The sequence below is a fragment of the Rissa tridactyla genome, chromosome 2, assembly GCF_028500815.1.
Source record: "Rissa tridactyla isolate bRisTri1 chromosome 2, bRisTri1.patW.cur.20221130, whole genome shotgun sequence".
Taxonomy (NCBI): domain Eukaryota; kingdom Metazoa; phylum Chordata; class Aves; order Charadriiformes; family Laridae; genus Rissa; species Rissa tridactyla.
In genome coordinates, this window is record NC_071467.1 from 134,339,077 (window position 1) to 134,582,869 (window position 243,793).

General features: G+C 39.7%; 3 protein-coding genes across 4 annotated transcripts; 2 read left to right on the forward strand and 1 right to left on the reverse strand.

Annotated features, from left to right (window-relative positions):
- The first annotated feature begins 25,436 nt into the window (after positions 1–25,436).
- Positions 25,437–26,006, forward strand: FERD3L (Fer3 like bHLH transcription factor). Its single transcript, XM_054192809.1, has one exon. It carries the CDS (start codon positions 25,437–25,439, stop codon positions 26,004–26,006), a length of 570 nt encoding a protein of 189 aa, XP_054048784.1.
- A 17,064-nt stretch (positions 26,007–43,070) lies between these two features.
- TWIST1 (twist family bHLH transcription factor 1) lies at positions 43,071–44,952 on the forward strand. Of its 2 annotated transcripts, none has more exons than XM_054192273.1 (2): positions 43,071–43,686; positions 44,380–44,952. In XM_054192273.1, the coding sequence occupies exon 1, from the start codon at positions 43,071–43,073 to the stop codon at positions 43,641–43,643; it is 573 nt and encodes a 190-aa protein (XP_054048248.1). In that variant the 3' UTR covers positions 43,644–43,686; positions 44,380–44,952. The 2 variants fall into 2 exon arrangements, with proteins under 2 accessions (XP_054048248.1, XP_054048249.1); XM_054192274.1 differs by having other exon boundaries at positions 44,723–44,738.
- A 47,170-nt stretch (positions 44,953–92,122) lies between these two features.
- LOC128905110 (histone deacetylase 9-like) lies at positions 92,123–242,406 on the reverse strand. Its single transcript, XM_054190594.1, has 16 exons — positions 242,296–242,406; positions 238,784–238,915; positions 236,681–236,858; positions 230,128–230,261; positions 221,927–222,047; positions 216,370–216,419; positions 201,679–201,786; positions 189,425–189,480; positions 189,095–189,182; positions 184,634–184,756; positions 183,755–183,852; positions 148,213–148,331; positions 116,717–116,850; positions 107,027–107,111; positions 101,710–101,863; positions 92,123–92,255 (listed from the first exon to the last, which is right to left on the reverse strand). Exons 1-16 carry the CDS (start codon positions 242,404–242,406, stop codon positions 92,216–92,218), a joined length of 1,731 nt encoding a protein of 576 aa, XP_054046569.1. The 3' UTR covers positions 92,123–92,215.
- Between the last annotated feature and the right edge of the window lie 1,387 nt (positions 242,407–243,793).

The window sequence follows — 243,793 nt, forward strand, 5'->3', positions numbered from 1 at the left end:
AATAATGTATCTTATTTTCACACAGTCCTGGACTGCAACATTCTTATTTTGGACATAAAGCATATGATCTTATTTCCGCTGGAGCTGAAAGCAAAAACAAAATAAAACCATTCCGATTTCAATTCAAGCAGAACCTAATTCATACTTGGTGGACATGTCTATAAATAGATAACAGCTGACTGGAGCTTTGCCACATATTATTATTCACTAGCTAATCTTGATCTTCAAAATTCCATACAATCATTCATCCTCATCACACCGCTCTGTGGTGCTTTTGTCTAATTACTTTAGATAAAATACAAAGCAGATAATTGAAAAATGTATCCAAATAATTCAGAGGAAATGGAAGAGCCAAACTCTGGAATAATATGGAGCTGGGTAAAGCCCCCATGTTGCTTAAGACATGCACTGGACTGTGGATTCTTCTCATCACTAGACTCAAAATAAAAGCGTCACCTGTTTCTTAATTCCCATCTTGGTTGTAAAACTCAGCGCTATCTTCTCTTAGTCAAGCTCCTCAATTACATCCTCAGTGCCCAAATGGGTTCTTACATGTTTTTGGTTTTGCTGACTAATTGATGGATATACAATTCCTTCCTTGTGCAAACCCTTCTTTTTACTAACGTGCTTAGCTCATGAAAACACATTGCTGGAATAGGTCTGTGACACAAAAAGGCTAACCCTGTTTCTCTCTATGGTCCACTTTACATTGGACCCTTATCTTTGCCCCTTGTGTCTCAGAATTATGATAGAGGCTTTGATTACATGACCATTTAGCACTGGGCAATGGCCAATATTTATCTTACAGATATGAGCTAATTAGGCCAGGAACACAGACACGTTTCCTACACTGATTTCAGTAAGTTATCAGATTGCACAGGTAAATTGACATCCAGGAATTTCCCTATCAGAAAGTCCTATCTTAATTCATTTTCATAAGGGACCCAAGATAAGGGTGGTATGGGAAGAAAGATGCAAGAATACTGTTGAACGGAGATAAAGGAAGGGGCCTAAGAATGCAGAAATCTTGTCTCTGAATTTCTTGACCTTTTCCGGCTTAGATTCCATTCTGAATATTTCATATTTATAGCATTTGCGGCTCAACTTCCTCCTTTGTGCTTTCTTTTCAATAAAATAGAATAAAAAGATTAGAGGAGAAAGGAAAAGAGAGAAGTTAAGCAAGGAAGAGGATGCAGAAAGGTGGTAACTTTCTCCAGGTCCATCTCTAGCAGAACTATAAGTTTCCTGTTTAACTTGCAGTCCCTTTTTTTCTTTTCCCCTCTTCAAGAATTATTCAGTACATGTGTAAATAGATGCACAATCAGGATAAAGGAATAAATGCAAGCTATGCTAGATGAGAAGCCCAAGCTGTGATTGATTTTGATGAATGCAGTGTTGAATTTATCTAAGATGATACTAAACAAGCCAGCCTGTAAAAGTGCAAGTTTCATGCCTTTATCTAGCTACCAGTTTTTAAAAAAAATACATCAAATACATAACAAGGTGAGAAACTACATGATTATAAAACCACTGAGGTGAGTTATAATAGTCTGTAGAAAACACAGGATCATGCTAGTTGGTCCTTTCCCTGGGACTGGCTGGCAGGTCTCCTGCAGCTGAAGCTTAGACCATCTAGCTTCACCTCTGCCCACACTCCTTTGGTACAATTTCTTACAAGTTGTTCCAAAAGCTGACACAATAAGTAAACATCAAATCTAGGCTTATTCTTAATAGTCATACCACTATTATTATGTCTGCATCCAGCAAACAGGAGATTCTTCTCTCTCCTTGTGTGGCGCGTTGTCTCTTGACACCAAGGAACAGAACCAATTAACAGCCAGTAAGAAGGATCGTGGCACACCTATGTCAATTCCTCTCATGGATTTTATTCTGGAGGTTTTCACAAATCTACCACATTTCTACTGTTAGCAGTGTGGGTAATATGTCCATAACGTAATGTACTCACCAGCTTTGGGAAGACAAAGGTTATAATCTGAAATGCTTTGATTCAGGACAAGGAAAACTCCTTTAACGTGAGTACAATCAACAGCTGGCTGACAACAGTCAAGCATAAGATTTTATAAAGGCTTCATAAATTCTCAGGGTTTTATAGGGAAGCAGAAAGCATGTGTCTCCTTTGGCCTCACTAAGGTTTGTAGGAGCATCTCAAACCCATGAGACAAGTGAATGAAAAATCGTTATGTACATCCTATGTATTTTTGTTAGTTACTGAGTTATTTTGTGATCCAGTGCCCTCTCTATTACCTCTGCCTATTGAGCTGAAGGATAAGCTTGTAGTTATTTCACAATCATGACCTGCAGGCCAAAGGTTTTAGCCTCATGCTTCAAAAATAGAAGCTAAAAAAGTGCTGAACGCAGCTTAAGGTACCACAGAAAGCAATTTCTCTTTTAACAGAGTAAAGCATCTTTCCTCAAAAGAAGTGAAAAAGGGTTAAAATCTTTCTTGATACAAAGGAATTCAAGTGTAACCTATTACTTATATCAGTGTAGAATATGTTACAGTCAAGCAGATAGAACCTGATATGGAGAAAAACTTATATATATATACTTACATACAGCAGAACATCCAAGAAAAAGCATTTACAGAGAAGGCAGTAAAATTTCAGCTGATGCAATGATCAGGAAACATTGGGTAGCAGAAAGCTGACTAGGTACATGTCAATTGGAAGACCTTTCTTCAAGCGTTTAAGCACTCAGAGAGTCCTGGGCAAAGTCCAGAACAAGAGCTCTTCATGGGAATTGCCAGGAAGGGGGAAAATGTGCCCCTTCCTGGAAGGCATGTTGTCAAAGAGTGCCAAAACTACTAGAAAAAGTAATAAAAGGGAGAAAGGTAAAGAAGGAGAAGGAAAAAACAAACAAACAAACAAACAAAAAAAACCCCAAACCCCCAAACAAAGATATTGTAGAACATATTGGACGAGTAGGTACATAGGAGAGCTGAAGAATGATACAGGTGTGGCAGGCCTTTGTAAACCTTTTAAAAAGAGAGAACAAAATAGGGCCACTCAGGAAAGTTCATTGGAGTGAGAACTGACATAAGCTATACGATGTCTACACTGGTGTTTAATTCAAATTAAACAATCCACTTGAAAATGTATTTAAGCTAGCTTTCCTAAGAGACGTTATGGACGTAAGCCCTAACATAAACACACAGAAGGAGAAGAGCCAAGAGGAGAAGGGCAGCATTAGCACAGTGAAAGACACTATTGAGTCAGTTGGTTGCAGGCCAAAAATTCATATTATAAAAGGCTAGTCCTAAAATGGTGAAAAAGTAGTAGTTTGTAGACATCAGTTCTGGAAGTTATGGGAATCCCATTGCTTAATGAGCGCAAACATTGTATGTATCCTTCCCCTATCAGAGCAAATGCGATCTCCATGTATGCTTTTTGCTGTCTGTGAAGTGCAAGTACATGACAGCTTACGGGCAGACACAGCAATCAGACAGCACGCAGCTGCCACAGAGATGTTGAAAGAATAGCTACTTTCCATAGAGCAGAGAGTATCTGATTTCCATATTGTGCACTTCAGCGCTGTGCGTATCAGTCAAAAGGAGATGATCTAGTACACATGTGAGCGGACATCTATTTATTTTGCGTCTTCTACTGTGCTAATCACCAAGGGGCACATTCACTGCTAATACTCTCTGCCCGTGTATTCGGCATACAAATTCTTTAAGACTGTCCTCGCTAAGAAAGCATAACCTGGATTTCCTGGTTAAATCGGCTAACCACTGAGATCGTCTCTTGAGTCTCAAAACACATACTTGTTTTCTTAAAGACCCTGTGCCTGACAATACATGAGAAAGTGTGAATTTTACTCTGCTCATTTGGGGTTCTAGGAAAAAAACTTGAATATCAGACACAAATAAGTCGTAAAGAGTCTGGTATACAAAGGCAAATAAAAGAAAACCCAGAAGGCATTATGGTGTTTCATGTCTCAAAATTGTGAGGGGCTGATTTGGAAACCAGTAACAAGCTTGTCATCTCCAGAAAAGTAAACAAAATTGTACTGAAGCAAAACAGAATGAAAAGCTTGTGGATTTTACTGACAACCTATAATTTATCTTGGGAAAAATAAGTTTCAAACTACTTTTGCTTATGTTTTGGAGAAAAGATTTTGTAACTTTATTAACATGAAGCTGTGCTTATCCAGGCCAGTACTTGGTGGTTTTCTGCGCCCCTTTCCATCTAATTTATTGGCATTATTATCTATCCCTTGGAAGAGCCCAGTTTTGGGGACTTTACCTCTCATATTTATGAGGAAGAAGAAAACACTCTAAAGCTGTGAAACAGACAAAGCAAAGATTTTATCCTTAATACTTTCCTGTCCTTTCCCTCTGACTTCTAGCCTGTAAGTTCACATTTAGAACCTTCTAAAGAATTCAGTGAAAGCTTTCAGTGTCAATAGAAATTAATAATGATAATCTATTTAATAATAATAATAATTAAAAGTGAATGAATTGACATTTTTCCATTATGTGTTATAGTCAAGCAGTGGCTGAATATTTGCGATATTTTTCCTACACCTCAAATTTTTACAAAAGTGTTTGCATGAATGAGAAAAAAGTGTCCCTACATAGATAACTTATTCTTTCCATTCTGAAAGTGTACTGCTCAAAATATTTCAATCACCTATTCAGAGAGTAGCAACTGCTATTAACCCATCCAGCTTGTAGTACACTGTATGTAAAGTTGTCCCATTATCAACCAGTCCATTATTACCGCAAATACCTGTTTTGGTATGTAGTCTGCCTGAAATTATATTAGTCATTGATGCATTATTTTTTTCATTCTGGTAAAGAATGGAGTGAAAAAAGAAGGGAAACAAAGAAATAGTGTCTGTGCTTCGGTGTTGCAAAGAAAAGCTTCCATGTATGAACTGATCATACATGGTAAATTGGCATCTACTTGAGCCTGGAGACAGACCTAACAGAAATGGCAAAATGAGAAGCTGAATCATCAGTTCTTGAGTTCCACTCCCAATTTGGTAATGTTTTTTATTAATTATTTCAGTGTTTTTCATTTTACTGAAAAGAATAAAATTTTGAGTAAGTACTAACCTGAGAGAAAGAAAAGATTGTGAGGCAGGAAGAATATGCATAGGGAAGAACAGATAATAAAATAGATGTCTTCGTTTTCAGATTAAAGCAAAATTTAAGGCATCAGAAATTTGTGGGGGATGGTAGGATTCCTGTCTTCAATTAGCACTGCTGTCTAGAAGAACTCAGCGCCTCCAGCATTCCCATGGATTTCTAGTCAAATCACACTATTCGCAAATGTAAGCTCCACGCTAACTTTTCAATCAACTCTAATTAGAATCATTTTAATTTACAAGGGCACTTTGAAGATTCAGGACCAAATTAACTTGAGATAAAGTGGCATTCCTTGAAGACACTGGAATAGTGCCTGGTTCTAATACTGTTGAATATGATTCACCATGTTTAAACCTTTATAAATGACGGTCTAGCGATTCTGGTTTTTAGCCGTCGCTGAGCAGACACTGGCCTTCAAACATGCTAAAAGCCAAAGACAGCTTCATCAATAATGCCAATGGATGAGTTAAAAGTTCCACTGCTTGTTCATGCTGAAGAAAAGCCTCAAAGAATTCAGTACAAATTATAGCTAAAGATTCCCATGTCTCACTCTCTCCTAGTGCTTAGCAACGAAAATATGGTGCTTCACATAGTTGCGGGGCCACTGTGCCAACATACATAAAGGTTAAGGGGTGGGAGGGTTAAAGGAAGGATGTCAGTCATATTTTGGGGAAAAAATGACAGCAGTGGCTCACCAGAAAGTGTTATGGCTGACAGTCTCCATCATTATCTTATTTCTTATTATCATAGTCTGTAATTAGAGTGCAGCTGATGTGCTGAGAAATATCTTTTCCACTATTTACAGAAAAGAGGGAAGCACTTATTCAAAACCTAGTCAGGTTTCAAATGTTTCAAGTCCCATGCTAATTTCCCCAGATACTTTATGTTAAGAATGATGGATAGGCTTCTAAACCAGTACTGTTTCTGTGTCAAGCATGCATTTCTATTTCCATGTTTATATTTATCAGCCTAAAAAAAAGCATATAGCTGTCAATTGACAAGAAATATCATGCTTGTCCTCTGAAATCCTGATACTGCTGAAGTAAATTTGTAAATTTCTTTTATGTGGTACTCTATTAAAAATTACTTACTTGACTTAGAATTATAAACATATATTTTATGTTACAGCTAGATAGAAGGTTACATCTTAGTTGTGGTCTTTCTTCATCCATTTGCAGGCATCACTTTTGCCAGTAAACCGTTTTTATTTATACGGCTATAATGTCATAACTGAAGCAGCAGAAGAAAGCTGGCCCAAAACACCTCAGAACCCACTCCATTACAAGAAATGAGATTTATAGTTCCAGGGTGAGCTCACATAAACACAATTACCATATGAACTGTCTGAGAAGTAGATAGCACTGCCTAGGGCAATTATCAAGGGCCTCCTTACCTTTTTTTTTATCATGTCCCATACTGTATCATGTCTCACAAATAATGAGACCACAGCAATCCCTGCAGAGCCATTGAGACAAGAAAATAATGGAAGCAGAAAGGATTGGTTAATCCTTTCTGTAAGTTAAAAGTTTTGCAATTTGGCACAGACTTTACAAGCAATGATATAATGAATTTTGTACTTACATGATACATGATCTAAAAGGAAGTCCAAGAGTTAAGAGCATACATCTTTTGGGGGTCAGGTTTAAATTCCCAGGACTTTCAAGACATGAAGAGTGAACAGCCTGACTACTGAAATGTGAAACTTAACATTATCATCATGCATATCCATCACTTTTGTTTGTTAACCTATCTGGAATGAGAAAAATTAGAGGGAGAGCCATGGTGAGCATCTGGCATGTGCTAGAGTAGACGAGACATCTTCAAAAGGACCATATTTTAAAGAGCTCATACCAACAAAGATGAACCAGAATGGACTCCTTTAAAATATAATTCAATCATTGACTAATTTAACAGAACATGTGGAGCCTGTTTATGCCCTTAAGAAGCACTGATTTTATTATTCCAAGCTTTACACATAGTTCTGAACCATGAGGACTGAATATATCAGACCAATGATTCGACAGATGGAAGTTGCACATGCAAATTTTTACCAGCTGAGGAGTTTTTCCAGTACATGTAGATCGAGGACCACGAGTTGCTATTCATCTCTCAAGTGACGGTTAACGCTCACTGAAGTCACTAGGAACAGGGAACGAATGTACCATGCAGGACCTCACTACCCCTCAGTCACTCACCAGCCCATTGATACTGTTCGTATACGTAACACCGCTGTTTGAACATCTGCATAAGCCATTTATTCAATAAGGTCAGTTAATCAGCAGAAGGGAAATCACTTTATATTGAAAAGAATCATCTTACAGATGAGTTAAGCCCCAATTAAACAAATCACACACAGATCAACTGTACACAGTTTTAAATTGGGCTAAATAACTGCATAGGAAAAAGGAACATGCGTGGGAAAACTTTAGCATAGAACAGGCTCATCCCTTCAGCCCTAAGGGTTGCAGACCTGCCACTCTATTAGGGGGATGTCATGTTGCACATCTCTGCTCAGTCTGTGTCTCTTCTCTTGGGGTCAGCCTTTGAGTAGGAGCATAAGAGATCATGTCTTGCCACAGGAGCCACTTCTACAGCTTATTCTATCTCTTCCTCCGCAAAGATATCATGAAAGGTCCAAACAACCATACTAGCAACTTAGATGTCAAAACTCTTCTCATAGTCTTTTGGAATAAATCTCCTGAGAGCACCATCCGTGGATTATGTATGCTGCTGTTATTAGTGAACTATTATAAACTGCTTTTCTGAGATGACACAATTTTGTGTGTCCTCTTTTAAGAATAACAGCTTTTCTGCTTTCATTTGCTGACAAAGGACAGCACAAAACATTAGTACGGGGGATTTAACTCCAAACCAATATTCTGCAACATTTTCTGACTAATCAGACAAATAAAAATATTTAATTTGGGGTTGAAAAAAAAGAACACAGAACTAAATCGTATGGCCAAGTTCTGCTCAACCCCAAATTCTCATTGAATACAAATCTCTTTAAATAAAAATGTCTGATTGGATTCCTCTTTATCACGAAGGAAGTCGTTGCTGCTCTGCTTACTCAGTGAAACAATAATACTGTGATACCACACTCTTGGAAGGCTCACCACCTGTGTAATTAATAGGAAGGGATACAACACAGATGAGAACATCTGCTGTTTATGAACCCTTACAGTTGGTGAAAAACAACTGGAGCTGCTAATATGAAAAACTATAAATACTATATAATATTAACATATATAACTACCCATTATAAGGCAATTAATGTCAAATTTAAGTTTTAAAATTCTACATTATCCAAATACAATATTTAGTTAGTTACATCAATATTACCAGGGAAAGCCAGCTGCTTGCCACTGCCTGCTGATTAGACTGATAAGGAATGTCACTGCATCTCATTTTGACAATAAATTAGAATCTAAAATAAAAAGAAATCTTGCAGAATACGTTGGCAAGTGTTCAGAAATGGTCACTTGGCCAAAAGCATACAGATATCAGAGTCCATGTCCCCATGAGGAGTGGATGAAATCATTTATATTATTAGGAAAAGCACCCCCAGGGCAAGGACTAGTGTGCAAATACACTGATATACAGAACCAGAAGTAAGGGAAAGGATAGAGAGGCCAAGTGTGCCTCAACAAGGTAGACTGCTGCTACCTAGGGCATCTAGGGAATATATGGGAGCAGGTGTCAGCTGTGGGGAACCTAAAGAAGGGAGGGATGCCTGCAAGGTAAGAGTAAAGAAAGTGAGTGTATGCATGTGAGTGAGAGAGAGAGAGAAAGAGACAGAGAGAGACAGAGACAGAGACAGAGACAGCAAGATGCAAGTGCCTAAATGCTATGGCTTTTCTGGGGATGCTACTGGGTGGTGGAAATATTTGGCTATTAATCCTAAAATAATACTTCTCTTATTCACTGGAGTGGGGCAAATTTGACATGATTTTTAATGTAATATTTTTATTTTAACAATGCCTGAAGGCAGAACTTGAGCCTGACTGCACAGAGGCTCTGAACAAAACACATAAAAAATGACCCTTGTCTCAGGAAACATAAAGCCTGTTAAAGCTTCTTGTTCTCCTTGGATAATATTCTGAGGAACGACAAATAGCAATGTGATCAAAACGTTGTTTATTTAAAAGCCTGTATGTCCTTTCTGAATCCAGCCAAACTTTTTACAAAATTCCAGACCACCAAAATTATAACCCCTTTTACAAAGAATCCTCACAAAACCACAACCCTTTCAGCAAATACACAACTCATCCAAATACATGCAAACAGAGATGCGTCCTGGAACAGAATAAATCCCTCGGTAAAGCTCCCTGTATTAGCACTGGGACAAGAATTTATTCAAATGCTAGGAGATTGTAACCCTACCTCTACAATTTTCTTAACTAAATTAGATATCAAAGTCTCTAGCTTCTTTCTAACAGTTATATGGTAGCAATGAAAGGAAAATCCCAGCCCCTACTTAAGTTAAAATTCATCTTCAAAAGCCTGCTAAAATTAAGCTTTTGTTCCTAGGCTTCCTCTTTGGCTGCTCCTTGTACTCAGCCCTGAGAGTTTCTAGAGCCCTGGTTGTCTTTCCTGGGTTTAATCCAATCCTGATGGAGGCTGAGAGGAGCCTTTGTCCCCTTCCTCTTTTCTCAGGAACCTCTGCTAACACAAACACAAGCTAAACTACACCAAATGCAAGCCTTTGACAGAATTGCTTTTATACCTGACTATAAGTTACCTACTCCATGTAGTGCATCGTGATAGGCACCTTGCAAATACATAAAGGGACCAGAGCCAGCGCAATTCATGGTCTAAAAATGTTAACTATTATTTGTCTCAGCTGGATTAACTGTACAGAGGAGAATGTAACCGTCTCTCTCTTTCACAGCAGTTTGTCTTCTCCGAGTGGTTGGGCATAAAGCTTCATCAATGGTGTATGTGATTATAAAATGTTGGATAGAAATGAGAACTGACGTGCAGGGTGGCCTTCATTCTGGTAGCAGGGCTATACCAGCATGGTACATGTTTCCCTTTGTCTTCTTCTCACATCCTTGCACAAGACAAGCAGAATTTTTTTGCAAAGTTATATATAAAACAAAGTTCTGTGGGTATGAGCAAAAAGAATGATATAATTGAGCTCCAGTGGTCATACAAAGCCATGCAATTGAGAATTTTGCACTGAAATATCTGAAAGATAAAAATCTTGGTAAAAAGTCAAGTGTTTGTTCCTGTTTATAGACTTATTTTTGCCTGGAGGTTTATCTTGAACGATAATTCTGTATTCGAGGTCTGATGTGACTGTTCTACATGTAATCTCATTATCTTCCTAAAAGAGAGAGTAGGAATGTAAATATAAAAGAACTATGGTTTTTGACTTAGAAACCATGAATTTTGTTGCTTGTGTTTCTGAACTGTCTTGGAACTAACCCAGCCTGTTGTGAACATTAGGATAGAAATACATCTGGGCAAAACCTTGTTGTATTGTAGTATGAGATCCAATTCCCAGAAACTTAGTTCCTCAGTAGGCTAGTAGCAGCATTTAGAAGTTATTTAGTCTATGGGAGCAGGCTCTTTGTAAAGCTTGTACTTCATGTAGCTTCTCTCCCTGGCAGAATCCTCCTTGATATTTGTTAAGCCAGGCACACATTTCTGCCTACCTTGCTTATTGCAGTCAATCCCTAATATCCTGCCTTTCTTAGGTGGATGGTGGATGAAACTATATTTGCTTATATTTTTACTTGTGCACAGAAAAACCTCATGAGTCTCTACTGATTCATTTCTTGACTAGATCAATTTACATTGTTTGTGCTTTCTAAATTCTCTGGCTAGGACTTGGCATGTGTGCCAGTGACAGGCGATGCCCAGCATCCATATGATCATCTTCCGTGGTGTCACCCTGCTCAAAATCATGGAAATAATGGAAAGCATTTCTGAATTACATCCTTAGCCAATGTTAGAAACCTGGCCTACTGTTTTCTATAAACTAGAGCAACTGAAATTATTCCTCCTATGAAGAAGTCATTTCATTCTTGACTTGTCTTACTTTTCTCCAGAATATTCTTATTAAATTCATATAAGTATCCATGTGTAACAGGCTGATTACAAGGAAAGAACTGCATTTCATCCTGAGCTCATGTGCAAATATTTCCTCAGTTAACACATCTCTCCATTCCCAGTAGGATTAGCTCATTGTACCTCTAATATTTCACAAGAATTTGCTGCTGGTTTGATAAATTGAAAAGATGGCATCTTCTCTACCGCAAAGTCCTTTGCCCCACAAAAAAGCCATACTGTAATAAATAATAAATATACAGTACAGCTTGCTTAGACAGATTCCAAGAATTTTATATGCTGTAATTTAATCCTTAGAAAACCAGAGGATATTAAATGAACTAAACTGTCTTAGCCAGAAATCTCTGATTTGGGCTGCTCTTTGATGTTTATATCTGAAAGTCTTTGATGTCTTAAAATTGTTTCAGAAATTAGAAAAAAATCTTGACTTTGTAAATCATTTTGTGATTACATAAATGACAATATGATGATGAATGGCACAGAGTTTACAAAAATGAATCATTTCTCTGAATATTAAGTTAATCAAAAAGCCAAGACTCTCTAGTATGAGTTCCTAGTGCCTTAAGGATCCTTTGGCATTCCAGATGCACAATGAAACAAAAATAGTGTAGCCTTATTATGAGCACCTTTCCACATCTGCAATCCTGTTATACAATAAACTCTTGTTCTTTTGTAGCGAGATTGCACTGGTTCTTTTTTTCTTTCTTTTTTATTATTAATTTGAAACATGTGGGGAGAGGGTAATCCAGTAAGCCATAGGCATTTCATATCAGAGCTTTCATACAATCACATGTAACGTCAACCATCTGGATGGAAGGATAGATAGAACTTGTTTTATATCAATAGACTGTGAATGATAGCAAAGTGCAGAAACGGTAGAGTTCAAATGAATATTATATATATATATTCACGTCTATGAACATAATACTACTAGGTAGGCCTGTTAATGGAATAAACTGGTTTTGCTATTAAATAAAATAGCAAGCACTATACAATAAGAATGTTTGTTGTATTTACAACGCTTTGAACGTATCGCATTGTCTGTAAGTGGATGGAAATGATAGATATGAAACATAAAATGGAACAAGTGGTATGCGTATACATGTGCAAAAGGAGAGATTTCTGTCAGCAACATATTTTTCTGATTGGCAAATAAATGCCATTTTGAAATTCCACAAAACTAGTGATTAGGTAGACAATTAAAAGATAATAATTTAGAAACCAGATGTCTGCTTTTATTTTGAGCAAAGAGAAGGCATTATCTCTGAAAACACATTCATTTATTGTTTATTTTCAAAGTGAACTTTAAAATTAAATTACAGTGTTTGGAAAAAAAAAGTTAAATAGACATCTGAAAGAAATAGAATCTATTTATAATTTTACCTTTTTGATGTCAAAAGATATCCTAGAGGAAAGCCTTAGGCATATAAATTCTTTTCAGACTTACAGTAAAAGCATGCAATTTTTTAAGATGCATAATCCTGTATCAAAGTTTTGTGAAAACCTGATAAAAATTCAAGAGTCCATGCATATAAAAGATTAAAACCAACAACCAATGCAAACACTTAAAATTATTTACAGTCCTGTGAAATCCAAACTGCATGCATGAGGAGTGCTCTGTATGTTGTAAAAACTGCAGTTCAGTCTGGAATTCTGTGCAATAGAAGCAGAGAGGAAAATATATGACACGCAATATCTTCACGTGTACAGTACAAATTAGTGAGTTTCCACTCTAAGTTTAGGTCACATATCATCTAATCATTAAAACAATCCTATGCTGATGTTTTCTTTTAATGTAGTATTCCAGATGTTTGTTCTCTATTCTCTACAAGTGACTGACAAGGAACAAATCCCAAGGTGAGAATATGAACACTGAAATTATGTTCTGTTTGGTTAAATAGTTTTGTAAATAAGCAATTAAAAAACGTACTGTCTTCCAGGTTAGTTTTTTAGATAGTTAATCATTTAACTGATAGATTGCTTTTTTTTTTTAGTTGCTTGCTTGTAAGTACTGAGCATTCTTCAGAGCCCCCTGCTTTTTACATTCATTTCATTCATTCTTCATTTTAAAGAACTGAAGCCACAAGCCAGCAAATCACTTAAGCACTTGATAACTTCAAGTTCTCATCACACTTGAAGTGAATGACACTACTTCTTTATGAGTATCTACAAACACAAATAAGTGTTTTGCTTTTTGGGGACCTAATCATTGGTTTAAAACTCAGATCTATTGTATCACATTATTCTGCTGTATTTCATGTATATTTTCTCAGATGCCATGATCACAAATACAATCAAGAGCTTTTACTGGACATCTATCCTAAATAAACTCTCCGTGGAAACTTTTTCTGAACCTGAAGACAAGGGGACATGCCATCTCCTTGTGTTGGGGGGAAGTATGCTCTTTCAAGGAGGAAAGACATTGGGGGTCAGAACTTTGGGTTCCAAGAATTGCAGGGTCGTAGAAATGCTGTTTGTAGGGGACATTTGGAGGTCTCTCCCACACAAAGTTTACTTTTACTAGCACTAGGTCAGGTCAGACATATCTTAGTGCTGTCCTGTCTAGAAAACTTTCAAGGATGAAGATTCCCCATCCTCTCTGGGCAGCCTGTTCCAGTATTGTACAATCTGTCTGCCACAATTAAGATATTATTTTCATCTTTGCATCTCCCCTTGTAGTAGTTGCAGGTCGCTAGGTTGCTAATAGATCATTCCTTAGCCTACTCTTTTGTCAGACTAAACAAGTCCAGCTTCTTCAATCTGTCTTCGTGATCGCCTTCAAAGTGCATCACTGCAACCTCTTGTTTCTCAGAATTCCTTAGGTACTAGGAGGCTCCAAACAAGGCTTTGTTTTCCTTAAACATCTTCATCGGTGCTAAGTTGAGGACAATAGTAACTTCATTTGGTCTGCTCCCATGCTAACATAGTCCAATACATGGTTTACCTTTTTTGCAATTTGCACTACTGGTTTATATTCTACCTGTAGTCCGTTACAATCCTGTCCTTTTCAGGGGACTTTACTCATTTCCCAGCTTGTACAGGTAGCTGAGGTTGTTCTGGCCCCAGGCTTGGGATCCTCATGATGTTTATGTGGGTCCAATTTTCAAGAACCCTTTGAAGTTTTCCCATTCTTCATGTCAGTCATTCCTCCTGATTTTTACTATCTGCAGATTTACCTGAAGACATGTTCTGTGTGACGATCTAAACTGTTGATGGAAATACTGAACAATATAAGTCCCAGTACCAATCCATAGGGTACTTTTCTCACTACCAACTGAAACCAAACTCTTTGACTTTACTAGCATTTTACCGTGGTGATAAAGTCAATTTTCAATGCATCTAAGAAACTTTTCTTCCAGTCCATACTTTCTCATCTTCCACAGAGAATCCTTTTGAGGACAGTGCCAAAAGTCATCCTGAAGACCAGGTACCCATTGTTTTCCTTCTGCACACTCAACATGCCATCTCATGGTGGCAGGCAATCAAGTTGGTCAAGCATGATTTGTCTTTGCGAAGTCTGAGCTAGTTATTCCCGATTGCTTTCATGTGTTTGGAGACAGATTCCAAGGAGACATGCTTTATAGTCTTTACAGGGACATCTTTACAATCTTTACATATGACCTATAATTCTCTAAGTTCTCCTATCAATTTTCTTCAAGATGGGCGTAGTGTTAGCCATCAAGAGACCTTCCCTGATGATCACAGTCTTTTTCAGAGACAGCAACCTTGCAATCACTGCAGCTACCTCTTTCAGTGGTGTTGGGTGAATCCCATCCAGCTCCATTATTTTTAAACTTCTCTCAGTAATACTTACCCTGTTTCTACTGCATTATTGGGTTTCCCTCTCTTTGCCAAACTGCATTGGTCCACACAGAGGTACGAGATCAGGCTTTGTCTGTGAAAACTGAGACAAAAAAATTAAGTCTACTTCAACCTTTTCTGTATCGTCTCTCACTATGTTGTCTACCTCATCAAACTCACGTTTTTTCCTGAACTTTATTTTGCAACTTAGATATCTACAGAGTCTTCTTTCACCACCTGTTATGTCCCTTATTACTTTTAGCTCTGACTAAATATTGGTCTTCACGTTCTTGTCCTTAAACAAAGAAAAGTACTATAAATGTACTTTTTCAGCTGTTTTCTTTTCATTTCTTGCATATTGCCTTTGTAATTTCCTTTTAATTCATTAGGAAGGTTCCTGTTTAGCCAAAAGGAGAGCTACTGAGAGGTCTTAGACTGGTCAAGTGGATGCATAAGGCTACACTGATCCTCAATGTTCCAATCATCACTTTCTGACTTGTGAAGCTGAAATGAGGAAGGATTTCCATTGGCTAATGGACAAAAAGGGTTCCTGTGGCTTCATGGTGTTTTTCTGTAAGCCGTCTCCTTAGGAAATATGAAAAGTAAAATGGGAAACAGTGGCAGATAAAATCTGAAAAGTCCAAGTTCTGGAAGGGACCCACTGGATCCTTTTGTCTTCTTTTCCAAGTCAGTGCTAGAGAATTTCTCTCTGCTGGGAAAAAAAGAACGTTTATTTTTAAATCTTTGACTTCTTGTGCTCTTCAGGTCCTTTATTTTTCCTAGATTTTGCTGTCAAGCTTAAGCCCAACCATATAATAGTAAGTTCTATCATTGACTGAAAACATAGCACCTGTCGTTTTAGCTGCAGAATTATATTGTAAGTTTTTGCTTCTTTTTCATCTGTCTGAGCAGAACTATTTTGTAAGAGGCCTAATATCCATTACATATTGCCATTTTTCATGAATCCATTGTCACCGAAAAGAACACTGGGGTAAATACGTCTCCTAGTAACTTTTATGAAACAACCTAGATCTACAGTTGTTTTTATCCAATGATTAATTTAATTATTGATAAGATAATGGGATTGAATATTAAAGGACTATTAACTAGAACTTGCTGTTCTTCCAACTTCTTTAAAACATCCTTACTATGTTTGCCTTTAAATAATAAAACAAATAATATTAATACTTTCAAAAATACATGATGCAATTAAAACAGATGTGGTTTAAAATAGTCTGAAGAAATTAACTCTAGTACTAAACAGTAAGTGAAAAAAAAATTAAAAATGATGTGATTGCTTTAGAATGCATTAAGAAACTCCCTTTCAACACAGGCTTAGCAGAATGAGTCAAGAAATCCTGGAAAAAATCTCTCATTGCAATAAAGCCTAAAGCAAAACCACCATGGCTAATCTTTAACATCCTAGGACACTCCTTCTGAACAAATACTGTATACTACTGTATATCAAGGTTTTAATTCACAATGCTGATTTTCTACCTGAGCTAAGTAAAATGAGATTTATAGGTGTCCTTTTTTATTTCTGAGAAGTAGGAAAGAAAATAGATTTGCCCAATTATTCAATCTTTCTGGAGCTAAAGTTAAAAGGGATTGTTCCATTCCTAACTTATTTTCTCTGGATCTGGTCTCACAAATGAGATAATCCCAGAGAGGTTTAGCTTTGAAAGCAAAAGTGAGTGATTTGACTTTCCCTGACTTTGTGAGCCAGGATTACCTAGCAATTAAAGAATTAAGCCGGTAGACCAAAGATAGTGGTTTTGTTCTTAGTTTTGCAACTAATGTATTTTGCTAATCCAGTACAAATAATTGAACTTACTTCTCTTCAGTTTACCACTTCACAAGATGATATACATACACATTTTGCAGGTGTATTATGTACACACCTACACTTGCAGTTTAGCACATTCTACATGATATTTGAATGGAAGCCAAAATGAAAAGACAGAGTAACAGAATAATATTACTCTCTACAACTCACTTACTCTAGTGTTAACAAAACATGTCATAGCCAGGACCCTGTATCTACATGGGTAGCAGTAAATAATTGCAGGTCCTTTTTTAAGTACTTACATAATTGCACTTGTGGTCTGGGGCAGGGATGAAGCTGTCCGTGACTCACCATGTCCTTTCGTGCAAATGAATTGACACTGTTGTTCCTCATCGCTAGCCTGGGGAAAATCCCTAGAGGGGAACAAGACTGCGTTATTCAGGAATTCTCTGACATTGGGCAAATCTGGAGCAAAGATGACCTGGGGAAGAGGACATGGTTTGAGATCAGTGAGTCTACAGAATAGGGTAGTATGAGTCCTCATTCCTCACTCTCTAGCCTTGAACATTCTCTTGGGAGCCTTTTTTAGTTACTATCTTTTTTTAAAATTTACAACTTATGTATGATTTTATTTACTATTGTGCCCTCAAGCCACTGTGTCCATGAGTAGCACTACAATAGTTGCTACAATTTTTAGGTTCAGCCTGCCTATGTCATATATTCCCATCACTGGACAGAATCTGGAATTTGAAAAATTAAAACTCTAGGCTTCATCGATGTGTGGTAACCTTACCAGACCTAGCTCTAGCTCTCTCCCCAGCCCTACTGTTGCAGTAGGGAAGGGTTCACCTTCCATTCATACCACCACCATCAACGCAGTGTGTACTCATGCCTCCTGCTTCCCTTTCTCCAGCTAGGCTTTGCCTTCCCTTCACACCACCTGGATTCTATTCTAGATTGCCTATACATTTGGATTAGAATCTCCAGATTCCTTAAGGATTCTACCCATGCTTGAGCTCACTGCCAGGTAAAGCTAGTGCAGCTCTGAGCTGTTGTGCCAGGGCAAGGCCTGGGGGTGGAGAGCACTAACTGCAAATAAAAATGGGCTATGTGGTTAAAGAAAGAGAGAGAGAGAAAAAATAAACAGATTTGAGAAGCAGGAGTCTGGGGAAAACACAGCTAAACCTAAGAAGGTGAGTAGAAGACTGAAGCCCAGGGAGGAAAGACTAAACCATGTTCCACATGGAAAGAGGTATCAAGCCCAAGAAACAGGGAGAAAGGACAGTTAAAGAGAGAAGAGATGGGACATGGCAGTGAATCATAACACAAAAAGAGACAGGACATTGATAAGGATAGATCAGGTTGGATCTAATTTCTCAGAAAAGGGAAGTGCCAATAAATCCCATTCCTTTTGTACACAGGAACAAATTGTCCTCTCCTCGATACTCTTGCTGCCATCAAAGATCTGTGAAATCTTCTGGCAAAGTATGCCACCTTCCCTCAGGTCCTGATGGCAGACAGGGAGGATAATATTTGGCTTCAGAAGTTTAAAGGTGGCAAGTAGCATGATGGATCTGAAGATTTCAGCCCTGCACAAACACATGTTATGGAACATGGGATGGAAGCTTTCATTTTGTGGTTTACTTTAAAAAATCTAGAAAATAACAATAAAACTGGTATGTATTTTTAAAAAAAAATTGCATTTCCAAAATTAAACTCATTAAGTTATAAGCAATCAAAGCTGTCTTTTATGCTGTTAATAAAAACACTTTCCAGATATATGTTAATAAATCACTCGATTAACTTATATTACATATAGTTCATCTAAAAATCGTATGCCACTTGTGGAAGAGCCTAGTGCTCACAGCAGAGTAGCTCAACGGATTCTTCTTAAGGTAAAAAGACTGTATAACTCAAATGCTCCCTAAAATTAAATTCTAGATAACTAAAATAGAAACCCTCAGTTCCAATTTGCCATATTATTGTATTTGCCATAGTTGTTCTGTTTCTATTTGCCATGTTGTTCTATTTATGCTTCCCACCTGCAAACAAAAACAATACTTATTCAGTCCGTATCTATCAAGCACAAGGATATGGCAGCTGTTACAACATAAGAAATGTTATTAATCCTATATTTACATCATGGCTTATATATCACAGAAAAAGAAATGAAGGTGAAACATTGAGCAACAAGAAGGAAAGAAAACACTATTCATTATATCAGTAGCTTCTAATGTGTTGAATGGGAATGAAATGGAAATTCAGTGGGGATGATACTAGGCGATACTGTAGTTGGAGACTATTGTCATAAATATGCACAACCTGTTACGAGGGTATTCAGGACTAGCAAGGAAAGAAATTCCATATCCTTAGGAGAATAACAAATCCAGAAGCTAGCAAGGTAGTGGATGATTGAGAAGCATGGCAAAGGGGATCCATTCTTTAGAGACGAGTTTCAGTGTAGGCCTCCTTGCTAGTTGCAGGAGATGCATCTGTGAGCTACAAAAAATCAGCTAGCAATTCCAGATTCTATAAAATGAAGCAGGTAAAGTCCAGATTCCAAAAAATGAGAACAAAACAAAAGGTAGAAGAACCTACCTGGCATGTGTACTGTCCAAAGCTGAGCAGGTCAGAAGACAAAACGGCTCATTTGACCCAAGGTGATACCACTAAGTAAAAATGGAGCCTACGAACAGGATTCTGGTAATGAATCTTGATCCGCCATCATACATATATTTATTCTTTTGAAATATAAGGAAAATCTTTAAGTAACTACAGCTTTCAGCCTGACATTTCCCTGCATTTTACAAACTGTGAGAAACGTAAGAGAAAAAAGCATTAATCAATGTCTCTAGTACATAATTACATAATAATAAAATTAAGGAATTGGAATAAAGATGTAGGAAAAAATCTAGACTCCTACGTAAACAATACACATTTTTATAGCATTCCATTTTCCAAAAACAGCATTTATATAGCAAAATCAAGATGAAAGAAGCTATGTTTAAATAACTTTACATTTTTTTCACTCACACTGATAAAAATACAGGAAATGCAAAGTTAAGATTGACATTCCAACCTTAATACATGTCCTGTTCTCAATCCCTCCCACCCCTAAGGTTATGATTAAGGAAAAAAGTATCGTTCATAAAACTTCACAAGCATGATGAATCACATCACACCCTAACCACAGCTATTCATTTCATTTGTCTATGATTTACCCAAAATTGCACTTTCAAACTTTTTGTTCGTCATTTGGTCCCGGATGGAGAAATATCAACAGTTACTTCTTTTAAACTCTTCAAATCATGTGTAATACAACTGTAAATAGAAATGAATTGCACTTTACTGGCAGCATGTACCTAGTTTTACTAGGTTTTGCCCAAAATATTGAGTTTTACTAATGATTTCCTGTGTCAGGGAACAATGATGTTACAGAATGGCACATTTTTTTCAAGGAAAGCCAAGTTGTGAAACCTGATTTTTCTAACTAGGTGTTTGTATTCAAATTGGAGTCCTATTAAAGACAGGCTGTGACACAGAGGTACATTCATACAGCCAGATGCACGTAGGATCAGTGCCTAAAATTACTGCTAGGACCAGACTGTGATGGTCTGGCTTCACTGGCATATTCTTATTTTAAGAACAGAACTAGTCCCTACACTGGACTAGTAATAATTCACCTGCTTTGTGAGCAGAGGGTACTCATATATATCACCAACACAAGCAATAAAGTTAATTCTTATACTGCCTATACAGATAAGGTTGCAGAAAATTCTTACAGACTCAGATTCTGGTCACTGCACTCAAATATATCCAGTTGTCTTTGCCCACATACTCTAGATATATATCTTACTGGATTTTCTTCTAGTGTTTATTCATAAACCACTAAATCTAGGGCCAAGGTTCATCCCACAGGACCGAAGTTAGCTGAGTTAGAAGCCAGTATCCCCAAGCTGACAGTCCGTCAGGGGAGACAGACTTCAAGTGGTCTGTGGAGTCCAGTACCGGTGCTCACATCTCTGCAGGACTCAGGGTGTCTCCATGATAACTTGGTACTTGGATAAGAGCCAGCAGTTAGATAATGTAAGTCAATTCCTTGTATCTATTTACTTTTCTTAACTGATGGACTCAATCAAATCTTTCAGCGTGTGACATCTGCAGAAAAAGTGAGGTAACATTGTCCTCATCTCCGTACACTTCATCTATCTCCAATGTATCAAAGGCTTTCCCAGCTGGTTCAGCCACCAAGGCACTGCTTCCTCTCATCTACATTAGCTTTGACTTTGACTTCAGCAGTCTCCTCCTTTCTGGTTTCATTGCAAGACACTTGAAACAGTACTGACCATCTAATACTTGTCGTTTGGCCTCCTTCCGCTTCACAAAAAACTCGGACATAAACTCTTTGAACATAAACTCTGTCACAGCCCAATGTTCCCTGCCTATATAATCTCTTAATACATTGAGACAACAGAAGTCTCCTTTACCCTTCCAGTGATACCACATTCAACCACATTTTGCTCTGCTTTCATCTGAATACTACTACATTCTTCTAAAATCAAAATAACCAGTCATCACCTAGCCTTGCTTAAAAACTTCCTTTTTGTATTAATTCATCAGTGGTTCCCATAGTCACTTCCTCTCCACCACTAACTGAGCAAGTGTCAAGCTATTTTCCAAACTCTCTCCATTCTTTTGCAAGTTTGCCCTATCTCCACACATATATACTGCCCTGATGTGGTTTGGTCTGTCAGGAATTCAGACTGAGCTCAACAGGACAGGAATTGCCCTGTGTTTTGAGGTAATGAGGTCCTGATCCATGGACATTACTGTAATTTTAAGGTTTAACAACAAGACCAGACAGCTGCAACGTCAGTAAGCTGAGAGAGACAGCATTAGCCTGCTACACAGTACATCTGTTTCTGTTATTCAGGCCAGGGTTTGAGAATGATAGCAACTCTGCTACTAAGGGATCAATTAAAGGAGAGAAGATTTTTCCCATTTTACAAGAAAACTGCGTAGGCATTTTTTTTTCAGTTTCATATCTAACTTTTTGTGGTTTCTAGAGCAGACAGCAACTTTCAGCTCCTTGCTTACCAAGCCATGTCTGATGGACGGTGCCCCCTTATTTCAGCATCCCAGGATCACCACTCACTTCCAGTGAATTTTCCAATAAAGTATAAGTCACTAGTAAAATCTTTAACATCTCAATCACTAAAGCTAAGTCATCAGAGTGGCTGTCTTTTCCTGTATGATAATGTGGAAAATTATCAGCACAGGGACTCAGCATGCAGGATTATAAAAGGACTAAAACTGTTTCCACAGAGGTACAGTGGATTAAAATGCACATTCTCCTTGTACCTGCTAGTACAAAAGAGATTGGATTTGTTATATAGGGAGATTTGTTAAGAGACAGTGATTTTCAAAATTATCAAGAATCATATCATAGATACTTCTGAAGAAAAATAATTACGCAAATAGTTGCAGAGTGGCTTGAAGATGTAGCCATCAGTGCTCAGCATCTGTAAGCATCTTGTGAGCAAAATTCTTTGTGATAAACAAGTGAAATGAAAAGGTAGGATATAAAGTAGGCGAAGGAAGGTAAACATTCATAAAGCAAACTGTATTCTTAGTTAAAACAAATCTAGAACACATGTTTGAACACCTAATCTGGTTTGAGAAGATTTCAGAGTATAAAGCAGCCTCTCATGAGAGTTTGTGCTGCTTCCCCTACGTGATTGCCTTGTCTATGCACTGAAAACCTGTCCTCTGCAGCATGGATATTCATTATGCGTTTCCTCAGCTCCATACTTTCCCCAATGTGATAAAAATCACCGAATATGAAAAAACATTCAAAAACATACCTCAAATCACAGTTCATTGAGCTTATTATACATAATTTAAAGTAGTTAATATAAGCGAAAAATCAGTATTTTAGCATGAAAAAAACGAAAAAAAAAAACCAAACAACAAAAAAAACCCAGGAAACAAAGCAGCAATAAAAAAATCAGCTTGACAGGAGGATTCACCTTGGCTACAAGTCTTCATTTTCTGCTAGGATCTCCCAATCCTGGCTTAGTCCTGGCTTTAGTGCTTCCTTTAAGGATTCAGTGACAGGCACACCCTGCATTAATCTTTTATGGTTTATGTTATATTGCTTTGTGGTCCAATACTGACTCAACAACCTTCTCCCTTTACTTTCTTGCAATATAAAATGCTTTTGGTTCCGCTTGTCTTTGTAGTTTGTGTCCTGCAAAAATCTGAAACTAGAGATGTGAGCAAGAGTTTATTTCCAAAGAGACCGTGGTGAAGAGCTGCTCGATCCTCTTCTAACAGCCGGTTTCCCGCATGACGGGAAATTCTTGTTAAGATTGACACTGAGCTGACGATTTCACATTTCTTCACTCATTTATTTTATTATCTGAAGCATTTGTATTTCCCCGATAATTTTGCACCCCGTGGTGACACATCTTTGCTGACATTTGTCCTTATTTTATACCTCCATGTCTTTAAATGAAATACTTGCCACCTCACCTAAAAGGGGCTCAAACAAGTTACATTCCTTTGCGGATCGATCATAAATCTTTTATCCACCGACAGTTTTGATATAATACTTAACATTTAGAGCCCCTCTGCTTACTTTTGGATGCTCTCTAGTCAGTACTTCTCTTAACAGATGTTTTACAGCTCCTCTTTTAATTCTAATTAGTTCGTTCACCAGGTGTTTTAATGAACCGTATTTGTCATAAATAAGCACGTCTCTGACTACCTCTCTCCCTGCTCGCTAAGAAACCTCTTAGGGCTAGTAAGAATAAAAGCATCCTCCCCGCTATTCGCTCTTTATTTAGCCTTAGGCACGCCATTAAATCATCAAAGCAGACACAACACCGCCGATCACTGCCGCGGCAGTGCCGATAACGGTGGTGCGATAGGCTGGGGAGAGGTTGGTTGTAGGCCGGGAGGAAGGACGGGGAGGGAAGACACACACATATATGCCCCCCCCACCCACCCCCAGCTTCCCCCGCATCCTTCTGCGGGGCCGCCGGGTACCTGCAGCGCCTCCGCGGCCGCTCCGGAGCTGTCCAACGTACCTCCGCCCCCGCTCACCTTCCGCACCACCCCGCGCAGCCAGCGCCCTGCCCGCCCCCCGCCTCTGGCAGCCCGCCGAGACAGGGAGGTTGGGGGAGGGGGGGGTGAGGGTTCTGAAACTGGGAGGGGAAGGGTCTTCCCTGCGGCATCTTTCCCAGGAAAAAGGGGGTGCGTGGTTCGCTCGCTGTGTCGTAAACGCCGGCAGATCCCGGTGCGCGGTGGGAAATGTTTGCGACCTGTAGGCAAACAGGAAGGATTTTCGCGGAGGGGGATGCTTCGGCCGCCCCCACCCCCGCCTCCTTTGATCTGATGGGCTTTGAATCCCCTTAGAAATTAGAGACTAATTAGCCCCAAAGCGAGAGCGGCGACAATGCATGACAAAGGCGAAGATTAGGTTCTAAGAAGGCATCGCAAGAGTAATGGGCAGCCGCTCCTAAAGGAGCTGTATGCGCAAATCGCGTGCCAAAGAAAATCGACCCGATACAACCTGGGTGTGTCTGACACCACCAGGGATTGCCAGGGCCAGGCTGTTTACTTAGGGACAGTCTATGGTGTGGGAGGGTGAAGGCACAGCCCCCAACCTCTTCCAGCCTCCCAAGGAAAAAGCAAAACAATCCCCGACGTCCGTCCCCAAGGAAACCTTGATCAAAGAAAGGTATTCAGCGGTGTCGGGTGTACCGGCTGTGTTTATATGCATTTCACGGGTTTTTGCGCTATGTATCCAGGGTTATCAGTGCGTGCAGGCAGGTTGATTCCTCTTTGCACCGCCGGTGACCGGGACGGCTCTACCAAAGGTGTGAGAGCGACCGCTGCCCTGACCAGGACCAGTTTATCCTCGTCTCCATGGGCAGGAGGAAGGAGTTTCAAAGCAAGTGCTTTGAGATTGCCTGAACCGAAATGAGCTTTACGAAGCAGGCTTTTACTGCCACGCTGGAAAGATGTTTGAACTCTAGTTGAAGGGGATTTAGGGGGAATGGAGAGGCGATTCCAACAGTTACTCCTGGGAATGCAATATCGGGTCCCCTACAATGCTTACTTAGGCTAATGGAGGTCCTGTCATTCAGCTCCCATTGCGCTGGGATACAGGGTAAACATTCCCCGGTGACCCTCTGCGTGCAGGTCCCCTCTTCAGGACATCATTAAAGGCATACATGCACTTGCCTGACATCAATTGTCAGGCTGGCTCTCAGGGTTCAGAGATCCCGACAGAAAGCAGGAAAACAAGCCCAGTGGAGACCCGGCTCTGCGGCTGCGGGCTTTAAAGAGGCTGAAAATCGTTTGGTTGCGGGTGTGTAAGAGGAGACAAAAGTGCTCAGCAGGTAAGAGCGGAGGGTTTTGCCAAGAAGGAACTGTCCTTGATCGCTGTGACAGGATTGACTCGCTGGGGACTCCTCTCTCGGGAGCATCCACGCGTCCCCGAGGGGGCTGCCTGTCTCCTCTCATCAGCATCACGGCGAGAAATTTTACAGCCGCTCTTTCTAGTCCTGCTAATCCTGTTATCCGGGGGGTTATAAATATTAACGCCGCTGGGGCTGGGGATGGGGGACCAGATTAAGCCCTCTCTGGAGTAAGATGTCAGCCAGCCTCTTCCCAGCCCACCAGCGCCCGGGGCTGCTGGATGAGCTGCACGGCAGAGCCCCGCAAGTGCCCTGCCCAGAGGGGCTGCTGGGCGCCTCGGTGCTGGATTTCGTGGCCGACCTCTCCCTGGGCTCCCCCCAGGTCCCTCCCCGGGCCGGCCCGAACCTGGGGCTCTGCGAGGTCACCTCCGGGCCTCCCTTTGGGGACAGAGCCCTGTCGCTCCGGGAGGGGATGGCCCGCGGGCTGCCCCTGGCTGCCTTCGGAGACGGAGATCCCGAAGACGACGAGGAGGAGGAGGAAGAGGAGAGGATGCGCAGCGCTTCCCTCCTGGACAGACCCAGGAGAAAGCGGGTTATCACCTATGCCCAGCGCCAGGCTGCCAACATACGGGAGAGGAAGAGGATGTTCAACCTCAACGAGGCGTTTGATCAGCTGAGGAAGAAGGTGCCCACCTTCGCCTACGAGAAGAGGCTCTCCCGGATAGAGACATTGCGCCTGGCCATCGTGTACATCTCCTTCATGACTGAGCTCCTGGACGGCTGCAGCAGGCAGGAGGCGAGCTAGGGAGCTCCGGGGCCCGGCGGGACGGGGCTGGGGGCCGGGCATCACCCGCGGCACCGAGCAGGTGGCCCCGGGCGCCTCCTTCCTCGGGACGCAGAACCCTGCTCCTGCCTGGGCTTCTCACACCGCAGCCAGGACCATGTAGGTGTGGGATGCAAAACCAGGAGTGTTTGGGGAAGTGTGCTTTGAGGGCGGGGGGAGGGATGGAGAGGTTCAGTATGGGTAGATTTGCTAATATATATAATTTTTGTAAAGAGAAGAAAAAAGAAAAGGAAGGTCTGGGGCCCTTTGGCTGTTGTTGCGTCGCCTACTTGCTTTAAAACTTTGCAATTCGTTGCTTTCGAGAAAAGTTCGGCCGGGGCAGCAGAGCCGGTCCAGTTTGCAGGGTGGGTTTCCAGAGGAACCAGTTGCCTGCCCAGCTGCCTGCCAGGGAATAGGAAAATCTCGGCGCGTGCATTTTAACCTAGCGCTTCCTGCTTTAAAAAAAAAAATAAAAATAAACAACAACTCCCCTTTCTTTGAAATCCAGCCTGCCAAGTCCATGCCGTGTGTCACGGGGCCAGTAAAGCGGAACATCTGGACACAACCGTTTGTTGTCACGATTTTCTTCCCGGGACCAGCTCTGTCCTTGCGTGTGGGCGGCCAGCGCCGTCGCTCGCACCGAGCAGGAGCTGGCGGAGGAGGGTCCGGCGCTGCCCGGCCCGGCGCGATGCGGGGCGGTGCGGGCCGGTGCGGGGCGGCGGAGGCGAAGCGCGGGGGCCAACCGGGCCGCCTCGCAGCCCACCCCCCCCCCCCGACACCCGCAGGAGCGGCCTGGGAAGCCGCCGGTGCCCGCCGGAGAGAGAAAACTCGCGGGTTTTGATTCTAGGGAGGTCACCGAGAGCCCTTTCCTCCCTCGCTGGATTTAACTCCGCCTCTATGTGTTTCATTACTGCAAGGAGAGAAAATAAATAAATAAATAAATAAATACACGCTGAAAAGCCGGAGGGGACGGGGTCCATTGGGGAACTGGTTTTTTTTAGCATTTTCTAGTAGCGCCTCGCAGCCGCTTGTTAGCAGGGGAGAGGGCCAGGGAGAGCGGCAGCGGGGTTTCGGGGTGGGGGGGTGGCCGTGGCCGGGCCAAGGGGCCCCGGGGTCTCCCCTAGAAACCTCTCCGGCCCTTCTGATGTGTGTGTGCCTCTGCCCTCTCGCTCCTCCCCCGGCTCTCCCTGCTGCTGCCACCTTCCCTCGCCGCTGCCGGGGGAAAGACCTGGATTTCTCCCCGAATTTGCAGCAGACGGGCAGCAACCGGCCAGTTCAGGGCGCAGCCCAGCCTGCCTCCAACTTGGGAGCAAACGTCCCATGCGGGGCAGTGGTTCTGCACGACTTCGCAGGACAGCTTTTACCTCCGCTATATACAATTGTCGTGATAATAGTGCAATCAATCAACATTTAACGTGGAGTCAGGCTAGTATGGCTAAGGCCTAAATCGCACCCTAATACCTCTTTGATTTCTTCTCTCATGTTTTTTGTCAGCTCCTGTAGCGAGTCTTCATTTTCTCATTCCATTCCCTTTGATATTATCATGAGTGATCTAATATCCTGCATTAATACTCTAATATTCATTCTTTCTCTTTTCACTTGTTTCCTTGGTTTCTTTTTCCACTTGTTTTTGTTGACCTCCCTGACTCCGCACATTGCATCTGCTCTTCAGTTGTCAGAATGCTTTTTTTCCAAGAGGCAGTTGGATAGTTAACGCAGCTGGATCCTCTCTAGAAACTGGGGTGTTTCACCTCTTCAGATGGTTTTGGGTTTTTTTTTGTTTTGAGGTTTTTTTTTTGCTAAAAATAAAATACAGAAAGGAACTAAGAATAAGCAATGTTCCAAAATCCACAACTGTTCACATGACCCAGATGCATTTTACTGTTACCACTGTCTCAAGCAAAATGATTAAGACAAATTCTTTTAGGATAATGAAAAGTGCAAGTCAATATTCCCTTCTTAGCACTATTTCTCTATGATCTCTATACAACTGTGCTTTCTACAGCATGATTATATATCTTTTCATATTTTTTTTCTTGCTTATGTCACTGGATAAAATTAGAAGTCTATAGCACACAGAGTCTTACGTTAAGAGATTCATAATGTAAACATATCCGTAACAGATAATTCAAAAATTATTGGTTTTCTCTTCTTGGTTCAATAACAAAACATGGAATTCTTTCAAGATTTAAGCTGTTTTCATACTTGTGTTAAAGACTAGAGAAAAGCAGAAAGAAAATGTTACATTTTATTTTTAAATACAAATCAAAATCATCCTGCATTATGAATCCTGATTTTTAATGGATCACTGGAAATTTTGCAGCAGCAATACAGAACAGCAGTACGTAACATCCTTATATGAGCCACTGATTCTAAAAATAACATTAGAACTGAAAAATGCAGTTGTGGTGTAAGCCAATGAATACAATATGCAAACAGCACAGATAAAGTAGCAAGATGCATTTCATGTTACATTAAAGACTTCAGAGGAGCCTCTTAGCCGCACATTGATTTATAGCAGCTGAGAACCTGATGAAGGGAGCTTTAATTTTTTATGCTTCATGCTTTTCCAAAACTGGCAAAGATTTACCAGAACAGTAGGCTGAATCCATTTTTTTTCTTACACACCTGTGTTAAAACTGAAGCATGCCCTTATGCCCATGAAGAGCTCAATGAAACAGCGAGACGCCATGCTGACCCATCACTTGGCCCATGTGGACGTGTTGAAGTCCCAGAAGCTCAGCCTGCTAAGAATATAAACAAATTATGGAATCATCGCAAAGCTTCTTGCTGGAGTGCTGTCCCACCTCCCTGAAATAACAAGACTGTGGGGTCCCTTCTCCCCTCACCCTCCTCTCAATCCAAGATAGCTGCATCCTCATCTGTGGAGTCAGTGCAAAAAAACAGCACATCAGGCTTGGGAAGCCAGTGAAACCCTGGCCCTAATGAAGTGTCTGCAAAACTGCAGCTAACTCGAGCGAGGCTAGGATTTCACCCGTTGCTCCCTTGCTCAAGAAACCCTGCTGCCACCAAGGCTGAGGCCAATCGCAGCCCTTGGTCTCCCCAAAGCACCATGCCATTATCACCGCATTAAGAACAAAAACTGAAAGTGTCAATTACTTCTGGGAAAAGATAATAAGGGGTTTTTTAAAGCCTTAGAGCTGTTTGATCATAGCCCATTTTTAGATCCTGGTCTGAGGCGTGTTTGTTTATATTCTTTTTGCCCACTGAAGGCTGCCTTTTGGTAGAAAGTTGAGTTCCCTTGAAGCTATCACGTTACGATTAGCATTCAGACATGTAAACCAAAAGAAAAATCTAAATGAAATCATATTTGAGAGACATTTCCAAGCTTTCTAAGAGAAGTATAAATAATCAAATGATTTTGCAACCTATAGTCAGGCTGATCTTGTTTTACAGCTGCTCAACCTGAAAGCAGGTTTAAGCAAATTAGTGCTGGAAACAGGACCAAATATTATGATAGCACTGCAAACTCCTGCATCCACATTCTGACCAGCTACTATGGTCCCATGATTGGTGTTTATTATCGCATTTGTCAGCGTTTCCATTATAAACACTCTAGTGCGGAGGGTTTATAACTCAGCTATAAAAATTCCCTCCAGGATGAAACTTGATAAGTGAAGTCTAAGTCCAACAACACTTTTTTTTTTTCTTTTACAAACTTTAAAATAAATTAGTTTTTGAAGTCATGGGGGTACTAAGCAAAAGTGATGGAAAAGAGTTTTTGATTTATTTTTGTTCTCTTTCATATCAGTGGTGCTTCTCAAAAAGATTTTCTATGTAGCTCTTTTGGTCCTTTCAATGAACTTGGACCTTTGGGTTGGTTTCTTTTTTAATAAAAAATAGCTGAAATTCTGAGGCTTAAAATGTGACTGCTGTGCTTGCTGAGTCCCCGTTTTCATATTAATTTGTTGTTTTTACTAGGCTTGAATACTACCAATCTGCAACAATGACAGCCATGCTTTTCCTATTACTTATACACCAGAACAGTTACAACGACAGATATGTGTGCCGATTATAATTTTTTTGTAGCACAGTAAAAATTGTCTTTTCCAAGATGTTGCTAAATATGATCAGTTCAGAGTATTTTCTACTTAAACAAATATTCATCACAGCAATATATCCAGAATAAAAGAATTGAATTAATAAAAATATTCAACTGCAATTGCCTCAAAAATGTAGCTATTTAAGAATTGCAGTTCAGATATTGTTTAAAAATTTGCCTGGATTTCATCTGGATTTGACTTTTTCTTTTCTCTGTCCCAGTTTCAGGGGTGACCTTTGGTGTGTTTGGCACTAAATTTTAAGCCCTTAAAATTTTTCACAGCCACCACTCCACTCATCACCAGCCACAGTCCAGTTCAGTGGTCCTTAAGCACCTGAAATTCCTGTTCCTTCAAAGCAATCAAAGTAGGGGAGTAATCCCATGATCTTTACTTTTGAGTTCTGTCATTTCAATTTTCTCATGAACGTATTTAACTTTGTGTGCGTTACATTATCTTAGTGTGGTTTGTAGTGCTCTCAAAGGCTTCAGTGCTGTAACTGTGACTCAGACCACCTCCTCCTACACTGAGGGGTTTTGAATAGTTCCCACAAGGTTATTGTGGTGCAGAAGGACAGGCTTCACTATTGTCACACGGAGCTTTATTTCAATCCAAAGTAATCAGGCACCCTGAGATGCTAGAGTTGTTTGTGCTTTTGTCTTATCTCTGCCATAATGCCAAAAAGAGAGAGAGAGAGCCTTCTGTTGGTTGAACTGTCTCTCTTTAGCTCTGAAAGCAGAAGAAAGAAAATTAGTTGTCCATGTTACTTCCAATTCTATCTTGTCTTGCTCCAAGCCTTATAGGGGTTCAAGGGAAGGTAGTGCATTTTATGATTTTCTACACAGCAAAGAGGATATCTGTGCATGGAGAGTCTTCACCATAAATAAATGAACTGAGAGAAGGAGGAGAAATTAATTCAGACGTGGATACTTCTTTTTTTTTCTTCTATCGTTGTGTACTTACTGTACAGTCTTTTACTTTGTTAACGAATTCCGACCTTTGAAACTTACAGTTATCAGAGGAAAGAGTGGTGACTATAGCACAAAGGATACAGGAATAAATATACCATAGCAAATAGCATCACTGCTTGAACATTTCAGGTTCGATGATGATGTCTCTGATCCGGATAAAAGGTAGCTTAACAAAGACTTTCAAAACAACCAGTGATTAAGGATCATTCACTTTTTGTGTGACCAAGATGAGATACCATATAAAGATCCTGATTAAAAAATCAGGATTATAAAGATTATAAAGATCAGAGGTCACTGCTGAAAGTAAGTATGTTAAAAAGTTGTGACCTGAAGCCATAGCCATTATTTTGGTCTTTAATGGTGAAATAAAAGTGTGCAGCTCCACTAGTCCTTTTCTCTTCAGCTGTGAGTAGCGATTACAGAGAACTTACTGCTCGCAACCAGTATTGCTGGAAGAACTACATTGCTTTTTACAGTGTCCTGGGATTCCTACTGAAGCTCTTAGGTGCTTGGCAGGTCTGCTTCTCCATGGAAATCCAGGTGCAAAGGAGGTGCTAAGCATTGCTCCCAGAGCCCTGCAGCAGGAAAGGGCCGTGATGTCTCCACGGGGTGTTTCTGGGTAAAATGTCAGGTGCAAAAAGCACCCACCCTAATAAATACAATGAGAGATTAGAAATATAAACAAAAGTTTCAAAACACAGACAATACACAGAAACTTTTGCAAATGTAAGGGAAGACCTGGCAAAGCCTTCATGCCCTATTCCGACCCTGGAGGTGGTGGCCCTTTGAATTCACCTTTTACCCCTCCACTGCACTCCTCCTCTCTCTCCTGACAAACAGAGGGTCCTTGCAATACAAAGAACGTCTCCTTTAAAACACATTTGTTTGAAAAATGAACGCAAAGCCCGGTAGAGCTAGATCCAGCCACAGCACATCAGATTTCATGTTGCAACAGTGTGCTACATTTTCTATTAAAGCTGGCGCCAGTGATCACATTCTGCCATTCAGTCCACTCTGTGTGGTTGTATATTTTCTTAATGAGGATCTGAAATCAGCCCCCTTCACTTAACTGACAGTCTGCCAGAATTATGCCATCTTTCCAAATGCAGAGATCATACGATCCATCTGTTGTCTGCAGCTATGCAGGGGAAACATTTTCCAAAGAGAAATGTGGGTTGGCCCCAAAAGTATGTAATTATCCAAATGCTGAAGTGTTTCAGATGTTTCAAGGTGCTCTTGGACCTGATCTTGGCCATCTAAGCTCCTATGAAGTCTTTTAGAATAATGTACATAACTAAACCATTGAGTTGGCAGGAAATTTTCAGAGTACAGGAATAATTTAAAAATTATTCTTAAATAACTTTGAGCTGAATCAGAGATTTAAGACTCAGCAATATCATCTGGGACATTTGGGAGTGCTTACACTTTTAAGTAGTTCACATTTTTGTTGTTAATATTACCACATAAGAATCAAAAAGTAAAGAGCATTAAGTGAATATGCAGAAAGATGTTTTAATTTATTTTTAATCATATTTTAATGATATGACAGAACACTGCAGTAACTCTGCAGCGTCCTTAACTTATAACTCTGTAAACTTCCAGATGCAAGAGAAGTTGTAGAATGATTAATAATAGTCATGGAGAAAAGAGAAAGAAAGAGAAAGAAAGAGAAAGAGAATGGGAAAAAGAAAAAGAAAAAGAAAAAGAAAAAGAAAAAGGAAAAGAAAAAGGAAAAGGAAAAGAAAAAGAAAAAGAAAAAGAAAAAGAAAAAGAAAAAGAAAAAGAAAAAGAAAAAGAAAAAGAAAAAGAAAAAGAAAAAGAAAAAGAAAAAGAAAAAGAAAAAGAAAAAGAAAAAGATGATTGAAACACTGTGAAATGAAGGGCTACCTCAGATCTTTCCCAGCCTTACTTGAAGACGCGTGGAATTCATTTCATATTACATCTGAGGCAGTTTAAATTTTCTTTGCAAATATCTTAAATGTTGCCAAATATGATTAAACTGATAGTCTAGGTCCTCATCAGGTGGCACCTCCTTGACATATAAAACCCAAATCTTAATCATGAGCAAATGGAGCTTTCACTGAAGTAGTGATAACTGTGCTTGAACTACTAAACCATGCCTTGGTAAGATGGAGTTCAAGTCCTATTGCTGAAAACATCTTTAGCAGCCCCAAGGTATTAAATTTGGAGACATGCACATGTCCATTACTTTATTCTGTCAACCATACGTGGGCTGACTACAGTATAAGTCATTTCTCACAGTTATACGTTCCACACATCTAGGAACGGAATGATTACAGTATCCTCTCTCAGATCACAACTGCCATACCTACAGACTGAACCACATTATACTGAGGAAGTTCTGTGATGTTAATAGCATGGGGTTTGCCCTTGAAGAGAAATGAGTTCTACCAAAGCTATGATGAGAACATATGGTACTTGTCATATTTAAAATATACAAGCGTATTTCCTGAAAAAAACAGAGATTTGTCATGTTGTCTCCGAGACCAGTAAAAGCACGAATCTTCAGTGCCCCGTTGGCCAAATCCTTTGAAGGATCCAATGCATAAGCCAAGTCTTTGACTGGGGAGGATTTTGGAGTATAAGTTCAGTGGTTTTTGCCTCCAAGCCGAAAAGACATACTAGGTAGCTGAGAATGGCACAGAAAGTGAAAAGTTCTAATGACACCTCCTTCAACCCTGCTTCCCCTCCCAAAACAGTTCTCGTGAAGCTACGGATCATTAACATTATTTATTGGGAGGGTTTCTGAATCACTTCCATACCACAGAAACACCCAATATCACCCCAAAGATGCCGTGTGACCTCAGAGATGAAAAGAGAAGGCTTTACGCCCAAAGTCTTTTCTTTTGCTGAAAATATCCAATGGCACATTTTCAAATGACAGGAGGTCTACATGGAGATTGGTAATGTCTGTCTTGCAGTGGCACCGTGGAGGTTTCCTAGTCAGTGAAAATGGAGGGAAAACACAAGCTACATTTGCTGCCTTTTCTTCCCACTCTATGTATAATGCTTCTACTATCTGTATGGTGCTGCTCTCCTGCACCTGCATTGCAAATGGGGTGATGTTATCTGCATCACTTTTGATGCCACCGCTGTTAATGGGGAGCTGCTAATCCATTCCCTTCAGTTCTGGTGCCCTTGCAGTAGCGCCTATCCCAGTCTGGATTTCAGATACCATTTTCAAATGCTCTTGAACAAAGTTTAACAGCAACTTTTTGTCATGTAATATTTTGCTAACTTTTACGACCTAAGGAACCGTGGAAATCCTTTTTTTTTTTGCCTCAATGAACAGTTTGGGAGGGTATGTTTGAAGAAATACAGTGGCCCCCATGACCACAAGGAATGAAAAAGTGTCTTCTATCTCTTCATGGCAGTATAGCTTGCTTCTGATGTACGCTTTTCTGTGAGAATATGACGCTCTTGTTTCTTGTAGCGATGGCTGAATGACTGTATTGCCTTTTCCCCTCCTGTCTATACAACTTTGGCACCTTACCCTTGATGTGAGCAATTATGAAGTACCTCCTATTATACATCTGATTTATCATTAAGAACTTAATTTCCCAACAGTGTGTCTAATCTTTAAACATGTCTATTTTTCTTCTTTTTTGGATGAAATCTACTACCCACAGTGAATTCTGTGCGGAAATGGTAAGACTTAGACAGTTAACCTGCCAGCTACACTAACAAATCAGATAGTTTGACATCTAGAGCAGACTATTAGTTCCCGCAATGAACTGACAACATGAAACCACAGATGGAAGGATTTGGTGTTGCAAAATTTTACCTGCCAAATTGGAGGCTACGTTGTCCTCTCAGAAGAGACAGCCCATTCGGGGATGCGTCTTCGAGAAGGAGAATGTGGCAGCTGTTTCACTTTGTACAGCAACATGACACAGTGTTATAGGAAAGAAAATACAGAAAATTATCTTCCTTGATTGAAATTAAGCCAAATGACAGTGTGCCATACCACAGCCACTCAATTACATACATTGAATGTAGATAAAGTTGTAGTTACCCATAATGGAATCTGGCCAGAAGACAACAGCATGAGTCTTTCCAAGACACTAAAGGATTTCCACTGACCAAAAGTTTAACTTGTTGGCTGATAATGGCTAGGTTGAAGGCCGTTTGGGGATAACCAAAATAGATCATAAGTGTCACTGTAGATAGCATATGGCTGTAAGCCATTGCAATACAATTGATCAAACTTCTATCTCTTTGAAAGGAATGATGGTCATTTCACTGTTAAATAATCCTCATTCAGCAAAAATTCCTGCAGACATACGTCATTCAAATTACCCAAACCTCCGATACAATGAGTTGAATATGAGTTGAGACATAAACTTCAACATATTCTAGTCAGAACAGTATTTTGGAATAAAGCTTCTCCTCTGACTTTGCAAATCTGAGCTGTATCTCACTGCTTAGGGTCCAGCGCATATACATACCACTAAGCTAAAATAATCTTTGCACTTACTAGCTCAACATACTTCAACATTTTTAACATAGAACATTTCTACCGTACAGCAAAATATGGATGTTTTGAAGACTGAAAAAAAAATAAATTGCAACCTTCATTCAAAGGATTATTTTTTAATCACAGAAAATTCCACAAATTCAGCTAAATATTAAGGAACAATGAATGACCCTTTACTCCAAAGGCAGTGTCTCTTAAATATTTCTTTTTATTCAACAATACTCTCAGGCTGGACCTGTTTCCATTTTTATTTTATTTAAAGTTTAATTGACCCATTTTAGGGCTTGATCCAAAGCCCACTGAAACACTCCCTTTGACATCAAAGGATTTTGGACTGAGTCCTTAATGAATGCAAGCACAAATGTTCTAAAAGGAGAAACGAATGTTTTTCTGCTTCTGACATGAACTATTTTTAGTGCTGCAAGGTCAGATAGTAGATTTTGGCATGAGAATATGTTTGATATAGATACTTTTCAAGGCAGAAGCAGTGCAGTATTTTACAATACAGCATGGATACAAATACAGATCCTTGTCTGAAGGTCATGGTAAGTAGATAGACAGAAACATACATACATGCATACATACATGAACAGTGAATGTGTGTTAATTTACATTAACATATTAATAAACTATCGCCTCTTTTGGAAAACTGCCCTAGAAGTTCAGTAACCAAGATTTGTGCTCTAGATCCGCTTCATTGTGTGACCTACTATATGACCTTTAGTCAGAAATTAAAACCAGAGTATGGACCTATGGACAGATCAATGTCTAGTGAGCAAGGTGCCCTGGCTGATCATCGTCCTGTTCTCTAGAGCCAGACAAGTGAACTTGGAGCTATCAAATGCAGGCTAATGATGTACAGTACGTCTTTAGGCATTATAGCTGATAGCCCATAGCACAAAATAAACTCCCCATTTAGAAATAAATGCGCAAACTTTTATTCCACCCTGACTGCCTTTTCTGAAAGGAAATACAACCTGGCAGAGATGGAAATAAACACCTTCTCTCTCAAAAGGTCTTCCAGCTCTAAGTAAGTGTCCTTAGAAGTAAGGTAACTGTGCGAAGAATGAGATGGATATTCATTTCTGTGAACCTTTCCCCTCCAGACTCCCCTCCTCTGCATGGCTACAGTCAGCCCCTGTGTGGTCTTGGGGCAGGAGGAGGAGGAGGTGGATGCATTCCAACTTGCAGACCTGGCATTCAATGGGGCTACCAATCAAAAAACCATTTCCATCTTCCTAGGAGAGCATATATGTATGTTAAGACGTCCTTCCAGGACCTTTCCCTCACACCAGGCTTTGCTGCCTGCCTCAGAGGTAAAGGAGAGCCTATTACCCTGAACTCCTATGGAGTTCTTCTGAGTCATAGTTGTTTCCTGCATGACCCCTTTTTCATCTTCTCTGAGATCCCAAGAGCAGCTGTAAGTCTCAAGGAGCCCACACTGAGTAGGAAGCACAGGGAGCTCTTCCCCAGGATGCAGACATGGCTAATGGGGAAAAAGTCCATTTCCATGATAAAATTCAGACTCTAGGTCTCTGACTCAAATTGCATGAGCCACTCAGAGAGTTTGAGTCCACCCCTAGGAAGAAGGATTTGTGGAATGCTTTATCCATCATCTATGCCCGAGGTCTGCCCTCCCCCACCTTGGAAGAAAAAGCAGAGTTTGTGGCTAAAAAGGCCCGAAGTTTTATGGAGTTTCCATGGGCCAAGTGTACTGAAAGATTGAATATATAGATTTAAGTGATGTGTGGGAGCAGGAAGAATACAAAAAAGATATATTTACATAGTTCAGGAAAGATGGAAGAGATGGAAAAGTAAAAAAAAAAAATAATAAAAGGAGTTGAAAAAGCAAATAAGCCCCATTATTAATATAAATAACTATTATCCCCTGGAGTGTAGATAAGCTTGTTTGACTAAGCAGTCTTTTCAGATTTAAACATGAAACCACACAAACAAGACCCAGAGCCATAATTAGGGGCAGAGTTCCACCACAGCAGTAGATATGTTGATCTCTTGTGATGGGAAAGACTGGGCTTCTCTGAGGTGAAGAAGAGGATGCCACTTAGGCTTCCACCAAGGTACTCATGCTCTGCTTAAAAAGCTTCATCCACTGCCACGAATTATTTCTGGAGCGGAATAAAACAGATATAAATAAAAGATTTCATATTGAAAAAAAAAAGTGTTGCAAATCATTTCAGATCTTAATTTGTTAGGACACCTGTATCCTATGTGGGATCGCGCGTTTGATAATGGGACAATAGGTATTCCTTGCCCTCGCATTGAGGCGAAAATCGGGAAGAACGGACGATGTCGAATGATGCGGCGCAGCGCTCCCTGCCGCCGGCGCAGGGACGGGGGGCGGGCGGGGGTTCGGGGCTGGCCCCGCACCGGAGGGGCTGGGAGGGCTGGAAGCTACGAGGCTTCGCCTCAGGGAAGTTAAAAAAAAAAAAAAAAAGCTACTGTCACATCCTCCTGTGCCAGCAAGCCGCTAGGACTTTTAGATTAACCACCACATGATATCACGACGACCTTGAAAATTAAAATAAAAATCACTGTAGTCATTCTGAGGGCAGCGGCGCCCTCGGCTCTTGAGTCCGCTTAAGCCGGAGAAAAAGGACCAGGGGCTCGCTGAAATACGGCGGTTTTGGAGGAATCTGTGCAAACGGACCCGGGAGCGGGCGGGCAGCACCTCATCACGCCCGTGAAGCTCGGGTGACCCATCCTGAAGGGACTCGGGCTGCCGCAGGAGCACGGCGGCCGGCCCGCCTTGCGCTGCCCGCGGCGGGAGCGGCTCACCTGGCAGCCGTGCCCGCCGCCGCCGGCCGCAGCGGGGACCGGCGGGGAATCGTGCCCTCCGGTGGCCGCCGGCCGCAAAGCCCGCCCGGCCGCGCTCCCCCGCCGAACCGAGCCCCGCCGGCGGAACGGAGCCCACCCCCGCCGGGCCCAGGTAGCTTCACTAACCGAGATGCTTTGGCAGCTCTTCCTTGGTTGCATGAGCGTTCTTGGTCGTACGAGCTGCCGCGGTGAACAGGAAGAAAGAAAAAGGAGAAAGAAGCCAAAAAATGGGTCCTGCTCCTTTATATATTCCTTCTGCCTGTTTGCTGTTGCTCTGCACAAGTTTGTACGGGGCACAGTGAGAGTCCTCAGCTCGTTTCCCGGGGTGCTATGAACACGGAGCAAAATTACAGCCTAAATTGCAGTGTTGAAAGCTGCTGGGTGCTCTCTTGTCCCTTTTGAAGGGATTGTGTCTCAGGCTTTCACCTAGTACCTGTAGGAATTAAAATATCTGGCCATGGAAATTAGTGGGGGAGCTTCAGTTGATTTCAGTGGCCCTTGAAGCAAGTCTTGAAGGTACAGCTTCTGAGGAAACACAAGACTGAAGGCTTCCACATCGAGAATATTCAGGTAGCCTGCCTCTAAGTGTGCACATATGTAATTGTTACATTGCTGGATATCCCAAGAAATCCCCACCAGTAAGAGAGTCTGGTATTTTGCCACAGTGAACAGCCTTTGAGAGCTAAATTACAATGTGTGTATGTGCATGCTGTATGGGGAATACCAAACAGCCTATTGCAACCCAGTTGTAATTTGTGTGTACGAGCGTGTACATAATGTGTACATAACACATTGGTGAGCAACACTGTAGTTGTAACCACCAGATCCTCTGCACATTAGCTCTTAAACTTCTGCACTGATTCATTAACAAGCAGACAGAATCAGACCTTTCATTCATTCTTAAACAAAAATCAAAGAAAGAATCAAACTATCAGCTTACTCCCCTCAAAAGCTGTGCTGTTTCTGCCTGGCTAAGGTAGACCGTGCTTGTCCCAGCCTGAGTGTCTCAGCAGCTAATCGGTGCTTACACAAGGAACAGCATATAGTTGGGGGATCCCTTCCAGCTGTTTCCCTGTGATCAGCCATGATCACAATGATCATCACAGCTCAACTTGTTCTGTCGCTTATTCCTTGTTTCATCTTCCTAGAAGCTTCTTGTTTATTTAGCTCCATGTTGACACCCACACCTGTAATCTAGGTGGTTAGTTTACTAGTGTTATATATTATTGCACAGATGACAAAATGCTGGAGTTCTCTATGTCCTGACAGTGCCCCATGTGAGGGCTAATCCCACAGCACACATTTTCCTGAGCTGAGGCCCAGGGAAGCCTGCAGGAACAGACCTGGAAATATCCTTAGAAAGGCCCTGGAGCTACTTGCAGCTTTGCTTGCAGCTTTGCTTGCCACTTCCAAAGAGCTAAGGAGGTTTGAGAGCCTGCCCAAGAAGCCAGGAATCCTCACCCAAGCCATGCCTATGCATAGCAGAGAACAGGACATGGCATCCTTCATCCCATGCTCCAGAGTGATCTACAGGTCTACCTTAGTGGCTTTTGGAGATTCAAAATAGATGGTTTAACAGTGTGTGAACTACACAATGATTACTGTGCTAGTGTGGAATACAAAGCCTCTACCTCCATCCCCACCAGAACTATGTATTTCAAAATAAATCAGAGGTTTGATTGATTTTCTTCAAACTCTGTACAGTACCTGCTCCCCTTCTCTCCCAACACACATATGTATGCACTGGGTCTTGGCAGGATGGGCTTAGTTTCCTTCACTCCTGAGCACAAAGATAAAGCAAAAACCAAAATGAAAAGGATGGGGGTTTCTGTGTAGTCATGGGTCATATATCAGTGTGCAGGTCACAGGTAGTACCACACGTGTTCTGCTAACTACCGCTGGTTGCTTTTTCTGCAGTTTCCATGAAGACCCTAAACCCAACCATCTACCATGGTCAGCCCCTCTTGTCTCTCCTTAAGGTCACACCCTCCCTAAATTTCTCTGTGTTTTCTGGTTTTCCAAGACATGTAACACTCCGTCTCCACCTGTACTTGCCTCTCCCCAACACCCTCCTCTGCACACCCTCCTGCCCCATGGCAAGCAAGTGATGTCCTGCGTCTCACTCAAAGTTCAGCTGACCCAGATAAGCCATGTCTCCTGCTGTAACACCAAACCCTCAGCAGACACTGCCCCTCTCTCCTTTCAGGCAGTGCATTGCTTCCATCGATTTTGCTGATGTGGGTCTCCATCATACAGGCATGGCCACAGCATCTTGTTCCCAGCAAGGTAACAGCTACCCAAAAACAGATGTGGTTTTGGACTTTGATTTTTTTTCTGTAAGAAACAAGGAGGAGAGAGGGGAAGGAAGGAAGGAAGGAAGGAAGGAAGGAAGGAAGGAAGGAAGGAAGGAAGGAAGGAAGGAAGGAAGGAAGGAAGGAAGGAAGGAGAGCCTCCAGAGCTGCCTATGGATGCTCACCACTGTTGCCAACCTTTGCTCTGTAATGACACTACTCAGCACTCCAGAGAAGCACCAGGGTTCTAGGCACAGCCAAAATTACTGGTAAGAGGGAGGTGGAAGGGGAGCGAGCTCTTCTTACCTTGGGGGCAGCAGCTGCTGCCAACACAAGGGAACCCCCGAAGCTTCGTGGTGTCAAGGTGAGAGGAGAGCACTGTGGGTCGCAGCACACACAGCAGGGACAAGCCGAAAGCCAGGGAAGCTGTGCTGGCTCTCTGCGGGTCTGTGTGGCGGCGTGCCTTCCCTCGCCTGGTAAGTCAGTCCCCGTTTCCTCCCCTGGTCTTGTTTCCGGCTGTTTCCCAAAAGAGAAGGTTTAGGGCAGACTGCTATTTGCTCGCATGGCGGGATGGAAGACCCGAGGAGGAAAGCTCACCCCCGGGGGGCAGCGGAGGAGCGGCGGGGCAGGTCCTCCCGCTGCGGGTGCCCGACGGGCGCCGCGGTGGGGAGCGGGGCCATCGGCCGGGCCGGGCCCGCTGACAATCGGCGGCGGGCGCGCCGGCGTCCTGGCCCCTCGCAGCGCCCGGGATGGGAGGCCTCTATCTGGAGGACAGGGAGCCCCCAGACAGAGGGGAGAGTTGGCTCTTTTCCCCGGTGTAGATGACACCGGTCTTCCAGAAGCCTCGTCTTTTTCTTCCCTGGGATTTATCGCTCCTCTGCTATTTCGTTCGCCCTCTCCGCCCTCCCATCTCAAACGCAGCCGGGGAGCTGCGGCTCCTCTGCCCCACGCCCGGAGGTGCCCCGTCTGAGCGGTGGCTGCCAGGCCGGCAGCGGAGGCGTGCGGTCCCCTCGCAGGGAGCAGCGAAAGTGCATCGCCCCATTTATTAATGGATGGCAATTTCTAGTTTTCCCTCTCAGGCGTTCCCCGTTTGAATCCGAGATGTTGTTAAAAAGACACACCACCTGCTCTGTGTTGCCAGCGAGCGGGGAAGGAGGCACAAAGGCGGGGGATGGGGAGGAACAGCTTTGGCTGCAAACATAAAAGAGAATTTAAAATAAATAAGCTCCGTTCCCAGGAAGTGGCGGACTCGGGCGCCTTCAGGGAGGGCGAGCAGAAGCGAGCCGTCGGTAGGCACAGAGTGTGGGCAGAGAGGTCTGCACGTCCTCCCCCCTCCCGGTATGCCAGGTTGGGGACCCGGATCCTCCTGGGTTTCTCTTAAGGAGAAGGACTCAAGAACTGGTGCGTATGTACGAAGCTAGTGCTTGGCTTCCCCGCTGCCTCCACCTCTGAAGATGGCTTTCTCCGAGCGCAGTCCTCCAGCCTGACAGGATGAGGCTGTGCCTTCCCCTCTCCCCAGCCCAGAAACGTGCGGGTCCTTCGGAAAGCCAGACCCCGGGGGCGCTCGGGGATGGGAGCGCGGTGCGTGCGAGAGCGGGACAGAGTTAGGATGTGCCTGGATGCTGCCCGGCGGGTAATTTCCCCTTCCTCCCCTTCCCTGCAAGCCCTGCCCGCGGCAGCGAGGAAAGCCCGAGAGATGCTGGTTGTCCCGGCCGCTCCGGGGCAGCCACCCCCCCGGCGCAGGCACTAAGCGGCCCGCTGGCCCCTCCGCAGCAGCGCAAGGGGGTGCACGGGCACCCCCATAACCTCCCACCGCGGTCCCCCAGCACCGCCCCAAAGCCGAGTGCGAACCGAAGGAGCCTGAGGCAGAAACCACAGAGAGGGAAGCCGAGAAAGGGCTTGGGGTAAGGATGTATGCGTGTGGGGGGGGAGGCCGGATCACTTGTGAATGGCTTGAAAAAAAAATAATTGGGGGAGGGCGTGGAGGGGGGGAAGCGGAAACTTTCCTATAAAACTCAGCGAAAGTCCCTCCTCTCCACGTCAGGCCAATGACACTGCTGCCCCCAAACTTTCCGCCAGCAGGAGCTATAAGAACCTCCAAGTCTTCAACTTTCTCCCAATCCCAGACACCTCGAACGGGCTCCAAGGAGGGATCGGGAGGGATTTTTTATTTTTTTTGGTTGGCGTTTTTTTTTTTTCCTCTTGGATCCTGATGCCATCCCCCCTCCCCCCAAAGTGAGGTCCTCCCTCCCTCCCTCCCTCCTCCTCCTCCTTCTCCTCGCAGGCCAGCGAAGCAGCCGATCAAGGGGGAGCTGGCGGGTTAGGTGCCCCCCTCTTCTCCCTGCCCTCCCCCCCCCTCCCGGCCCGCTTCTCGCGTCTCCCCCCCAGAGATGATGCAGCAGGACGAGTCAAACTCGCCAGTCTCCCCCGCCGACGACAGCTTGAGCAACAGCGAAGAGGAGCCGGACCGGCAGCAGCTGCCCAACAACAAGAGAGGGGGGCGCAAGCGGCGCTCCAGCCGCCGCAGCGCCGGCGGCGCCGTCGGGGCCGCGGACGAGCCCTGCAGCCCGGCCCAAGGCAAGCGGGGCAAGAAGTGCGGGGCGGGCGGGGGCGGCGGGGGCGGCGGCGGCAGCAGCAGCGGCGGGGGCAGCCCCCAGTCCTACGAGGAGCTGCAGACCCAGCGGGTCATGGCCAACGTGCGGGAGCGGCAGCGCACGCAGTCGCTGAACGAAGCCTTCGCCGCCCTGCGGAAGATCATCCCCACGCTGCCCTCGGACAAGCTGAGCAAGATCCAGACCCTCAAGCTGGCGGCCAGGTACATCGACTTCCTCTACCAGGTCTTACAGAGCGACGAGCTGGACTCCAAGATGGCAAGCTGCAGCTATGTGGCCCACGAGCGGCTCAGCTACGCCTTCTCCGTCTGGAGAATGGAGGGCGCCTGGTCCATGTCCGCATCCCACTAGCAGGCGGCGTCCCCCACCCGCATCCCCCAGGCAGGAGCCCTAGGTAAGGCAGGAACCCCGAAACCGGCGGGAAGAAGTGGGGGGGGGGGGGGCGAGGGGCCGCCGGCTGCGCCGTGGGCCGGTCACGCGTGGCCGTGGGGGGAGAGGGGGCCCTCCCCGTCCGGCGGGGCCTGGCTTCCAGGGCCGGCCGGAGAGCAGGGCGGCTGGAGGTGTCCATCCCCCCGCCCCGTCCCGCTCCAGCCCCGGCGCGTCCCTCCCCCTGCGCGGCCCGAGGTGCGCCCCCGGCCCCGCGGGGCCCACGCGTGGCGGGGCGCTGCCGGCGGGCGGCGGGGGTGGGCTGCGGGCGGGGAGGCGGCGGCGGTGCGGGTGTGCCCCAGCCAGATGGGGCCGGCCTGAGATCACTCTCTCACCAAACGCCGCGGAGCCAGCGGGGCTGCTGGGATGGTTCCTGCTGCTGCCGCCGCTAGTATTTTGAAGGGAATCCATGTCCGCCCGTGTGCTGCCCCGGGAGCGCTTCCCACCGCCCCAGCAGCCCCCTTCCCTCCGCTCCGACACCGCTGGTCACCGGGCCGGGGTGTCACCCGGTCCCCGCACCGCCTGCACGGCGGGGACACGCGTTTCTCCCTCCTCTGTTCGTGCCCGCTACGTGTATTTCCAGAGCCAGGGAGATGTAGGTAGATGTATGTGTATCTTTCATTTCAGTAACGAGATTTCCGCCCTCTTTGGGTTTTTGCAGATGACATTGTTCCCACAGAAGGAGAAAATGGACAATCTAGAGACTCTGAAGTTGGATACGATTTTTTTTTGGTCTTGTCTAAAAAAAAAAAATGTACCAAGGATTTCTTGGAAATTGGAAGAGCAATATCCAAATTCAAAGCAGGGCGTGGGGAGCACTTAAGGAAAGAGAGACAAGGGCTTTGGACAGTGACTACCCTTTGGGCGTCGGTACAATCCACACATCTCTGCATTCTGATAGAAGTCTGAATCGTTCGATTTTTTTTTTTATTTTGACGAAGAATGTTGGAATTTAACTTTTTTTTTTTTAATTTGCCTTTTTTTTTTTTGCATGCATTCCCAAGAGGTCGTGCCTATGAGCCACTGATGAAAGGAAATACATTATTGTGGACTTTCTTCATTCTTGAATGAAACCAACCAGCCAACCAAAAAATATCCCTGTAGAGATGAAAACTTTTTTTTTTTTTTAGGGGGGAATAAGCTGGGCTCAAGCTGTTATATACCCGGTTCCTAACTTTTTTATTATTATTATTTTTCCTCTGAGAAAAAAATAAACATTTTATTTATTTATTGATGACCCATGTTAAAATGCAAATAGATCCGGTGTCTAAATGCATTCCTATTTTTATGATTGTTTTGTAAATATCATTGTATATTATTTTTCTGCAATAAATAAATATGATTGAAATTTTAATAACCATAAAGTTTGGTCTCTCTGAGAACTCAGGGTTGGAACTGGAGATAAATACCTGCTTGTTGAGCTGTAAAGACACCCAAGAGAGAGGGGGCACTAGTATAAACAAACCAGGCGAAAAACGAAAATAAACTAGCTACTGACAGACACAGGCATGTTATTTATTGAGACAGCTTTATTATTCTGCGCTGAAGCTCGCTGCGTTTCGGGGGGAAGGTATTCTCTCTTCTCTCTTTCTCTCCCTTTCCCCCTTTATTCTTAACGCCGAGCATCGCGGAGTTCCGCGGGTAGCGGAGCTTTCGAAAGCCGCGGAGCTCTGGCGCTGCCGCTGTGCTTTGCCCCCCAGATGTAAGGCAGGAGCAAGGCCCATTCCCCAGCCCCCGGAGCGGGCTTTTTTGCTGATATCCCTGACGAAGAGGCACCGGTTTTAAACAGGGATTCGTCCATCCACGGGCAAAGCGAGAAAAAGTGAGATTGAAACAGGGAAGTGTCTAGCGAGTGGGGTTTTCCGGTGGAAGTGATGTTTGACTGCTCTGCTCTCTAGGGTTTTATATAATATATAGACTAGCAATCACATTTGCGTTGTACAAAGCACGGAGGGATACGCTAACCCGCCCTCTTCTCCTTTTCTACACGTAGGGCGCATGTTGCCTCTGTTCCTCCTCACCATACCCTCCGCGGGGTCCCAGTGTGCGGCGAGAGCCCAGTTGTAAGAGAGAGGAAACCTCCAGCTCTGAGGGCTCGGAAGGAAGGTGAAAAGGGAAGTTGTTCAAACCAAAAAAAAAAAAAAAAAGAAACCAACCAGAAAAACCAACCCAACCCCAAACAAATCCAAACCCCAACCCTGACAAACGGACAGCTGATTCCGCCTCTGCTGTCACTCGCTCATCTCCCAGCGCTTCGCAGCAGGTCCATGCCCGGGGAGCGGCGCCTCCTGCCCCTCCGCGGCTGCGCAGGGTGCGCGGGTGCTCAGGGCCGCCCGCCGCGGAGCGCCCGCCCCGGCCCTGGGAGCCGAGCAGTGACCCGCACGGAGACGGGGACCCTGCCGCCGGGATTCAGCCAGTGTCTAGGGTAAATAGGATGGGGTGTTTTTTCAAAACAGAGCCTGTTTGCATAGCCCAGGTTGAGTTGACTTTATTGCCTGAATGTTTTTGTTTCCATTTCCACATATTACCGTCTATTGCTGACATAACAGTATTATAAATTTAATATTGTGCATATTTTAGGCCAGTGCGCAATGTTTACAGTAGAGAGCCCGCAGCGCTTGTTTGCACTGCCGGATTAGCGAGGACTTGGAAATTGGATGGGGACTCTGGTGGTCGCGGCCCTCCGTGATGGAGAGGAGGGGGAGCCGCTGGGAGCTCCTGGGGGGCCGCTGCTTCCCGCCGGCTCGCCGGACCCGCAGCTCCCCCGCTCCGATGCGACCCGCATCTCTCGAAAAACCCCGCTCCGATGCGACCCGGCTACCAAGGGGGAGGTAATGTCTGTCCGCGTTCCTTCGGCTGCAGCAAAAGCGAGGGGCAAGGGGAACAGACGCGGGGTTTTGGCCGTGGGGATGGGGGAAATTGAAGGGTTGGGGGTGTTTTCAGTTATTCCTTTTGGGGGAGAAATCATACGGGGGAAAGAGGGAAAAAAGCCCTACGCTTAGGAAGAAAACAGATTCGGAAAATAAAAAAAAAAAAAAAAACAAAAAAAAACAACGAGATGAGCTGCTCGATGCTTCAGGGAAGGCTCGTTTCGTGGAGGGGGATTCCGGAGAAATATGGATGAGAGGAATCAAGTGCATTTTGAAAACCCTGCTCGCCCTTAGAAATGGGCCGAGAAATCCAGAGCAACTCCGTTTGATGGACTCAAACCTGATTGACCCCGTCGCAAGCAGGGAGCGGCCTCTGGCCCCAGCCTGTGCTAGCCCTTTCCAGCCAGCCGAAATACCCGGGTGAGAAAAAATCCCCAATTTCTGTCCGTGGGGCTCACACCACCGTCGGATCTCCCCGCCTCACCCCTGGGTCCCTCCAGCCGGGTCCCTGCGGGCACCGCAGCCCGCCCCGAGCACCCGGGGGTGAAAAGCCGGTGCACTTTCCCGGCTGCGAACAGCTACCTTTAATTCATTTAAAAAAAAATCATAAAAAGGAGATAATCGTGATTTAAAACTACAATACTGCCCTTTCCTGGGTTAGAGTTGGAGACTGCAGAGGCCTGGTGCTCCTAGGGCTAGAGCCAAAAGCGATTAAGTCAGAGTCAGGCTTACTGTAGGAAAAAAAAATATTAATTTGTCTTTGGGGAATTTTAAACACTCTTGCAATCAGAAAATGAACTCTGCCTTTGGAAGTCCTGATTGATTTTGCTTCTTTCTCCGAGGCATCAATATGCCCCCTTTATTCGCAGACAAGGAAACCCGAGCGAAGAGGTCCCGGGTCCAAGCAGCTTCCCCCCCGACTCATCTCCACCGCCCCGGCCGCGCCGCCGGGACCCGCGGGGCGCGGAGCTGGTGGAGCTGGCGGGGCTGGGAGGTGGCGGAGATGGCAGAGGTGGCCGAGGTGACGGGGCTGGGAGGTGACGGAGGTGGCGGGGCTGGGAGGTGGCGGAGGTGGCGGGGCTGGGAGGGTGCCGGCGCTGCACGGCGGCCGCGGGGGCTCGGCGCTGCGCCTCCTGCGGGGCGGCGGGCGGGGGGCGCCGGCCGCGGGCCCTCGCACATTCCTCGGTTTGGCAGGGGCCGCCCCGCTGCTTTCTCCAGGCCGGTATCAGATTCCTCCCAGGCGTATGATTTCACTTGAAGTCCTGCCCAGGAGCCCTTCAAAGTGCGCGCTTGTCCCGCTCCCATGATGTCAGGCAGTTTTCCCTGCATCTGTAATTTTAAGGAAAACAAACAAACGGGAGGTGGGAGGGGGAGAACGGGGCGGGTGGGTCGGGGGGGACGGACACCAAAGACACGGAAAAGCTCAGGGGAAGAAGGGCTCACCTGCGGCGCCGGCAGCGCGGGCACCTGCCGCCTGGGGAGAGCCGCGGCGGGGCTCGGCGACCCCGGGAGCGACTCCCGGGAAGGGGCACGGCTCCCGGCGACGGTTCCCCCCACCCCGCCCCGGTACTGCTCCCCCCCTCCGCCGCCCGTCCTCCCCGGGCGTCCACACGGCGCTCCCTTCACCTGCCCCGCTCCGGCAGGCAGCGGGCCCACCGGGGAGAGCGTGAGCGCTCCGCCACAAATTAGCATCTTTGGGAAGAGGGTGGTGGTGGTGGTGACGGCAAATCCAGTCCACCCCGTAGAGGGATCCGGCTGGCTAAGGCGAAAAAAAAAAAAAAGAGGCGCATACATCCACATCCCACCAGGACTCGTTTTATTTGCTGCACAGCATAACCTGCCCGCAGTAAACATGGCACAGGATGTATTTTACATTAACTTCTGCACCAGTTTCTTTCGACTTCAGTCCACTTACTGTTCTTGGCAAATCAAAGCACGTGTCCTTTGAAGAAGGTGTGTAATTGGAGTTTAAGGCATGTATGGAATTCCCAGATGTCTATAAAGTAAGAAGGAGCATTTGGCAGGTCACTTGAAGGTGGAGCAGGTTAAAATCACTTGTACAAAAGTCCCCCTTTTCTTTTTCTAAAAGCAAACAGCCGGCCATTTATAAGGACCAAGTGATCGAGATTGAGGGAGGCTTAGAGCGGTTTTACAGACCAGGAACAATAAAGCTCCGGAAACATAATGGTGATGATAACACCCGCCTAAAAAACCGAAACAAAACGCAAAACAAAACCAAATATTCAGTTCGGGAGAAAAGCTGTCCATTCTCCCCGTAATTCCCTGTCTCCTCCGCCCCCTCAGGAGCGCTTGCACCCCTCTTATTTAGGCAGTCGTCTTGTCTTGGGTAGCCGACACTTCCCCGCTCTTTTCATAAAGAGGTGGCATTAAATTTGCAGGAACTTTACGAAAAATCTCTTGTTCCCTGCATGGACACGGGCAAAAGAGGACGCGTTTCGCTCCCAACCAATCCTAACGAATCACACTGAAATCAACAGGGCTACAATGATAACAGCAGCAATTAATAATAGCAGAAATAATAACGGAATCGGTTTGGGACAAATCATCTCGCTTTGGGAGCTTTATCAGTGTTCGTTCAAAATATCAGCCCGAGCAGGACGGCGGGTTTGTTTAGGGGGGTGCAGCAAATCCTGTTCGCTGCGGTGCAGAAATCCCACCGCGCAATATTGCGGCGGGACGGGGACCCGCTCTTCCCCCCCTGATGCGGGGAAACCTGGAGGTGAGAGGGGGAGACGGGGTGGTGGTGGGGGGGGAGATGATGCTCTTGGGAAGGGCCGGGGTCGCCCCCTCATGTTTAGGATCGCTTTGTTCTGTTTGGGACGAGGCAGAGTCATTAAACAAGCAGTCAAGAAAGGAGCAATACACACGGCTGCAGCCGTGGGGGAAAGGGGAGCTTCAGAGGGGAAGGGATTTTGACATGTGAAAAGTTAAGCAGGTACCTGAAGGAGGTTTATTTTGACCAGATGTTAGAGCTTTTATGAAAATGTCACGTGAAACGAACAGATGTACAACTTGCAAATGGAGCCCCGCCTTGTAAATACTGGGAAGAGAAAGGCTCACAGAAAATCAGGCGTAAATCGTTCCTGCCATTTTCTATATGTATTTATGCATAGATATACAGTATGTAGGTTCTATTTAAATATTGATTTTTATTTGTTTGTTTGTTTGCGAAAAGAAAACACAGCTGCTCCGTCCAAACTTGCTATCCTCTTCCAGTGTGCCGAGCCAAAGTCACTTTATTCCTTCCTTCCTTCCTTCCTTCCTTCCTTCCTTCCTTCCTTCCTTCCTTCCTTCCTTCCTTCCTTCCTTCCTTCCTTCCTTCTCTTTTTCTTTCTCTGTCTCTCTTTCTCTTTCGCTCTTTCTCTTTTTTTCTCCCTTTCCTTGCCCTGTCTCTTGCTCTCGCTCTTGTTCTTGCTCTCTTTCTCTCTCGTTCTCTTTCTCTTGCTCTCCCACTTTCACTCTGCCTCTCTCTCTGTTCTTTCTTTTTTTTTTTTTTTTTCATCTTCTTCTTTCTTTCCTGTCCGTCGACCCCCTCCTTTAGTCTCGGGTCCGTTTGATCCCAAGGAAAGTATCGGATCTCTGCTGGGAGGAGAAACTGAGACTAATCAATTGCCTTCTGTTTGAAGGTGGGTAGACACTGCTAAGAACAGCAAAGGAGAGCCCGGGCCGGCAGCCCCGAGTTCTCCGGGCGCGGCGAAGGCAGGCGGCTCTGCCTAGCGCTCCCGACCCCGCGCCCGCCGCCGGGGAGCGGGTCCCGGCGGCGGAGAGACCCCCTGCCCAGCTTTGCCCGCCGCCGGAGGGGGAGCGGGTCCCGGCGGCAGAGGGACCCCCTGCCCGGTTCTGCCCCACGCCGGGGGTGGGGGAGGGAGCGGGTCCCGGCGGCGGAGGGACCCCCTGCCCGGCCCGGCGGCGGGGAGAGCGGCAGCGCCGCGACTCTCCAGGAAATTAAAAGCTGTCCTCGGTTTGACGTTTTCGGCAGGGCACAGCGCTAGCTGCGATCCCTTCGTTCCTGGGTGTTTTTTGGGGTTTGTTTTTTTTTGTTGTTTTTTTTTTTTTTTTTTTTGGTACCGTTATTGCTATTTTCCAGAAGGTCCCTTCGTATTTCAGTTTCAAAACGATGGCTCGTGTTACATCCACGCTGCCCGCGGTTATCACTGTCGCGACACGTTGGCAGGTAGGGGGGCGCGGAAGGTAGTTCCTCTGCAAGCCCACCAGCCTGGAGGCACAATGCAGGTCAGCGAGACGCAGCCGTGGCCAAGAAAAAAGACCCACGCTGGAGCCGGGGGCAGGCTGGTGGGGGTTCGGACTTCTGCAAACACCTGCCTATGTTCTGGTCGTTTCATTCCCAAACCATTTCGATGAGCTGTAAATATGCCTTGCGTCTTTCTGCAAATCTATTTATGCAAATGGGTATCCAGCTACCTTTTGATATATTAATTTTGAACTGTGGTGGAGGCTTTTGTAATATGTACCTGTATTAAACACTAGAAAAGTCCTCGCTGAACTTCGCCAGAATGAAGTTAATTCAGTCTTTATTTACCTTTTTATGCAAATATTTTCGAAGGTAAAAGGGCTGACATTAAGCACATTAGTATTGAGAATGACTACGCAGGCATATAATGCAGATAAATAGGCTGAGGTGCTACCCATAATCTATAGCATCAGTCTAAAAACCCCTAGGGATTCTTAATCTAGATTTATTGCTTTTAAGTCCCAGTCACATGATCTTGTAAAAACTTTTAAAGTGAATGCAAATGGAAGTGTTTTAAAAATAAAAGACTAACTGTGGAGTCCCTTTTTCCTTTCTTATCCATCGATGCTACAAATGACGGACTTGGGATATTCAGCTGGTATCACAGTTTTCAGCCAAAGCCGTGTTGTATTCTTTAATGCAATTTAGAAAACAACGGGAGAATGATTTTTACATTCATCTCAGGATTTGAAAAGGAGTAAGGGTTTTCTTCGCGTGTGAAAATGTACATGTTCTGGACACACAGGCACAGACACACACACGCACGTACACTCGTTTCTGAACCCTGGAGCTATCAAACGTATTTAGTAACTGAATGAGATGCTGTCTATGGAGGGGTTCTTGATGTAGGAGCCAAATTAGTGTTAATTTCAAACAGGCGGCTAATTCCTCCACGGAACCTCAGCACTTTCAAAGTGCTTTGCGGTGCTTCATATTTAATTACTTGCGATGGAAAATATATCCATTTCCCACGTAGAAAGATTAGCTAATTAATTAGGCTTGCTTTCTTTCTTTCTTTCTTTCTTTCTTTCTTTCTTTCTTTCTTTCTTTCTTTCTTTCTTTCTTTCTTTCTTTCTTTCTTTCTTTCTTTCTTTCTTTCTTTCTTTCTTTCTTTCTTTTCCCCCTTTCTTTCCTTTCTTTTCTTTCTTCCCTCTCACTTTCTCTCTCTCCTTCTCCCTCTCCAAGCATCCTGGAACACCTTTCAGCTTCAAGGTTTTTACACCAATATAAACCAGATCCAGAACAGGCTCCCTTCCCCCTTCCCCTCAGTCCTCAGATCTGAACTTAAAACATATATCATAGATCAGTTTTCATCCAGCGAATTTAGGCATAGTCCTCGACCTGTATTTTCAAAGAGATTCTGGGCTGGAGTCTGCAATATTTAATCCAGTCAGCTATTAAATGTCCTCCGGCTTGAATCAAGAATTTAAACAGGCATCTGTGCTGGGGATAATGACAGTTAAAGCAGTTTGGGGTATAGTGTGTGTGGCAGAGAGGGGGGAAACGGACAGAAGGACAACGATTATGTCTTTGATTTGGAAAATTCCTGAGTTTTAGGAGTTCTGTCAGAGTATTGGTGGGGGAGAACATGAAAGAAACCCCTTTGCTCAAAGGCATGGCTTTAATGGGGAGAAATAGTCCTATTAATACCTGACAGTGCCTGACACTTGCCTTTCTTCTGCCTGCCCAGGAGTAACGTGATACCCGCTTCGCCCAGCGATGGCCAGGCCCGGTGCGGGCAGCCCGCTCCCCGCGGGGGACCCGGCTCCGGCGGACGGGGCGCTCCGCCGGCGGGAGGGCTCCCCCGGGTCCGTCCCTGCCCGGAGCGCTCCCCCGGCTCTGTCCCTGCCGGGAGGGCTCCCCCGGAGTCTGTCCCCATCGGGAGGGCTCCCCCAGGTGCCCCACCGGGAGGGATCCCCCACCCTTCCCCTCCCCGGGGCTGCTTCTTGAGACCTAGGGGTGGATGGGCTGGGCAACCCGACGGTACTTCAGGCAGAGAAGAGTTTTGCTTTTTTTCCTTTCTTTTTTTTTTCCCTTCATCTGCCAACTATTGAGCTGATGGCCAGTTAGATTGAAAGATAGGGTTAGGGATTGGGTGGATTCCTAAAATCCTACAGGGCTTGAATCCAAGGAAGAGAAGAGCAGGGTGTGGGGAAGAGGCTCGGCTTTTGACTTGATGAAGCACGTGTCAGATTCTACAGTTCAGGCAATTAAAACTCGCTTCTGATCAAAGGGCTTCATAAATCACCAGAAGAAGCGAACTGGTCAGAGACAGCTGTCTGTGTGAGCAAGCAGGGGGCAGCTGCCTATCCCCACCTTTCGGACACTGTCATCCACTCCCGCTGCCTCCGAGGAGTCTCGCTGGGAGAGGATTTTTCCTACTGTTTTATGGAGGCTTGCTTTATTTATGGAGGCATTTCAGCAAGAAAAAAATATATGGAGGGAGTTCATGACCACTATTGACTATCCCAAGGGCAGAGGTGTCACAGCATTTTCTTTTCTGATCAGAGAAAATATGCTGGATAGTGAGGAAATACTGACAAAATATATTTCCCTTATTCTTAAGAATGAAGCATGAGATGTCTGATTCTTTGTGCTGGACTCAGCCCCAGGATGGCCCTGAGCACAGCATGGGAACTCATGCCCAGGAGCTCCTGTGTCTGCCCTCAGTTGGCTCCACTGCTGGGACCTGAGCAGTGAAAGGGGGAGGTGGAGGGGAAAGGGGAGAAGGGAAAAGGGTTTTGCAGATGAGTGAAGGCAAAGCCCCTTCATTCTTGGAGCAGGGCACTGGATCCAGGGAGTTCATGCAGCTCTGTGTGTGCCAGCCCTTGTCTGTAAGTCCTGGGGTGTCAGCAACAGTCCCGCCATTCAGCTCCCCACCGATGCATCTTCTCATGTCAAACTTGGTGCATTATAGGAGTTTACAGCTTGAGGGGCTGCTCTTTGATATTGGAATTTAGGGGTGAACCTGTAAGTAGTCTCAAGGCACTTGTCAAATTTGAGTGCTTTTTGGTGTGATTTATGGCAAAAGGCTCCTTTCTGACACTTCCAGATGCCAAACCTTTCACCTTACAGAAAACGTGCTTGCAATAGCCAGGGTGAGTTTATGCCTGCTCTTTAAAACAGCTGCTCTGGGGTAATAAGATGGGAAGCAAGCCCAGTAAGGAACCTTTTTATGAGATTTGCCAACCGTTCAGATGGTTTCTACAATGGTTTCTACCTCCTTCCAGCGTCCAGGCTATTCACTGACAAGCAACGCTGAACCTGTCCTATCCATCCGAAGGAATACAGGACACCCTTTCTCCCTCCAAATCCTTCCTTCAGATTAACTTCTTAAATTGCACTTCAGTCAGTTTGTCAACCTTTCTCTGCCCTGTTTGTCATTTGGCCAGCTGAGTCATCAGGAGTCTCTGGAGATCCTTTTAATACAAGGCTTTTCAGAGATTTCTGTGGACAGAGGGCAACTATGGAGTGAGAATTTGAGACAGGAAAGCAGGGGGCATTCATCTTCAGAGCACATCAATCACCATGAACTCTCCCAGGCTACTCCAACAGGCTTGGGATTCCCTTGCCAGAGATGAGTCACAGATAAATTACCAATGGCCCACAGAGAACAAAAGATTTGGCCAAAAACTGCAAGGGGATGGGTGTTCTCCAAGAAGTAGCGGAAGCCTTGCTAACACATGCCTCTCGATGGATGGTGGAGCCTGATCTGCATTCCTAGTTCTCATGAACAGCAGGAAATAAAAACAAAAATAGATCAAAATTCACTATGTGGTGACTTCTTCCTTGCATTTCTTGGCAGGTGGACTCAGATGTTTGATCTCACTAAGAGACAGAGACACTTATCCATCTGAAATAGAAACAGCCCTCCTCCAGACTGAATGCATCAACAATGCCAATTAACATTGAGCTTGGCTAGTTCTAGGTGGGGAAAGGACTATCACCACTTTAGAGTTAGCATAGCAACAGCAGCTAACTGTTATCTGTTCACTTCCTTTATGGTCCAGTAAGGCTGATTTTCTAAGATTCTTCATTTCTATGATCAAATTATGTGATATGGAATAAAACAATCAAAGAGGAAGAGAGAGAAAGAGGGAAAGAGAGAGAGAAAGAGAGATATAGAAAGAAAGAAAAAGAAAGAAAAGAAAGAAAAAGAAAAGAAAGAGAGGAAGAAAGAGGTGCATGGTTGTCAGCATTTATCTGAAAATTCAGATAATACTTGTTGCATTTGTGTAAGGTTAGTAGGAAGGGGAAAATAGATCCCTCTGCTTGCATCCACATTATTTCAATTTACAAGTGTATCTGCTTCCTGTGGGTGATAAATGGGTCAAGCCCATTTTTTATTGTTTTGTGCAGAACTGATTCTGTTGCTTTGAACCCCAACAGAAAAGTTAATATATGTAAGACTGGCAGTTTGACAATCTGCTTTTTTAACAAAAGGCAACCTTGCTCTTCCCTCCTATCTGTTGGCCAACCATATCGAAAGACTTAAGATTGTCTTTGTCCTGCTGCATGCGTATTTTCCATAGAATGAAAAAAAACTTCCCCAAACTTCAAACCTATCAAATGTTTAGCATCTGAAGGATATTCATCTTTAGGAGCCAGGCCAAAAAGTCAATAAAAATTTAATTATTTCTGTAGCATATGGGAGCACTTACAAGACCAAAAATGTGATACTGTGTATTGATATGGGGAAGAAACTCAACAATATACTTCCATATTTGCTGTTCAAGACAGTGTCCCCACCAAAAGGCAATGCAAGCCCCTGAAACTGCAATTAATCCTGACAGAGTTTCAAAAACTAGCATATAAACAGGCCAGTGATCAAGGGAGTGATCATCTGCACCCCACTTAATGATGCAGTGGAGCTGAATGTCTATATGCAGGGAATAACATGTGTTTATAATTTCCTTGTATGGTCAACAGGAAAAAAAATATTTGTATTGATAAGATTCTTGCTGTCTGAAATGAGTTATCTCCCCTTGTATATATGGAAGAGAGGAAAAAAATCCCAAACATTTTCCTGAAGAAAGAGAATGGAAATTCCCAATTCTAAAGTTAAAAATAACTTCAATATATCAATCATTAGCAACGTCAGGCAGAGGAATGCTCCTTGTAGGGCCTGATCTAACAGGATCAACTCTGTGGGAGTCCTTCAGTTCATTTCTTGGGGCAATGGAGCAGGCTACTACTGAGTTATTTTAGCATAGCCTAAACTAGGTGTTAGATAAAGGAAAATTCAATCTGATAGAGGTAGGAAACTGACATGGAACAGCCTGAGAAGACCTTTCTGTTATTATCACCTGTGACTCCTTTAGCAAGACTTGCCATCAATCCAAATCTAGGCAGTGACAGTTTTAAATGCGAGAACCACCGTTTCAAGTGACACATACCAGAATCTGCTGAAATAAAACCACGCATAAAACCACGCATCCATCCCGTCACTTCCATTATTTTAATTAAGAAGAATAACTAGATAAGGTGCCTATAATATATAAAGAACCTAAATGAATGTATATTTGAATTACACCCTATTTGTCTGTCTGAGCCAAACACATTCATACATTCAAGCATTCAGCCTTTGTTAATTTTCTTTATTGGTCTCACCAACATTTTGGTCACCAATCTGCTTTCTCTAAGATGACTTTTTCCTGCCTTCATATCATATGTGAAATAAATCTCTTCTTCTTCTGACTTCCCTTTTTCTTCTGTCCCAATAGAGAATGACACATGAAGCAAAGTTCTTAAAAAAAAAATATAATTCTGGACCAGAGCTAGATTTAGGTCAGATGAGGGTAAAAAATACAGTTTTCCATTTTTTGTCCAAATACACCATCTGCTTCTAGTATTCATAGGTCCTGGATAGCAGGTACTCAAACAGTGATGTCTAACTGGAAAGGACATAGACTACTGCCTGGTTACTAACTGGTTATCAATTCTTTATTCCATGGAGACTTGTGCAGTTGGAGGTAGAGCAACTAGAACATTTTGGTTTTATAGGGGCATTGTTAGTCTCTTATGTATAAGAACTAAACTATTTTTTTTCTCTTTTTGTTGTTGCACTGATAACCCCTTCCTTTCCCCACCCCAAACTTGCTTCGTGGTAGAGTGTAGTTTAAAGGATTTATTGTTATTTATTTGTAACCTTTTACCTCATTTATACACAGCTTCACCATTGCTGAGTAATGCAGGCATCCCAGATGAATACCAATACCATCATTATACTCTACCATAAGTTTATGTATGTTTTATGCTCTATAACAGAGAGAAAGAAGTTAACATCAGCCAGGAAAATTAAGCAGTCCAAGCTTTTTCAAAGTTGTGTCCTATACTTCCCACAAAATATAAGTTCTTATGGATTAATAATTCTTGCCCACTTTACAGTGTTGTGGGAGGCTTACTTCATTAATCTCTAAATATTGTGACTATACCAAATGGAAGATGTTACTTAAGTACAATGTTATTTAATTCTTTATTTCAATGTCTAGCATTATATATACCATTTAGTTTACTGCATGTAACTACATGTCTATAGAATATGCATACACCTACATGAGTGGTTATAGTCCCCCTGTCAGTCTTAATAGGTGTTCATAGCAGACCATGGAGAAGAGTGTGATTGCCATGCTGAATATTTGCTTTTCATTCCTCATCATTAAAGAACGTGGGTAAACTAGATACCTCTATATTAATATTACATTAGTAATAGCAAACATGTTATCCACTTGGTGGATGAGGAATTGGCTGGATGGTTGCACTCAAAGAGCCGTGGTCAACAGCCTGATGTCCAAGTTACAACCAGTGATGAGTGGCGTTCCTCTGGGAGCTGGGGCTGGCACTGTTCAACATCTTTGTCAGAGACACAGACAGTGGGATTAAGTGCACCCTCAGTAAATTTGCTGACGACACCAAGCTGTGTGGTGCGGTCGACACGCTAGAGAGGAGCGATGCCATCCAGAGGGACCTGGACAGGCTTGAGAGGTGGGCCCATGCAAACTTCATGAAGTTCAACAAGGCCAAGTGCAAGATCCTGCATCTGGGTTGGGGCAATCCCAAGCGCAAATACAGGCAGGGCAGAGAATGGATTGAGAGCAGCCCTGAGGAGAAGGACTTGGGGGTGTTGGTGGATGAGAAGCTCAACATGAGCCGGCAATATGCACTCGCAGCCCAGAAAGCCAACCACATCCTGGGCTGCATCAAAAGAATAGTGGCCAGCAGGTCAAGGGAGGTGATTCCGCCCCTCTATTCCGCTTCTGTTGGAGTGAGTCCAGGGGAAGGCCACAAAGATGATCAGAGGGCTGGAGCACCTCTGCTGTGAGGATAGGCTGAGAGAGTTGGGGTTGTTCAGCCTGGAGAAGAGAAGGCTCTGGGGATACCTTATAGCAGCCTCCCAGTACCTGAAGAGGGCCTACAGGAAAGATGGAGAGGGTCTCTTTATCAGGGAATGTAGCAATAGGATGAGGGGTAACATTTTTAAACTAAAAGAAAGTAGATTTAGATTAGATATGAGGAAGAAATTCTTTACTGTGAGGGTGGTGAGGCACTGGAACAGGTTGCCCAGGGAAGTTGTGGATGCCCCATCCATGTAAGTGTTCAAGGCCAGGTTGGAGGGGCTTTGGGCAACCTGGTCTAGTGGGAGGTGTCCCTGCCTATGGCAGGGGGTTGGAACTAGGTGATCTTTAAGGTCCCTTCCAACTCTAACCATTTTATGATTCTATGTTACCCCCTTAAAATCTGCAATATTTAATTCTTTCTTTTCTCTCAAAACAAATTGAAAGCTAGATCAGTCTGAGCCAAGCAGACTCTGTTAAAGTTACCTCTATCTGTATCGCTGTAAACTAAATATAACTTAATGCTCCCAAGAAATTACGGACTATTATGCCTAGATTTTTTATGGGAACAGTCAAGCTCCATGCTACACTGACTGGGTCAAACACTGACCCTTTTACTGATATCGAGTAACATTTTGGTCTATAAATAGTCCCAACAAAGCCAAAGGAGCCATTAATGAAGTAAGGAGCTACTCACAGTGAGCTGGGATTGCAGTAGTAGCTCTTGTTTTAAAAAAGCAGTATTAATATCTGCAAGCAATGGCAGGCTTTTGACAAAGCAGAATGGATTTCCAATGTCAGCGAGGAAAAAGGATTCACAAAGTAGAATATGATTTGTGGAACGAATTTTGTACCACTTGCTGCCAGTAATAATATGTCTTCCAGTCATAGCATAAAGTGAATAATTTTTGCAAACTCTGATGTAGCAAGGGAGACTGTGACTTTTTTAACTTCTTTCCAGAAAAAGAAGAATATGGCCATTCGGTTAGCAACATTGCAGCTAATTGTTCATGAAATGAATTTTAAATTAGCTGTTAATTTTTAATTAATTTAGCAATTTCTCTTGGGAAATCTTCAATAATTCAATGAACTAACATTTATGTAACTTTCTAGACTGGACATTTTGCAGCCTCATCAAATACAGCGAGTTTGCCTTTTCCAATGCAGACTATACATCTCACAATTATATTAACAGAAGAACACGCCTCTCAAAAGTTGTAGCCGAGAGTTATGAGCTGGTATTTATTTGAGAGTTCACCCACTATTTTTCTGTTTTAAGCCTCTTCTTCCCATCACCACTTTTAGGGCCAAGAATAGCCATATTGAGAAGAGAAGGATCACAATCTCAAGACAATGTGCAGTTTTCTTAACAAGTTATATGCAATATTTTTTGATTTCATTCGGCTCAACAGAAGCATGGGAGAACAGTGCAAACAATCTCTTCCTCCATTCTCACCTCTTCTTTAATTTATGGTAATGTTTCTGGAGTAAGAAGCCTACAGAGTCGCTCCTGAAGATGTCATTGAACTGGTAGCATTCTCTCCTGCACTGTCCCAGGAGCCACCTTGAAAACATTATGAGAAAATTAAGCAAATTCATTTGCAGTCCTGCAGTTTAATGCTAATTCATTTGGTTCCTCTGGGCATCAGACAAGGTAAATCATGCCAGCAGAAAACCTCTCTTTCCCAAGCTAGAAGCAAACATTTGCCTCTGGAAATCTGCTCTGTGAGTGATGCAACCAGAGTTTTTAAACAGTGCTGAGAACAAAGCTGGTATGAACAATCCTCAATATATCTGACTGTCAGTACTGCCAAAAAGATTTTGCCTCCTGAAAAAAGTCTTGTTTTCACAACATTTACTCTTCTTACCCAAATGTTCACAAGTAAGGAAACAGAGACTTTGCTATTCCCAGCAAAATAAGCTCTTCCCTGGAGCTATGAGGAACCAATGACAGTTTCTTTTCATTGCACAAGCCTGGCTTAGAGACATGGGCAGGAGGTTTGCCAAGACCACCTGCCTCAAGTCAGATGGCCAAGCCTTGGGGACCTGCAGAGAAATGACCCTCTGACTTTTGTGGGGCACACAGTAGGCATCACTGGGCATGCTGCTGCTGTAGGAGGGACTCCACAAGTCCAGTAGTCCTAATGCCTGCATGGTCATCTGTCCCACAAGGGCTGTAACCAGTGCTTTCAAGCCTTGCAGTCAAATCACTTACTGGAGGAGACTGGTCTGGGATAATGAAGCTAGCTATTGTCCAGCCACACAGATTGCGAATTCCTGAGCATCATGGATTTTATCTGACAATATCAGTCAGCTCTTCAAGACCTCTCTTCACCCAACTTTAGTAACATTTCTGCTGCAATTTCAAGCATCAGGTCACCTCTCTTTCCCCTCCATGGGAAAGAGTAAGTAAGAATAATCAATTACTAGTGGAAACAAACGATTTTTTGATGCAGCTTTTTTTTCATTGCTTGCCAGTTTGGGATCTCCTCATAAGCTGGGATACATTTATTACTCAGCAGTTCATTTTTATGAGATGTATATAAGGGAGTGGGGCCTTTGTTTCAAAGTGTTTGCTCACACAGCAGACAAAAAGCTTTTTGTACTGATATTCGGAGATGATGGACACAGGTTGTGTTTATTTGCTACTATGCTTCGTAAAGGTATTAATCATCAGCCTCATACTGAACTTTCTTTTTCTGCGTGTAACATCAAAAGGGAGGTTTAAAGCTCTATAACCTTTTCTCAAGAACCCTACTCTTGGGTATTTCTGTTTCTTGTTTTGCTTTGTGGTCACTAACCACAGGAGAAATTTGTCTTTTTTACATATGCTGGAAATAATTTACTGCCCTTAGAAATATTAAACCACAAGAAACCCCCTACATTAAAGTAACATTAAGGGTCTGCCTAAAACCCACAAAAAGCCAGGAAATTGAGAGTTAAAGCTGAAACTCTGATCTGATACTCCAGCCTTAATTTACCTCATAGTGTATAGGTACAGCTGGTGTCTCCAGTGAGGAAGTGAATGCTGCTGGGTGGAGTAGTAAGCATTTTCTGTAGCACCTAGATGCAACAGCCTGAGTAAAATACAAATTTACTGAAAGTCAATTTGCTAAGGATGACCCCTTTTTATACTCAGATTAATTTAGTAGGATGAATGGCCACATGGAGCCTTTCCACAGCCACTGCTAACTTTACCTCCATAGCACGTTGGCTAGCTTTCCTCCTTTAGCCTGCCCCAAACAGCTTTTGATCAGGGCATTCTCCTGACTTTAAACATGTTCTGCTGGGCAAATGATAAGCTACTCCTGAGGCTTGCTTTGTTGCTTGCAAGGAGATCTCAGCAATCGCTCAGATGGGTTTGCTCTTATCCTTCTCTCCTGTTCTGGTTCCCCTGTACTTTGTGTGCTCCACAAGGCTTTACTGGCCTGAAAAAATGTCCCATCAATAAATGCAACAGAATCTAGAGACCAACGACAAAAAGTTGAAAGAAAAGGATGTTGAAAACACCCGGAACACCTATACACACTGGTATATGCAGAATTAATAGCAATAATCTAAGCATAGAGATGTAAACCAGAGGATTAGGGTCTAGGGAACTGTTGGAGTACCACGTGATGAATCCATGGAAGTTAATGCAGGGGAGTGAGAGACAAATCTTGGTTGTCTGGGTCCTCATGGGTATTGCCCTTGTCTTTTCTCACTAGCTGAGCACCACTATCAGTAAACAGGAGGTACCTGACCAGATAGTACCTTTAGGCACATACTTAACTTTCTAACGGGACAGATGATTATTGTTAAAAAGGAGGGGAAAAGTACACGGTCATTTCTCACTTGAGAAACTTTCAGCTTCACAAGGCATTTTTTGTCATTGCAGCCTAACTTGCCTTCTGAAGTTTGCGGGCACATGAGGCTGTGGAAGCAAACAGTATCAGTAAGTTCAAAAGGATGAGACAGATTCACAGACAATATGTCGGTAAACAGAAACCACCTAGTGAGTGCTGTACCTCTAAGATCTCTAATAACAGCTGTGGATGGTGAAGATGTACAAGGCATATGTGTGCCAGATTCACAGTTCTGTTGTCTCTGACATCAAAAGTGGTCTGGATGGACCACTGCTCTCACCCAACAGGGCTTTGCTCGTGTTCTTATTATTTAACTGTCTAAAATGGCAACAAATGACAGTTTCATACTTAACTCTTATTTTTTATTCTTATTTCCCTTGTGAAAGACTTCTGTTTGATAGATCAAACCTCAGGCAAAACTGCTGAGTAAGACCTGTCGTAGCATTGATCTACCTCAGAAGCTGTGCCACAAGGGAAAGAGCAAATGGCTTGTGCTTCTCTTATTCTGCTGAATAAACACTATCTTGTTCAATCTATTTTGTATTTAGATCAATGTACAGCACAGTCCTGTCCTGCTACATCCACCAGCTTTGCTTCTTTACCAGCAAGCAAATAAGGAGAGGGAAGAGGAAGCGAGAAAGTGGAGCTTTGCTTCTTCTCTTTTTTTGCCAGTCAGCCAGAGAAAAACTATATCATTTTGGGAACCATAATGTGGACCCACCATGGAGTACTTGAGACAGTTGTTTCAGAAAAGCAGCTTGTTTGGGCTTGTTAATAAGATAGTGCTGCTAATATTCCTTTTTTTTCAAGATTAAATCCACCAGTTCACTGCATGGTTCAGCAAATTGGGTAGGTGTATTTTAAGACAATGGGTTGGTCCTGGGAGTCTTGAGCAGGTACTGAACTGTAGCTATCTTTCCCTTTCTGTGTTGCTAACTGAGAGTAAAGTCTCAGCTAGATGCAAAGCTGCCTCTAAGAAATACTGATATAGGAAAGGAAATGTCACTGTGAAACCATTTGAGACTCACTGACTTCTTCGTTAGTATCAACAAAAGCTGTTCAATGACATATGTGTCTATTTAGGCCTATAACCAGTCAAGTCAGGGGCAAAAGTTATGCTGTGAACACAGTCTAGACTGGTGGAATACTGTAACTCTAATACTCTAACCGTGGTCTAACGTGCAGTGAAGGATGATTTTATTAATGACGTGAGAATTGTGGGAGAATTAGTAGAGAGATGACAATTACTAACCAAAATTCCATTATTTTACAGCATTTATCTTCTGCGGTATATTTGTCATTATGCTTCAGCAGCTTATCTGTGACAACCAAGTTGCATGAAGCTTTTTCACCATAATAGTGTAAATCTGCCAGATGTTTGACATGGAAGTCACCAGGGCTGAGAGGATTTTGTTGCTGAGATCAGATGAGATTGGTGCATGGAATGTAGCCAGGCTGGAAGAATTTGTAATACTTTATGCTATCAATACCATTAACTCTGTGCTCTCTCTGAACAGGAGGCTGCTCACTATTAGGGTAAGGATACTCACGTTATTAATTTGAGGCTCTCACATTTTGCCACACACTGATAATGGAGAGTATGGAAACACCAGTGCTTTAACTCTTCCTCTTGGCATTATCTTCTGCTGGTTTTTTTTAAGGCTTTCAAGAGGCAATAATCCTAAATACCACGCATGGAAACGATAAACTGCTTGTTGTGACTTTACTTTGAACAAGTTCTCCTGCAGAGTATCATATTTAAGTAAATTGCCATCAAGAACAGCAAGCAACACAATCACTCACATTCAAACAGAGCCTTTTGATCATATTCTACAATGCAATCAAGAATCACATGAGAATTCAACTACGCACCGACCTCATTCAATGCTGACTAGGTGAGAGAGAAAGGAGGATTAATTGTTGATGTCAACTAATTGGCTGGTACATTAGCATATAGAAACTTGCACTAGTTATATGTAATAACTATGCATAATTGTAAAAGGCTCATGTTCACAGCGTTCCACAAATGTATGGTTACTCACAGCTGAAAAACGATTAACATTGTTTCGTGTGGGTTCTCTTCCCCTCCACCCCCCGCCCCCATTTTTCTCAGATCAGAAAAAGATTTGGAGCTTTTTATCCACACGGCACATTAAGGTCACCAATTGGGAATTGCTAACTGATGGGTTAATTGGGGAAACTTATAGACTCTGTTGAACCTCAGGTAATAATTTAGCTGATAGATTTAAGCAGGGCAACAGATGTGGAGGTGGAACATCTGAAGGAATGCATGGCGCTGGCAGAGCACCATCTCTGCCCCTGTTTAAGTGACAAGTGGAACAGCAATACAACAAGGAGGTGAGAACTGATGCTGTCTGAAAATAGCCCTCGGTTTGAAAAACTGTGCACATTAGAAATGTATCTTAGAGAGAATATTCATCCTGAATTCACAGAGACACAGGAAGAGCCTGCAGTTATAACCTTGACCACTGTTGGTGCCACTCATTTGCAAACAGTGTTGTACACTCCTCCATGAAGTCCCTTCTTCAAGTGCTTTCCCTTAACTCCCCTGTTAAACCCAATCTCCAAGTTGCCTTTTGCAAGTGTGGTTGCAGGAAACTAGCCACCTAATGCGGTTTTTGTTAAAGTGCACCTGGAAATAACAGTTGTGTCTAATGCTCATATTAAAACCTTTGTGACTATGTGGTTCTATTTTCCCTACTTTTTACTTTACATCTCCGGTTGTGCAGGCTATGGACGAAATCCTGAACTAATGGGAGTCACTAGTAGGACTTCCATCAACTTCCACAGCTGGCAGAGTTTGGACAGCATGAAGTGCTGATGAATATTCGAGTGCAAGGAAATATTATTGGTGGGCTTTTTTCTCCCATCTTTTCCTTACTCTTGGAGTTTGTATGAGTTTGGGAACACGTGCTTTGAGCTCCATCCTTCAGGGCATAGGAAGGCAGCTTCCACCATCCTGAATCCTACCTGAAAATGAACAGAAAAGAGGGATATCTTTCATGAAGCACTATTCCTTCTACTGGGCAATGAGATAAAGTTTGTAAAGGAAATTGCCCATCTAAGAAACCTGGGCTGAAGTGCATCATCCCCTGAAATCTGCTGGAACAGCCAATTGCTATGATTTAGTGAGTAGCCTGAAAGACGCATATCCTCCATTGCTTTCCACACTAGTTCTTTGCTTTTTAGTGTACGTGCACTGTTTAAAACTCCTTACACAGGAGTATGCCTAGGGGCACAAGTAATCATTGCCCGAAAACACCACAAACTTCATTTGCCACTTCCCCCTCTTGTTGAGAGAAGGAGAAATGGAGGTGGAATGAACCTCCCCTGCCAGCCTGGCTCTTGTTTTCCATCCCTAAATGAGATTGGCTACACTGAGTCTGGGCATAAAGGGGACAACTTCTTAAAAGTGGTTCCAGGACTCCCTCCTAGCAACGCATAATTTACTCTAGCTGTGGGCATAACAATGGCTCTGCTTTTGCAGAACCTGTATATAATAATTTTTTAGGATGCTTATACATGCCTTTACTACTTAGGAATGAGAAGCACGGTGTGGAAAGATTTTCCAGTTTTCCAGTAGTTTAAATCTCTAGCTTAGCTTGGGGTTCTTCTTGGCTTTACTTTATTATGTTTGATATGGGCATTTTTGGGCACGCAAGGAATGAAGGTGGCTGTGTTCAGGCTGCAGTCAGATAGGCAGTTCTGGCTGCGGCTGAGCTTGGTCACAGACTACCTCTTTCTGTTCATCTTTGTCCACTTCTCTCAGTCCTTATCCTATTCTCCTTTGCTTCTTTACTCTCTCATTATGCTTGGAGGAGGTAAAAAATGACTGGGGTTTTAAAAAATTAGTGGATCTAAGTGAATCAATGCTTTTTTTACAGCTACACCAGAGAGACTATATACACAGATGTGCAGGTAGATTTTAGGGAGCAATAACCTCCAGGGAAGGTGGGGAAGAGAAGCTGGGCGTAGGGTCAGGAACAGCTGTAGCATCATACTTGACTACAGCTTCATTTCCAGCCTCTGGTTCGAATGGGTTATAGAAGGCACATCACATCTACACACTGGCACTGGATATATTCCGGTTGACATCATGGGGAGGAGGAGCTGATCTGTGAACAATGCTGACTTCATGTTAAGCCCTGTTCTTGAAAGCTAGGGCAAAGCAACTGCTTTCTTGGAAGTAAATGCAAATGTGAATTTATCTGAGATTTAAAGAGTGATCAGTGGTGAGAACTTGTGAATCAACAGAATGGCATGTTTCACATCAGAACTGAAGTATATATATGTCCGTGTGTGTATATATAGATGACAGCTTAAGGAAAAATAGACATAACTGTGCTTCCTATCGAGTGGTGCAGAAGGAGAAAAAGATGTTGATTGTTCTGTTATCCTGTTCTTTGGCAATTTTAAATGTTGCCACCCCTGATGTGTGCTCGGCTCCCACACTTTACACTTACACTTGATTTTAAGATTGGATACATTTGAAATTTTATCCAACTTCCCTTGATTGTGCTTAGAAGTTTTAACCAATTTTTAGTTAAACATTTTGTTCCTTGTCTCCAAGAGCAACACCATTTTCTTTTAAACTGCTACTGTTTTTTTTAAACTTGAACTTTATCCCTATCTTCCTGTTGTGATGAAAAAGTTTATTTACTTCTTCTGAACTGAACGTTACCTAAAGCAAATCAGTTATTAGTAGCCTATCTATCCTGCTCCCGGTATTGATGAGTATCCCAAACCCTTTGTGTTTTTTCTACCTGCTTTTCCTCATGAGGAAATTAAAAAAGAAAAGCTATTAGGCACCAAAGAGATAGAAATACCTAGGCAGATCTATAAAACTCCTGAAATGAGTACTTGTCTAGCACATTCTTTCATTTGCAGGTAAAAGCAGTGCCCTGGCTTTAAAGATTTAACCACCAGAAACCTGTCTAAAGACAGTAGAAAATTCGTGGTAATGAAGTCAAACACAGCTGAATGAGACACTCAAGACACTCCCTCTCTGGAGACAAGGTGGCGCAACTTTGACCCCACTTTGCAAAAGGTTGTTTGGATGCAACCTCTTGCATGCAGATGCTCTTTAGGTATGCAACAGACAACCATTGCATTGGTGGCCAGTCTGTGACACCAGCACTGGCTTTTCCCTGCCTATAGAAGAGGAAAAAAATGCTGGGCATGCTATAGCCGGGGCAGGGGACTGGCTGCATTTTAAGGTGATAGAGGGTGTTGCTGAAAAGACTACAAAGATCTGGTACCTCTCTTTCCGCAGCCTGCCTGGAAAAGGATTCAACATCCCAAGATGCCAAGTATTAGACTACTGTGTTCCTTAGAACTTATTTTTTCAAGAATTCCAGGTTTAGTGGTGTTTCTCCAAAGGGTAGCACTAGCTAGGGTAAAGCCTTGGTTCTCTACAGAGCCAGTATTTATTTGCCTGGATCTATACAAAAGAAACTTCAAGAAATGAATGAGATTTCTTGACTTTCCTTGCTTTTGTTTGGTTTGGTTTCACTTGGTTTTGGGAATGTTTTCCTGAAGAGTTGTATTTGCATTACTGTGGCTTAAATCTTGCCACATTTGGATCCTTAACCCTATTCTGAACCTCTTTAAGCATCTTGGATATCAAACAAACCTGCCCAAATATACTTAATTTAGAACATATAGAAGAATCACCCTTTCAATAAAAAAGACAGTTTACACAGACATGAAAGAGTCTATTTATCCTAGTGGGTGTTTGAATTCCTTGGCACTAGCACCAATACTTTAGGGTGTCTAGCATGCACTGAGGATGCTTTTCCTCAGTACCTTGCATAGAAATAATATATTATAGCCTAGCTCTGGTGAGTGGTTAAGGACCATGAATACTTTCTCCCTGCAGTCCTTTTCTCTCTGCAGTCTCAATCCTAGCTTCAGAGGCAGATGGAGGCATAGAAAGAGTGACTAAAACCCTCTTCAGGGCTAAAAGGCTACATGAGATGGCAGAAACAAACAACATTTTGCTGAGCAAGGCCCTGGAACTTGTATGAGATGGAGTACATAGAGCATCCTAAATAGCCATTGGAACAAGGGGTCTTCCCTTCCCTTCCCTTCCCTTCCCTTCCCTTCCCTTCCCTTCCCTTCCCTTCCCTTCCCTTCCCTTCCCTTCCCTTCCCTTCCCTTCCCTTCCCTTCCCTTCCCTTCCCTTCCCTTCCCTTCCCTTCCCTTCCCTTCCCTTCCCTTCCCTTCCCTTCCCTTCCCTTCTAAAGAGGAGACGAGTATGGGTATGTGCCTCACTAAGAAGTGAGAAATGGACCTTTCACACTTTGCACAACCAGATGGAGCAGAGAGTGAGAGAGATTAAAACCTCACCTGAACAAGGTAGCACCCTTAGGAAGGGAAGAATGTAGGGCTGACAGTTATCAGCCCTCATAAATTCCATCTTCGTTAACTATTGAACACTGGCATCCTCTAAATTTTCTCTTCAGCCCTAATCCTCCCTGCCATGCCACAAGTCTTCTTCATGTTCCATATATCTAGCTCGCTCCATGCTGCAAGTTCTCCTCCCTTAAACTTTTAACTTGCTGAAGAGCAGTCACATGCATCATTTATTTTCCTTTCATCCTCTGAGTTTTTGCTGGGTTTAGATTATTTCACTGTTGTAACTAATGCCTACCTTTGTTCATATTTGTCCCAGTACTCAAACATTCAAACAGACCCTGAATAGGTAGCAACCGTAAGCACTGTACATTAACTATACCTCTGAGATGCACAGGACCCATGGATGCAAAAAGACAACAGCTTGCTGCCTACTCAGTTTATACCAGCACAAAGCAAGCCTCCCAACTTGCTTCATAGCAAGATCCAGTTTTTCTGGAATACCATTTTCTGTTTCTTTCCCCGAGGAAGATGCAGGATCAAGGCACTAAATGACATAAGCAGCGGGTGACCTCGTCTGTTTTCAGGGCAGTCAGTGTGAGTCTCTTTCACACACCTCAGCCTAAGAAGAAATCGAGAGGTAATTTGGTATAAGAGCTTTCTGTTACAAAGTCTGTTCTTTAAATGTCTGCAGACCCCATCTCACAACTCTTTGGGTTCACACTAGATTTCACAGTGATCAGAGATGGATGTTAAAACTCTAAGAAAAGCAGAAATAATTTCCTTACTCTGGAGCACTGCTGTAATATCCCTAGTCAGTGTTCTGCATTGGTTTTTTTGTGGTATGGAAAATTTCCTGGAGAGAGAGGAAAAAGCCAAGCACGCACTGAAGGGTTCACTTGAAACATTTATCTTCCAAATCTAGGGTATCACTGGTGGTCAGCTGTGATATTATACATAAATCTACTGCAGATGAAACTGAGAAAAGCCTTTTCAATATTATTTTCAGCTCAAGTGGTGACAGAAAACATTATGAATGCAATAAACAGAAAGAGAGGGAAAGGCAAGCTTATAAAGAAAGGCAGATTTACATTTTCCCCAGCTCTTCGCTCGCTAACAAAAGTACAGCTCTGACTCTGGGGTCCACTTTTATTGGAGGTTTCTGTAGCAACCTCGCTCATGCATCCGGCTAAATTTGGAGGTTGCAATAACCTTCCTTCCCCCCTTGACGTTAGAGATGCTAGAAACATTCTGGAGACTCACTTGAAGCAAAGGAATCCCTCAAATGAAACAGGTGTTGAGGATGAATCATTTTACTTGACAGCTTGTATCCCTATAGCCCTGACTGGAAAAGCTGTATCCAACTGAAGAATAATAACATTTTACATTCTTTTTATCATATTATTCTATTGATCACTGTCTTATAGGATTATTAGTTAGTAAATCTTAATGTTTCCCTATCAAATGAGGATGCTGTGAGGAAATGTTTTCTATTTATTTTCAGAAAGTGGAAATTCTGATTAAAACTCTGTTCCTTTCTTTAAAGTTCTCACCTCGTCATCTCTGACCCTTCTCAACTGCCCAACTCTCTGGTCTTTTCAGAGCTGCTGCCAGTGCTTTAATCTCTTCTCACTACTGTAAATACATACCCAGAGTAAAAGGTTGCAATTTCCTTGGACTTGAAAGTCAAAGCTATTTACCAAAAGAAGCTTAGTGGTTTTAAGGCAGAGCAGCTAAGGAAAGATCATGGTCTCACCCTGTGAGGGTATCCAGTAGGGTATCCAGTAATGAAGGACAAGCGTGCTTCTGAACAACTGAACATCTCTCACCTCAGCATGTGAGGAGTCAAGGCGTTGAACTGGGAATACAGGGGAAGCCAAGATGAGTCCTGACAGAGAAGCTGGGTAGGAGCATCCTTTACTACTGCAGATCCCCCTCCATTTCTGCATCATGTAACTGACATGAGGGAGTATAGCTTGAAGCACAAAACGATGGCACTACAGCTGAGCTCTAGGTGCGTTCAGTCATAAGGAATAGCATGACGAAGCAGCCATGAGGATCTAACACCTAAATGTGAGCTAGGCATGCGTGCGTTTAAGAGGGTTGCAAACTTCTCACAGGATTTCTTTTCGCAGTCCCGCCGAGGAAGCCAGTGCTTTTCTAACTAGCCAAGGGGTGTGACCTTCTATGAGATCCCACCCAAAATTGCTTTCATTTGGCCTGTGTCATGAGCCTGGAGACTCTGTGTTGTGCGGCAGAGCAGCAAAGGCTTTGATCCACTGCTTGCATGGGAAAGAATTTGAATGCATTGAACTCTTTGTAGAAATGAAGTTTTCTTGGACCAGCCTGAAGGTTTGCTGGGCATAGCTCCTTCCCAGGGGGTTTTCTCTGATGTGAACCAGAACCATCCCAGCTCTAGCTCTAATAACCTAGTATATTTTACTTCCTTCTGCACTTTAACTTTTAACACAACCACCTTTTTAGGTCACAAAGCTGCAGTTGTACCCCTGCTCACTAACCCATGGAGCAGCTTCAATAGATGAGGTATCCTTGAGGAAGAGCAGATCATACTATTGCCCCTGGGAAATTTCTAATCTGGAAAAAAACATTAAATACCAGTTCTGGAGCTCCTCCGCTGAGTTGGCTTTGTAGGTTGCTGAGACCATCTCACAGATACCTTAATGACTTCGGCAAGTATTCATGCCAATTCATTGACAGCTATAGTGTCCTAGCAAAAGAAAGTACTTTTAATACAAGAAAACGCAGAAGAAATACATAAAACAGATTTGTGCAAGTGGGATATAGTGTGGAAATTACAAACTTCCTCAACTGTTAATTGTGTTTCTAGGTGTCTTATGTAACGAATGTAACTCATGAAATGGACTCAAGACAATGTGGCTGACTGAAAATTTAATTTATTTTTTTAAATTTAACTTTAATCTTTTTAAAGACTAAAGGCTAGTTTCAGTTTGTTCTTTCTTTCTTTTGAAGGGATTGAGGGACCTCCAGGGATTCTTCTAAAAGTACAGAGTGCATCAGAATGACTATATTAAGGCAACTTCTGCTACAGTGAAGTGAAAGTATCAGGAGGAAAGATTGTTCCAGCTTCTGCAATAAGTAAGGGGCTTTCTGGTGAGATGTAGGATAGAGTTTCTCTAAACCTCTTTAACTTGCATTTGGAACCAACCTTTGATTGGAGAATAAATCAAAGAATTAATCAATATTTTTTTCCAGTACCAAAGGGAGTCCAAAAATTTGAGATGTCTGCATCAGTGTTTAACCTCACAATAAGAATACTTTAGTATTTTCAGAGGGGCTGGTAGAGTTTGGAGGTGGATGGGGAAAGAAGTGGGTTTGGCTCTTAGGTTTTCATGTGATTCAGTGAAAAAGAACCTGGACCATTTCTTTGTATAATGTAAAATCTATTTCTTCCTTTTACCTCATGGCACACATCCCAAGCTGCTTAGAAGGTGCTTGAAGGGAGTACAGATAGTGAAGAGAGGTCAGGAAAGGCGTCTAAAAGGATGGAAGCTGTCAAATGAACAAATTGCATGTATTTTCCTCTATGCAGTTTATGCATAGGCTAAGAAACCAAGAAAAGAAAAAAAATCTTCCAGCATGCTTTGTTTCTTATATCTGGCTTCAAAGCCAGATTCAAATGTTGGCCAAAGAAAGTACATAAATTCTGGGGCCTGTTCAATGGGAGGTAGTGATCCTTTTCAAATTCATAACTCCAACAGAAAACCATCACTCATGGAATGTACTCTATTTGGTGAAAAACATTCTTTCCAATTCCGTTGAAAAAAAGAAAACTCAAAGAGAGAGATCTAAACCACGTTGTACTAACATATGAAGACATACCAGAAGTGGAACTAACAGCAGCTTCATAGCTAAGGGGTAACATACTGACTAAGGTTATCTTGATTTGGGTTATTGCTTGGCTAGAATGTCCTGATAGATTTGCATAAGTAAATTTAAAATATTGTGTTATATTTATTTTGGAAACCCATGTTGAAGAGAATTAATTTCTCCAAAAGAAGTGCATTTTGGGAACTATTGTTTTCATCAGATAAGGTTTTTCTTGGCTAAACCAATGTAACACAATAAGCATGGTCACAATGACTACCACTACCTAACCTGGTTAACACCATTGCCTCTGTATTTATTTAATTATTATTGCTACTTTATGGAATTTTCATTAATGCTAGCAATGAGAAAAATCACCACTCCATTGCCAGGGTCAACAGTCATTTATGAGAACTTGGTCAGCTTCTGTGAGTTAGTGTTTGGCACACATTTAAGAGTGTTTTCCCTCTGTAGTTATCCTCATGTTTTGACATTTCGATTGCAATTTTATTCTAAAAAAACCCCATTCTCATTGGGTTATATCTCACTTATATCAGAAAGTAGCCTGAAACTGAAAGTTTAAAGAGTTGTGTGAAATGCAGGTCAGTCAGCCCTGCTGTGAAGATGGACCAAAAGTTAGCTATAGGAAAAGGTATGGAGATTTCACAAGTCTTTCCAGCCAGCTCACACATGTTCAAGGAACATAAATCCCTTTGTAATTTTGGAATGTTTCACTTCATAGAATAAATGGATTAGAGACTGGATTAAAAAATGAAATGCTGAAGTGTGAAGTCATGGCCCCTGTGCTGATGCCTATTTGCTGAAAATTCCACAGGGACCATAAGACTGCCATTCTTCACACCTGCCTCTGAATGGCCTCACGTATACTCGGTGACACGCTAAACCACGGGGAGCACTTGAGCAAAAAGATCTCTTCATGGTCTAGACACATCATGGTCGCCCCTCAGCTGAAGCTTGCTGTGTCTAGCTGCACAATCCAAGAGTGTGGCTGGACCCTCCTAGGACTGGTGCACGCAGTGAGTGAAGTCTAACTTCAGGGAGGCCAGGATTTTCCCTGGAGGAAAATCGTCAACAGACTTTACATTCAGTGGAGCTAAAATACTATATACAGCTAAGAATCAGCTCTCCTATTGTTTCGATTCCATGATGGTACATACATTCATAGCTGTGGTATGTACAGAGCTAGAGATAGACATATATGGAGCATTATAGAACTGCATGCTCATGTAATTTGGTATTTGGATGGGTAGCTACCCTAAATACAGCCATGGTAGTTTGGCAGATATCCACCTAATCTAATTTATCTTAAATACAATTCTGCTTTTTAAAATGACTTCATTAAAGTAGCATCTTCTGACTCAACAAGCTCATCCTCTCTGGGTTCTTGGTGGCTTATCTGCTTGCTTTAACAACTGAGGTTTGCTTTCTGTCGGTCATGTTCTTGACAGTCCTGCACTCTGAGGAAGAAATGATTTTGTAGAAGTAGCATTCTGGGAAGGTCTCTGCAGCTCGGTAATTTCCAGGTTAGTTCACAAGTGATTGGAAACCCCTCCACACACCTCATTACCCCTGCAGGTTCAACTTTTTTATGTGAAAACTAAAGCTGTTATTTCTTGCACGTGGATCATATGTAGGAGAAAAGCCAATTCAGAACACAAAAGGTAGTCATAAAATACTCACACAAGTAAATTTCTCACACTCTTGCTCTCTTCAATGACATTTTTCATTTGCGAAACTACTCCCAGGCGGCAATGAAGTGATCACAACCTAGCCTTTGGCTAAAACACCTATAGGGCTGCATTCTGCTCTGCTCTAAGCACTGTGAACAACATTTTAAACAATGTTCAAAGGAGCACAGAATGCTGCTCCATAACTTAAAGGTGTGTTTGCCACAAGTGACAGTGGTAAATATCTCCTGAGTAAATCTGTGCTTCAAAACCTATAAGCAATCACCGTGTCCCAGCAGAAAAAATATAAACCGATTCGATGATCAGAAAGGACAAAGACAATAATCTGTCTTCTTTTAGAGCACAGAACATTTTCCAGAACATCTCTGTGAGTTACCATTCTATTATCCCTAAACTCTCTTCTGACTTCACAGTATGCTTTGCATTCCCATCTTTATTTTACATTTTCAAAACAATTTCAAAGCATTTTCAGTTGAGAAAGAACATTTGACCAAATGTAAAATGGCTGAAGTTTGCTTTTCAGATTTACTGCAATAAATTTCTGCAAAATACATTTTGGGGCAAAATGATGCACAGAGATATAAACAAGCAAAAGCACAAGTCTATCTTATATGGAATACTCTGTCATGGAGAGGACACACTCTAATTAGATCAGATGAAGGAAACAGACAGAAAAGTGAGCCAATAATGATGCTAATAGTGCAACTGAATGCGTAATCCAAGTGACAGGATGACAGAAATGGAGCAAGAGACAGATACCTATATAGAAATGCAAGCAGAGCTGTTGTCCAGCCAGGTTTGTTACATTCCCATGGAGATTCATGTTTCACATGCGAAGAGCCACTACTCCTCTCCTACACACATTAAAACCACTTATTACAGACACAGATACTAACAGCAAAGCAAAGACCTTTGGAAATAAGTCAAACATATTAATATGTCAGGGATAACTGTCTTCAGTAGCGGGTTTTTCCTTCAATAATAAATCCCTGTGGGAGAGAGAGACATCCTCAGACTTTGGACATTTACAATCTGAGTCCCCTGAATTTCTTATTCACAGCTGGCTGTAATAACTAGAGAATTATTTCTATTTCAGTAGGTTTTGGTCAGGCTTCTGACATACTGCACACATGAACATTAATTCTGACTAAAATTCACAAACATTAATTCTAACTAAAACTTTCGTCCTTTAAAACCTATTTTCAGGCAAGCCACTCTATGGGATGTGATGGAGCTGTTTGTGTAGGAGCCTCCTAAACGTCATGCAAGAGTTAAGGGCTTTCTGTTGATCACAGCAAAAGCACTTAAGAGCTGTGTGTATGCAGAGAGGATGGGACACTGTGCTCTACCAGTACTGCAGAAGGCAGCAGTTTGAGTAAGCACCTTTTTCAGATGCTTTCATCCTGCTCTGCTTGATCGGCTTACCTTGTCTGTGTGTTGCCACGCACCTTTTTGAAGATCAGTTTGCGTACCTGCTTTCTTCCTGTTCCCTATTACGGCTCATACTATTTTTCACCAGCTTTGAGGCAACGCTCTTTCCTCCTTGGCATTAATTGAATAAACAGAGTTCTTCAAAGATCTCTCTCTCTATCCAAACTTGGAACAAACTATGAGTTGGGAGATAGAATAATTAGTACCTTCTGCAACTACAGAAATGGTAGCAGTGGACAAAGCTGCTATTTCATTGCCCAAGCAAACGTTTGGTTGTCTCTTCTTTTCTGGTCTATACTAAAGCAGAATAAAGGTAAGAAAAAATAACTTCTGTTTCAGGACTGTTTAAGTTGACAGAAGTTTTTTCTACCAGCAGGTTGGTTTTGTAGGTAAAATATGCACAGATGAGCTCTTCAACTTATATTCACAGGGTCTCCTTATTGCTTTAAGCTCCTCTTTATGTTAGTGACTACTGGTGCCAGGTGTCTAGAGAAAAAATGTGACTTTCCCCTCATGGTTCTTCTAGAGGCAGGATGACAGCCTAAAATCAAACCACTCCACCGCTGTTCCCACAGAGGTTCTGGGTTGTTGGAGGAATAACTTTGGAGCAGCTAACATAGTCATCCACAGTGGAAAAAGAAACATAGTCATAAACCCAAAAAAACAGGGCAGCTCTCCTAGTCTCAACGGGTGGTAGCAGGAGGTGGCTTTAAAAGGAAGTCAAATGCTTTAGCTTATTGCAAGAAGTCCTTTTAACTTCACGCTAAACGGAGATGGAGGCATATACCTAACTGAAGCTGCAGGAATCTACATTTAGAACAATCTTTGACAAAAGGAAACCAAATTCCAAGCTCATTGAAGTCAATGGCAGCATTCCTATTTACTTCAGTGAGAACAGGAGGTAGCCCATGATTACAGAATTGCTAAGAAGCTAAATTTATTTAAATCCAGATATGACAAACTTCTGTTTGTGATGGCTTCTCCTGGAAAAGATTCTGGTAATAATAAGAGCAGACTTTGGTATTTCCATTCTAGCAAAAGTATTAGACAGCTCATCTATTTAGCTCAAAATGTGCTTAAGTCATTAAAAAAAACAGGATACCACACCCAGTTTATAAAGCACAGATTCTTAATGAAGCCACTCTTGAAGGAACTCGGACCGATTTTCACAGAGAGTATTGGTTGCTAGAAAGCACAGATGTGAATCTAGAGAGGCTTTTGTTGAAAATGTATAATATTTAAAAGCCTGAATACAGTGGTTTGTTGTTGGTGTTTTCACACAACTCTGTTGCTGCTTTGTTGTTGTTGCTGGCTTTGAAAGATGCATGTAAACAATGGGAACAGATTCACAACTTCTAATTAAGAGACTTCCGTTAAGATTAAAAGCAGAAGTTCAGTACTCAGTGTCCCTGAAAGTGTCCCTGAAAGAGCCTAGTCCCTCCGTCTTTGCACAGGCAGTAGAAGGCACACTATGTGTTGTAGCTTGCCTAGAGCCCCTATTTCAAGTTTGACACATAAGCAGCCTAGAGGCAAACCACCTTAGGCGACGACATGATAAAGAGCCCATAAAAAATTCAACAGATAACAAAGCTCTTGAAAAAGTGGAACTTGTACTCCTGCTTCCTGAGAGGATGTCACAAGGACTTCTGCACAACCCATAGAAGCAGCTCCTTTCTGAGTTTCGGGAGTTGTTTTGTGAGCTTTTAAATTTCTCATGCATTTCCCCAGCCAAAGTATAGATTAAAGTAATTTCAGTACTGCAATTTGAGGGATGCCATAACATTAAATTACACCCACTTAAATAATTACATCTCTTTAGCTACAAATGATAAAATAAACGTATCATGTTTAGTGTGTGTACTTTGCATGCAGTCGTACGGCAGTTTACACGCAGAGCCTTTCCCAAAGTAGCAGAGGGGAAAAAGTCCTTCTGGAAATCTTTACCATTATGCTAACATATTTGATTGTGGGAAACAATAATTCAAATGAGGCAAAGGTTACGGTAGACAAATAAATGAAATCAAATGGGAATAAAAGCTGTAGCTAGAAGGACAAGTTTCAATCAGTGTATTTTATTCTTATTCTTAACCTCGATTAATTGTTAAGAGGAACATGACTGTTAAATTTTATCTTCGGTTGGCTTTATGAACTTCTCTTTGCATACTTGCCCTCTTAGGGCATATACAGTTAATGCGACTTTATTTTTAGTATCTTTATTCGAGTGGGCTATAGCATATACAGAAAATGTGTGAGATAAGGAGGAAGCAGATGCTGTAGCAGGGAGTAAGACAGAGAATAATTCTGCAGACAAAACAAACCAACTCAACAGCAGGCAGTGAGGACTTCTCCTCACATTTTATTATTTGGCCAAGGGAAAGGAAAGAACATCTTTAGTCTTTTATGAGCTGACCAAAACACCATCAGGAATCCCACCTGTTGCTATTTTAGTCCACAGCACATGATATACTTGTCCTTGGGCCTCCTGGGTGTCCAGTTCATGGAAGATACCAGCTCTAGTTGCCTTTGCCTGAGAAGCCTCTTCTGTCTGCTGTTGCTTACGCTTTGTGAGTTGCAGCCTGCCCAGAAGGTGGTTAGGCACAGCTTCACAAATAATTCTGCTCCTCCCTGGCTACTCCACACCTGGCTGCTTTATAAAATATATTTGAAGATATATTGGAAAAGAAAAGAGAACACATTGGTGGTGGTAATAATTTGGTCCTTGGGATGGGGGCAGTGCACCCTCCTTGCATATAGCAGTGTTAGAAATACATTACAGTCTAAATGGAGCTCTGAATTCCAATCAAGCCGAAATCTACTTTACATAAATATTCATGCTTGGCTCATTTTAGAGATAGACCTTGCTGCTGAAATTTAGGAGGAAAACTTGAGTCCATTTCCTCAAAAGTGCCTTTGGCTTTTGCCATTCCAGTCTGGGGCGACACCCTGTTTTAAGACCCACAACCCCAGGCAACTGACCCAAATCTATGCCATCCACTGGCCATCCCATTCTGCCGGATTTTCTCCCAGCACACCTCCAGGATTAGGCCATGCACAAAACCAGCTGGAGCGACGTGCTTCTGCCTTTTCTCCCATGTTCAGATCAGCAAAGCTTTGAGAAAGACACAGCTTTGGTCCTTGCCCGGAGGGGGATGAAGACTCAAAGCAGCCGGGAGGGAACTGAAACTGGGGACACTGAAAGCAATTTCAACTTATGTGTTAGTTAAAATACGTGCTAGTTAAATATCCATTGGGAGAGTGAGAGAGCGAGCAGGCATGACTGTGTAGCTGGCGGTTAGACACTGCCCCAGGAGGTTGGGGTGCAGTCCCACAGCAAGCAGGGTATGGCTATTAACAGCAGCTGTGAAGCTGACAGGACTATCGGATGCAGTCAGCAGCTGACAGGGTACTGGGGAATATATTTCATTCTGGGAATAACCACACGGCCATGTTTCCAAACCCAAGTGAAACAACAATAACAACAAAAAAAGGCCAAATATTTCCCTCTGTCCCCCTTCCCCAAGGTTTTCATCTCATGGGATTGAAAAAGAAAAGATAAAGTGATTTGTTCTGAAGAAGAATGAAGGCAGCATTTGAAAAGCTGACTTCTCCTGTCTCCTGAATTCTGCCTGACTCTGCTCAATGTCCCGGAGATTAGGGCTCTCTGCAGGAATGGGAGTGACTGGGCAGGAGAAGAATGGACACATCTACCAAATCAGTCATACTGGGGATGAAAATGTCTAAAATTGCCAGCGGCATATCTTGCCATGAAAATGGTAGAATGCTTAAACCGTAGATGCGGGGGGCAGGGATAGTGACTTATCGCAAAAGTGCCCCTTGGTGGGGGGCGAGCAAGGTGACATCCTCTGAAAATACCTACCCTGAGGATCCTAACACAGCTCGGGCAGGAGAGGAGCCCAGGAGCTGGCAGCCAGCAGGGCTCAGGCAATGCCGGCTCTCACAGCACTAGGAACCATCCCAGCAGCAGCTCTGGGAATGCCAGCGGACACTGCCCACTGAACTGAAGAAGCCAGACCTTTGAAAGTCTAGCAGGGATGTTTTTTGACCAACTAAAACATCATCTAAAAGCATGATCTTAAAGAAAATGTTGTAAATGCCTACAGTATAGTTAATTTAGGATTTTACAGAAGGCAGTGTTGTTAAACAGTTATAGTTTATAGTTATAAAATATATAAAATATAGTTATATATATAACTATATAAAATATAGTTATAAAAATCTGTATTTTTCAACAGAATTCAGTGTCTTTTGTCTGGTATCCTCAGTGCACTTCAGAGTCCTTCTCTGCTTCACTACATGTCTAGATACATGGTAATTATTACCATCTTTTGTGACTGGTGAACTAAGGAGCAGAGAAATGTTGATGACAAAATTTATGCATCTCAGCACCAGCAACAGGACATATGGATCCCTTATTGTTTTAACAACAGTCTGACTCTTTACAGGTAGTATTCCTCAATAATCATCATTAGTTACATTTTTAGGATTGTGACTTCAGTTTGCCTAATACCATCATATCTATTGCAAAAAAGTATTTTGGATTTGTCTGATTATATAGGCACATATCAGACCTCATACTGGTTTGTTCCTCCTATAAACCAGGGATATATATACTAGATACAGACACTATAGGCGTGGACAGACCTAAAACCAGAAGTCTGAGGAAATATATCATAACATCAGAAAACATACTGCATGTGTCTCAAATCCCACAGTAAGTTTCGTGGGCGGTCAGTCTAGCATCCCTCATGTGCACATTAAATTTGGTCTAAAAGCCTGCAAAGCAAACAGCTGTGCTGCTGGTAGCACTGCTGCCAGGGTCCCAGCCACTCCAGCTCTGTTACCGGTGGGATTGCCTGACTCCACGTACAGTAACTCTCACAGGCTGCCACCTAGAATCTTGGCATTAGCACAACTCTGTGGAGGATTTATATGGTTATTACTGTATGGAGAAAAAAGGGGACGTCCAGTGTGTTCAGTGTGTCTATTCCCCGCCGACACATTCGTGTGACCTAGCAGACCCCCTTTAGTAAAGGTTGTGCCACTTGTGAATTGAGTCATGGAATTACACAGCATACAGTGTAGTCTCTCCCTGGAGTATATTTTTCTTTCAATTTCTAGACATAGTTCACATTGTCCTTAAAATGTCTTTCATAAAGACATGTGCATAACATGAGGAGGTGATAGTTGTTACGTAGTTGGGATAATTCCTCCCAGACTATGCCTTGCTTTTTCATTCTTTTTGAACCAAAGATGGGTACATGAGATTGGAGCTCAGCAGACACTTTTTGCTGTGATCTCATTTTAAGCTTTCCTCTGACCTGCTCAGATACCAGCTGGTGTCCATATCACAGTTAATGATTCATTTTCAGGTGCAACTGTGGGTTTTTCTCATCCTTTCCCATTCACTTCTGAGACCCACAGCGTGGGACTGGGCTTAGACCTTCTGTGGGCTCTCACAGAGTTCTCTCCAGCAGCTTATTCTCATTCTGCAAAGTGCTGAAGGATGCCCCAGAACTTTTGAATCATGTGCTTGTGCTTTACACCATGGAGATCCCATCACCATGGGTCCTGTGGGTACGTGGTGCACAGTACTGATGCAGGTCTCACTCATTACGCTTCAAATATGCACATATTGTCTCCAGCTTCTTGGTTGCCTATAGTTAAGAGCATATATTTTGAGCATAACACCTCAGGCTTCCTAAGAAAGCCTTACAGGAAGATGCACTCCAAAGTTACTGCTTAACCAGGGTTATCCCATGACATGTCCCACCCTGCTTCCTTCATGCATTCAAGAAGATGCTTAGACAACTGTATATAGGAGGATCAAATAAAATGTGCCCTGAAAAGTCATTAACGCTGCTCAGTGGAAGTCTAAGTAGTCAGAAAATGTAAGCAGAGTTGAGAAATCACCTGTTCAGCAAGAACAAGGTTTTTTCCAAAAGTCCTGATTCAACTTGCAATGTGAGTTAGGGCTTTGCTTTGCGTTCGTTTGTGAGGACTTGGTGCATGCAGCCTGTGCCTGTTCTGACCTGTTCATTCATTACCCCTAAGGTTAATAAGGACTGGGCTGATGTTTGTTTGGTAATAAGAACCACAACCTTACACTTATAAGCAGTGAGAGTCTTGAGACAACTTTCTTCCAAATCCCCTAAAACCTCATCTGAAATGGTTCAGTTGTTATCCCTTGCAGAAGTGCAGTATTTATTGATATTTTTGTGTTCCTTGCAATCTATATTCAAATCACAACAGCCAACGCATCTAGCAGAGTAAGGAAAGGTCTAGTTCCTGTGCATGGATTTTTACGCAACCGAAACAGTTCTCTGTTTTGTGCGGATCATTGAAAAACAGGGAGCGAGTAAGAAAAAAAAACACAAGGAAACTACAGGATATGATTCATAAAAATCCCACGTCTCCTCTATACGCTCATACAGTCTTTGAAAAAATAAATAAAAGTTTTTGTTCTTTAGCAATGTTCCAGTAATACACATGCCAGAGAACAAGCAAGCTCAAAACAATGAGCTAAAATTAGAAGAGGCAGATTCAGCATCTAAAGTCACAAATACACACACACTTACTTTATAGTGTGAAGGCATCTGGAAGAAATATAGTCACATGGATTGTCTGGGTGCTGGCATTAAGACTGTAGCTCAGGAGATTCTTCCGTCAGCTACAAGCTCTTTGTGGATCCTTGAACAACTCTTTTAATCCTGCCTGTGAAAAGAGGCAACAACTGGACTGCTTTTGTGGCTGTTGTGAGGATGAAACCCTGAGTGTTTACAAGGATCTTGGATTTTCGTGTTGAGTGCCACTGAAATAAAATTATTTCTTCAGTTCCGTCAGTTTCAAAAAGTGCTAACAAAGTAATTCAGTTTGGGCCATTCTGCTATTCAGAGTAAGCCCATTTCCTACGAAAATGGAAGAGAGAGAGAGACATGGTACGTGCTAGTACTGACCATTCATCAGCACTTCAGTACTAATACCAATAATGTCTTTCCTGGCATATTTTTCTCCTCACCCAAAAAAATGAATCTGTGCAGCCAGATACTTGTTAGTCACCATCAATTCTTAGTAGACTTTACTACCTCACTCAATAAAATACTTACGTTCCCATGGGAGACACGTTCAGCAACACTAAGAAGCAGCAAGATCTACATAAGAGTCTAGGGAATCATAACTTGTGACCAGAACCACTCATTCCGTTCTGTGCCATCAACCAGTAATCAAAGAAAGAACTACTTACGCCTACAGAGGAGGAAAGGACTGCCATCATGAGTACACACAAACTTTGACATTACAAAGAGGATTCAGGAGAAACTATCTGATACCACTCTAGATTTACATTCCCAGTGCAGATACAGGCTCCACAGGAGGCAACATGAGCTATTGTAGGTCAATGAAGATAGAGAGGTTTTTCGGCATCCAATATTCCTAAAAATTCCAAAGATTTCATTGCAAGGCAATACTACACTGTGATGATACTTTTCATGAAATAATTTGTTGGACATTTTAAAGGATAACTGGAGTCCACATATTCATTTTTAAAGGTGTTCTGTTCTTTTCACTGTTCACAGATGTTGTTGCAGCTGTTCTTGAACTACGTACTCAACTTTCAGCATGAACCCAAACGCCCACTGCGGGCAGTAGCTCGGAAGGAAACGGGACTGGTTCCTTCTGGCTAAGGTGGCAGAGACGCAACTGCTACACATTAAAGCTAGTGACAGACAATACACATTTGCATTTTTTCTAACATCATGCATATTTATGTAAGATGATTTTGAAGGGAGGAATGAGAGAAATCAATTGCATAATTAATTTTGGTTCTGTTTCCTAAGAATCAGTTGGTTTTTTTCTGCTATATTTGGTAGCTAGAACAGGGAATCAGCTAATCTATCCCTGCTCTCGGACCAAATTAATTACAACAAGACTAGATTAATTACAGACAATATACTAGATTAACTATAGATGTTTCAATAAGGTTCTCAAGAATAAATTGTCTAAAATACTGAGAAAAAATTTAGATCTTTTCTGGTTCTGCTGCATAGCCAAAGTTGAAGAGCAGAATTTAGACAGGTTGAGAAGAAATTATTACAAATGAGCCCAGTTCTGTTCCTACCCTTTGTTACTGTGTAGACTCTGGTAGAATTGCAAGTAATTAGGCTAGGACTCTGTCACAACTAAGATTAGGTACTGTGAATACGGAAAATTAACCTGTACTGATCTGGGGGAACACATATACTTGTAATGCATGCATGATGATTTTACCTTGATTGATGGATGGATGAATATTTTGTTTTGATAACACTTGATAGCTTTAGCATAGATGGATATTTAATTTGATTAGCCTGTTAAAGAACAGTGCATTCAAATGCTATAATGATCTGAAGGACATAAAATGACGTTGCTTGTAAGTAAAATATACCACAAAACAGGTAATTTGGGATATAACCAGCAATGCTCTATTTAGTTATTTATAATCTATGAAGACATTAATGTTGCAGTCATACCAGGCTCGGTATTTTTCAGTGATGCGTGGACAGAGAAGCCCAGCCTAACGCAGCACACAAGCCAATAGTAGTAAATAAGTTTGCACAAAATCCTGGACCCACGTCCTAACAGTTTCTAGTAAAGCACAGAGCTGCATTTTGGGTTTTCACTGAACCTGCTCCCTTTTATAGGCAAACCCAGGGAAGGTTGTAACAAGAATCCAGAAACTCTATTTTCCAAGTCTCCGGGAAACCTGTATAAACCAAGTACTGTACCCGGGCCACTGTGATAGCAAAGGAAAAAAAAAAACATTCTCCGTTGAAAAAAAATAATTATCTCAATAACATGCTGGAACCGTAATTTAACATCATCTTCCTCTCATTTGACAGGGAAAAGAGGCAGAAATAAGGAAGACCAATGGCTCAACACGTACCAATTCAGCTTTTATGACACTATTTACCCTTTCTGACAAGGAACCTTCCAGCTCTTGCTACTCCTTTCAAAGCTGCCAGTGGAAAGAAAGATTTTTCCTGGGGAGGAGGATCTCCAGGGGAAGCAGCAAAAAAGCACGAGAGAAGGAATCTGGAAGAATTCACTCCCACCCACCTACATGAGATTCCTAGAAGCATTGTTAGCCTGAAGGCTTCCAAAAACCCACTCCACTTCTCAAAGGCAGGGTCATTTCTGTGGCAGGTTGATTTTAAAGCAGAAACGGTGTCTAGCTGGAACCTCTCACAAGGTTGGAATGTTAGAAGTAGTCCCAGGAGAGAGGGTTTAATGTACAAAATGCAGGTGAGGCAGCCAGAAAGACATGATGAATGCAATTTATCACAGGGCTCTGCAATTTATCACAATGGAATCGCAGGAAACAAGCAAAGCAGAGAAGCAGATAGATAGACTGGATAGATTAAGCTCCTCTGGGCATGGAACTTCTTTGAAATATGCCAAGGAAATTACATGTTACACGTCCAAATTTTCAAACAATATTTTATTGATTGCAATGGAGCTACGGGTTTCTGGGGCTGGGGTCCTTTTCCCCCGAAAGGAGAAAGATGTGTTATTCTGAGGAATGAAATAGAGCTAGAATTATAGGGTGCTGGTTTGCTTCATTTTGGTTTTAATCCACCCCTGGATGGGTGCCAGGAGGTAGGGATTTGCATGTGAAAATCAAGTGCCTGCACTTCCCAGCTGCCCTTCAGCCCCCTCAGCTTTCTAGTTGAGGTGCGTGAAGCTCCGCACACAGGAGCGATCTCAGAGGCCTAAATCCACCAGCTGCTTTTGACGACGTGCAAGTGATCAAAGCGTTCTCACAGCAAACGCACTGCTTTTGCGGGGCGCCTTTCTCAAAACAGGCCTGTTGTCTCACCGTAACAACTCCCGAGTTTTACGGCAGCAGGGCTGGCGGGATACTGTGGTCCAGAGCATTGCCGCGGCGTGCTGCGTATTCCCCACCTCCCACAAAGTCGGGGCCTTACAGCTTTCAAAACAGCGCATGTACTATTTAAACTGTTTCACTGGGAGGAGAATTATGTGTTCTGTAACGCCTCAGGACAATGAGCCAAAGGAACTATAGAATATGAGCTTGGTGTTAAAGCTGGAGCTCTGCAATGCTCTGCTTTGTGTGGGTTTTAGCCTGCTATGTAACATTACTTTTACATTAACATTTGTGGTTCCTTTTTTATGCACTCCAGCTTCGCCATGCTCCGCCCTTTATATTTTAACAGTCAGATTCCTATGATCCAACCAGGGTGGCATGTTCAAAGCTCCACTTCTTTTTAGCGCTGATTAAAAAAAAAAAGGGGGGGGGGGAAGCTCAGAGTATCAAACAAGCTTACTTCAAATAGCTTTTATTCACACTAGGACAAGACTATAGCCAAAGAATTATACAAAACACAAAACAAAAGGGATTTTAACAACTCGGTTGAAGACTATTTCACGCCAATCCAATGCTCATATATCTATAATCAACAACATTTTGGAGCACAATGTTACTTAACATTACTCATTAGATGCTTTCAGATACAAAAATGTATCAGGAAAAATAACAATAATCCACAGGTTCCATTTACTCTTGTGGAAATATTACTATTGACCTTTAAAAATTTTGCCCTTTGGGTCGGTCCCACTGATGCTTTATCCCTTAGAATATGATCTGCCTGGAAAGACAAATTACAGATAAACTTCTAGTGCTCTGAGCAAAAGGACTGTTTTTTATCATAGAAACAGATAGCAACATCAATTTCCCAAGAAAAAAAAATAGACATTTCAGCTGTGTATCCCTAGACCAAAAAGTCAGTGTTGTAAAAACCCACGGTAATAAGTTTGCTTTGAAATCTTTTGTTATGACTTCACCAGGTATTGCTTTATGCTTTCCTACTGCATCCTAACTTGGAATATTAAGCCAATCAATAAATTTAAAATAGCAGTAAACTAAGCAGCAAGAGACATGAGTATGAACCTGTTCCCATAACATATGGCATATATGCCTTCCTGAAGCTGGCTGAAGTCAATAGGATATATCCACTGGTGTCAATGCTCTTTCACACAGACTTTTCTAGAAGCAGAGCTGGCACTTTGTATCAAAAACGGGCATGTGGGGCTGAGTTCCGAATTTTGTCTGTGCTTTTTTTACAGTTTGTGTGTGGCTGATTGCAAAGTTAAGGTTTCTTCTCTAGCTGTCTCCCATATCTTACTCAAAGCTTGTCAGAGAAGGGATTTCAGTGGTCTTTGAATCAGGGCATCCTACAGCTCGGCAATTGCAAACGTGCCTCTGGCCATGCAGGCGCACTGTCGGGAAGGGGATAATGTGTGGAGATCTTAGCACAGAATCACTCTCACTGCACAGTACCAGTGCCATTGGTTTCATGCGTCACTTGCCTTTAGACCATGCACGCAGGAGCATGTCTTCCTTATAAGTTACAGCCCAACTCACAATGTACTAATTAACATCCGCATAGTAGCATCTTTGATGGCACAGAACAATTTATATTTTGCTATAAACTCTTCTAATATGCTGAACCACAGAGCATGGCACTAGAGGAGGATGAAGGATTGTGCAGAAGAGATATAATTAATGGTTGCTGGAATGTCCTTTTCGGTCTTCGCTCTCTGTGGTGTGTTATTTGCTAAAGACTAAAACCGAGCTAGTAACAAGATGTCATGGGACAAAAACCTTTTGGATCAAGTGAAAATATTACATTGTTAAAATCAAAATGGGTCCCTTTTGAGGTTAGAGAGGAATGCGAGTTTCACAATTTCTTTTTTTAACAATCAGCAGACAGCCAGCTAAATCGTACTCATAAAATACCACTCTAGTTTGGATCTGTCACAAAAATGAAGCATTTAATTGCTGCTAGAAGTGACAAAGATAAGCTATTCTCATTCCCACACCGAGGGCAGGGGCATCTGTCAGAAAAGACAGACTTTTTTTGGGTGGTTTTCTATGTGCTATAAGGCTGAATTCAACTACAGGTAAAAAAACAAAGCGAGTAACAAACTAAAAGCTTAAATGATAATTAAAAACCCAAACTCCTCCAAAACCAGTCTGAAAAGCAGGTAGCAGAAACTCAACTTCAGAGAAATTCTTTCCCAGCAGGTTCCCCCCCTCCGCCCATGTACATATTCTGTTTTACTTCCATATGGAGTCTGTAAAAAAAAATAAAAAAATACAATGGTTCACAAAGCTCTATTGTGACCTTTTAAAACACATCAACCGTGCACTGCTACACTTCTGGAAAGGCCACTATTGAGAAAAAACAAAAATTACAAAAAATCTCCCCTATCAGTCGCGTTATGAAGTGTCTGGTAGGGGCTGATAACTTCTCGGGCAAATGCAGAGCACAGGGGTTGGGACAGCACACCTGGCGGCTGCTGCTGCTGCTTAGGACAAAGATGTGTACAGCGAGGTTCCCGTCTGCCTGCGTGTGGGCATGTTTGTGGGACGGAGGGGGCTTCTCCCAAAGAATAAATGCTCGCTGGGCATCTCCTTGCCCCTGCAAGCTAATAGAAGCTAGTTGCCTCACAGCCATCAGCGCCTTTGGAAAAGTTCCCTCTAATTCTTCGTCCCAGACACATTGCCCCGAAAGTGTCCTGCTGTCTGTCTACACAAATTAGTCAGTCTCTACATTCTTGTTCTCTACAGGACTTCTGGTGCTGGCTGCAGCGAAACCTTTCTAATATTTCATCTCCGGTTATGACTCTCAGCTTTTGAGGGAGGCTGCACTTAGATAAGACACCAACTCAAATACCACATTCTCTAGAGAGGGATTCGTTTTGCCACTTTCATTCAGCCGGCAGCATGCTGTTGAATTTTTGCAAAGTAAAGAAACAGCCATCTTCATTGGCGTAACAGCTGTTTGTGTTTTCTTTTTCTTTTATGATGTTTATTTAAGATAGCTTAATGATTTTATTTTCCTCAGATTCACTTGCCTGGAATTGGTTACTTCATTTTCACTGAAAGTAAAATTAGGAAGATACGTAATTAAAAAAGGGACTAATTCTGTCATCTTTGCATTGGCAAAATTCCCATGAGCTTTGATTACTTGCTAGGAATTTTGCCTGAAAAAGGATCATATAATCAAGCACTTCATTGCTGTAGATTATATTAAAGCCAAATGAGCACATGCAGAATTCCTGCACAAAGAGTCTGAAAATGAAGTGCAAGACACTCTTAGGTTTTAGTAGTTCTGAGATTTACTCTTCATCGTTGTTCCCACCCCAGCCCAGATAAAAGCATTAAGCTGGATAAAAATAATGCTTTTCTTGATATCCTGAGTCATATGACTTTTTAGCTTTCAGTTTCTACTATGAATTTAAGGACCTAAGAATACAAGCAAACAAGAAAAGCCCCACTGAGCTTAATACTTAAGTCCCTAACACTAGGGTAGAGCATGAACTGGAGCAAGCATGTCAGCGGTACTTGCAGAGGCATCCCTTGTTCTGGAGGTTGGTGTCTTAGGGGCACCTTGATCCAGAGGCAGAGGGCAAATTCCCACATCCATCCCCTGCGAGGCAAGGATTTGCTGCTAACGTCAATGGCAGCCTGGGGTGGTGGTGCTGTGGGATGTCGAGCTGCCCACCCGCAGCCCCCATGCCACCAGCACCGGGCAGAGGGTCACCCTGGCTCCAAGAGCTCTCTGCCACCTCCTCAGCTTCACCTTCTCCATGGAATCACACGCAAAACCCACCATTTTTCCCATCTCATTTATGCATTTCAGTTCATTTTTAGAAGTAATCTAAGCTCAGATGTAGATATTTTGGCAGCCAGCTTGAAATAGTCTGGGACTTAATTTTCAGAGGTGTCAATCTCCCTAGCCTAAGCTGAGGTCTAGGGGAGACGTGAGACTGTGACGTCTCTTCAAAAACAGCTCCCAAAGCTCTGAATTTGGACATTAGAAATGGAGAAACATGCAATTCACGCATCTTTCTGAAATTCTTGGAATTTGTTGTTGAATCCAGCTAAAACTGGGCATTTTTAAGAGCCTGCATGTGAATATTTCCCTGGAAGTATGTCTAAAATTGCTGGGAGATATTTTAACTGCAATCCATGGGGAGCTGTTGATGGTAATAAAAAATACTGTGAGAAGAAAACAGCAGCAAGTGAAACTGCCCTCTCCAAAAGCCCAGGTCTGCTTTGAAGGAAGTGTTGATATTCACCATAAGCCTCAATCATTTCCCAGAGGGCTGTACGGTGCCTTGTAATGACATAATCAAAAAGTAGTGGTGTTCTGGACTTAAAGAAAGGAAAAAAAAAAAGCAGGGCCTGATCCGTCCCTCATTGAAATCAAAGAGGATTTTGCTATTGAGTTCAGTGAGAACAGAGTTCTGGACACAATCTGTGTGCAGTTTATTTGCACATTTGCTTATCCAAATGATCCTAACTTAAACCAATAGCATGACTAGATGTCTGTCTGGGAGTACGCCCGTACAAATGCATAAGTGTGAGTTTATCATGTGGTTTAATTCAAATTATTCTGGCATTTTAAAAGCATTTCCAGCTACAAAGGACAGCTTTAGCTGATTTCCACCCCAGAATATAGACTTTAATTGGTAAAGTTTATAACTCGCATTTCAGGCTGCAATTCATATTCAATTTCATGCAAGCTAAAGACACGAGCAGATTTTGCATTTGTGGGGTTAGTTTTAAAACGGTCTTTACTATTCACTCAATTAAAATTTAGCAGCCATTATTTCAAAATGTGAAAAGCTCTACAAATTACCCAACTCATCAGCTATGGTCCTTGGTTTCCATGAAGGGAAACTCCTTTGATGACCACAAGAAAATTGCAGTAAATGGCAAGCAAGATTGCCATCACAAGTCTGCTGAAAATACAGGATGAACTCCTGATTGTTTTAGTCATGTGAACAACCGCTTCAGAACAGCCCAAAGTCAGGCAAGGTGGCTTACACCAGGAGTTAATTTAGCCTGCTGGGACCCTTTGCATTACCAAAATGAGCATGATTTTGGCTTGTAAATGGGGGGTAGAATTTTATTTCACTTTCTGAGAGGCATACATCCATTTCAGAGTGAGCCTTTCAGAATAAAAGTTTACTTCACGTTATAGGAAATGACATTCCTTTTTAGATTTCCCTTTTCAAAGCATGCCTCAGATTTCTAACTTGTAGCAGAGAGCTTTTGTATAAGTAATAAAAGTCTTTAAAATTAAAATGCTAATCGTAAACAAACCCAAATGCATGAAAGATATAGTCTGACTGCATAACAAAAGAGAATTATATAATTCTATTTGAGTGAAATCTTTCATCTTTGATTTACAGGTTTGAGTCTGCCTATAACTGAAACCATATTGTTCCATATCTTTCATATCATGGCCTTCCCCAAAATCTTGTTTTAATTAAGGGTCCTTTCAGATTTCAGAATAAAAAGCATGACAGTCTTCACTTATGGCTTTAATATATCTTTTGGAGTTTGGAAAATATATAAAAATGAACATCACTTGCTTTTAAAAGCTGGGTGAGCTATCAAATACTGCAAGTCAAATACTTCAAGGTATCTCCCAGGGTTCATTAGGTGAGAAAGTTGTAAACAAAATAAAAGTTGCTGTAGTAGAGTTTTGCTCATTTGAAGTAGTCTTACATACATGCCCTATCTCTTTCTCTGACGGTAAGGCAACACGTGTAACAGTTTAAGCGTTCATTATCAGCTAAAGGCACAACTCTATGTTACGTTCTCAAACACGGAATTAAACAGCTAAAGTCACGTTGCAGGGAGATCGTGCTACACTTCGGGGATCTAAAATAAAGCCTAAACCCTTTGAAGCTTCTTAAGCAACATCAGTTCTCTCAGGGCAGGACTACATAAAAGAATCAGTTCGTATTCACATGACGACCTGTAAAAAGCACCCCCAACACAACCTCCACAGAAACACCTGAGCTTCAAATGAGCTGCACGCACTTACTGAAGATCGCTGCTCTTAGAGTCAGGACGCAGAAACATTTCGGAACAAACTCAAAACACATTTGAAAAGCCATCCATTTTTCAGAGACTACTTGATCTCTGCTGCACATATGGTGAGAGCTACTGTCAACTACGGAGGGTACAGCACTTTTTCTTTAAAGGCAGAAGATCGCTCTTTTTAGAGAATCATGAATGTGTTTTTATGATCGAAAAGATTACACGAAACGGGGAGGGATGGTGGGGAAAAGGGAAAAGAAAATAAAGCACCACCAAGCACAGGACTTCGGGGGATTTATAGTACAATAAGAAGTGCTTTCCCTTTAGCTAAAATCCCTCATCGTAATTTACACACCTTTCACTTATTCAGCTAAGAACTCATTACAGGGGTTTAAAAAATGGCACGTAAAATAAAGGTCGGTTGTTTTTTTCATTACACAGAGCAAAGAAAACAAATTCTATTAACAATTTAACACAGTATGAAAAAAAGTACCCAGTAAAAAGTGTCAGAAAGTGATTCATGGAGTTTACCGAGTATTTCGCTGGCTGTTGCAATTCTTGTATCTATAATCTATCATGTAGAATTTTGTAATACTCTATTTCACAATTTATGTTGGTGAGCGGGTCAAACAGCATATAAAAAGCATGCTCTAGGCTCTTTCTCCCAAGCCCATTTTACTGTAACTCTAGAATTGTAGCGGTTACATTTAAGGAATCTTTAGGGCCCTTTCAAGTCCATCCAAAGAACAAGTGAAGCTGCTATTCAGAGTTTTGTGCCCAGTGTTTATGTTCCATCTGATCTGTGCCACCCAAGCAGCAGACAAGACATGTCTGAGGGTGCTTTGGGGGGATACACAATGATGTCACCCACAGGAAATATCAGGGAGGACTTGGCACTTCACAAGGCTGGCTCTTCTTCCATGGGCTCGCCAGCAGCTCTGTAAAAATAAACAGGCAATCAGAATACGGCGCAAGAGTACACAATGACATTGTAGATTTTCATGCATAATCAAAGCTGATTTTTCAGCTCTCTCTGATGTTTATTTGTGTTATTCAGTTATCCATAAATAGAGTTTCTTTCCTAGGAAGTATAAACAAATGTCAAGTGGAAAAACATTTTAGATCCAAGCAATCACTGAAAATGTTCCTGTTTATATTAAAATATGTCAGAATATTTTATAACTTTTTGTCCAGAAATGTACATGCTTTGTGTCAACAGAGTCAAATAATTTTGTGAAAAAAATATCTGTGATACTTTTCTCTTACAAGCTTTTGCAACTAAAAATACATGCATTTATTTTTTCAAGCGGCCCCATACCATTAAAGTGAAATTCTTCTGAGGTTCTTCTTCAGTCCTCTGATTTTTGATTCTCTGCTTTCACAAATGCACTGCCTGCCTGCCTGCAACTTCTGAGATCAAATTCTGAACTTGATCAGCAGATCACCGTCATAGAGAAAGCATCTATTAATAATATGAAATCAGATTATACGTATACCTTTTATTTGAAAGCCTCTGGGAAATATTCATCTTAGGTAAGATGAGCTCTTTAAAACAACCAATAAGAAAATAATGGGGACATATGCTAAGCTAGCATAAAGCGGTGTAATTCCTTGTATCTGAAAAGCTACTGCATCTGATTATGCTGGCAATTATAAAATGGGAAGTTTCTGCGATCATGGTGAGACCTGACTATTGAAGGGCATAAGAATTTGAAGATAAACCATTTTTCACCTCAATCTGTCAGAATACCACATGACAAATGAGCTTAAGACCTCCTTAAAAATAGTGACTTCAAGCAATTTTGAAATGAGGGGAGAGCAAAAAGTAAATGCAAATTAATAAATGAGACATTCACCAGTCAAATCTTGTAAGCCAGTATAATAACTGGTTTCAGTAAAATATCCCTCAGAAAGTACAAACTCATCAGATCCCATGGAAAAAAAAAGTAACTAATGGGGGCTTGCATGGGCTTTGGTAGTTTATTCAGCAAGGAAGCCAGAGAATTTTAAATGAATCTGGAGTTTATTAAAGTCTTTCCCAATGAAAAATTCAGCAGTGTGTCTTTAAATGGTTTTTTACAGGTTATTCCTTTATGATTTGGAATCATCACAGCTAGTATGTTGAAAAATATGTCAGATGAATGATATATGAAAAATAAGATGCTTTTCAGACTAATCACTTTCCAAAGCGTTATTGACCCTAAAAGATGACTAATCTATAAATCTCAAATCTTTTGTTCCTCACCACACGGTGGAGAATGTTTTCTGTGTACAGTAATCACTGCAGCTCCCTCATTTCTGAGTGACAAGGTGAAGCAGGATTTCTGAGAAGGCTGCAGCAGGGGCCACTTTCGATGGGGCAGTGCTGGGGTGGGGGCGCTTCCCTGTCACGTGTTGATGCAGCAGGACGTCGCTCCCCTTTGACGGGCAATAAAAGCCTAGTGATCTTATCAAGATATGCATAAAAATGTTTAGCAAGACCTCTTTCAAAAATGACCGAGATCATCACAGCCTTCTCTTGTTTTTTTACCCTCTTGCGTTGTTCTGGCTCACAGCAGAGACCACACAGGGGCAGCCAGGGTGGGATGGAGCCCGGCACACAGATGAGGTCCTCAGGTGTGATAAAGGCTCGTGCACCATGTGAAGAATTCATACTGGTGCTGTATGTTGCTGTTGTGTTGACCACATGCTTCCACTTTCTCCAGACACTTTTGGAAGACCTGCATGTCCTCTAGCATAACGCAAAAGTGCAATAAGCCCTTGTTAAACATCCAGGGCCTTATGGGGCTCTCTGGGAAGAGAATAATTTGGAAGCAGATAACAGCTCAGTTTTTAGGTTCTGCTGTGGTTAAGTGAATGAATGAGAAGAAATAGTTTTCAATAGATTTCAACAAGAGATTGGCAGAGCAGGAAGGAGTGGAGCTCTGGAAATCTTCTGGAAGTGAAAGAGGGAGTTTGGGTTATTTATAAGGAACTAGGAAAGCAGTATGTACAACAGTATGTTCACATGTATTTGGCTTCCATGAGTGACATTCTCATGACCATAGTACAACTGGGAGATGATCTTATTGGTGGTTTTAGTCCTGAGCATTTTTTCACTGATTGAGGATGTCTCTGAGTGCCAGGACTCACCTTGACTATCATATTCTAATATATTCCAACAAAATGCCAATATTCTCCCTCAGACACAGCCTAAGCACTAATAGAAATTTGTATATGCAAGTGCAAGACATAAGGCCCGTTTTGGAAACGGAGTGGAGGTTAGGGTGCCCTGGCGAATGCGGCTGTTGTCTCTCAGTGTGGTTGCTCTCACAGCCTTCTCCAGTCTCCTTTTGAGGACTTATGTGCATGCTTTAACTTCACTTTATTTGTGTCAGAGAATTCACTGGATCTATCCAACAACTTATCATTACAAACATATATTTTTATAGGATAACGGCTTAGGCCAGAGTTTTGTGCGAAAGCCAGTAAAGTTTTAGGGTCCTTGGTAGAGACAGAAAAACACCAAGTCACATAACACTAAGCGGTGAATTAATATATCCCCCTTTCTGCTAAAATTAAAAGTTCTCAAAAAAAATATCGAGGAGGCAGAGACTGACAGGCCAAATTCATGTTACCTCAATTATGTCACTGTTCGTTACATCAGTTCAGCCAGTTTTCCTGTAGCTGACAAGAAGCTGGCATAAAAACATAAAACAGGCAAAAAAAAAAAACCCCATCCCACGTTGTACGCTCTGACTCGTTTCTCAGAGGTGCAGCCACGAGGCTGGGTCTGATCCGGACTGACTCCATGTGGTCAGCAGATCCAGAAAGACACCAAGTGGGACTGCAATGGTTGTAGAATCAGAATTGTGATTTTGCATTAAGGCTTCACTGTGACTCATTTAAACTGCGAGTTCCAACAAGCAGATTTCCCTTGCATTTGCTCTGTTTATTTCCGTGTCCTGGAACGAGTGTTCACCTATAGCTCTCTCTATATGCAATTCGCACTGTGGCAGAATGAGGTAGTCTCTTTGCAGTTAGTGCTAAACAAAATTATTCTGTTTAGACCTTAAAACAAAAGAAATAGATGAGAAAAAATCCCACCATATGGATAAAATCTGGCAAAACGTGTGACATCTTAAGTATTGTTCTGTGGTAGTGGAGAATAAATGGCAACCATATTATTTAATGAGAATATTATTTTAAAAAGTTCCTATCCACATCCCAAAGTCAATATTTAAGAATACATATAAATCCTGTACATCATCAAAAAGAGTAAATGTTTCTCTTACCTTATTTTTTAAATTAGAATTACAGAGATTCCTCATAGCTACATCATCACACACATAAAAATAAAAATTCAAGGTATGTTTCCAAGTCACAGAAACTGCTGAACAAAAGATAGATTTTCTGGCATGGTATGGCTGTTTTATGCCATAATCTGTTCCTAATTTAACTCAGCTGTCTCAGGGAAGATCATTGTAATTGAAAAGTGATCCTCTGGTAGCAGAGAGCTGGGGAAAAAGAGGTAGATTTCTGTACCATGGAGATGATTTGGAGAGCGTCTAAAGACACCATATAAGAGATCATATAAGAGTAAGTGTGTATCCTAGTAAAGACGGACTTTCTATGGATCAAAGAAAAAGGAACTAAAAGTAAAAGCCATCATAGTTTAAGAACAGAATAAGGTAACTACTAACATATACTCTCAAAAGAGGAAGTAATGTCTAAATAAGGCAAATTAAATAAAGTATGAACTCTGGCGAGTTAAATGTAAACCCTCAAGGAGGCAGGCAAAAGGAGAGTCTGAAGAGCAACATGTTAAAGGCATAAAAACTAATGATAAAAAGATCTTTCAAATACATCAGAAGAAATGATCAAAGCATAAAAGGAGCATCAAGGAAGGTAGACCGCAAAAGCAAAATGAACTATTTATATCTGTGTTCACTAGAGAAGCGTCAGGGAGATTTTATTATTTGCAGATGAACTATCTTAAACTGAATCAGCACTAGAACAAACTGATATATTAAACATTGACAAATTGCTAAGAGCAGATGATATTTGTTCACTGAGTTCTAGGGGAATGCAATTATGATGTTGCTAAAGAAATAATTTTTGAGCATGTTCTATTGCTTAACTCAGCATCCGTGCCAGTGGCAGAGAAGGTAGGAAATGGAATTCCCCTTTTTGAAACTACAGGAGATACAGTAAGCCCATATGGGGAAATTGATAGCAGATATAATCAGTGATAGAATTAGTAAGCATTCAGGTAATAATAATTTGGGTAAGAGTTATGTCTTATCACTTACAGAGAAATCAAGCCTTTACAAATTTATTAGAAGTTTCTGAAATAAACGAAGGAAAAGGGATCAAGTGATATCCCTGTGTGAAGAAAGTCTCCCAACAATGTTAACCAAATGCTTTGAGGAATTTGGGTTATAAGAGAAGGTCCTCTCATAGATTAATAAACCATCAAAAGTAGGAAACGAATAATAATATTGGTGAATTTTCACTATGGAGGGATTCTCCAAAGCGTCTCAAAAAGACTTGGCAGACTACCAGTAGATTTAGGTGATAATGTTTGTTGATGATGCCAGATTGCCAATACTAGTCAGTTCTAAAGCCCATAACACCATTTCTGAGTGGAAAAGAAGGTAAACAAACACAAACTAACATACAGTACACAAAACAGGGGGGAAGACAGTTTTAACTTTTTATACACAGTGATGGCTATAACTGAGACCTTGGAGTTAATGGTAGAAGAGCAGAGAGCAACAGGAACAAGAGAAGAAGCCCAACATTAAACTACTCTGTGCCCAGCACCTGGAGTCCTGCATGAAGTTGTTACTCCATCTCAAAGAAAACTACAAAAGGCACAGAGGGGCAAGAATCATCAGCGGTAAGACGTTATTTTCATACCAGGAGGAATACAGACCCTTCAGACAGATGAAGCCTTTAAAACCAGAAACGGGGCAAAAACTACAAGTTAAAAAAGAGCTGCTTTTATTTAACAGAATGCAGTAACTAGGGGGTCCCAAGTGAACTTACCAGTTAGTAAGTTTAGAGCAAAGAAAAAGAAGTGCAATGCCTGATAAGGCTGTGCAATTCACTACCTGAGTACCAAATGTATAAGTTGGTTCAACAAGAGCTTTGAAAAGTTTATGCCTGGGTAGGTGTCCTGGACGCTTTTACACAGGATGGGTCAGATACAGCTGCTGAGGTCTACCAACTCACCAGGGCAAGGGTGGCTCTCAAACTCCTCTGCTCCTGGTTCTCTTCCTTGCACACCCACCACCAGGGGACAAGAGGAAGGTGGGCAACATAAGGCTGCAGCCGCACCTGGGGAAGCTCTTCTTCAGCTCCTGAGCCTGGCTGTGATTGCAGATCTGTGGGGTATGGCCAGGTAAGGGCATGCTACTCAGCACAGCTGAGGTGGATACCCAAATAGTGAAATGCTAAGTGAAGCTTTATGAGTTGATACAGAAAAAGACCCTAGATGGTGGCTAGCTGTACCCTGTGATCTCACCAGTCACTTTAGCATAAAATATAATCCATATAACGTAATGCAATGTGAGTGAAACTGCAACTGGTAGCTCTGTAACACTAAGAGTAATATCTAAAAATCACACTTTATTTTCATTTCCATTTGAGTAAAGTCTATGCTTAGCTGAATAAGGGCCATAAAATCAAATCCTGATAAATGTCATTCTCAAGATTTACTGTTTGTTGTAAAAATAGTAAGTGCAAGAGATCTTACTCCACACCCTTCTATTTTTCCATTTTAAGAAGAAACATACAGAAGCTCCAGTGTATCAGGGACAGCACTGTACTGAATATTTTCACAGCAAGATTTCTGAAATGTGTGTCTGGCCAAAGCAAAATTCTAATCAGCTAAATCTGTATTTCACATAGGGAATAAGCAGTCATCAACACGCAAAAGTTATGGTAGTTAGAAATGTTTTATAGGTCATGCCTGTTCCTTTAATTGCATCTGTATTTAAATCTGTGTTAGCATCAGGCATGTTTTCTTTCCTATCCACAAACACTTTTTTCTATATCTGTTCTCTTCTGAAGTCTATAATCAAGTTTCAATTGGATCTTAAAATGCAGAGTTGTGCTTTGGTAAAATAAAACACCAAAAGCAAAGCAGCTTTTCACGGTTTTCTTCATTTAGCCTGCCAGAGAAAATCAAATAAAAAAATAATCGGCACCGTCACTTGAAGAAAAGAAAGAAAGAGAGAAGAAAGAAAGAGAAATACTTAAGATGGGCCTTAGCCAGGAGCATTTTATCCTTTATTCATCGGTGGTAAATGAGTCAGATATGAGTTGGCCAGGAAAAGAGCTGCTTTACCCAAAATCTGAGTTTAAAGTGAGTCATCTCACTCCAAACACCAATATATCCTCCAACATAACTGGCAAGAGTTTCCCGCAAAGAGACTCTTGCTGCCGCTCTCTTCATCTGGAGGCCTGACCATCCAAAGCTGAAGTCAACAGGATCTCTACCATCAATTCAGTGAAACAGGGTTAGAGATGCAGGCCAGAATTATCAGCCTGGCTGACCATGGTGGGAATTAAGAGAAAGTAAATCAGCTCCTGGCATAACGAACAAACCCTTCCAGCTGCCCTGCCAGCCATGGCACTTTCTGCTCTGATCCCACCCTGTCTCTTGCAACCAACTTTCCCAAAAAAACATTCAATGGAAAGGCTTGCAACAGGTCTTCAAAAGGTGGCCCCCTTCTGCAATGTGGGGAGGAGGATCGCATCTACAATGGCCTTATCAAGAGGACTTGAGAACCTGAACATCGTCTCACGTCCCTGCAGCCCTGTCATTTGCCATAGAAAGGGTCTGGAGAAGGAGCATTGCATATTTGGTCCTTAATTACAACAAACATAACAAATGTGAAAAAGCAAAGTTGGACTCATCACTACATTACTGAAGTTTGTGTTGGTATGTGTCTATGAAATGAACGGCATGTTTTCGGGAAATGAATGAAATTGTACTGGCATGAAACCAGAGCTTGCAACGTCGAATCTGTCCCTGGATTTATGATCCTGTGCTGGACTTTCATTCATGCTCAAAGTGCAGCCAGGCTCTTTCAGGTCTCAATCCAGCTCAGGAGACCCTCAAAATCAGACCTTCAGGGTCACCATTTTTGATTCCATATTTCCTTTACATTCAGCTGGAAGAAAACATAGACAATGATATCCCGAAGCCTCAGAAAACCTAACTAACTATCAATTTTGGCCCAGTGGGACAGAACTTATGTTGTCTTGTTGTTCTCTGATGGCAATCTGGCTTTGGGTGACTTCTTTGTGGGTTACGAATGGGGAAACAGAATTAGGAACGCATGCGTGCATAGGGTTTTTTTTTTTCTGCTGTTGAAAAATCTCTACAGCACCACAGAAGATATTTCAAACGAAGTCATTTTTCCACAGAACAATTCATCATGATGGATTTGTCCCTATAAGAGTCCAGAACTGATGAAGTGTAATGAATCTGGCAGCCACATGAATTCCACTTGTGTACATTTCAGCACATCCGTTTTTTTCCGTTTCTCTCAGCTCTGCTCTGAAATTCTGTTTTCACAATGGGTGGAAACTGTCACAGGTTATCAGTAGGTAGGTAATAAATACAATAATTGAGTGCAGTGTTAGTCAAAGGGTTATTTTGTTCAAGTCATGTCGGATCAGCAGTTGCTCTCAATGGCTGTAGTTTTAAGTGAGTGGAGGCATGTAACAAATACAGTTCTTGCTTATTCTGAGCAACATAAAAATACACAAAATTAACCACACCCTTTTCAGAAAATTTAAAACTTTGTTTTGTTTGACTGCATTAGTTTCAACACTTAAAGTGAACTTCTTTATATTTCAGAGCTATGCACACACAAGCAGGCACCTTTCTGTCCCTGGCTAGCAGAAGTATCTCATAACTGTCACAAATTCATATGACAAAGCTTACACTATTCCTTAGCTGAGCAATGATTAGCACTCTCACAAATCTAAAATATGTCCTCCGTTCATCATGGATTCTTCCCTAAGCTTTTATGGATTTGTTCGCAATACTACTAGCACAACAATAGCCATAGCATATTAAAATATAATTACAGTCGGAAAGGTAATTATGTAAATACCGCAAACTTTACTAGCTAGCTCTGCTCCCTGTGTGTCCCTTTGAGCCACGTCTGTTAACTCATTGACAGAAGAGAGCGCTCCCACTGGTGTAAGAGACACTCACTCCCAAACGCATCCATAGCTTTTAGCTCTGCGCTATTCCCCCCGGTGCCTATCAGTTCAGTTCTGATTAACAGAGCCAACGTGGGAGGCAAGAACCGAATCAAACAAGTAGCTGTCACGACATAGGAGCCATGGATCCTTTCGGCTGCCCTCCCACCGTCACTTTGCCTACCCACAGCTCCCTCCTTTCTCTCCTGTTGTTACACAGCTCTGCTCCATAGCCCGCAGGGAGCTGTTGAGTCTCCTTATAAGGCTTTTTTTCTCCTTTCCTCCTCCCTCCCCTGTTTTCTCTGTGTGATGGAAACTGAATGGTTCTACTGCATTTTGGGTCTTCCTCTGTTGGAGAAGGCCAGGAAAGTTTGTCCTTAAAACGAGTAAATGGGAAACGCCAAGAACTTCTGCAGTGGCTTTTCTGACTCCTAACAACTTGTTGAAGAAATACTGTTTTGTAGATGATATAGTATTCAGTGGTTATCTTTTTTTTTTCATCTCTAATTGGCAAATCAACCAACAGCAGTTACTGTATCATTTTCTCAATTTGTGAAATTGAAAGCAATCATCGTTAATGTTAAAAAGCAGCTGGCAACCTGGAAAAATCAGCGTTCTCATTCTTTGCTGCTGTACCTTCAGCTTGGTACACAGAAAATGTTGGCCCTGATCCTGGTCAGGATTGCTTTAAGTTTTATACTGGCACCATTCCATTGCTTCCAGGAAAGTAGCTTTTAATGCCTGTCTAATGTCATTTAATAATGATTTAAGTCCATTGTTATTAAATTTACCTGACTGTGTTAAATGCCTTCCTAGAAAATTAAAGCTAAAACAGGTTTGAATAGCTTCCAATGAGAAGAATATGGCTGATTACACTTGATCATGTCTATTTTTCCTCATATGCATATGGCACTTTTTATGTAGTAGAGAGCATTAGACATGGGGAGGCAACAAGTTTCTTGTACTAGTCGTGAACCTTAGTAAAGAATCACATGCCAAAAAAATACCTGCTAGCATAGAATACCTCTGCTTCCAGTGGCCAAGTGAGAGAACTCAAAACCAAGGATGAAAAATTCTAGGTACTTCAATTAGCAGATAATTTTGAAGTAACCCTTAGACTTGCTGTCTTCTTCATCTCACTGGACTGGAGTGAAAACCTTGTTCTCTGCAGTAATTGCATACGCTTACCTGCTGCCTTCCTGAAGGATACACTGCTCGACATCCACTGAAAGAGAGGCCATAGCAGATACCGTTTCTGTCTCCTCCCTCTCTCGTTTCTGAGACTCGGCCAGAGCACAATCCACTGGCACAGAGTACGGCTCCACTGACTTCCAGTACTTGCCTAAGGAAAACACACATAATAATTTATGGGAATTTCAGCTAGCATGGTGGTACAAGCATAGTAATCACTTAGTTCAACACTGAGTGATTATAATTTAAAATCACTGCGGTGTAAGCAGTACAGTTGAAATTTCAGACTGCAGTGAAGAGGTATATTTCTGAACCTAAGAATGCCAAGTTGGAAAGTGCTTTCATTCCAAGGGCTGTGTCACACCCTTCCCCAGAAGGTAATAAACTGGGGGAGTAATACACAGACTAATGAACACATACTGTCAGACAGGCTATTGGCTTTATCTACGCAAGGTGAAGGGAGTGCAGGGCAGGGTTAATACCTAGAAGCTCTGATATGGCAGACAGTTGATGCATATGCAGCAAATAGGACTAGAAAAATGAACACGGTTATAGAAAGTGCTCACACAGCACTGTCTTGAAAAGGAAAAAAGTCAGAAATGCCAGCTCGGACTGAAGTGATGCTGCCAGAACAATCAGGTTTGTTAGTCCTGGATGTTCTTTCTCCTCCAACCTCAGGGCGTATACTAGAACAATAATTTATTTAAAACTTTCATATATGAACTGGCTGTTGCTGGAAAGCCGCCAGATATCATAAGGAATAGAGCTTTCTGGTTTGCTGTGTAAAAACACAGCAGTGGATTAAAAGGAGCATGAGTATTCTCAGCTTTCTGCCTGCGACAGAAGAGCCAGTAAGAAGCTTCTCAAGCAACGCAAACAATAATGGCAGGTGACTCATCGTCAACATATAAAATAGTTTCCTCCTGCAGTGCTATTAAGAGCCAGAGGTTGATTAGCGGTAACCAGGTGAACAAGTAAGAATTTACATATGTATTTCTTACAGCCCAGTAATCCACCGAGCACTCACTAATTGCCAGGTGGATGACACCTGGAAATTAGGAGCTTTGGGAAGGCTGGGAGCTCTGGACCAGAGCTTATTCAGTGTTTAGCAAGAAACTTCCAGCAGCTGCTGCAGAGGTTGGGTCAGAGTACTTATCTGGGAATTAGTCGGAGGGTTTCAACAGCTGTGAAAGAGAGGGGATCAAGTAGGGGACTTTTCCGAGGGCTAAAAGGAGGATTTTGGCAGCTGGGCAGCGGGCTGAGTCGAGGTGCTTATCCGGAGGGTAGCTGGAGGCTTTGACAGCTGGGAGGCCAGGCCAGCGGTGGTGCTGCCTGTGCTGCACAAAGGCTGCTGAAAACTCCCTCTTTGGTAACACAGCTCTCAACACAGTTTCAGGCTTTTCGAAAGATGAACTTTTCCCTCCAGTGAGAAAGCAGCTGTCAATAAAGCCTGAAAATGTCTTTATTCAAAAACATCATTGCAAGATGAAAGGCCAAGTCAATCTGCAAGAACAACCAGCGAGCATGGCCAGTGTGTTTCTTTGAACTCTAATAGTGTGCACGTTTGAGTAGTTAGCAGAATCTTTAAATAACGGGGACCTTCTGGGGATAAAATGTAAAGTGTATTAAGTATCCTACAAAGTTGAGATTAAGTGTTAGGAGGTTGGCTTCGTTCCAAAAGCATGAAAGACACAGCTAAAAAGTTATGTACATAACAGTAGGCTCAATGATTGGAGCCTGGCAAATTTTATAAAAACAAGACAAAAATATTCTCTATTATTACTGTGCTCAGAGACCATATTCTCTATTCATTAAAAAATACACTAAAAACAAACAAAAAAGTTATATGAGCATTCCACAATGTTCTCACAGATCATATGTGCAAAAGTCAGTCTTTGCAATATACACCCAATTCAAACCCTATAATTTATGAGCTAAATGTTCGCAGAGTGGGTGGGGTTTTTGTTGCAGAAACAGATGTGCAAGAAAATCAAATCTGTTGGCATGGGAATAATACCCCCTCTTGCCTATAAAAGAAATGAACCCATGTTCGCTGCTGGAGTTTTCAAGGGCTCTTATTCATAAAATAAAATATTAGTAACCAGCTACCACTGTGTTGCTCTCCTGCAGCAACAATAAAACAGCATCAGTGAGGATTGCTACATCGCGCTCGTTCATTCACACACAGGCTTGCACACCAGCTGCCCGCTGAATCCTGACTTTCTTGTAACGCTAAAACTCAGGGCCAATTCAAGCATATTAGTGGGCGCTCTGTGCCCATTTAACTGCCCTTCGCTCCCAAGCGATCCGTGATTTTCCTTGTTTCCCTGCATTGAGACTTGGGTTATGAGAGGGGCTCCAGTGATAAAAAGGGAGAGCAGAGTCAGGCCAGGAAGCAGGTGGCAGCACCTCTGCTGCAGCGGAGGGTCTTGGAGAGGAGAAGGGGAGTACGTGGCAGGGTGTTTGTGGTTTGTGGGAGGAAATTTTAAAGCAGTCCCAATTAGGAATAGCATCCAGGTAGCAACAGGTACCTCATGCAAAGAGGGCTTTCTGATGCTTGTGAAAAAGCAACGGCAGTTTTTTCTTTAAAATCAGAAAGCTGTACCTTACGTGTACCTTACAAACGCCTGTGGTAAGCAGAACAGCTTTGCAAGTTTCTTTTTATAAAGAACAAAATTCATATCTTGCGCAGAAAACATAGAAGGCTTGCATGCGAGCTCAACCAAAAGATTGGCAGGCAAGGACTTGTGGAACGGAGAGGCAATCACAGCATGCAGCTGCAAAGAAGCTTTGTTAGAAACCCTAGGTATGCTGTGGACCGACAATTAAATGAGCTCAAAAAGCATCTGCCTCAAACTGCTCCCATCTCTGAAAATGCCATTTCTGCTGTGCTGTACTGGAATGTGAAATTCTACCAGTCCTGTTACATTCATTGAGAGGAACTTGGTGGAGCTCAGGGGAAAGAATGAAGCATACTGCTGGTTTCATTCATACAAAACTTGAAGAGCAATCACGGCTTGCAAGAACAAACAATGAAACCAAATCAGTCTTCTAGGTATGCTTTGGCTTTCAGCATGAAAATGTGCTTAAGTCTCCCTCAAAGATTTGTGGGAGCACTGATTATTACCAGGAAATAATAAAAATGAATGTTTCTGTCACTGTTACAGGCATTTGTAACTGCCTTTCACAGATAGATTAGGACATACCGTACCATGGCTTGCTTGAAAAAAACAGTTTGGGGGTGGTGTATTCAAGCTAGTGGACAGGATTGTTTAGAAATAGCATATTACATGGGTGTGGGAACTACTATTTCCAAATGTATTACATTTCCAAAGGAGCTTTGGATCACTGTCACAAACAAAACATTTATACAAATTCCATTCTAGTTAGAAAAAAGTTGTTTCCTCTCATTGTTTAAGCAAGTATTGTATCTTCAATTTTTTGCAGCAAACACAGAGGGGGGACCTTTTTTCTGTCTAAAATATTGCTAATTTTCATTATCAATGTCGGGTCACAGAAATAGACTCAATATACATGCAAGCATTCGTCCAAACAAATGAGGCTTTCTCAGTATCTCTCCAGGTGCTACTGGCTTTTCAGCCTGCATAACTCCCTGTAATATTCATCAGGTAACTGCTTCTCTTAATTCCATCTAAATATGCATCCTCCACAAAGCTGCACTAAACTTCCTCAGTGCTCCTTTCTGTCATCCAGGCGTATTCTTCTCTACTACTTGGTCTCTCTCCAGACAAAATAATGTATGCATAACCTTTCAGGTAATAGCTGCAAGAAAAGACAAACTGTTGTGTATAAAGAACTCCAAACGCTGAGCACTCCAGCTTAGGTTTCAGAAGAACAGCCCACCGGACTGCTGTGACTGTACCAGCTCAGCTCAAACCTAAGCTTGTTCTTAAAAGTAAAGTTAAGCCACTCTGCAGAGCTCTGAACTATGCTTTTAGATGCACACTATATATTTCTTCTTAAATCCATTCCTTCTTTCTGAACTGCCATCTTTTGTGCGTATTTCTAGTAAGACATGATACCTTTCTGGAGCAAGTATTAAGTATTTTTTTTTTCCTCAAATCACCCCTTTTTCTTTGTTTGTTTCAGATTCATTGTCATTAAATGTGTGTCTTATTTCAAACATAATTGCATATTCTTTCTTCCTGTCTGTGGCCTGTGTTCATCTTTCTGTCCTTATTATCATTTGCAAATCTGCTCTATCTTGCATAGTACATGAATTTCCTTAACTTGACAATTCCTTCCAGATCAATGAAAGGGAATTTTAAGGAAGATACTAACTCATGAGCTACCCTAGGACATACCACCCAGCAAAAATCACTTATTAGAATTTATGATATACAGCCGATTTACATAGAGCATTTGCATATCTGGGTGACTACTAGGTAATGAAAGATTAATTATATACCTACAATGAATTTTAATTGTCATTTTACAACTAAAACCAGATTGGTAATTACTGTATAATCAATGCATAAGGCATGGTGTCCGCTTTACAAAACTGCTTTTATTTTATACAGATGAATCCCAATTACTTGTGATTCATCTAACATGAAGCAAGACATTTGTTATCCATTTGTTATTGTTAAGGAGCCAGCGAACAGTAGAAGTCAGGAAGCTCCCACTGTCTCGGTAAAATGGCAGAGAGCAGAAGATTAGAGAATTTAAGGGCAGTCTGCTCAGTTGGATTAAGGCAACTGATGGCTGAGACAAAATCTTTCAGTGAGAGCAGAGCGAATGCCCTAAAGCATCTGGGTAGTAAAGGGTTGGGGTCAGGGCACACAAGGGAAACAATCAAGTACCTTCTGCACCAGAAACAAAATAAAATAATGTATTTGTTAGCATTGTTCCATGGATCCGTGCCGATTTTGAGCTTTTTATCTCAAGCTCCTATACATCTTAAAGCAAGTAACTTGTAAAGGGCTGCACAAACAGAATCTGAAGAAACTATTTGTTAGAGCTCTAATTTACCTGTCTCTTCCTGTCCCTCACTGGCAAACATCTATTTCACCCAAGCTGCTCTGGAATGGAAAGATTTGGGAATATTCAGGAAGCAGAAAGCTCTAAATAATTTCAATGAGTTAGTTTTTCAGGGATAAATACCTAGCAGAAACAAAGATGTCAAAGAAACAAAAATAAAAGCATATACATAGTAGACACAGCATGTTGGTTTATACACAAAACATTTGCCCTCTCGTTTCTCTGAAACAACAGGTTTAATGTCTATGACATCAATTAAAAATAAAAAATACCCCAAACCCACCAACCCACCAATCCAAACTTGGAAACATACTTTGAATTTCAGTGGTCTTTTTTAAAGAAGCTATTGCATTCATATTGGGGATTTGGTGCACAATATCTTCTGGGAGAGGCTCCAGCTGCAAGAATAGAATAGAATAATATAAATTTTCAATAAGCCACAGGGAAGTAAAACAAACTGAAACAATCTAATCCTCAGGAAAAGCTCAGCCCAAGAACTGGTTAACATTTTGCTGGTATCAGTTCTAAAAGTATAGCCATGATTTTGTTTTCTGTTTTCCAGCCATGTAATTGAATTCCAAGGGGCTTTTCTATTGGCTGCAAGACTAATCTATGGAGTCTCTGAAGCAGGTGCATGTCTGTGTATTATTCATTAAAAAAATGCTAGTTATTTGTGTAATTTTTGTAGGTTCCTCACAAACCAAATTCCACTGTGTCTGTATACGCAGCTGGGCACTCCAAACAAAACCTTGCTGAAGCCACACTGGAACCGAAGTGTGCACTCTATTATCTTTATTTTTCTAGTGTTATTACATCTAACCATCTTACACATTTTCAGATTTATAGGGGAAAACCATAAAACACAGCTGCTTTTACTAGCTTTGCATTAATTTCAAATAAAGTAGTAGACAAAAAATGGTTATGCAGATCAGCAGTAAGAGTTCTCTAAGTTTTTTATGTTCAGCTGCATTTTAATGAACGAGTTTTAATTGTATATTCTTTGAGTAGGACTGCATCATAATAAATGAGCAGAAGGAAGCGTTCAGTTACTGCACAGTTATTTTTGCCCTGGAATGGATAGATATACCAAGCAAACTGTATTTTGAAATTCATCCACGTGTGCTTTTTTTGTCCACCTTCCATACATTTTCTCCTAGAAAAAGGGTAAAACTTTTTTTGGGCTAAAAGTCTCTTCTTGTACTGTAATAATTAAAGTCTCCTTGAACTCTGCTTAGAGAGCTGCCAGTTTTTCTGTTTCCCCCCATAGACTGCACTGGATGGCTGGGGGTGGAGGCGTGCTTCCTGCAGAGCCAGGAGTAGCCGCCGTGTCAAGGTAGACAAGGAAGAGCGGTATCAATACCAATCTCTCTTCTCTAAAGCTAAGAAAGTTCGACCACCGTTGACAGGAGACATCTGCACTGTAGACAAAACTCCTTTCTTAAGCATGCCTGGGTCTACTTTAAACTAGGTCAAGTGGAGCCCACCCAAGGAGCTTCCTCTGTGTAGTTAATAGTTCAGTAGCCATCATATACTGTCCTCCGGGTTGCTACCGCCGCATTGCTACCCACCAACTAGATAAAATCAGCTTTGATCCAAGTATACAAAGTGGGAACTAACTGTAGTGTAGATACTCCCTTAGTGCTGCTATTTTAAGCAAGCTCAGCTACAAATCCCAGAACTTTTGGGATCCTACCAATACGATCAGCGGTAAATGCCTGTCAGTGATAAAGCCATTGCAAATATCACCAGTCTTTTGGAGCCTTGGTAAACAAAATGAATAGGGCTGTTCATGTCATTATTTCCTTAGAATCCCATATGGGATTGCAGTTGGAAGATTTCCTTGTGGCTAGAAACAATAGCACTATGTTTTGTTTTCAAATAGCATAAATCACTCCATTCTGCTCAGTGAGCAAGTGTGCAAGGAAGTGCTGGTAGGACCTGACTGGGTCCCAGCTCTATCTGGTTACCAAGGAGGCCAAACTGCAAAGGAGGATTGTTGCTATCTGAGATGTATCGTGGCTTAGAATGAAGAGATCAATTACAGTAAAAATAATATTTACAGGTAAAATTGCAATACTTAAACCACATTACCTTCACGATCTTCATAGGCTTCTCTATTTGGTAACTCTTGCAGGTACCAGGGGGAAAACTGCCTATTTATGAAAATGCCCACCAACAGATGAAGCTTTACAATAATCGATACAATAATCTTAATCTGTACCTTGGGTCATGTAGATAAATAGCACTTGCTTTTATCAGTTATTATTTTCTGTTTAAAGCAATCTTTCATTTGGCCAGGAAGAGGACAAAATCCTGAAGTTCTGTTTGGTCATACTGGGTGCTGGAGCACAAAAGGGGAAGGAAAGAGTAGCTTAAGGTTCTGTTCGGACAATTTCCTAATTCCTAAAGCTTTGATGACCAATTAATTCCCCTGAAGTAGGACAATATAGCTGTAGGCTGCAACAGTAGGAACAATCGTACAAGGTATGGAATTGCCAGATTACAAGAAGTGATAGCTGTGTCTTGCTTTGCCCTTTGAGTACCTTGAGATTCTTTCTGCAGACCTCTTGTACTAATTATTAAGCGGGGAGTAACTGGTGTAGAGACAGCTAGAGGAGATTTCCTATTAAAAGCTGAATATCTTGCTGCCTTCTCCAGAGCCAGATTTCTGCAGGAGCCAAAAAATTGTCTTGTTTTTTTCCTAATATATCAATGGCACCTCTTTATTTATCAGTGTAGAAATATAGTGTTTAATGAGTAGGCTACGTTTGAATATTATACATATCAGATGAATATTTAGAAATGTCAGATGTGTGTTTAGAAATCAGGGTAAGATGATGAATTATTAAAGAAAAGAAGAAAAAGTGTCAAACATCCAAAAATTATCCCCATCATTACTCCATCTGTTAGCTCTGCTAACAGATCTGTAAGTGATGTGAGTATAATAGTCATGTTTGATCATTTCCTTAACAAGTTTTTCCACAAAACTTTCATGTTGCAGCCCAAGCTTAGCTTCTGCTTTGGAGCTATTCTGCCTCCTCGCCCTTAGGGATAGCCAGGCAGAACTTGAATCCTCTTCCATATCGGGGAAACCTTATCAGGCTCCAGAAGTAAGTTCATTACATCATATACCCTGTCCAGCCCAAATGCAGTACTGTTACAGGAGCACTGTAGAAATAAAGCCAGTGGTTTATGGCAGCTATTTCTATACACTTTGAAATGAGACTGTCTGCATTCAAAAGAATGGTTTCTGTTGGCAGCTATCCACTGGTTGGATACAACTGTATAGACATAGGAGTGTCCCTGGAAAATATCAGCAGTTAGACCCAACAGTGAACAAAAGAAATTACTCTACACCTGGCATACATGGCACCATCACCTTCCCTCCTACACTTACTGGCATTCAGATCATGAAGCCTATTAAATCTGGAGGCTAACAGAAAGGAAGCCGAAAAGAGCACTGGAAATAGACTGTCAGGAAAGAAATCTTTCAGAGAAGAACAGCTCAAGTCAGTGCAGAAATAACCAAACCACTGGAGAGACAGTTTGGACCAGACATAAAGGGTCACATTTTCAAAGCTTTTATACAGCTGAATTGGGCTTTTGTGCCCAAAGTAGCAGATGAAAGTAGAAACTGTGTCCACTAATCATTTTCAAAGTAGGAAAAACAATGTAAATGGGCAAAAATCACTTGGGCTGCCAAAGTCTGCCAGAGGCATATCAACAAATGTTTGAAGAAGGAATTAACGATGGAAATTTCAAGTGCCCAGAAGGTGATCTAAAATGATCCTTGGGAACAAGGACAGAATCTGAAACTACAGCAGTCTGTACTGTGCTGGAAAATCTAGAAATTCTAGAAGTATCTGCATTGTCTTTAAGCACTGTCACGTCTTTAAGTGCCAAGATTAGCTTCAGAGAAGGTTGTTGCAGAGTGTAGTTAGAGATAACGGAAAAGTGAGGCAATTGCAAGCATAAGGTAAGGAGTATGGAGAGTCCTGACAGAAGCAGAGGAAGGTGAGAAGGCAGGCAGGCTCCTCAGGGATGCCTGGGTTGCAGGAGAAGTGCTACAACCGCCCTTTCCCAGGTAAACTGTACAAGAAGCACATCATCATCTGGGGTTTGTTGCTCTCAGGGTTGCCTATGATTAAAGAGGGCTAAGTTCAAAGATCTCACAGGTCCTCTCTGTTCTTATATTAGCAATCTTCTCAAAGTTTCTACACTTTCTGTTTATACACAAGCACTTTAGGCAGGTATTTTTGTGATCCACGTTACGACACATCACATAAACAAGTAAATTTTCAGTAGGGAATATGTTCAAAGTCACAAAGGGTCATTAAGACTTACCAGTCCCTGAAACACAAAGGATGCCTTGGAAATATGTAGCTTTGGAATCAAAATATTCTCTGTTTCCTTGTCCAAACAATTTCCTGACTAGCACTGCCCACACTGGGGACTTTGATGTCACTGTGCTGACCTGTGGCACGCACATTGCTCCACTTTCCTACCCCATCTAATTCTCTATTTCTGGGCCAATTTCAGGACTCCGGGTTTATTCAAGCAGCAGTTGACAGGTGTCTTAGACTCAGTGTTAATTATTTTCTAGTATTAGACTCAGATTAACAATGAGGATGTGAGATTGTGACCAAGTTTACCATGCAATTTAAAATTGATCTCAGGCCGTATTCACTTCCATGAATATTTCCATTTTGGAGAGAGAAATGCTTACCTGTTCTGGCAAATAACCCCTTTTTAATGCAGTCCAGGCCCTCTTGGCAGAACTCGCTGCCTAGCTGGCAAGCAGCCCCAGATTCACACTGAATTCCACAAAGGATAAAGTGCCAACTTTTCATCATCAGCAGGAAAGCTGCAGAGTATGAGCTTTCCACTTAAATTACCGTCCCCTCCTAAATGCCAGCTCAACAGATTGCAAGCAAGAAGCACATACTTCACACTCTGCAAGAAAATTGCCCAGTATAAGTCTTCAAGCATGTTTGGGAGCCAACCAATCACAATGTTTTGTCAAATTCTGCTTCAGACTGAAATTCAAGCCAGAAGAATATTTACTAGAAGATGTTAAATTTAGTCACTTAAAAATGTTTTTGCACTCAGGGCCAAATTCAGCCTTGGCCGCCACAGTCAATGAGAGCAGACATGCATCTTCTGTGTGCCTTTGTTGCAGGGTCCCGCTGGGCAGAGCACACTGTGGACTGCACTTCTCTGCTTCCTCTATGCAAAGAAGAGCATGACCCCGTCTGTGACTAATTATCACTTGTTATACATCACGGCAAACTGTTGTACCATGTAGAGCTGAGAGACACCGCCCAAACCTGTAGGTATATCAGAGGGACCGTGGTATTAGACTGACTTCTATGTCCCGTGGCAATATCCCACCTGCTTGCTTAAAAGGGGATGGGATGAAGGAAGAACTAAATCCATAGTTTTTAACTCAAAGAGGTGCTTGAAGAAATCCTTCCTTATTCTCTCTGGCTGCAGAAGAATCCACAGCTGAATGTAGTTATGTTGGAAATAAGCTGCAGGATTTAGGATACTGAACTCAAGGAAAGCTTATTGCTGAGGACTTTTTACATCCAGGTAGTGCCTCTTCAAAAGTAATGTGGAGCAAAGAAAGCAGAACCTATCCTTGCGTGCGTAGAGCAGCCTTACTCATCAACACCTGGCACCAAAAGACACAGCAGAGTTCTTTATAGCACTGAAGCTAAGATGGACAAAATAGCGTGGAATTTCTATTCTCCATGACAAAGACTTCAGAGAAAAATCTCAATATTAAACCCAATTTTCAGACACTTCTTGGAATAACATACAAATCTTAACATGTAATTGTTTTCGTAGTTGAAGCAAGATATATATCTATATATGCTTTAAAAATAAGTATTTGAAACTATACAACCAATCTGTGAAAAACTGTAGAATCATTTAAAGAGTATCACCATCAATGAGAAAATTGAATTTTAAGCAGAAGACTATATAATCATCTCATAAATGCTTAGGTTTAAAAGTAATGTCTCTTTTCTAATTATCTGAATCCATAATTTCCTTTGTTTTGACAGATGCTCTTTTAATGGACAAGTTGAGAAGATTCAGGGATATTTTAAAGCAACTGATGCTCATCCTGCCTTTTTACCTTCCAGAAGGATTTCCATGTTTTCATTTTGGATTTCAAGGAATCCAGCTGCTTAATCTGTTCTCACCTCTTAGGAAGATTTCCTTCCAAGGAGATAACCTACAGTGCTCCTAATTAGCTCTGCAAATGGTCAAATGGATTTTTCACAAAATGACACGGAAATGTTCTGCTTGTACACAGAAGCATGGACAAGAAAACCCAAGATCTTAATTACTTTTTAAAAAATAATTTTATATGTAACCTTTCTAATTAATAATTTTATCCTTATAAAATGTATCCTTATCTTTATCTCTTTAATTTCCTTTTTATTTTTCTCATCATTTAAGGAGGGATTCACACAACCAAACCAGACTGAGACATTTCAGATACTATAGGTTGTCTTGCCTGACAGTTGCCACTCAGAAAGGGTATGGGTCTCCTCTAAAGTCTGTTTACTAATCTTGAGCCGATGTCCTGAATACCCTAAATTATATAAGAAGGCACTAGGCACATCTGTTTAGGGAACTGGGTCTTAGAAAGAAACATTTAACAATAGAAATACCTCCAATCAGAGAAAACCAACAATGATAATCCCATTTGTTTTTCTGCCAAAATTTGAAATTATTGTTCAAAAGTACTTCTGCAGAGAAGTTCAGAAGTATTGACCATACATAGATGGGGCTGATAGCTCATTTAAATTCTGAGCTCTTCCAAGAAAAAGAGACCTTTTTAATAGTTTTTTTGGTTAGTCTTCAAAATCAACAACTGTGTGCAGGAATTTCCTGTGCCATGCTCAAATTATTTAAAAAAGATTAACTTGATAGTGTATTCTTTTCCTAGTGGCTCCACTTGCATTTGTTAAGAGAAGAGTAAAAAGTTATCTTGTTAAACAGATCACTGTGCTATAGGCCACGTATAACTAAGAGCAAAATATATCTATTTTGGATGTCAGTCTGTTTTTCTTCTTGGTGTTCAGAGACAAATTAAGAAAAGAACGCATTTTTCACTTGTAAGTTTGATGTTACCTCTACATGTCAGACCAGCTCTCCATGAATGTTGAAAGTTGCGTCTAGTTTTACAATTACTCTTTTTTTAAAATGTTATTCTGCTGGTAATAGAACATATGAAGCAGGGAATTTCTGTATTGACAACTCCTGGCCAAAAACAACAAAAGAAAAGAAAAAGTTTTCAAAAAGCCCTGCAAAATGTTTATGAATTCTAATCCTCAGCACATGAATAAATACATCTGACAAACTGCAGAGTACCTTACAAAGGCCTTTCCCAACCTTTCTAATTTGAGTTCAATTACATGTGTAGCGTTTAGAAAATGAAGTTCATCTTGCCAATGTTTTTAAACTAGGGTTGCACTACATACTATTATTTGTAAAAGTGAAAGGCAGATAATAGGTTATAATTATCCTATTAATCACCTGTAAAGAATTGCATTCAAGGAAGTATGCATCCTCAAATTACAATAATTGGTTGTTTGAAGAACAATTTTTTTCTGTGCCTGGCAGGAACATGCTTTGAATTTGCTGTGCAGGTTCATGAATATTATGCTGAAATCAAGCAATGTATATGCTATGGGTCATGTGGTGTTGACTGCCATAAATCTATAGATGTCAACAGACGTGCAGATTTCTAACTGCTAACTAGGCATCAGACTTCCTCATTAGTATCTGTTCCTCGGCAACACCTTTGGTTATTCTTTTAAGCAAACATCAGTTTCTTATGGAAGTGTGGGTAACAACATCCTCTCTGGAGTGTTTTTCTCTTCTTAGCGGCACAGCATATTTTCTCTTTGAAATTCTGTTGCACCAGACCATTTAATGCATGTCCCTGAAGACAAAGCTGTGAGTAAGAGCACATGAGACTAACTCTTATTGCACGAGATGTTTCAAGTTATTAAAGATTGTGTTCTTTTACAAGTGAATTAAAACTGGCTGTGTGGTTACATTTGTATTAATTCTAAGTTATTAAATTCTTGCCTCTCCTGAAATTTGCTTTGCTGTATTTTGCAAACAGATAGACTCATAATTTACTTAATTTCCCAGTCTCTAGTTGTTCTAAAATAAAATAGAAGAAAGTCTCTATTCCGGTACACTTATGCCATTTCTTTTTCTCACAATTGGTATTTTTTCTCACATAATGGCTAGTCAGTGACTGCAGAAATAGTAGTTTGGTGTGATATAGTGTTAAAACAAAACAAGGCAGTTTTCATAAATGGGTAGCACCACCAAATGGTCATAACTGGATAGAAGGACCCAGGCACCTACACAGAGGAAGACACATCATATCATCAGCTTTGTACCATTTGCATGAGTCCCACAAGAGTGCAAATTTCAGAGAATGGGTTTAGAAGGGCTATGAAAAGCCACTGGTGCCATAAGATACTACCACAGGGAAGGTGATGACAGGGGATATCAATGAGAGTGCCCTGGAATGGCAGCTGATCAGGAAGGCAACACTGTATGTACTAAGATTGTCAAATGCCTGAAGTTAGGTTTTGTAAGCCACATTTCAGCACCCAAATAAAAGGACCAACATTGAGCTGAGCATCTATTTTGATAGTGCTTGTCACCACACTGGAAAACTCTCCTTACGGGACTTGTCAAAGGTGATTGTAGATTAAACCCAATGAAAGATTTTCTTATTTTTTTTGGTGGACACATCTACTTTACATTTTTGAGAATATTTTTGAAAAAACTATCACTTTATCCATTGCATGTATAATGTAAAAAACAATAAGCATAAAAATATTTTTCTCGATGGGTGATAAAGATAAAAAGCAGTGGTTAAAAAGAACATTTAGAAAATCCTTCCTTGCAATATCCATCAGAAGATGCATTATTTCACATATATTCACATAGGTATGAAGTCTTGAAGTGGAAGGGAACTGGCAGACTGGCTTGCAATTTGGCTCTAATACATTTGATTGGAAAGATTATATAGCTGTTATGTTGATTATATAGCACTTCTCCTGGGGAAAAGAAAGTAACACGTTGCACTTCATAACAAGATCTTGCAAAATTCACAATTTATGGTAAAGGCTTTTGTCCTTTCATAAATGATTTTGGCTGTACCTTCAGCAAGCTTATTTTCCTTCTCACCATATTTGTAGGAGAAAACATATTTTCTAGTGGACAGCAAAACCAATTTTTGCTAACTTGAACGCTTATCTTGTGTTTGCGTACACAAATAAGACGTACTCATATTTACTTAGTCTGATAGTCCACTCTCAAAAGTTTTTACATAATATATACAGTGTTTACATAATATATACAGTATTCAATAAATCCTGGGCACTCATTTAAATTACATACAGATCAACCCGAATTATCATTTATAACTTTAAAAAATTATTTTGAAGTCTTGGACACATTTTATCAGTGTTCTTCAATTTCAAAAGCCTCTGAAATATGTTCTTTTACATGTCAGTTGAAGGATCAAAATACTGCAAAAAAGTGTCTTTGCAATATCCAGTTCCTAAGATTACCAGATACCTTGCAAAAGCTATTTTTTGTCAATGATAGTTGGCCAGAAGGTCTGATCCTGATAGATGATATGCAGACCAATGACTACCAATGATGTAAAGTCTGGTATTCAGCACAACATCACCAAAAGCAATTTTGAGGTATTAAATCTGACTCAGAACTGGGAATAATTTAGGCAAATACTAAAGGATTTATATAATCACCTAATTTAGACATATTTATCCAAACCAGCTCATCTGAGGTCTGCTCATTTCTAAGATGTGTTCACATTGCCTGTGTTATACCAAATGAAAAACGGACTGATGCTATTGTTACTAAAAGAAAATCAAAGATAGGAGTTTCAGCAAACTTGGATTATTCTCTCCACCTACTGTGATTTATGTTTTACCTCATTTCCTAAAAGGGCGTTTATACAGGCTTCAGATGCATCACAGATGGCAGTAAGGTCATGTCCTCCCTCCAGTGCCAGCACAACACGGCCATCCGCTAGCTTCAGCAATTGCTTGGTTAGGTGACCGAAACCTGGTATTCAAATACAGTAGTGCAAATAATTAAAGTAGAACAGATATTACTGGCATATTTCACATCTGCTGCATGAGAATGTAGAAAGCTCACGGATATTGCACAGGGAGCTCGGGATATATTTAGTCCAGTATCCTGTTTCTGACTATGGCCCACACCAGATGCTTTGGAGTTATGTACATGGAATTTTGTACGAGGCAGATGTGAGATAATGTCCCTCATGCTGATCCCTAGTAGCTGGAGATTAGTTGAAACATGAAGTTGTTTCTCTTCTTGCCCTCATTAACCATTATCGCCCCAGATTCTCTTCCTACTTGCACATCGGTGTGACATTTACCCATGTTACTTAGAGATATCTGACATATCATATTTCGAGATATCTGACATATATAGCGACAAGTACTATTTGCAGTTAAACTATGAAACTAAAATTAAAAGTGATTTTATTTTTCAAATTAAATTTGTGTTTACAAATTGCTTCTTCCATTGTATTTGGGGTTTGAGTATACTATACAACCACAGAGTGAAAAATAGCGTAAACGTAAGTTACCTCTTAGCTCTATTTTGAAGTGGTTTTGGAGGCAGCATTAACAACTGTATCACTTATTTTGATTCAAGAGTTTGGTATAAGTTAAAACCATCCAGAACTTCATAGGTATTTCTACCAGCATCACTCACTCCTGACCAACCATGTTCTAAGTAATTCTACACCACAGCCAAAAATGATAGTGCTTCATTTTATGGTGATCTATAACTACATAAACATTACCAAAAAGTTTTCGTCTATTATTCAAGTCAAATTAATTTATTTCATTTTTAGCAACAAGAAAAATTGCATGAAAAAAATGTTAATTTGGAGAGAAGATTTTAGAGAGAAGTTTTGTGGTAGTTTCAAATAACAGGACGGTTATTATTTTTGATTAATCTCCTTTAAGCGGGTAATGATAATTAAAGCTTTGAAACTATTGAGTCAAATACCTTTCACATCATGTTCTTAACTTTTCTACTGGGTCTGTTCTAGTTGCTCTACTGATCATCACTACTCATTCCAGTGCATTTCATAGCCTTAAATAAAGCATTTAGAAGGTACCTGCTAAAGCTTGGGGCTCTATAAAGACAGTAAAATCAACACCTTTTTATTATGTCCCAGGGAAGAAGGTCAGCAAAAATTAAAAACTATAAAAATTACAAGCATATTTTCTAGAGTACTTTTCCAAGATGGAGACCTAAGGCTTGATCTGGCAAAACAGCAATCAGACAATTCGTTCTGTTTACGTCTTAGGACCTTGTTAAGCACTTGCCCATTTTTGTTGAGGGACTTTAATAATACCAGACTTGGTTTAGTTGTTCAGACCAAAAAAAAAAGGAAAAAAGAAAAAGAAAAAAGATCTATTTGCCACTTAATCTATAGATGATCACAGAACTCTTGAGGTGAAATATTGTTTCCTTAAGCCACTCCGGAATCTTCTGTGCCGTCTAAGAACTGCAGGTTTGATTCTAGCAAAGTGGTTCAAATTACATACAGGGTTGAAAAACAAATAAAATCTTAAACTCTCATTTAAGTTCAACCTTTCTTCATGAAAAAAAAAAAAACAACCCACCACCCAATCCTCTCTACAAAAGACCAAATTTAGACAGGATAATAAAAGTGAAGGAAGGAGTGGAATGAGGATAACCTTTGATCTTTAGCCAATTTCTACTTTCTTTTACCTACAGGATTTATTTCTGTCTGCATGTTACACATGTGATCTTTGGATTCATAAGAGAGTGCCAGCAGCGTAAAGTGAGTCGTACATACAGCATTTAAAGGAAATGAAGAAGAATGAACGGGCGCAGACTCCTCGCATCCACAAAATCTACAACTTACCCTTCGGGTCTGTGAGAAATCCAACAGCACTTTTAAGACACCATTATCCTTCATGTTATACAGCTTCTGTGAAGAAGGGAAAGCTCTACCATGTTTCCCCTGCACATTTTGAAAATTTTGTATGACCGCAAATGTTGCTACAGCCACATCGTAATTTTCTGAGGTATGTGTGGCAATAAATGTAAAGACTCTCTCAATGCCTTTTTCTTCTTTTAGGCAACCATACGTAACATAACCCATAGACATTGTTACAATGTTAGTTTGTCTGCTTGGTTTCCTAATGATTTTCCTAGTATCAATGTTATAATAACCATCCCTGGCTGAGTCAGGATCCGTGCAATGAGCCATACAGAAAACATTTTTCCCAACAGAGATCACGGCAACAAGATTAAGTGTTGCCAAACCAAATCTATATGATGGGGGCTTTTCTTCAGCATAACTACCCTCAGAAAGTAGAGGTGACTTGCTAGAAAGGGAGGAAATAACTTTAGCCAACAGTACCAACATCACCGGTGACCAAATGAGTTATGGAAATTCTTAACAAAGAAACTTGGATCCTGTGCCACTGCAGCAACCTAAGAAAGCTATTAGCTTCCTCAAGGAAATCCCCTGGAGTGCAGAAGTAACAAAATGGAAAGAAAGGAATCCCAGTCAAGTAATGGTTTTAAGATGGACTGCAGTTCATGCCAAATAATTAAGAAAAACAAGAAGAAAATAGTAACAAGCACCATGAAAAGAATCAGTCATCTTCCCTGCTATAAGGAGATCAAGCACATATTGGACACCCCACCGACCAACTCTAAGGTGAGAAAGGAGTCAGACGAGAATTTTGAATCCTGGATCTTCCAACTCACATGAATTTCTAGAAATCATCAGCAATTCTTGGCCCTTCCATTGTGCCTGCTGACAAAGGTGCCAGCTGTGATACTGGCTTTAAAAGATGGGTTTTGGTTTGGATTTGCCATACTCTAAAACTTCATACTTTTGCAGTGGTGCATAACAGTTATAGATTAGTGGCATTTTATAAAAACAGAAAAAGTTCAGTTATAAAGTGGAACATCATGTTGAAACATCAGCACTTGATTTTTGGTCCAGCTTTAAATGGGCATTGCTTCTTTGAGGCTGCAGGTGCCTTCAGGCCATTTAGAGTCTGAATGCCTGAGTGCCTGACAGGCATCTATTAATCAGGACTTGAAAGGGCCCTGGCAGTATCCATAATTATTTGTGTCATAAACATGAGTAAAAATGTCACAAATTAATAATAATAAAAAGAAATAGTACTTAAAAATCCAATCATTTCAGCCAATAAGTGAGAAAAGTTTACACATACAGGGGTATTTCTCAAATCTCATAAACGTGCTCAAAAGTGTCAAAATTTTTAAAATTAGGCTCATGCAGTGTGCCAGGAAATCGAGACCATGGTTCTGTGCCAACTATTCTTTTCATAATTTCTGTAATCTAAATGTTAAAAGTACCTGTTTCCTTCACAGATCCAATATTTAGACATTCAGGGTAGAATTTGCAAAAGCACTTAATACTCGTTTGCTATGATCTTAGTAGAGACAATTACAAACCTTCACTTTACATAAGAAACAACATCAAAACATTACTAAGTAGTTTGGAAAATCCTACTCACCAATTGGTTTACATTTTCATAACAAAAAACCTGTGGGCACACAATTGTGCATCTGAGCAAGAAAAACCAGATTAAAATGGAAACCATTATAAACCATGTTATTTATTGGAGAAATATGCAGTATATGAGCTGTTATCTGCTGGACTTTGAAGTAAAAATATGAACTTCTGAAACAAAACCAGAACAGTTTTAATTATACCCTTTCCCCTCCTCCAATGCTATTAGTGGAGGAGACGAAATATTCAGCCTTATGTAAGAAAATATTCTATTGTGGGAAGGCAGAAAGAGAGAAAATTAATACTGTATTATACTAATGAGCAAGCTGCCAGGCTGTTATTAAAGGACACAGTGTGCTGATCACTTCACTTACCATCTAAGCAAGTAATTCAGGTCTTAGTGGACTGGTCTCCCAGTATAACACTAAGGAGCCCTGGTTTTGCTTGGTTTTTTTTTTTTCTTTGTAACAGATGAACTCCCCATGTGCTCCTTCTACTTCTGCCAAACAAGGAATGACATAGGTGAAGCTTCTGCCTCATTTGACCAAAGCTGCTGGAGCAACTTTTTGGAGCAACACTACCTGGACTTACTGAAAACCAATAAAATGTTAAACCTTATAAAAAGAGAACCCAGATTTATTTCAGTTTTCTATTTTTATTTTTGAGGTATCCTTAGTCTGACAACTTGAAATAGAAAGTGGCGGACAGAGAGCAGGTGAAACACATCTTAATCAGGCCAGTTCCTCTCCAATGGACTCAGCACACAACTGTGTTGTGTGTTACAGCTAGACGAAGTAAAGCTAACAAGTCAGAGTTTGTATGTACAGCCTCCCATTTTGAGAAAGAAACGTTTGAGAATGAAGACAACTTGTGAATATTATTCTTTCCACATCCTTTCCTCAGAAGACAAGGAAAGGAACCATATGAACAGGGTACACTCCCCACCAGCACCGCAGCACTCCTTGTTTGCATAAACAGTCATGTAGGCAACTCAATTTGCTCGCCAGCAAATGTGCAAACGCCCAGTTAGCGGGGACTAATCCTGCCTCAGCAGAAGACAGACCCTTTGCCTCTCCCCCAATGTACATAAGGAGAGCAGATGTCTCCTGCGCAGTCATTTTCTGTGTGGCAGCAGGCTGAGGAGAGCAGAGCTGTGGTGCTGGCCCTTGCTCAGGGGAGGTGGCTGGTGGAGGAACAAGGACACGTCGACAACCGAAAGGTTGGTGAAGCTTTGGAGTTATGGAGAAAGTCTCAGCTTTTTCAGCCTCAGCAGCGGGGCCTCAACAGCTCTTCCGTCTTCAACATCTTAAAAGCTACAACCCGACCCTAAATTGCAGGCAGAGTTCTGGTGAGCTCCTCTGGCTACTCGGAGCAGCCTGGAGAGGAATACACGCAAAACACAAAAACTCCACAGTCTCTGTCCTGGACCTCCAAGCATGTATTTAACTATTATTTACCATTTAATCATGTCATTACTCTCTAATTTACTTGAGAATGTGTTTTTCTCTCATTAAAACTGTTGCGATGATCATTGCCAAAAGTCTACCCACCAGTGTTCTGTGCTCCTTCCCTGTGGTTCCTTCGTGACTATTTGATTAATTTTCATTGATATTCTTCCAACAATAGCATCTAAAATTAACTGGGTCAGTTTTTACATAACTTCCTGAGTCATCAGGGTATGTGTCCTAAATAAATATGTCCATACAGGAATCAAATGATAATTTACCCTTCCAGCACTGGCAGGGGATAGAACATTTTGCAAAGCTTGTGTTCTACGATAAGAAAACACATTTTCTTCTCAGGTCTTAATTGAGGACCTTTTATTCAATCAAAACTTCATTTGGATTAAGTCAGAGGTTTGACTCAGTTAGCAGGATGTGTCCCTGAGTGAGGGGGAAAGGGAGATTTTAATGTCAAATACATTCTTATGAAAAACATTTTCCAAATGGCTGAAATTATGAATGTTAGTATTGAGGTACCTAAATTTAAATGGTAGAGATGTGGCCTCCAGGCATTAGCTGCTGATTTCTTGCTTCTAATACTGGAGAAGGAAGCTCAGTACCACTTCAAATTACATGTCTTGAGCAGGCATTTAATTTAGATTAAATTAGACAGTAATTGTACGTTAAATAAATACCAATCGTTTTAGGAACACACTTTTTATGGATTAACAATTTATGTAATAGATGTTTTTATTGCATGCCTGTTAGTTCTATAGTAATATGTTTTTCATAATTAACTGCTCTTTAGCTGCTACACCAAACATAACTTCCTAAATCAATATTAAGTACATACTCAAGGATACATAGGATACCTCTTCTAAAGCTGAAGAATGCAAACCTGTCTTACCACAGGAAAAGCCCACCTCCACAATGCTCAGTAGGATGGTTTGAGCATCTTCAGCCCTTTTGAGGTATGCATGTACCCAAGCAGGTCATATAGTCCATTGTGTTTGCTTAGTCCTCTGGGAAGGAGGAACTTGTGCACCTCCATCACACAACGGCAGCACTGGCCACCTGACAAAATGTTGATCAGAGAAAACACATGGAGGAAGAAGACTCCCCCAAACCCTTCTCCCAGTTCATTCATACTAAAAAAGGGGAAGGGATTTCTTTTGTACCCTGTGCTATTAAGCAATAGGGATTCTGCATCGTCCAGGAAAGGTCACAGCAATGTACAAAATAATGATGATGGTTTTAGAGCTGTTACAATGCTGTCATGTGGATTCAGAAGGAAAATATTCAACCACAGATTTCAGCTGCCAGAGCCAAAGCAGGAACTTTTGGACATTCCCAAGACTGTCTGGATGTTTTTTAGACCTGTTCTTGCTACCTATTTGCTTTTGCCTTCCTTTCTTCTCATTTTCTTCATGTTCTCTTCATCTCTACCCCATCCCACACCTGGCCCAAGTACTAATTTCTCCAGTGTCCTGCCATCCTCCCCCCCCTTTTTTTTTTAATTTTGATTCCCATTTAGTAAATCTTCTATTAAGTAAAGCTGCCCAGGAAGCAAGATTATCTGTCCCTCAGAGTTCTTCAATGTTTTTTTCAGGAACATTTAGCTGTTCTGCATCAGAAAGCATAAACCAAGAGAGGAAATATGGAACTGCAAACAGCAAGGTGGCCCTTCAGAAACTTGGGTTCTGATCTCTCTGAAAAAGGCTGTTGCTTCATCTGGGTGTGGAGATTCTACATGGGGCTTGAGGTTTCTCTTTTTTTTTTTCTTTTTTTCTTTTTCCCTGGAGATTAAAAATCCCTCTAAAGGGATTCTATGGGGATAGCCTAATCAGACTGATAATTATCTCCTGAAAATCTGTCCCACATATTGTGAACTCTGACAAGCTGATAGTGTAAGTAGTAGTACTGTTATCATGATAACTTCTTCCAAATCTGATCAAGTTGTCTGATTTAAACTGATATACAATACTTGCATCTGATGTTACAAATTACAGATGATTATATCTCCAAATCTGAGTCCAGACTCAGTAACGGGTTGGCTAGAAAACAAGACATCTGATAAAAAAAATAATTCAAAGTATGAGGAATTTGTTTCTAATCCACACTGGAATGAAAATCAGATACTACTATTGACTATCCAAATAAATCAGTAAGCTTGATAAAGTTTGGAGAAGTTTATTATAATGCTACTGCCTATAAAATCAACTTGACACATTTTTAAAATATGTGGGGCAAAGTTTCTGCTGTTATAAATGAGTATAGCTGAAATGTGGGCACTGAGTTATGACTGAAAACAATCTGATGGGAAGATCTAGCCTTATTTCTTTTTTTAACTGATGAAAAGCCAAGTCAGTTAATTTTGAATTGACCCAAGAGACTAACACGAAGGATCTGATTTAAAGCCAATCACTCAGAAGCTGAGAACTGACTGCCATTTTCTGAAGATGGTCTACAAAATTCTGCCAAGAAAAGCAGCATGGACTAAACGATCTTTCCAACATATACAGTTTCTCAGTCTACAAATTAAGGCTCTCACTTTATTTGCAGTCATTCATTGACCCCGCCACATCAACATAGCGCATTAAATTAACGGCTAGTTCCTTAGCCAGTGTTAATCAGCATATACCATTATCTAAAGACCTGGCCTCCAGATGTGGATCATTCATCATTGCAAGACTAGGGACATAGATACAACAAGCATATCAGGGATGGGTTCTTGTAGGTGGATAGATTTGAGGTAAATACTCTATTTCCTGAGCAATTTGGCATCAAGTCTCCTGGTGAACTCAATATTAGTATCAGAGGTCTAGTGCTCCTCAGGATTTGGATAACTTTGTCTAATAAACATCATTTTATAATATCAGAAGGGAATAAGGCAGTGCATTTCTAAGGGATTACTGTACATCTCGAGTAGTTACTCACTTTCCCTCTGGCCTTGTGCCCGTTAACCCCACCTGACATATGCTATAATCACCCAGAAATGCACTGCCTGTCACCACTTATTGAAAAGGTAATGTGTAAAACTCACTAAAGGAAATGGTATTGAAACTAGGTTTGAGGTCTGACTTCTTACAGTCTTCTGATTAATTGCAATTTCCAAGCAAAATACTTTGAGCAACTTTCTATTATGCTGTTCTATTACAAATATGTGTAAGAATTAAGGATGTGATTTCAACCCATACAACAGCCCCTTTGTCCCTTTTCATACTCTTAAAGGACAGACAGATGCCTTGAAATGGAGGGTAAAACCCCACAGAGAAAAAGAAACTGTAGCTACCATTTGAATTACATAGTTGGTTCTATCCAACTTTCTTCTCGAATGGAGAAGTCATGTCAGAACTTTGTCACTCATGTTATTACACAGCAGAATTTGCAAGAGCCTTAACCTGCTCGGAGCACAAGAAAAGGTGGCGGGGAATTGCATAGGCCTCAGGTGAAGGCAGGACTAATGCCACTTTGTTCTGATGCACAGGAGGTGGAAAGATGTAGAAGATAGTTTTATTGGCTGTTCCCCAGAATGAAATATATGACTCGTCCTCATCACAGATAAGTAAAATTTTTAAAGAATGAGAGTAAAGATTTTCCTTTCTTTTTTTCATTTTGTAGACACTAGGGTGAGATTTGTCTGCTGGGTGAATGAGAGGGCTTCGTGTATGATACAACTTGTGATCTGGATCAAGTTAATTGGAATGGGAGTGGTCTTTTTGTTTCCCCAGAAATTCTCCCCCCGAGGAAACACATACGAGTATAAAATCTTTTCTTAGAATATTGAATATCTCATTCCTGTCTTTCCAGTCTTCTGACATACAGTTCTCAGAAAGAGTCCTTCTGTGAACTTCTGCAGCCAAGCAGTGACCCACTAATTACCGCTTGAGAACAAGTGCTCCAGAAACTCTCATGGAACTCTTCATCCAGTGGTTTTCTACCTTTTCTTAGAGAAATTTAAAACAATGAAATAAGCATGCAGATGCATCATAAAAAGACCTGGGTGAAAAATGCCTTCAGTTGTCTGAGCAGTTATGGAGTACTACTTTCTGGATTTTCTCAGAGTGAGGAGCAGAGTCACTCCGGAATGACTTGATTCTGCAAGATCCATGGGTAAGCAAATGACCAATATCCCTCCTGTTTACCATAGCAGGACAGCAGCATTACGGGAAGTTGGCAGGCCTAAAATAATTGGTCTTCATTGAACAATAGAAACATCAAGACAAACAATGATATTTCTGTGCTACACTCAGACCTAAATCCAGCTAACTAGTGTCAAGGTAATTTGAGGACTCCAGATGTTGTTGCAGCTGCATTACCACAGTCATCTTAGTCATTCTCCTTAAAAGTGGGAAGTTCAGAACAGGGCAAAAATCATTCATTCAGTGTTAAAATACAGTTTTTGAGCAACATCAGTAATTTTTTTCTTCAAGGGAAAACACTATATCGGCTTTTTTAAATGGAGACACTGAAAATCTACTAACAGAATAGCTACTGTTTCTCCCTCCAGAGTTTTAACAACTAGAAGTAAAACAACCTGCTGTCAGAGCTCAAAGCTCCCTAGTGACTCCAGAAACTTAGCAAACAACGTATACCAAACTGCAACATCAGGATTGCATTTATTCTTCCTTCTGACAAAGTTGAAGAGCCACAGCAGCTGAAAGCCTGGGCAAAAATTATCCAAACTTCATAGCAAAGTCACTTAGAAACCCTTGATAACAAAGGTGTTTGACTGTCTCACTACAGATAAATAAAGAAGCTCAACAAAGAAAAATATCAAATTCAGAACAGCTCCACTTATCAGAGTATACAGCGGTCACTCCAGCAGAGAAGGATGCACTTTTTAGTCATTCTCAGTTTTAGCCAAAGTGCTCATTTAATTTCATAAAAGAAATGGTCACGGACAAAAATTCTAGCATCTTTTCACTTTTTTACCTAAATATTACAGCTGGATGCTATGTTAGAGGGTAATAATTAATTAATTAATATTAATTACACATGAGAGAGAAAGACGAAAGAAAACAAAAAATTAGACATAAGAGAGAAAGATGAAAGAAAACAAAAAATTAGACATAATAGATTTGGGGAAAGGATAAAAATGTATGTTGGGTTAATAAAACATATTGTTATTGAATAACAAATAAATACATCTGTGTCTAAAAGAGAATAAAGGCATATAAGTGAAATTACAGGGTGACTAAGTGGATGAGCAAGAACAAAATGAATATGAAACTAAATATTTTCAAGGACTTAGATTTTGTTATAACCACCAGGAATGACAAGAAAGAGAACAGAGAAAGCTTATGATCTTATTTCTGCAAAGGGATGCAGACTGTTTCTGAATCCTTCTCCAGGGATATACTTTTGTATCCTTCATATACAGAGAAAGGTGAGGCAGTCCCACAGCTGTATTGACATGAACATGATTCAGGTTTTTCCTGCAGTGAACTCTGGATTCCTCAGTGACTGGTTACTAATTCATACAAGGTCTAAACAGAGGTAGTTGGTACTGAATTGAAAATACAGTGTGTTTCAGGTGACAGGTTTGTCTGTGTAGGCAAAAATGTCAGTGATAACACTCAAAGTAAATAAGGTATGTAAATAAGCTGGTACTTCTCCCTGGGAGCAATCACATCACTTGCCATTTATTCAGATGTACTACCATACTGTCACAGAGACAAAATCTGAAGTAATCCCATGGCTGTAATGTATTTACGCCTCTGTAACTGTGAGCAAAATTTGGCCAAGTAAGTGCAAACCTTTCTCTTCTTTTAACAACAGTAAAATAAGTTTAGAAATTGGGAATGAAATCCACATTAAAGTTCAAATGCATTTTTGGAGATCCACATTTTATCAACAAGAACAGAGATTTTACAGTGAATACCCAACAGTTTCCTGAACTCATCTGGACTCAAGGAGCCAACAGCAGTTGCTCTTTCTAACCTTTTAGCTACTTATATTTCTTACCAGACCATGTCTTATTCTAATGGGTCATCATAAATAAATTCAAATTACCTTTCCGTATATACGAATCCTTAGTGGCAGTGGAAAAGGTGGCTTCTATCTCCCTCCTATGTGCTGTGTAACACCATCTCAAGATGTTGAGCCCTGGCATACACCTAGCTCAACCTGGAACAGCTCGAAGATAGTCTGGAAGTCTTTTTAACAAAGACCACAAACAAAAAGCTTTCATTTTCTTTCCCTCATACCCAGTGTGAACCCAAACAGTAAATCTATGTATTTATTATAACACTTGCAAGGACTGAGTGCTCAGATCTGAGTAGAAAACATGTCTGAGGGCAAGTGCTTGCAGGTAGGTAAAGAAAAAAGTCATTTCCAAACTACAGACAATTTTTGGTGGTGGTAGCTATTAATAAAACACATTTCTTTAGTGCTAAAATCTATACAAATCAGAGTAAGACCTGGATGTTGCCTATTCAAGAGGTGTGAAATCCAACATGTGCAGATGGCAAGGCTCATACAAGTGTGAGTGAGCGGGTGTGTGGTTAGTAGGCAGAGGGGGCTGTAAAAAAACGGGGAGCTTTTTCATCCTATCCTGTTTCAGTTGCCCAAGAAACAGGTAGGAATATTCCTTGTGACCCCTTCAGACTAGGATGGTTTTACTTCTTCTTGTACCTGCTGTATTGTGTCTTCCTGACTCCTCAATATGTCTGGAAATGCTCAAGATAAATTTGTTTCAACATGACTATTATCTGTTCTATGGGACTACTATATCGTGCATCCAATTTAATATTTGGATCAGAGCTCTGAATTTCTGGCTGTGGCTTTTCATGGCCAGTTGCAATGCATAGGTGACCTGCTGATTGACATTGCAAATTGGACAAATAGAGAAATAAAAACATTTTTATTTAATCTGAAATTAAGATTCAAGAAACAAGAAATTTGGGACCATTATTGTATCAACAACTTTTTTAAAAAGAGCTCATGGTGTTTAAGCTTATTTTTCATTATAGAAAAGAGGATAACAGAAAAAACTGATGTATAGAAGAAAGGTAGAGGAACATTTATTTCCTCTATTTTTTAGATTTAGGCAGAAACTTTGAAGTTAACGTTTGTTGCTGGTTTATAGTTAAACTCTGAACCTGGCCTTCTCTATACCTAGAAAAACAAAAGTCCAGAATAGTAGATGTTCATTCAATTAACTCTATCTTAAAGCATATGCAAAAGGGGTCCATTGTGCAAGCAATCATAAATCTCACTTGGCCTAACTTCAGAGCAATTGACCTTGCAACCCAAATAATGTTCCTTTGTGCACAGTTTTTACATGCAATTTCTAGATTTACTGTTTCAAAGAAAGAGTGTGTAAACAATTTCAGCTGAGCCTAAAGTGAGCAACTCATTCATCCTACAGCTGGATGAAATTTTGTGCCAAACTGGAAAGCTTGCTCTGGAAAGAGCCTCTACTGATGCTACTTTCAGTGGATCCAGATTCAAATTTTTTATTTATTTATTTTCACATGCTGATGATATCTTAATTAGGAATTAAATGAGGAGAAGAGAAATGACAAGTTTTAGCAGTTCATTGGACAGCAAAGACTGTAATAAGAAAAGGTAATGACACTTTGCCCGCCCAAGAGTATTCTCTTGTCGGTCATCAAAGGACTGCTACAAATAAAAAATTCTGAGGACTTCTCCAAGAAAAAGGCAGAAGAAAAAACATAGGCAACATAAATGTAACTTCTGCTTGCTCCGGCTCTAACTATCCAGCATCTTAAAGTCTTGCTATTTCTTTTTAATATAAACAAAATTTCAGGCCACGTTTTAAAACGTTCAATATGCAAAGCACACATATAATTTCCATTTGTGCATTCTAGGTGACATCTGTATGGAAACAGTGACAAACCCTTTCCTTGATTAGACATTGTAAAGCCTTTATTAGAAAATTTAACAAAAATGAAAATGTGTTATCTATATCAGTAGTGCACGTTAAAAATCTCAAAGTAACTGGCTCCAAGAGGAATCTTGGCAAACTCTGAAGTCCATATGTGGGAGAGGCAACTTTAGCACTTAGTAAATATCCAAAAATCTGCAATTAACCCTGAGAGAGTCTTCAAACCTCTCTTAGGCTGACAGGCTGTTTTGCTGGAGAGTTCTGGTACTCTTCAGTCATCCTCTGGAGATTCACTGGCCATCTAAAGGATCTGAGCTTTCAATTCAGACACCAAGGTTGGGTGGTTAAAGTCAGGATAGCCCAGAATACCTCAAACTCACTAGGAGGTTATCCCTGTCCTTGTGTTACATGTAAGCATCGCCAATCTTTTATACACTATTAGGACTGATTGGAGTATTAATTACAAAGAAATAATTCAAATAGTGTAGCCCTGCTTCATATTCATAATACTGTTTGTAAACATACGTTAGTATTTGCCAATTGTTATGTTCATAAAGTTGTTTCTGAAGATGTCTGTTAACATTTGCCAAATGTTTTGTTCAGCTTAGATTCTCCCCACACAATGCTTACCTTGACTTCCTAACCCTAATTATGCATTTCTTATTAGTGCTCATAAAATGTCATCTTATAGTATCTGCTCTCTTAATGTGTAATTGAAACTTTATATACAACAGAATAGGGATTAATTAAGATAAAAAGATAACTAGTAAATAACCAGTTCTCTTGATCACACTAACATTCAGGAATCTTTGCAAAGAAAAGTCACTCCTCAGACTTCAGCAAGAACACAAATTAGATCCTGTGACTATTTCTCAATAGGAAATGAAAAAGGAACACAAGCAGGGATGGGATAAATGAATTTTAAAAGTCAAAGAACTGTTTACTAAAAAGAACAGTGTTTGCATTCCTATTTGCCTGGGCCACTTGCCCCTTTTGCAACCTGATAAAACAAATGAGTCAATACAAATCAAGACGACTTAGTAGCAGAACAGCAAATGGCCATTGTAAAAGTAAATACCAGAGGAAAAGGGACTCCACAAAGGCCCCAGTTCCACAAATTTTTGCAAGCAGATTTAACTGCTGTACTCTGATCAGACACCTTTAGTCTCAGACATGCCATTTCACTTAAGGAGAGAAAACAGCAAGATCAGGTCCAAAGACAGTAAAATAAAATGGAATAATAACTTGACCTGTTACAAAGTTCATATTTTGAAAATAAAATAGTGGAAAACTTTCACGATTTTTCATGAGAATCTGTCCGTCCTTCAACCATCTTTATGTGATAAACCAGGAATGTTATTCTTTCCTTCCTAGACATACTGCCTTGTTTTCATTGATTTACCCTGACTGTCAAGGAGCCTTCCAGAAACAGTGGATAAGCTGAGAATTTATGCAGTTCATATTCCCTATCAGGCAAATCACTGCAAAGTTTCATTTTCCCCCTTGCATGTCTGACAAAACTGCAAGACAGCCAAATACAGGTGTTCCGATATATTCAGACACCAGTCTTTTTTCTTTCTCTCTTTTTAATATAATATTTTGTCATTTACTCTGGTGAAAACATTATGGTTGGTAAAGTAAGATCAAGCAATAATTCTAATTTTTTAAAGCCTTTAAAGCAGTTTTTTTGAGAAATATGGGAGTTTAGACAGCACATTTATTTAGTTTTAATTTTTGTGCTGTCATACATCAGCACTGAAGTCCTGATTTAGAACACATGCAGCTTGCCTTTGAAGTTCTGGCTGTTTTTTAACAATGGCAAAAAAAGATATAAAGGAATTAAACAGCACCAAAAAAATCATAAAAAAGGGCTTTTGTGCTCTTGATTTATGTATTGTTTTTTATGTTTGTTTAAAAAAAAAGCTTTATTCTTAATAATCTTTCATGGGAAGCTTTGCTCTGACATACCTTTCTTCATCTAAGCCTTTTCTTTTGCATTGACCTTTCTTTTCTCCTTCCTATCCCTCCAAGTCTCTGGACAGTGCTTTCTAATATCGTTCTCGTTCAGCAGCAAAAGGAGTTTATTGGAATTCTTCTGAAAATTGAAAGAGTAGAAAATGTGCAATGATATGCTAAACTGATAATTTTGGATCAACACAACAAATATGCCAGCTAAACAGGACCTGCACATGAAATGGCCTTTTTCTGCTAGTGCTTCTGGCATTGCACGTGTGCAGTGGTATACATGGTCCTTTTGGTCAAGTTACACAACACTGGCATTTTCCAAGGAAGTGCATGAAAGCTGATAGTTGCCGTTGTTCATTTTTGTCCAATGTGTTGTAATAAATAAAAGCCAATGTCTTATTTATTTGTTCTGTGGCCAGCTTTTTCCTGTTATTCTCTCTGCCTTTCAGCTCAAGGACTAAATTGTTGAAGCAACAATAAAAACACCACAACTGGCTTAATAGTTTCTCTCCTCCTTAGGGTCTTCCATTCCCTGGAAAATTTTAGTGTGTACTAGCGTCATCTAAAGGTACCAACACCTTGTGCTACCAAGATCAGTTTTAATTGCAGTCTGCCTTCAAAATACATTGAAAATAAATTCTAGACAGACCACGGCCTGAAAGTGTCCAGATGTTTGAAGCAGAACACTAAAAAAAAAAACGTAATTCTTAATTGTCAGCCCAAATATGTATGTGTACAGTACCAGTGTGTATGTGTAGAAGGATATGTGCGGGGCATTTGTGATAGCTGAGGGGGCTGGAGAAGCAGGGGCTGACAAGGGAGCTGGACTTTGTCTGAGACATTGCAGGAAGGTTAACAGCTGTGTATCGGGAGTTTACAGGGCACCTTCTCACTCACTGTATCTCTTCCTTACCTTCACCATCTCCTATCCATATGCTTCATCTCTGCACCCCTTCTAAAATACTGCTTACTCTTATCAGTGAAATAATGACAGCTGCATCTGAGGAGAAAGTTGTTTTTGGATTCCATTTCATTCACGGGTTAGTGCAAAATAACAGAATCAATAGAATCTCCTGTCACCTGGATTTATGCGAAAATATTTTTTCCCAGTGAAGCGTACTGGTAAGCTTATTGCAAAGACACCTCTGAGTTCCACAATACCTCTCTTAAAATCCATATGAAGAACTAGTGTAAAATTTTGACTGAACATAGAAGGTTTTGCAGTTTATTTTATTTTTATAGAATTTAAATATAAATTTTAGCAACTTGGTCTATGTTAACAGAAAACTTGCTTATTATTTCATTTAATGTCATTTCATATTTAATCTATTGACCTTTCTACATCTTGAAGCAAATACTGCTGGATAGGAAAAAAACCCTTTAATTTCATCATCAGGATTCTTCTCTCCTACCTTTAACCAAAGAAAAGTTAACTGTCTTGCTTCTGCAACTCCTCTAGGCTAGTTACTACTCAATGAGGAGAAAGGAATCTCCCCAGAAGATACGTTTGCACCAATTTTCAGAAAGGACGAAGGCCTCTTGGAATTAAACACCTCTATCTTGATTGTCATGGACAAATCTGGACTTATTAAGAAGCACGATGTTCAGAAAGCCAAACTTAGAGAGGGGAAGCTCATCTTTGGGTCTGAAAGACTATTTTCATCAAGGCAGGCAAAAGTTGCTCTCAGGTACCAAGGGTAATCTTTGGCATTGTGAACACAGTATGCTCAGTGAGAAGCTTCTCAGGTAAATATGAAATTAGAGATGAATGCATTAAATTAAGTAGACTATGCCTCTGTTAATACCTCAATAAAAATTACTCTTGCTAGAGATTTTGTAGGTTACAGTGCCCTGTTTTGAATTTTTTCGTTATTTAAAGTTATTTAAGCGAGTTATAATGCTAATATAATCATGCAATATTAATATATTAATGATATGGTTACTAGAAAATTATTTATAAAAATATTTTCTATATAATAATATTATCTATTTATAATCATTCAAATCTCAAGGTAGCAGGGGTATTTTTATACAGAAATCACGGAAATGATGTAGAAATTATGGTGGTTCTACTTGCAACATGGAAGAAGTCATATTAGCATGTTGTAATAATAACCTTTTTAACTTTAAAGCCTATTTGTCTATGAATACCTTGTAGAATATTTCCAGATTCATAAACTTTGAAAATAATTCCATGCAGACAGAGGATTTCTATGTCAAATTTGTTCCATTACTCCCAGTAATAATTCCTCAGACTACACTTCTTCTGATTTAAGATAGTTATCCTATCAATCCACTTTGCACCTTGCTTTCTTTGGTTAAGACATACATCATCAGCTCTTTTAAGCTCTGCTCAGTACTTAACTCTATCTCCCCTAATGTGTTTTTATTCCACTGTTCTTTTCCCTTGAATATACTGGCACTTCTCTGCTCATAAAAGTTGATAAAAACTTGGTAAGTGGCATGGTTCTTAAATATCCCAGAAAGAAAGGAATTTAGCCATTTGTCCAGGTGTTTTAGAAGCTAAGCCACCTGGCCAGAAGAATGTCTCCAGCTCTGATGTCTGACAGCTAGCCTCACCATCCTCACACCTGGGATTTCCCAGGCCGAAACACAGGAATACATCCTCCTCCATCATGAATGAATTTGCTGCTCTCAAGCCCTTTCTTTCAGATTAGCGGTTGACACATCCCTAGACAGTGCCACCGTAAATATCTATACCACTTCAAAAAGGAGACATTTGAAAGAGGGGAATGATTGCTTACTTTAGAGACATAAATTGAAGCAAACGAAAATCAAATCTCTAGGGACATGCTCCAAGAGTGAAATCTGCACAGATTAATCTCCCAAAGGTATTAAGTGGTACAAGTCATTGATCTGAAACTAACACAGAAGGTACAGTTCAGTAACATAGTTATATATTTATAATAAAATAAAGATTAGGGAATATGCCCGTAGTAGTGAAAGAGACCTTTTCTCTAAATTTTTTGATTATTTTTGACAGTACAGTTTGCAGAGTCTACTAACTGTGTTAAAAGTTAAGGAAACATTCAGAGCAAACCAATATATTTCCCATATCCCATCTTTCACTAGAGTTTTATTAAAATAAAAAATAAAAACAGGTATCAAGTAAGGATAGGCTATCCAAGGGACTAAATTAGGTAGTTGACTCAAGATGACAAGAAGGATGGGCAGATTTTGAGGAAAAAAGCAGGTTACTCAAGACATAATGTTTGCCATCTGGTTTATGATGCATGAATTGTCAGTAGTCAGCCAAAGACAAAAGACCGCTATTGTCTTTCAGATGAAATATGTCTAGAACAGTGCCAACTATTTACTGTATTGAGTAAATAGTCAATTAAATATATCCTCTCAGTTTCTGCTTGAAGTATATGTCCTACCTTGATATAGAAGATATTTTCTAGTTTCTCTCTTAAAAATATCGATTTAGGTGTGACAAGTTCTGATGGTTGGTGTACACCATGCTAGACGTGGCTGTACGGGTAATATGGTTATGTTATAGGCACCCTTGTTATGGTATAAGATGGCCAGTTCCATTAAAATAAATTACAACATTTTCTTTGAATGTAATGAAACATAATAAAAAATCAGATCAATCATCTATAAGCCTTTTTGAAAATTTTATGCATAAAAAAAAAGAAAATTAGCAGCATATTTCTTACTTTTCTTTTTTTAACCATGAAATGCAGATTGCAATAAGGAAACTCTTATTTCGTCTGAATGGAAGACAGTCTTCTCATTTTATATCCTAAAATTTTTCTTCCTTTCCTTTCCTTTCCTTTCCTTTCCTTTCCTTTCCTTTCCTTTCCTTTCCTTTCCTTTCCTTTCCTCTCCTTTCCTTTCCTCTCCTCTCCTCTCCTCTCCTCTCCTCTCCTCTCCTCTCCTCTCCTCTCCTCTCCTCTCCTCTCCTCTCCTCTCCTCTCCTCTCCTCTCCTCTCCTCTCCTCTCCTCTCCTCTCCTCTCCTCTCCTCTCCTCTCCTCTCCTCTCCTCTCCTCTCCTCTCCTCTCCTCTCCTCTCCTTCCTCCCCTCCCCTCCCCTTTTCTCAGCTTTCCTTTTCTCAACTTTACTATGTCTGTGATAAAGTACTAAATTTAATCAGGCAGATTTAATTTCCCATTCTTTTTTGAAAGCACTATGTAAAAACTTATCTTCATTAAATGCCACTGGGAGTCCAGCACCACCTAACCAACCAGAGAATTCAGTAGCTTCATGCCCACGTGATGTCTCAAGTTCAAAGGGGACAAAGACATCCTGTTTGGTGTTTTGTTTCACTCAAGCTACTAAAACTACACAGGCCCTCTTAAGTGTTTCTTAGAGTAATTTTCTTTATTCCCTATCAGTAACCTAAACCACTAAAAAAAACAGTGCCAGTGTAGATAATTTTCAAATTTGTAATGTGAATTGGGAAAAAAAAGGTGATTCTCAATGAAGTGGAAGGACTGAAGCTCCTGCTGAATGCAAACATTTCAGATCTACTACTTTTTTCCATATGCCTTAAAGATCTTGGCTTAGTAATTCTGTTCAACTTTTGTGACCTCGATGTTTTTCCTCAAAAGACATGCTGGGAAATTCCCAGAGGTGTGCACTGTGTGTGGGAATGTATACACCCAAAAAAGGGTCAAAAGAAAAAAATTAGGTGGGTCAATACATATGCACTGTCTTCATGTGCATTCTACAAAGCTATGCTGGATGCAGTTGACTCTGCTAGAAAAACGTTTTGTTCACAAGGTCATATAAACATCACAATTTTTTTTAATAACTCCTTTGATGTAGCATATTTGTTAATTAAATTACAAGTTTTGAAGCAACATCTTATCACTTGATCAGTAGATTTTCCGTACTTTTTTTCTCAGGGCTTGATGAAAGGTTAAGAAGGTTGCTTCATTGAACGTTTGAGTGAGTGAAAAATTGCTTTTAACCTGTTTATGCTGGCTTCTGATGTTTCAACAATACTAGATTCCACTTTACCACTTCTACTTGTGTGATAAGATTCTTTGAAACATTGGCTGTAAATATGCAACTGTTTTAAAGCTGATTACACAAAATTTCTTAAAATTCCTGGTAAGTTTGTTAGTACACAGAGCAGTCATATTCAAACATTATTTTACTGCAAAGCTGTTCCTCCTATGTAGGAACCGTAAAAGATGCTTTCTGTACTTTGAAGGAACTATAACTTTCAGCTAAAAATAAATCATTTCTTTGCAATAGTCATATCTGAGACTACAGATACTGATATTTTTACTAGAAATAAAAAATAATAAAATAGAAATACAAATAATAAAAATTAGATTTGATCTGTTACTCATCAATGCCTTTTTTCTACAAAAAAAGATATTCATGTTCATTTTTTCTATTATTTTGTAGAAATTATATATTTTTAACAGAAAGAAATAATAATGCCTTCTGTCTTCAATTTAAAAATGAAGTTAATATGAAAATTTTCACAATAAATCTGCAAAAACATATCGATTTTAAAATTACTATTTTATATATATATAATTTTAAATTGATAATTTCTTTTCACAACTTATCAATGCTATGCAAAATAATTGTAAGTTATTCTTTGCAAACCTTGAACATTGCTTAATAATAAGAAAAAGATGCAGAAGAACATACACAATATGCCTAAACTGCAATCATAAATGAAAACATAAATTATGTGGCAATACATGTGAGTGATCACCTTTCCATACAACACAAACCCTGAATTAATCTCCAACATTAAGTAATCACATTAGGAAAATAATTTTGAAGCTGACACATTTAAAACCCAGACATTTTATTGAAGGATACATTCCACTATTAAATGGAACAGCTTTGTTTTCTTTTGCTTTTAGAGATTGCTAATCCATTTTAAGTAAGTAAAAATGAGATTTTGAAACCAGCCCTCACAGCCAAACTGCACCTAAATGGATGCAATGCCAGATACTGAAAAGTTTTTGGTTGCCAGATAGCTAAAAAGCCAGGTTTTTTTACTGAGGAATGTAAGGAAAAGGACTGTGGATCAAAGAAAGCAAATATTTAATTCATGCCAACATTTGCTATCCTAAACAGAAACAGGAAGTAACTGAATTTTTAATTAACTCACAATATTTTTTTGTTCTGGATACATACTTATTTTCAGTTCCTTCTTCCAAAGAAGAACACCTTCCAAGATCTGCCCCTTGCTCCATTTTAGTATGTACGAATCATAATCAATGATGTAGAGAAAAGAAGGAATCTGAATTAAATAGATTTCTACTTAATGCATTTCAAATGGATTCATTTTACAGCAGAACTACTCCTTTTTCTTTCCAAGTTAATTCTATAAAACTTCAGGAAGTATTTAAATAACAGCTTTCTCATGTGAATATGCTTTTGAAGAGTTTTAATCTGCATTTTTGTACCATATTAATACTTACAATGCAAGGTCTGTCCCTGTAAACATTACTTATTTTATTAAATCTTAATCAGGTTGGTGGAGTGGTCTCAATCAACAGGACTGCTCTAAGTGAGTAAAATCTTGTGGATTAGGACCTACATTCTTGCATTCCCAGCAACTTTATGGCAATTAGTTGGTGTAAGCAAGAACAATTTCCTTAAAAAAACCATCACCACCACCACTCCCCAAAACAACAAACAAAGGTAATTAAAATGCTGGGGGAAAAAAAGGGATTTTTTTTTTCTAAATGTGCCAGTGTTGGCAACTTGCACCATTTTATTGCAGATTTCATGGTATTAAGTGTTTGCATTAAAGCTGTTATAATATTGCAATGGAATCTCACTTTTCAGCTGATAAAGAAATGGCTGCAGGGAAAAGCTTAAAATATGAAAGAAGTGTGTTCTGGAACCTCCACAACAAAGTAAATCTGCGTAGTATTTTAATAGCTTTTACAATATTTTTGAGGTCTGAAGCAATGTTTTTTTAACTTCTAGAATTAGTAGTACTGATATTCTATTTGAACAATTAATCAAGGTGCAAGTATCCTGTGTGGGGTTGTGTAATACGTGACTTTCTGAAGCTGCTGCTATGAATTGATGTTTAGAGTTTAATCACATGGGTGATGGCACTCATTTCCCTTTACCCACAAAAAGTTAACATACCTGTTATAAGTCCTATTTTAATAACTTATTTTCTTTGAGACAGTAGTATGTTGAACTTAATTTTTAAAACTTTCGTATGTTTCCTTGGGTAAAAAAATCCAACACAACGGCAATGAAGACAATTGCCTGGGATCAAAGCTAAAAATACCAACAAAATCTCCTCAGATCAGTGAAGAATTGCTGGTGCTGATACCAGTCAGAACAGAAATGTACTTGATACTGGGATAGTGTGAAAAAGATGAGTTTGCAGACCAAAAAAACAGATGGCCCCTTATCACCGCATGGGGCTAAATACACAAGAGCAAACTTCAGAGACGCCTTACCTTTACCCTGTCTGTCCCTATCAGGAGAGACTGTTATATTAAGGGTTATTGCCTCTCTAGCCCTCCCTGTGATCAGCTTTTGAAGTCCATGGCCAAGAGGCCAGTGTGAGAATATCACCCCAGATAAGAGGTGTTTGCTCTGTGAAATATTCAGGACAGGAATCCGTGGACCCCGTGATAGTTCAGCAGGGAACCACAAACTCCAGCTAATATCTCCTAATCCCCTGTTGGTTTGAGAACTACCCACCATAAAAAGCATAACTGGCTGTTTATTTGTGCAGGCAAGAGATAACATCTTAAAGTTACAGTCTGCCTTAAGTAGTAGGGATGTGAAGCCCAAAGAAATGAACCATCCAAGCTCATAATCAAAATTGTGTGTGCTCCCTTCTTCTCTGCCTAATGAGATGTAAACATTTTGGCTGGTGTCTCTTTTGAAAGATATTAATCAAATATATTGGTTAGAAATCACAAAGGATAGTCCGGTCTGCAAATTACATGTCTTCTTTTATAGCATTCTGAAGCTGTGAACAATATGTTAAAAATTTTCCCATGGCGCAACCAAGTAAATACTTGTGGCACATTTCTATTTATTACAGAGAATAGTTAAATTCTAAGACATAAATCATGCTCTTCCACTAAAGGCTTTACAAATTCCCAAAGACAAGCCTAATTCCCAATGCAACGATGCTATAAAAGATCAGACACTTTGTTATGGAGAAATCCACATTTGGAGATGTCTTTCAACAATTTTCTCTCAGGACCCAATCCTGTGAAAGGCACATGCAAGTTGCTGAACACTGTGTCAAGCTCCATTAGTTTCAAAATGGCCCTAAAAACTTATATTTAATTTGCTGTATTTAAATTGTAAACTGACAAGTTTAATACTGCCTAAGCAAAAAAATTATTTTTCCTTTTCTTTCTTCTACTGAATGACAGCCTTTTGGTTTCAATAAGGAAAAAGATTTCATAAGTTCAAATTTCAAAACTGAGAGAAGAAGATGCCACCAGTTTTATCTTTTTTGCACCCCTCACATCAGCTATTGTCATTAGCCAATGTCACTACTGTAGCACGAAAGAAAAAATAACAAGAGGTAGGTGAAGAGATAAGAGAAGATGAACAAAAAGGGAAAATAATTCCTAGTGGTTCTGTAGATCTTCTTTTTTTCCATTGTAATCTATCCTCCACCCTGTCCCCAGTAACTGCCCTAAATCAAGGAACTGGCACCTGATGCATTCTGCAGATGGATCAGCATTGTATATCTGGAACATAGCATACAGGTGGTTTTTCACTTGCATGAGTTAGTTAACTGTCCAGCAGACACATCTTCTGTTTGCAGGGCAGGAGCAGGAGTGGAAAATGGAAATCTCTCCTGGCTGATTTACAGAAAGAAAGTCTAAGTGAAAGAGCAGGTCAAATCAGTGCTTATTTATTAGTATTCCTAATTGCTCTCACTTCTTTCTTAGGTAGACCCCCTCTGGAAGGCACACCAGTTAACCAGACAGTCATTGAAAACACTGGTCAACAACAAAATCACTGGTAAGATTTCTGAATCCTTCCGATGTGCTTTAGATTTGTGTTCAGTTAGACTTGAGTGCCCTAAAGTCTGAAGACGAAGATTTCCCTGGTCTCAGTAAATGAGGTGAATTGTTCACCAATCTATTTCTGTTTCTCTTGGTTCAAATCCATAGTCCAAGCCATTGACACATGCTTACTTGACAGCTTGTGAAGGCAAATTCTTCAATCTAACATTAGAATTGTCTGATCATATTTTTTTCTGTATTTCTCCAAGCATTAATCCCCTCTTTAAATGGAAATATGGGAAAAAAAGGGGTGGATTTATCCTCTTATATCTTCACCTTGGCCTTTTACTATGCTATGTCCTAGAGGGGATGCTAATTATATACAGTGAATTCCAACCTCTGCTCAATTTCCACAGGAGCCAATAGACTACTCTTCCTCCCAGAACAGGATTTCTGGAATTTTCTACATTTCATATTCATAAATGTAAATGTAGTGAAAATGTCAATAATGTACTGGATCCTGGAGTCACTGGCAAATAATTCACTGATATTTGGAGTACAAATGCAGGGCTAAATGCAACATAATCCGACTTGGGAGGCTGGGCGATCCAATGGCCATGCCCAAGCCAAAGGAGATGCTATGGCAACAACTGCTGTGGGCTAGGAAGAAAAAAATATCAAAATGCTTTCCTTCTCCCAGTAAATCCTATGAAAATACTCATGTCTGAGGGTAGGTCACCAATGAACCTGTCATCTATTCTGATGCCTTTTGTATTGTGCCAAGCAACAATTCAATTAGTATTCAAAAAATCACTCTAGAGAAAATGCAAACTTTGCTTTCCAAAGTGAACGACTGGAAGCAAAATCCTGATGCTATGTCTTCTTGCTGACGGTCACTGTGTGCCCTGTAGTTTCCAAGAGACAAAAGGAGCAAAAGGAAAATTTCTGATATGAATCAGGAGAATACCCTGTGAAAAACTGTATGAATGATCATTGCTGCACCCCACCTCCAATGCTTTTAGCTCTGAGTCAAAAGCTCAAGACCTATCCTGTGGGATAACCATCTTATCACCTCCAGTACCGCAAAGATAACCAAATTATGTTAACCAAAATCAAATCTCTGAACTCAGAAGAATTCAGACAAGAAGGCAGCTGTGGCAACTGTGTTAATTTAACAGCTTTCTGCTACCAAAAGGTATCCTACTCCACCTCTTACTTTTTCTACTGCCCCTGCCCCCGTCTCCCACTAGCAGTGGAAGTGTGGCACACATTGGTCCCTCCATAATCTGATTCAGCTTCACAGCCCAACAGAAATCTCTCCACTGTTTTGGTTGATTAAGTTTTCTGATGGCTTGATGAGTTAAGGCTGCATGTGTTTACAGAGAGATCTGTAAAGTATCTGTAAAGACAAGTACCAGAGCCATTGCAAGGTAAGTAATGGACAATTCAGAAGGGGAAGGGGCATGCAACCACTGTTTTTTACAGCAATGAGCTGTTGGAGCAATTCTCACCATCTACTGCAGCTGTACTCTGAAGCAGTTAGTGCCAGACTCTCCAAGAGCAAAGCTTCTTGTGCTGATAGTTGAGTCAAAAACACTTTCTTGCTTGTGAAGAGAAGAAATTAGGCATGGCATCATAAAAGCCTGCAATGCTATTTTTAGAGACTTGAATTCTCTTTAAACAGCTACCAAGTCAAAACTACTATTCTGTTTAGTCAGCTGTCAACTCACATGGACTCTTTCTGTCTACCTGTCTTTAACATTTACCTATTACATTAACCCCAGTAGTCCCAGCCAGGACTTTTTTTCGGAGTCAAGTGTCAGGAAAGTCTTTCAGACAGTCACAAGAAAATGTAGTCCCTCCCAAAAGACTTTACAATCACTCTACCCTAAATAACTCACAGTCGGTCCCAGGTACTGTCCAGTAGATATATATTATTTGGGGACTCTTTTAGAAATTACACGCTTCCAGGAAAAAAATCAACAAACATGGATATCATTTGCAGTACTTGATATACTCAGAATAGTCACATAAAATATTTTTGAAATAGTGAGGCTGGCACATAGGAAACCTTTTCTCTGAAACATATCTGAAGTACCAGACTTAGACCCAGATCAGTTCTACATTTGAATTCAGTGATACGCAGTTCTAGAATTTTCCTTTGGTCTGTTTCTAACATATATACTATGCATGGCATGTATTCTAACATATACACTATGCATGGCATGTAGTGGGAAACTGAACAAAATTCCAAGATACTATAGGACAATTGTGAAGACTCAAGAAAACACTGGTCATTGAAGAGAAATTTCATTAAGTGATTTTTGCATGAAGCCTCTAATGTCTGAGTGTGCTATGGCATACCTATTTGTAAGGATGTTGTAAGCCATCTATTTATAAGTCTCATTTAAAGCTTTCCAGTGATGGCAAATACTCCATGCTGGATCATTTGTTTCAGTGATCAGTCATTTCATTATTAAAACTGTGCACATTACTTCTGAATTTGCTTGTCCCCAGATGTTAGGTATTTTATCTTTTTATAGTGTTGTACGCTGCATGCAGAGACCTTGTTATCAAAAATCATTACCCCTGTGGGAAGTTGGAACTGAAATGTCAAGAGCAAAGCAGAAATCAACAGGACAGGCACCAGAGTTCAACCTGGTCGGTCTACGTGTATTCTGACAAGTACCAGCTCCAGCCATGAGAAGACATTCCTTGACAGAAGACCTGTAAGTCAGCAGCCCTTTTTACACACTAATTTCTACCATGTAGGTTGACATATCCTTTGGAAATAATCTGTTTAGAGTATTAGTTTTTTCCTCTGCTGTGATTAATCAGACAGATTGTGCATTGTTACAATGAAGTCCTTCAAGCCCTACCTGCCTAGAGCTCATCAGGAGGGACACTGCTCATAGCTTTAGCACTTTTTTCATTGGTCCCACTTGAATGGAGTGTGTCACAGCATAATACAGCTTTTACTAAGTTAAGGGACTTATTTCAATTTTCTCAAATAAAAACTTTAAAGCTTTCAAATCAGCTTGCTTAGAGTCAGTTACGTTCTACACACTGGATCAACCTTGCATCACAAATTTGGCATAACAGTAGACAGGTATTCAAACTGAAAAAATATAATTTATTCTTTAAATGCCTGCAGTGGTATCTTTTCCTATTGCTAATTGCTGATCTTATTTTGCACTCTGGTGTCAAATAGCATCTTGGAATAAGAGAGTAAAACAACAGGAAAACTCCAGTAAATCATCAGAGCCCTTAACAAATGCAGTGCTTCAGGAAGATAAGTACCCTGAAAAAACCACTTCATTCTTGCTTGACACTTCTCTATTTACTTTATTCTTTTTACGGAATGGTCACGATTTAATGAGCAATTATGTACAATATTTACTTGAACAGTAAAGTGATCTCAGTGACTTTAATGCAAGCATTATTCTAAGGGCTGCTCTATAAAACAAAGAGAAAGAACTTCGCCTTGGGATAATGTTACAGGGAGAACTTCAGTCAGCAGAGCTAAATTTAAAAACAGTGCTCTTACAGGATGTAACAACTTGCAAATTTATGATCAGATCTGGCAGCTCTTTTTCAGGCCTGTTCACTGTACAGAATTCAAATGGTGTGATAATTCAGTACATTTTAGCAGAGGTTGTAAAAATTATCTATAAAATAAAGCACAAAATTTATCAGCTCTATCTTCAATAGTTCCACCTAAGCATCATCAGGATAAAATGGAAGAGTAAATTCATACTCTTCAGGTATCACCTAACTATTCTAAATATAAAACTCCTTTATCCCCTTTATTTCTTCCCCTATTATTTTTCTTATATTTTATTGTCAATACAATTTTTACTACTCCAGTACAAAAAGTGGATTTGATGCAACTATGTTTTTATAATATGTAATATATTCTGCTGATATTTTATCTGGTACTTTCTTGAAAAAATAATACTTTTCTAGTACTAAAAAGGGAATATTAGGCTAGTCAGGAACTGAGGCATGTTTTCCTCTTCTCCAATTATACTTTACAGTAAAATTAAAGCATCTTTGTAGTCCGTGATGTAAACAGAGAAATCACAGCGACATCAATAGTTACTCTGCATAAGACAGTGTTGCATGAGAGAGGTCCAGCTGCTGCACCCACCTTCACCACACAGCTTGGGGAACCAGTTTAACCAAGCAACATAGACAGAGCTATGCCAATACTAAAGATGGACTTGGCAATACAAAAAATATTCTGCTATTTTGGCTAATGAAGTTAAGCTTGAATCATAAGAGAGGGGCCATAGAAAGTAAAATCTGAGGTAAGTTCCTGAATATTCCTGACAAGCTGAGCCAAAGCCTACCAGAAGTTAGAGAAGCTCCTGAGCAGGAGTTGGCACCTATAACTGATGCAAGACCTTGGGCCAATGGGGCTACCAAAAAGGTTTGATGTGCCATGTGCTTCACTTTCTTTTCTTTCCTTTTTGATGTTAAACTTGGTGCAGTTATAGCATAAGGACACTGGCAAGGCAAAGTTTGTGAGTGGAGATATCTTATCAGAAGATAAGAAAACGCTTATCAGAAAAAATCTGTTTTGGGAGCAGGTAAAAGCTAGTTAAATATTCATTAGTTCAGTGAAAACCTTTCTCCTCAAGAAATCAACAGACAGTGATGAATTGCAAAGGCAGTTGGAGAAAAAGATTTACTTAGAGAAAGTGATTTGAAAAGTGCAATAAGAAAGGAAAGATTCAAACTTCCCTTCTGGTCTTTTTTAAATACTATCTCCTTTTCTCAGTGGAAAAAAAAGACCATTAGTGATTTCTTTACTTAATGGGACTGGAAGTAAATTAGGCAAGTGAGACATCTCCTAGCTCTGCTGTCATCACTGACCTCAGTTGGCCTTTTACCATCCTACATCCAGCTGCAAAAATATGTATGACTATTTTGTTGCTGATTTGTTTGTTTACTAGTCAGAAATGGCATCTCCTCAGTAAATCAGATTATAAATTGATATAGCAAAAAATTAAAATACTGGGTTAAAGCAGGTTATAATTTACACCTCTGAAACTGTGTAGATTTAGTAGGCCAATTTTTTCTGCATGTAAATACCTGCTATATGGTCACTCCTAGGCTGCAATTAGTCCAATCTGTTATCTTCATCCTATGGTTTTTACTTTATGACTTGCGAATGCTTATTGGTTAATCCATTCTAATTTTTTCTCTTTGACTGTACTCTGAAGGAAGGACATAAATAATTCCTTATCAAGGGTCCAGTGTCTCCCTAACTCTCTTTAACAGCAAGGTTAGTACCTAAGGACCCATCTTCTCTCTTTTGATGTTAATGTCTTCCTAATTTATATGTGTAAAGTTTGCATTCGGTCATAGAAATCAGAAAATTCAATGTATTAAGTGTACACAAAGTGCTAAAGATTTATAAAGAAAGAATATTTACACGTTAAATTTTACTTTGCATTTGCTTATTTTGGGCATAATTTCTAATTATTACAAAATAATTATATTAAAAATTTGCATGAGTATCTATTTTTAATCTTTAATATGAATGTTTCTCTTTTGACTTTTTTAATAGACTGTTCATTTTTCTACATACCACGTATAGTATGCTATGTTCTAAAATGGTATGGTGGTATGTGGAGAATTTTGTTTTGGGGAAATAATAAATTCCTTTGGCTCTGTACAAAAGGCTTTATTCATCCCTCAGGTGCATGATCATTATCTGGGTCTATCTTGGCTTTTCCTTTAATTTAAACAAGAACCACCTACTGTAAATCACCTTTTTTTTGCTTACAGACATATGTGCAACTTGTGGATGTGCAGGCTATTATATTAAAAAATGTACTATGATTTTGGTTTCTAAAAAAAGTTATGGAGAGTTAATTCATTCATGAATAAAAATTAACATAGATTGCAATATCAAACATTTTTTCTTTGCTGTCAGGGTGAAATTCAGTCTATCCTGCGAGGAAAATACAAATGTTATTGCAGTTTCCAGGTAAGTTGTTGAAGCTGCTATGCCAGCACATCATGTGTGCCAGAGCACCATACTAGAGCATTATGCATACTGAAGGGACATATAGAATGCATTCTCGGTTTTTAAATACAGATGATTTTACAATGCCTCTCAACAATTTCAACATCTATTTCAACATCTATTTTATATCGCTTGGAAGCTCACCTCCCTACCACATAAGCTCATGAAATGGTGCCCCTGACCAGGAAAAAAACAGTGAGCAAACCTCTTACAAAGGTCTTTTTTCATGCTCAACGTTTTACCAAAAATCGTAATACATAGTTAAGCGCTACTCAAACATGCATACAGGCCGCTACCTTTCTTTCCTCTCTAGCACAACCACCGCATTAACCTGAAAAACTGTGCTAAAACTCAATACGTCTTATTCGCAGCCACAGGGATGTTCCCTTTCCAATCCGCTTGTGCATTATCACCTGTGTGAGTGTTTTTGGGCATCCCTTGCACTGTTCTCTGCATTCTCGCTCCCCACAGTGTGCCACTGTGAATAGTCGGTCTACCTCTCCTTCTGCCCTTGATATTCAGGGGAACCTGTGCAACGTTGCAGTTAGAATGAAAATAAAAAATACTTGTCTCTCCCCTGCTCCTCCTGAGGTAACAACTAACTTTGTTCTACTGGTACCAAAAGGCAGAGGTCAGAAGGACAAAATCCTCTGAGCTGGAGTACATTTGTGCAGTCTGTTAAATGCCATTAAGTATCATTGACTTCTCCAGTCATTTCCCAAGGCATTTGTCATTAGCAGCAGAGATCCATATTTAATAACTAATTAAATGTTATTACGGTGTTTCTTGAGACATTCTTGAAACGTATACTGAAGAACATTTTTAACAGTATTGAATTAGAAAACCATTTTGTGTCGTCTCATGAAAGCAGTCTATGTATAGTGATGTTACAGTGCACATTGCTGTACAGAGCGTTACTGCATTACCCAGCTTTGCTTAACATCCCAGGCGCAGAATCATTTTGGCCACAATACCCAGTAAGAGCTAGTGACTTTGGAGTGCTACATATGAGACACCTCAGAAAGACCTGTCTTTCAGAAAGTATTAAATCTCTGCCATGAACACACATTTTGGAGGACTGAAATGGACATCCAAACATTGCAACCCAACAGAGTAGCCTTTTAGAAAACTTTGGCCTCCATGAACACTGATGTAATTCAGGATTAATGCCATCAAGCTGAAAAGATTACAATAACAAAAGAGCAATATGAGATTGGATTTAGGTCTCCAAAGTCTAAAATCTCCAATATATATTTAAAGAGAAAGAACTTACTCCAGCATTTGGAAAATGGGGCCCATTGAAAAGCATGAAACCTCTAAAATGTTATTTGAATGCCAGAAAAGTAATACTTTAAAAATCCAAGACAAAAATGCCAAAAGGAACAGAAAGGAGTGAGCCAGAAATGCTAACATGTTCATTTCCACCCTGCCCGCGAGCTGGGTGAGAGCCGCAGCTCCACAGACATCTCTGGGTATTAACTGACGGACAGTCCCTGCACTCAGTGACACGGGTGTCATATCACAAGATAGAAATATGGATGTAAGCTGCACTTAAAATAGGGTTCCTAGCTAGGAAAAAATACCAACTAAGAAATATACACCTTTTGACAATACCTACATTTAGCTGTGACTTTGTACCCGCCCAGCGGAGGGTCGTGGCCTTCCACGGCATCGAATCCCGCTGACACCAGGACAATTTCTGGATCAAACTCATTGGCAGCTGGCATAATCACGGTCCTGTAGAGTGAAAAAAACCAACCTATTAGAATTGAAAGAACTTTGATCCTCGTGATATAAGTTGCCACAATCTCAAAAATCCACAACACAAGATTTTGTACATCAAAAACATATTTTCTTTTAATTAAACCAGTCTTCATGGTAGCTGCCCAAAACAAAAAAAAGGTCCAAGGATTCAATTAATTTCTTTCTATAGCCACTTTTTTTTCTTTTCTATGATTTTGAAAAAAAAAAATGCAGGTACATGTGAAAGCCTCTAATATTACACACACATCTGTGCCTGTTTTATCCTGCTGCCTATAAAAAGCTGCCTCTTCCAGGGAAGTGACTAATGGTTTACAGAGAGCACTCAAAGCCTGAGTGGAAACCCGGACTGCTCCAGTTAGTGCGAACTTGGTGTAAATTTGAACTATAAATTTCTTTTGGGAAAATGTTTGCTTTCCAAACTTTTTTTTTTCTTCTTAACATTTTTAAATGTTTGTCGAGGTGGGGGGTGACTCTAGCAAAGGAAAAACATGAAATTCCCTTAATCAAATCCAGACTATGTTGTCAAGCCTTTCCAAGGTCAAGCATAACAGGAATGTGACAACCACAAACTAGTGACAGCAACCCCTGCTGGTGTCAGGAAGATAATTCTACCCTTCAGAGTCACAAAGATTCCACTTTTTTAACCCCTTCCTTGACAAACTTCCATGAGGGTATTTTGTCTCTCTGTTTTCACTCTTCTCAAAATTCAAAGCATTAAAGATGTGTCGAAGGAGAAGATAAGACCCAACATTCTGCATTCACAGGTGCCTTCTTTCAGGCTGACTTTCCAAAGGGAAGGCGTCAGGATGGCTTTTACACTAGTGTGACAAATTCTGAGCCTATAATGACTGTGCTAATTCAGGGGGGCATCCCTAATGTTAAAAAGGCAGAAACACAAATTAATTTTCTATTCCAAATATATTAGCTCAAGGAAATCCCAATTGGTCTACACTGGTCAAAATCTGAAGATCAATTTTGCCCATGTGTAATACTATTTGTCTTAGTTCAATATTTATTTATTTATTGTTTAACCAATTTAGGCCACAGAGATCATGTTTTTGTTGAAATATTAAGGTTTCTGTGGGGGAAAAAAAGCATACTAATAATATTTTAACAACTCTTTATGTTTTTCTTTAGTTTAGTTTTTGATCTGTTTAGGTTTTTCTTTAGTTTAATTTTTGATCTGTGTTGTATAAACTTTATTTTGTTTTGATTTCCTCAAAGGTAATTTTAATATTAGGAAAATGTTTCTTTTATTGTTTATTCAGAAAAAAGGAGAATTCAGACTAAGTAAAAAGTCTTTGAGAGGACATACAGCACTTCAATGAATATCATTTTACATTAGAAAAAACCCCGATGGAGACAATTTCATTTTTCTGGTAATTTTTTCTGAAATTGCGCCAAAAAGGTCCACAGGCAAAGTGATATAATTTGAGAAAAATTCTTTTTTTTTTAACATATCATTCATAGGCCTTTGCTGAAGAACGGATTCCAGTGTTGAGCATTGCACTTCAAGAAGGACCTAGACCAACTTGAGAGACCAACAGGAAAGAAAAGAATTCTAAAAAATGTGACCTAAGTGGATAAAATGATAGAATTATAATTATTTGATTCCCATGATATGAGAGTAAATATGGTAAAAATCCAAGAATATTTAAGTGGTTGTTGCAAGAGAAAACGAATAACCTGTTCTGCAATTCCACTGTGGATAGGACATGAAGTAGTTGCAGCAGGAAAGCTGTAGTTCAGACACTGGAAAAAAACTTTTTAATAGTAAAGCTAGATAATGATTTCAATAAAATGTTTAATAAAATTGCAGTCTCTCCATCTCTTTGAGTTTTTTTATAAACAAATATCCATCAAGCTTGTTACAGGTTCAAACTGGCATGGCCTTGAGGCAGGAGGTCAGATTACTTCTCTTCTAGGTCTTTTTCCTACAGTTCCATGAGGCATAACTAAATAACACACAAAGTACACATATGAATAATTACATTAGACACTACAGTGACTGAACATTTTTGCAGGTTAATCTCCCCAAAGTTAGGGAACAATATCAGGAATAAAGAACTCCTATGCAACCACGTCTTATCTTTCTTATGTACATACCTTCTGATACTCTAATTATACGTTCATTGTCTGAAGAAACACACACTTTCCAAATTTTCCCATATCTGCAACACATGTGGCACGGATCCCGATTAGTGATGAGGGCTGTGGCTGACATGCAATCTTGATCTGTCCCCATAGCACCATATATCTTATGCACTGAAAGAAGGAGGGATCCTATGAAGAACCCTCCCTATCTGCAGCCACTTGAGCTTTTGCCCTCCTCCTCTCCATTCACATTTCCTCAAATTCAAGCCAGCCTGTGCTTTTTATTTCTTCATGTCAGATAAAGTGGCAGCACCACAGTGAACAGCATAGACAATGCTCAGGAGTCAGAGGATGGAGTGTGTTCAGTGCAGACAGAAGCTCTGGAAACTCAAGTTGCTGAGCACTAACAAACCTAACCAGGCTAACACAGAATGAGATTTTTGAGTGTCTTATAATTTGGAACACTGGGAAAATCTACCACACTTCTACCACATTTCAAGACCTTGCTCAAAAGCATAAAGATGTCAGCACATTTTTTTATAACTTGGGCAAAACAATGCATTTGACCCTTAATCTCATTCTTAGAAGCAGCAAAAATTGTTTAGCCACAGTTTCTTCAAAATTTTTGTCAAATAAATATGTCTGACATGAAAACTGCTGGCCGCACTGGGTAATATTAGTAAAATTATTAAATACTGAAAGAAATGTCTTTCAACACAAAGCACCAGGAATAGCTATTCACACCATATTTAACAGTACTGAACAGGAAATAGTAGCATATTCATAAATCTATACAGAAATGATATATAGGAATCTCAGCTAAAGGAAGGAGAAGGCTATAAGGATAATAACTGGAGCCAGCATTTAGAATTCACTGTTCTGTTGCTGCTTTTGGTATTACCTGAATTCGCATGACTAAAATAAGACCTAAGAGGGGTTTTTTTGAAAGAAAGAATTTTTTATTTTAAAAATGTACACAGTGTCTATTAAATTTCACCAGAAGAATAGCACTTTACTTTTGCTATAATACAGTCTCACAAATCATGACAGCACTTTGCTGCTGCCACCCTGCATGCTACATACCAGAAGAGCTAACCTATGCGCCCATAAGACCTGTGTCATTGTTCATTTCTCTTTCATCCCCCATAACGTTGAGGGACTTGGAATGTCTGAGCTCATCCATCTTACACCGTTCTTGATTTAATACGGAACATAAACTCTAAGGTCTTTTCTTTAAAAAAGACATTGTTGAAAATATAATCTGTATACTAGGATAGCAAGCTTGATTCTTCACTAAAACATCTCAGGGTGTTTGTGGTCCTTGTTACAGCAGCCAAGACTACTATTTCGTCTCTAAAAAAGATGACAGCCACCAGTCTCTCAATTGCAGAGAGAACCATATAGACATCTAGTTCCTAAATCTCTAATCCAGTTTTCCTCTCCATTAACCAACAGGTATTTAAGGTTGCTTCTCTTTTGAATAACTACTATGAGATCTCTACTCAGAGAAGAGCAGCTTAGTGTCTGGAAATCATCATAGCATTTTGGTTTGGACTTTGTGAAGGCAGGACCTCTCTAATCTTTATCTTGCTTTGGCAGGAACTCCTTGTAAATTCCTTCACAAAAATTGACAGATATTTTCCTGTCTTATGAAGGGCTATAAGGAACCATATACATTCATTTTTAAATATGGCCTACATTTCACTGGGACATAAATTAAACCCTTTAGCACTTGCCACCTCTCAGGCTTCAGCACCTTCATTATCCTTGAATAACTGTCTTTAGAAAAATGTTTCGAGGTTGGCAGCTTTAAAGAAAGCCTACACAGACCACTAGATTCCATCCCTTTTTTTAACCCAAAAGCAATGTGAAGCTCACTTTTCCCACATAATCAGTCTTCTCCTACCTCAGGAGAGTGAGGACGTTTGAAAGGCAGGGACAGTTCCTGACCCTTCACTGTCTCTTTGGAGCAGAGATTCATCAGACCCTGTATCTTGCTCCTTTTCCATCTCATCCACACTCTGGAGGGCACAGAAAGGTGTAAGAATGAAATCATCCATCGACTGCCTCCTCGGGAGCTACACAACCACAGCACTTCCCTTCTTAACTGCCTAAGAACAGAATCCTCTGAATCAGATCATAACAGAAAATATGCCTCTTTTTTTTTAAAGCATACAACGAGCATTGGTCATACACTAACAGATATTCATGTTAACCTTCCCAAATTCCTCAGACCAACCCTGTGCTCAGAAGTCAGACTGCAGCTGGCAGGATTTGTTACGGTGCGAAGGGTCAAAACTCTGCTCATCAGAAAACCTTTGCAAGGGTGCATACGCAGCCTGCACTCAGACCTAGGTAGGAACAGTTATTATCTTACCCGCAGCAGGAGTAAGAAATATGATTTCACTTCTGACCTTAGGTCACCAGATAGGTATGGACTGGGGACTGGCAGGCCGTCACCTTCCTGCTTGAAGCCGGTTAGGCTGTAGGGGTTATCAGCAAACAGAAGTTAATGCTTCTCCAATTAAATGAATATTTTTTGTCAGAAGAGAAGTGAATTTTATTCTTCCAGTATGACTCACACTCTCCTCTACTCCCTCCTCCACCAAAAATAAAACACGTAAAAGAGGTATTTATTTTCTGTGATCCTGAATCATATAGAAGCATAAATATTTGGTATACCGTATTCACCTAATGATGACAGCAGAGGTACAGTGGCATCTTGCATGGCTGACTTTCTTTCTTTTCTCTCACATTTTTCTTAATAAACATGTCAAAGCCTGGAAGCTTCAGCAGCTGGATCACAGGAGTTATTTATCTATGCTAAACCTTGCAGTTACAATGAAACTGTGTCCTCCAGCCCAAGGTAGCGCAGATCCTTCTTTAAGTCTGATGGTACTGGGAACAGAGCATATGTCTGGGAAGCTGCAAAGATTCCTTTTTGTCCCACTAAGGAGATTTCCCCAAAGAATTAATATGTTCCATTTGGGTATGCTGCTGTCTGCAGCGAAGCCAAGGGATGGCTTCCAGTTGGGTGCAGTCCTAGAGAAAACATCAGGCATGTGATCCTCCCCTCCCCACCAATCTGAACGTCAGATGCAAGACATTAAAGAGACTCTACCAAGGGACTCTGTTCCTTTTATTCTTCCATTCTATTTTTGTACATTTAAAGCACATGGTTAGGATGCTCCCAAACATTTGTTCTCCCAGAAGAGAAGTACCCAACCCAGAAATGACTCTGCAAGTACCATCACATAGAGCTGGAAATCTCCAAAGAAAGTTAAGCTGATGCAAATAGCTCCATTTCTTTTGCTGTGTTGGTAATTTGAAAAGGAAACAAGCAGGAATACCAGCCCAGGACAGTAATTTATGTAACTGAGAAAAAAAAATCCACACTGTTCTAAAGCTGCAGATTGGAATGGCTCAGTAACATAAATTATTTGCTCTTTCCCTAAAATCCTCCAGTGTTTTCATCCAGTGATCTCAAAGTACTTTCAGAACATTAATAAATGGAAAGGCTCATATCTTCAGCTGGTATAAATCAGTATAGCTGTTTCTGATTGCATAGTCCTCTAAAGCAAGCATTTCTTGTACCCACTTCACAGATGAATCAGCTAAAACTAAAAGCTGGTAAAAGACTTGAATAAATTACTCAGTTGTCCCTGGAAAAACCTTGAAAGAAAATGCAGAAGACTCTAAGTCCTCTACTTCAACTAGAAGAAAACACTATAAAACACTGTCATTTATTCAGTTATACCAGACCTGTATTTTGCCAGAAATACATATACAATGCATTAGTGCTATTAGAGTGGGGGTTTTGCCACCAAATGGAGATCCAGTCTCTCGTTTGAAAGAATGTAGGTCTACCTACAGTTTCTCAGTTTCACATCCTGCAAATAAAATATTCTTCCAAACAATCACTATGTTGTCCCACCTTAAAATTACATAAGTTTAAGTATGTTGCTGAATGCACCCTGATATGAATAAAACAGAAAATATTATAAAGATTGTCCCAATAGGTACGTGTAACTTATAGATATTATTTTTATGTGTTGTTTGCACATATGTTTTAACGTAACACAATATCAAGTAATGCCTATCCTCACAGAAACCTACATAGCATTTCTGTGCAACTATTGAGTAATTATTTTTTTTTCTCCGTCTTAATTGAGTTTATACTAGTGTCTCCCACAAAAATTTTGGTTTACCTTCATGACATTTCTTTATGCCAGGTCTACTGCCAGCCCAAGTTTACCAAGGCCAAACATGAGAATATTTCCCCAAAACTCCTTGCTGACATGACCATCAGCTTTGTCCTGCACCTATCCTCCACGCTATGCCTAAATCCCACAGATTTTATCTGTGTGAGCTTCTAAGTTATATTTTCATATGAGTTTTATCTTTATAGCCTTTCTTTTTATATAATTTCTTTTATCCTTATACGTTTTCATTTTATATCTTTTTAATAATTTTATTTCTTCTCTATTTTTTATAAGCACAGTCAATATTCTTGTCCTTACTTTCATTTTATAGTTACCTTATTTTCTTTCTGTAGATGCAAAATAAAACTTTTTATTCTTTAAGGCACAAAAGGTATCACATCAATACAAAATCCTCACTACTGTAAATCCCAGTCATTTTGCTGGGATTTACATATGGTATTAAATTTATGCACGTGCCAAAGCATTTAAAGAGTCAAGGTCTTCTAGGGATGCACCCAAATTAGTAATTTCAAATGTTATAATTGTAGGAGTATTGAAGTGCCACTGAATGAAAATGAAAAGTTTTAGAACTACCAACAGTGCTTTTTTTTTTTTTTTTGGCTTTTGAAGACATTTTCAGAGCCTAAGACTGTTATTTGTGGGTTCCTTTTAAAATGAATAATTATTTTGGCATTCTGCATGCAAGTTTCCTAAATTCTATTACAGCTGGAATTGCAACATCTTAAGCACTCAAAAGCATAAGAAATACTGACTACAATATCTGCTGATCCTTCCATTTTTAGAAAGATGGTTTGAATGTAATTATAAGGACTCTTCTACATTTGATCTACAGAAAAAGAAACAGAAAAACTTAACAAACATGAAAAGTATAAGAAAAATATTACTTTGTGTTTTTCAGAATTTACTTCAAAATTAATACTATTGTCAAATGAAATTATTCAACTTCTAGAAACATGGGCAAATGAGTATACACATGCACAATGTACATTCACATCCATATTCAGAACTGAGTAAATTCAGTTCAGTGTTATTAGGTAAAGGGATTGGCTAAAATTTATAGTAAATAAGTCTATGTATCTCTCAAATGATTATATGTTGGAAGAAGAGGTTACCTTGGAAGTATCAAAGATTTCCAGCTGTCCAGCAGGCAAATAAAAAGCTTTCAATGGAAATACAGGCCAAGATAGCACAAGCAATATCAGGATATTTCCTTACAGAATACTTTTACCCTGAGAAGTGACTGAGTAAAAAAATCTGCATTTTTTATTAAATCTTCCTCTGTCTTTTTAGAGTCTTATTTGTGGAAGCACTGGCATGATGAAAGAAAAATTTACTATCTTTTTACCTTTTATTTATTTTTCAGATCTCAAATAAAGCTGGTTGGTACCATGCCATCTTGTGCAACATAATTAAAACTTATTTACTAAGTTCCAGCTGGTAGCTAAAGGACTGATGTGGCTTCCAAGAGCTATACAACTGAAGATGATATATGAGAAGGAGGAAACAGAGGTTTAATTTGCAAAGATGGCACTTAAAATAAAACACAGCATGACTTAAAATAGTATCACCAACTCTGAGAAAGTAAAATGCAATAAATATGGAATCTCACCATTTTAAGTGAATTATTTTTTATTCAGAGCCATTCTAGCATGTATGGGAAATGGTACTAACACATGCATGTACACTGTCAAATTTTACCCTCAAGTGTTATTTATGATCGCATTTAGTTTTCATGGTGTAACATGTTCCTATCAGAAAAATCAATTTGGTGCCCATATCTTGTTATTACTTTATTTTATGAGGGGAAAAAAAAAGAGAAGTGTTTCTGCCCTAAATATAATAATAACATTTGGGAGTATTTTAAGTTCTCTATTTTAAAATTTGCATGGCTGCTTAGAAAAAATATTCAATTTCTATCAAGCCTACAGTACACTACAGTATTTTCTACAACAAAATAACTACCAAGTTTGCCTTTCTACTAAGTAATTTCTTTGAAAAGTATTTTATCATAAAATTCAGTGGACTTGGCCCAAAATGTTAATATAATAAACTAATAACACTACTAAAACAGTTCACCGCCTCCAGTAAATCTTATTACACAGTAACAACGCTGCTCCCAAGAAGACAAAAGTAAGTGTTATAATATCAGAAATAGTTAAATACAGAGATAAAACTCGCCGCAATGTGTTGTATTGGTAGTGTTCACAAAATGAATGATAGCATGGTACTCTCTCCGAGGAATTCAGTATGTCTATGAAAAAGTACGCTATTTTGAGAATATTTTATCTTTCAGTCTCTTTTTAGAGTACTTGACGCTTTTAAAATTACTTAGCAATCTAAGAACAGCATAAGATAAAGGGGAGTGTAGCACCTGTTTTACTTACACTCCATGGAATGGTGGAATTGGGGAAAAGAAGGACATGGTGGTGTTCTGAATTAATTGAAAGGAGAAGAGGACTCTGGAGTATTAAGTTTGTCTCTAGGTCCAAAATCTACCTTCTCCTTCATGAAAGAACTTTAGAAAAGTTTTCCAGTTTGGTCATATAGCATACAGTTTGACAAACAGCAGGAATAAGGAAAATACACTCCCTAAAATTTACTGCTATTGATTGTACAACAGCTCAGTTTGCAATGCAATGTTAACAATCTGCTTATGTCCCCACTGAAGTGATTACTAGAGAAGTTTAAAGTAGCTTTCAATTCTTGGAAAAGTGAGGTGTGGGGAAGAAGGGAGGGTAAATCTTATTAAAAAATGCCTAAGGAGGTGAATTGGAGGGGCTGCGTTTTTCATGGGAGTAATAGGTTGAGTGGATAAAAGATATAGAAATCTCTTGGAAAAAATACTTTTACCACAAAATTTGCTAAATTTCTGAAAAGTGCATTTTGCCCAGAAGGGGATTTTTTTTCTTTCCTTTTAAATGAAAAGAAAACAAACATTTTCTAGAAATCAAATTATTCATCAAGGTCATGGCCATTTGCAAAAACATAATTTGTCACATGCTGTATTCATCAACATGGTTGTGAATACAAAGTACACGAAGCTGTCTTAATTTTTTTCTCAGAGGTCTCTAGATATTCTCCCTTGCAAATGCGTTCTTGCTTTGCCTTGTATTTCTTTCCATATACTCATAACAACTTTTAAAGGTATTTTCTGTGTGTGTGGTTTTCTGTCTTACCATCAAATAGGAATTTCACAAGTTTCTGGATAGCCACTATGATTTTATTATATGTTATGTTGTCACTATTCCTCTGAAGTAATTTCTTCAGAAAACTGATCATATGTCTAATCTTATTTTTCAGGTCTTACAAGGTATTCTTTCAGAGGGAACATACAGACATATGTCACTTCCTCTTGTTTTTTGCTGAGGAACATACACTGGTAGAAAAGAAACATATGGACATTTTCTTACACCCAAACCAAATTAACCAACAGGAAGTGTCTCTGATCTAAAGCAGGAAGATATTGATGCTACAGACAGCAACAGCATCCAACAGTTCTGTGTTAGTAAATAAGGCCTTTTGTCACATGCTTGGCAGAACTTTGTCATTGTAATTGTGACCGCTTTAGACCATCCTATTACTCTAGCCTGTGTTTAAACACACTGTCAGGGCTTCATTCTGATAGCCAAAAATACAGCATCCCTCATATAATAAGGTTTTGTACAGTACAGAAACATCAAGTCTTCTCATTTTACCTAAATTGAATGTCACTTAATGGAACCCATACTGATATAGTTTTAGTGGGGATTTAGAGGAAATATTTACAGATGATGTAAGGTAACCCAGAAAAGCACTTTTCAATCCCTGGCCCTCCCACCCCACCCCACAAAATTCTTAGAGAAAAAGAGAGAACATATTTGTGGGAGCAGGGGGAATGCTCACACTAAAGCTCTAATCCCTAGGTACCCCATAGTGTTAGAAACTACAACTTTTTCTGGTGCAGTTTCAGCTACTGTTTGGTTAGAAATGTGATCTGGTGTTGGCTCTGGGTAATTTGGAGGAATCCTGTCTCTTTTATATTATTCTGTCCCCTCTCTTCCCTTACATTCATTTTGCCCAACAAAATAGAAGAAATATGATAGACTCCAAAGACAGAGAAAATTGGATGTCAGCGCTTCCAAATTAACTGAATTGAGCATGACTAGAAGGACCCAACTCACAAAGAAAAGAACCAGACTTGTTCAGGGAGTAACATCAGGTAGGCTAATGTTTTAGAATATGAAACACTCTCCAGCAAGAGAGTTACACCTACATCTTAAAGAGTGAAGTCAAAGAAAGGACTGGAAGGAACTAAGACTTAGGGAAGTACGAAGCCAAATACGACATGTTGAGGACAGTGGGAATTTTGTTTCTGGTTTGAGTAGTATGAAAGAACCAGTGTTTTATACCCGAAATTTTCATATAAGGAAGAGCTTCAAGTATTACAGAATCAATGCCACAAATAGGAAGATTAATAAAATACGAAAGTAGCAAAAGAATCTGCATTTATACAGTATCTGAAACAAAATGGTCAGAAGATATTGTATCAGCTTCAGAGAAATTTAAATAATGATAAAAAAGGATATATATTCCCATTCACAGACACAATGAGGGAAACAAAATATTTTTCTTAAGCACATCTGGAAGGAGAAGAAAAAAAGGAAAATCAAAGAGCTCTGAAAAATAAGGATTGAAGACAACACCTCAGAATTCAGGAATAACGTGACTCCTGCATAAATGTTTCACAGGGTTTGGTTTTTTTTTTTTTAACAAGGAAGGAATAGTCAACAGTAAAGCACTTGAAATCTCAGCCCAAGAAACAAAACATGAAAATGCAGATATACTGCAATGTGATTTAATATTTTACTTAAGCTTACATTGACTTCATGGAGCCAGTATTTCTCCTAATAGATTTTATTTGACGTCTGCAAAAGCAATGCAGAAAGTCTTGTGGTCCTAGATCAATCATAACTCTTTCAGTGGTGCACATGGAAGAAGCCTTTTATTTGTGCCAGGCATTTTACAGCAGAAAGGCAATTCCACTCACCCCAAGAGAGTCATGCTGATACAATGCTAATCCATTTGCCAATACAATCATTTGCACCAACGCTTCATGTTGCCAGGACCCCTGAAGAAGGTCAGAGGAAAAATCAAGGTGAAGTTTGGGATTTAGCCAAAGAGCATCTAAAAATTACATTTTGAGGTTTCTGAATTTGCCTTTCCCTTGTGAACTTATGTCTCTGCACTTCTGTTACAAAACTGAACTGCTCACACCTCTTTTAATCATTTTTGGATCCTATTTGGAGTGATAAATTGGATAGTCTCCTCAACAGCATGAAACAAAAAAGACTTTTTCTACCATATGTTACAGTAATAAAAGAGAAAGCTGTTTCCCATTATTGGCTGGTCCATCCTCATGTAGTCAGTTGCCTTGGAAACTGAGATTGATTATAATTTCAAGAAAATGTAAGAATGAACTGAATCACATAGTTCCTTTTTCAATGTCTGTCTCAATTTACAATGTTGAAACTAGCAACAAAAACATCCCTAATTGTGATTTCCACTTCTAGCTTTATTTTTGTTGCACTTATCTCTTAGAGTGACAGTCAAAATAATATAATAACTTAGACTGGATACATCAGTAAAATAACTGTGAAGTTTCAGAAAACATTGTAATAAATGTAAGTCAAATGTACATCCAAATTGACTTCATTGGGGAAAAAAAAAAGAAAAAAAATTGTTGTTCTTCCAGTTTTGATATCTGGATGACACAATATCTAGGTATCGTGTAATTCATATTCTTCACTCTGTCCAAAAACTTGAACTTTTATTGAAGCCAAAATATATTTGATAAAACATTCATTTTCCAAGTATTTCACAGGCCCCTTCAGGAGTTCATAACAATTTCTCTCCTAAGGATTTGACTCTAATCTGCTTTAGTGTGCTTACTGCAAATAAGTTACCATTTATTTATTAAATCCTTTTCTTATTTTAAATTCCTTACTTAAAATTGCCAACAGATCTTGTAAACTGTGCAAAAGACTAGTTCAAAAGCAGGACTTTTCATGTTGTTATCTTTGGATTACCAACAGTCCCAAAAACTGCAAAGATCTTTTTGCTCTGAGTTCTTCAATTCCAGTTGCCAACCTACAAACCCAAGGAATTTTACAACAGCTGAGAAATTTGGCACACCCTTCCCATCTACTCTTCATTAAAATTACTCTTCCAACAAAAAATTGCCAAACCTGTCACAAGGAGTTGTGCAATTACAGTGAATAGGAAGAAGTTTTTATCATTGCTAATACACGGGAGGTGATCCAATAGATTTTTAAGTTGTGGCCCCTTCAAGAAAGGTTAGAAGAATCTTGGCAGCTAAGCAAAAAGAATTTGTCAGTCCTTCAGCATGAACAGCTAAGGAAAAAATTACTTATTAAAATCTGTAATCTTCGTACTGTTTTTCTGTAAGATAGTTCAGTCTTTGGAAGAAAATACAGAACCCTAAGTTAGTATAATGTTAAGGATAACTACAGAAGGGCTGTCTACCTAATCATCTAAGTTGATTTTGATTTTGCAGTCCTGATTTCAACACTTTCTGACTTTTTTGAATTCCTAACAATTTAATCAAATAATATTTAAAATTTGATTTTTTTTCTTCTCATTTATTGGGCAATTCATGTCTATTTCTTTTTTATCCATCTCTACAAGCTTGAAAGACATTGCTAATCACACAGTTTGCAACAAATTTTCCTATCTAGTGCCAAATGAATGATTTATATTTTCATATTATTTAGCTATAATAGCTTTAAAAAGTCATTGCAGTAGCACAAATGTAATTTTATTAGATTTTTTATATTATTATATTTGACGTCTTAGCCTTTAAATAGTTAACAGATTCTTTATGTCATTTTATACCTTGAATTATAGTAAAAATCTGAGCTTTTAAATTGTAAATCTTGAAATTTATTTCCAGTCTCAAACAGCAATTGATGCCCCGACACTGGGAATCCTGGCAGCCTGTCAGTCCAAGTGGAAACCCAGTCAGGAAGGAAATAGTTATCTTTGAAGAGACTTGCCTGTGGAATGAGAATTGGTAGTCTTGCTTGCTACAACACAAAGCAAGCCAGCTTTCCCACCACCTCGTTGCACTGCTTTCTTCACCAAAAAAGTAATGATAGAGATGAGTAGCATCAAAGAGCAAAGAATACTTAAAAATAAGCTGATCCTGCCAAGGCTGATATTTTCGTTTTCCCTCTGGCTCTACTCCATTCTTTTTAAATACCATTGAATCACTAAAGGAGAACTCTGACCTGATAATAGAGAAAAAAATAAAATAAAAAATCAGTGACTAAACCAACCAATGAGAAGTCCTGTAGTTTGTAATCTAGGAAGAACTAAGAAATTTTTTGCAGGATTGCTAACTATTGGTGAATAGAGCTCAAGAATGGCTTAAAGAAGCTGCTGCAGTTCTAGAATACTAAGTATTTCTATACTTCATTCAGATACCATATAGATAAAAACCATTTAAAATTTAAAAAGGCATATGTTGTTTCAACAGCTACAGGGTACACATGCATCTTCCAATTTGGCTCTATTTCTAATTGCAAGTGAAGCCAACTCTTGATACGCAGTTCCTTCAGACTTGTGCTCTCTTTAATGGTTCCTACATTCTCCTTCCATATGTTAAAAAATTCAGTTAGAATTTTTCAAACTCACAATCCCATATAAATGTAAATAATGGCTTATTATTAAGGAAATTAAGATTATTATTAGATCAGGCTAATGTGAGAAAAAACGGTGTTCTAGGACATAGGTTAAAAAAAAAACAAACGGGGTTGTTTATCTTGTTATCCATGCATTCAATTTTAGGTTCTGTACAGCTTTAAAAGGAAGTATACATTAGCAAAGAATAGACCTCAAGGGGTTTGAAGTTTGGTTCGTATAAACTTGTAAATGTTTTGATGTTTATTTCAATCTTATCTATTCAAGGTCACCAATACTATCAGAATATCCTGTTATAGAATCTCTGTTTCTAATTCCAGGATGAAAAGATTCACAAAGTTTTGCCTTAACCTTTTTAAAATCCTGTTAAAGATTTGTTTTATCCTGAAGTTGGACTGAGGGTATAAGTTTCTTCTTTTATTTTCTCCAGACTAGTTCCACCATGTCTTGTGTAAATCATTATAGACTTGTCTCTCTCACTTCATTGGCTTTTTGGCTTCCATCTGTTTTCTCTCATCTTTTCCTCTTCTCTGTCTCATCTACATTCTCTTTCTACTCTGTTTTCTCTCATATGCTTGCTCGTTACTATTAGTCCAGCTCTCTGTTTTCCTCCTTATTTCCCAATTATCTCACAGAGGTAGAGGATGAATGAGACCTGAGAGCTCCATTCTGAGGGATGCTGACCACTTTAACTTCTTTTTTTTACCTGCAAACCTTAACTTCTTTTTTTTTTATTTGCTTTTTAAGACAATCCTAGATGTCTTCACTGACCTAAGTATGTTACTTTTCTGAATGTTGTGTAAGGTACATTGTGTTCTTATTCCTGGAAGCATTAATTTCTACATGATCCATTTGTACTTTTTTTTTATAGAAAAGTGTAACTCACTAGTGTCGTACCTGCACACAGCTTAGCACAATATATCATGGTATATACTTTAATAATCCCTGAAGGAAAGCTGTAAGTGGTTTATTGCTGCATGTTATTTTATCTGTTGAAGAACATTCAGGAATGTGTTCATTTTAATGTTAATACAATTAATTTAATAATGATGCTGTGACACAAGCAAAAGTTTGAGTATCTCAAATTAAAAAAAAATTATAAAGTATCTAAAAAAAAAAGATAGACATGTATTTAAAACCTTTTAGGATCAGGACCCAAATATATACATTATTCTGTCACTGAAAATGGTTTAACGTAACAGGCTTAATGCTTTACAGATAACTTCGTGACACCACAGATGTCACAACTCCCTGTTCTAAAGCTCTAACCTCGCCATGGATGATTAGGGGTAATCATTAATCCTTAGATTGAATTCAGTCACAAACTCCCAGCTTGAAACTATTTTTTTTCTATCTTAGTAAAGAACAACTCTTCACAAATATTCAAAACTGTACAGCAAAGTACTGACCTTCCAGAAGTGTGCATATGGTCTCACTCCTGGGGCCTTCACTAGTTTCTCATATCTGTGCACTTTACCTTGTGACCTCTCAGCCCCCTGTGACACAAGTCCAGAGCTGCAACACCAAAGAGAGACCAAGGAGACCACCTCTGCCATTGTACCAGCAGTGCTCTGTATCAAAGCTTTCATTCCTCAGACTCTGACCTTCTCCTTGTGCTGTCCAATTGGCTATTTTCAAGCACTGTTGGGACAAACAGTAATGTTCTTGCTCTTCCCAGCGTCAGTGGAGGAGGAAAATCACTACAAATTAGTGCCCTCCTGTGGGGGAAACTTCTGGAAACTCCAGAGAATTCTACAACTTTCCAGAGGTTACAAATGAGATTTAGAGAGGTAGCTTGTATGTCACTTTAATTACAGAGTCTCTATGTCTTCTCTATTGTGAAAACTGTGAAAGGTTTGAGACAGAGACTGGAGAAAGTATCGTCCCTCTGTTGACAGTACTGATCTCCACTGAATGGCAAAAAGGCAAGTGACAGAAGTTGTTGGCTGATTTGAACTTCATCAAGTAAAAGTTACAGTGTTATTCCATGTCATGCCACGCTCCATGATATATTGTAGTCTTTTGTAAAGACTACGAAATTTTTTAAACCTGAGGAGCCCTGTCAGTGTAAGGGTAGCTACTGAAAGAGGTAACCAGTCCTTCATGCTTTCAGAGAGGCTCTATTCTGAAAGCTGGCATCTGTGTCACAGCCAAAGAAGTATTTATCTTTCAATAAAATGCTGGAGTCATGAACCTGTGTGATTTGGAGCTGCTCTATTTATAAGCAGATATTCAAGACAGCATTTTTGGAAGGCAGCCACTGGAGCGTACTGTATTACAGAATAAATCATACTGAAAAGATGCTCCCTGTCAAGCTGGAGATACTTTTAGAAAAGATCAATTACAGAAACCATCACATTTATGTGACTATTTCTACCTTTGTTAGAGACACAAACTTATTTTGTACACACTGTAAAAACCAGATGAGTTCCCCTAAGATTTCACACAGATCACAATACCACAGGCTCTTAAATCTAGTGGAGAGGTCTCATTTTTTACAGTACAATGAAGTACAATTAAGGCATGATCTTCCTCTGACAGGTCTTAAATGATCTCCATCTCGCGTCCTTAGGGAATGTGTTGAAATTTAGCCATTTAAAAGATCTCTAGCCAATGTTTCAACTGCTCTGAACTCTCATAAATATTATCAGCTCTAAATTTCTGGAAAGGGTCACTGTTGAGAGGTAGTCCCTTCAGGAGTATACAGTAGAACCTGATTAAAGCATCACCTCATCCCACATTATTGTTCTCATGTATTTTGATCTAAGTGCAGCCAACAATATTGGCCACGGAAGGTGCAGTACAAGGATATAACAAAAGTGTACAACCAAAGTGGCAAACCTCCCACTTACTTCATCAATAAACTGAAGTGTATGCCTTGCCTAGGGATATGACTGCACAGCACACTGCAGTGAGATGCAGAGATGTCTGTGCTAGCTTTAAAATGAGTCAGCATGGATACCGAAAAACTTGCCAGAGGGACTTGGTTTTGTACGGGTTATTTCATTTTGCTCAGAAAATGTAATTTATCTCTGCCTAATGTATTAACCCCTTTAAAGCTTCTTCCAACCTGAGAGATTAGCTTGGAGACAGACATAAACTACTAGCGTGTGTGTTTACATTTTGACAGTGTGAAGTAAAGACAAAACCAATTAGCGTGGGTGGCTCATGAGAATTACTTCTTCAGGAATTTCACAGGTAGCTTAAAGCTGGCTTGAACATATCTACACTTTCTTTGCAGATATAGAAGTATTGGCATATGCTGAGACAGTGGCTTAGAGCAATATCCCTAACCATATATGGATGAAATCATGGTTAACTGAATTTTCCCAGAAGTATGTAAATAACCATTACCGAGAATAGAGCTGAATTTAACCAGGAATGGCATCCAAATCCAGATGCAGACACCTAACCATATACTGTAGGATTCTACAGCTGGGGGTCTAAACTCTCATTATATTTCATGGAGAGAGAGGATTTACCTACATGAAGATATGCAACAGCTTTTCAGGTGTAGGAGGACCCATCTTGGCCACCTGTTGACTCTCCAAAAGGGCACAATCTCCCAGAGACCCTGTGATATAGCTGTCAGCCGCAGCAGTAAAGCTCAGCTCCTCCAGTGTGTCTCACGCAGCACTGGACTCGTATGTTTTTGAGAACTGAATCAAGGTCCTAGTTGGTACAGGCAGTGAAGTTTAGGAAGTTATTCAAACAACCAATGTATAGCCCTGCTTAAAGGGTACGTCACACAGATCTCTCAATTCAACTGACTGTGTCACCCTGAGCTCCACAGTGGGAACTGAGGCACCTTGCTCACATGCAGACACCTACATTACAGGGATATGGCTGAATTTCTGAATTTGACCCTGAATTCACCTCTGTTTATATGCTAGTTTTTAACCATCATCTACTGTGAAATAAGAAGACAAAAATCACAACTTCTTCAATATTTTTGAGTAAATCAAGCTAAAAGCTCCATCAGAGAAACCATTCTAGGAAGCCTCCCATTAATGCTCTTCTCCATCCAGTCTTAAGGTACTGGGTCAGAGAACATCTCCTGGGTAGAGAGCAGAGGAACTGAAGCATCTTTTTCCAAACATAAAGTCATCTCTCTTCATGTTCAAAGCAGACAGGACATAAGGAAGTGAATCACATCTGTATAATCAAATTTTTCAACAAAGATCTGAAAACGTATGGCTGCTTTCCACATTTTCCTTCAGGGTACTAATACAAACTGTTTCTACGCAGCAGGCTGAACCTTCTGTTTCCTCTCAACGGCTTGTCCATTGCTGCTTTTTCAGCACAAAAATCAGAGTCTGATCTGGGCAGCTAATACTGTTATAATAACTTATAATGATAATTATCTGGATTTTACTAAGAATAATATCATTCATAAGCAGCATGGGCAATATAGGACAACTCTTTGTTAACTCCACAATCCTTAAACAACCTAATATGCCACAAATAGTATGGAACTGCAGTTACACAATAGCTTCCATGAAATAAAAAATTACTTGTTTTTTGACTCAAAATGTGTGAACCATTAGTCTGTTTTTTAACAAATCTAAGATAGGATTGACTGCAAATTCAAAGTAATGCTTCATGTTACAGTTAGAATAGAATTTCACTAAATATACTAAAAACGTTTTAAGCACAATAATAAACAGAATACAATGGGAAGTCATTTAAATTTTTAAAGAAGCACAGAATTTCTATGTATTTTCCTGTGTTTTATTACAGCACTATCAATCACTGTAGTTATTTTGGAATACTGTACATATGAATTAAATTAAGGAAACAGAGCTATTAGGAGAAAATATGCAACCAAAAGCACTCCCTGTTTTTTCTTAATCCTAAATCTGACCTTGTTAACAAGCAGGTGCAAGACTTTACACTACAATCAAGAACAATAAAGAAACATGCTATCCTCATTTTTTCTCTAATTGTTCTTTTCTCTAAATCGTATTAGCTCCCGTTTGTTTCATGTGATATTCACCATTATTCCCTTTTATTCTTTTCAAGTTTATTGTAGTCACGGAAACAAAAGTACAATCCTTTGATCTCCCACATCACACAAAAGTAATCTATAAGCATATAGCATATGCCATGATATGAGAAACGTATCCCAGTTGAATTCCTCAGTCAAACGAATTACATACCTATGGCATCCTCTGTGAAAGTCCTCTGCAGTGAATTACTCCCACTGTTGTTACAGAGTACAGTAATGAAAAGCAACAGCCAAAAAGCAACATGCATATACCTTAGGTAGGTAATGTCCTTATTAACTGTTTCAGTGTTCTTTACCAGGGTAAAGGATGCCTGAAAGCAATCTGTAATTATATAAACAGGTAAAGCATCCAGCATCCAATTAAATGTTCTTGATGGCATTTATCTTCCAGTTACCATCTTGTTATCAAAGAGTGTAAAAAAATACATAATGAACAACAGAATGCAGTGCCGACAAAACATATGTCATGGTCACTGCATCTAAAAGTGACTTACTGAACCCAAGTGGTTCAATTTACCTCTTCTTTACACATTCTAAAATGATACAAAGGAAGAATAATGAAAAGCAGAATCAAAATCTACCCTCAAATTTGAACAGGAGAGCAGATAGATTTTCTACTGAAAATTTTAACAGGAGAGCAGGCGGCTACATAGAAAGATGACATCTAATGGTAATTTTTTTAGATCTGTCATTTTAAAGATTCAGCAATTTCACAGAATTAGTGAAAGTAATGAAGTCCAACATCTATTCTTGGCTCAGCCAGTGGTTTGCTGTGTGGTCTCTATAGTGTTTTGAAAATACACAACACAACACCATTACATCAGATAATAGCTAGTTTAGGAATATTTTTGTTAGATTTCCTTTTATTAAATTGCAGATATACAAGCAATTATAAGTAAGGTAGAAATCAGGAAACTGTGTAGCCTTTGGGTCCTCACGTAAAAACAGACACTTTTTAGTAATAAGCCTTTTACTACCTTAAAAACATTGTTGGAAACCTTGGAAATAAGTGGTTTAAGCATCCAGGGAAACTTTTCCTGCAATAAAATGCTTCCTCAACCACTGTCCCTTGCTTGACTTACACCACCCACCTCAGCTTAAGTTTACTCTATAAAGTTTGTAGGCAGATGTGCAAAGGTCAAATTAAATCACCAATAGATTTTATAATCCTATTCCTTCTATTGAAGAGATTATTAGGCATATGTGCAAGGTATGAATTAAATCACTAATCGATTATATAATCTCACTTCTCCTAGTCAGTAAATTTTTTCCAATATACTATAATATTATTATATCATCATATATGCTCTTCTAAATCACATTAGCGTATACAAAATGTGAATGTAGCTGAAAGCACAGTCAGACAAGGATTATGATTTACAACATCAACAGTTCAAACTACCTCTTAGGAAGTATGGTATCAAAAAGGAAGTTTGTGTCTTGTTATTTAGTTATAAAAAATGAGAGCAAACAATCTGTTTAACAAAGAGCAGAACATCTGCTCATCTGGAAATATTGCTTATAGGAACTCTCACACTATGACACCTACACTGCTATTTTCTCACAAAACAGCCTTTTGTATTAGAAGGGAAATCATTGTTTTCTGATAATTGTAATGAATTATGATGATTTCAAAATATATTTTCTCAGCTCAGAGAGAGATTCATTAGTGTTAATAAAATACACATCAAGATATAACCAGCTCCCTGTAATGCTCGCTATGAGTTTAACAGGTTAAAATTTCACAAAATGTTGATAAAAATATTAAAACCTGCTGCTTCTCTTTAAAGCGTATAACCAATTTGCCATTCTACTAACATAAAACATGTTAAAATGACAGGCTATATGAAAGGGAAGAAAAACAAGAAGCCTTCAGGCTTCTTAAATAGGAGTCCTTTGTGTTAAAAAATCTTCAGCTATACATACATAAAATTTGCATTATAGCATATGTATTATTTATAAAATAACATAAGGTGGAACTATCTTGAATTACAGAAGCTTTCTTTGTGAAACAGTGTTGCCTTAGGGAAAGGGCTGAATACTCTGCAGAATGTATGTTTGTGACATTTCTAATTTTTATGAAGGAATCCAAGACATTTTCAAGTTTTTAAGAAAAACAGAAATATTAGCTCCATGAAAAAAAAAAACACAAAGGAAATAAAAAACAAAATAAAATGCTCACAGAGTAGACAGTAACAGAACTGATTTTTCAGTCCTTTCTAATTTTCCTTCCGAGCTCATGGAAAAAAACGTGTGTGTGTCTTGATCTGAACTTCACAGTTTTGGTCCCACTAGAAAGTAATATTCATCAATATTTCTTTTATTATGTGCTAGTGTTGGTAATATGGGATCTGGCCCAAATTGGCCAATATTATACACTTTCATTAGTCTCATGAGGCCCAATCCTGCAAACATAAATGCACATGTGTAACTTTACTCAGCCTAGTAGCCTGATTGACTTAATAATGAGTTAACATGTAAATATATGCAGCCACACGTCTAAGCATTTGCAGGATCTGTCCCAGGTTTCCCAACAGCAGTCTTCCCAGGGACCTCAGTGGCCCCAGACACTGGATCCTGAAGCCTGAGAGACATCTCTCCTGCTATAGTGTCTAGATCTGAAAACCCATTCATGCACAGAAGTTCAGCTTCTTTTTTTTCCAGCAGCACCACCAGCTGGAGCAGCCAAAGAGATTAGGACCAAACTCTGAAAGTAATTATCCTGAAGAGAATAACTCACAACTAACATTGCTAAAATACCTCAACTGTTGCTTGCCCTTACAGTATTCCACAGGAGCCTTTCTGTTTTTGGAGAGCACGTTACAAGTTACCCTCAAGATATCAGGCTGGCTGTAAGGAGTTGGTTCTGTAGGGTGTCAGGTCTGCAAACACACCATAGGGGTTTCCTCACTTATTCCCACTTCAAAGAAGCATTAAGAACAATTTCTCTTTATTACAGATTTTAACTAGATTTCTTTCCCCTGTGATGATTAATTAGGCGTTTGTTACAATTTGCCTTCTTTCCACCTCTAAGAATAAATGTCCCCTTCTGCTAATCATACACAAACAAAATGTTTTGAAAAGTAATCACTTGCTAAAAAAAAAATGGAAATTGGGCTTCTGTGTTGTGAGGAATGTACACACATAGCACAGTGAAATTTAACACGGGTAAATGATCTGACTACCTCAAAGTGAAGTTTTTGCCTTCCTACAGTGGCCTTTCACCCTGCCCTTTCCTCCAATCTGAGGAGAGCTGATGTTGATGGAACATATAATGGCTCCTTTCCTGTGTAGTAAAGTCAGCAATAAAGCTCAGTAATTAAGGTGACCGGGGAGGCCCAGCCCAGCAGGCTAGTGGTGTGGCGAACACTTTCAGAACTTCAAACAATATCAAAGTCACTGAAAAACGGGCCTAGTTCAGGACTGGTTTGAATTAAGCCTCACTTCCACACGCACTTTTCAAATCCAAGCTCAAACAAGAAAGCCAAGGCCTTCTGGATTTCATTAGAGCCAATTATCTTATCTGTTTCATCTCAGGCCTGACCCTAAGGCTGGCAAACAGCTATTCAGTGCGTTTGTGTGGTTGTTTGAGAAAGCCTCCAGCCAGCCAATGGCCTGAGGAACTGCTAATTAAAACACAGTTGCCCCCTGCCTCTAGTGATTAAATATTTTCAAGCTTTTGTAAATAATTTTTCCATTCTTTGCCCCAAGCCTCAGAGGTCCAATACATGCAGTAATTTATTTAGTTTGTCAAAGAATACTGCTGGAAATAAAACTATAATAGAAACTTAGGAAACTCTTATATCTTGCTTAACTTCTGCAAGTGACATTCTACAAGCTTGCAAAACATGTATACTGTTTCTTATGTAATTAAGCCTTAATAACCTTATTGTGTTTGAAGTGATGCAGTGTACAACAGGCCCTACATTTTGTTGATAATCATCGTGTTTCCTCAGATGTCAACAAGATACGTACGTTCATGGGCTTAATGAGATCACAGACACTGCGGAAGTGATACTGAGTGATATCCGTGCTCCTGAGATGGGTGGAGAGAGGGTGGATCACACTTCCAAAGCCTGTTTGGGGAAGCAGTCAATCCTACCAGTAGCATGCCCATATTTCTCAGTTGACAAAGAACAGTTCCAGAATACAGATCTGTGTCACCATGTCCCCAGTCAATTCTGGTCTTTCAAATTTGTATAAAAGACAAAGAACTCCATGTCTTTCATCTGGGCTAGACAACTCATCTCCCTGTTTCAAGCCCTGGGAAGACACTCCGTTTTGCATCAGATCAGAGGACCTGATTCTAGCCTGGTTCTAGCCTTGGTCCCAGCCAGTGCACCAGCTCGTGTGACCCCATGTCTCATATGCAGCCACTTCACCAGCAGTGGGAGCATGTACGTCTCATGCAACATGATGGAGAGCAGAACAACTTACAACATGTCCCAAGTTAAGCTTTTAACTCCTTACATCTTACTATTATCCTTAATAATAACAAATCTATATTAGTACAATGCATTGGATGTACTGTCATGAACCAAACCCCCACTGCGTAAGACACTGCAAGGAGGAATAAAAAGATGGTTCCTGTCTACATACTCTATGGTGACTTGGGGAACTACTGGCAGAAGCTATTAGAAGCAATCTCAGAAGCAATCTTAGCAGTATGGGAATTTAACTACTGTCCAGTTTTGTGGGAGGCAATATAGCAAAATAGAAATATAATAAAAGATTTCAAGGAGGCTGATGAAGTAGTTTTGTAACTGTTTATGAGAATATCCTACAAGTATGAACATTAGCACCAGAAAAAAAACCCATATCTGGTATCATGCTCTGGAAAAATGAAATTCTTAGGAGCATTCTGAGAATGACATTGCAATAATTAAAAAAAAAGTCAAAAGTTTAGAAATCACTTTAGCTGGTTGGAAAGGTAATCTATTCTGTATTTCACAGACATGCTACAGAAATAATTCACAAAATTTAGACTTCCAACAGAGAAGGTCAAAGGTAACACAAGAACTTGTCTGAGTGACAGACAGAAAGATGGTTTTGCCTATAGAGAGTGGCAGTAGGAATGGCTTGCGGGTAAAAGTTTGGTAAGGTTGAGCTTGAACTAAAGGCAGATTTCCTTAATTAGTGTATCATAAAGTTACTAATAAATTTTCATGATGCACAGAGGAGACAGAAGAGAGAAGTAATTGGCTGACAAACAATAACTGAATTTGTATTGTGGATGAACTGCCCTCTAGACAAACACAAAGAAGTAGGAGAAGGGATCAAGACCAGAAGCAGGATGCCGTGGAATCACTGAAGAAAGCTTAAGAAGGAAAATGTTGATTCTTCCAAAAGACAAGTTAAAGGAGCTACTTGAAATGTTGGGTGCAGGCCAGTGACTACAAGCACAGAAGCCAAGGAAGGATGAATTTTCAAGACAAAGATCATCAGAGTTAATAGAAGTGGATGACACACAGGCTAAGGACAACGAGGGTGAAATATAGACTCTGAGCTTTGGGCTAGGCAGGGTTTGTGCTAAGAATGGTTTCAGAGGAAAGGCTGAGAAGCTATTTTGGAGAAGGTCTAGAACTGAACCAGAGGACACACAGCAATCTGTACACTTAATGGTCTTGGGAATAGAGAGGGAGAAAGGAGAGAGGATGATAGAGAGTGAGCTCAACAGCACATTTTGTTTTCAATGAAACTTGATTGTATCACAAGGGACAAAAGCCTCTTGTGAGAGGAATGAGAGGTTAAATAGATGAATAAGCGAAGAGTGCCCCTTGTGTCCCAGGTAGATCAGAAAATGAAAAGGAATGAGGCCCTGGTGCCAACCAAAAGAGTTCAAGAAGAAGAGCAGATGAGGAGCAACTTTGTGATCAGAGGCTTAGGACAGTGCTGTGGGAGAAAAAGGGGAGTTAGGGCTGCTGTGAAGAATTTGGTGAGGGGCCAAATTATGACTCCAAGAGAGAAATGTGAAAGGCAGAGGGCGGAGTATTTTCAATATTGGAAAATTATTTCTATTGTTTGGTACTATTGGAAAAGTATTTCGAATACTTTGAAGTTGTTAAATTTGCTTTGCAAGACCACAAAAACAACATAAAAATTTCTAGGTTTGTTCAGTGATTTTTTACATAGGGGCCACTGACTGAACTTGGCACAAAGCAAGTCAAAATTAACTCAAGAACTGCATGTTTTCACTTTCAGGGGCAGCTAATACATCTAAGCAGCAGCCCATCTGAAGATAGGGAGTGAAAATGAAATCACTGCCTTCTTGATCAGTTGGAAATCACAGTTCCTTTAAGCTGTTTTACCAAAACATAATCTTTTTCTAGATGTGCATCACTGGTATTTTTGAGAGGGAAAATTTCTAAGAGTGAGGGGAAAAAACCCATTCCAAGTAGTCTAGCAACAAAGGTGGCAAATTCGGATGTGATGAGGTCAGGTTCGAGTCCCTGATTTGTAAGAATAGGGGACAAGAAATTGTTTTCAATCATTCGTGGATGGGATTTTTCACTTAAGGTTTAATTGCTTCCTAGAGTGATGTCCTCATCATGAGGCTAGAGATGAACATTGTCATGAAAGGGTTTGAAACACACACTTAGTTGTTTTCTTGGAAACTTTCAAATAGTTTTGGTTTTGTTCCAGTGTAGAAGAAAATCACATGTCAAAACCACGGACAGTTGCTACTTACTGGAACTGCTGTCTTTAGTCATCTCTACTTAGTAATGCACACCCTGCACAGGAGGGAGAAAGCAGCAGAGACCAGTCAATTTACTGACAGGGAGAAAAGAACCAAATGAGCTGCATATTCTCTTCAGCCCTCCACCTTATATCATCTGATATTCATGTACACTCCTATGCATGACATAGGAGAAATGCATCCCAGACATAGCTATTTTCAACCTTCTTTATTCTGTGTTGTAATTTGTTTCATTTCATTTTTAAAGAATTTTTTATAAATTAATAATTTTTGTAACTTTTTCTTAACACCTGATATAAATATGACTAGAATTCTTGTGGTAGGTAAAAGAGAATCAACTAATGAAGTACTTCAAAAGCTTCTTTTTGTTTCAAGGCATAACTCGTGAAAGTACTTGTATATAATCTTAAAGATTTGATTGCTTAATTAGGTTAAATGTAGACACAGCATCTAAGATCAGATCCTGCCACATTTACTTGCTTTCACAAACTCTTTTTACAATGACTTTTGCAAGAAGCTACTATTTCGTACAAGTAACAACACCACATCTTAGCCATGAATTATGCTGCTATTCAGAACTAAGATCTGCATTAGCTAATGACACAAATGACAAATTTACTTCTAAATCCTGACCCTAGTATATGTGATCACAGGACAAAGACCCCGCTTTTCATCAAAAAACATACAAATATACCAAACGTGGTAAGTCACTCTTCAACTGAGCATTTTTCTTATACTGTCTGTAAGAAACAATTGATGTTTATGAGTTTGAAGTCTGTTGGATTCCCTCACACTGGATAACAACTTGTTCTTCAAGAAGTTGCATTGATTTAATGGGATTACTGGTGGCCCAAGCAGTACTGCTAATACCACATAATCATGAGTCATAGACCTCCCTGAACTTTTTCATTAGATATTTATTTTTGAGACATTTATGTTTTCATAGTTTCAAACATCTCTCCACAAGACTAAAAGCTGACTTTAAAAAGTAATAAAATACACAGAGTTGGGGATCCAACAACATCCAGTAACAAGAAACCTCATAAGAACTTGCAGCACTGAGGGCGGTGCTATTCAGCATAATTCAGGATTTCAAAATCTGACTCTTCCCAGATTTTTCTATTTTTCTGCAAAATTACTGCAGCTTTATTTGCTAGAATGTATTTTCTATGAAAAAGACTTTTTCCTTTCATTGAATTACTTTATGGTCAAAGTGTAGCACAAGTACACAAAATCATTAGGATTAAAAAATATCTCCAAGGAGTTATTGGTGCGAAAGCATGAGAACATCTAGGCATGCCCTGGAGGTACCCACACAAACTTACACCGACACACAGGTGCGTAAGCACACGCAGAACCTCACAATACTTCTTTGCAGTCCTGCCTAAGTTTGAAAGGAGCAAAATAAAAACTTCCATTTCATTTTCTTCTTTAAGTATTAAAAGAAGAATAGTGAAGGTCTCATTAGCTAAGCTGGCTAAAGAAAGCATGAATAAGAACTGTGTAGCTGAAAGGCCTCTGTTTCTGCTGTTCTTGAAACAACACTTCTGTCTGATTCTGGATAATGGGCTTTTAATAAAAATATCCACCAAAGGAAAACAATTAAACAATACATAAAGCACCAGGGTGCAATCTAGTGGTTCTGTTACAGTCTGGAGTTGTTCCAGCAGAGAACATGTGGATATTTTTTACAGGCTACAGTGTAGTTCTCAAAAGTTATTATAAAGCAACAAAATTTAAATTGGGGCTGGACATCTACACAATTGCTCAGTGTTGCTGTAGGACTTTTAATTCAGACCTGAAATTTATCTTCATCTAAATGCCACAGATATTTTGACTTTTAGGATAAAAATATCTTCTGTACCCTTGCTGCTGTTTAATTTCTTCCAGGATGTTACTGGTGATATTTCTCACCTTTCCATCAAAGTATTTGAAAATACAGCAATTCTTTATCCATACACCTCTATCCTTTCATCTTTCTGACTTGACAAAAATTGGAAAACAGTTATATTGGAAAAGAGCTCAGGTACTTTTCAATACTTTGAAACTACAGACCATGTATGGCTTGGGATTTTAATCAAATAGTTTTTAACCTGAACCACATAAACCTGACACATGCCATATTTTATTGTCCTTTCTCCTCCACCCCCTACTCTGCCATGTCAATAAAAGAAACTGTGCATCTGTAGAAAAGTAAGCCGACACTAATTAATTTCTGTAATGAAAGGTTTAATTTCTGTAGTTCCAGTGAATGAAAGAGTGTCATACACAGTTTTAAAAATCCTGGTACAGTAAAGGTGAAAATTTAGGGTAGTTTGGTGAGAAGAAGTTAGATTTTCCAAATAAAAATAAACAAGTAGGAAGAACAAGAGGTCGCAGGTTATAAACAGTGTTGCCAGTTTTCATTTTATGGTGAACTTTGAAGTATAACAAAATGTTGAAAAGCTTTTTATACCAGTGCTTCAAATGCTTTTAACTCTGCTTCTCCATTTCCTAAGGAGTCTGTCCCTATCCCCATGATACTAAACATCTGAATGCTCAGAACATTTGTCAAGAAAAAAGAAAAAATCATAAAAATTTACCATTATTACAAAAGCATCACCACCACACTCAAAAAAAACATTCACAAATCCTCAGGACTAATAAATATTTACATATGAAACTTATAGACTAAGCAGATTTTAAAAATATTATTCCCAGCAAACTTCTACATTCTTCAAACTTCTTCAAAAGGAATTGCTCAGGCACCCTTAAGTCATCTTTTTATAGCCTTTTTATACCTTTCTTTGAATTTTCCTAAGACATTTTCTATGGCAGAAGGGAAAAGAAAGATATCCCTGGTTCAAACGCTCATCTTTTAAAGACATTTGGAAGAAGTGCACAAAATCAGAAATGAAAAACTGATTGAAACTGTAACTTATGACTCTGCAGAATTCTGTGGGTGACTGAAAGCAAACTATATACGTCCACACAGAAACCACTGTATAGATTTCCTAGAGCTTCCATGACTGTGTTCTGTTCAGCTATATTTTTCTTCATCAAATTAGTACTATGCCCATGACAATGCAGAAGGATTGGGGATAATTAGCACTTTCGGTAATGTCCATCTATATTTGGGTAAATCATTATCTGCCTCTCATACATAGCAGTCAGAGATTCTGCCTTCCTTTATGCAGTGAAATGCTGAACAACACATTGCTGTCAGCAAATAGACAAGAGAGATAACAATAGCTGGCATAACCTTTACCGGTTATTGTAAAGCAAAATATTGAGAAATAAATAATTTATTTTTGTTTGTAAAGATAAACACGGCGTTTTGCTAGTCTGTGGCTATTGCCAATGGCGTCCACTAATAAGACAATAGAGTCAAGCTCTGAAGATGTTAGTTCTGTGTACTTCTAGTTCTTTTATCGTCTCATGAGGCTGAGCAGCTAACTTGGCTTTTTTATTTCCTCTCCCACATTGTTGTCTTTTTATCTCCTCACATTTGAATCAGGAACTGAGTCTTACCATATTTTGTAGACCCAGTCTAGCATAATACAGCCTCAGCAGCAGCGTCTGGACGTTATAGCCACAAAAAATAATAGCATTAAGTTATGGGTATTTAGAATTATTTTTCAAAATAACTTTTCCTCAAAAGCTATTCTTACTGGAATTCATTAAATATTATGACAACATACCATTGTTCTATAACTCACTGTAGTTAGGTACAGCTAGGAAAAATATCGATTTTTGTCTTCTAAATTCTTTTGCTAAGTTTATCAGAAACCAATTTTTCTACTCAGTCAGAGTTATGCAGTATTGCAGAACAGTGATGTCAAAGAAAGTGATAATAATATTCAAAATAATATGAATCGATGGTTCGCCCTCATGTGGTGTATTTAGCTCATTTCTAGAAAACAGCAGAGGTTCAGAGACAAGCAATTAAAATGATTTGCCACCTGGATACATTTCTAAAAGAAGAGAGATTGAAAAGAACAGAAATATTGTATTTAGAGAGAACAAAAATAGGAAAGGACATGACACATATAATGTAAATGTATTTAAAATAATAAATACAGATAGGCAAGAACGTGCACTTCATCTAGACATGTAGTACATGAACAAATTGGCTTTTAACGGAAGTGGAAGACTAGTGATTTGAGCTAAAACAAAGAATTTTTGTTTTCAGACACACATACTTAAGACCATGAAACTCAATACCAATAGGATACACAAAACTTATTAAAGTTGTTATCTTCAATTCCTTAATGAACAAGAAGTTATAAAAGTAAAACTTACAGGAAAATTAAATTAATATATACAAATATATATTATCTTATATACTTATAAGTAAGTATACTTATGTATACTTATATGAAAAAGCATAAGGAAAACATAGCAATATTTTGTCTGAGTGTTCTTTTTAGGATTTATGTATGAAATTGTAACCTAAAAAGTAAAAAAAAAATAATCATAGTCAGTACCTATGCTGAAACAGTTAACAAGGAGAATATATTTGAAAAACAACAAAAATAAATTTACAAAGTTTTTCATATGAAATGTCAAAATTAAATGTCCTTAGATCAGGAAATACAAAACTAAGACAAAAAAAAAGGGGTTGGTATACATCAATGCAATCTCTCAAATAACCTTAACTATTCCCTGTAAGGCTACAGGTCTACAATGAATATTTCTTAATATTTTTTATGCGAGATTAGAATACAGAGTTTTAAACATTTATTTTCTCCCAAAAGAAGCACTGGGAGCTGCAAGACAGAGTGAAGATTTTCTGCACGCCTTCATTTTCTTTCATTTTTACACTTTAAGATAGGTGGTTTCAAGTATGATTTTATATTTGATTTCTCTTTGTTTAAAATTATTATTTTAGGGCAATTATAAATTTTGTGCTGTATTTTGAATTAAATCATGGATATAGTTCTTCCTTTAACTCTGTCTTAATGTCACCTATGTCTTTTGAATTTGCTCACCTTCTTAAATTAAAATCATACATATGACTGCTAAAAATTGAACTCAAAGATAATATTATCATGAGCTATTTCTAATCATTCCAAGAAACGCACACACACGTTTCATTTTATGTAAGCTTTTATGGCCAGGTTCATTGATATGCTGTGGCTGTTTTATGCTACTCTGGAGTAGAGAAAAGCAGCCAGAGCACACTGGCTGGTTAAGCTAAATTTACAGCTCCTTTGTTGAATAAAAGCAGTGCAAAGCGGTTGGAAGGCACACCCCAGTTTCCTTCTGTCTCTTGCTTCTCTCTCCCTCTTCTGAAGACTCACATTTATTTCCACTGCCTCCTGCCTCTTCTACATTCTGCTCTATGGAAACACATCTCTCCTGTCCTCTATGAACTCCAAGTACATACACATACACGTGTGCATGTACAACACAGACCTGAGCCTCTATCTGCCGCTTCCTTTACTGAGCACATCTGGTATAATGTGGAGCTTATGAAAATAATTATTTGAACGTTAGTAGTTGACCATTGCTCTTATTTTTTCTATAACTGTTGGCAGAATACAGTGGATTACATCCTCATAAACTCAAGTGTAGAATCATTCTGTTAGAAAATACCCACCATCTTCTATTGCTTTCAAAGAGATTAAAGCAAATTCAACCTGAATAGGTGGAAGTAAATGATGAAACACAACTCTCTAGAGGGAAAGATACATCAGGCCTTGAAAATACTGGAAAAGAGCTGTGCTTTTTTGTTATCATAGGGGAAAAGAAGAGATGTCTGCCCTGTAGGAGGAGGACATTGTTTCAAGGATTTTTGTAGCGAAACCAGTTGCTTAACTATTCTAAATATCAAACAAAACTTTTTCTGGCAAAATTAAAAGCTATAATGATTTGATTACTGCACTTTTTTTCCATTCTACAGAAACTTCTTTCCTATATTTTCTACTACCTTCTTGTAATAATGTGAGCAAACATATTTTCTCAGTAGGAATGGGAAAGAAATGTAAAGGAAAACATACTCTTTTATAGACGAAAGAGCAGTCTTCATCTTCAAACTGGCTACAGCCATTTAAATTTGATTTTGCACTAGAAAGAGTTAGTTTCAAAATACAACAAAGACTCTTCACGTAGCACTGAAATCAAAATGGCAGACACAAACCAGCACCATAATTTTTCCTGTTTCCCACTAGAGTCCCACTGGAGTCACTCACTCAGCATGCTTTTGAAGTGATTATTCTGTGTTATGCCTCTAACATATCTTCAAATTTTCTGCATTTTTACACATGAAAGTTGCTTTTTCCTGAAGAAATAGAAATATTTTCTCAGCCAGTTTGGAGGAAGAGTGAGGTGAAATCTTATTCAGTCCCAAAAAGATTTATTTAAAATGTAATAAATCACTTATGTAGTGATTATGCAGTAGAAAATAACTAATATTCATCTACCTGCACGTATATGCATGTGTGTGTGTAAACGTTTACACTGTTCTACAAAAAGATTTTGGCCTAAGAACAATATACCTGATATCAAATACATCATCATATACAATACTTGATTATGGGCAAAACTCTAGAGGCAGAAAAAAAGCCTGACCTCCTTGTGGGGAAAATACAAACATGGTAGCCATAGATAGGAAAAAGCTCAAACAGCACATTGCTGTGGTATGACACTAAGGCAGCTACAGACTAGAAATAAAACCCAAACAGCAAAGCGGAGTCAAAAATTCAAAACCAGAAAGCCTTGGTCTCTATTTCTGCGGACATTATCATTCAGAAGGATCTCTGCTGTGAAATTTGACAGTCAATCAAGTAGTAATGAGCTACCTAGTGTCATGGCTGCTGACACTTCAAATACGTGCTTGGTGCAATTCTAAGGAAGAAACTAAGGCCCTGCTGGTGAGAAAGTGAAGGTTATTTGTACCCCCTAGGGAGCTTCAGATGATTTTAATGCAAATTTCTCAGTTCCTATGAACTCAGAGGATTAGGCTCTTGAGGCAGCCAGAAGGCTGGAAGCCTTGGCTTCTCTCCAAACAGGCTCCACCCATCTGCAAACTTATTCACACCTTGGTTACTCACCAACACCCTCTCCTGCCTTCTCTAGGGACTGAGTACTGCATAACCTCTCCGTCTACTGGGGAGTAGGTACGAAGAGAAAATCTCTCCATTTTGTCCCTTATTTTACTCTAAAAATTGAGGATGTCCAACATTTTCCCCACCCCTTAGTTAGGATCTTCTCTGTAACTCTGTCTCTAAAATCAATTTATTTGAAAAAAAAATCAAGCCCATTTTCCTATGCACAATACTAAGTTTATTTTCTTAAAAATTGACCTGTTGCAGGTCAAAACTCCAGAACAACATCTGACTTCCTGGGGTTTTTTTAGCAATTCTACTGATTTTCTCCAAGACTGTACTTTCCTTTCTATCTATAGCTAAAGGACTTTCTTTCCTGACTACTGTCTCACAATTTTGTTCTGGCCAAAATGACAACACAGGCGACATCATGTGTGACATTTTGGGTAATAGCAGGGATAGATTCTGGTCCACAGATTAAGTCTCTCTTTACTAGGAGTTGTAAATTTACCTGCTATTCAGATACAATCCATAGAAAACAGCTATCTGGTCTATCATTTGTAATTTACAGATTTTTGTATTCACCTATTGAAGTTCCCTGCCGTTTGCTTCATTGATCCCCACTTAAAACTGTCATACCAGTCACACCAAATCCGTATCAATAAGCCCTACAGAGGGCATAGAGACTATGCCTAGGCAAAAGGGGCTTCAGGTATAGGGAAACATTTGCTGCTGTTCCTACTCCTTTGGAGAAAAGGAAAACAGCAGTATCTATTGTAATCAGTCAACAGCATTACACTTCTTAAAAAACCCAATGTATAACCTTCACATTTACTGCACATTGCACATAAATGAATTGCATTTAAAACAGCAGCATTACATTTCACATCATCAGCAATTCTTTTAAGGGAGATCCCAAAATTTACTTTTAATTTATCTGCATTTAAAAATATGTATAACTAAGAATTTATTTTGTGGTATGTGTGCAAATGATTAGTCAAGGTGTAGTAGCTTACAGGAATTTTATTTTCCTGAATAGTGCTGCTTTGCTCAGGCTCAGAGATTGAAATTCCCTCTAACTCTGAAGCAGAGTAATAGGTACAGCAGCAGTATTAGCTGCTCCAAACTGTTTACTAGCATGCTTAAACTAGAACTGTGAAGTACATATTTGAAAAGGTATTATTAAGCCCAGGCATTTGTTGTCAGGATAGCAGGGGTACCCATTATGGTTGCAGTCTCAGTTATATGAGTCATCTGTTCAATAAACTGGGACCACCATTCTCTGCAGCGTTGGATGGCCACATTACCTATATCATTATTGGGACAGTTTGGGTCCAAACCAAGACTTTTGGGGTGATCATACCAGATATATTAATATCAGACACTAATACCAGTGATTTGAACCATCCAGTCCCCTAACTTCCGTAAAATCTCATCAAAGAATAAAACAGACCTTGGAAAGAGCTTGAGGCAACACTGAGGTGTAGAAAATTTGGAGCCTCCCACTGACTATTTTTTAGACTCTTTTAAATACAGGTAAATGTTGTATATAGAATTAAAACATTTTCCAAATAACAGTGTGATATTGTGAATGTGTAAAGATATTTCTGTGTCTAGGGCTCAGGCTTTGAATTCAGGTTTGTTGTTTATCAGATCTTCTGCATATTATTTCATGGACTGCGTGAGTGCTTCAGAAGAAAAACCCCAACAACCAACCAAGAATGAATTTTATACTTTTTGTGAAGTATTTTCAATAGAATATAGTCAAAAGCTACGTAAGGTAAATGGACTACTTCAAACTAAGTCTTGAAAGTGCTTAGAGATACACATTAGTTGTTTCATTGCCTTTCTTGCCTATCACTTTCTGCTAAATTAAACCTCTTTCCAAACACGTAGCATTTGCCCAGTCTTGAGAGGTGAGTGCCCACTAAACTATTCCACTGGGCTGCTTTACAATGAAAGGAGAAGGTGTATGTAAGAGAGGACTACTGAAAGTCTAAAATAATGTGTTCTAAATGGGGTTTATCTCCTCTTGTCCCATGAAAATAAGATTAAAGATTATGATGCATCACCTATGAAAGAATAAAATTTCATTTAGAATGAGCTATTGAAAGCAAAGGGAAATGCAACATCATGCAACACTTCCTATCATTCTTACCAAGACATTTCACAATTATTTGCTTTTAAGTAAATAACTCTTCAGTGCAATTCATAGAAAAAGCCAGTTGGTCAAATCTGTGAGCATCATGATGAGACTTTAAAGTGAACGAGGAATGCTGGATTTGGACCATACTTCATATTGCTTTCTATCTGCTCTACTTGGATGTAACTGCAATCAACATGACTGTGAAGAGTAATTTTCTTCTGCCTGGTATAAATTCTTACATTTAAATTTGTAGGTAGAGAAGTGACCAAGCACTCTGGCATGATAGAGTAATGATAAAATGATTGGTCAATTCTGAGTGAATGATCACAACAATTAAGGTATCCATTTTTATTATTTGCTAAGCTTTCATACACTGGGATACCAGGATTAAGTTAGTTTCACCATGGGTCATTCTCCTGTCATACAAGATTACATAAGCTCTTATTTATGCGCTTATGTTCTACAACCAGTTTTCATAACCTAAAAAGAAAAAGGTACCAACCTGAATGCTGTGAGATACTCAACATCACCCATAGGAGGATCCAAGCCACCTGTCCAAGCAATATTTATGTTGTATCCTTCACCAGGGCCACTTCCAACCTGAAAAACAGGAATAAAATTCCAAAAGGGGTAAAGAGGAGGAAAAAGAAAGAAAGAAAGAAAGAAAGAAAGAAAGAAAGAAAGAAAGAAAGAAAGAAAGAAAGAAAGAAAGAAAGAAAGAAAGAAAGAAAGAAAGAAGGAAGGAAGGAAGGAAGGAAGGAAGGAAGGAAGGAAGGAAAGAAAGAAAGAAAGAAAGAAAGAAAGAAAGAAAGAAAGAAAGAAAGAAAGAAAGAAAGAGAAGAAAGAAGGAAGGAAGGAAGGAAGGAAGGAAGGAAGGAAGGAAGGAAGGAAAGAAAGAAAGAAAGAAAGAAAGAAAGAAAGAAAGAAAGAAAGAAAGAAAGAAAGAAAGAAAGAAAAAGAAAGAAAGAAGGAAAGAAGGAAGGAAGGAAGGAAGGAAGGAAGGAAGGAAAGAAAGAAAGAAAGAAAGAAAGAAAGAAAGAAAGAAAGAAAGAAAGAAAGAAAGAAAGAAAGAAAGAAAGAAAGAGAAAGAAAGAAAGAAAGAAAGAGAAAGAAAGAAAGAAAGAAAGAAAGGAAAAAAAATTCTCAAGTGTGCTTTAGAAACAAACATCAAACAACATGTCAGATCAACCCAGCCTTGTTTGACAAGGACTGCTCTGGGTTATGCACTTGTTCTCCACTGTTCCCCTGCTCCCAGTGGACAATTTGGTAATCTGGTGTAATTTAAAGAACCAGAGAAGGACAAGAAAATTAGGGGTAATCATGCAATGCAATTACCTGAAAGATACAAATAAAAATGGGGCTCTAAAGAAATAAACCTAACCTCATTTGGGGCTCCACTGCCGGGGAAGAAGTTGCCTTCATCATAGCGATGGAGGGAAACATACAGGATGCTGGGGTCAGCATAAAAAAAAGCCTGCTGTGTACCGTTGCCATGGTGAACATCCTAAAGGAGAAAGAAAACAGATGACAAAAGTAATAATGTCCAACTCAGTGTAGAGAGCTCAGTTCTGCTTTCTTTTACCCCCTCCCTCTCTGTTTCTCTTCCTCTCCCTTGCCCTCCTTTTGTCTTTCCCTTTCCCCCTCCCTTCACCACCCCATACTTCCTGAACTTTCAGGCAAATTACTCTTTAATGCACTCATTTTTTAAACTGGCTTCTAAAAATCAGGAAACCATAGCGAGCGTGCCCTGGAGACTCCAGATGAGCAGTCATTGAGAAATCCCAGTCCTTTTGTACAATTAGATATTTATACACCGGCTCTTTGTACTCCTTGCCTCAGTGATGGAATCTAGCATCCTGTTTTATGGAGGAATTTTATGACTTATTAACTGCCAACAGTTCATAACCCCTCAGGCTTAATTAACTAGCCTCATTGGCCTCTGAAGAAAGACTAATGTTTAAACTACAAACTAGTATTTTGCAGAAGGATCTATGGTTTACAGAGCTTTTTCACAATTCTTGACAGAACACTAAACATAAGTGTATTCATTGATTTGCCAAGTTCCACTATTGAGGTCAAAGGCTCTGTGACCAGCTGAGTAAATTGGCTTTCTTGAAACATTCAGTTCAGTTAGCAGTCCCTCAGCAGTTAGATCCACATCAAAAGAGATGCCAGATGCAGAAAGGACTTCATACTTCATTTTTGCAAAATCATGACGGCAACAGTTGAAGACATAGGAATATGATCTCATTAGCTATTAAATCATCTGGCAGATAGGATGGTGCCTTCCACAATCAAGGAGTGACCTTGGCCGGTCTCCATATTTCAAACATTATATAACGCCAGCGAAAAGAAATTCTGTCATTAAATAAAATATTGAAAAAGAAATGCTGACAGTATATCTATATAACAAAGGCTGATGATGTGGACTTTTTCTCTGCTTTAGTTTTGTTTTCACAGTTCTGCTGTTGTACAATGTAGTTAGACACAAAGAATTTCACAAGTGAAAATGGAAAATCCACTTGCCTTTCAGTAAAGGAAAATTGAGTCTTTTTTGTAAGTTTCTCCACTGGCATTTGTAAGAAGCTGAAAAAATACAGATATTCTTGGTTCCTCTCCTTTAATCCATCTTTTTGAAATTTCTAATTTAAAGATGGAATTCAGAAGGAGGACAGACAAAGCACTCTGAGTGGCAACGCTATCACCCAGACTGTATTTATTTTATAAACACTATGAGGTCTGAACCAAGTTTAGTATCAGAGAAGCAATGGTTATATTTTCCTCAGGATGCCTAGACTCCAGGAAGGGTCAAGTTAGGTGTACATTGCTAATGGTACAGCAAGCACTGTCCATTGTTTTTGCTCCTTGCCAGCAGATATAGCCAATGACTTTCATCCACATTGTTCAGGACTCCCTACACTGATTGAGTCTTACTTGTACTGCGTTGTGTTTGACTTGGACCTCCTCTGTGACTTCTGTGGCATAATATTATAATGTTACTTTTCTTTTCTCAGTTGAAAGTACTTGAAACAACTTGAGGATGAAGTTACAGCCCAACTGTGGTCAGAGGTGCAAGGGAGTACACACTGGTGTGAGGATGTCGGAGATTTGAAGGCAGCCAGCATAGGGTTAGAGGGCTCTGACTGGCAAATGAAGTAAAATCTGGCATGCAGACTAACGCCAGAATCGCACCCAGTCTTCAACTGTGATGGAATTGGTTTACGCCAAAACAGACCCAGATCGTGCTAACATACGTGCAAGTATGGATGATGTTGGAACAAGGATTGCAACACCATCAACCTGAGAAATTATGTTGGCCATATCTATGGCAGAGACTATGACTAAAACCATAACAGGACTTCAATTTGTGATTTTTATGAGTCTTTCTTTTCCACGCATATTTGGGGCTTTATGTATATTCTTGCTGCAACGGTTTTCAAATGAGAAGAAAAAATACTAAATGGGCATACAGAGCTCTTTTTTTTGTATTTTTTTATTATTACTATTATTCAAATCTCAAAGCTAGTTTTCTTGTCTAAACTTTAATTCCACCAAGGGTGACTCTGTTTTGAAGAACAGCAACTTCTCTGGTTAGACAAAGGAATGTGTTGTTTAAGACTGCGGATGTTACCATGTGGGAAATGTGTTCATATTCTGCCCTTAGTAGATCAAATGTATTCAGGGTATATGTCAGTTCAAACTGGAGATTTATTCAAATGATGGAATGAGGAAAGAAAAGCTGACAGAGAGTTCTTTTATTTTAGTGTAGAAAAAAAATGAAGGAAAGATTAAAAATTAAAAAGTTAAGCATTTATATGTGAACACACGCAGCAGCTATGAAGACTACACTTAATTTGTAACTAGAGTACAGTTTAATGTGTGGGACTGAATATTATTTTTTAACATTTACATTGTAGTAACATATATAACTGCCAACCAGCATGGGGTCCTGCTGTGCTAGTCACTTTCAAAATATAGCCTTAAAGGTTAATTTCAAGTCTAACATCTGTAATTCCATGCTTTCCTTCAGATGCCCAAAACTCTCAGTTGGTGGATATAAAGATAGCACTATTAACTTGCTCAATCATTCAGTTTGGATTGTGCTTTATCCGTAGTTCGCATAAATAAGAATTTTTCCATATGACTTTTTGTAGACCATTGCACTGGCCGTGGAGCGGACTGGGGACTGGACTGCAACTGCTCTAGGAATGAAGTAATCTGTGTCAGCCATATATTTCTCCCTTTTCACCAGCCGAGTTATTCTGGCCAATGGGATAGAGTCAGAGAGAGGTTGAGCATTCTCTGCCTACTTTCCTGGGTTAGGATAGGCAGCCTCACAGGTCATCATTTGCACAGGTAATCATTTGCACATTTAACCTCTTTTTTCAAAATTGAAGCTGAATTTCTAAGTGCTTATTGGCTGAATAAGTAAAATGGAAGTGATTTCCCAACAAGGTGAATGTAACACTTACAGTCAAAAAGACTCAAAAAGATTCACAAAATGCAAACTTTGAATAGGTTTTTCTAATTAAAAAAAAAAACAAGAATAAACATAGAGTTCACTTTTGGCCAGCATTTACAACAGTAAAACTCAATGAACTGTAAGATTCAAGTCAGCAAACAGATGCAACATACAGTGGAAGTGAATTTTTAAAAAACACTGGTTTCTTTCAGTTTATAATTATGTTCCTAAGTGGTAGTAGAACACTCTGAGAAATATTTGAAAAACATTCTAAGAATATCCAACCTACCCATATACTCATTCTACCACTCATTTTTCACTTGTCATTCCTTCTCCCACACTCCCCCTTTCTCTGCTTCTCTTCAACAGCCAGTACGCATGTTTAACTGAACAAAAGTGCTAGATGGTAAGGCCATGACTTCACAATAAGATTTAATTATGAGTGCAGATATGAACAAGATTTAGACTATTAAGTCCTGCACTTCAAAAACCCTTTAACATATTTTGTCTTTAAATCTTTTATCACCTGCAAAAATTAATTAAGTGCAGATGTAACAGGTTAGGTTTTGATGCCAGGGTTCATTTCCTGTCTATGCTTTGTCAGACACCCTATTACACCTCCTCATGAACTGTAGGAAAACAAAAATGGTGCTCATAAATCAGCATTCAACTTTCCTTGGGCTGTGCATTGGGCTGATCCTTTAAGTGCAAGGCAGAGCTCCAATTCATTATTCATGAAAATAATATAGACAACATGCCAAATGTCATCTGCATGTAAATAATCCATTTGTTAAACATATTAAGCATTGTGTAAGAATGCCTTCTATTAAAATACAAGACTAATCCAATGAAGTGGATTTTTAATCACATAGCTTTCCTTCAGGGAACCATCAAAAGCTGGCATACGTAACTTGAAAACTTCTTAGAGGGAATGACCTGTTGATTTGTTTAATAATATCAAAGTTACACAACAAGTCGAATCATTGCTAGCCGGGGGAAGTGGCCAATTTGGTTACCAAAGCAACAACATTCTTTAGGGCACATCTGACTATTTAAAGTTTGTATTCTGTAGGGAAAAGTAAACTCGGGTTCTGTAGGGTTATTTTAATGGTGGAAGTATCAATTCATTTAAGGACCATAAAAGTTGCCCTGATCTGTGCCTTCTTCTCATTAAATTGCAGTTAACACCATTAAAGTGAAACATAGATGTTTATGGCTTCAGTACTGCCATCCTGGCTTTAATGAGTTCCCAAAATCAGAGGAAATGCACACCTTTATTACTTGTAGGTATTAAAAGCAGGAAAGTCTGACATATAAATACAAATTCATTATCTTTTATCTAGATGCACTGAAAGCGCAATGCTTGCCAAGAATACATACCAGATCTACAATCAATATCTTGCCTATATTTAGCTTGTCTCTCAAGTATTTGGCAGTAATTGCAATCGAATTAAAAAAGCAGAACCCCCTGTGGAATAGAGAAGAACAGAAATAAGAAAGCAAATCAGTCAGGAAAACAGCTATAAATAATGTTCAGAACATTTTAAAAAATGCTATATGATCTCTGAGGCCATAAATCTGCTTCTGGGAGTACCTAGAAAGCCTTTTCAGTCATCTGCTAACAATTACAGTTCTTCAGAGACATGCACAACGCAGGTGATTGCCAGTAACCTTAGTGCTCCAAGATGGGCAATATTCCCTGGTACTTACATGGCTGTTGATTCTTCAGCATGATGGCCTGGGGGCCTTACAACAGCAAAGCCATTCTGTAAGAACAAGATAGGTTTTCAATTATCAGCTTAAAAAAATACTTGACTCAGTGCAAAACAGAGCAGCAGGCAGACTGGATTGAAATCTATTAGAGGCTCTTGAGCACTTTTTCTGTCCAATCACCCTTTCATAGTACTGCCAGAAATAATATATTTGAGAACAGTGGCATATAAATTTATATAAATACATACATGCCCATACATACATACACATTGAACATGATCTAAAGAGGAGGAAAAAGGCGGGATGAGAAAGCCATTATTATCAATTCTGCTGTCTAGAATTCACATTTAAAAGGAAGCAAAGACCACTGATCCATTCTTGATCTAAGTTTATGTAATCTTATATCACTCCAGCTTGAGATGCTTCAAAATAAAAGTCATTTGAGATACATGTTTTACATGATTAGTCAGTGTTGACCCTACTTTCTGTATGGACTAAATGATAAATTCAGACATACACACACATGTAATTCCTAACAGTAGAAAAAGGATGACAATGAATATCCCATATTTCTGCAAACCATAAATTAAACTTGGGAACCTGCCACACTCACAAGTTTAATAGATTCCCTAAAGTCAATTTCTAACACACTTTCTGGAATTGTATATGGATTTCATAAAGTGCAGCACTAGGATCAGTGATGATCAAAGAATTTTTTGCCTTTAAAGTCACTGAAGGTATAAGAAAAATGAAATTTCCCACCTTCCAGTGTGGGTAAGGTAAAGGGTAAATATAGAAGCACTGGCAAGGTAGCTCTGCTCAGAAGGTCAGATTATATATTCAAGAAGCAGTGTCTCATAAGGGTGTGTATCATATCAAATTTCTCTTAAAACAGTCAGACTCAGGAGTAACACCATTACTTCATCAAATTTACTCTTTATTTCAACTACTCAAGTCAGTTAGTCTGTTCTATCCAGCTATATATCTGATATCAAATTAATGACGATTAACATGTACATAAAAATAAGAAATGATAATCTGTGCATGGGTATACCAGTCAAACTTGCATTTTCAAGCAGCCTCACACAAATACCATGTGTATATATATGGCTGCAAGACCAACTAAGCACTGTATTTTCAGAGAGGAGGGGACAGAAAGAAAAAGGATGGAATATTTCTATATTTTAATAATCTCTATTAAAGTGGTCCAGTTTGGTATACTTAAGCTAGTTAAATGTCAATGTTTCAGCCTTTACTCATCTGAAACAAACATGATAATAACTAAAATTCCACTCACATGGGTGTAAATAAGGAGGAACAATATGGCAGTTAATGGAGTTACATCGGTGCCTGTGAAATCTGTTTATTTACAACCCCATGAATGTGTGTTTGTGTGTACCTGTGCAATTGTCTACCTATGTTGTTTCACTGGCATTAATTTATAAACAAATACTACCAGGCTATCTCATATAATTTGCTGCTAAACGTAATCCAAGTAGCCAGTTGCAAAGTTTTGTGGAGTATGGACAAAGTTCTATCGGACTTCAGCAAACTTAAACTATAATGCTAAACGGAGTACATCTGTAAGAGTGGTTTTTCTGGCCACCATTTAAAGAATCTGGGGGATTTGACATCATGCCTTATTTTGCATTAAATTTGACATTTGAAAAAAAACAACAACAAACCAACCAGTAACCAAAACAAAAAACTTAAAGACAGCACTAATATATATGTTCTTATTTAGGCAAGCATTCCTGGAGATGGAATATAAATTGCTTATAAATCAACCACATCTTAAAAAAAAAGGGCCTTGTGGACTTCACTAATCTTCAGAACCAAACCACCTTTACACTCTTAACTAAAACCCTATACCTTATCTATTTGAGCTTTTTTTAACATTTCCTTTTCACACAAAAAATGACTTAGAGAAGAATTCTGTGAAGAATTCTTTTGTAGAGTTTATGAAAAAACAAAGTACATGCTGAGAAATGTACAGATAAAGAACTGAAAAAAGACTCAGAGAAGAGGGTATTATTAGAGAGAGCATCATGCTACCTGTATTTTGTTCTCTTGGTATTTGTAAGAATTTGGAAAAAGTCCATGCAAGTCTTACAGCTGCCCCTGCTTAGCTCACAGCTCATTATCATCTAACTTTACCAACATTCCCAAAAGATCCCCAGATAATTAAGATGATCATCTCTAAGAGGATTTCATGGGGCAATATAGAGACAGAAAAAAATCAACACTGCTTTTTTTGACAACATGACAATTATGGTACAGGCTTCTTTTTTCTGTTCCCTTACTTTGACAAGACTGTTTGGAAGCCCTGTTTTGTTATAGCTAGCTAATTTCTGGTATCAGGGCTTAAGTTAACTGTTACAGTTCTCCACGAACATGCAGGATGTTCCCATCAGTGTACATTAGCACAACGGAACGTGAATTCATGTATTTAGGCAATATTTAAATACCAGACAGTGAGGTCAGAACAGTAGACAGAAAGGCAAAAACCTGCTTTAAAGACAGAAAGACTAACACAGAGCAATATGTTGAAAATGAAGCCAACACACATAAATTCAAAGCATTTTTGTACAGAGCCTTATTTATACTAGGATACAGACACCTTTATGTGTAGACAGAACATTAAACTGACTGACAGACGTGAACATTAGGAAAAGGATTCATGTCTGTGCCGTTATATGATTACCTTTAGTTAAATTTGAGAATAAAGGGTAAAGCCTGTATAGAGATATTCTAAAACTTGCATATTTGAACAATGAACAAAAAGAAGTCTGCCCAAACTCTGTTTACAAAGAAGATCCATTGCAGACAGATCCACTTAGTTGTATCTTTAATGAAAACTAAGAAAAAAAATTATTCTTTTTCCACAGTAAGCTAAGTATTCCCTTCTTTCATGAGTCCAAATAGGTAGTTGGATTCTTTATTTCTGAAGAACAGAGGTCTACATTCTACTGTGGCCTTCTTGTCTTTGGTGGTACAGTTGATTCTTTTCTGTAGTGTGCTGGCTTAGTGGGTTGGACTACATGATGCTTGGGCATCGATTATACCTCTGCCTGAACCTTTCCCAGAAAAATATACAAGACAATAGCACAACACAGGTGGTTACTCCAGGGCTTTGGACTGACCACCCACAGCAGAGTTCCACTGGTGTTTCTATGATACAGGGAGGTAAAACTAGACGTAGCCAATTTCGCCCTAGAGCAATATGTGGCTACTGTGGCAAGGTGTGAATCACTTTTCCCTTTGTTTTGCAGTGAGGAGCTTGCTCTGCCTAGGTTCTAAGTAAAGTAAAAGCAAAGCAGTCAGTCTGGCCCAACAGGCCTGCAGAGAAGCCTGCCTGAGAAGCAGTGTATGCTGTCTTCAGCCTTATAGTACTCTAGTAAAATCCTCTGGCTTTTTGTTGACTCCAAGAAAAGCCAGTGCCATGCAGGAAATAGCAATGAACCCCAGCAGGCACTCTGAGAACATTTACTGAAACAGTAGAAGACTCAGGTTTAACTCCTTCTTGAACATGGGAATGAATTTGTAAATATCCTTCCCATACCTGTTTGTGTATTTAGATTATGTGGTCCAGAAAGTTGATATTGAGACATATCTTTTCAGTCTAAGTGAGTTTTCTAACAGTAGGTCTAGAGCCACGCTCTTCCTCAGTTCTCATTCAGACTTACGAATCTTTAATTATTTCCTGCAGAGTAGCAGTCCTTCAGTAGCGGACAAAACACCACCACTGAATCTCAAATTTAAGATAAGACGGTTTTATATGGAGTTTAAAAATGGATTCCTTCCAGTTGAAAAGATAAGAAATGGAAGCACTTGTATTTTAAGCTGCAAACCCCTGTACGAAAGAGCAATGCCATCTATCCAAACTATTCAAGAGGCAATAGGCACAAGTTGAAACAGTGGAGGCTCCATCTGGATGTAAGAAAATGCTCTTTTACTGTGCGGCTGACCAAGCAATAGAACAGGTTGCTCAGACGGAGTCTCCATCTCTGGAGATATACAAAAGTCATCTGGACATAGTCCTGGGCAATTAGTTCTAGGTCACTCTGCTTGAGCGTGGTAGTTGGCCTCCTGAGGTCACTTCCAACATCAAATGTTCTGTGATTCTGTGATTCTATTCAGAAGTTCATAACCTTTGAAAAAAGGCTTTCAGGAAAATGGGTGTAATCCCTAGTGATGAGCAAATTTCTTGGTAGAACTTTGTCCTGTGCAGTAGCTAGTTGCAGATGCACACATTGTTAAGGACAGCTTTCTCAGGAACCTCTGTGTATTTCATATGGTTGCCAGGTACCTAACTCAGGGTCTGGATTCCACACTTGAAGCTCAACATTCTCCTAAAGTCAGGTGTTAAAGTTTCTATTTTCTACGTGTCTAAATCCCTTAACCTATCTAGCCCTTAGGTCTTAAAATTAGCAGTGCTTAAGCATGGCATTTTTGGACATTCACTTGCTTTTAATGCAAAGGTTTTATTTTTGCTTCAATGTACACAGGATTCAGAATGAGAAGGGAACCACTGAAGCTAACACTTCATTTCTTTGTAGAAACTTCTTTAGTTATTATACAGAAATGTACCCATTCCTCCTGTCAGAATTTATATTCCTTATATTTTATATATATATACAACTTTGTATCCTTATAAAGTTACATAAACCCCTATTTCTTCATATTTAAAAGGTGCTCCATACAGTGTATCTGTCAGGGTGTAACCGCTGAAGTGGCCTTAGTGCCATCTTTAACCCTGCTATCTCTGGCTTAGTTAACTCCTACAATAACAAACATCAGGGCTGCTTTAAGTCTTGGCTGCCTAACAACAATCCCCTTGCAACTAGTACCCTGGAGAAGATAACCATATTCTTGCCAATGTCACTTACGCCGTAACATGATCCCAAGCTATGCCATCCAGCAGGGAGGGTAAGCACAAGAGTGAGTGGTGTAAGGCCAAGGCAATCCTCAGGTACCTGTTTAGGACAATTTTACAAGCTATTCATACTGCCAGAGCAAGAATCAATATCTGGCCCTGGGGGTCTACAAATGCAGTGAACAAGGACCCATGATTTAACAAAGCAGTATTAGCAGCACGTAGACTTGGCCAAGAAAACGGTAATGGACATGAGGGAATACCATTTTGTCTCGCAGAAGAAGCTAGTAGAGGCCAAGAACATAGAAATGGACATTAAACATTTAACTGTGATGGAAACAAAGAGTTCCCTGTCTGCTTTCCTGAAGGTCTTGAAGGATAACACCAGAATATATAAGTGAAAAGTTGGTGTTTGCAGGCAAACTTAGGTACAACTCTGATGGCCTGTTTAGCCAGAACTAGTGTTAACTATATTGGGAAAGAAAACAGATAAAGACTTTTATGAACAAAGTGGTCATGGACATAAGCTATGTACCACACATATAATTAAATTTGTGCTGCTATATGAAATAATAACAGTCATTCAACTATAAATATAACCATAATTGCTGGGATAAAGTATATACGAGATGGTTCCATATAAAATTTTGTAATTTTGTAACTTTGTAAAAGCAAAGAATACAAACTACTATCTCAAAGACTTCATTGGTAACTTTGATTGATGTCTTTTATCAATCATATCTTTAACACCAGTAAAATAAGCATTCATTTGTTACTGTTTGTTACACTCTATGCGCTGTTAAAAATGCAGTGCTTGGCTGTGGAAAAAATGCCTCTTTTTGTGGCTGCCACACATTGCTCAGAATTTTTTTTAAGGTAGAGGGAGAGTGTTATAGGACAAAGGGTGAGACAGGGAGGTAGAAACACGGGTAGGGCAGAGCCTGCCGAAGCACTGTCCAGGAGGCACCTGAGCACAGACCACTTCCCAGGAAAGGAGATTTTTGTAGGTAACCAGAGGAGCTGAGCAGGGGTTGGTGTTGTTCAGACAGGCGTGGAAATCTGCTGGCCAGAAGCTTTACTGGAGGGAGGACACTGTGGGACTAGGAAGACATTTGTTTTCAGCTCTTTTTGTCTTTAGAAAGATACTACATTTTAGTTTCTGTGCTAAGAAAACATAGCAGTAGAGCCGTGAAATATGACTGAGCAATTTTTGTACAAAATGCTTTTAAAACTAGAAAATTAAAAGCTTGGGGGGAAGAGGGGGTTGATTAAGCTAATTCTGCTTATTCACTAGATTAGTACAATTTACCGTATGATGATTCTTCCATAGCCCTGTGTGACAAAGACCTTGAGGACAGTAATAACCAACCTCATTTGGAATGAGAGTTTCAAGTTTGCTGTAAATTATCGACAGATTATACAGTGACACCAGAGCAGCAATGACCAAATGCAGGTTTATTTTGGTATTGATTCAACCTGACATATCAGAAAGAACCATCCCAGGAACGTATCAGATTCTGGTTTGGAGGAAACTCATTTCAATTGCTTTCATTCTGTTAAATGACCCCTAACTATCAACAGGCAACTCTACACATGTGTGCGTGTTGCACATGCACACACACATACCTATAAGGCAGAGAAAGGGCTTGTGTTCACTCAATTCAGCTGAAGTAGATGTTCAAGACAGTCACAGACTGCGCTTTTAACTTACATGTCTTTTTTCTTGAGTGTTCCTTTGCAAAAATGCTTCTTAATTCATTCAAACTTTTTTAAAAATAGGGAATAACTATACAGATATTATCAGCTCTTGATAGTTTATTGTGTAGGCCTCTTCTGTTTCAAATTAAAATATATGGCACTTACGTGTTTCCATCAAGAAAAAGAGTGCTGCCACGGCCAATGTTGACATATTTAAAGGATATGCAAAGTAAACCAGACAGTAATCCTTATTATGGGTACTGTACTTAAAATAATTAATTCCATCTTATCATATTACTGAATGGGGTCATCTGAGGCTGAAGTAAAACCATTTCAGAAATTTAGATTTTCAGTAGTTCCACAGTCTGCTCTGGCACTGAGTTGCCCATGATGATGGAAAGTCATCTCCCATTGCAAAAAGAAGTTCTTGTTAGGTATACTCTTTTTATATTATATTTTTCACTGGTACAATTTTATATTTCTTTTTCCTGCCAGTCAATTGTGAGATATTAAAAGGCAGCCAGACAAATTTACAACTTGTTATCAGAAAAGAAGTTAAGACACATTGTTCACAAAACAGCACACGATAAAACAACGATTACAAGAACAAATAACATGTTGAAGGACACTATTCAACAAAGTATAATTACTGCAAAATTGTCATACTACCATAATCCACTATCTGAATTCCAACTTCTCAAAAGTAGTAGTAATCATTTAATAAACACCTAATATATGGTAACAAAACAGGTGGCAGCATCAGCATGAATAATTTGATTAACAAAATGGAAATATCAGCAATCTGAACTCTTAGAAAAAAAACAATAATTTGGCAAGCTAAGTCATAAAGGTGAGATTCTCTGCAGGCTCTAAGAGTTATAAATGAAATCTGAAACTCAAGAGAGACCACAGATGCAGAAACCTTCCTTTATTTTCCTCTAAGACTTGTCTAATATGGGGTCTGGATGACCTCTGTACTCGTCCAGTTCAGCAGCAGGAGGGAAGCGCCTGCCGTGCAGGATAGCCGGGTGCAGGCAAGGGGAGAGTCTCTGTGTGCCCAGCTGCCTGTGAGTGAAGTAGCGCACCTGCAGGGAGGGGAGGTGAACTGAGCTGAGCATTAGTCGATGCAAGGGAAGCAGCCAGGCCAGGATGGGAAATAAATGGGAAACCAGGGCAGGACAGCACTTCCCAGTGCCACCAAGCCATTATTAGACCATGCGCTCCTGAAATCTGCCTCATTATTGCAGGGTGGTGGCTGGGACACTGTGAGTTGCAGATGCAGAGGTGGATGCTGTGTCACAGCTGCAGACAGGATGTGTGTCACAGCCTGAACCTCCACGTGTACCATATTCTTTTGCAAAATGCTTCTAGCACATCTCTATTTTCCTGTGGCAACGTGAGAGAAGAAGGAGAACCTTAGGAGACTTTTCCAGGAAAGAAATGCTCTCTCTGCAGATGCAGATCTGTTAGGGCCCTCTTTCTGAAGGTAAAATCATTAGGTAGAGGCTAGAGACGATGATTTCCAAGTTCACAAACTATACTGCATGCAAGAAATTATATGTAGGGCACTGCCTGTATTTCTTCCCCAAGCCCCAAGGAATATATCATAAGACTTCTCTTACCTGTTAAAATTATTTATTGGATATAGCTAATGGCTGCAGTGGAATTATATTCCCCCAGTTCTGCATACTCCACTCTTCTAAACATCTGTGTTCACCCAGCAGATTATTAAAAGCCATCTACATTCATCATATGTGTAAATAAATTCATGAAAGAGGAAAAGCATTGCATTTGACTCAGTATAACATCACATTTGTCATATCATATATTTCGGCAGTGTGAGTCTTTATTGTCTATTAAATATTATCTCAAAAGTGTATCAAATGTATCTCAGTGAGTGTTAATTATATTATTAAGCAATGCCCACCCCCCAATCCTTGATTTTGATTGTTTGATATAATCAAATAGAAAACATCCAGATTAAGACTCCCCAGAGAAGGGACAATTTGTCTTGGTTTAAAAAAAAACAACCCTACAGTAGTTTCGTTTACTATTATGGCAGCAGTAGAATTTCAGTAAACCCTATTGTTTTACATCCTTAGCACTGTCATACTGATGCTTTCCCCATTAGTCAAGGAGATCAAAGAAACCTGATGTCTCACAAGGGGTTTGAACTACAGTGAAGAGAACTCTTAACTCCTGATCAGTTTTTGAACACTCTCCAAATCAGATGAACAAAATGTTGCTGTTCTCAGATGAGACCTGTGTGAAATGGGACTGATAGTCTCAGGAAATTCAGAATAAAGTAAAGAACCTTTCACCTTGGGTACGAGTTTGACTCATGCCCAGCTCTGTAGTGAATCTCTCAATTGTTCTGCAGACTTTCATAATTTATTTTGTAGTCTCAACCCTTTTCTTAGCAGCATGAACCTATAGTTAAAACCCACTATCATCACTCTATGCAAGTGATATCAGTCTAAACCATGTAATAAGCATAAAAATTGAAATGTCCTGTCGTTCCTGAAATGGACTTTAAATGTCAGATGCCAGTCAATACAGGGCAGTTTATGTTTTTTAGTTTCTATGCTCTAGCTAGGCAGTGAAGACATTTATCTTCAGTATCGCAAATAATTTGTTTTTAAAATTAATTTAATAACTGTCCATAAAATGAACTATTATATTCATTTTAATTTTAGGAAAATTATGTTAGATTTTTTAAAACATATATATTGATTCATCAAGCTGTAAGAAATATTTAGGCTGCTTATACCCAACTACACTGACAAATTCGATAATTCTCATGTCAGAAAAGCACTTGTTAAACGAATGACTTCTGTTTCTCATTTCTGAGGCTTCTTGTCTCAGACTTGGTCTATGCTAGATAGTGTTACTCTGAGGTTATCCTAACGTTTCTGTGGCTGTTTCAGAAACAGGCATCTGTGATTCCCCAGTGCAGTGGGAAGATAGTCCACAGCCTCCTCTGCTGCAATCTGGAGCACTGCCCTGTGGGAAGTCCTTGCTGTGTATTAAGTCTGCCACTGTGAACTTCAGGACATGCAGCTCTTCTCACAGAACTGTGGGATTTCAGAACAAATCAGTGTGTCCCATCTCATAATTAATTTTTTTTCCTTAAAATGACACCAAACTGACAGCGCACCATCTGATAGCAATCCATGGTGGTAAACTTCCAGGGAAAAATTACAGCATGTTTCTTTACTGCTCTCATGTTGCTGTTTACATGTTGCAGAGCTGTTATAGCTTATACACAATACTTGGAAGGCGTTTTTTTGTCATCCGAAGATTGTGAAGCTGCAGCAGATCATTCCAGATTCCCATCAGAGCTTAATCCTCCCACTCAGTGCTCACAGTACAGGCCCCAAATGTTTGCTTCGCATGCATATTTGCTCAATGAATGCACATGGAAGTGGTCAGCTTTATTTTCCCTCAGATCTTCACAAGTACACGACAGAATTGTCATTTTCCCTATGCTAGAAACAGCTGATCAGTGCGACATGTGTGTTTCTAGAAGAAAAATGGCAGCAAGATAGAAAAGCAGCATGTAAAGTCAGAAAGGTAGATAGGAACATACAGATCCGTGGGGCTAAAATCTCACAGCTACCTAAAATCCCATCCTGAACACCCTGTAGCAGAAAACACTGCAAAAATCTCCCTAGTGTCGTTTACCGTATGAGGTTATTGGGAGCAACTTGCCAGCAAGATTTGTATGGATGCAGTGATAAAGCAAACATAGGAGGACTCTGCCAAACTAGCTAATGTCAGGTTCGGTGCATAACCAGATCTTATGCTAGCATGCTTTTCTTCTGTCAGTCAGGCCTCAGTAAGCTTTCCATAACCTTAAATTATAAATACCACATGCAGATTGTTAGTTCATACAGTTGGCATGGTTGCATGTAAGTCATTGGGCTTCATGCTGGAAGTATAGGAGCAGGTTAGATAAACACCTGTCAGGAATGGTGTGAGTATTCCGGATTCTCTTTCACAGCAAGTCCTTTCCATTCCTATTTTCTTGATGATTTGGTATAAACCAACTACTTGTCATGTCTATTGAACAATTACCTTTCCTATTTCTTAACTAGAGGTTGCATTAGACTGCTTCAACTCTCCGCACTGTAGACAGAGATTCAATTCAGGATCAACAATAATTTGACAGTAAACTACAAAGTAGTACTAAATTTAAAATATTTGTTTACAGACTGTTGCAATGCCAGTAGCAACCAAGGTCTCACAGTGGCTGATGTTTGATTCTTTCCAGCTGTCCATCACACTCACATGAACAACCAAGAGCATTCACACTGTGGAAAGACACCACAAATGTACAGAGGTAAGCAGTAAAGGTTCTGCAGCAGACCCTGCTCATGTCAACTGCACACAGGACATACCTCATTATTCTTATCAAAGCTTGCTTTTATATTGCCTTCGAGACCAACATATGTATGACCATAGATTTAGGTAAAAACTAGCTAAAAAATCCTTCTTCATTTTCATTAATCCCGTTGAGTGGGAATAATGAGCAGTGAGTTGAGTATTTTGTGCCCAATATGCTTAATGGGGATGAAATACCCATCAGAAAGGGTGCACAACAGGATCCCATATGATGCTCCCTGTCCCTGATCTGAGATTTCAAAATTTGTACATTTTGTGTAGTACCTGGCTAATGATTTTCGTGTCTGAATATGGAAGTTTAGTAACAACATTCAATTGGGTCAGAGCCATAGTACTGCATTTCGCCTGAGCACGCTATCATTTGTGTACCTATATATTCTATATCTATGTATATATACACATAAACATATGTATCCCTCCCCAAATACGTAGCTAACGTATTCTGACTGAAATAAGACAGACATACAGGAAGAAAATTCTCAAGTTTGAATGCATTTTTGAATTTTAAAAATCATCACACAATGCTAATTCTAAAATATGAATTTCTCTCTTGGTTTTAGAAACAGGACTGCATCCATTAGTATTTGGACTGGAAAGTGAATAAACAGTTTCATTAAGGAGACATGTTAGCTCCAACAATGTTTATTGGGGCAAGCCTGCACTCTGGCTGCATATGGTGTACCTTTAAATAGGGCTGTTAAAATACCAAATAAAATGTCAAAGTCCGTCAGGTCTGGAGCTTTTATAAATTGTTTAGACTGGGGATAATTTGGGTTTTGTACATCATGCCTTGCAGATCGGGCGGCACGGAGATAGGAGAGGAAAGGGAGACGGGGGGAAGAACGCCGGGCGGAAAGGCACCTCCTGGGTCATGGCTCTCCTCACCAGCCGCCTCCCTCTTCCCCCTGGAAAGAGGCCCACTGTGTGCCTGCCCTCTCTCTGGGTGGCATCCTGAGGTTACGCACGTGACCAAACAACCATATTAAAAAAAAAAAAAAAAGTATTTAAAATTTTCACTTGAAAAGGCAGTGCCCCAGCCACTTGCCAGAGATGCGCATGCCATGACTAACTTCACCTCGGGCCGCGGCACCCACCGCTGCTTCAGCCTATGGAGGCCTGGACGAGCCGCCCGGGCTGCCACACCTTGGTGGCCATCCTCCCGGCCCTCCTCCCGCCACCCTCCCCGGGGTTGAACAACACCCTGCCTTCAGCCCCCCCCGCCGCTGCTTCGCCGCCCCAGCTCTCCCACCCACGGCGCGGCCCCGGACCTCACCTTCAGCTCCCGGGAGGCCACGCGGGCCGCCAGCTCGATGACACAGCCCACCGCCATGCGTGCCGCCCCGGCCGAGTGCAGCTCGTTCCAAACGGTGTCACTGTCCACCTGAGCAAACAGCCGGCCCCGGGAGGAAGGCAGGGGAGAGAGGAGAGAGGGAGAGAGGGAGAGGGAGAGCATGAGAGAAAACAAACCCGTGAGGGAGGGCTGGCAGCGTGACAGCCCGTGTACAATAACATCAGTCTTCCGTCCTGGCCAGCTGAAAGGCCTTCTGGACATGGCTTTGCTTATGCTTTTTCTCTGCACGGGCTTTTCCAATGGAAACACATTCCTGTCATGCCTCGCTGCCATTCCCTGTTTAGATTTCTCATTACAAACAGCGTTATATCGGCTGGGCCGAGCCTGCTCGCCGTCGGCCAGATGCCGTGCCCCGGGTCCTCACACTGGCGGGGGGACGGGGACCTGCCAGCCCCGGGACAAAGCGTCCAGAGGGGATGGCCACCCCTGGCTCCAGCAGCCATCACAGAACACCTGTGCCACCAAAACTTACCAGCAGCTCGGGTCATTACACCCTTTTTCAAAACAACGAAAGAGCGGTAAGCACTCGCCTTTCCAACCCAGGCAGGGGTCATTTTTAAGCGACTGAAATCAGAACGATTAATAGTTTAGATTAATTTCAGTAGTCACTATTGCCATAGACAGAAAATAAAATGAAATAAAATACAGTGCGACCCTTTCTCTATCTCCAGTTTTGATGAACTGGTAAGTTTTGGCTAAAAGGCTTTAGGTCCCACTTAGTAAAAGATGAATGTGGTTATTTAAAGCTGAGAAAATTATCTTCTGCAGCTTCTAAATGAGCAAGTGTGACACTTAAAACATTATATGACTATATATAGAGAAAATATTGTAAAGATAAAATATTATAAAATATCATCAAGATAAAATACTGTAAAGGAAATATTATAAAGAGGGCTAAGCAGCACTACTGTACAGCTTCAATCACTGTACTGAAATTTTACTTTTGAAATCTATTTTTAGTAACTATTTATTTGCAGAAACATACCAAAAAATATAGGTGAAATGTTGTATATCCCTTAAATGATATTGTGCCAAGCAGACACGATGGTGTGAAATAGTCTGAAAAAGTCATCCAAAGAGACAGCCAGACTTCCTCGATGCTCCATGGGAAGTGCATTTAATTGTATCATACCGTACAAATTTATCATGAAAAGAAAAACGTTTAGGCATAGACAAAATACTGTGGCAGATGCTATTTGGATAACTTCCAAGCACACTGAGACATGTTTTCAGTTTGAACCAGAAGCTTCTGTTCCTAATTTCTTTAAAAAAAAAAAGAAGGAAAGAAAGAAAGAAATCAAGTAATTGAAAATGGATGCAACTGCTACTCAACTCTGGAGGTTCTGAGGAATTTCTCTGATTAGTCATTTGAAACAGAAAGAAGCTTGATCTTCTCTACACCTGTCAAATGTCTTCGCCGTTACTGTTACAATAATATTATATTTCAAGCTACGAAATTGATCTTTTTTTTCAGTGTACTGGACCTGAGTTTTCTATCATTTTGATCAGTTTTGTGTGCATGCAGCAGAACTAATGAAAACGGTTCATATTCACAATAGACCTGAATAAGAAGACTGAATTTTTCTTGCAAAGTTTAGAATAACAGTAATAACAGCACACTGTGTTTTCACCTGAGAAACTCAAAATGTTGTACAAACACGATTAAGCATCATCAGCTTGGTACGAGACGATTTATTATATTTGTTTTGCAGATTGGTAGCTTGAGATTTAAAGAAATTAAGTAGCTTTCTGGAAGACACACACACAAATCAATACGTAACTAAGAAAATCACAAGAAATAAGAAAGAAACCAAATAGTAGAAAAAATAATGGCATCTTTAACATTAGGCAGACCTTTGGGTTGTCTCTCTATTGCTTTAAAGAAACTGTGAATCAGTTTTCATTTTTAAAACAAATAAGGAGATAAATAAGTAGAGGTCATCGGTTAAATGAATTTAATCAAACCATAATAAAGTTTGAAAAATACTGCACAGTACTTTAAATAAAGAAGTATCAACAAGAGGGCTGGGAGGGAGTACTTTCTTACCCTTTTTATGGCTAGCAAATTAAGGTTAACATGAAGGAGTGGCTGATGAAAATGATTCAATGGCAGCTGCTCAGTACACCAGGGCACAAGCAGGAGCCTGCATCCTCAAAGGGACTATGATTCATTTCCAGGAAGGCCGATTAAGTTAAAATTGTAACCACAGCTTGAGAGTACCCACCCTTCAAGACAGTTGTCTGCTCTGACACACGAGACGGCAGTCTCTCCAACCACTGAACGCTGAGTATTGGCCAGGATACGGCATTTATCATTTTCTGCTTTCAGCTGAGTGTGAGGAGACTGAACCGGGACAATAAGACCAAATATCTTGCACTGAAAAACTTCCTTCAGACCACTTGAATGACTGCTAACTAATTTTGCCTGGACTGGAAGTAAAATAGGCAATCAGGAAACAAAACAACGTTTCCTGAGGAATTTTCAAAAATGACCACCTAAATGTACACTGGAAATTCGGGATATTTTATCTGATCTCTTGGGCATGGTACGTGTAACAAATGGTAAATTCTCAAAGACAGAGGTAGCCGACTGAAGCCACATACCTTAGTGCACAGTTATTATAATACAAGAAAACTAACATATACATATGAATAATTACCTTGAAAAGGCACAGTATTATAAACTTAGATGTCAAATTCTATTTCACAATCATGCAAAATTCAGACTGAATTTCTGAGGAGTACCTCATGAAGAACAACCTATAAAAACTTCCATCCTACAGCCAATGATTTAGCTCTAATGACTGGAAAATGCCATCCCACTCGATTTTATATCTCTATTAGTGCTATGTATTGCCTTAAATGTTTCAGGTGTTTAAACAGAGATTTTCTTTTACTGTTACTCAATGTTTACTTTGTAAATTGCTGTTGAAATACTGTGATATAAATGGTAAACCCATTAAAATTACAGCTACTAGCTGGCCCGGTTGTCATACTGTATATGCAATGCAGCTATGTAAAACCCTACTGGGTATGCTTTTCTTTATTCGTGTGAGATGAAATGGTTGGATTTTATACAAGTAAAGGGAATAGGATTAGACACTGGCTTCTGGTTTTAGTTTATGTATGTATCACATATATCTGGCAGTCTATCTAGATCTTCAGTATGCATGAATTTGTGACAACTGTGATGCTTTCCGAATCACAGACTATGAAAAAGTCAGATGGAATTTTATAAGAAGTTATTTTTGTTCTGCAAGTGCTTTGGCACAGCCAAAGAATTCAGTAAAAATCCTATCTTGATTAGGAGGTTTTTTTGAAAATGTTAAACAAAACTTGCAGAAAATACAGCATTTGTAGATTAATTCTAACTCAGAATCTTAGCCCTTTTTCTTTCGGCTTAATTATATGTATGTTATTTTCATTTAAGGACATTCTTTAAAGAAATTGTCAGGGTAGGGAAATGGGCTGAACGTCTAACCAAACGAGAAAGAATATTTTTTTAAAGCATCAAAATGTCAGCGTTAAACTATGAACATACTTCACATTTCGTTATCAAAAATCCTATCAGTACTGCAACACTTCAAAGAAGGATTGTGCACGATAGCGCCAAGAGCCAGAAAACACGAGCCCTATCTGAACACTGACTTTCTAACACACATATGGATTTACTTCACTCCGAGTTTCCTGAATGAGCACTGTAGGTTGTAGGCTTTTTCAAGTACATCTAGTATAGCTCAATCATTGGCATGTGTAGCAAAGCTAATACTCTGTAAAGCTACAGATGATAGAAATTAAGCTACCTGTCCCTGAAGTGGATGTGGAGGCATTAAAGAGGAAGGGAATGACTTAAGTGAAAAGAAATGTAGGTAACTTTTCCTGACTGAATGCAACTAATGTTTCAAGCCCCGTCTGCAGAAATTCCCTGCTTTGCACTACAAAAAGAACTTGATATGAATGCTTCCTGCAAGAAATATCTATGTGATAACTTGACTTTCACAATGAAGACTTTAAGCATACTGAATACAAGCTAAGAAACAAGAAACCTCGCAGCAGAGATGTTTCAGCAGCTAGAAAGCTTCCCCCTCACGGCTGGAATATTTGGTATTAAGGAAGACTGACTATAAAGTTTGAAAGTTATCAACCCCTTATACTGTGCTCAGGTTGTGGCACGTGTGTGTGAAGGTGGAGAGGAAGGATATGGAAACACATCTGAGAGAGGGACTGTGTACTTAAAGGCCTTTCTGAAATCACTGCAGTTGCTGAAACTGGAAACGTTACTTGTCCTGCTATTTACATTTATTTGGAACCTAACTCAGGCAAAAAATGGCATAAATAATAATTCTAAAGAATTTTAAAAATATATTTATAACTGCCTTTTGTTTTACCCATCCCTTTCCCTGCTAGAGAACCTCTTCACTCATCCTCTGTTTCAGTCCTCCTTCCTCCAGAAACCTCCTGGGATCTGCCTAATGGTCCCTGAATGACATTTCTGCTGGCCGGAGGTGCTGCTCACAGTCTGACACACCGTCCCATTTTTCACGCCCTGCATGGTGTGTGAGTTATAACTCATCTCTGTGAGTTATTTCTCTTTCTTAAATAATTACTGTAAACTGAAATGGCCTTAAATACACATCCACTGATAACTATATGGTAATATAAAAGACAGCCCAAGCTACTACTTCGGGATGGGTTCTGCCAAAGCATCATAGAGCTTGCCCTCTCTCTCTCTCACACACACACATAATTTGCCATTTAACATAAATCCAGCTTCCACAGCGGAATTCTGATTTCAATCCAAAAGGAATTAAAAATATACTGAATTGCTCATCCTGCTCTGCATTCTCTGCACAACTGTTGCCATCATAAAAATCAAAACCAGTCCTCCTAAAGTTACCACATGTTTCTACCAGAGTTGCTCTATTTATTCTCTGGGAAGAGTTCAAAAAAGCAATCTGTCATCTACCTGTTCATGGAAATTTTAACCTGCGATGATCCTTTGATAACAGTGATTGTATTCTATGTGTCCAATATCCTGAACAACAACAAGCTAAAAAGTGGCAGTTCTATACAGTAGTTTAAAAGGGTTCTTCCCCCTTTCTTTAAAGAGCAGAGGTCGGGCTCAACTGTTCTTAGATGGAAGTAAATCCAGTATGTATTTCAGATGGCTACGTTTCAACACAAATCTGGAAAAACTACTACCTAAAAAAAATATTGTCCTTTGATATAAGTGGTTATAAAACTGAGAAGTAAATAAAATCTAGTCAGCTAAGAACAGTGTAGTTATATGCAGTAAACAAACTGATTAAGAAATCTGTGAGAAATAATATAGGAGAGTACAGACCTCCTCAGTGATACTGCAATTTAATAGAACTTGTGTATTGCAGAGCAAATTCCTGTGCTTTAGCTTTAAAAGCATTCAGAGTCTCACACTCTTTCACTTATGCCAGAGCAAATATGCTTCCATCACTGTGTTTTTTAGTTCCCTGGCATGAAAATAGAAATTAAATATTTTCCTGAAGTGTTGCAACCTCTAAAAATTGTGTGTGGCATTTTGCTATCACTTCCAGCAAGGAGTCTGTCATTCTTGGAGACAGTTGGTGCCAGCAAACACTAGCACATAAGTTTGGAATATTTCGCTCCTGACCATCAGCAGTGCAGCTTCCCAGGTGCCATGCTCACAGCTCTCACCTCCCGCTCCTACAGATGTCCTGGTGGTCATTCATCACCCCTGTGATTTCCACTAAGAAGCAAAAGGTCTCTGACGTGCTTCTCAGCTGCTGTTTCATCTCACCATGACTAAAGAAGCGAAGGTGTGCACATCATCTCCAAGGAGCGATCTCTAACGAATGGCCTGTCAGCCATGTCTCTCGTTAAGGAACAAAGGAGAAAAAGTTTGCATGGCTGACGTCTCTTCCATAAATCCCACATACAGGAAGTGTGTGGAAGTGGGCTACTTTAGGGAAAATATGTACAGTGAGCTTCCTTTATTTTTACTGCTATTTTACAGCTGTATCAGAGATTTGTTCTGTCAAAGGCGTTTCCAGCTGCTTTAATCTAAAATGCCTGCCATAGACAGTACCCAGAATATCAGTTTTTCATACTTTCTTGCCTAACAGCGTGGTTTACAAATAAATTGTGAAGGGGATGTGATCTTTAGGCTCCAGAGGGATGAATAGTTCAAAGGATCTTCACAAATCATTGTTTAAACAAAAAAAAGGAATTCACTTGAGCTTGCATTGGCTTCTCTGTTGTGTATGAATAATTCCAGTAGGAGAATTTATCAGCAATAGTACTCATGGAAATGGACTTCTAAAAAGAATTTGAGAGGCTATTAATTCTGACCCCAAAAGCCTCTTTCAGGGGAAGAACATGGTATGTGGACAGTACATGTACCCTCTGTATGTAGAATATTTAACGTCTTTCAAGTTTCACCTGCCAATGGTGATCTAATTTGTAAAGATATTACAAATCAAAGCTGATTTTCAGAAAATACTCAGCAAAAAACTTCTAAGTAAAAATTAATAATTGAAAGTCTAGCAGAGTTACTGATGGTGGTAGTCAACCTCTGATAAAACTGCAGCACCCCTACTTCTGTACAAGTAGAATTCACGTGAAATTTTGTAAAAAAGCAAGCAATATTTGAGGTCTGTATTAAAAACCAAATAGCTTTGCATGCAAAATGCGAATCAGAAAAGAATCAAGCTAAGCCAAGCTGAAGCCTGAATAGAATAATACCTTCAGAAGAAATAGTTTGATTCAGTTACTCTCTTAAACTAAGTTTTATGACAGGCATTCAGAATCTCTGGGTCTCATAAAGCGTACATTAGACACCCTAAAGGATCTCAAAACCTTAGTGAAACAGTGATGTGTGGATCATTGGTAGGGGGAATGGAGGGAGGATAGCATGGATTAGATGTGGATTAGAACTTGTTTTTAGAAAAAACTCATAAATAAAACACTTAGGCCCAGATTCAAGTCTGAGATATGTGGCATATATCACCAGATGCTTGTAAAAATGTTACTGCACTTTCAGACCTAACCCTGAGTACTCTATTAATTTAACTTGACATTTGTTTTAGTATTTAATGGATTAGTGTGTGAAAATGCTTTTGCAACTGCCTTCTTATGTTTGATCATGTAGTTTCCAGGCATTCATGGCCAAATAGACAGAACAGAGTGTAGTTGGTTGTAATGCATACAGTTACAGAAAATACAAAGTTTATGTGCAGAATTCAAGCCTTATTTTTTAAAAGGTTGATCATTTGCTGCTGAACACATTTTAGCAATACATAGCATTTCGGCTTTCTTCTTGGATGTAGATGATCATGACCATGGAGCTGTGCTAGAAGCTGGTGTTTATTCAGACAAGCAACACATGAACGCTTCCTCTTCAGCGAGCTTTTCTGTCCATCTTGGAGGCTAAATTCTATCAATAAACACATGATGTGTTTTTAAAGTGCAAATGTGAATTCTGCTTTAGTTACAGAATTCCCACCAAATCCATATGTGTGTGTGTGTGATTAAGTCTGGGGAGAGTGAATAGTATTAGTAAATTGTGTATGATACTATTCCACTATTTACATTTAACATATGCGTGTGTGTATATATATATATAAAATGTTTCATATTCTGGCAAATAAGGCTTCTTTGCATAATGCTAGCCTGTGGCGACACAACAGTTTTTAGGAAATGCACAAAATTAGGTAAGACCATTAAAGGTTTGACTTTATGATAGTTCATTAACTTCACAATAACATTCTGTGTTCTATGTGCGGTATCTTTGTTTACAATTTGAATCTAGCCTAGTGCCAAGGAAAAATGTTGCTCTGTTAAAAAGGGCAAAAAAAAAACCTATCTGTGGGATCAAAATCTGCATTTGATCAGTTGGCAGATTACCACCCCTGAGCATTCTATCCATGCCTGACACAAGTTAAAGCAGTCTGGGACTATTCTAAAATATTCTGTTCTGCCTGCAGTGATGCCAAGGAACTATGTCTCTCAGTTGAAGAGTTTCACCTCTCACTGGTCTAAACATCAAACTCTGTGTGTTTGCCAAACGTGGCACAGGACCACCTCAGTGTCATGAAAGGACAAGAACAGGACAAAATATCTGCCCTTTAGTTTGAAGATATTTTTTTCCTTTTTTTGTGGCCATGGTATTGATAAACTAAATGAAGCATCCCCTCCCTGCTCAGAGATGAGACACCATTGCACTTTCCAGATCCAGAGATGAGGTCTCTGTACCTCAGTAAAGGAATAATATCTCTTTCCTGCTCTTATCATCCAGATTCATGTTCTCAGGCTTGTTAACATTTTTTTTCTAAAGTGAATGTGCCTAAAATTAGGAATTTAGTTGCTTCAAGTCCCTGTCAATGAAGGAAATCAAGCACCTCCAGTCAAGTTCTTCTGATCTTAGGTGGACTGACTCTCGTCCTAGTGATGCACATGGCTCTCTAATGGTTATATAGATAAGCAAGGGTGGTCAGGGTCCTGCTTTGGCTGTTTCAGTAATTTGTCTAAAGTTAGATACGTGGAGCTGGACAAGAAAGTCTTCAGAGAACTGTCATTGTTCTGAACTGAAAGCAAGCAAATGTGCAGTTTTTCTCTCATTTCCCTATTTCTTCTTTAGGTTGCCCGCTCAAGGGAGCTGTGCGCTTGTCAGCTAGAAAGCCTGCAATTCTCTATGCATGAGAGCTAGACTAAAGTACAATGTAAATTGGTCCATTCCTACAAAACATAGTCCACTGAAACAGCTGACTCTCATGAATTGCCAGAACTGGTGGGGTATACCACCTAAAAAGTGCATTTGCCAGAGCAGCTGGGAGTACATTATACCCTCATGCCCTCATCCCGTGGATAACCTAAATCGGTTTATCTGGAACTGCACTGAGTGGCTGAGCATGTGGACCCTTGAATGCTCCGGGATGACAAACCTCCAGCCCTCACTCCAGTCCCATCCCCACTGGACTTAAGCTGTGCCTTGGGATGGTACTAGGATGGCCTTTTTGACCACTTATTTTGATGACTTCTGCAGAAGACATCACACAGTCAACGCTGTGTAATTGAAAGTCCTAAAAAGTCATGGAAAACGTATCAATTTAAGTATAATGTGCCTGTGAGGTTGTTTTGATTAAATCTTGTAATTTCTTTAGGGATGGTCTAGCTGCCAGAGAGGCTTAGGAGGTAAACAAGTCTTTTATTCACAGAAGTCTCCCGCAATCTGCTCCAAAATGTTATAACCGGCAAATTTCAGTAGGTTAATAAGGCAACTCAGTCAAGTAGTTTAAATTAATGGGTAAATATATTGGCAGCAAGGTATATTAATTATTTCAGGATGGAAGACCGTATTGAGTAGCTGAGCTTCTAGGAATAACAGATTGTTTTCCCCATACCAGGAAACAGACATATTTTTGGTTGATATTTTGCAAGAACTATACGTATTTTGGTACAGCCTGGGATATAGGGGAAGGACACAAGTTAATTGTACCACCTGTGTGGAGGTGATGTTTAATTTGAGTGCCTAAACCATAGGCAGTCTGATTTCTTTACAGCCATATTTGCAAGCAGATATAAGGAGTAGCTTGGAGCCTAAAATCTGCTACAAGGAGGCAATGCCATCCCCAATACTTTCTTAATTTTTACACTATTGTACTGTGGTAATGGAACCAGGTTGGTACCATTAACTCTTATACAAATAACAGGAATGAGGAGTCATAGTATATAAAGGCTGAAAATTTGTCCTGGCCTCAGACTGAGAAGATCAAGGGAAGAAGCAGAAGAAGAAGATCTGAGAAGCAGCAGAAAACAATTTCTTGCCTGGATGACTTGCTAAAGTTGTATACTAGTGAAATCTTGCCTTTCTTATTGCTTTTCTTCCTGTGTGGTCAGGACAAAAAGTAGTATTGTCCAATTACTACAGCAAGGAATGCCAGGAAGAAATTCAACATTCAGAAAATATTAATATTTTGTAAGTTTTGAAAAAATGTAGTGAGATTTTATAGCTTTACACTCTGTTCAGCTTATTCAATATTTATTCTGCAAAAGTCTGATTTCTTATAGGGTGGTGTTCTCCCCCAGCTCCTCCACTTGCAGTTTAAAGATCTGACTTTACACATTACAGGTTTGGAGCAGTGTCTTTTGAGGGTGGGGGGAGAGCAGGGGGGATTGGATAACTGCCCAATTTCATATGATAAAAGTGAAATTCTCTTCTGTCTGCAGGACAATCCCCAGGGAACAACGTATGAAACCCAAACTTAAATAAAATCATATCCTGTTTGCAAACATCATATTCCCTTTGCTTCTCAGTAATCTGGACCCATAAACCCCAGCACAGCTTGAGAGCCCATTCCTCATCTAAACAAATGCCATAAGCCCCTTTATACTTTTACAACCATGTCAGAAAATAATATTGACTGCCAATAGTGATGTGATTGGAGTTGCCTCCTCTGAGCCATAAAAGAAGCAGTCTGTTATCAATTTCTCTAAATGCATCAAGGGAATTATGGGTCGGTTCAGTTCCAAGTTATAAATGACAATTCAAAAGCCGCAGAAGTGTTTGAAGCTGGGAGACGATGATGACATTATCATAAAAGCCTGCTCTTCTTTGCTTTTGTGGGTTTTTTTGCCTATCAACTAGACAAAAAAATATGGCTGAGAAATGACTTCAAGATTTCTTCACACAGCAGCAGGTCAAACAGGCAGGAAAACAATCACTATTTTTAGTGACAGACTGAGGCAAGGAGATGAAACTTGCTCCCATTAAAAGTAGATTTCTGCTTTTCTTACTGTCATTTTCACAGCAGAACAGAAGGGGAAGGACTGCAATAGATGGATGCATTGATCAAATGATCAGTTATAGCTCTAGTGGCTGTTAACGAATGAAAAATTGTGGAATGGTCTGATAATCCTCAGAACTAAAAAGTAATTTGTGATTATTCTCCCCATTTGTCCACTTCACCTGCAATCTACCCACCTCTCCTGGAAAACTTTTCACATTCCAAACCTCTGACCAGCTGCAAAAATCCATCTCTTGTTATTAAAACTGCTGGCCGTAGAGCTGCTAGTCTCTCTCCAACACAAGGAATTTCATCCCCCCGGTATTAGAATTCTTTAGCAACAGTTGGTTCTGGAACAGCATTAAGATTGAAAAAAGAATAAAAAGCATTATTGCAAGAGGGAGGTCCCATACTTCAGCGGATGTTATACTGCTGGCCCTGGACAGTCCTCTGATGAAAAAATAACCATCATTGAAAGAAAACCTGTTATGGCCAAATTTAGGAGCTGAGTTTTAGACAATTTTTTTTCCTCTCTCTGTGAGACCTGTTCAGTTTGGCTGTCAATATGAAACAGCTTTGTGCTCTTAGATAAGAGAGCTAATTATGACTTACATAGTTTCTTATAAAACTATAAAGTTTATTGTTTGATTTCTTCTGAAAGCCTAATGCATGTCAAGCCAAATTCACCAATGACCCTGACGTAAACAGTCCTTATCACTACTTGAAAGAAAATTCATGTGGATGAAAAATGTTTATGAAACCAGTAAACAGAAGCTTTACATGCATATTGCACTGGTGCAAAAGATTTAGAGCCGTGATGGAACAGGATCAGAAAATATTAGTTACCGGCACTGCCTCTTCTTTGCTTTTCAAAATTCTTGAGAAAATTTCTTTTACTGTAACTGTAAGTAACGGCCAAAGAAGAGGATGCGTGATCCTGACTGCAGTTTTTTGGTACTTAGAACAGAGATAACAGCAAAATCAATAGTACAGTAGAATTCAGGGTTATAGAGGTTAGTCGGACCTTTGTTTGTGAACAATGCAAGCCATCCCAAACTCATGCCAATATAGTCTTTATAGCACATCCGCTGATCATGTCTTCAATGCCTGGGAAGTCCTAGGTTCCAGCCCTTGCTCCAGGAGCAGTTTCCATTTTGTCCAGTGATTCTTTCATGTGAAACATATAAGCTGTTTGTGGAGCAGGGGCTCACATTATTTATAAGTGTATGATATGTAGATAGACATACATTATGGGCTTTATCCTGCTTATGCTGTTTTACTGTCCCAGTGCTCTTTCCAACAGTGGCACAGCTTCAGTGCATGGTGTGAGGGTCCCTAACCAGCAACAGTCTATGATCTCCTCAGTGGTAACAACATCCGCTAAGACATGGGGGCTCTGATATTAAATCCAGCCTAGCAGTGGAGAGAAATGAGCCTAGGTTTCCCATTCCCTGTGCGAATAGTCTAGCCGCTAATCTATTTAATAATAGAAGAGATGCATAATAACAGCCAGCAAGGTCCCCATATGGTTAGAAGACAATAGGATCAAAGAGCTCTGAAAACCATCATTCAAGAGGCAGCCATAAGGTCTCCTGCAAGAATGGAAGGGTTTTTTCCTCACTGTGTTCTTTAGAAAACAAGTAAGCAAGCAATAAAATGAATGCGAACAAAAATTTTAAAAAAATTAATTCTTCCATCCCTCCTTAAAAATCTTTGCATGAACTACTCTTACTGCTTTACATTGATTACTGCTTTATAGCCCTCAATTAAGTTGAAAGCTACTAAGTAGCAAGGCTGCTTCTTTCTTTCCTTCCACCACCATTTTTGAAAGTAAACTTAAGAATTGTTTTCCATACAGTTTGAAGCAGCTCCCTTTCCCAGAGCTCATCTTAACCAATAGACAGCTAAATATCACTGAAAGAGAGCTCCTAATCTGATTATTTACCTTGAAAAAGGTCATAACCCATTCCTTTAAGAGCCCCACAGCAAGCCTGACAATAATAATATGTAGAAAGACAAACAAACTAGAAAAAAATAAATAAAAGATCCATTGCTACAACATGTTCTTTAATTCAATTTCCATTATTCTAAATAAGAAATAAAGCAAATAGACTCAAAAAAGTAGAGATAAATTCAAGTGCTTAAAAAAATGAAGTTATACTGAGCATTTCTGACTTGTGTTAGCTTTAGAATGGACAGCATACTTCCATTAGTAGAAAGATTTCAAAGCACATCACTATTCACGATTTTTTAATACCACACTAATTTCTTTCATAGAAAAATCTTATACTTTAATTTTCAAAGCATGACAGTCTTATTTGCTTTTCAAAGCCCTCAAAAAGATTTGTCAAGAAATTTTACATCAGCTTCTCTTTACTCAGAAGTCTGAAAAACATTCTTTGTCAACTTTATTCATCTCTTGTTCAATTTTCTCTGAACTTCTTCATAACTGCAACAACAGTGTGAAAAATCACCTTTGTTAATACAGAAATGTGTGCGTATATGCACATGTGTGTGTGCCTATGAGCACAGAGTAGTGCACAGAGGTCCACATGGACATGCAGGTCTATGTGTCAATTTGTAATGTTAGTTGATCCACACACAGAAATGACCCCCAACTTTCAAAATCAGCAAGTTGCTAGTCACCAAGTTCCAAATTTTAGGCAGTATCCTCAGCAAACTAAGTCCACAGTAGACGAGCTGGAATGATTAGCTCTTCCTAATTCTTTGTTCCTTAACTCATAGTTCAGAAATCCTCAAAAATTACTAAATATTGAAATCTAAAATGGAATTTTTCTTTTTCATGTTTTAAACCTTATAAAATGAGTATTTCTTCTGTCAGGTGTCTCATAATAAAAAAAAACCTACTATAAACAAGAGTAATACTGTATGGAATTTATCCTTTGTGAAGGATAAGAGTAAATAAAACTTTAGAAGGTTGCATTGTAAGTTGACATCTAGAAATTGTGGCTTTATTCTTGCATACTCAGAAACAGTGAAAAGGAACTAAAAAATATATGCATCATCCAGCCAGCCCATCAATATCTAGTAATACCATCATTTCACTTTGATCAGTAAATAATGGACCCAGCTGGACAAAAGGTGCAGAATCCTTTTATGTGAAAAACTCCTGTACATGAAAAATTATTTCTCCCAGTATTATCTTAACTAGAATTTCATAGGAGCATGATACAAACATCAGTAGAAATTCTCCATCCTACATGTTTTTCAATAATTTAGTTTAATTCTTTCACCTAGTGTTGCAACAGATTTTTGTCTGCAGATTTTTTTCTACTGTGTCCTAATACTCGCAAGCTTGTATTTCAGAATGAATCCATTTCAACACAGGACATAAAAATGCTCAAGTAATTTATTAGTTTAACAACACCCAAGTTATTAGCTCACAGTTAATGAGGAATTCTCATGCTAAATGTTAGTTTCAGTAAGTTTTTTGTCCTTTCTGAGAAATGTGAAGCTATATTTATTTTTCAACAGCACACAAAACAGCTTCTCCAAAGCTCATTCTGCTATAACAATTGCACCCATGTTACTTTCCTCAAAAATAAGCTCATGTAAAAAACCCAGAGTGAGACAATGAAGAAATGTACGCATTACCACAAAATATGTTCCTATCTAACTGTTCCATATGCTTATTGGAATGTACTGTCTTCTGTGTCTATGAAAACACAGTGTGATAATGGCTCAGGTTTCATCTCTATATTCTTTATCAGGTTCTGAAGACTTTGAACTGATAATGCAATAGTGCTAAAGAATTCATGAATGAATACATATGTTGTGTGCTGTCCCTCTTGCAAAAAAATAAACATCTACTTACCCCAAGTCCCCCACAAGGCAACAAGGAAAAGAGTTTTTGAGACACGTTTCCTATATATTAAAGAAAAAAAGAAACAATAAGCATCATTTATCAAAAAGCCATTTAAATACTGGATAAGTAATCACTCTTTACAGTAATTCAGATTTCGGTATCACACAATGAAAATGCCATATATCAGAATAAAAAATATTAGTGTACTTAGAAAGCAAATCAGCCATGGGACATTTAAGGTACTCTTTTGCAACAGTGACAAATCCTAAGATTGGTAAGCAGCAGTTTCAAAGGAGTATAATGAGTGAATCTCCACAGAAAGTCACTCTGAACTAGGGCGACTAGTCATCCCAATGTCTGTATCTGATAAGCAGCTTGTCTAAACTAGTCATCTCAGCTTCTTCTGCAGCCAGTGGACTGAGGTAGGCACCTCTACCCGGCCTAGGTGACTGATGGGTTGAATTATACTCAAGAAGTACCTGTTTCATTTCACCATCAAAGGGAACCTCATTAAGCTTACATGAAACTGAAGAGGAATTTCTTAAGTTCACCTCTCCAAAAAGTTTCTCCATTGAAAATCACAGTCTTAGTCTTCCTATCTATGCAAAAATGCTGTTCTCTTCATTTACATATCATCATTGAATACAGTAATATTTTTAAATCATAAAATGAAATACTGCTTGTTTCAGTATTACTCTGTAAATACATTCTACTAAAGGGAACAAAAACAATAGGCTTTAGAATCTCATTTCTAGCTTACTCCGCTCTATACATTAGATAATGTGATACGGTTTATCTTAATATTTATACTCACTTTTTATTCATTCATATTTTCTTTTTTTTTGTACCACTAAAATCACTGTTTGTCTTGATAAGGACAGTATGAAAATCGAGTAAGGATGTCAGGACTTGATGCGGTTCCTATCCCAGTGTGTAATCTGATCCTAAGGCAGCTGTGGAAGAGAACATAGGCTTTTCCCCTGCCGTATCACAGAACTGGCTTTGTAACTTTGCCATCTGGAGGAAACGTTAGATAGTGAATCACTCAAGTTACCTAGAGGAGCCACCCATTGCTATGGAAGGGGTGAATGCTGCAGTTACTCATGTTTAGCAGGTGCCAATGAAATGCATAGAGACAATTATAAGCCATTATCTTTGAAGTACAGAGACCAGACTGCAAGGTCTGAGACGAAGAAAGTGCTTTACACTTCGCGTAAAATCCAAGATGCATTTTTTAATGACTAGAGGCCTTTGATCACTTTGCACAGTGTGCGAGAGAAGCCAAACAAAACCTCCTGTGGAGCTACCAAGGCAAATGCAGGTGCAGCAGCTATGCAGAGTGTTCTCATACTGTGAGTCCTAATGGCCCCAGACATGCAAGGGAATGTTGGCTGCAGGAGATTGTCAGAGTAGAGGTACAGGAGGAGTTTCCAGATCTCTTGCTAAGCGGATCCAGGGACCAACGCAAACAGCAATTTTTCACTTTTAACTGTGGGGAAGATCAAAAAGTCTTGAGCAGGTAACTAAAAAATCAGTGCTGTTAAAGTGCTGGGGGACATTAATGGAAACATAAGGTGTAATTTGAGATAAAAGAAGGCATTTTTAGAATATTGAATGACTAGACCTTTTTTCTTGAATTCCATTGCAGAGTTGGGACATAAGAGAGAACAGATGAATTCTCATGTATCTCCCTGACGTGGGGCACATTGTGCATGGTAAACACTATCAGAAACAGCAAACACAAAGTAAAAACAGAAAAGCAGATGGTGAGGAAGGACACTAAAATCAATCAACAGGTAGTACTAAAACAGGGGGAAACAGGCATGAAGCCTTTTCAGTGTATCAAGAAACTTGCCTGGATACTCACTTCTTATTGCATGATAGTCCAAAAAAGCAGCTAACTGACTTTGCAGAACAAGGAAAACACTGAGATTTCATGAAAACAACAGTGGGGAAAGGTTCTACTAAGAGAGTGTGAGAACATCACTTACATAGTCCTACAGAAAGGAAAGAGCTCGCAACACTCCTTGTTATAAATGAAAATCAGTAGCAAAAAGCAAACCCTGAGAATGAATCAACATGAGAATTTCCCATGGTGTTTGGAATTGATGCCCCAGCAGAACTTGGAAATAGCGGTCATTTTTCATGTAACACCTTTTCACACCCCAGGATACCTCCAGAATAATAATAAAAAAGATATTGGGATACTTTGAGTAAGATAGAAGACAAATTTTAAATAATCATACTGGTTTTGGCTTTGCATCAGTACATAGTTTGCAGCCATCAGCAAACCATTTCAGAAAAAAAGATCTAGAGAAGATTCAGCACAACAATTTACTGGTAGAGCTAGAAAAATTATCCAAGATTTGTATTTTAAAATTTCAACCCACAAAGATGGTAGAAGCTGGTTAGTCAAATTAGGTGCTGAGGCAGCCATCATTGATTGAGGCCAGGGCCCCTAGAGTAGTCAAGGAAGCTGCTTAGGAGGTTGACAATTGGGGACTGAGAGTCTGATGAGTGGGAAAAGTGACGGGCAAAAACTCTCTTTCAAAAAAATAAACAAATTTAAAAGTGTGTTCACTTTTGAAAAGGCAGTTTGAGGAACCTAGTTGTTTTCAGTATCATCGCTCAAGAACAAAGTCATTTCTGCTAAGCTTTAATTTTTTCAGTAACTTGGAATTGCAATCACACAGATGCCCTGTGAATGCATCCTTTAGTTGTACTCTAAATACTGCCTCACTGTCAGGGATGTGTTGACAGTATACTTCTCACTTATACAAACTTGTAATCATTGGAAACTTCATTTTCAGAAACACTTTCTTAATTATGGTTGGAGAGGGAAAAAGCAAACAAATTTGTAAGACCTCTTTGATAACTGTTCTGTCGTTGAGCTTATTCAAAGAGGCTTGAAAGGTTGTATTCTGTCACACGAAACTTTAATGTGATGTGACACATAGTCTGCATATTAGTTTCCTTCATGTCAAGACAATGTAATGCAACATAACATGTTACTTAACACACCGCACTGAAATACGATCAGTCAAAAGCTTAACTACTCAGAAGTGTAGAAGTTGAAGTCATCATTTGCAATAGCTGCATTTGTAGGCCCTGATGCAGGCAAAATAAAACCAAATTTATACTCTGAAGCATTAAGAATATGTGAACTACAACTGTGTGCGTGATTCTCACTGATTTCAGTAGTTTACAGCTGTTTTGCTTTGCAGCCTGCCAGAACAGGGACACTGAAATAAGCATTTATTGACAAGCAGCAGATTTCTAGCCCTAGTCGTACTTAAATTTCATTCCTTCAAGTGTTTCTCTTCTGTGTGAAAGGTACAGAAGCTGCTTGTTAGCAAAGAAAAAAGACCTTCAGACAATGCAGATGTACTCTTCTGAACAGGGACAGGGAACAAACGTTTTTCTGGAGCACAAGTAAAGAACAAATGGTGCCTCTGTCTTTTTGGGTGGGTAGAGGAGCAAGGGAAAGGATGGGTAGGTCCTCCTTTCCATTAGGATGCAAAGCCATAATTTGATGGAACAATTTCTGTAGCAAAAAATGTACTTTCAATGAAATAGAAATGTTCTGTGAGACAATGTTGTTATTGATGACATTTTCGATGAGAAACATTTCCTTTAGATTTTTCTTCTTTGCTAGACATCATTTTGAATTTCTATGCTATACCAAGACGTTAATTTTAATGTCAGGCTTGGTTAGGTTCAACCTCACTGAACTGGGGACAATGAAAGATGGAACAGTCACACTGCATTTTGGAAAAATATAAGAGACAATTAAATTCCTTTATACGAGAGTCTGGAAGCTCAAAAGATTAGAGCTTCCAGCCAAAAAACAGGCACATGCAAAAGCATGTGGGAAGGGTGTTTCATTGACTGTTGTCTTGGTAAAAGGCCATGTGAGAGGCAGCAAGAAAACATCTTAGAAACAGAGACAGAAAAGGGCAATAAGCCAAGGATACACTTAGAATATATGCAAGGAGTGTGATCTTGATATAAACTCAGAGAGTAAATGTTTTGGATTAAGTGTCAAGAGAAAAAGGCAAAGAGTGTCAAGTAAAGAACTGTGGGTGAAGAAATGGATTTCTGAGATTGTGTAAACAAAGCTTTCTGCATTCTCTATACATAGGCAGAAACACAGTGAGAATACCTGGGTCCATTCCTTTTTTCACCTTGTATCTGCAGCTACACAGTGCATCCTATGTGGTGGTCAACTCTGAGACCCAAAATGGGAACAATATTTTATATCAATGTATGTTGTTTTAAATAATGTAAAAATTAAAATGAAATTAATCAAACCCAACAAAATTTAAATGAAATGCTTGACTGTATCAAAATGGAACATTTTTACAATGTTGATGAACTCAAATCAAAATGTTTCCAAATATTCATTTTGCAGGAATTTAGGGCTTTTTCTTGGAAACACTTTTTTTTTTTTTTTAAGGGGGATTTCCTAACTGGGAAATCTATCATACCGTTAGTATTTTTGTTTTGGTGTTGCTTTGGCTAAGGAGGTGTAAAATACATAAGACATTTTTCTTATCTACTCCTATAACTCTCTGAAGCAACAGTCTGCCTTACAGAAGAAGTTCTTAGCATTAGTTTCCAAAGGAAAATAATTGCTAGGTATCACTAGAACTGTGGCAGCAATTTCTTTTGATGGCCAGTATTGTTTTTGCTTGGGTTGGGTTTCATTACATTTAGGAAAAGCTCCACATCTTAGAATAAGTGTTATAAAAACAGCTGAGAATTAGTGTGTTGCATCCAGTGTGCTGGGACGTAAAGGGCAGGATTTCACTCACAGATTATTTCCAAAATGCACTACTTTTTTGTGTGTTTCCTTTCACATTCTCTGTAGCAGGTTTGACAAGTAGATCTGCTTCATGCTACACTCATGGCTGAGTTCAATTTAACCCTATTTTTCTATTATAAAAAGCATACGCTGAGCATTTGCTGTGCATGAAGACATTTCAGGTGAAAATCCTGTCAGTTTTCTGCTATTCTGTTCATCCATATGTCTGTTTAATATTTTTATGTGCTTTCTTCCCCCCTGTTATTGAGAAAGTTATCGTATCCTGCCTAATGGGAAGACATCAAAATAAAGTTCACTTATTAGCAAGACTTAGGCATGGTATCTGGACTCAGCATGGCTGAAATAATTAAAATAAATCAAATGAGAACAGCAAACAAGCAAATCTGACAAGCAAGTGTATCTTAAACTCCCGTTTCAAATCAAATAACACAAGCAGATAGAAAACCAACCGTGTTCAAAATTTCCATTGACCTCCGATGGAGAACAAATTACAGTAAAGGGTTAACACTTCGATGATTTGTGAAGCGAATTAGGAGAAACCTCTATTGCTGCTTTCCAGCCTGTGCATTTTGCTAATCTATATTTGGCTCCCATTGTAACATTCTCCTTCCACATAGCAATGCATTTGGAAAAAGTGAATTTTTGTCACACTGCTTGCCAAGTATTTTAAACTGACACCAGCTATGACTAATGACAGTGCTGGAATGTGCTGTTCTCAGTAGAATAGAGGCCTGTACAGACCTAGGAGTTTCCTGGGGTCCAGCTTCTGTCTGTTCAGGGGGCTGGTGCCATACAGCAGTGAATGATGTTCAGAGTGAACCAGCTGTATTTCCTCCAGACTGGCTTTTCGACCTCGAATTCGCTGAAAGAAAACAGCAGAGGCCTACAATATTCCACTGACAATATTTAGGGAGAGAAGAAGAAAAAAAAAAAAAGTAAAGGTCCAAAATAACATTTAGTATGATTAATAATGGGTTGAAATTGCGTCATGCCGGAATGTGACACTGATTTGTTTATTAAAGTAATGCTATACGAAAAACAAATGCGTGTGTGGTTTATCACAAATGCTTCACTTAAGTCTTAGTAGAGTTATCTTAGTACAGGGTTTCACATATAAGAAAAAGACAAGATTCTGCCTCTTTCCTACCTCATAGGGATAAGAGATACAAACCAAAAGGCTTATTTCTTAAGTAAGAAAGCTGGCTAGAAAAATTCTAGTTTAAAGAGCAAAAACTTATTCACACCTGTAAGCTGCGGATGCGTTCTGAATGAGGATTAATGTTTTTTGCGTTACTACTAGTACTTGTGATTTATGCTGCTAGGAAGAACATGATCACAGTGAGGAGAGCCAGGGAGAAGCAGCAAATTACAGTTTAACTGCTTTAATAAAATATTTCTATATCTTTTCATTCTTTTAAAGTATGTTCGATATCCCAGGATCATTTTTGCTGTTACACATGCTGACTCACTTGCTTCCTTACATTTTTGTAAGTGGAGTTTGTCTCTTTAACTGTTTCTCCAGCCTGTACTCTCCCCACTTAAATCAGTGTTAAAAAATCTGGGATGCCTTTCTATAAATCCATTGAAATTTTAATCAGTTTAGGAAGGAAGGAAGATAGGAAAGAAGGAAAAAAAGATAAAACTAACACTTTCTTATTCAGCAAATCTGTCCCTTGTATGTATTTGGAATTACAGCTTGTCACAAAAATATTTATTTCTCTGCTTGTGCGAGTACTGTACAGCCTTTGCAGATACAGCAACAGGAAGCAGATTTTGTTCAGATTTGGGCATAATAAACAGCACTGTCAACAAAGTTCTGGTCCCAAGATCATCTTTCGTGTTGATATTGGATAACATAGAGAGAAAAGAGTCTTTTTTTAAAGTTCTTGGACTCTATTTGCAGACCTGGTCCATATAATCACCAGGGGCAAAACCTCTCAAAACTTAGACTGTAGATCTGTGTGACTGTCAAGGTCTACAGATAAACAGGTACAGAAGTTATCTAAATAGACCGTCCTATTCTTCATAGACCGATTAATCTGTTACAGAAATACCATTCAATTCTAGTTTTCTTAGAGGTTAAGTTGTAATTCTTATTATATCCATCACGTATTCATGCACATCAGAAGGCACCAGCTTCTTCACCAGGAGAAGAAAGCAATATTATAAATAATAAAGAGAATGTGCACTGTGGAAGAAAGGAACTGCCTGGGGGGGTGAGGTGGGGGTGGGGGTGTCAGAAGAACCATGCACAATTTATATTGAGTTAAGCAGTGGCAATTTTTCTGACTAATCAGGAAAAATGTCCTAAGAGTTAGGTCTAGATGACTGTGGATCAAGCTCCCCCTCAGGGAAATGGTGGAAGCCCTATTTCTTGCAGTGTTTAAAACTTGACTGGAGACAGCAGTGGAAAAAACATTTTAGGGAATGATCCAAGAACTAAATGACTTAATAAACCCTTTTTCATCTCTAATTTCTTCAAGCCTCTCCCAGTCTCACATGAGAATTTGTAGCAGTGCACTCACATCCTTTTAACACACAGTTGCACAATCAAAATCAGCACATTATGTTACTTCATGGAGTCAGTAAACTCTGTAATGGTTCTTCTGGGTCAGATAAAATGTTTTTCTTCACAAGTGAGGTGCCTGGTAACATTTATTCGTTCATCCATTCTCATTAAGGTCTGTGTTTCTAATAAGCTGCTTTAAAATCTATATACCCAATTCTCCACAGCAAAATTGGGAAGGGAGGCTGGCTTTTAGGACAGCTAAAATAAATGTGTAAGAAAAGTAAAGAGGTACTTTATAAAGGTCACATCAAAGAACCCTGAATAAAATACTCACTCTCTGGGCGTATATTTTCAACAAGTTATACAAAATATCTTTAAGAGATGTTTAAGAGACTTAATTGTCTGGCTCTTTTTAAAGGGCTGTTAAATGCCATATCACTTTAACTATAAAAAGCCCCACAGCTAGCTGTTATTCTTACAATGGGGAGCTCTGTGATGTCCTATGGAAAATAGTGATTGGCCCTAACAGAGGAGGGTCTGCAAGTGGCCTCCCCAAAAGGTTTTGCTAAGGAGATACTTACTCCCCAGTATTGCCAGCCGGATCGTTTAGGGCAGAAACAGGTTGTGCAGAAACAGGTTTGGTGCAGAAATCAAACAGCACCGACCGCCCCCCCCCGACTGCTGCAGGCTGCTCCCAGCAGTGAGGTCCTTGGGGCACAGCCAGCAGCTGAGCTGCCAGGGCAGGCACAGCCCAGAGCTGCTCTATCTCCGCGGCTTCTCCAGCTCTGACCTTGACCATCGGCAAGCACATTTACACAGTAAATGGCAGGAGGAAAGGGAAGGGCAAACAGTACACACATCTGTGCCGTTTCTGCATTCCCACTTCCTCATTTACTGTTCCTTTCATCCCACCCTTGCAGTATCTCTGCCTGTCAAGCCATTTGCAACAACATTAAAATTCCAACTATCTAAGACTCTACACAAAGGAAAAAATAATTTATATTAAAAATTACCTGTAATAATTGCTTAGAACACTTCTACTTACACAATGATGTCAGGATTTAGCAGATCTACAAAAGCACGTCATGAGTCTGTTGCCAGAATCTGGAATCATGTAACTTCAGTTATGCAAAGGAATAGTTTCTGGCTCTCACTGGCATGAGTTATCAGACAATATAACATGTGCATTTGTATAACTTTACACATACACTTTTATCCACATCTTTTTTATTTTAAAGTGTCTTTCTTAATTTTCATCAGCCATGGTAGTATCAAAAGCCTAAAATGTAGTAGAAAGCAGAAAATTGGCATAAAGCCAATGAAAAAGGAGAAATAGCACAGGAGAAATTATGAACAGTATTTGTTTCATTCAAGGGGACTTGAATGCTACATCCATCCATCTGCTACATCTGTAGGAGAAGGTAAGTCATCCTTTTCTAATGTGCATGACAATTTGTGTGTTGGCTCTCTGACATATGCAGTTCCCTCATCAATGGAGACATTTTCCCTGAAGATTTTGGTTAGACTTTCAGCAGACTAAACTCTTGCACAGTCAGAGATTCAAAAAGACAAAGATGACACCGCCTGCTTCTCTCCGCTAAATTAACAGGAATTGTTGACATAGCTTAAGCAATATTTCTCACTTGAGTCTCTCAGTGTAAGGTGTCCATTGCCTTTGCTGCAGTTATTTGTATGGAGAGAATGTCCCTGAAATTCACTTAGACTATCCAATATGTGAACAAGGTCTTCAGAGTCTTTTCTTCTTTTTCTGGGATTTCTCATAGTATTTGAATTGTCTCTTGTTTTAAAAAATACACGTAGATAATATGGATCATTTGCCAGTCAGTACACCCACATCACTTCCTCTCTTTCCATTATGTGGGAATTGCAACCATATCTCTAACACGGATGCACCCCATAGAGATGCATTTCTCTTCATATGTTTTGGTCTTCAAGTGCTTGACCTGAATATGTTCAAATTTCGCTCTTAAAGGGTCTTCATGGACAATTTTTCCTGTATTGTGGAATTTTTTCATATTTACTGATCTATGTGATCTGGCAGACTCAAAGGTTTTAAAATCTTTGAATTCTTTCCTTCTCTCCCCATCAGTCCGTGAAATGGGGACAGCAGGATGTGTAACATGTCTCCCTGATCCAGAAAACTACCAAAATTCAGATCAAATTCCAGGCTGAAAAGAAAAATGTTGCTGGACCACAGTCCCTACAGGAAGTGGAGTTGGGGGCGCTAAGTGGGACTGTGTCTACATTCTTCATGTCTTTTCTGAAACTGTGCTGATCAGTGTAGCCTAATGTCAGTCATGTGTGCATAAATTATGGCCCCAAAGGAATTATGTAAATACTTCCTCTCCCTAGAACAAGTAGAAAGCAGACACGACCACCAAAACATAATTCAGTCCTCTTTTTTTTTTCCTGTCCCAAAGGTAGGGCAACTATGCATTACTCTTTATCACAAGAAAATTGCAAAAAAGAAAAAAAGGAGATCATGGATGTTTTTATGCCAACTTTTGCATCTTTTAGCTGCCTTATTCTGTTGCTGCATTTGATAACTCTTCTACATCTGTCAACCTTTATCAAACACAGGATAGGTATTCCAGTGAACACACACAAAACTCTTAACCTAATGCAAAAATATTGAATCTGAATTTTATTTTCCCAATACACAAATACCAGGACCATAAAAAAGTCCACTACAGGGGGAAATTACTCCACTGTCTTGCCCTGGACTCAATCAGGGACTGGTCTGTCAAATCCCACTTTCCAGGGCTGGCCATGATCAGGATTTGTTTCTCCCTTGTCTCAGAGAAGCCAATGGGGGAAGTAATTTATCTATTTGGAAGTGTAATGCAATTTAAAAAATTCCAAAAGCTACAACTAGTTTCTCAATTTAGCAAAAATCCTCTAAACTGTTGCTTGAATAACTCTAGAGCTCAAATATCTATGGCTAGAAAGACAAAAAAACAGTCTGGAGAAGCAAGTCCTTTTGGCTGCGTCTGCGGCAGTAAATTAAGCAGTGCCAGGAAACATTCCCAGGCAGAGGAACACAATCATCTGTACTATTAAATTGCTAAAGTGGTCCTTCACACCGTTTTGGCTGAGCAGCAGCTAGCACTCTCCCAAACAACTCCCAGACACGGTTTGGTCACTGGCAGGGGCCAGGGAGCATTCCTGGTAGTATGAACATGGGCCTTTCCATGCCAGTTGGCCTCAGTGGTGGAGAACAGCCCCAGGCACATTTTATTTTTTAGTGAACATACAGCTTCGAGTACTCCAGTCAAACCGTGTTATGATTTTACCGAGTTATATCTTAAATATGCTATATATGGGGGCAGTATAAGCAATATATATTGGTAATTGATTAAGTCTAGATTAATCTATTAACTGCAGTTAGCATGGTGTCAGCCCAGTATATATGACTTCCATCATTCCATGCCCAGTTAGAGATGGTAGTTCTCTGCGCACTTGGCCAGTCGTCTCTCTCCAGGGCCATAGACCTGAGCTGTGCGAGGGGTTAATCCACACCACGTGATTTAGGAACCATGTTTTGCTCCCTGTATAGACAACAAAGATTGTATAGGCATAAAAAGACATTGAGGCAAGATTGTATAGGCATAAAAAGACATTGAGGCTCTAGAGCGTGTCCAGAGAAGGGCAATGAAGCTAGTGAAGGGTCCAGAGTACAAGTCTCATGAGGAGCGGCTGAGGGAACTGGGATTGCTTAGTCTGGAGAAAAGGAGGCTGAGGGGAGACCTTATCGCTCTCTACAACTACCTGAAAGGAGGTTGTAGTGAGGTGGGGGTCAGTCTCTTCTCCCACGTAACAAGTGATAGGAGAAGAGGCCTCAAATTGCACCAGGGGAGATTTAGATCGGATATTAGGAAAAATTTCTTTACAGAAAGGGTTATTAAGCATTGGAACAGGCTGCCCAGGGAAGTGGTTGAGTGGCCCCCTGGAGGTATTTAAAAGACATGTAGATGTGGTGCTGAGGGACATGGTTTTGTGGTGGTTTTGGCAGCATTATGTTGATGGTTGGACTCAATCTTAAAGGTCCCTTCCAACCTAGACGATTCTATGATTCTATGATTTTCATAAGGGTTTCTTGGTAGATTAAGAAAATAGGGAGGGTCCCCTGACACACATTGCAAGGTAACAAGATCTGAGCTACCTCTGACTAAATTAGCTTTGATCCTGAAACTCCTCATAAGACAAAAAGTAGGACTGCAGCCATCTTGTGGGACAATTGTTTCAGTAAAAGAAAAAAAAAAGAAGGTTCACAGTTACTGCAGAGGATTTCCTAAGCAGCTGCTGCAGGTTGCTGTTCCTAAGCTGCCCTTCTGGCATGGGGCAGTGCAGGCGGCAAAACCTGAGCGGTAATCTCCCCCCACCTCCTCACTCCTTCTGACAGAAACTGAGGGAAATCATATTCAAAAATTATACTGAGAAATACTAATGTCCATGAGGGGGCATTTGTAAGTCGGTAAAAGACACAGTGGAGTTGCCCATGATGCTTTGGCTCTGCATCCTCAGTGTGGTATGTTCCAGAACACAGTTTAACAGTGGCCTATTATTTCTTGAATAATGCAATAGCCACTCCTTTAGTGACACAAGTCAGATATTCAGCTGAATAACTTTTCTAAAGAACCAAAGCACCAATTAAGCAAATCACCACGTCCTTCTTTATTTTGAAAAGTGACGTTTGATGTCAAGCAAGTGCTATTCAGTGGAACAAAGGACAGATTGCATCATCAAATATAATCCTGTCTTTAGCTACATAAGGGGATCAAGATAAACACCAGATCTATGCACCAGCATCACACTGAGGTTCCTCAAAGTTTTATCATCCGAGTTTACATTTTGACAGCTCGTTTCACGTTGCAGCCTCATTTCAAAGCATACAACAGGAGTCAAAATTAACTGAATGCCATTTGACATAAAGTGACTTATTTCCCCTCTGCACACTCACTGGATTTTGCAAGACCTAATAGACTATATTTCAGCTTTTGAAATCACAGAATTGTAAGAGCGAACTTTAAATTTTCAGGAAACTATTGGACTGCGTTTACCTCATATTAACTTATACTACTTTACCAATTGACACCTTTTCCAGATCCACACAATTTACCATTCGACAATATCTGTTTATCATAGAAGAACGCAACACATGGTAGTGCATTGTGTTTTACTTTTTTTTCTCCCTTTTTTGTCTTTTCTTTATGATATGTATCCTGAGTCAGCCAGGTAACTAGGCCTTATTTTAGTAAAGCACTCAGCTGCATGTTTAACTTACTCCTTAAGTATGTGATCCCATCAAGGAAACCACTCCTGTGATACGTGGCCTTCGGGGCCTTGCTGAAAGAAAGTCTTCTTGAAGACTGAAAACATTATCCAAGCTAAAAAAACATTAGCCTGTTAGAGTGCTGCCATCTAGTTAGACGAGTGCATACAACAAAAGCATCTGTAGTGCTTGCAATATCTCACTGCCCAGTATGCTAGGCTACCTGCAGAAAATCTTTGTGGGCAGTCACTAATAGCTAATCAAAGGGACTTATTGTACCAGTTCCTTTGGGTTTGTAAAAACCTAAGTATATAAAGAAAAGCAATTAAAGAAAATAGAGCATAAGAGCCCTAGCAATTTCGGGATCCTGCAAAACATAAGCAAATTTGTGTTGAACTTTGTTAACTGGTGCTGCAATGCAGTAAGCACCCTCAATTGCCACAGGCTTCTGCAGAAGTTGACAGTGCTGCACAACTCATGGGAAGCAGTGAATGGTAGGAAAAGGCTGTTTCTCAGTAACCCAAGTCATACATGAGCCTCAGAACCCATATTTGATTTAAGCATGATGTTTTAATCTACAGTTTTGTGAGAGAAATCAAAGCAAAGGAAGTTCCACACTTGCTCTGATATTGTCTAGAATGTCTCAGATTTTGACTTGGTATCCATCATACACCAGGAAAATGAAAATACTATGAAAACAGACTTTAGAGTCTGAAATAAGACAAGACGTAATGTGCTTATGGAGTGATACAAACTACTTTAAAGAAAAAAGCAGTGTTCTATGTTAGTACAGAAGTAAAAACCTTAGCTGCTTGAAAAAATTAAGAATTGCCATTGGAAGGACTGCACTTGCTGTTCGACTACTGCTTGTCTACCTTCCTATATCAAGGTGAGGAACATAATCATGTCTGGATTTTATGTTATGATGTATGTGAATAAATTACTTTCATTGTGTAAATTCTTTGTTTTCCGATTGAGAAGTGGGGTTTCCTAAAATACATTATCTTAATATTGTCATTTAAGTCCAAATAATTCCTAAGACAAATTAGTCTCTTATTACAGAAGACAGACAGATTTAGGATTTCATAAATTTGGCATTTACTTTAACAAGTCAAGTATCTGGTCTTCGTTTTTTATTACCTCACACTTGTTCAGCAACCCAGTTTCTTGCAGCCTTGACCAGATGCTTTGGATCCTTCCGGCGTGTTCAGGGTGATTAGCATAGTTGCCACACATGCACTGGTGCTTCAGCATCAGGCTGTCGTACACAACACCTTCAGCACAAAGACAGCACAATAAGAAACAGCAGGTGAAACAACTGCAAGTTATACTGCTCCATGTCACGCATACTGTAGCACAACTGGATTTTATTTGACAGTTAGAGCAAGATGAAAACTCTGGATCTTAATTCCCCTTTCCTCTGGGAGACTCTGAATTGTGACTTAAAAGGTACATCTTGTGATATCGGTAAGGCAAAAATGAATTCTCAAGAAATTATACCAATAAATACAGTTTACTGAAAAGAAGGAAGGAAATTGGGTGGTGTCTTGTTAAAGATTTTATGGCTAAAAAAAAATCAGTCCTGGTACTGAATCACTTGTTTTCTCTAGTGGGTAAGGGCAGTTAAGGCTGTTAACCTATATATAACAAAAATGGTTATATATTTATAGCAGTGTAAGGAAAATCATTCAGAAAAAGATTTTAAAATAAATTTTGAAATGACAATGCGACTCTTTATTTGTACTGCTTAACTGATACTATATTAATTCCAGATCTCAAAGCATATCAGATAAAAGCTTCAGAGAGTTGCAGCAGTGGCAGCCAGAGTCCGTTTTCATTAAAAAGAAAAGCTCCACACACTTCTCAATTAGGACCAAATCCTGTTGTTAGACTGCAATGCAAGGTTCCTTTTGAATTTTCTATGCTTGTTTACTCAAGGACAGAACAACTTTATACAGAACAGCTATCAACATCACATTGCTCTGTAGCTGTGTATTGGGAGCAAAAGAGAAATTTTAGTGAGTAGGCTAGAGCTAAACTCAATTTTCAAGGCTTTCAAAACAAGTCTGAAAATGCTGAAAAATTACTTTATTTATTTACTTGTTGTTTGCATTTCCCTCGGAAACGTCTGGAACAAAAGACATTTTCCTTACCCCTGTGAACCATTTTCATTTGGGAAACATTTGGAGTTTTCTTCCTCTTACAGTTGAAAGGGACTCAAATTAACAATTTCTCCAAGCTGCAAAACTTGGCGTTCAAAACCTCTTTCTTATGTGCCACCACTACTGCAGATGCCAACACAGTTCTGGGAAAATTGTGTTAGCCTGCTACTAAAAAGTCAGCCAGTGAAGAAAATACAAAATTAAAGTCCAGATTCAACAACATGCTCAATACCACCCTTATTCAGCAAATTTCTTGAATGGATAATGAACTTTAATAAAGTGTTCAAAAACTTTACTGAATAAGAGTCAGTATACATTGTGGGCAATGCAAAGTTAGGGTTCTGAGATAATTCAGTTAGAAGTTAGCCAGAAATTATGCTGCTGTAGAAATATTTATGCTGCTATATTTCTTAGATCATGCACTTTAGAATCGATCCTTTGGGACCTTGCTGTTTAAGCCAAAATGATAATACAACAAATATGTTTAACATAAGGGGAATGCAACAACAATAATACCTGTGTGCAGTACGATGAAGATTATGCTAAACAAACAAAAGAGTTCATTAGCAATAAATTCCTGTATTTACTTTCTTGGTTTGTTTTCTTTTAAAGAAAAAAAAAAAGAACAAATGAAAATCTGGAGTTAATAAACTAATGTAGCTTAAAAATCTTTGCTGGCATTGTCAAAGCAGTTAATAATTTCCTTTTTCTGCAGCTATTTGCACTGTACCATTTATAAGCTTTGCTGCTTTACATCATCAGGTCTTGTAAGTTATTTGAAATAGCAATTATGCACACAAATAAGGGTATACTCACATACCTTGCTTTCCTTTTCCTCGCACCCAAGGTTTTAGTTTCTGTAGTCTGTTGCATACCCAGATTGTACAGTTTGCCAGTGGTCATTATACCATCCATTAGATAAGAAAACTTTTCATCCCACCCCCATGCCCAATAGGGAGGGTGTCTACATGCTAAATGTAGATGCATCAGGACTTTCAGAAGCTCTTAGGCAGAGTGCACAGTTATTTCCAATGGATTTGAATGGAAACACTTGGTAATGTTAACAAAAGCAGCTGAAAGTTGACAGTATCTCCTACCTGCCGCTCTTTCAATGAATGTTTTATTCTAATTATCGATGCTTCCTACAGGCTTTGGTTTGCATAGTCCAAACTGCAGTTAATAGAAATATAATATATATTTTTTACTATGTTATTATTATACAAAATCAAGATGTTATATAATAATGACACTTTTTGATGACCTCTATCTGGTTTGCAACTAAACAGTGGTTTTGAAATGAAATGCTGAAACTGTGTATTCAGGATGCCTCCTCTGGTTGACATGGATATAAGCATCCCTTTCTCAGTGCATTAGTATTTTTCCTAAAGTAGAATATAACTAAAAAGGTAATTTTATTGTACATGAATTATTTTGTCCGAATCAAAAATCAGTTTAATCACGTCATGTCGGTATTACACAGCAGAAGCATCTGCTCCAAACTTCTAAATAGTAAGATATTCACACCACCGAGTGTAAAATTTATTTCTAGCAGGATTAATTGACTTAAGAAAAGACTGAAATATATGTTTTCATTTATTTCAAGCATCTAAATTGATTTAGGATGTGCAAGTAATTCAGATGTGTGGCTGCTGGTCATACAGCACGTGTGCTTGGTACAATACCACAATGCAGCAGTAGAGCTTACTGCTAAAAATAGCCTGTAGGATTTCCCTAACAGGATTCAGCCAATAATCTCCCCACCCCCACAAAAAAAAAGAGAGAGGGAGACAACTGTTTTCAATTGCAGACTGCTGTGAAATATTAATAAAAGATGGTTATTCTGTCTCTCCAGAACAGCCTACAGCCAGATTTTGCTCTCAGATTCCTTGTGTAAATCTGAGCAGCTCCACTGAGACTGGTGGATTTATTCTGGATTTACACCAATATTACCAAGGTCAGAATGTGGCCCTGATGACAGACTGGAATGGTGGCACCACTGAACCATATAATGACAGAGGACACAGGACAAAAGAAACTGAATTTGCATTAAGTCAGAAAAACAAGGTCTTCTTGGTGGGGACTCCCTAACATTCTTTTCCAAAATACTTCATTTGGGTCATCTTCTTTTAATAGTATTTTAAACAGAATGGAGAGCAAGACACCTAAAAATTGCTGGCTAACAGCATGTTTTGAAGGAGGTGAAATGTCCTGGAGGACAACAGTACCAATAAGAAAACCCAAGGGAAGAACATCTAATAAATTATTCATAAGAAATATCTGAAGTAAATATTCTCAAATATTCTGTAAACCATCTAAGTGAACATCAAGTAGATTTTAAATTTTTTTTCCATCTTTAACTCATTATCTTGGGCATATACTGCATATATATTGCATAGCTCTCTTACAACCATCACCATTCTGATTCCCTTCAGATATTTGGGTAAGAGCATTTTCTCTCACAACTCACAAAAGTACAGGCTCTATTTGATCCCCATGTAATGTTCTGCCACAACAGTTTTCCTTCTATTTTTTTTCTCTTCCAAGAATATACTGTCTTTAAATAGGAAAGAAAAAAAAAAACACCAACAACAACAAAATAAAAACAAAAATAAACAACAACAACAACAACAAAAAACAACAAAAAACACCCAATTCAAGGCAGGGAGGTTTTTTTACCTCAATTTCTAAGGTCTGAATTTGACCTCACTTCATGCTGTACTAGAATTTTCTTGCTTTTCCCCCACCCATTGCTTCCTTCCACGCTTTTGAAAATGATAAAGTTGCGACTGCTGTGGGCAGCGACTGGTTGCATCCTGTGCTCTCTTAAGGGAGCAAATCATAGAACCACAGGATAGCTCAGGTTGGCAGGGACCTCCAGAGGTCTCTAGTCCAATCCTCTTCTCAGAGCAGGTCGGAGCTGTGATCAGACCAGGTTGCTCACGCCTTTCATCCCAAAGAGTTTTGGCAAGGCTGTGTAAGAACAGATAAAAACTTTCTTTCCACTGACCAATGAATAAATGCCAGGGCACCATCCAGACCCAGGAAATATTATGCACAAATAAAGCTATTCTGTACCATACTATACCTATGTTAATAATACACATATCGATCTAGCTATTGACAGAAACTGTATTTGAACTGTTGGTGTTGCAAAGTCGGTGTTCATTGTCACTCCAGAGATGTTAATCTCATAATATAGAACCTAGCTCTATTTTCAATGTACTCAGAAACTGCAGTGATAAAGGTTATATCTGTAGGTCTATAAGCCTAGAGACATGTCAGGGAAAGGGATTTCTTCAAGCAGAAAGGAAAGGCTTCATTGTGAATGCAGAGGTGTGGGCTTTGTTGGACCTGCGACATAGTCAATCAGCCAGGGGGTACTGGCTGGCTGGTTGGCGTAGATACAGCGTACTGGAAGCAGCTACAGCACTGTCTTCTTCAGCCAGTACTTAGAGGATATAAAAGAGGCGTGAAGGTACAGAGCACAAGTGGAGAAGCAGAAGCACAAAGTTGTAGAGAAAGCAGAAATAGGAGGACTTTTTTCTTCGATGAGTAGAGATGATTATCTTGAAAGAGTGGTGGAGGGAAAAATGATTTTAAAAAAGTAGAAATAAGGATTCAAAAGATGTTTCTGATTTGGAGAAAGGAGTTCAGTGAAGGACTGAGAATCTCAGTTGGAATAAGCAGCATTTTTTTGCTCTTCCCTTCTCTCTTTCTATCTCTTCTTCCACTGCTGTTGTTCATATAGTAACACTACTAAAGGAGCGATATTAAACTGTCTGCCTGACCTTAATACACCCTGACTCTGCACATGCACTGTCTGCATCTCCATTACAGAGCCCGCCAGGTTTCCTTGTGTCAGATCTCAAGCCCTTTGTGCCTGGGATGTCCCATTTCCCGACATCATCTCAGTTCAGTGTTTGTTCTACCTCATTTCATTCCTTCTCTTATTCTTCCGTCTCAACTTCACATTTTCTTTCTTAATCAGTTCCACTGATGCCACAAGTCCCCAGATATATGTAAACCCCTTGGACCCTAGTCCCCGGTCTGAGAACCTATAAAGGGAGGTATCAGTAAACCTTAGCAATCAGACTAAACCAGTAACCTTTACGTTTGCAACTCCATTGAACTTTTCCAGTGGAACTGCAGGTTTTTTAACGGGATGTTGAAGCCTACACACAGTGAGCTTGCTTTTGGTGTGTTCTGTGAATCTTTTAGAATGAGTTTACAATGTTTTGGGGACTCTATGAACCACAACTAGAAAAACAGTGGCCAGGTTTAATAATCCTGTCTGTACACAGCTGGTCTTTTTGCAGAAACTCATGGAAAGTGAATTAGCATGTTTATTTCAGTACAATCCAAATATTTGTTACCCAATAAGTGAAATTCCTAAATTGACAGTGTATTTACAGAAGAAGAAATTATGTCTTTCATCTTGAATGTCATCTTGCATCCATTTATCCACTTACTTGCAGTACTTTAAGAACATCTTTTTCTTTTGCAGTTTTTTTTCTTTAAGATAATAAATTTTCACTTTCCAAACTCACATTCTAATTGGAGAGAGGGGAGAGCACAATGTCTCACACAGTCACATATCGGGCCCATTAAGGACTCCATCCTACGTCATTCACAATCATGGCCTTTCACGGCATAGCAAGTTCTGCCAAGCTATGTGAAGGAATTAATATTTCTGGCAGAAACCGGACTAAACAGTATCTCCAAGTATTCACTCCCCCTTTCTTGTGCACAGAGTAAGCAAAACTTTTCTTCTATCCACACTGTAATGTTTTTACTGAGATTCAGGCTCTTAAAAAGATGGAACCTCCGGCGAGGTTAGATTACCCGTAATATGAAATGGGTTTTCTGTGGTCACTTTTTTGCCTTTCACTGAAGATTTTGGAGGTCCTAATCACTCTGCTTTGGACAGCCCAGACCATATCAATAGGAGATGCTCCCTGAGTGACTGCACTGCCCTGGGCCTGACCATAAAACCTTCCTCTGTAGACTCCACACAACTGCTGAAAGACACTGAAGTTGTAGCCAACATCACCTTCTAGTCATGGCTACAGCTTTGCTCTTTCTGTAGGGGAAGCAATCTTGTAGCATAGACTGACTTGTCAAATGAAGACATTCAGAGTTATATTGCAGCTTTCCTACTTACTGGTGGTCTTTCTTCAACTTATTGGTGGTCTCCTTACAAAAGAGGCAACAAGAACACAGAGAAAAGAACCAGAGGATAGGGAAATGAAAGGAAAAGCTATAAATGACTTAAAGGCACCAAAAATGCACCTGTTGCTATATTGCAAGAGCCAGTCAATGATAATAATTTATGACTGTGTGAATATTAACCCTGTGATTTATCAGCTGCACTGGTTGACTTGATGCCAGTATAGCGTCATAAAACCGATGAACAGTAAGGCTAAAACTGAATGCATTGCTGCAGGAGGTATTTGAGGCATTTAAATCTGTTGATCCTACATGAACAAACGCATTTGCCCTGCCTATTAAAAGCAGTCTTTAGGGAATCCTACCGGTCGTGTAGACATGCTGGCTGGACTGGTCCATGGCTGGGTGAGGTAATGTGGAATCAGCAGGGGAAGACGGGGTCCTGGACACCGGCCGATGTTTATCTAATCCCGCCATGCCAACTGTAGCCATCTGAGCTTGGTAGATTTGCAACTGGTGGACACGCCGATGCGCCAGGAACTCCTGTTTCCAAGAAAACAGCACAGTAGAAGGAAATGTGAAACGGGATCAAGTAAGACACTGAGGGAAACATGTCAACAAATTAAGTTCATTAGGTCAGGGCTGTAATAAACAGTGTGGAAAAAAAAAAGACCCCAACAACTCGCACCTAAGACCTAGTCAATAAATCCATTCAACAGATGTTTTCACACTGACAGTGTGGGCTGCTGGCTTTGCTGGAGAGTAGGTGATGGCAAGCAACCTGTCAGTTCTCCCTGACAGAGGAAAAGACGGCTTCACGTGCAGAGGCTTATAAAAGACAAAGGCTTTTCTAATATATTGAATAAATAATATGATGTTAGAATATGCACTTTACGACCCTACACAAATAAAAATAAAACCTTCCTAAAGCACCAAAAGTGAAAAGTGGTGTCCTTACTACTCAGGACCAAATTCTCTGAGCAACTGTAAGTCAAGATTCTACAGAGGACTCAGGTCCCAGAGCTCCCTGGAAAACAGGAACAATTTGCACATAGGTTTTCACAAATCATTTAGAAATTCAGGAATTGTTACGTGAGAACCCACTTAGGGACCATCTTTTTTTGTCATAACTGCTGCCAGCTGTAGGCAGTACCAAACACTTCAGGAAAGGTAGGCAGCTGAGAAAAGACTGAGACAGAGCAGAAAGGAAGATTTCCTCCTCTGTTTTGTTTGTCAACAGATGGTGACTTTTGCTGACATGACAAAGGCTGAAACCCTGCTGAAATCAGTAGAAACCTTGGCATCCACTCACTCCACAGGGCGTGATTGTTTCCCAAGCCCTTTTCTTTCTGTTTTTACTTTCTGTGCGTATAATCCTAGAACCTCAACACAAAGTGAGCACAAGAGATTTCTTAACCACTTTGCAATATAAATTCAGTTGAAATTCACATTTCTGCCTTAGAACTGTAGACTCTGTTTATCCTCACCTGGGCTTGGTATACATATATGCAGGTATATATGCGGTGTATATATGGGGGTTTTTTTTCTTTTTTTTTTTTTTAAACCCAGTGACAATTAGCGGTGCTGTCTGCTGTTGCTTGGGACAGCAGCTCAGAGGCCTGGCCTGGCAAAGGAGGGACTGCTGGGTGCTCAGAGAGGTGACACCAAGTTCAGGCTGTGCGGGAAGGCAGGTGGGAGGACCTGGGAGTACCCCAGCCCCTCGTGTGCTGTGAAATGAATCCACAGTTCGTGGGAAGTGAGAATGTCTAAGCTGCACGTAAGAAAAAGAGGCCTTTATGAAAATGAGTGCTCATCAATAACAGCTGAAATGAGAAGAAATGCTTTAAAAGGCAGCCTCAAAACCCGCATTAATATCTAGGGTCACCACTTCAGTGAAAAGACATAAGGTCATGGGAAGGGTAAATCACCTGGGACCTTGTCATAAGTGACTAAATAAAGAAAGAAAATATGAGTAGGCAAAAAGAGGTTTTACAAGAAGTGTCATGGTTTGGGGTCATTGAACCGTTTCCCTTTTTTTAAATACAGTCCCCAACTTTTGCTATTGCTTTTTAATGTATGACGACATGATGTTATATATTCCAAGAAGTATCTTGAGGTATCTGAAGGGGTCTATGTATCCCCTTTCCTTATGAACATAACATAACATTCAGAAATTCTTTTCTGAAATGCCTAGGAAGTGCCTTTTTTTTCAATGGTGATAAATTTTTAGAGGAGGTATTTTTTGTGCTCCTAGGTGTAGACATCTTTCGTAACCTTTGCTGGGAGTGTGTGTGATTGGAGATGAGAAGTGAAGAATGCATGGAGGCTATTGTGTTGATTATTTTCCCTATGGGAAACAGAAGTAGATAAATTCCTTTGTGAGGATTTGGCATTCACTGTCTTCAATGTTGGCTTAGTGCTCAATAAAGGAGGCACAGGAGATATTTTGCTGTCTGTGGCACGATTACTCTCTGCATCCTGGGGTCCAGTGACGACAGCAGCACTGTCCGACTGATGCTGGTGTATTCACCATCTCCTGCATACTCTTCCAAAGCATGAGAGCTAGCTGAGCTAGCTAAATTCCACAAAGCCAGATCCTTCTACAAAACATAGATAATTTGGGAAGACGTTCCTACCTTTGCTTATAAAAAGATTAGGTGTTTGTGTTTATGTAAGTAGTAGAAATAACACTATATTTCAGGCACGTGAACAAATCAAGGTATTTTTTTTTAATACTAATCAACCTGTGTGAACAGCACCTGAAAGCCAGGCAGCCAACGATTTCAGCAATTTGTCAAAGACTAAGACGGGAGCCTGTTCTTGCTCTCCTGTATTTTCCTGCTAAACTGAGTTTTGTTTATATCATTCTTCCCTCCTCAAATGAAACCAGACACATACCTACAATTTGACACATGCTTATCAGCATAATCAGTCCAGGGAAGGAGAAGAAATTTGTGGATGTTTGGATGGAAAGCTGCATGACACCTACTTTAATTTCTTAGGCCACGGAGAACTGTTTGCCTGTGAAAACCTTTTAAAATTTGTTAAAAGTGCAGTAGTTTGTCTCCCAAGGCTTACATTGAGGCTTGCTTACATCCCCTGGTGACTTCCAGGTCCTTTAACTGTAATTTTAAAAACTCAGCATCAGCAAAGTTTGGACTTGTTTAGTTTTTAGCCAAAGTTTGAGGCTAACTTCCTGATTAGGTTTCATTTTACAGACAACAGGCTGTTGTCATGAAATACTTATATTTTTTCCAGCCACCTACATATTTATGCTGTGAGCATCTGAGATACTCTGTGTCACACAGACACATGCATTAATGCAATGAGTAATGTGGATAATCAACACACTTAGCTGGCTCCCCAAATGCCCACCTGGCCTCTGGAAGGGATTAAAGCAACACAATGAATTCATCTTCAGGTTTTATGTGCTACAGCACTGCAAACACATGTCCATCTCTCCAGCAACATGACAAAAGCAGTATTTGCACATCTGCAGGGTTAGTGATTTGTGTGAATATATTTGGAGCATTTCTTAAGTAACCCGAGCTCTGCCCACCCGGCATGGAGCCTGCTAGTTCCAGGTGCCTGAGATTAGTTCATTAGTAGAGGCAGGCAATTAGGGCCTCTGCCGGAGTGAAGGGAGGGTCATTCATCGTCTTCCCCAGAAACCAGTTCAGGCTCTCAGTAATTATTTTGAGGAGGATTTTTAGAATCAGTATCTAAAGAGAAGATGACCCTTTTAGAGGTATGGGAGGTAAATATTTGTTGTTCTCCTAGTATTACTGCAAGGTTTGTTGTTGAGGTGGAGCTGGAATTAATTTGGGTTAGTGTGAATACTCCTTTCGTATAGATGTGTAATTTGTACATTATGGTGTTTCATGTTTTGTATGCTCTGAGGATTTTAATGAGAGCTACTTCTTTATTTCTACTGGCTGTGGAACTGGTGACCCACAAGTGTATTCAGTTGGATTGTTAGATGGTCTGTGTTGGATGATAAAGCATAGGTGACTTGTCTATGAATTAATGTTCCTTCAAGCTACTATGCTTTGTGCAGGCAAAAAATGTGTGGGGTTCACTCATAAAAACTTTTCTTACCTCTCAACAGTCTGCTTTTTAATTTAGTTTAATGTGTTTATATTTAGTTTAATCATAGCTAAATAAATCCTAAGATTTCTATGTCTGTACCATAATCCTAAGTGTGTACAAATGTATGCACACATCTCTTCTGGGTTTATCTTTTGGCTTTTTTTTCATTGTGGTAGAAAACTTTTCTCTTAAGGAATTCAAGATTTGCTGCTTCTAATAGTGAGATTACTAGTTATGGGCTCTCATATACTTGTGGCCAGGTTTGTAGCCAGCCCTCTGTTGTTGTGTCTCTAATGCATTCTGCTGAAATATGAAATGTGTGATAATGTCTATTAACTGTTAAAAGTCATTCATGTACTGCCCATCCCCCCCTTCCTCTTTCCTCCTCCAAAGACCTTCGGTACTACTAACCTTACAAGGTTTTTCCTCTCAAAGCATTTTTTGGTGGTCTGTTCACTAGTTAATTTCTTTTCTATAATTTCCACATTGTTTTCTGAAAATTACCCAAAGGAACAACTATTACTGAGGAGGAAAAATACATACATGCTGCAGGAAGTTTCACCCTAAGTGAGGATGAAAACAAAACCTGCCCAGCAGGAAGACCTGCTGCCTTCCAAGTACTTCCTCCAGCTCCTTCTTCTGAAAGGTATTTCTGATGCCTGCTCTGCTGTCTTGTCTCATCCAGTGTCTCCTGCTGGAGGCCCTACTCCTTAGTGTCTCACAGACCCTTGTAGCAACAAGAGAACAGAGTAAATTCAGGTCCTGACACTTGTCTTCCCCAACACTCTCCTTGATTTCCTACTGTCCAGGCCAGCCAGTGGCTGCATCCAGAAAAATGGCCTCTGTTTGCAGCAAATAGAGCTAAGTCCTGCTTTAAGGTCATCATGATGGCAGCCTTGGCCCAAACCAAGAGAGCAGGATCCAAAGTTTGATTCTGTCAGAAATCCTGGGCACTCGGAAGCTTCTCATACTGTTCAGATGTAACTAGTTAGCTAGCTAACAGTGCTTCAGAAACCGTGGACCTCATGAAAATATTAATATGCTTGACTTTGGTTATCCCAAGAAGTGACAGGATAAAAAAAGCAGAAGGCAATGAATTGTTAAACAAGGAGTATTGAGACAAAAAGAGCTGTAGGTAAGCAGAAGTTGACCTAGGAGTTTTGTGAACTGCTATTCTGCCTGCTCTCCTCAAACAAAACCATAACTAGTTGCCCTCAGGAACTAAGCAAAAATAGGTCATGAGATCTTCTGAAAATATTTATGTGCGCAAATGTGAAAGTGCAGGAATGACTTATCTCTGTCAGTCTCTCCAACCTAAAATAGAAATTAGTCCTGAAAATGAATATGTTGAGAGGTCGTCTTTTAAACTGCTGTCACTTAGAGAAAACACATGACCAAGAAACCCTACCAATACTATTTTTGACAAAGCCACATGTAAAGCCACAAACTTCCATGGTCATCACTTTCAATAGAACTGCAAAAAAATCAGTATCACCATCTGAAATATAGTCAGCCACAAGTTCAGAATCAGCATTTTTATGAAAAGTAAATAAATAGCAAGTATGGATACAGACAGAATAAATAGGTAGAAATGGGTTTAGATCAAGCAAAAGCATAGACAGGAAGAAACAGGGCAGCTAGCCTTGAGGCACCTGGGTATATTGGGTCACGTATTATCAGGATGTTCCTAGAATTTGGTTTTCTCTTGCTGTAATCCAAGGAACACAGTGTTGACCAGAAAATGGCTAAACAGAAATGAAGTCTTGGCAACTGTCGGGTGTAGATACAGAGTAGTGGGATGAAAGCTATACCCCAGAACTGCCTAGAGTCCCAGGCAGAGAAGACTTGCCTTGAGCAGCAGGTTGTTGCTCACAGCAAAAAAAAAACATACTCTCTGCCCTGCCCTTGCCTTCTGAAGGACTGTGGAAAGGCTTATTCCAGCCACTGCCAAGGTAGGGCTTAGTATCTGGAGTGGCCCTACTGCAGTGACTACCCAGGGCATGGTCACCACCCTCAGCCTTTGTTTCCTCCCTCTGTTCCTGGAGCAGCAAAGCTGTTGCTGCAGAGTTCTCTGCCCCTCTCCTGCCATCTTTCCCTTCTAGGGCAGGAGCACCTTTGGGATGGAAAAACATATTATTAAAATGACAACATTTTTCTCCAGTGGGCCAAGGAATAGGGGAAGAGCAAGACTACTTACAGGGTGACAAGAGTCTGCTCCTTCGTCAAGTTGTGTACCCTGTCTTGGGTTACATGACCAAATGTGTGGGTCTGGGCTGGGGTCACCCCCCTTGCCTCTGGTTGTAGGACACATCAGCAGGGTCAGAACTCCACCTTTTACCCCTATGGTTGCACCGGGAGGTGGCTGGGAGAGTTTTGAAGGGAAAGATAGTAAAAGTTACCTCCCTCGGATGGAGAGTTTCCAAAAATCTGAGTGTCTAAACATGAGCCTTCCTGGTCCAAAGTATGTGAGAAATCAAGATGACCACATGGATCGAGAAGTTTTCAGCTATCTTCATGAAGAAATATGAGCCAAGCAGTCATTAAGTTGAAGTCTGGCATGTTTAAGAAGAAAGGAGTGACAGGAAATAGTGTCTGGGAGTGACAGCAAGGAGGGGCCTGTCTTTAGAGAGAACACTTTCTACAGGAGGGAAATTCCAGGAGTCCAGCTGAGCCGCTGGTTTCACTCCTGGTTACCTCTCCTGCGAGACCTGCCTTCTCCACTCCTGACGTTGGCAGGTACTCGACTTCTGTCACTTCTGCTAAAGTGCTGACTCTGCGGTGTACGCAGCACGCGTCCAAAGAAAATGCAGCACCTCCTCAAAAGCTTGCACTCCTGGCTGAATCTTTTCCTCCCTTTCTGACTCTCCCAGAGATTTAATATAAATATATAAATAATTGGGGGTACAGTGAAGGGGAGAAAGGGACCATTTGAACATCTTGTGCATTGTTTCTTTTTTTTTTTTAATAAAAAAAAACCTCTTTAGAGGATTCTTGTGACTTTGTTGCTTTTACTAGAAATACCACAAGACTTTCCTGAAGTCATTTGGTGCTTTCCAAAAAAAGAATACAGAGAAGCATAGAAATGAATACGAGTGGGAAAATACAGTTGTCCACATGTCTTGCCCTAACTTTCAGTATTAACAAGTATTATTTTCTTTTACTTCAATATGAAGAATAAATAGGCTTTACAGTAGCATTTAACGGTTACGACCAACTAATTGTAGCAGCTTTCCAGCATTCATTCAGTTAAACTGTTAGTTAGCCAAAACTAATTAATGAAAAATCACCTGTCCCACCTGTTTCATCGTTCTGGGAATTGTCACCCAGCTCTCTTCATCAGTATTGGCAAATCGGTTTGGTGTTACTTTATGCAGATCATTTCAACGACT

Coding starts and splice junctions, on each gene's coding strand:
- FERD3L (XM_054192809.1), top strand. CDS start 25,437: ATGTCAGCCAGCCTCTTCCCAGCCCACCAGCGCCCGGGGCTGCTGGAT.
- LOC128905110 (XM_054190594.1), bottom strand. CDS start 242,406: ATGCCCTGGGTAGTCACTGCAGTAGGGCCACTCCAGATACTAAGCCCT. Junction 189,183..189,424: donor GCTGAAGAATCAACAGCCAT/GTAAGTACCAGG, acceptor TCTATTCCACAG/GGGGTTCTGCTTTTTTAATT. Junction 101,864..107,026: donor AAAGACCACTGAAATTCAAA/GTATGTTTCCAA, acceptor TGTTTTCCTTAG/GCAAGTACTGGAAGTCAGTG.
- TWIST1 (XM_054192273.1), top strand. CDS start 43,071: ATGATGCAGCAGGACGAGTCAAACTCGCCAGTCTCCCCCGCCGACGAC.